General features: G+C 32.2%; 4 protein-coding genes and 3 long non-coding RNA genes across 12 annotated transcripts; 3 read left to right on the top strand and 4 right to left on the bottom strand.

Annotated features, from left to right (window-relative positions):
* Positions 1-1,445: 1,445 nt before the first annotated feature.
* Positions 1,446-14,459, bottom strand: LOC143044828 (uncharacterized). Of its 3 annotated transcripts, XM_076217010.1 has the most exons (6): positions 14,288-14,459; positions 12,746-12,784; positions 11,827-11,998; positions 10,326-10,397; positions 9,523-9,598; positions 1,446-1,963 (listed from the first exon to the last, which is right to left on the bottom strand). In XM_076217010.1, the coding sequence occupies exons 1-6, from the start codon at positions 14,351-14,353 to the stop codon at positions 1,705-1,707; spliced, it is 684 nt and encodes a 227-aa protein (XP_076073125.1). In that variant the 5' UTR covers positions 14,354-14,459; the 3' UTR covers positions 1,446-1,704. The 3 variants fall into 3 exon arrangements, 2 of the variants coding, with proteins under 2 accessions (XP_076073125.1, XP_076073126.1); XR_012968789.1 differs by lacking the exons at positions 12,746-12,784; positions 14,288-14,459 and adding an exon at positions 12,246-12,737; XM_076217011.1 differs by lacking the exon at positions 12,746-12,784 and having other exon boundaries at positions 14,288-14,458.
* An 11,877-nt stretch (positions 14,460-26,336) lies between these two features.
* LOC143046760 (uncharacterized) lies at positions 26,337-36,479 on the bottom strand. Its single transcript, XR_012969266.1, has 6 exons — positions 36,394-36,479; positions 35,110-35,258; positions 29,638-29,812; positions 28,926-29,066; positions 27,804-27,886; positions 26,337-26,737 (listed from the first exon to the last, which is right to left on the bottom strand). It is a non-coding gene; the product is annotated as an uncharacterized LOC143046760 (long non-coding RNA).
* A 2,743-nt stretch (positions 36,480-39,222) lies between these two features.
* LOC143046759 (uncharacterized) lies at positions 39,223-53,406 on the bottom strand. Of its 2 annotated transcripts, XM_076219840.1 has the most exons (6): positions 53,201-53,406; positions 52,465-52,622; positions 49,812-49,965; positions 43,858-43,974; positions 42,177-42,252; positions 39,223-40,368 (listed from the first exon to the last, which is right to left on the bottom strand). In XM_076219840.1, the coding sequence occupies exons 1-6, from the start codon at positions 53,217-53,219 to the stop codon at positions 40,179-40,181; spliced, it is 714 nt and encodes a 237-aa protein (XP_076075955.1). In that variant the 5' UTR covers positions 53,220-53,406; the 3' UTR covers positions 39,223-40,178. The 2 variants fall into 2 exon arrangements, with proteins under 2 accessions (XP_076075955.1, XP_076075956.1); XM_076219841.1 differs by lacking the exons at positions 39,223-40,368; positions 42,177-42,252 and adding an exon at positions 43,164-43,317.
* A 23,854-nt stretch (positions 53,407-77,260) lies between these two features.
* LOC143046758 (uncharacterized) lies at positions 77,261-87,225 on the top strand. Its single transcript, XR_012969265.1, has 3 exons — positions 77,261-77,363; positions 83,985-84,239; positions 87,088-87,225. It is a non-coding gene; the product is annotated as an uncharacterized LOC143046758 (long non-coding RNA).
* A 29,134-nt stretch (positions 87,226-116,359) lies between these two features.
* On the top strand, positions 116,360-120,650 carry LOC143046757 (uncharacterized). The gene is made up of 3 exons (XR_012969264.1): positions 116,360-116,668; positions 118,347-118,616; positions 120,591-120,650. It is a non-coding gene; the product is annotated as an uncharacterized LOC143046757 (long non-coding RNA).
* A 4,079-nt stretch (positions 120,651-124,729) lies between these two features.
* On the top strand, positions 124,730-227,082 carry LOC143046532 (uncharacterized). Its single transcript, XM_076219687.1, has 4 exons — positions 124,730-124,736; positions 125,387-125,437; positions 126,736-126,811; positions 225,994-227,082. Exons 1-4 carry the CDS (start codon positions 124,730-124,732, stop codon positions 226,793-226,795), a joined length of 936 nt encoding a protein of 311 aa, XP_076075802.1. The 3' UTR covers positions 226,796-227,082.
* LOC143044826 (uncharacterized) lies at positions 164,015-180,516 on the bottom strand. Of its 3 annotated transcripts, none has more exons than XM_076217005.1 (12): positions 179,709-180,516; positions 177,878-177,936; positions 177,574-177,660; positions 177,049-177,120; positions 175,935-176,000; positions 174,519-174,788; positions 173,277-173,496; positions 172,634-172,734; positions 171,475-172,018; positions 168,756-169,042; positions 167,760-167,955; positions 164,015-167,178 (listed from the first exon to the last, which is right to left on the bottom strand). In XM_076217005.1, exons 1-12 carry the CDS (start codon positions 180,106-180,108, stop codon positions 166,184-166,186), a joined length of 3,297 nt encoding a protein of 1,098 aa, XP_076073120.1. In that variant the 5' UTR covers positions 180,109-180,516; the 3' UTR covers positions 164,015-166,183. The 3 variants fall into 3 exon arrangements, with proteins under 3 accessions (XP_076073120.1, XP_076073123.1, XP_076073122.1); XM_076217008.1 differs by lacking the exon at positions 179,709-180,516 and adding an exon at positions 179,111-179,174; XM_076217007.1 differs by lacking the exon at positions 177,049-177,120.
* Positions 227,083-262,934: the final 35,852 nt, after the last annotated feature.

The raw sequence follows: 262,934 nt of genomic DNA, 5'->3' as shown, positions 1-262,934 counted from the left end.
GAACTCCTTCGAATGACAAATTTTATATTTTTTTCATTTTTCCTTATCATCTGTTAAAAACCATTATAGATAGAGAGAAACTTTAACATGGAAAATGTTCAGCAGGACAAGTACTACACATGAGTCACCATATGCAAAATCATCAGTTGACTACTGAGAGTTATTGGCCTTTGATGATGATTTTACCAATATTTTGCCTTTTTGTCTTATATTTTTAAAATTATAGTAGATAGATAGAAACGTATAAAGGCAAACTTTATCACATAAGCAACACTTCCGGAGCACCTGAGATCACCCCTAGTTTTTGGTGGGGTTCGTGTTGTTTATTCTTTAATTTTCTATATTGTGTCATGTCTACTATTGTGTTTCTGTTTGTCTTTTACATTTTTAGCCATGGCGTTGTCAGTTTATTTTCAATTTATGAGTTTGACTGTCCATCTGGTATCTTTCGTCTCTCTTTTATCACCAATACATAATCTAGAATTAAGACAAATGATGGAAATGGTCAGACAATTCTGTATTAGAGTTATTGCCCTTAATGACTATTTGTAAATCTATAAATAAGACATAAACTACTAGACTTTTTAAGTCTGCGGTTTTGAAATAAATGGAACTTGTGTTAGATTGGGACATGATATAAATCGATTTAAAATATTAAATTCATGCACATTATTGTAACTACAAAGCCATTCCCTGTCATGAATGTGACCTACTGAATTACACTATTTACCAGATTTGTTATCACATAAGCAACACGACTGGTACCACATGTGGAGCAGGATCTGCTTGCCCTTCCGGAGCACCTGATATCACCCCTAGTTATTTGTGGGGTTCGTGCTGCTTGTTCTTTAGTTTTCAATGTTCTGTCATGTATACTATTGCTTGTCTGTTTGTCTTTTTTCATTTTTAGCCATGGCGTTGTCAGTTGTTTTTTTTTTTCGATTTATGAGTTTGACTGTTCCTCTGGTATCTTTCGCCCCTCTCTTATTGAAATCAAGCTGTAAAATTTATTGCTACTGCATATTATCTAGTTGTAACGTTTACAAGAAGGTTAACAACATAATAATTTCATTGATACACGGATTTGTATCGTTTTATACTGATGAACGGTAATTTTACAATTAGGGTCTTTTTATTTTTGTATGTTTACAAATAAAGGCAACAGTAGTATACCGCTGTTCAAAACTCATAAATTTGCTTCGTTGACTGTCCCGTTGAAAGCACTATGTATCGTATAGGCTAATATATAAAAGTCAGCAGGCTTCCACAATTCTTCTAAATTAAAGCCAACTAGTAATTCCTTTTGCACCTTAGAGCCTCGAACACGAAGAAGAACATGGAGAAAAAGGAGATGAAATGTTAAAACACATTCTTACAATCAACAAAGGAATTGAACCGACAACCTTATTATTTGAGACAGGCATGGTACTATAAAACTAGGCATATTATTTTGAACTGTATGCATAGTTTATTAGAAACTACAACAAATAAAAAATACATTGTTTATATTTATTTTTGCGATTTATGTTTACCAAAAATATTAACATTTGCTCTGCGAGTTTTTGAATGCAATCTGAAAAAAAAAATCAATGGATCATTAAACAATTATATAGTTGTAAACGTTACAAACAAATATTCTTGGGAAAATATCAACAGCTGGTTCTATTCGTTAAAGCAAAGAACGTTACCAATTTGATCAATTCATCAGTTTGTCCTTTTCTTCTTTCTTTGCTTGCGTTTTCTGTCTTGTGTCGACTCTTTAAAGTTTGTGGCAATTGTTGTGGTATTTTCATACGTTCTTTCTGTAGGCATTAGATCATCATATGTCTGACAATCACTGGCTGTGGTAAGTGTTGCATACGGACCGTTAACGCCTGGTGCAGGTTGTGGGACGTTGTCATATCTCACCGACTCATTCGTGTTTGAACAAGATTGCACAGATCGTTTTGCATTTGACTTAGACCTGCAACATATAAGATAACAAAACTACTTAATTGGAAGCTTTTCATAATATAGAAGAAAAAAACAATCATGATATAGAAATATCTGTGTTAAATTTTGACACGAAATCATGATATAGAAATATCTGTGTTAAATTTTGAAACGAAATCATGATATAGAAATATCTGTGTTAAATTTTGTAACGATAACCTTGCAAAAGTTTTGTACCGTCTAATTGTGTGATTTTGACAACACACTGTCAGCACAAAATATGCGATGCCCATAATAAATTCAACAATAAAACCTAAGTGAATGATAACATGCATGTGAATAAAATATAGTTCAGCATTTGATACTCTGCTTTATTTTGACATAAGGATAAAAATATTAAGAAGAGGTAATACAAATCAAAGGGACATTCAACCTCTTGCGTCTAACATAAACTGACATGACATCATATTAAGAGAAACAACGTTAAAAAACACAACATTAAAAACAAAAGACCGATCAACAAAAATTAGGGGTTTGTATGAAATAAATCTATTAAGTATTTGACCGTTATCATTGTTTATATTGAAGTATATGTTCTTCAACTTGATATTAATTCTTTATTCTTCTAAGTCTTTTTCAAATGTAGGAATTCATTCATATACTGTTATATTTAGGTCAACTGCACTGTAATAGAGACACACGGAGAGTAGGGGATGACAGGAAATTGGTTAAAACTGACAAAAAAAACGTAGATACTATATATTAATAACGTGTGCATCATGACAGGTGCCACATGTGGTGCAGAATCTGCTTACTCCTCTAGAGCACCTGCAATCACCTACAGCTTGTGGTGGGTGTGTTCGTGTGTTGCTTAGTTAATTTTTTTCTCAGTTATGTCTTGTATACTATGAGTTTGAATGTCCCTCTGGTATATTTCGCCCCTCTTTTGCAAGACACATTCATGACAAATACATGTATGTTGTTGGCCCCGCAGATAAGGACCTAAGCAACATCGTATGTTGTGTGTTAATCACATTCGAACTGCTTGACTTATGAAGAAGTAAATCCTTAATAATCATAGGTCTGTTCTATGTTTGTTTGGAATTTCAACTAAAGATTGACATGATGAAGGAGTGCATCTTCTTGTACTATATTGGATGCCTAACTTGAATAAGTATCCTTACAACAATGTTGTATTACTTGGTCTTCCAACTGCTCCACGAAGCCTCTATTTGAATTATTTACATCAATTTTATCAGCAATCACAGCCAAACTATTTGGAAATATCTATTTAGAGGTGGTGTGTATCAGATGATCGTACAGAAAAAAAAATCTTCTAAAATACGTACAAATTATAAAGACTCTTTCATCTTGAAATGGTATAATAAACATTTGGTGTTTCCACACTTAACGAAAGTATTCCCTATCAAAAACTAAAAAGGTTGGTCCTGTCGTGTTTAACTAAAAAGAATGGCCAATGTAGATACCTGTGTTTTGTCTTAGGGAGGGATTAATACTTTTCTTCACAAACATCACATTCTGATTTGCTTTAAATACAGAATTCTCTAAATCTGACAATTTCAAGATTTCTAGTTTGACAGCAAAATTATAAAAAAAAAGAGATGTGGTATGATTGCCAATAAGACAACTCTCCACAAGAGACCAAAATGACACAGAAATTAACAACTATAGGTCACCGTACGGCCTTCAGCAATGAGCAACGCCAATACCGCACATTCAGCTATAAAAGGCTTCGAAAAGACAATGTAAAACAATTCAAAAGAGAAAACTAATGGCCTTATATATATAAAAAATTTAAAAAAAAAACAATAATGTAACACAAAAACAAACGACAACTACTGAATAACATACTCCTGATGTTTTTTCAACAAACAATCGACATTATCATAAGAACTAACAGAACTTCTTATGTGCCGACTTGTTCCTTTATTTATATTATTTCATACAGAAACTTTTGAGGAAGGAGAAAAAGAAGTAAGCAGTATCCCTCTACAATTCTCTCAGCTTAAAAGATGATCTTCTGTACTATATAATTATAATTTTGCAATTATGTTGAAAGCATATATTCTATCGAACTTGAGATAAAGAATACCATAATTAAGTCTGTTCCAGATCTTGACTTACGTCTATATATTGACAATAAAGGTCGGTTGAAAACAAAACTTTTCGACAAAAATGATGATTTCGGCTTCCCAATTACGACATTTCTATTTCTATGCAGTAACATTCAAGCAAAACTGCATTTGGAGTATTTATCTCTCATATTATAGGGCTTTTATAATGAAAACCCTATTAGAGGGTTGCTGCTCACAAGGAAACTATTAAACAAAGAGTCCAAGTGGGGAAGTTGAAAACATCTCTTCACAAATTTTAAGGACACTATTTCAAGTTTGTTGATCATTAACATGGTTAAGGAATATTTGTTTTACAAAAGACAACGGATATAGTCCAATTGTTGTATCTTAAATCCCGTCACTTTGTCCGCCCAAATGTGACCCGCAGTTTTTAGTGGGGGTTGAATTTTTGTGTTGCTCAGTCTTTAGTTTTCTATGTTGTGTGTTGTTTATTGTTGTGTGTTTGTTTTATTTCAAGCCATGTAGTGTTAGATAATTTTTCGACCTATGAGTTTGGATGTCGTTAAAGTATATTAATCCTCCACTGTGAATAGTGAAGCAGCGGTGAGGACAATTTTAGAAATTTAAATAACCTAAATACCTCATGAGATTTTAATAGCTCATTGGAAAGCTGAAATCGTGTACTTTTTGAAAATATGTGTCGTAAATATAATATCTGGTACAATTATACCGAAAATCAAGGTCAAAATTATCACTTAAAAAATTTCTGTTTTCATCTGGAGAAACAATACCATTGATATTTTTCAAAATTAATAATCTATTCAATAAATGTAATGATTAGTTTTATGTAGAAATGCGTTATTTCATACAAAATCTTTTTCATATTTGCACATGACGTCAGAACAACGTTTTTTAAAACTTTTTTGAAGGTAGTCCGTTGTATACAAATTATAAAGCCTAATAAAAAACAATAACATAATAACCTTATTATTTGACCTCGACAAATAGCATTTCTTGAATACTTTATAATAAAAATTTTCCAAAGAGTATCCAAAATGCATAGTTGATAAATCAAACAAAATGTGCAGTCATGTTAAATTTCCTTTCAGTTTTCAAGGATTCGACATGTCACTGATTTTTTATAAAATGAATTCCAACTATCTCAATACAAGATACCTTTTCATATAATATAGTTATTGGAGCGATATTTTACTAAATATTTGCAAGCGTATTGTAGAACAAATTCAAAAATTGCGACATGACCGTTTCGTTATCTATGATGAGTTTATTTTCATACCAAATGAAACGTCGAAAAAAATCTAGCAAATTAAAATAAAGTTACCAAATATAACATGCAACAAGAACTATTTTTCTGTTATTTCATCTGTGTCATCAGCTATGTCGGCTGATTCTGCCTGGACATTTTTACAACTACCTAAATTTTGACGAAAACATAAATCAGTGCAATGAGGACCCTGGTCCTTGCAAACACATGCTGTCTGGTATGCTTTTTCCCCTTGCACGAACAAATAAGATCTTGTAGAAAACTGGCTTTAACTTGTAATTTTGCGCAATTTTCCAACCAAAAGCACATGGGGAGCCATTATTTTGGGTTGGCTAAATTTCTCAAAATGGAACAAGTTATTCGGTACAATAACTAGACTATTCATGCATATTATTTTTTTTTACCAATTACCACAACATATCTGGAGTCTGGTCGATTTGGATCTTTGCAAGTGTTTAAACGTTCAAGTGCATTTTGACGACACGACAGTTCGCCTCTTATTTTAGGTTTTGTAAAGGGTAAGCACTGCATCAGCGAGGATACTTTTTCGTCATAGACTAATGATTTGTTCTGTTTCCGTTCAAACCATTGTCTGGTACTAAATCCGAGTGTTCCATGTATAACTGAATTTTGGAATATAGCACGCGCCATCGAGTGAAATGTGTTTTTACCGCCAATTTATTCGGTATTAATGTCAATATTGTCCACACCTTCTTGGAATAAGGAACCATAGTTTGCTATACCGAATGGGACAAAACAACCACCTTGTATTTTTATTAATGAAGTAGTTATGTTATTACAATTTGACAATTTTACTGCGAGAGCAGCACATTTACTTCGAATTTCATGCGAAATATCCATAAATACCGAAAACAAATGTTTCAAAAGACTTTTTGTCAAGAAGCCAAGTAACAAAACTTATCAAAGAGTGGCACCATTAATTACTTCTGACACTTCCAACGATACTTCGACATTTGCGCCGATTTTGAAAATTTTCATTCTTTCATTTGCGCCGATTTCATTTTTTCATTTGCGCCGATTTTATATTTTTTCCTAATTGGATTTACAGGTAAGTTACAGGTAAGTTTATACTTTTATATTGGCTGAGCACAGAGTATAAAGACAAATCAAGTGACATTGCAATTGGTAAATGGTTATCCCAATGTTTCAGGTTACCATTCCTTTCCCTAAATGAAATCGATGACTGCTTCACGTTTGACATTGTCTGACGCTCCACTCCTTCTGATGACAAATGTCATACATTCTTAGACAACGTGCAAGTACACATTCCATAACGGTCAACTAATTCGCCAAATATAGAAGATGCGAAATCATAAGAAAGGAACACATTAGATGTGTTGCCTACTCGGCAAGAACAGATTTATGATTTGAATGTATTCCGATTTTATGGATTTGAATGCTGCACATATATTTTTAATTCGTCATTTAAGTATAAACAAAGTGCTTTTATCTTAGGTTTTTACTTCTTGATTTTAAGCAGGAGACAACAGTTTTATACATGTTATGATTGACAATTCATAACATATGTACAACTGGCTAACGGAAGAGGTCTTTAATGATAAATGAAAATAACATTACTGGGATGGAGAGTTGTCTCATTGGCACTCATACCACATCTTCTTTTATCATTTCACCTGTTTTTACCTGTTATTTACCTGTAAAAAAAATCGGCGCAAATGAAAAAAAAAATCGGCGCAAATGAAAGAAAAAATCGGCGCAAATGAAATGCAGATCGGCGCAAATGCAAAACGCCGTTTGAAGGTTAATAACAAGATACACAAACATCTTTAATTTTTTTCTTAATATTGAGGCTACTTCATCAAGAACATGCATATCGGTTTGTTCGTTTGTTTTGGTGGAGCTACATGTACTTAAGTCGGCTTTTATCTCAAGTATTTCTAATTCTGCTTAGATGTTATTCGCTGCGTTAACAGTGTCTCCAATGGAAGTATCGCTAGCAAATGCAATGCTAGATTTACCTAGTCCTTGTTGAGCAAAAAATACACTGCCATCCCTGTAGTGCTTCTCAAGTTAAGATGGTACTTTTGCTAACTATTTAAGCCTTAAGTTTAGAGGAATTACAGTATGTCTTACTTATTTTATTAGGAAAAAAAAGACTGGTACATTGTCAAAAGTGAGATTGTCATACAGGAGACTTTTTGTCACGAATAAGGTCTCTGTCTATAATTTCAACTACACTTTCAAATGCCAAATCATACGCAGATTTATCAATGGATTTTGGTCTATATGTCAAGTATATTGTCAGACATGCTGCGTGATACACTGCATTATTGAGCAAATTATCTTGCTCTATTCGATTAATCATTTCAGCGTCTCATGCTCTAATTAGTTTTCAAAAGTACCAGGATTATAATTGAGTACGCCAGACGCGCGTTTCGTCTACATAAGACTCATCAGTGACGCTCATATCGAAATATTTATAAAGCCAAACAAGTACAAAGTTGAAGGGAATTGAGGATCCAAAATTCCAAAAAGTTGTGCCAAATACGGCTAAAGTAATCTATGCCTGGAATAAGAATATCCTTAGTTTTTCGAAAAATTTAAAGTTTTGTAAACAGGAAATTTATAAAAATGACCACATTATTGATATTCATGTCAACACCGAAGTGTTGACTACTTGGCTGATGATACCCTCGGGGACGAAACGTCCACCAGCAGTGGCAGCATCTTCAAGATTGACTAACCTTTCAGCAGATAAAATTGTGTGTAGTATTTTCACCCTTTTATGAGACATTTTTTTTTGCAAATAATAAACTTTGAAATTTTGTGATCATTATTTTCAGGCACTAAACATTTAAATAAATCGGAATTTTAATCTGGTGTTTCCTTAATTTGCAGCTGTAGAACATGATACTCATTTTAAATTCTGTTTACTTGTGTAGATTCTAAAACATGACCTATACTACCTAAATACGGGTATTTCACTTGCAGAATTCATTCAAATAACTGAAAAAATCATCACGTCTCTTTGCTGCAGCATTTATTAGACTTTTTCTTCCAGATTCTATTGATGTTATTAAAATTTCTTCAACAACAGAAGAACAGATAATACATTTGTCAACACCAACATCCACTCTCCTTTTTGGGGCATCTGGTGGAACCAGTGTTAACGAGACTGTAAAATTGTCCGTTTGATTAAATAAAGAACAAATCAAACACACCTGAAAACCAAATAAACCCTAAAATGATATTCACTTTCCCAGTTAAATTCAACAAAACGAACAAACAACAATACCAAACAACATAAATTAATCACAAGGCTTCGGAAATTATAAAATGAACAAGAAATATGCTTGATAATGACTACAAATGACCTTCGCTAAATTGCTGAATGTGGGACTATGACTAGAAACTACAACATTGTCGGTAAATCTGTGACAAATATTCGGACTTGTAATCTGGATAAAAAGCAGATATTTAGCCAAATATCTATCTTATTATGAATTAACTTCAAAAAGTAAATCGGGTCGATTGAAGTATTATAAGACGGCTTTACTGTTGTGCCTTTAAAATACACCTATACTGCACGTGCAAATAATGCTAGGTGAAAAAAAGATGATTTTTCAGTGTTATTTTCAACCATTTTCAGATGCATTGTGCTTTACATAATTATATAACTATTTGGAAATGCCCTTACATTGTATGAAGTTTAGGAATAACTGTATTTACCAATTTCGTTCACACATTATTTTTTAGAACGGGTTTGTTATGAAATTTGTCTACTGAATCAGTAATGGGGTATTCGATGCAAATTGGGTCATTTGTACCACATTTGATATTTACGACAAACATTTTTCTAAAGCTGAATAATTGATAGACAATTTAAAACTCCATGAGGTATTTAGGTAATTTAAAAATCGTTTACTAAGCGACTTTTTCAACATTCGCCGCTCCACTATAATTCATTATTATTCGTTGGATACCAATTTTCGTGGACTAAGTGGGTACAGGTCAACCACGAAATTAAATAATCAACGAATAGCAAATTAAATATAGGCTTGTATGCAGACTTTGGCAAAATCACGAAATTAAATATCCACGAACATGTAATAAGTTGTCCTTAATCCACGGAAATTGGTACCCATGAAAATAAATGAATTCACAGTATTTCATATTAAGGTCAAGTGATTAAAAAATTCAGTGTATGCAAACATTGATTTCATTTACCGTTTTCTTATCAATACGACTAGTATTGCTAGCATCAGTAATAAAGTCAAGCCTACTGCAACACCAACAATGCCACCTACAAAATGTAGTTTTGTAATCAGAAATAACATGCACTTAATTAAACGTCGAACTCATCAGAATACATAAATTTGTCCAAGTTAGTTTTTTTAGTTTGTTCAATTGGTCACAGTTATGTTAATATTTTCTTTCATTTGTTTTGACGATCTCCATGGTTTTGTGTAAGATTAATAAAACAACGATCTAATATTTATACTTTGTACCGTATATATTTTTTCTAAAAGGTGTCAATGAGAAAACTCTCCCCATGGCAATTAAAATAAAGTATTTGGTCTTCAATAATGAGAAAAACCCATACCGTATAGTTTATATAATTATATAGTTATATAGCTTTACAATACTATGACCTGAAAAATATGAATCACTGCATTTGAGAAAACGGAAGTTGTAATTAGTATCATAACAATTAACCCAAAAAACAATATGACGGAGATCAACCACTGAGCGAGAGGCTTGGTACACATGAAAATTATCATGGTTAAACGTATGAGCGCCCAATCCTCTCCTTACCTGGGACGACAACGTTTCAGCAAAACATTAGAAGAAACTGAAAAAAATCAGTCGACTATGTGTCTTCTTAAAATCAGAATCTCAATGGAGACTAAATACTTGATATGTTCTATATTAAAACAGTCAAAAAGTCCTCATGATCTTTTTAAATGTGAAAACAGAAATCTCAAAAAAGAAATAAGTTATTTTCCAATATCATTGAATATGAAACTCACCAACATAATTACTGTTTCGTTCAGGAAATGGTGTAACTGAGTTGGATGGAGGAACTGGTGATTTTGTTATGTCTTAAAGAATGAAATTCATATTTAAAATCAATATATAACATACTTCGAGTAAAAAGTGTACATAGATTTTAAAGGTAGCCAACACAATGCATGAATTATTTCATAGTATATCTCAAAGCCACGTTAACAGTGATTTCTATTTGCGCAATTTATTATTTCAATTGCGCCACCAACCATATTTCATCCCCCATTAATACAGGCATTTATTAAAATGATAATAAAATAAGATGAGGTGTATTGAGAAGTTTCATTAGAAAAAATGATGGCAACAACTATTGTAAGATTAGAGGCATTGTTCCTTCATTGTACATATAGCTTTAATTTTGGTTTGGCTAAAGTGTTACTGTATATATGTTTTCTGTTACATTTTAAATTTTATACTTCTATAATTTGTAGTTTTTAAAAATTGCTTTGTTTTAATGTATATAACATTATTCTCATTATAAGCATATATTCTATAAGCTGAATATGTGTTTACTTTGAAATAAAGTATAATTATTATAATCACTTTCGTTCTCTAAAAAGAAGTGAAAGTATAATATTTAGCACTAACAATTCGTAAACATGTTCATTTTAAACAAGGTTACAATGAGGTATCAACTTGTGGCGTAACATATACAATGTTTTTCTCATATACTCAAGCAAATTCAACGCGTCCCATATGTATACATGTATCGAACAGTATAATGTGTTCAGTATAACATGTAGTGGTTTATAGTGTGTCGTAGATTAAATTTATTCGTTCATTGTATGTTTGCTTGTTTTTGGTCTATTTGTCTTTTTGATCGATTCAAGCCATTTCAATTGATATTTTATAGTGTTTTTTTGTGTTGTAATGTTCATGATGTTACACTACTGGCTCGGGTCACGAAATGAAAGTTTATACTTTTAAAACGTTTAAACCCACTGCATATGTATGCACCTGTCCTAAGTCATGAACCTAGCTAGCTGTATATTGGTTGCCGTTTGTTGGAATCAACGAGACAACTCTCCATTTAAGTCACAATGTATAATAAAAAGTTATAGGTCAAAGTACGGCGGTCAATATGCCGAAATAAAACAACAAACACAAGGTTCATTGAAATACTAGTATAGTAAAATATTGTAGTAAAAAAATGTTGTATGTTCGAGTACAGAATCATTTTTTTACAAAATTAATATGTTTGTTTAAACCTAAAATTGAAGAAATTGTTTGTTTTCACAGTATCAGATAACCTTGACTCTTGTGTCAACACAATGTAGAAGGCGAATTACTTCGTTATTTATGCCTTTTGCAAATAATTTTCATAAAATTACCAATCATGTACATGCACCAACTATTCTTTCATTCTACATACAAAACAATTACAAAGAAGCTAAATTGAAAAAAGTAACACTGTATATTTTTCGACACATCATTTGTTTTCATATAAGAACATAATTTCCTTACTTGTTACAATGTTGTAGACAGAAAACGTGAAATTCCCACCACACGTGTTAACTGTATCACTTAAACAGTATATATCACACTCTGTATCGTCCAATTTGACAGGTCTATATCTATCGAAGCGGTTCCAAAATTGGATATAATACTCATCTCTACAACCACATTTGTCACCACTCTGTAATGATATCAGTGTATAAAAGACTTAAGAATCTAAATTCAGAAAACTTTTAGATTAATTTTTAATGCTGAAGTAAGCGATAGAAATATAATATTTGATATTTTAAAACTTTAGTATTCATTTCAAAATTAATAAAACATTAACATAGCTTATTCTTGTTAACTTAAACCATCGTTATTTGTGAAAACAATTGTTACACGCAACTTAGTTTAAACATTGTTGTGACGTGATTCTATTGTTTTACCTGTTCTTTATTTCAGTGATTGGACTATCATTTACTTGTAAGAAACCATTATGTTACTTTTAGCTGTCCAATATTTTTAAGAATAGTCCTCTTCTTTCTTAAAAATATTTGACAGCTAAAGCTGAAATAAAAAAAAAACTATTAATTACCCTTATTGTTTTCATCATATAAAGAAAAATACAACCAAAGAACCGAAGACAATTAAAAACAGCATTTTATTAAAGTCAACTTCCAATACATTAATTTTGTCACTCATCAAAACGGTTTCTTGAGGAAAAACATAACTTTCAAATTGATTTTATGAACTACCAATACTTATATCACAGCCGTTTTTCGGTTTTCTCATGTTTTGGGGTTGTATCTTTTCGCACTAATTCAATAAGTTGATTATGCTCGTTGTAAGTCTTGTATTTGTAGCCAGTCTTGTTTTTTTTTTGCCTTTATGAATTTCTTTTTTCAAAATATTTCTCCTCGTCCGTCTTTAGGTTATCAAAAATAACCTCTGGTGTTGCTCTTATTCTTCCTAGCATCATGTTCAACTACAATTAAAATGAAAAATGCAATAAAGTAATGCATCTAAAATTTGACAGATCATGCCGCAATACAAGGGCCATGAACAACCTAAACCTTATCATGTTTACAAAGTGCGAATCTATAACTTCCTTAGTGAACTAGGGGACTATAATACTTTTTAGAATTTTCAGGTTTCGGCGTTGATTTTCAAGGTTTTTTTTAAGTAATTGCCTAAATATGAATATAATGCAACACTTCGCTTATGAACAACGATGAATATGAGAAACAGAATAAAGGAAAACATTACTGCATTTTATCTGTTAAACAAACCAACCGTGTGTCCGATTCGCACTTTGCTCGCAGTGATCTGTTTATAAACGTGTTTTTTTCAAAAGAAAATCGAGATCGGAAACATTTAAAAAAAAAAAAAAGACAAGGGACTCAATACACAAATAAAACGAAAAAAAGAGCGATACGACCTTGCAGAAAAAAGAAAAAACCAGAAAATGGGGGGGGGGGGGGGTATTCAGGTGGTACCGTTTGGGTAAACAATAACAGTCTTGAAAATTCCAACAATAGAATATCACTGATAGTCCCCTAGTTCATGAAGGAAGTTCTAGACTCGCACTTTGTACACAGGATAAAGTTTATGTTGTTCATGGCCCTCGTATTGCGGCATGATCTATCAAATTTTAGAAGCATTACTTTATATTGCTTTTTTTCATTTTCATTGTAGTTGGAAAGGATGTTAGGAAGATTAAGAGCAACACCTGAGGTAAATTTTGATAACCTATAGACGGACGAGGATAAATATTATGAAAAAAGAAATTCATAAAAGCAACAAAAACAAGACTTACAACGAGCATAATCAACTTTATCTATGAATTAGCGTTAAAAGAGACAATCCAAAAACATGAGATAAATGGCTGTGATATAAGTATTGGTAGTGTTGAAAATCAATTTGAATGTGATTTTTTTCCTAAAGAAACCGTTTTGATGAGTGACAACATTATTGTATTGGAAGGTGATGACTTTAATAAAAAAAAATGTTGTTCTCTGGTGGTATTTTTGGTTTACATGATGAAAACAATTGGGATAATTAATAGTTTTTTTTATTTCAGTGATTGAACTATCGTTTACCTGTAAAAAACAGTTATGCTACCTTTAGCTGTCCAATATTTTTAAGAAAGAAGAGGGCTATTCTTAAAAATATTGGACAGCTGAAGGTAACATAATGGTTTCTTACAGGTAAATAATAGTCCTATCACTGAAATAAAGAACAGTTAAAACATAAGAATGACGTCACAACAATGTTTTAAGAAAGTCTCGTATCAAAGTTGTAAAATAAGATAGTCCATTGCCCTTTGATATAAAATATAAAGCCAATGTTTATCAAAAGCGGAGATATAACACTACAAGCTTAACACGACAATACCTGATCTGTTATTATTCTTGGATTTAAAATTCTGCTAGATGGCCTTACGTCATTAACGTTTTGACAGATTATATTTAAAATTATAAGTGCTTACCGTTATCCCGAACTGTTGACTCGACAATCTTGTTTGGCAGTGTCTCATACAAACAAATGGAGACATATTCAAGCTTGAATTTGTATAAAAGTATCGAAAAAATCTTGTTGACTTATATCTGCCATAGCACCCAGCATATGTGTAGTCAAGACCTTGAACGAATTTAGAATGAAGTAATTTAAGCACATCAAATATTAAATTTTTTGTGACACATGTTATGCAAAACTTGTTTGTGAAATGTATGGGATTTAAGATTCACGAACCAAATTTTTGATATTGAATATCTTTCAGTTTTGTTACTAGTATAATATATGTTATAGAAGATCAAATTACATATTTCAAATAGCTTATTGTTAACCTATAACTAAATGTCATTAAAGTTTATTATTTGTCTGTACCAGAGACATATATATTTCTCTGTCTATACTATCATATTTTTTGTGATTGGCATGGTCCATCTATTATTCATATTCGTAAATTTTAGTGAGACAAAAAAGGGGGATGAGTAGTTTCAACACTTCTCAATCAACAATCTGCAAATGAAAATGTCCAAAAAGACACTCTCATGTGATCGATAACTTGTATGTTTTTGTCATTTTGTTCGAAAAAAGGTTGGTTATTCTGATAATGGAATATAAACATTGGATATGTGGGGCTGTTTGTTAATATTTGTTTGTATTTGTTTGTCACCTTTATCATCTGTTTGAAGTTAATGGAGTATTTACACAATTGATTAAATGTAAAATATAAAAAAATATATATGAACAAGGTTTTATCCACCATTTTCTACTTGAGAAAAATGCCTGTCCCAAATTTGGAATATGAAAAGGTTTTTTTTTCCAACCCTCTGCTGTGTTTAGGCATTTGATTTTGCCATTTAATAAAGGAGTTTTCTGTTTCAAAATTTCCTTGGAGTTTAGTATTTTCGTTATTCAACCTTTTCCTATAAATATACATCATTCTTTACCTACTCTTTCAAAATCCATCTTTGTTTTGTTATATTTGTATAATCAGTTTCAAGTGGACGGAAATGATTATGTCCCTTACATAACGCGAGATAATATTGAATATGTTTAAATATTTCCGCAACACTTGAAAATTGTATCTTTATAAATATTAATGATCTATGTGATGTTTCGTCTGTCAAAAACAATGTTATGGTCAATGGTCGAATTTGTTTTTAATTAATAATGAATGTAAATTAATACTTTTTACATATTAATTACATTAAAATTAAGAATGGAAATGGGGAATATGTCAAAGAGACAACAACCGGACCAAACAGCAGACAACAGCCTTAAGCCATCAATTGGTCTTCAACGCAGCAAGAAAATCCCCAACTCGGAGGTAGTTTTCAACTGGCCCCTAAATAATTTCATTTTACTAGTATAGTACAAATCGACTTCACACTAAAATCAAAAACATAAAAATGAACTAAATTTTAAAAAAAATACAATACTAACACAGGCCACACGCTCCTGACTTGTCAAAGGTGCAATAATGCTGAGGGATTAAACATGTTTTGTGAGATCTCAACTCTCACCATATACCTCTAGCCAATGTAGAATAAAGAAACACATAGTAATACGCACAGTAAAACTCATTTTAAAAGAAATCCGATTCAAAGGTCAGAATGGGTAATAAAAGAAACTACGCACAATGATCACGATACAAAAATGAACAAAGGACAACTTGCATTTTCTGACAACGAAATTTAAACCAATTGAGATCAACTGAAATAACACAGAACTGATACAGCAAATCATTTCATTATCAAATAACAAATTTAAGCCTAGTGATGGTACCAGTTCTGTGGCAGGTGAAAAGAAGCGTTTGGAATAGAAGCACATTACCCAAAAGGTTAACCCTTTAACTATGTGTCGCAGATCAAGAACAGAAATTAAAACAAAATGGTCCAACTTGCATCCAGTGGCAAAAAAGGCATTTACGGAAAAGGCCCGTGACAACTAGAAAACTAGCGGTGGTCCACCATAAAAACCTTTGACTAAACACAACTCGAAGAAAAAATAGTGGATACTAGGATTGTCCTAGTTGCGGAACCGTAGCTTATAGGTCCTTATGTTATCATTTGACCATTTGCGGACCATAGAGCTACGGATTTTTCATATTTTAAAACATTCAAAATTGTTTCCCAAAAATTTATTGGTTATAATCCATGCAAAGCTTGTTAATATATAGTTCGTTTAGTTATCATGGTCCGCAAATAGTAAAAAAACTAACATAAGGACATATGGGCTACGATTCCACAGCTAGGATTGCCGAAATGAATTTATGCAATAGAAACGCAATGAACGAAACGAAACAAAATAATAATAATGTAAATTATGATGTAAAAAAGACAAAACTGTGATACACTATAGCTACCAAGAATTTACTCACGTTTTTTTGGTACATTTCTACCCTCGTATATATCAGTACTGTTCGGCAAGACAGAAAACTTGTAATGTTATACTTTTTGTTTATTAAGTACTGTTTTTGACAGTACTGTTTCAGTACTGATTTTGACAGTACTGTTTCAGTACTGATTTTGACAGTACTGTTTCAGTACTAATTTTGACAGTACTGTTTCAGTACTGATTTTAACAGTACTGTTTCAGGACTGATTTCGTCAGTAATGTTTCAGTACAGATTTCGTCAGTATTGTTACAGTACTGATTTCGTCAGTAATGTTTCAATACAGATTTTGTCAGAAGTGTTTCAGTACTAATTTTGTACTGTAAGTATACCGATTTTTTAATTCTATTATTGGGTTGATATTGTCATTCACTGTTTTAGTAATAAACTTACTTTTTAGTGCGCACCTTACCTTATGATATCCATGCGAAAAATAGTTGTTTCCTTAAGTATATTTGCAGCAGTCGATTTGGTGTGGTTAATTTTTTAAATTTGAATGTGTATTGTTTCAAAAAATATTAGATTAGTTGCGGGGGAAGGGGATAAGCGTAAATGGCGTATACGCGGTGTAAAGGGATAAGCGTAAAAAGCGTATATGCGTGGTAAAGTATTATAACATCAAATTTAGGAGGAGAAAAACACATGTTTTACTCTTATGCTGTTCAATCTAAAGATTACTGTTTATTGTATTTGCAATGGAGGTTATTGCAGTTGATAAGAAGATAAAATTAAAAATTTGAGTTCCTAAGCTTGTTTTATGCAGTCAAAAAAATCAATTTTGATAAGCAAACCATGTATGTTCAAAAATTAAAAAGGTTGATATATATACTAAATGACCTCCGTCAGACATTAATCAGTCTGTTGGAAATCAGTCTTTAGATTTTTATACTTTTACAAAATGTACCTCTGTAGGTATGTCTGTAAGATTCAAATCCATAACAGTTTTCTGAGAAACTACAAATTAAGAGTTACCTGAAATTCATCACTCCTCATGTGAACATGCTATACTTAGTAAGGCAGCAACCATTTGATTTTCGGGGGGGGGGGGGGGGGGGTTATGTTTTTTTTGTCTACGCAAACTTTTTTTTTTTGCGACAAGATGAAAACATTTTTTTCTTTCAATTTTAGCATTACATATAGTGGCAGCTAAGGGTGAAACAATTTTTTTTTCTCAAGGTCAAAAACAAATTATTTTTTTCTCCAAAAACTGGAAACAACCTTTTTCTTCCAAAAAAAAACATAGCCCCCCCCCCCCCCCCCCCCCCCCCCAGAAAATCAAATGGTTGCTGCCTAATGTACATTTTTAGTTTAAATCTGACCCCTTCAACTCCCCGTTAACAGGATGCCTAAATATTGTTACACCAAATTTCATATATTTTTTTAGTAAAATACATTGTACGCTCTGCAGTTAAGGTTTATAGGAAAGATTACAAGAGTTATGCATACCTAAGTTACTATTCACAATACACACATTGCAAGTGAATGAAATTGCAGCATGATTAATGTATACAAAAAAAAAAAGAAATCTGTCAATAAATTTATTTAACCATTAAAAATCTAACAATGGGCATATGATTGGAAATTTTTTTATGAGAAATAAGATTGGAAAAGTGGTCGTATTCTGATTATTCCCAGCACACAGCATTAAGGAGAAATAACATAGACTGTTCAGTCTGAAGGTACCTGGTATAGAGGGTCATGTCTTATAGTAGATTCTCTCCTTGAGGTAAACTAGCATGTTAAAAAAGTAGCTCAGTGCATTATTGGTCTAGTTCTGTACAAAATAGGTTAATTACATTGTATTTATATCTGAGGATCATGTCCTCTTTCTGCACTCAACTTGCCACTGGATCACATAACATCCATCCAACCATCCATCTTCTCAAAAGTAATATACCGAGTTCCAATGTTCAATTCTTGTTCAATATGTTATGTCAAGCAAGATACAAATACATATAATATGGTATTGTCAAATAGAAATATTAATAAGATCTTACTAAAAACATAAACCTTATAAAATAACCACACAAGATGCAATTCTGACAATAAATATGACATAAAGCCAGAATATTAAAAAAAAAAGCTAAGTAACTATTGAAGAGCTGGAACTAAAGCAAAACCATGCAAATCAGGACAAAATTAAATCAAAGAAATAAAAAAAAAAACATAACGAAAACAACAACATGTCACGATATAGAAAATGAATGGAAATGTGGTAAGTGTCCAAAGCGAACAATTAACTCACCCCAAATATACAAAACAACCTAAGACCTTTTAAATAGGCATCACGGTATGCATTCAAATGTAAACATTGTAACTAATTTTAAGGTAAATAAACTAAATTTTACCTGAAATAGAAACAAATAAAAACCTTTAAAAAGATGCACATTTACGTAATTAAAAAGAGGACATCTTTTTTATGAACACAGTGATGTTTAACAGTAATGAAAAATTTCTTACAGATACAGTACTGATTTAATTAGTGTTATAATGAAACAGTACTGACGAAATCAGCACTGAAGCAGTACTGTCAAAATCAGTACTGAAACAGTACTGTTAAAATCAGTACTGAAACAGTACTTTCAAAATCAGTACTGAAACAATACTGTCAAAACAGTACTGAATAAACAAAAAGTATATCATTACAAGTTTTCTGTCTTGCCGAACAGTACTGATATATATACGAGGGTAGAAATGTACCAAAACAACGTGAGTAAATTCTTGGTAGTGTATACATGTATGTATATATTTTTGCTAAAAAAGAATAAACGACAGACAATTATGACAGACAGCTACATGTACGATCGACAACAACTGAGTTAAAAGCTCCTGATTAGGGACAAGCACATAAAGAATAAGACAGGGTTTGAAATATGTTTGCATAATTTTCCGATTTGTAAATATTTACACGTGAAGCGCAGGATCTGCTAACCCTTCCCGAGAACATATGATCAAGCATGATTATTTTTTAGTGGGATTCGTGTTGCTCAGTCTTAAGTTCTGTATTGTTTTGTGAACTTATTTGTTTTTTCAACGTGTTTTTGTTTTATTGCCATGGCACTGCATGTAAGTTTCTTTCGAGTTGTCAGTTTTGAATAGTTCTCTGTCTCTTTTTTACCAATTTGTGGTATACCTCGCGAACCAAATATTATATAATACAAGAAATATAGTCTCGTAGTCTAACATATATATACAGTAATTATACCCAACGCAAAGAAGTTGCGGAGGTTATAATGTTGTTTGACCGTCAGTCTGTACGTCAGTCCTGTTCTCGTCATCGCACTTTCTCTTAAACCACACAACAGAATTTTATAAAATATTGTACACCGTATAAAAGGACATACTATACAGATCTATGTATACACGTACACAAATGTAGATGTGCATAAGTCAGTTTGTTTTAGATTTATGAGTTTGACTGTCCCTTTGGTATCTTTCGTCCCTCTTTTAACAGGAAATTATAATTCGTTTCTTTTTCTAGGAGTTTTTCCCCTTTGAACTAATTGGCTTCAATATACTACTACAACAGTTTGTCATCGCAACTGAATTTTATGTAATTTTTTAGTTGATGAGGAAATCATTTGTAATAGCATTAACGGTACCAATGTTCCTGCACCAGATGTAAATGTGCATATCCACAAGAAAAAAATTATCAGTTGACTTATGAAGAGTTGTGAGTCTTTGAACTTGGAGGAATCTGGTGAGATTTTGTTTGTCCAGTTACAATGTGGAGTCGCTGGGTATGTGAGCGTGCTCACAAAGGCCCGTTTATTTAGTGCCTGTTTTGGGGCTTGCTATTCCAGTGTACGGTTATTGTATGTTGTCTCACATCTTTGTAATGCAAATTGCCTATGGTTTCAGTAGTACTCGCTAACTCTAGTCGTAGAAACCCTGGTAAAAAATAAATAGTTAATCTGTAACTTGCTGGTGATGTATATATATAAATATAAGAAGATGTAGTATGATTGCCAATTAAACAACTCTCCATTAGAGACCAAAATGAAATACAAGGTTGGCAACTATCGGTTACTGTAAGGTCTTCAGCAATGAGCAAAACCTTACCGTATAAATCGAAATAACAAATGTGTTAAACAATACAAACGAGAAAACTAACGGCCTGATTTAAGTACAAAACAATAACCGAAAATAAAATATAATACAAGCAACAAATAACAACCACTAATAATAATTCAGACACGAGTGGTCAGTGGTGGCCATTATTTATTACAAACCCCCGATATACACGATTAAAGCAGTCCCAAATGACGGGAGTTGTTTACCCATCCCCCTCAAAATAAAACAAAATAAAAATATTTCGCTTAGTCCGAGATTGTGTTTTTTTTCAATATACAATAGCAGAGGGGCATTACGTTTTTTGTCTGTTGTTCATTCCGTTCGTCCGACCTTGAACAGGTTTCAGCTTTGGTTAAGGGGGGTTTTGTCTCGCCTGACTTCAGTTGCAGAAAGAAATATTTCAGAAGGTATAATATTTGAATTCTTTATCAATTGTACAAAGATGTCTTGTGTTATGAACTTTCCACTTGAAATATGAAGGACAGATGAACGAACGGACAAAGAGACGCACATACAAGAAAACATAATGCCCATAAATGGGGCATAAAAATATTTAGTTATATATATACAACAAATTCCTTCAAATACATCGACATATAGCACTATTGAAACTCGTGTTTTTCATAAATACTGCATGTAAGATATCTATATAATCATGATAATGAATAGCGGCACAGAAGACATTAATTTTCTAAACAAAAACAAAGTAAATAATTGGTGCACTGTCCCACTAGAAATCTGCTGTCTACTAAATGAACCAAAAAATCCTTTTATTTGATATCTATTTTAAATTTTATTTTGCAAAATTGATTTAATTTAAAAAGTTGTTGTTGAAGTATGTTTTTTTTTTTGTTTATGTTGTTGCTTGTTGAAGTATGCTTCATAACCAAATAATGACCAAAAATTGTCATAAAAAAATGAACAAATGAAATAGCTTTTTTAACTCTGTTTTTCTCAAGTATTGTCATGATTGTTATATTTGAGTGTTTTATTTTTAGAAATTTAGTCTGGTTTTTTTATTATCAATTTAATATTTATTTCAACACAATTTTAATAGAATCAAGTGTTTTATTTTACAATTTTTGTCTTTTGAGAAATCCAATTTTACTACAACACAATTTTGCAAATACTTTATTTTTATTTCTATAATTTAGAATAATATTTAATGCTTGAATATACTGACTGTATATTACCTTTTACTAATTAATAATTGTTATAACAATACCTATTGTATTTTGTTTGTAGGCATAGGTTGAATGGGCACAGGATGTTTGCGCTTTTTTACCTGTAAATTTAAAACGATAGGACATTTGCGCTTCAAATACTATGGACATTTGCGCTTTAAATTTTGATTCACCTTTATTAAATTGACCGACATTTGCGCTTTTTACCTATCGTCGTCCATCTGTAATTTTAAGGAGAAGTTATATTACGTAGATGAATTTAACTTATATTTTTCATTATTATGACAAATGGTGCAGAATCCTTCCATGACCACTTTAACGAACAGTTCTACTCACTCATTCTGCAAATATTTTTTTTCTTTTTGAAGAGTATCATTTAACAACAGTCGGTTTATTACATTACGACTTGTTATATTGATGAACAGGCACCCCAGAATTGAGAAACATGATTATTTATTTGAAATATGGGAGAAATACCAGTCAGAACAGATAACAAGAGCTATTTTTTTGTCGGTCCTTTGGCTTCAGATTATATATCAAGCGAAAACTGACCTGTGATGACCGTACGTAACATGTTTTAAGAATGTTTTCTTTTACTAGTTTTTATAGCTGTATATAAACTTTTTAACATATATCAATGTGCTTTTAAAGAAATGTGCTGTGCAATGATTTTTAAACTATTGTCCTATGAAAAAGCAAAAACGTCCCACGCCGGGTTGAATATATTTTTATCAAATGTTGGCATAGGTTGGAGACACCATTTGATGTATGGAATACTATATATCAATACAAGCATTAGCCTTTCAAAAAGGGCTAGTCGACTCTTAGCTGATGAAAATGGAAAGTGCTCTCGCTTTGTAGATTAATTCATTTACTAGAATAGCCACGTGCATCTATCAACAAATTTTACCACACACGTGAGGTCACGCGTTATGAAGTAGAATATATCGTTTAACGTTGTTGTTTACGAAACTCCTGAAGATTCGGCTATTTATAGATAAAAGTAACCTGACGGTGTACCAATATCATGAATATGCATGATTAATGACCAGGCAAAATCTAATTGCTAAAATAGAGAGGACAAATCCGATACTCTACGGGATTGAAGGACATTTACTAGGCTTGGATTGTCCTAACCAATCAATAAACTTTGATTATTCACGTCTCGTAATATCTTCCAATCAGGTAGCAAGAAAAATTCACGCACTAACTGTCCATCGTTCAATTCTTAATATCGACTCCTAATAATATATTAGGTAGGTATGTATGTCTGTCTGGCAGGTGTTTTTTTACCGTGACCTTATTTTCAACAATGAGCAAAGCCCATACCGCATAGTCAGCTATAAAATGTCCCGAAATGACAAATGAAACACAATTCAAACAAGTCATGTTTCCCTGTTATGATCTTCTATTTTGTATGCTGAATACAGATTTTAATCCAGTTTTTCGGTTCAATGAACTTCAAAATGGGATTGCTAAAAGAATAATGTTTTGATGATCAAGTCAAAGTTTTTGGCGAGGGTACATGTAGTTTATAATGATGTTGAAGTAAAAAAAAAAACAAATGATCGCTCTGATCTTTGTGCTGAGAACACATTTCCTTGTTTCATCAGATCTTGGTTAGGATCGTTGGACATGCAAAAGTGGAAACATATGTATACCAGAAATCGTCGACTTTTGGCGGCACAATCACAGGCACTTGTCTCAGAAAAAAAATCCGTTTATACCTTATTAAATTTGTTTCGAAGACAAGAGCCTGTTGGCACAATTCATCAATAAAAAATCATTCTGTACAGCGTATATACATACAAATGACAAGTTTACAAATCCAGATTTTGTTTTGATTCTCAGTGTTATAAGATGTGTATCCAGACCAAAATTTACCCCAAAATCCCTGTCTTCTCTATTAAATACAATAAAGTGGGCCCTTATATCATTTGCATAAAATTGTCTACAGTTATATGTTCACAGAATGAAATAACACAATCACGTCAAAAGTTTTTCAGTTGCTGAAAAATAAGAGTTGCTCTTGCAAATCGTTTTTCTTTTTTTTATTGGTAAATATAGATAATGAGAAATGTATAAGGAGAAGAATAATTATTTATCATAGTGCAACCGGAATAAACAAATAAATACATGTTTTAAAATACAAAATAATCAGCCAGTCAAATAGGCTTAGGATGCACTTTCTGAATTTTAATACATGTAGTCTATTCTAATCGAATGTTCATTTGTTGTCGTCTGTTTATGTGGTTCATATATGTTTCTCACTTTTATATAGATTAAAGACCGTTTGTTTTCCTGTTTGAATGGTTTTACACGTCAAGTCATTTTTGGGCCCCTTTATAGCTTGCTGTTCGGTGTTATCCAAGGCTCTGCGTGAAAGCCCATACTTTGACCTACAATGGTTTACTTTTAAATTGTTACTTAGCAGAATGGACAGGTTTTTTTTTCATTGGCACTCATACCACATCTTCATATACACGTATGTATGATGATAGTATCTATATCTAAATCATTTCCGGAAAAAAATGATTATTGAATCGAAAAGTACTAGTATATAATTTATATCTTTTGGAATGAATTTTTAACGATTTCGAGATTGAAAAGAACAACCCCAAGTCCGATGGATTTGGAAATTTTTTTCCCATTGAGTGCGATTTTACCCGAATCCCATGCCAAAGCAAGTCCCTCAAAATGCAGTCAGACGTCAAAGCAATCTCGGACGAGCATTATGTACAAATGTATGTGGCTTGTTGTTATATCATTTGATAAAATATGTGTATTTTCTTTTTTTATCGAGTTGATACCCCGTGGTTGATACAGGCAGGTACGTGTTACAATGAGTTTTACATATTCTATTGAAGAAACCGGATCAGGACCAAGATAGTGCCCGTAATTGAATTTTCCTCACAGTTCGATTGTTTTCTTATTTACCCATTTTACACAGCCTGTAACTTTAAACTAGAATCTGTGACAACCAGGATGATTTCAACAATTCCATATGTCTCTCTCTCTATTTCTGATTAGTACCAACACAGTACTTAACACGTTCCAGTTAATATGTTACGTTAGTGAATTTTTACATTTCACTGACTCCATTAACATTATTGTGCGCATTAGACAAACACAGCACAGCTACTCCGATGAACGACTAAAATTAATGCAGCGTAAATGTTATGGTCACCATCACGAATTGGTTGCCAAGTACGATCTATCGGTGTCTCACGCGCTAAATGTTCGCGGTTTTTAGATACCAGTATTGTTTTCTGATCTGTAATAAAAGAAAGGCGAACGATACCAGAGGGACAGTTAAACTCATAGATCGAAAATAAACTGACAACGCAATGGCTAAAAAAGAAAAAGACAAAGAGGCAAATAATAGAACACAAAACACATCATATGATAATAAAACATGATGTATCCTATTCCCGATTGTGACTGGGGTTTCGCAACTTTAAAAATTCAATGCGATTCTCTTATATTTTTGGTGTTGCCTAATTTGTCTCCTTGTGGTCAATTTGTGTGACTTGAACATCGGAAGATTACTATCACCTACATTGACCTCATTTTGTTGAAGTAAAATGGAACAAAGTTTGAGTATGGTGATTGTGCCCGTATTTGACATACTCTAATAGTAAACTATATTGTGTTGATACATATGTTTGTCTGCGGAGATATATCTGTAATTTACTTTATCGTCATAGATCCCTGAATATCTGCGTATGTTCAAGACCTTGATCTAAAAAGCTTTCAACATCGAAACATTTTACATATAAAGTTTTCATCATAATCAGTTACGGAGTCGGGGAAGTTTCATCGTGTGCACCTTGTTAACTATACGAAGCTTGTAGAGGAAATGAAGATAATTTCTAAAAAACAATATTATAAATGTATTTTAACCTTTTATAATAATAAAATTGAGAATGGAAATGGGGAATGTGCCAAAGAGACAACAACCCGACCATAGAAAAAAAACAACAGCAGAAGGTCACCAACAGGTCTTCAATGTAGCGAGAAATTCCCGCACCCGGAGGCGTCTTTCAACTGGCCCCTAAACAAATATATACTTTTAACCTTTTATGTCTGTTTGCTTTGTTTACAATTTTTTGTCAAGATGATGTAATTTTTATGTCGCTGTCATTCAAGTGAGAGCTTTAGCTAGCTCTAAAACTAGGTCTAATCTGTCATTTAAGCATGAGGGGCTGCATTATCCAAGTCAGGAATATGACACTTGTTTTCCGTTTGTTTGATGTGTTTGAGCTTTTGATTTTGCCATTTGATAAGGAACTTTTCGGTTCTTGGAGATCGTTTTCGTTTACATTTAATATTTTTATGTATTGTTATCTCTGATATTGACAGATATTGGACTAATCTTTTCAACAATTTATTTGTCATTGTATAAAACAAATATATGAAAAATTCAAAATACGAAATATGTTATAACAAAGCTGGAAATCTTAGAATTGAACTCCTTGAGAAGGTAATATATTCTAATCACTGCTTGCACGTACGTATCTTATATATATATGCAAATCATCTTTTTCGTCTTTTTTTCTTTTGTGACTTGTGTTCTGTGTTTGTAGCAATCGTTTCGGTATTTTCATATGTGTCTTCTTTAGGCATTAAATCATCATAGGTCGAACAGTCGTTCTGAATAGTAAGTGTTGCGTAAGGACTGTAAGACCCCTGTGTAGGTTGTGTAACGTTGTCATATCGCACTGAGTCATCTGTATTATTACTAGATTGCAAACTTCTTGATACATTTGTCTTTGACCTGTAACATAAAACCAAACTTAAATTACCATATTTTATTGTTGAAAGGCTTAAACATTTCAATATATTAAAGTTAACACTACTAACTTTTAAGTAGTAAGAAAACAGAAATGGACATGAACTCGCATATTTCATACTGAACTGTCACTTTAAGACGCGAATATCAAACTAATAGAGAATGAATAGTTACTCAATAAGAAGTAGATATCGAAACACAATTTGGGGGGGGGGGGGGGGGGGAGGGGCATCAGCTATAATTACTAAATAGTTACAAAAAAATGTTAACACTGATGATTTTTAGCTTGCAAGTCAAAATTCCAACCTCATTAAAATCAGCCGTCGTGCAATCTTGAATTTACCCTTAGTCGAAATGAGCCTTGAAGTCAGAAAACTTTCGAGCTAGTCTTTTGTACTTCTTCGCCAAAATCAACCAATCACAATGTTGGATTTCATGTTTCGAGCATAATTTTTGTGCTCCGTGCACTGGGCAAGGATTTATAACTTCAACCTCAGGAATAACGTGCCGTTGACTGATCCATCCCAAAAACAAACAAAAATTCGTATACAGATAAAATGATGATATTATACATATATATCAATCTATAACAGGAAATTAAAGAGATCAATCGCTAATATACGATTTGTTGTCTTTCTTTTTTATTTATACATTTTTCTAAATTAAAGTTAAAACTGTTTCAAACAATTGAAAGTTTGGCAAACAGTGTTTTTATATGTATGACCTGATGACCATTATCAATGATAACTTATGTGAACACAGAAGTGCTGACAACTGGGCTAGTGAAAATAAATCTCATTAAAAAAAATCAAATGAGTTATTTAATTTTATAATCTACAAAGCCAATGTCTAGAGTCAACCATAACATGACGACCTTGTTGATATGCTATGTTTGTCTACGATATTTGCCTATTGAGAAGAAGTTATTAGCACGCATGCGTTATATACGTAACCATGGTAAAGTGCATTGCACCTTAAGTCGCAATTTACTTTTTTACATTAAGGTCAAACATTCAAATATATAATTAGTTCAAATATTGAATTCATTTACCTTTTTCTAATCAACGTTAACACAAAGTAATATTAATAAAATCAGCAATAAAGCAACTCCAACTGAAACACCAGCGATAACACCTACAAGACATGACATTTGGTATAGACGTTTTGCAATTACAAGAACACATAATATAACATATTGTATGATTGTATAATGAATTTAATAGTTATCCAATATGGTATATACAAAATGTTGAGTCTGATTGCTGACAAATAAAAATACATTGTTTTTTAAAAATAATATAACATCTACATTCGCTTAAACCAGATGTATAATGTCTATTCTATCTATAAATACGCCTTACGAGACAAGGTAACACTACGACTATTGAAATTATATTTTATAGAGGATGTGGTCGAAGGGCATAGAACGCCGAAAATGAGTCTGGGCGATTGGTGTGGTTGTGTAACAAAGCTGTGAGTTACAATCCCGTTGAGGGACAATCATGTATCAGCATGAAAATCTAATTCTAACACTCTTGGGTTCAATTTTCAGACTAAGTACCCTTAACAAGTGACAACTCTACGACAGATCCATCCGTTTCTCTTGAAAGTGATCCACGTCTGAAAACATATTATATTCATAATTCCTCAAAATAATACCACAACATACCAGATACAATACCTCTAATCAGCAAAATAACTTTTAAAAAGACGACTTTTTCTTAGTTTAATGCTCAATTAGATAGAAAAAAGTAAGATCACAAAAATACTGAACTAAGAGGAAAATCAATTCGGAAAGTCCATAATCACATGGCAAAATCAAATAACAAAACGCATCAAAAACGAATGGACAAGAACTGTCATATTCCTGATTTGGTACAAGCATTTTCAAATGTCGAAAATGGTGGATAGTAGCTCAACTGTTATGCCTACATGTATTTCATTTGATGATCCTGTTAGAATTGTCGACACATTTATTATTATCTCTAATTACATGAATTATGGATACCACAGTTATTGAGGTCTTGTTAATTAGTTCCCTTGTTCTAAATATAGTAAATGCTAGCGTTATTGTTTTATATAAAAACGAATTTGATCATTCTAAAAGGTAAGAACTGTACTGAATAAGACTATAAAATCAAGAATGTGCACTATCATTGAGTATTGCACTCACTATTTGTTATTCCGTGTTGTTTTGTTCTTCCATCCTGAATTGGAAAAGATGTTGCATTTAAATCATCTGTACATGCTGTAGTTATCCCTTGCGCATATTCTGTGGTTCGGTTTGAAGTTGGCACTAATGATGAATTCCTGTCTTTAAAAATTGCAAGTCCAATATGAGAGAAACATTTATGCACAGTCCAAAAACTCATTCCACAAAATATGTTACTATTAAATTCATATTCTCATTGTCAAAGATTTTTGTTTTGTTTTGACGTGTCCTTCGTCCTTGGTGTCTTTCCGTATAAATTACGAAACCTTTTTTCTTTTCGTTATCGCAAAATAAAATGAAATATTTAAAAATAGTTACATTATATGATTCGTAGCGAAAACGAACCGTGGAGCACAGTTTTGTCCATTCGTTTGATGTGTTTTATCATTTGATTTTGCCATTTGATTAGGGACTTACCGTTTTGAAGTTTTCAGTTCAGTAGTTTTGTAAATTTTCTTTTTTGTATATTTTTCTTTCTATTACTTTTAGATTCTTTGCTTAATATGGTTTGAAATCAATGTTTCATCTTAGACGTTGATTACTACATGTAATGTCGTCTTTCCCGAATGCACCTTTTATTCATTCATATGAAAGCAGTTAAAAAAATTGAACACGGACGACTATATGTACAAGTTAACTTTTTTGACAATATCTTCTCATATCGTCTGCTTACCTGATAAGATTCTGTATATGGAACATGTCAAATAACCACCACACTTTTCACCTCTATTACCAAAACAATCCATATTACATGCAGCGTCTTTTTCTTTATAACGCTCAAAGGTAAAGAAGAAGTATTTATGGTTCCATTTGTTGTATAACGGTTCACACATGCACATGTGACCTCGCTGTAATAATTCAAGAATATACATGTTATCATTTTTGTGCAAGGAAACTGAAATACTCATATCGAAGCGATACTATGAACTATTGTTAATATTTATAGTGAAGAAAATACCTCCTTACAAGGCTTTATTTTACGAACAAAAAAAATGTATGCTTACATGTATTGTGTACGTTGCACTGTGACAGGCTATCTTTGGACTTACATGTATGGACTGAAAATCAGAGTCTGTTCCAAGTTCAAATAATTTTTCAATATTTTAGATATTAGAAATGCTAGATATATGTTCACAAGAGTTGATACATTCTAATTAGGGATTAATATATATTATACTCTTGTAACTTTTTTTCTATAAATAATTTTTTCCACTTTTTCACTTATGAGTCTCTTGTACTTGTAGAGACAATGTGCGTCTGTACAAAATTTCAATTAGTGGTACATCATGAAGTATGGAGCAATATTCATATATGGTAACCAAAAATCGGATGTTAATCATATTATATGCTGCTGTATGTAATCTACTAGATCTGAATTGATAACAACTAATTATTCATACAGATACATTATCAAATATAAACAAATATATGCACATCAATATTGAAATCGGAAGTAGACCGTCTACGCGATTATGTATTGAGCAATTGAGAATAAGAACCTCTAGACTTTTATTTACTTTCTATAAATTCAATTATTGCTTGTAAATGGGTGGGTTCATTAATATTCTGAATTCAACATTTATTTATTCAATGTTTTAGCTTTTTATCTTGCACTTTAGAAAAATAAACATGTTGTTGATATAATCAACAGTCAGTAAATTTTAACAGGAATAGAGTTTGTTGTATTTGACCCAAAAAAATAGGAATATTTGGTCCTCAATGCTCTTCAACATCGTACTTTATATGGCCTTTTAAACATTTTTTTATTCGAGCGTCACTGGTAAGTCTTTTGTAGACGAAACGCGATTCTGACGTAAATATAAAATTTCAATCCTGGTATATGATGAGTTTTTTTGCATGGTAGCATATTAGTTTTAACGGTATACTGCAATCTATTAAAATATGACGTGTTTCTTTCGCTTTGAAACAACATTGTGTATGGGTCAAATGTATGTGTGGGGTTGAATTTTAGATTTAACGAATAATTTTAAAGTATCAGATTCATGGCATTGAGACTTCGTAATCATTTTCGAAAACAAAAACAAAACAAAATAGATTATTTATAACGACATTGTTCATATGATAATAATAACATAAATTCGATGCCATTTATTTCATGAAAACATACCTGCAACGTTAATGAGTCATTTCACTTTTGTAATTTTGTAAAAACTATTAAGGAATGACTGTAATATTTTTTTCTGTCTATGAAGAAATACAATGTAACATCAAAATGTGGAGCACACTTTAAAATAATCCGCTATTTCAAATACTAGTAGACAGAAAAAATATTAAGGTAATTCCTTATCATCTACTAGTAATTCTAAAAAAGAGTAAATAATGATAAAAACGTTCATGACTTGGCGGTCACTTGACAAAATTGTGTCTATAAGCTGATAACAAAACACTTGCAGCCAATAAGAAGACGCGTAACATCCTAAATTAAATTAATAATTATTTAATATATTGATTGCACTACTTGATTATTATCTAATCTTTTGTTCCAATAAACCGAGTGGAGACTATGCAATACCATAGGGCATAAGTATGCTATTAAGATTTTTTCACACACACATGATGCGGTTTGATAGGATACAGTGACTCTATAATAGTTGTTATCCGCTAGTTTGAAGTGTTTGAGCTTTTGATTTTGCCATTTGATTATGACTTCTATCTAAAAATTGACTATGAAGGTCGGTTGAAAACAAAAAACTTTACGACAAAAGAGATGATTTCAGCTTTCCAATCGTGACCTTTTCATTTATAAATCAAGATTTCAAATTGTTGCAGTTGAAATCTTCACTTCATAAATTTTACGGACGCCATCATGGGTTGGTTGAATATAATGGAATATCCCTTATACATATGATATCAGATATGTTCTTTATGTCGTTACTACCATTCCGTTCCCATTTCACGAATATGACCTATCGAATTAGACTATTTACCGGCTTTGTAATAACACGACAGATACTACATATGGAGTAGGATCTGATTTCTCGTCCGGGACACCTGAAATGACCCCCAGTTTTTAATGGGGTTCGTTTTGTTGTTGTACCCTTATTTATGACATTTTTTTCACGGATCATTGTCAATATAATGGATTTGATGCGATTGTCGTACTAATGAGAGGTTTAGCGCTATACATGCTATAGAACCCGTTCAATCCACCATTTTGTACAAATGCTTGTACCAAGTCAGGAATATGACAGCTGTTGTCCATTCGTTTGGTTTGTTTTATCATTTGATTTGTCATTTTATTAGGGACTTTCCGTTTTGGATTTTCCTCGGAGTTCAGTATTTTTGTGATTTTACTTTCGCATGCTGTCTATATTTCAACTGATACTCCAGGTGCAAAGACAGCCCTGATTGGGACAGTCGTAGTCACAAAAGAAGTGCAATTATGGTATCTCATTTAAATAATTTCATTCTTACTCAATATTATTAACCACCCTTGATTCAATTTTACATGTATATGATAAATTATTTGAATAGCATAAAATTGGGTTTATAATTGTTCCGACAGCTGCATTTTATTGCTCGTTTGAGAAGTTCTTGTTCTCGTAATGATCCATAACGACTTTCGGGTGTTTGTTTTTGTTTATGTGTCTCGTCGAGAATTTTATAGCTTAACAGTCAGATAGTGGCCAGACCATAGCCGTTAAAATAATAATTATAGAAATTATTTTGATAGATAACGCTGTCTTATTCTTTCGATCAGTTCCGTTAGCAGTTCTTGTCTTACCAAAAATATTATTCTGGAATTAATACAGATGTTTATTACTAGTGAAACTTATGAGAACTCTTACTTTATATGCCTGTATAAATAATTTTTGTTTTCGCGCTGAACACGTTCCTGGAGTTCAGAATAATATCAGTGACTCTCTTCTCGTTTACAGCTAGAACGTTTCAAGATATTTGCACATTTAGCGGAGAAAGTACCTCGCAAGTGCCCACCAGTCTCACGAGTTATGTGGCATTAAAGTCTACAGTGTCGGATTTACGGCGACATGTGTTATCAACTAGAACATCTCAGACGTATAAAGTTGGATATTGTATTTATGTGGAATTCGGTTTTATTACATCCAAAGTAACTGTGACCATCCGTTTGATTATACAAATGAATCGACACTCCATAGACTCAATATGATAATGCGCGCCGTCAAACGTATATAAGGAGAGCATAATCCAAAATCACGTCTTCCTATTACTTTTCAGGTACTTGGGAGAATTTGCAATTCTCTTAGAGCAGGTGTTTTCTCTACCTTTACTGATTGTATTTTAACTTAGAAACGGTCTGTTCAGTAGCCTTTTTCGGATTTCTTAGATGTGGCGAATTTACAGTTTAAAAACATTTTGATTCTACTGTAAATCTAAGTGTAACGGATGTTGAGATTCTCGATTCGTATGCTATTTTACACCTTAAAACCTCAAAAACAGATCCTTTTCGTAAAGGTGTCAGTATACAGCTTCACTAATCCGATCATACCATTTGTCCTTTCTCTGCTGTCCAAAAGTATATTGCAATCAGGAAGGGTAGAGAAGCATATTTTTGTTTTTCAGATCCATTGTTTGTAAAAGAGAATGGTAACGCTTTAGACCGGAACTTTTTCATCAGAAATCTAAGACATGTACTAGATATTTGTGGGTACAACTCAAGCTTATACAATGGTCATTCCTTTAGAATTGGTGACAGTACATCGGCAGGATCTGTTAATATTCAAGATCATCTTATCAAAACACTTGGACATCAGACAGTTATTGTCGTTATATTCGTATTTTCAAGGACACTATTCGAAAAGCTCAGAAGTCTTTGACATTGTCTAAAAATACCTGAGTCATATTTGATATGTGGACATTATCGAACTTGAATGGACTACCTATAACTATGAACTGTAATGTGAACTTGTTGACCATTATTGAACTTTTATGCGAATTAACTTTACTTGTTATGAAGTATTCAGCCATACGAAGAGTTGCTGTTTTTCTTGCGATACACTTGGACGTATCTTTATACTATATCATTTAGTAGAAGAACAATGTATTTTAACTTTAAGCCTAATCTATAGCGACAATTATTTTAATTCGAAATTACCGATTTCATAGAAAATTCAGCCGTTCGAAGAGTTCCTGTTTTCCCCTGATACATGTGGATTTATATTTTACTGTATTTACAGAACTTGTGTCATTGAATTTTTTGCCAAAAAAAAACCGCGCATTTCAATTTAGAGCCTGCTTGGAATTTGAAAAGAAACACTTGTGGTCCTTATAATTTTCTGAATATAACACTTGTGGTCCTTATAATTTTCTGAATATGAGCCATGTGACGAGTTGCTGTTTTAATTTTCTAGATACATTCAAACTTTACAGTTATGTTTTGTGCATCACACTGGTATATATTCATTTTGTTTCACTCTCTCTCTCTCTCTCTCTCTCTCTCTCTCTCTCTCTCTCTCTCTCATACTTTTTCAGCACACGCGACTTGAAGGCTCCCTTTATACACCCTTTTGAATTCCACCTCACTTAAAATCTTACCACTTGGGGGATTACTCAGCTCATGTGTGTTTTTTTTTCTAATTTTACATATAATCTGAACATTTTTATCACTGGTCAGTCTTTCAAATGACAATTTTTATCCCCCAAGTTCTATCAACTTACAACTCACATTTCATTAGTTATACTACAGTTGATGCGACAGGTCACGTCGAATTCCTGTCAACCACTATTTCGCAAGCATCAATAGTTCGCTCAAACTACGCTTTACAACAGCTCAGGATTCAGGGATTTCGACGGGAAAATATTTTCATAATTAGCAAAACTATTTTCAAAATTAGCTGAGATGATTTCCCAAGGGCAATACTTAAATAATTTTATTTTTTGCAATACATTTTATATTTCTCTTATATTTGTCAGTTTTCTTTATTGAAATGTATTCGTTTTCAGTCAGGCTTTTTGTCTCTGTTATAGCACAAACAGACACTTAATTACAGACTAAATTAATTACTTTGGTACAGGTCATTAAGGTCAATTACAAGTGTAGACCAGTTGTAACCTACAGACGATAATCAATGAGTCATTAACTATGTCACAACGTAATCAATTTACAGTATACCTTCATGGAGAAACTATGGGGTTATAAACTGACCGTTATTCCAAAAATATTACTACGGTGCTTAAGTTGGCAATTCGTCATACAAACAAATGGAGACATTTTATCAACCCGATCAGCCCGTGTATACGCAAACCTCCTCTGTATAGAACTATCATAGCAACCAACATATATGTAATTCAAACCTGAAATGAATTTAGAATACAATGCAGTTAAGCAATACATTTTATTTACTTGTTGATATTTTCAAATTATAAGTCTGGAGACATATTGGACTAATGTTTATAGTTTAATATGTTTAATACCTAGACAATACTTGATGCATACAGACGTATTGAAGTAGTTGAATTACATTGCCTATAAGCTAGAAGCACATAAAAAGAATACATTTTTTAATTGTCCTCTACGTTATAAATAAGCGAACGCCAAAAACAGTTATAACTGTTGGCAAATGTCTTAAGATTAGGTTAGAGAAGATAAATAGCATTTTTTAATTCTCATCATAAATCAAGATAAAAAATATACCATATGCGCTTGAATGGACATCCTCACTTTTGATTTTGGTTTTTGTTGTATCTACTCACTTTTATTTTAAAGTTTAACATTATCAGTATAATTTCATTGGCTGGTAAGAAACGTTAAGGAGCACGGTGTCACAAACTTATGTATGTGTGCATCTGTGTCCATGGACACCCAAAATATTGTAAATTAAAATATTATAAATAATCTCTCTTGATTCGAACAAAACGTTTTCAGAATTTTACTTCATCAAAACGCTTGATATTTTCTATTGCATATCTTTGTTGCATCTAAAAGTTGTGTTTTAATAGACAATCTACATTCTTGGTGAAACTTACTGTCCCATTCTGCCTACCAATCTAACATTGTGTGAGTAAGTAGACCTTATTCCTACCACAACAAAATGAAATTTAAGATAGTGCACAGTGTTACATAATGAATTGGCAGTGAAGGTCGGTTGAGACCTAAGGTTTACGAGTTAAGTGGTTATTTAAATTTTAGCATTATGAATTATCCAATATGAGGATGCAACCTTTAAGCAGCACCCGAACAAGGAGTACATATCTTTCAGAAGAGACGGTATTCTAGAGCGTCCGTTTCATATCATAGTTTACCTGATAGAGATGATGACAAGGGAGCTATAACATAAAAGGCTCCAAACATTATAATATGCTATCAATTTAATTTACCATTATTATCATAATTTAAGTTTAGTTGATATATATATATATATATGTTTGTTAATAATGAATGAAATGCTAATCATAACAAAAACTTTCCCATTAATATTATCGATTTTACCTTTTCTTTCGTCGTCCATCTTCGTTTTGATTATTGTTGATGTTAGCGGAAACGATCAAGACTCACTTATTATTAAGTGTATTATAAAAGGCGAGAAGATCATGTACATGTATGGATATTTCCGCTAGACTCTCCTTGAACTTGTGTTTCTGAAATATCCATGTTAAGTGTATCGTATCGTTTCGTCTGTCAGTTTATGTTATTTGATAATTATGATTAAGTGTGTTATGAAAAAATATCTTAATTGCAAATGATTTCTTTTTAAAAATATTCCTGGGCACACCATTAATAAGATCTAGAGGAGAGGGGAAAATTCAACATGTTATATAACATTCAAAACACTGTACAAATATAAGTTTTTACTAGGACAATTTAAATAGATGTAAAAGTATTCTTTTTAGAGAATTCGGTCTGTATTTAAAAAATTACAATAACTAAAACATGGTTTACAATCATATGATATTTTTAAAAATACCATGTTTCTGTAAAAATAAATATGTTTTGGTAAATTGTATAGTACGTAGTTTTGTCTTCGAATATTTTGATTCGAGCGCTTTTGATGTGTATGATGTAGACGAAACGCGATTCTTGCGTCTCAAAGAAAAAAATGGTTTCTACTTGTCGATGATACTTAGGTTTTTATCAAGCCCAAGATATAGATAGCTTGAGAGGTAATTGGCACAACGTTTCAAAATTTTTGTTGTTTAATACTCTTCAATTTTGTATTTGATTTTTCCATCGAACTATTGTGATGCGAGAGCAACTAATTAGTTTAAATAAATGTACATTTGTAGATATAACTCGCGTCGGAAGCCAAATAATATGATATCTTTGATGCGCTAAAAATTTAGTAATGAATAAACATGATAAAAAAAATATACGTTTTTATTATACTTCGCATTTAAATGCTTTATTTTGATTGGTTTATAAGAGGGTGTTAATTTACTCTATCACTATTTTTCTAATACCCGTAACGTTGTTATGTACGTGCACGTGACGTCATAGAAAATACTTTTTTAAATGAAACTCATTCATAAGAGACAATAAATTAAATAATTGTGTTACACATTGCTGAGAGGGTGATAGAGCAGATTGTACCCCACGAAAAAAGCATTGTCAACCTTTTGGGGGGGGGGGGGGGTTACAATCTGCTTTATCAACCTCTCAGCTATGGGTAATATATAAATATTATCATACTTCACGTTAAAATGCCATATCTATTTTGGGTAATACGAGGATACTCATTTACTCTATCACATGGCTGAATGGGTGACAATTTTTTTCAATGTCACCATCTCGTCCAGGGGAAATCAAAAATCTAAAATGTAAAGAACAATAAATTGAATTTACATCAAGTAATAAAGACAATGCTTAAATTCTACGTTTAGGCCCATATTCTATTATTTGACTGTCAAAATAAAATAGTAAAACATCTTGCTTCACTTCTGTTGATTTTTCTAATACCCGTAACATTGTTATGTACGTGACGATATAGAAAATACATAAGAAATAGTTCATGGGGGCTGAATACATCGCTCAGGGTTAAATATTTGGCATAAATGGCCAACCCGTGGAAAAATCCTGATATATAGAAGCCCCCATGACTTATTTCGATTATCTTACTAGTAGGACAAATACGGCAATTGTTTTGGATCGAAGCACTGTAGGTGAAGGAATTGTTTGTCGTTCCCATAAACAAACGCACTATTAAATTGACATAAAGAACAGCAAACTGAATAAGTGACAAACTATTTACAATAACATATTTAAATAGGTTTTGATGACTCTAAATGATAATTGTACGTATATGTCGTATATGTATATAAAAAACTTAATGGCATTTATAACACATTTTAGCATCGTTCATTTACTTTTCTTTGTTTTGATGATTTTCGGTTTCACAATCGTGTATTTACCCGTATAATGCTTATATTTTTACGTCATCGTTCTATGACGTCGAGTAGCTCATTCATAAAACAGCTTATGCCGCAGGAGTACGATTGGAACAGCCAAAACGATATTATTTCACCATGGATGTGTACTCAAACCGTTTGAAGAACGTCATGTTAGAATTTAAAAGAAAAATCATAGATGATATCGTTACCCAGAGAAAACATTGTCAACCGCGGCGAAGCCAAGGGTGAGAAGGCTTTTACGAGGGGTTCCAATCTGCTCTATCCCCTCTCAGCTATGTTATTTTTATAATAGCATGTATAATTTCAATTCATTCTAAGTTTTGGGAGATCCAACAACATGGACTGCAACCACTGTTTATAGTGCAGAAGTTAACGTTTAGGGATTAATAGTTTAAAAAGGTACATTGACACTTGATTTAAATGCTGTCAGTAAACTTGGAGAATACGATAGTTGGACAGATACTGATGAAAGTTGCCTTCAGGGTCATCAATTTTAAGCAACCATCAAAGCTTTGGATTTTCGTTATGTATTTCTCTTCTTCATTTTCTTGGAGAATATCGGAAGTTAATATGGAAGTGAGTTCTTCTTTTTAGTCTGTTATGAACATTATCAACAGGTTTGAAGAGCAGTACCTTCGATATTTCTGGATTACCATACCGTTTGTCGATTCTCTGTCACGTGTTTTCTTTGAAATAATCTACTAGGTATCACTAATCGATACTTTAATGTCAAAATCGTGTTCAATTAGTTTTGCACTATAATCAAGCAATTTCATTTGTTCAAAAGTCGTTTAAGACACTTTTTTAATGTTTTTTTTTCAATACATACATGATATAATGGAGGAGAAATGAAATCTGATTATATATATATTCAATGTCGTATTAGTTTTTAACTTAGCTACTATACTTTTCTCTCGCCATAGAAGTTTAAGTTATTGATTATTGCTCGCTACAATTCAAATCTATGTGGAATACGCACAATTTCAATCAAACAGCATCCGGTTGTTGCAATAACAAGGTTAAGTCATTCAGATTACATGCACACGCGGTTCATGTGCATTATTTGCGAAGTTGTACACATCAGAGTGGATCTTCACTCTCCTTATAAGGGTTAGTGGGGGGCTTGGCTGTCGCTGGACTGTAGGATAGGAGCCATGTTTTCCACAGCTCCTATTTGTGTTTCAAGAAAGTCCAAAGCCGTCATTTTCTCCGCCCTCCTAAGAGTTGATTAATTTAGTACGTTTTTCTGCATTAAGTCTTTTTTCTGGTCAAGCTTCCTGTTTCACGATTATGATCTGTCTTTTTTGTTTGGCAGTGGTATTGTTTTGCCCAAGAAGTGCAGGCTGTATTATTCTTTTCTGTGCTATTGAAGATATATTACTAAGGCTTTTCTACCTCAGGCATAGATTACCTTAGCTGTATTTGGCAAAACTTTTCGGAATTTCGGTTCTCAATGCTCTTCAACTACGTACTTTATTTGGCCTTTTTGACTGTTTTGGATTCGAGCATTATACATTGATAAATTTGGGTTAAAACTTTACAATTGTTGTGGTTCTGCTTTTTATCCACGTGCATGTATTTAATTCTATTTTATTTGGTTTGTTAACATTTTTTTTAAACATAACATTTAATTTTTTTACATATAATTTTATGAACATCATTGGTAGGTAACTCGTGTTTATAACTAATAATCTGTGTCCGAACTTCCTCATCGTAAAATGTAAGTTCAATATAATTAAAAACTTATCAGTCACGTCTTCCCTGGTTTCTGGTATTAACTCTTGACTTTGACGGAAATTCACCTACACCAGTTTATATTTCAATTGTGTCAAAATTTCTTCCCTGTTTTGGTTCATATTCCAAATGATATTAAACAGATGTTTCACTTATTTCGCTAGGAAGATTAACAGAATCTGTGTTTTCATATATAGGAGTCTCGTTCTGAATAATTAGCGTCTGTTCGGAAATATCTGTCATAGACGGAACACTTATGTGGTTCCGAACATGTTGGTGGTGAGGACGTGTTTCTGTAAGTCTCCTAGTAGGACTAGATTTTGGTCTGAAAATATAGAGAAAGAAACGATTTGAATTGTTCATTTTGCTGTGGGTTTTTTATTCCACATTGGCTATAGAAATTTATAAAAGGGAAAGGTTGAGATATGTTTTAACTTGCCACAGTTTTGCGCCTGTTCAATTTAAGGAACCTCTAGTCTTTGATAGTCTTATATGTTTTTGTTTTCATTTTGGTTCATTTATATGTTTCGGAAATTAGTATGACGCTGAGTTAGTATAATAACGGTTTAAGAGCCAGCTAAAGCCTGCCTCCGAGTGCGGGATGTTCTTCTTGCGTTAAACATCCATAGGTGGTTTTAGGCTGTTGTCGGTCATTTGGTCGGGTTGTTGTCTCTTTGACCCCTTCCCTAGTTCACTTTCTATATTGCATTTATGGTCTGTATGATATCCTTAACAAAACTGTATGCTATTTGTTCCGAAGTACGCAGTTATAGACAGACTTGTTCCGAAGTACGCAGTTATAGACACACTTGTTCCAAAGTACGCAGTTACAGACACACTTGTTCCGAATTACGCAGTTATTTATAGATAGACTGGGTTCCCTCATTGACAACCACAAGGCATTTTCTGCTTTCAAATTTACCATAAGTATTGATATAGAATTTAAAGTTGACTTAAAAGATAAGTAACATTCAATATTCATTAATAAATAAAAAATACTGACAAAAATAAGGTTCGCTTTTAATCAGGAAAAGTTTACCTCAGTTGAATTTTGCTTTAACCTGGTCATAAAGCTCCAAACGTTTATAAATATGTACAAGTCCTTGGTTTTCAAATGTTTGCGCTTCATCATCTTGTTAAATTGTAATCAATTAATGCTAAAACGCTTAAAATCGTTATTTTATTAAAATTTAGATTTGCATCTTCATTTTTGTTATCAATAAGTTTTCGGAGATAAATTCAAGAGGGAGGCACACTACAAAATAATACAAATATGGTAAAACAATATACGTTGAGTGCATATGTACGAAGGAAGTTTTTTTCATAGTATACCAGTAGATTTATGCACTACGTACAAAATAAGTAATTTGAGTTTTGATATGATATAACAGTGTCATACAAGAGATACAATCCACCAATCAACTCCTATACGAAGTCAGGAATATAACAGTTGGTTTCCATTCGTTTGTTGTGTTTGTGCTTTTTATTTTTCCATTTGAGCGGCGTCGGATAATCATACAAATCGACATTATGCAAATGAGTACGTCGGATTATCATACAAATCGACATTATGCAAATGAGTACGTCGGATAATCATACAAATCAACATTATGCAAATGAGTACGTCGGATAATCATAAAAATCGACATTATGCAAATGAGTACGTCGGATATTCATAAAAATCGACATTATGCAAATGAGTACATCTGTTAACTTATTTTGGGTTCAAAATTTCTCTGTTCAAAGTTTGTTACTGTTTGAAAATTGAATTTATATAAGAAACCTACGAAACAAACCAACATTCATCGTCTTTGAATGTTTCAGAATATATCAAAGTCTTATATATATATGTACCGTCATAAAAAACCTGCGAGTTACTTGACTATTGTTTTACATCGAACCAGGATAAAAAAGTTTTTTTCAGAAAATACGAGAACATTACTCAGACAGTTTCTATTTGTTCATCAACTTTTTAGTAAGTATGATATACAATTGAAGTGTATATTAAATACAGGACATAATAAACATGATAGTGAGATACGAAGTTTATATTACGTGTAATCGGTGCATTTGTTTTATTCAAATTTTACATAGTTTACATGTAATTCTAATAAGTACAAATGTATTCTTTACCTTCGAAGCACGAACAAATATATAAGGCTCGCAACGAGTAAATAGACAAGGACTGTTGATACACCAATTGCAGTACCTGCAAAGAACAGAAGATTCATTTATAATACTATACAGTTCTGAACACTTGACAAATGTTTGCACCTGTCCTAAGTCAGGAATCTGATGTACAGTAGTTGTCGTTTGTTTATGTAATTTATACGTGTCTCTCGTTTCTTGTTTTTTATATAGATTAGACCGTTGGTTTTCCCGTTTGAAAGGTTTTACACTAGTAATTTGGGGGCCTTTTATAGCTTGTTGTTCGGTGTGAGCCAAGGCTCCGTGTTGAAGGCCGTACATTGACATATATAACGGTTTACTTTTATATAAATTGTTATTTGGATGGAGAGTTGTCTCATTGGCACTCACACCACATCTTCCTATATCTGAATACTTGACAAGTTGTGGTCCTACATCGTGTTTATACCTATATGTTGACATTTAATAAAGCGTGCATTTTTTAGTCTGTGTATGACATCTTTACACTAAATCCGATAGATGTGTACTGACGGGGTGTTTAGACATGGTTTGCAAAATTTAAGTTGAAATGATCCTTCAAGTTGAATAACTTTCGGTAATTGAAAAAAAAACTACGTTAATGTGTAGGCGCAATAAATGTTATATAATTGGGTTTTTTTTTCTCAGTTTAAGCTATTTTAAAAGGCTTTTACCAACTCATTGCAAATTTTGAAGCAAGCCAAGTGAAGTTTGTAAGGAAACACAAAAAACAAATTCCATCAATTTTGATAAATTACAATAGGAAAGGTCTACTATATTTTTTTTTACTTTTACAATTTTTTTTTTGTATCAACTGTTGGTATATTTGTGATTGGAAAATTATCTGCACACCAACTACGGAACTTAAAATTAAGAGGATTGTGTAATAAGCTACGTGTGTATATAAGGAAGTATGCCTTAAAATATTTTGTTACATTCTTGGCTATGAACGGTGTTTCTACAAAAACTACTATGCTATGCGGTATTGGTGTTGTCCATTGTTGAATTCCGTACGGTGACCTATTAATTTAAAAGTTGTTACATTTTGTAACTTCTATGTCCTTTGGTCTCTGTTGGGGAGTTTTCTAGTTGCAATCAAACAAATCTTCTGAATTAAAAGAAAAAGAATATTATAAGAAATTAGCATTTTTTAATGAAATTTTCTTACGCCATAACTATGAAAATTGTGTCTCAAATTTCTTTAATTTCAACAAAAAGAAGTTATCGAAAAATTCGTATGTGTCGGTCAAATCAAACATTGATGCCCTATTACTTAGTATCAGTTCAGTCCAACATGGTAGAAAATTAAGAAATACTTCCGATATGGTTTTGCAGTACTGTCCACGGTCGGATCCAACCATTTTCAAAAGGGTGGGTGGGTTCCGAACCCATGATTAGGGGGAGTTCCAACCATAAAACCCTATTACAATGCATTGATCGTCCAAAAAAGGGGGACCAACCCCGACCCTTCCCCCTTGGATCATCAACTGTTGTCCCAGCCGAGTTTAGAGATTCCTAGAATTTCATATTGTAAGGATAGTTATACATGATGTGGTATGATAGCCAATGAGACAGCTCTTCCATAAGTGACCATTTAGCTCGTTTAGCACTTATAAATAATCTTATGATAAATGTACTAGTAGCGTACCTATGTCACCGCCGGTTCTTGTAAGACCATGGGATGGTTTGGTTGTTGACACTTCACTGCTACTAGGGAATGTTCTGTTCCGAGATTCTTCTGCTTCCTGTACATCAGATGCATTCCCTACATAAAATTGAGAATGGAAATGGGGAATATGTCAAAGAGACAACAACCCGAACAAAGATAAGACAACAGCCGAAGGCCATCAATGGGTCTTCAACGCAGCGAGATAATCATTTATTTTCAATGTAACATATGAGATCAACTATTCAATTTGGTACAGAATGAAAACAACTTTGCTCTATGTTTCCCGTATATAATAGAATAGACGTGAATACAATCATCATATGAATGATAATAATAATTGTCATATACTTGTGCAATATATATATATATAAAAAAATAATAGAACGAAAAGAGGTTAGCAGTCCCAAGTGATAAATGGTAAATTAGCATTAACACAAAATATAAAAAATGCATTCGTAATTAAACAGGTCCTTACCCAACCATGCATTCCGGCATTTAGTCTCCAATGTAACAATAATATTTTTATTATTGTTACATTTCCATGTAACCGTAGCCAGTGCCTTTAACAAAAATCTTTTGACCACATCAATCTAAACTGACATTATTTGCTCTTTCTTTTTGCAAATCTATATAGCTGCACAGTACTTCAGTTTTAATTTTAGGCCAAGAGTGACTGTACTATACAAGTTACAGCAATATTGGAAAACAATTTTGTTCGCATCAATTTATAGTGCCAGCATGCAGGGGCAGATCCAGCCATTTTAAAAGGGGGGGTTCCAACTATATGTTCCCATTCAAATGCATTGATCGTCAAAAAAAAGGGGGTTCCAACTCCTGACCCCCCCTCCCCCTTGATCTGCCAATGAGCATGTCCTCTTTTTATTCAAAATATTGAATCATAAACAAATATCAGTAGTTTTCATACTTCAGACTGAGTTGTATAATAAAATCTTTTGACCGCATCATCCAAAACTTACCATATTTGCTTTCTTTTTATGTAAATCTAAATAGCTGCACAGTAGTTCAGTTATAATTTTAGGTCAAGAGGGACTGTAGTATATAAATAACTACAATATTGGAAATCAATGACCACAATTTTTTTTCTCGCATCAATTGAGAGTGCCAGCATTTCCTATTTTTATTCAAAATATCGCATCAGAAACAAATATCAGTAGTTTTCATACTTCAGACTGACAGTAACATGTAATCATGTTACAAAATTATTTGTCTGAATCAACCAAAACTGACCATATTTGACCGCATCAACCAAAACTGACCATATTTGCTCTTTTTTATGTAACTCTTATAGTCGCATAGTAAATCTGTAATATTTTTATGTAAGGATGGATTGTAAGATCATGAAAATACAAATGATAGAAATATTGGAACACAATGCTACCTAATTTCATTTGCATCAATTTAGAATGCCAGCATGTCCTCTTTTTATTCAAAATATTGCATCATAAACAAATATCAGTAGTTTTCATACCACAGACTGACTGGTGTAACAAAATAATTTGTCCGCATCAACCAAAACTGACCATATTTGCACTTTATTATGTACATGATGTCAATCTTAATAGCCGCAAAGTAAATCACGTATATTTATATATCAGGATGGATTGTTTAATATAAATGAAGGCAATATTGGAAAATAAAATTATCCTCACATCAGTTTATAGTGCCAGCATGTCCTCTTTTTCATCAAAATTTTGAATCGTAAACTAATTTCAGTAGTTTTGATATCTCAGACTGACTCATATATATAACAGAATTATTTGACAGCATCAACCAATTTTGACAACTGACCATATGTGACAGCATCAACCAAAACTGACCATAGTTACACTTTGTTATGTAAATCTTAATATATATATATAGCCGCATACTAAATCACTTATAGTAATACATATTACGATGGATTGTATAATTCAAATGACAGCAATATCAATGAATATTGAATATCAGCAAGTCCTCTTTTTATTCAAAATATTGAATTGTAAACAAATTTCAGTGGTTTGGATATATCAGACTGAGTGGGAGTTGTTTTAACAAAATTATTTGACCGCATCAACCAAAACTGAACTTATTTACACTTTATCATGTAAATATACATGTACATATGGCCTAATTGTTAACATGGTAAACCAATATTATTTCTATGTGAGGACGGATCGTATGATAAAAATGACACCAACTTTGAAACACAATACATCTTATCGCTAATCCTGGCTGACCCGGCCTCTTGAACTTTTGAAGCATACAACAATGACTTTTCCATTGTGGCGTCAGATATTTTGTTTTATGACGTCAAAATTTTACGGGAACCTGTGTGATATCCAGTAATGGCAGACAAATAGCGACAAGGTGTATTTATACCATATCTAAGAATTTAGCGCGCCGTTATTTCCTCTCTGTATCCATAATAATGAACCGTCATTAAACATGCTAAATAGACTTTTTAACATGTTTAAGTCAGTAGTTTGTGATGTTGTTTTTTTAAACAAAACTATTTAATGGCATCATCCAACACTCACATGACTGATTCATATACTTTATTTTAAAAATAAAATAAAAAGTACATGTACGGGAAGTTCTCTTCTTGGAATAGTATACTGTTAATATAATTTGAAGAAGGCAAAAAAAAAATGCACGATTTTGTTTGTAGTCAAAAGTCCAGGGGCAAATGTTTCATTCATGTTCAGATCCAGTATATTTTTCTGAGTTGCAGACTGCCAGATATCATTTATAATCGTTATGGATAAGTCTGGCTAAATTGACGAGATGGTGCAATTATGTATATATAGTTTTTTTACGTTGTACAACACTTTTTTCATTAATATCCCATAATTCATCCACCGTAAAATTTTCGTTTGAACATTGTCCAAACAGAATCTTAAATGAATGTAAATCCAAGGCAAACAAGGTAAATTACGATTAAAATTCCATGAATTAAATGCAGAGTTTTATTTAGGAAGAGACTTAAAAACGGGGAACGAAGAAACGTAAACAATGATGTTTCCGTATGCAATCTTATAAAAATATTTCTCCGATGAGTTGGGTAACCTTCTATTCACTTCGATATTTGTACATGTAACGTAATAAAAGTCGTTTGATCAGTAAAAAATATAGAAAATCTGCTATTTAATATATAGCAAAGTAATTGGAAGTGATTTATTTCTTCTAAATTCTAAAGTGTCCTTACTGCAGTGACGTCATTTATAACTGTTCTACAGTCCTGACTGATTTAGTCAGTTCTGCTGACAGTTCTACGGTTAGAAGTGATTTGGACAGTTCTACCTAGAACTGATTTAGACAGTTCTACCCTAGAACTGATCCTGACAGTTCTACCTAGAACTGATTTAGTCAGTTCTACCTAGAACTGATTTTGACAGTTCTACTTAGAACAGTTCTAGGGTAGAACTGTTCTAGGTAGAACTGTTCTAGGTAGAACTGTTCTAGGACAGGTTAGAACAGTTCTATGACAGAATATTCTGACAGTTCTAATGAGAGGTTAGAAGTGATCTCCACTGTAAATATAGATTCTACCACTGCATCGAGTGTACTACGATATGTATCCACTCGAGACAGTTAAATTTTCAAATGTAAAACGCGAGGCTTGTCGAAACGAACCACACGTTGATTATTTTTTTTATACAATAGGTGCAGAAAGGGATAAATCGTGTGGTTCGTTTGATCTCAGTACTTAATTGGTTAAAATCAGATTATTATGACGTTGAATTTTCTTGCTTTCCTCTGAATTACCTATTGTGACGGCATGAAAAAAGGCGACCATGCCTGACGACGTCACACAGAAAGAACACATCTTTTTGCAGATCATTCGAAAAGAAGGAATACGTTTGCCTGCATAATGTTAGAAAATCATTAGAGAAACAGATTCCACCACCAATCTCGTGTAATACGATATTTATCCGCTCTCGACAGTTAAATTTTAAATATTTAAAACGCTCGGGCAAGCCTCGCGTTTTAAATTTGAAAATTTAACTGTCTCGAGTGGAATAAATTATATCGTATTACACTCGATGCAGTGGAAGAATCTATATATATCTATCATTTCATATTCAACGACTAAAACGACCTGTGTCTCATATTATTAATTTCAAGCGTCAGAAAAGCTTTCTTTGATCTGCCTTTATCCGGTTCTTTTATATCCACAACGTTGAACGCCATTGATGTATGCGAGACATAAACGTGAAGAACTGTATGACCAGTCGGGGCTAAATTTAAGCAATAGCAAAATGCATGTATGGTCAACAGTGAGGGAGTTGGAACCTTAGTTTCGTAGTACTTTTTTAATTTCTAAATTTGATTTATCTAGAAATTCATTCAGTATCTTTCAAAATTAAAATCAAATGTGCAAATTATTATCTAAAGCAAGTTTGTTGTTCAGATACACATATAGATTTCTGTAATTTAAAAAGGTCAATCATCAATAAGCAGGATATTCCTATATTTGTTTTAAGTGCTTTGGTATGATTGCCAATGAGACAACTATTCATTATACCGTCATATGAGTAACAGTCATCATGATATCGTTCTGATATGCATGTAACATTACCCTGTGATGTTAAACCGAAATGCATCGATGCTAGTGGGAGATATTAGCAAGCAAAATCGGGGGAATTGTGTAAATGATAATACAAGCATGAAAATTAGCACAAAGCATCATTATTATATATACTTTTAAGAAGTTACTTTTTCTTCATTATGTGTTGCTTTGTCGTACTTTAGGAACTGTAATTTACGAAAGGTATCCAATTGGATATGACGCTATTTGCAAAATCAGCGGTGGCCATCTTAAAAAAATGGATTTTTTTCTATGGCCTGTAACTGATTTTTTTTAATTATCCTATAGTCAACCTTTATACCAAGTTTCAAGCTTGTATCACGAATTGCACAATTATTTCAATAATATCTACCACTGTGCATCTTGTAAAGTTATAGTGAATAATAGTTTACTACTTACACCACTGGGTCGATGCCACTGCTGGTGGACGTTTCGTCCCCGAGGGTATCACTAGCCCAGTAGTCAGCACTTCGGTGTTGACATGAATATCAATTATATGGTCATTTTTGTAAATTTACGGTTAACAAAACTTTGAATTTTTAGAAAGGAAAACTAAGGATTTTCTTATCCCAGGAATAGATTATTACCTTAACCGTATTTGGCACAACTTATAGGAATTTTTGGACCTCAATGCTCTTCAACTTTGTACTTGTTTGGCTTAAAAACCATTTGGTCTGAGCTTCACTGATGAGTCTTATGTAAACGAAACGCGCGTCTAGCGTATTAAACTATAATCCTGGTACCTTTGATATATAATTAAAGATTAAACTTCTTTGTATTGGCTCTACGATATATATCTTAACTAATTTTGGCGTCCGTTAATTGTTATGTTTGGTTTAATTCTCTACAACGTATTCTACCTTCACCTTGCAACAATACACATATATTTTTCCAGAAAAAGTGTTGGAATCAAATTTCTTAATACGAATACAAACCTAAAATTAGCTTCAGGCAATTGTAACATTTTTGGAAGATACTGTCCGTACAAAAGACATATAAAATGTACGGTGGTTTACATTTAAACATAAATCAATCATATTGTAAATTACACACACATAAATTTGTAATGAAACATTAATAAGAGTGTGACATATGTCACTATAAAGTACAAATACAGCGAAACCTGTTTGAACCGAACCACTTCGGGACTTACATTTAGTTCCGTTTTGGCCGATGTCCGGTTTTATCAGCTGGTTCACAATGCATACAGTTGGTATTACGGTGATAAAGAAACATGTTTGGTTTATACAGGTTTTCGGTTTATGCATGATTCGGTTTAGCCTGGTTTTACTGTCCTTACTTATCTTTTATAACAGATGTTAAGAATGACTTAAATTATCCTCACCTATGCAAATTTCATAAACTGAGGCTCTTAGCAAAGCTCCACATTTCTCATTCAGGTGTCCCGAACAATCCAAACTACATTCGGAATCATCCCGCTTTTGGTATTTACCAGATCCAAGTTCTTCTTCACTACCACAATAACAAGAACTTTTGTTCTATGAAAATGTAATGATGCTGATATACTTAAACATATATATTACAAAAGAGAAGATGTGGTATGACTGCCAATGACACAACTCTCCACAAGAGACCAAACGACACAGAAATTAACAACTATGATCATCGTACGACTTTCAACAATGAGCAAAGCCTATAACGCATAGTCAGATATAAAAGGTCCCGAAATGACAAAAGTAAAACAACTCAGACGAGAAAACTAACGGCCTAGTTTATGTACAAAAAATGAACGAAAAACAATTATCATGTAATATAAAATAAAGCTGTTTCTGTACTCATTTATAATTAGAATTTACTTTGATTGTGTTGATAAGTCATGTAAGTTGATGTCTTCAGTATTGAAACAGTATGGTTTTTGTTCATAGTTAAAGGTTGTGCCTTTCATACAGTTGCTTAAATATATTTCATTTTAACTCTAATGAATAGTTGTCTCGCTAGCAATGACACCACATCGCATTAGTCTAAATTTAGTTAAATGAAAATGTTTAACATGACTCTTATACATTGTAATGGTAGTATCACTGCCTGCCATTAAAATCGATAACAAACTGTTGAAATCGTTTCTTAAAAGTCAGAAATCAAAAGTTAATTTTTAAGATATGTGCAGACCTCAATTGTCCAATTTCCCATTGTCTTTACTATATTGGTCGTCGTTAGATACATGCAGTAATTGCATGATATGATATATTGATGAAATACTAGGCTTTTTAATAAGAGGGGGGAAAACAAGAGCCGTATCCCTATTTTAGTTATAAAACATTAACATATAATTAAGTGCATTAAGTAGTTATATCATACTTAAAGACACATTTCTGATTTATATTATTTTGATTCATAATATATATATGTCGACAGTATTGAGAAGTCAAAATGCATACGATTCTGTATGACTTATTCATACATGTAATAATCCATTATTTTGTTGTGCAGTTTTTATGTGGTAAAATGTTTAACGTATAATTAATGATGTATATATTTGATGCATTGGCAGTAATTAGATGGTCGCCTTAACCAGTAACAAAATGAAATTTCATGACTGTATATCATATTTAAATAGAAAAATGAAGTATTGATGCAAATGTAAGTCATCCATAAAAAATCAGAAGGACGAAAAGTTAATTAGTACTTGTCTAGAGGTCATCGCAAAACCAGCAACTGGCAACTTCGAAGACTGTCCGATTTGATTTTTAAAGATTTGATACTAAGAATGTATGAAGAAAGAAGAAATCAACAGACAATCGACGGCTTTATTATGTATGTATGGCAAAACCTTTCCCCGAATAAACAGAACGACAAGCTACACTCCTAAAGGACATACTACAGGATTGGAACGGGTACTTTGCATTCAGTTCTGAGTAATGCAACCCCGTATAAAATTGGACAGTTGAAATTAAGCAACAATGCTAATCACTTAACTGATCGATAGATCGTACAGGACGCAAATAGATTATAAGTTCGAAAGAAAAGAATAGTTAATGGTCAACTCTATACGATGGTCAAAAGTTGTCAAATGTTAAAACAATAAAATATGAATAATACTAGTACTTAAGCAGTAAACGTTTTGTGCAAAACTTAAAAGTCTTCGGCACATCATTTGCCCTCATCTTCCTAATAGTTATGACCATGGTAATCTGGAACCAACAAATGTCTAACAATCAAAAGATTTAATAGTAAATGTCTCCTAGACAAATATTCAACATGAAAACGATGTTTCTCAAATTAAAACAAAATGATGAAGAATAAAAAAAAATATTAAGGAGAATAATTATATGTTAAAAGGTTCAAAGAGAGAATTTACGGAAACAGTAAAAGACTAGAGTAATGCTGACTCTATGAATCAAATGTTTGTTTGACAAAAAGGGCAGACTATACCAAAGATAAAATCAAAAGACAGAGCAAAAACTTGGTTGATGTATCGCGTACTCCGGAAGGGTAATTCATCCTGTTCTACATGTAACCCTTCGTGCTCCTCGTGGTAAATAAAAAAAATGCATGTGGAGTCTCAATCGATGAGAAATGGACGACGGGAAAATGGCTAAGACAGTTGGAACATATATGATATTATCTGTGTCATAGATATTGAATAACAGTTAACAAACTCATCCTGGTGTAGCTCGTTTTCTTAAGTTGAATGATTTAAATTTATGATGGCTCACACAGTTGACCTATATTCATCAAGGTACCCATGTCAAAGTAGTTTCATGTCTCTGTTTGAAAAGAACACCACTTGCAATGACACTCAAAATTAAAATGTTATTCCCCTTAGCAGCCTATAGCCTATCTTCAATGTAGCATTCGGAGATTAGACGGAGATCGGCGAAATATAACGAATGACATTATTCGGTTAATTACAATGTATTACTTTTATCTGTGCACATAGACCGTTTACTATTTTTTGTTAAAATATAAATGATACATGTACAATACCAATCTTTATTTGTATATGGATAAACATGTAACTTGTATGCTGTACTTACAGAGGTAGCAAAGAACCTATTTATTTCAATATTCCCACTGAAACTGCAGTATTGAAAACATATTTTAGAGGACATTTCATCACCACTGTAATGGGGTCCATCGTCAAATAACCTTTGGTTATCATTCTGGTAGCAACCACTATACTTATAATACACAACTAAAACATATAAAGAATAAAAAAAATGTACTTTAAAAAAAACGGTTCATCTATATTCATATTCATATTAAGTAAATGACAGAATAGCTTATCAGATACCGGGAAAATTGAACATGGATATCTCGTATCCAGCCATTTTAAAAAGGGGGGTTCCCAACCAAAGCTAAAGGAGGAGGAGGGTTCACCTACATGCTCCCATTCAAATGCATTGATCGTCCAAAAAAAGGGAATTCTAAACTCCGGACCCCCTCCCCCACCTTTGGATCCGCCACTGGAAAACCCTATAAACACTCCTTTAACTACCGAGGACCAGAACAAGTGAATGAATTTGAATTTAAATAGTTTTCCCTTACATGTATTAAAATTATATTATATATTATATATATTTGCCCCATCGAAATCATCAACTCCTGCTTAGCGAAGGCATCTAACATCATCATGGTCTCCGAATATAACATTATTTTGTTATTTACAGTTTTTATCGTATGTTTACCATGTTACATGTAACTAAGTATCTTAAGTTTCAAATGGACCTTTGAATAATTGTTTTTTACTTACAGAATTGAATAAGTACTTACATCCTGCCTTATCTGTCATTGTTATTAGTTGATGTCACTTTCAACTAAATATATATAAAATCCTAGTATAGATGTCATGCTTTATAAATTCCGAGTCCTGTTTCTTTATATAAGTATTATAAACTTGTACTCAGAAAAACATGTTTCATACTGTAGTCCATAAAACATTTATAGAAACATAAAAAAAAAGTTAATAAATTATGTGTATACAGGTGCGAGTAGTGTAAAATGAAACTTTATATGTACACGATTTTTACCTTGTACACATTTGTTACGTGATCCTGATTTTACAATATGTATAGTACATAATATTAAAAATTTAGAAATGAATTTCAATTTTAAAATTTTTGAATATATTTTATAACTAATTAGCATATCAAATATGTTTGTTTTTTCACAAAACAGATTGGGCATACATTTAAACAAAGACAAATTGAAGATCAACATTCTGTAGAATTGATTCATAAAAAGCTAAAATATACATTAATTTTGTACATAGATATAGGAAGATGTGGTGTGATTGCCAATGAGACAACTCTCCATACAAATAACAATTTAAAAAGTAAACCATTATAGGTTAAAGTACGGCCTTCAACACGGAGCCTTGGCTCACACCGAACAACAAGCTATAAAGGGCCCCAAAATTACTAGTGTAAAACCATTCAAACGGGAAAACCAACGGTCTAATCTATATAAACAAAACGAGAAACGAGAAACACGTATATATTACATAAACAAACGACAACTACTGTACATCAGATTCCTGACTTAGGACAGGTGCAAACATTTGCAGCGGGATTAAACGTTTTAATAAATCCAAACCTTCTCCCTTTTTCTGAAACAATAGCATAACATCACAACAAAGAAAAACATACGATAAAATATCAATTGGCAGACTTAACTCAATCAAAAAATGTACATTTCACCTCGTACACACTGTGAATTGTGTTTTTGATTTCACAATATGCAAAGTCATTTCGGGGACTTTTATAACTGATGGTATGGGAGATGCTCGCTGTTGAAGGCCGCATCATGACCTATAATTGTTGATTTTCTGTGTCATTTGGTCTCTTGTGAAGAGTTGTTTCATTGGCAATACTACAACATCTTCGTTTGAATTGTTTACTATAAAAATGTAGTGAATAAAAAACTTGCAGATGGTATTTTCTGAACTGTCCCGGGTATTTTCTTCAACATAAATATTTTCATATGTACATTAACATTTTAGATATCAATCCAAAAATGAACTCGGATGCAGCAGTAATGTTTCTTGTGGACTTTTGGTCATAAATCGCTTTCTCGAGCGGTGCGTAGAAATACCATAGACGTAGTAATGTACAGGGAACACGGTTTTTGCACTAAAGACACAAAGCGGTGCTTTGCTTTAGCACCAATCGGCATTTCACTGTACACCAAAATATTTTTTTCATTTGCAGCACAAACCATATTTCATTGGCGCCAAAATAAAGCGTTATACATTTCACTAGCAAGATGTGTAAAGGGAGGGAAGATGACTAGCTTGAAAAATTTTTCCACCAGTACAAGAATGCTTCGATGTGCGTGTTCACACCAGCTGAGTTCCTTGACTCTGAATGTTATTCTATTTCCAAACGTTTACAACTGATGTTTTCATGTACCTAATTAAACTTTTAAATAAACAGACTTATTCAAAAGGGATAAAGTTATAATACTTTTGTAAGATCATTAAAGATGGCATACTAGTATTTGTATTAATACTGATTCACTCATAGGGTCTTTTCATCGGACATAAACGCATTCGTCTAAAAACAAGTTGTTGGCATGACACGGGTTATTTTCGTCTCATATATTTTATGATTATATGAGGACATACTCTGTTTAATTGAGGTGTGGATCTGCTTATTTATGTATGTATCATTTTAATTTTGCTTAATTTATTTAGTTATCTATTCTGACATCGGACTCGGACTTCTTTTGAACTGAGTTTTACTGGAAGTATTGCGGTGTGTTTGTTAATTCTTTATTAGCTAGAGGTATAGGGTTGAGATTTCAGAAAACATGTTTAACCCCAGCGCATTTTAGCGCCTCTCCATAGTCAGTCGCCTCTGGCCTTTGTTAGTTTTGAAAGTTTGTTTTTTTTATTTTAGTTAACTTATATGTTTTGGAATTTGGTGTGACGTCCATTTTTAATCAACTAACACACATTTTGATTAGGGGCCAGCAGAAGCCCGTCTTGAAGACAAATTGGTGGCCTTCAGCTGTTTTCTGCTCTTTCGCCGGGTTGTTGTCTCTTTGACACATTCCTTATTCCCATTTTCATTTTTAAAACTCCTGGGTTTGACTATACTTTTTTGGAGAGAAAGAGAGCGACGAAGGACATCAAAGCAAAATTCAAACTCATAAGTGGAAAATAAAACTGACAACGCCTTGGCTAAAAAAGAAAGAGACAAATAGTACACAAAACACAACAAAGAAATACAACGAATGAGCAAAATAAACCCCAACACAAACTAGGGATGCCATCAGGTAATCAACAAGTATAAGCAGATCCTGCTGCACATGTGACACCCTTAGTGTTGTTAATGCAATTACAAACCCGGTGATATGTCTAAATCAGTAGGTAACATTAAGGAAAGGGGACAGGTAGTAGTTTTTATAATTGGAACATATCCATCGTCATCTGTGATATTTCATAACGGTCATCCAACTCGTTGTTCAACGCGATCAAAAACTATACAAGTAATAACCTACAATGTATAATGTTGATGATCAACAGAATATTCATCTTATCTTGTGTTTATAATATTTGTTCATGTCCACAACTTCGGTTTAGAACTGGCTCTCCTATGGCGTCTTTTATTGTATGACTGTACACAAAACTTATATAAGTTTCATATTCCTCTCGCAGTATAGGTCGCTTGAATGAGATTGTGATTTTATCTTGCATAATTTAATCCGTTCTAAATTTTAAAAAATCTTATTTCAGCTGAAAAATCGACGGTTAATACCACTCCAATTCACGATTCGGGTAAGAACATGTTTGTATATCATGTAAATGATGCAATATATATTAATATATTGATATTAATATAAATAACTTTTTGTATCAACTATTAAACTTACTTACAAGAAAACAAAACGGATATCAAAAGGCAATCTCATTTCATACAAAATATTAAACAACATACTACCCCATTGAGCATAGAAATCTAAACATTGAGCAATGTCATGCAAAAGGACATACAATAACACGGAATAATTTTTCAAAGCTTAGAAAATAGTGTATTTAAATATATTTTTGCTTTATTGGAGATGCATCATTTAAAGGTTTTACCGGTTTCTATTATTTTATTATCCTTTCGCTTTAATACATATACGTCATCAGTAGCACATACTCGATATCTTACATCAGTCCATATGGACCTTACCAACAAATTAAAGTACCAAAATATTTCTGTAAGGGCATGACAATATATAATTTGTGTCATATAAAATTGAAATAGTTTTAGATTAAGTAGTGCAAACAACTCATACGAAAACTCGATTTCTTGCATAGGTTTGGCTTCAAATTTGAATTTTTCCGGTTTCATAGCTATATGTTCTTTAAAGTTTGTATTTGATTTTGAAAATTTTAATACTTTGAAATCAAGCTTCAGTGCCGATACATTAAGTACCGGTCTTTGTAAGAATCATGCAGGTTCCTGTTGATAGGCGATTCATGACCCATCTTCAAATGTCTTTATATTTTGTTTATGAGGAGGGTATGGTATGAAAATAAGTTTCATGTATTAATTTTTTTCTTTTGAACCTTGGTTGCCATGGAAACCATCCTTACAAAATGTTGCCTAAATACGTTCATAAGTAGCCTTTGAAAATTGAAATATAAGGGGTTTTAAAGTCCCATAGAAATAAAGTTGATCAATACAAAAAATATGTATATTTACAGTATTGACAAACAAAACCCCTAACTATACAAAAACGTTAAAATTTTTGAATTTACTAAATAGTTTGTTTCCATAGCAACCATTTAAAAATGTGTTAAAATTCGAAAATGAAAAATTTCAAAAAAATCTTTAATTTTAAATCTGTTTATCTCCCAAGACCAACAATACCATGAAATGTCATTGACAAATTTTGAAAGACCACATTCTATATATTGATAAAATAAAAAGAAAGTCGTGTGTTTTTTTTTTTCTTTAAAAAAATAATTTTAGTCAAAAATTGTCAATTTTCACCAAAATTCAGATTACCAAACAGATGAATACTGAAACATTTTGAACTGAAAAAGCTAAAACATTCCATTTATATGTGCATTTCTGACACAAATTTGGTAATTATAAATGAGAATATATGATTGATAGAGATATTTTGGTAGAGAAGGAATTTTTTTCTCTCTGGGCATGGTGCCACACACCCCCCCCCCCCCCTCCGCTCTTTTTTCAAAATTCAAAAAATTATTAAAAATTTAAAAGATGGAATTCAATTGTGAACATTTTGAGCATTAAAACATGAAATTTCTTCAAAGGGTGCGCGCAATAATAGAAACCCCCTACACCATTTTTATACGACCCCAAAAAAAATTTGGGATCGTATAATGGTATGATGTCGTCGTCTGCGTCGTCTACGTCGTCTGCGTCGTCGTCGCCCGAAGACACATTGGTTTTCGGATAATAACTTTAGTTTAAGTGAATAGATCTTCATGAAACTTTTTCAGAAGGTTTAATACCACAAAAGGAAGGTTGGGATTGATTTTGGGGATGATGGTCCCAACCGATTAGGAATTAGGGGCCCAAAGGGGCCCAAAACAAGCATTTTTTTAGTTTCAGGATAATAACTTGTGTAGAAGTATTTCAATTGCTCTGAAATCATATCGCAATGTTTAAAACCACAAGTAGAAGGTTTGGATTCATTTTAGGGGTAATGGGGCCAAAGTTTAGGAATTAAGGGCCAAAAAGGGGTCAAAACAAGCATTTTTCTAGTTTCAAGACAATAACTTATGTGTAATTGTATGGATCTCTCTGAAATTGTACTACAATGTTCAATACTGCAATGGAAAGCATGGGATTGAGTTTAAGGGTTATTGCTCCAAGGGGGTTTAAAAAAATTGGGGGGGGGGATTTTTTGTTTACGATTTTTGAAGGGCTTCCTTTTTTTTCAAAATTTTTCAAATTTCGAATTTTGAAAAGTTTCAAGAAGAAATCTTCAATTGCACAGTATTGTGCAATAGATTTGTTAGATCTTTGACCACATTAATTTTGTGACAAAAACCTATATTATTTCAAAAAGTTGATCACAATCTAAATTCAGACAGAATCAAGCTTGAATATTGTGACCAAATTTGCCCTAACTGTTCAGGGTTCAACCACTGGGGTCGTATAAAGCTGCGCCCTGCGGAGCACCTGGTTATATATTAAGATCTTTTTTTAGATATGGGGAATGTGTCAAAGAGACAACAACCAAAGCAATCAACAGAAAATAGCCGAAAGGCTGAAAACTGAATGAAGGATAGCTGCGTCCCTAATTACACTTGTTTTGTGCAAATTGAAATTTAAAATCTTTAAGTGCTATTTCATGGTCTTTAAAATTGACTCTGTCCTAGTTTCATAAATTTTGCATCAATGATTATTTGTGTCTTTCAATATATATCAATGAGTGGCTTAAAAATTCCATTTAAATGTTCTTTGTATCTGTCGTTTTTTCTTCAAAAGCAAAAAAATGCATTTTACCCCTATGTTCCATTTTAGCCATAGTGGCTAAGTTTCTTGAAGTACAAGGAAATAAAATACAAAGTTTATACAAGATACTCCCAAGTTGGGCCGAAATCGATTTAGCATATTCAGAAGAAGACTTTTTTTAAAGTAAGCAAACTAGATGAACAAATTGTGAAAAAATTCTTTAAAGGGCTATAACTCCACAGGATTCAATTGACAATTTTGGTCATATAAACTTATTTGTAGATCTTACTTTGCTGAAAGTTGTGCTGTTTACAGTTTATCTTTGTCATTAATAATATTCAAGATAATAACCAAAAACTGCAAAATTTCCGTACAATTAACAATTTAGTGGCCGCAACCCAACAATGGGTTGTTAGATTTATCTGAAAATTTGCTCTCAAGGCTTTAGTGTTTGAGATATAAGCTACACACTTTATGTTACCCCTATGTTCTATTTTTACCCATGGCGGCCATGTTTTTTTACAAAATTGAAAATAAAACACAAACTTTATTCTAGATATCCTAAGGATCATTCAGTTTAAGTTTTACTGGAATTGGTTCAGTAGTTTCAGTGGAAATGTTTCAAATATTTAACACCGAACAGACGACGACGGACGCCAAGTGATGGCAAATTTCACAGTTCCTTTGAAACGGTGAGCTAAACAAAACTACGTCCGTCCTATTAGAAATAAACAGAAAATAAAAAATTAAAAACTTGTACCATCGAGAGCGCTAACAAGGCCACTTTCCATAAATTTTAATATTTTTAAGGGTCATAACTCTTTTAAAAAAGTCCATTGTCCATCATTATAGAACTTAATTTCGAATTTTTTATTTATAAAAATACTATTTTTGATATAACAAAAATAAAAAAATATTTTATTTTTTTTTTGTCTTAAAACAGTGGTTTTGATAAGAAAATAACACTCTGTAAAGATTAGACCAATGGACAGTTTTAAGCTTGGTACAGTGTATCCAATTTCATTATCTATGGAAAATACATTGCCTTGTATCGTTTCTTTTGTGGACTAGTATACTATTGCGCAGAGTCAGATTATGTACACATAATGGCTGTTACTATTTACCTCCAATGTAAATCGACATGTACATCAAAACCTTTATGCAAACACTTATTTGTCACTATGTCAATTTAACTGGGTTAAAATTGAAATTGAAGAAGAACTACAGAACCTTTCTTTCTATTCTAATATATAATAAATTAATCTAACTTATGTAAAAGATTTGAAATACATGCGGAATGTGTCCATTGGACACAGATGATGCTCCCGCTTGCATATCATAAAAGTTATAAACGGACATAACTGAAGAACAGTAAAAGTGACACTTACCAATTGTGTAATAACTTTTATGGTGATAAGTATTGTGTAAAAGTTTCATAACATTTTGTTGAGGCAAACTAAAGAAAGAAATACAAAACAAAAAATTCAGCAACTTTTTTCCTCTATAAAGAGGCATTGCATAGAATAGTGAAAGTGACACCACCAAAATTCAAAGTTGATCTGTATATGGTGGTTTTAAGCATTGTGTATAATTTTAATAACATCTGGTAAAGACAAACTAAAGTTAGAGAACATAAACGGAAAATTCAGCAATTTTTCTATCTGTAAAGGGGCATAACTCTTGGACGGTTTAAGTGACACCACCAAAATTCAAACTAAATCTGTGTTTTATGGTAATAAGTAATGTGATTAAGTTTCATAACATTTGGTTGAGGCAAACTAAAGATAGAGAACAGAAACCAACTTTGGGACGTACTGAAGGACGGACAAGGGTAAACCTTAATGCCCCCTCCGCCACTGCGGGGGCATAAAAATGTGTAAATATAACAATTGATTAAATTAGGCAAAATTCAATGAATGGTCATTGCACATGGCTGTCATAAAGGTTTGAGAATCAAAACAGTATATAATAGTTAGGACCAGCAAATTGTCCTCAAGGCCACAAGGAAAATATGTTTTGAGAACCATAAAAAAAATCGATTATTCTGCCGTATACAAATAATAATCAGTTAGGTTTTTAAAAATAATAATAATAATAGACAAGCTGTCCTTTTCCACCATATACAATAGAAACATTGACAAATTCTTGCACAATTTAATGTAGATCGTTGGTATATTTTTCCTCAGATAGAACATGTAGAATTTGTATGCCCCCACCGTAGCAAAGGGGGCATTAAGTTGTACCCTTGTCCGTAAGTACGTCCGTTCCAGAGTTATACCATTATATAAATGGAAAAAAGTGCTGACTTTTTTGTTTCCGTTCTCTAACTTAAGTTCATGAAGTTTGCCACAACCAAATGTTTTGAAACTTATACACAATGCTTATTTCCATAAAATTCAGAACAGTTAGAATGTTATTGGTTTAACATGTACTGTCAATAAGTTATGCCCCTTATAAATTGGAAAAAAATGCTGAATTTTCCGTTTCCGTTCTCTCTTTTTCGTCTGTCTGACATAGTTCATCTTACACTGACCTCATTTTCTTAGAACATTGATAATGTTAAGTTAATATGATACTTGTATTAAAATCTTTACATAACACTTACAGAGTTTCAAAAGTAATTCAATGATAAATAAAACCAACCAGACATTTCAGGGTGAACCTTCTTGCTTAAACAGATCTTAGTCTAGGTTTAAAGTTTTTAAAGCATTAATCTGTTTCAAAAACCAACAATGAGTTGCATTAAATTGTTCCTGTAACTTTTTTATAGCCATTTTGAAAGACAAAGTATCGTGAGCTATTTTTTTTAAAATGTTCATTAAGATTTGTTTTTCTAGATAATCATGTTATGCTCATTGTTGAAGGATATACGGTGACCTGTGGTTGTTTATTTCTATGTCTTTGCTCTCTGGTGGAGAGTTAATTGTCTCATTGACAATTACAACACATCGTCTTATTTTTATACATAGACTTACTAGTAATTAAGTTTTGGATTCAACATTATTCTTTTTCACTGACAGCATCAGTCTTAGATACTACAACGGGTTATGCGTATTACCAATTTTTTTTTAAACTTCTGAGAAATCTTACATATAAGATTGAAGGGAGGGGGTACATATGATGCCCTCAACTTTAGAAGTTGTGTTATGCTTAAATTCTTAAAATACTTAGTTCACAAGTAAACTAAATGAGATACCACGTTTTTTTTCAACAAATTTTATAAAAAAAAATCGAAAAAAGGGGGGTGGACCATACCCAGAGTGATGATTTTTCATTTTGTACAAGTCTATCTTCATTTACTATATATTTTTGTTTAAAATTAACAAATGCGTGTCAGAATTGCACATATAAATGGAATATTTTAGCTTTTTAAGTTACTAAATGTTTGATTATTCATCTGATTGTTAATCTGAATTTTGGTGAAAATTGACAATTTTTGACTAAAATTTTTTTTTTAAAGAAAAAAAAAACGCACGACTTTCTTTTTATTTTATGAATATATAGAATATGGTCTTTCAAAATTTGTCAATGACATTTCATGGTATTGTTGGTCTTGGGAGATAAACAGATTTAAAATTTAGGAGTTTTTGAAATTTTTCATTTTCGAAATTTAACACATTTTTAAATGGTTGCTATGGAAACATACTATTTAGTAAATTCACAATTTTAATGTTTTTGTATAGTTTGGGGTTTTGTTTGTCAATACTGTAAATATACATATTGTTTGTATTGATTAACAATATTTCTATGGGACTTTAAATTCCGTTATTTTATATTTTCAAAAAGGGTCTTTTTTCACATATTCAAGCAAAATGTTGATTTAATGGTTACCATGGCAACGGGCATAATACAGGGAAAATAAAGACAGAATTTTACTCATCTACCAAAGTTCTTATGATATAGGGCAAAAAAAATTACTTCTGTGACATGTCATGAATCACCTTCTGCATGATTTTTACAAAGACAGGTACTTAATTATCAAAATCTGAAATGATCATTGGTAACATAGAGGATATTCATCTTGGTTTTGGTTATATCGTTTCATGCCCGAACCTTAGAACGGTTAGTATCATAGCATGCTTTTTGATATGTCTGTTAATGTTATGTGTACACATACATTATATAAACAAATATTATATCCATCTCTTTGTATAGGTCTCTTGAATGATGTGATCTTATTCTACATCGATTTAGGCTTCAAATAGGTTTCTGTGTATATGTGCCTGTCCCATGTCAGAAGCCTGTAACATGTGTAATTCAGGGGTTATCGTTTGTTGCTGTGTTATATATTTGTTTTTCGTTCATCTCCTTTGTACATTAATTAAGCCGTTATTTTTTTTCGTTTTAATTGTTTTACATTTGTGATTTCGGGGCCATCTATAGCTGACTATGCGGTATCAGCTTTGCTCATTGTTGAGTGCCGTACGGTGACCTATAACTGTTAACTTCTGTGTCATTTGGTATCTTGTACACAGTTTTCTCGTTGGCAATCATACCACATCTTCTTTTTAATATTCTAAATTTAGAAATTCTAACTTCAGCTAAACCATCGACAGTTATGTCCACACCAAATCAAGATTTGGGTAAGAACATATGTTTTTTATAACATACACATAATGCAATATAATAATAGAGATAACGTGACGGTGCCCAAATTGCACCTATTTTGACAGTTTTTTCATCTACGTTTTTTTATGATTAAGACAAAAATGTCCATTCTGTGTTTATTTTGTAGCCCTATCCTTCTTTATTATAAAGGTACACCAATTTGATTCTTATTCCATATGGAATCATAGAAAAATTGGTCTAAACTGACCTCCAAACCATCAATGATTCTGAAATTAGGAGTACCCAAATTGCTTCCATGCTTAAATTCACATAGTCAAAAGTCTAATAACAGAGCTTTTGTTTAATTTCTTTAAATATTTTGAACAATTGGATATTAGTCCATGCTTACTCTTCATTATTTTTTAAATGGATACTTGTAACATATTGTATTTGCTCATTTTAAAAAGATGACGTTTTGATGACGTCGCATGGCGACGTTTCAGTACATTTTGCTTTTTCAGTAAATACTTCATCTGTTGATAGATACTGTGAACGTTTTGTGTATATCTAAATAGTTTTACCTATGTTGAAAGATGTGCTTAGTATCAAATCATAAAAAAACAAGTTATTTAGTCTCTAGAAAATCTTGTAAGATTTTCCCTGATAGTTTTGCTAAATAGGTGCAATTTGGGTACTCGGTGCAATTTGGGTACCGTTACGTTAGGTTTTGTATCAGCTATTGAAATCACTTACAAAAAACAAAACGGATATCAAAAGGCAACCATATTTCAAAAATAATTATTAAACGAATAGTACAACAACGACCATTAAATCCTATACATTTAACAACTTTTCATAGCTTAGGGAAAAAACGTGTATTTAAATTCTATTTAAATTGTATTCATTGCAGACGCATTATTGAAATGTTTTACATAGATATAGAAAGATGTGGTCTGAGTGCCAATGAGACAACTCTCCATCCAAATAACAATTTATAAAAGTAAACCAAGTAAGTCAATGTACGGCCTTCAACTCGGAGCCTTGGCTCACACCGATCAAAAAGCTATAATGGGCCTCAAAATTACTAGTGTAAAACCATTCAAACAGGAAAACCAACGGTCTAATCTATATAAAAAACGAGAAACACGTATAAATTAAATAAACAGCTGACAACTACTGTACATCAGATTCTTGACTTAGGACAGGTGCAAACATTTGCAGCGGGATTAAACGTTTTTATGGTACCAAACCTTCTCCCTTTTTCTGAAATAATAGCATACATTTGTAACATCACAACGTAGAAAACCACACGATAAAATGTCAATTGAAAGGCTTTACTCAATCAAAAAACGTAAATTAACACACTATGAACGAATAAATGTTATCTGCGATACCTGAATGCAAATGCACAGTTAATGAAATATACGGTACAAACATTCGAGGCCAAACAACATTCAAACAAGTCCAAACAAAGCCATGACAAGACACCACCGCGAAATATCTAACCCTTCGAAAATAATCAGTTTTGAAGAAAAAAAAACCGGTTTAAATAATATCTACAGGTAAATGAAAAATAACTTTGTCGTTTTAGGTATACTACTTATGTGTATAAAATTCTTCCAATAATTATGAATACCAAGAAAGTTCTGTCATATAAATACATAATTTAACACTAGATACAAATTGGGTTGAATATCAACAATAAAACTATACAATTAGAGCTAGCTTAAACTTCCCTGTACAGATTTAAGGAGAATAATCTTGATGTTCATACAAATGTAGTACGAAGAAGTGAAAATTAGTAGATATTCCAAATAATCAAATGGTATATAGACAAGATCCATATTAATATTAAATAATAAAAAAACATTATAAAAAGTATCAACAGGTCAAATTAACAAGAAAATACGATTTGAGAATACTCGCAGTTACTGACACTAGTTAAAATAAAAAAAACAATTAATAATAAAAAATCATGCATCAGAGACTAAAATCAACTAAAACACATCCTAGGGATTTAGTATTTTAACGTCATGAACAGTCAGAGAAGACATGAATTGTACAATGCGAAAAATAAATGTATCGACAGGTTGTAGGACAGTGAGGAGCGACTTCTTTAGAGATAAAAATTAATGTGTGTGTCTCTCTATACATTCCGCCTCAAAAGAAGATAAAATTTAGTTATGTTTTAATTTGCTGATGACAAAATCGATATTACTGCCAATGTAAACTATATTCAGAGATCTAATAACAATATTGGTACGATAACCCTTATTTATAAGTTTGTTTAAAGGTTCTATGAGTTTACACGGATCACATAGTGATTTCCTCGCTTCAAGTACAATATTACCGTAAAATTTAGGATGTGAAATACCATTTTTAATAAGTTTTCTACAGGTACAGCCAAATTTATTAATCAAATTTTTGTATCTATGAAAAAATTTAGTCAAAGTAATTTATGGTATCGAAATTCGTGACACAATAATTTCCCAGTGATGTTTTGATTACGTTTGTTAAAATCTATGACATCAGAACACACACGGGCATACCGAACTAGTTGGGATATATAAACCCCGTATGATGGAACCAAAGGCAAATCGCCGTCTATTTCCATTATCTTATAATCCTTTTACTTTCATTCATACGTTATCACTAGAAATATTCGATACCTTTTTTGTAGGCTACATGAATCCGGGACTCTTACCGGAAAATTAAAGTACTTTGGATATGTCATGACCATATATAATTTGTTTCAAATGAAACAATTTTTAATTGAGCAGTTCACAAACAACTCGTACAAAACTCCATAACTTGCTTAGGTTTGGCTTTAAATTTTGGTTTTATAGGTTCTTCAATGTTTGTTTTTTTGGTTTTGCAACTTTCAAATACTTTGAAATCAAGCATTATTGTCGTGACATTCATTAATAAAAAAATCCGCATATGATGCAAAAACAATGGTACCATGGATGTTTTACAAAACGCTCACAAACTACAAAAAGCAGAACACCAAATGTTGTTTATATTTTTTTCATATTCATCTGAGTTTTATTTATATTTCTTCATGCCTAAACCTTAGTTTAAGAAGTATTCTCCTTTCATATGTCTGGTAATGTTTGTGGGTACACATGCATTATATAAACTTTAATATGTCTCTTGATGTATAGAGCTCTTGAATGAGATTGTTATTTGATTGTACATCGATATCATCTTTACAAATGTGTTTCTAAATTGAAAATTCTGACTTCAGCTGAAACATCGACTGTTATTTCCAAGCACATTCTTAATTCGGATAAGAACTTGTTTTTCGTATCATATATATAATTATAGAATAACTAATCGAAGAATTCAAATAGAGAAAAATATTCAACGAGTGACCGAACAACTCATTAATTCACGAATATGCACAGCGCATGAGTTAATTGTTCGTATTGTTCGGTCACGAATTTGAATATTTTTCGATATTTGAATTCTTTGATTTATTTAGTTATTCTTTTTATAACATTTGCAAATGGCTATTTTTATGAAATTAAAGTAGAAAATGTAAGGAACTATATCTTTTTCTACGCATTCACAATTTGTTTTGAAACGACATTATCGACGTCTTGACAACGCCTATTGTTCGCCTATTGTTGTATGACGTAAGAGGAGGGAAATGTGAAATTATCTGTTTTATTTCACTGGGAATTCAATCTAATTCATTGCAACCAATGTAATAATGCTTTATATTATATCAACTATAGAAACTCCAAAACGATATAAAAAAGCAATCAAATTTCATTAAAATATAAAATGACATTACTACACCAAGGACCAATAGAGATTTCCAATAAAATGACATACGTACCTAACTCGACGTACGCACGTAACGGGACCGGTTATTGCTAACCAATTAATTTTGTTAAATGCGTTCCTCAAGTTTTAACTAAGCATTCCTAAATTATGAAATCCATTCATAATAAATTTTATCAATATCAAATATTTCTAAGATGATGAAAAACGAAAGAAATCATGATTTTTATATATCACGTGATTATTGAGATTCCCGCCACGTATATATACGTATCTTTACCTATCATACGATTCATTTGAGTTGTCTTTCATGGTTTTGACAATGACTTTGATTTTCAGATATACTTATCTTTGCAAAATTTAATGAACCTTTTATTATTTGATATTTGAATTGATTTTGTTTGTCGTTATCAGATAGATTCTTCTTAATGTTTTATAATATTTAATTTCCGTGGGTATTAATTTATATAGATTTTGTCGTAATTTCAGAAAAAAATGAACTCAAAATGTTAATCAGAACGTGTCTCTGTTAAATTTGATAACTGGGATTGCATCATACTTTATTAAGTATCATTTTAAACGTTCTCTTCTTCTGCACTTAATCTCCTCAATTTACAATCTTCTAAAAAGAAATCAACAGGGAAAACGTACGTCAACGGGAAGTGAATATTTAAAAAAAGCCAACATTAATACAGGTCATGTACTTCTTTTAATTTTAATAGTTGACATATACTTTTCTTTCAAATGAAAGTCAACGAACATTAAAAAAAGAAAATTGTAGTTGATAATAATGTGTGTAACTAAATGTGTACACCAATTCGTTATATAGATTGTAATTTGGAAGTTGTACTTGATTAGCAAGTGATGACTAATAATCTGCATTGACCACTGTGGATAGTAAACTATCAACTTATCATAGTACATAGTAATTGGCTAAAAATATCCTGTACCCAGGCCAAGTATTTCTGATTAAAAGTGGATGAGAATGTCTATTTACATAGTTGTTACATTTTTGAGACAACTATAATGTCACTTCAGTCTTTACGGGAATTTTCTTTTTACTCGTATTCATCCGATTAGAAGTAGATTTTAAAGCTATCGCATATATTGATTGAGTTAGCGAAAATTTTAAGTTTCAATTTTTGTCCCGCTTTGGAGATATATATATATATAAAAGTGACAACTATGCGACAAATCCAATGACAGGATCACCAGTGAAGGTGTTACACGACTGAAAAAAAATACATTTTATATTCATAATTATATACTTGTATATATGGGATTGACTGGTAGCAGGCTAGCCTCGAATACAAATTCAATTATTTTGTTGGACCCCCTGGTCGAATGACTTTAAGACTATTTTTCGGCATCTCCACCAAGCATGATTCATTCACGAACAAGAGCAGGTATTGGTTTACTCGTGAAAAGACTAGTGTGTCTTTATAGTGGTTACGCTCTCTTGTTACCTAGCATATGAAAATGCGACTCTTAATTGTCGGGCATGTTTCAAAAGGTTTATATATTTATCATTATAATTAATTTTCATCATCCTCAATATATATGTAATATCTGTCGCTGGATATAAGACATACATCAGTATCATCATCATCATAAGTAATATAGCTTGAGGCTTAATCTTCGTCGTAAGTACATGTATTATATATAGCTGTAGGCTTCTTCGTCATAAGTATAACGTGAGGCTTAATTCGTATCTGATATTTTAGCCAGATTATGTCGAGAACTTATTTTACGCATGCATCTCTATGATACATAGTTTTTATAAATATCCAAGTTAAAGCCAATGGAAATCGTTTACCAAATGATCATGTCACAATTAAAACAGATAGAAAGGGATTGACTCGTAAGACTGAAACGAAGCATAAAAACAGCTAGCCATTTCTAGTATTTTCAAATAAGCTCATATACCGAAATGATAGTATCAACAGCTGCTGAACACTATTTTAAAAACAACTACAACTAATAAATAAAGAATAATTATCCCGTTTATAATATTGATCAACTATGTCGTACTATTACACCATTGTCCTAGTACGGATGTAACTGTCCCAAGTCAGGAACCTTTAATTCAGTGCTTATCGTTTGTTGTTGTGTTTTCGTTGATTTTTTTTAACATTAATTTGGCTGTTAGTTTTAGTTGTTTTACATTTGTCATTTTGTGGCCTCTTATAGCTGACTATGCTGTATAGACTTTTCTCATTGTTGAAAGCCCTTCGTTGGACTATAGTTGTTAAAATTTCTGTGTCATTTGGTCTCTTGTGAAGAGTTGTCTCATTGGCGATCATACTACACCTTGTTTTTTTGTACATCACAAATTAAGAATAAAACATTCATAGACAGTCTAGAAAAGCGAGACCTTTTGTCATGTCAAAAGTACAGAGTATCTGTAGGACCATTAGTGTTCATAACTGTTTAGCAGATTTTATGTAGTGCCCATGTGTCCATTAGATTACACGTCAGTATCACATGTCTGTGTTCAGTGAGCTACTAAATGACGGGGGAAAATCCAATTCAGTATGTAGTCTTAAACTTTTAAATCACATGTGAGATGCCTAATGTTCAGACATTGTTGTTTTTAAAAAGTATTTATCAAAGTCAAACGACAATCATTTAAGTTTTTTTTTCGTGCAATACAATTTGTGATCATGACCGGATCCAAGATATTTGAAAGAGGGTGTAGTTTTCTGATGCAAAAAACAATTTGGACAATTATACGCTAAAAATGATATGGATTTTAAAACTTATTTAGCGATCGAAAAGGGGGAGTACGCCCTCTACCCCTGTATCCTCGGATGCAAGTTTAGGTATACTTAAACAAAAACCTCGCCTCATAATTTGGTATAGGTAAAGACGAAAAAGTACTTTTGAAAAATATGAATTTCTGCCCACATCAAATTATCTTCAATTAAATTATAGAAAAATATTATTTTGTTTTAAAAGTCGAGTACACCTTTTACATTCGGGTGTGTTGGAATCTACTTTAAACGTTAAATCTTTTTAAAACAATAAAAAGGCAACCTTCTTGCTTCGGAATTCGTTATTTTAATATTTGCATGCTAACTTTCGTCTTGGTAGTTTTTAAAATTCATAATTTGAGAAGAACTAAAATATGGGTAAAGTAAAATGACAAGAAATGATGGGTGTGTTTGATTACAAGTTGCTAACTTACTTGTTCCATTATATTATTTGTGTCAATAAAATCATTCAAAGTTTAATGACAAAATGTTTAAAGAGTAAAAAAATTAGTTGGGGTTGATTTTTACTGACGGTATATTCCAGCAAACCATGCGTGTTCAAAGAGCAAAACATGCATGCAGTGTATGCTCCACTCCGTCATGCTTCAATGCAGTAGGACGAAATACGTTGAGTTAGGTCGATTATGTCGAGTAAAGTCATTTTATTGGAAATCTCTATGAAAACTTAAAAATTGAGACATACAGACAAAGCACTTATGCCGTTATATACTACATAAAAGAAATAACGTGAGACAATTAACCGTCGGATAAGAAACACTTTGGCTGCATAATGATGATGATAATCCTACAATAAAGTATTGAGATATAACATAAGAAAATTTTCTATACTATAACGACATTTGACTATACTACTCTGTCAATTTTCCATATCACTAACTAAAGTTAAATTGATGTACAATAACACGTTTTGATATAACATGGAGTTGACTTTTCATATTATTCTGTAACTCTACTTTATCATGAAGATATTTTGATAAGACATCTTGATATAACATAGAGCTGCCATTTTATATTGATTTGACATTTAACTATTCTTTTATGTGATATCATAAAGCTACATTTTATACTTAAAATACCTCTTAATGTACATTTAAGCAACTTTCCTATACTATTTTGTCACCTCACTATACTATTATGTTATGTTAAGAACTTATTACGATAGTTTGTATACTATACAATCATCTCGATAGAACGTGGGGCAACTTTTTCATACCATTCTGTCACATTACTATTTTACAATGATATAGTTGTATACTACAAAGGCTTTTTGATATAACATGGAGCCACAATTTTATACTATCTCATCACCTCACTATGCTATACTGACTCATATATATCTATATCATAATGGTACACATTTGTACTATAAAGACGTATTGATTTAACAGTGATGCTTACCAGGGATTATAAAAAAGTGTTTTTTTTTTGTTTTGTTTATGTAAATTTTACAAATTCTTGGTGAATATGGTAGGGAACATTTTCTCCCTCTTTTGTATATAAGATTTAAGATTAGCATCTCATTCGTAACGTAAGCTATACATTATGACGTGTTTATCAACAAACAAGTGGCATTTCCCTTGAAACCAACCTTGGTTTTTTTCGTTAGTTAATAAAAGACAGACTTCATAAAGGAACTTGTTGGGAAGATCTACAAAAAGCTTGCATTTTAATTAACTTCACGTTTCGCTATACCTTGATGTATAAATGATGTCCTGTAACTTAATATTTCAAAGTCTATTGATTTTTTAAACGATTCTATCCCATCGAACTAGACATAAAGGATTTAACAGATACAGTTAAGTCTACCTAATATTTTGACTTACATCCAGAAAGAAAGGGTCGTTTGAGAACAAAAATTTACGATAAAAGTGATAATTGCAGAATCACAATTATCCGGCAATATAGATGATTTCAATATTCCAATTGTGAACTTACCATTTCTATACAGCAATATGCAAGCTGCAGTAACTGGAATATGCATCTCTCAATTGATGTTATATTCTAAAGCTAAGTTTTGTTTTTATTATGTTCTTGACAAAAGGTTGCTGCTTTCAAGAATATATTGAACCAAGGTATAAAGTGATAACAGTAAGACATCTCTTTCAAAGTGTAACGTGCGTCATCTCGAGTTGGTTGACCATACCAAAATGAGTAACAGGTGACCAGGTATATGTTCAACTTGTCTTCACCACCACGCTGACCTGTTTGAGTCTTTTCTGATATTAACATAACAAAAAACATACTAACAATGTGCACGAACAACTAAATATTGATTTAAATTCTTCAAAGTCTGTACTAAATAGTTACGAGAATTAAAATGATGTTCAAAGTAATGTTAGGGATTTCACCTCAGAGCACTCTCATTTTTTGTTCGGTTAAGTATTGCTCAGTTTTTATTTTATGTTTTGAGAACTTGTTAATATTTTCTTTGTCTTTTAGAGTATTGTCTTCAGTTTTAATGTCCACTTGGTATATTACATCAATTTTCGGTGTCATAATTTCGATAGCTGCATATGCACTTCGTCTATACTCGTTTCGTTGGTTGATATCGTTTGATGTTGTGAGTTTTTATTGACTTTCTCTTTTTTGAATTTATCTTTGAGCTCGGTATTTATGTTGTACTTTTTAAACTATTGCAGACGATTCATCGAACTATCATTTTTGTGTTTGATTTTCTCCAGTATCAGGACCTGGGTAAGCCTTAATATTGTAATATTTGTTATAATTTTTCTCCAATTTACTAAATACAAATGACGGGTTTACAATGGATTGATCAATTGTCCACATGCCGTAGTTATTTTTTTTTTTTTGCATTTTTTGTACAAAAGAAGCACAGCAACACGTTCAAAGAAATCCCCTACTGAGGTTGAGATTGCCGAATTTTTAACAAATAAAATTTCATTTTGTTTTCTTGTTTTCTAATGATATATTTAGTTAATTACAGCTAGTAATCCAATGTATACAATTATCATTGTATCTGTATTGGTAATTCGTCTGACCGCTTTAGGAGTCATCACAGTTGTTTGCAACAGAAGAAAGACCGCGAAGCCATCACAACATATTGCTACTTGGCAAGACGAAACTGCAAACGATATGACTGATTCGAAGGACTATACTACAATAAACTACAATCAAATGAAAGATACTGATACCTTCAAGATAAATGATAACAAGAAGGATAACAACGCAATGCGATTTGCAAGGCAATAAAGCTTCCGCTAAAAGGAGGAAAACAACTGTAATAAGTACGAATCATTGGCAACCATTCGAAACTCAGAGGAACATATTTATGAATCAGGATGTGCTCACGACAATGAATACCAATCATTAACAAACCAACGGGAATTGGATGAACATACATACGAGTCTACATAGCATGCCTCTGCGCAATACCAATCGCTTACTAAACGTTCCGAATCTGATAACCATGCATATGAATCAACATCTCTCCACACTGACGAACTGCAAAACAAGAAATGAAATACATTGTCTTTAGATAAAGAATACTTACATGATAGTTAACATATACCTTGCATCAAATATATGAATAAAAATGATATATCATCCATTTCATATGATGGCCTCCGAATGAATAATATCAAGTTAATTACTTTAAAATAGTGTGTTTCGTTTTGACGATTAAATTGATAAAACACCAGTTTTTTTTTTAAATGTTTCCTACCTTTAGTAAGAAACCAACAATAGTGAGAAAAGACAATCTACTTTAAACATTTTTTAAACATGCTATATTTTGACTCTTAGAAATATAAATATTTAGTTTGGAACTGTACTATAAACCTGATTTCTACTTAAACTGTGTAAAGACATACAAATCTAGTAATACTTCCAAAATATAGGTGACCTATTGCTCATAGTTAAAGAAAAAACTGACCAAAACACGAAAAAACTCAACACTGAGCAATGTACCTTGAAAATGAGGTCAAGGTCAAATAAACCTGGAAGACTGACATGTACATCATAAAATATTTCCATACACCAAATATGGTTGACCTATTGCATACAATATCAGAAAAAAAATTACCACAACTCACAAATGTAGACGTCGTTTTGAAAACTACAAAGAAGACGTCCATTAGAGGGAAATAATATCGGCCGTCGATTCGGGACGTTATTTTAATTGTGACGTCTGATTTGGACGTCAATTTGAATGACGGACGTCTATTAGAGACCAGACATACATTGTATATATCCGGTGTGACATTCAAGAGCTTGCAAATCCTATCAGGATTTCCTTGATAAAGGGTTGATTATAAAGAAGCTATTTTAACTAAGGCTCCAAAGCGGTGAAGTTGAAATCGTCCATTCGAAAATGATACGGATGTCATTACAAGGTGATCGATTGTTATGGAATATCTGTTTCAGAGATGACGACCGATATACATTTAATATTTTGTCGTTACCATATTTTTCTCTAATACTCGAATTCAACATACCAAACAACACTTATAACCAGCTTTGTACTTCCAAGAGCACAAATCCATTAACGGAGTACGATCTGTTTATAATTCCAGATCTAGAGCACCTGATATCACTCCACGTTTAAGTTAGGTTTGTTTTGCTCATCGTTAGTTTTCTATGTAGTCTTTTCTCCATTGTCGTTTTCGTTGTTTGCTTTGTGTTTGTAAGTTTGATTTTTTAAATACTATTTTGAATATTCATTTGACAGCGTTTGTCTCTCTTTTACGCTCGATCATGCATGGTAACAATAAACAAACTTCATTAACAGGGGTGTGCCTATTATATTAAAAAGAGCTGCTCCTATATAATGACGAGGCCGGATTATTAAAATCGTTACTTTTCGGTTTCACGGTAACTATTATATACTCGTTGATCTATGAAATATGCAATATGTATGATATGTAAATGGCCCAACCCACTAGCAAGTTTTTTTATTTGTTTTAAAACTGGCATTATACGAGTGTGATTCTCGCACTCGACTCTTCTGTTCTTGGTTCATACGATTCTCTGGGTGTTTGTTCCTCTTCAGTGATTGATATCAGTACGATTTTTGAAAATATAAAATATAAAACTATTGTCCTTAGCGTTGGAGATTATGTGTTGTCCTTTTTATTTATTATTATTGATACCCTGAGGTCATGGCGTCTTGTTAAATAGCTATGAAAGATTAAGGTCAAAGGCAAGAGAATAAACAGGAACAGGAAAAAAAAGATACATGTATATCGACAATAATCTGAGAAAACAATTCTTTTCCAGTTTCGTTTCTTTTAAACACTCACGAGAATGATGTTGTGTATATCCTTAAATAAAGACACAAGCATATATAATTGCATTTTATATTTTATCTCGTCGTTGTACGTAATTCAAGGCATTTATAGAAATTGAATACCCACTAGAAACTAAAATCTACAGAAAAAAAGGTAGTATATGAAATACAATAGAATAGATTTGTATATTAATCATTTGTTCCTGTTCTTAAACAAAATCCAAATATTTCGTTTACTCAGTGCTTTTTCAGTGGCAGATCCAGGGGGGTTCCGGGGGTTGGAACCCCCTTTTTTGGCCGATCAATGCATTTGAATGGGAGCATATAGCTGGAACCCCCCTTTACTCTGGATTGGGAACCCCCCTTTTTAAAATGGCTGGATCCGCCACTGTTTTTTGGTGCACAACAATATTCTGTTTTCTTCCTTTATAAATACGTATACTATACAGTTGTGGCTTGCATCTCCTTATATAGCAGGTCAGGTGTAAGAACATTAATCTATCATCTTCATCAACCATTTATATTTCAAGCCCTTCACACTGTATACATTACAATAATTCATGTTTTTATATATATATATCATATTTCCCCCTTTCCATATTCATTTATTTATCACAGAGCATTTCACTATTTATATGTATGTATTGTTCAATAAATGTATTTTTTTTATGTAATAGGAGACAGAGTTTTTTTAACTTGTTTGTGAATTCCTAATATTTATTTCAATTGTATTAAATCGTTCTGTGTTAACCTGAACAAATATTGTTTTAAACTATAATGAACTGTAGTCAGTCAACAGGAAGAGGAATACTCAGAAACTTGTACCTGATACATGTATATTGGTTGATGATTCCCATGTGTCAATATGCATTCTTTATTGATATGCAGTTTTAATCCAATAGGTTGCGTTTCTGTTAATATAGACAATGAAATTTCCCATAGGAACTTCTTTTGAGGCTTAACACTGTGCAACTTTTACTATGTAGTTTTGAAAAAATATTATAATCTAGAATTGAAAGATGATATGCACTACTATTGTATTCAAAGGTTAAACCATAGAGCTGTGCTGCATATTTTAAACATTTATATGCCCGGAATTGTTAGAGTTTAAACTTATGCTCAAATTATATACTACCCCTACCATCACTTTTGGACAACTTTTGAATTCAATTTTAACAGCAAACCTATGTTTTTATTCTGGTAGCATTCAAAAGAAATCATATTTTCGAACCAGTACGTAAACATAACAAAATATCAATGAATATTATATATATCCTAAGAAGAGGCGTGATTTGAGATATAGGCTGTATTTTCAAAGTCATTTGTAAGAATTAATGCTTCTGGTTTTATTTTACTTTCAAATAGAGCAAATTTTAAAAATTGCAAGGGACTCTTACACATATTTTAGCTAAAAAGATATTGTATAAAAATGTGCACCGTTTTTTCCATTGAAAGTCGTCAAAATATACTTCACAAAGTACGTTTAATTTAGTTTAATGATGAAACGAATTTAAACATAATTTTTCATTCATTGTTGTACTAATATAGATTAAAGTAAGAAAATCCATCAAAGAACACCTGTCAGGACATATCGCATGCGCGTTATAAGTTATAGATATTTAACACTTTTATGAGGTTTTATTGTGCATTGTAAAGATGTACTTAAAATTCCCGAATAACCTTTTGAGACGCCGTTAATAAAAATAATTCAAGGAAATATTTTCAGTAACCTTTCACTCGGTTGTTATTGTACGAAGAAAATTAAGAATTTTATGAAAAATATTGATATAGTTATATTTTTAATCATCCTCATAAAAAAATATAGAAGAGCATTGTATATATGTACACTCAGGTAATAAAGTTGTCAGATTTTTAAAAAGGTGTGTGAGGAAGTTATATTTTAACATTTACAGGTATTTAAACGAAATGTGACCGCATAACTAAAATATATTTAACGAACTGTAACATACAATTAAGGGTGTATATAGAATTGAATGATATACATGTGACCACAAGATCCATAAATAAACTAAAAATAGGTATATACTTCCTCGAGGAAAAATTGCACTTGAAAAGAATGAAGCAAATTTGGTCAGTTTTTGTGTTATTCGTGTACATTTATGGAACTGATAAACTTCTGTTAACAAAAGCTGGTAAGTAACTATCAAACTACTGCAAGTCTGATGTTGTAATGTATACAAATGTACAAGAACAATTCAAAAATAAATCAATCAATCTTCTATTGTTGGATTGAAATCAATTTGATCTCGTCGAAGTAGCAAAATTCTGTTTCATTTCGAGTATAAATAAACATTATTCGAATTGTACAAATAGAAGCGAACGATACCAAATCGACATTCAACCTCATAATTCAAAACATAAACTAACAACGCAAAATTCCTCGAACTGTTTTTAACATTTGTAAACACCATGAAATTATAAGTAATAAATAAAACTATATAATAGTACATCATCCTTACCGTGGATTTTAGATTCGTAACAATTGCATTTTTTATCTGAGCGTTACTTGTGAGTCTTATGAAGACGAAACGCATGTCTACTGTATCCGATTATAAGCCTGGTACCTCTGATTACTATATTTACAAGTAAATCATCGTATTAAATACAAAGACGGGTTAAAACACTGTAAAATACAAGAAATCATCGTGACAAAATAAATATGAAAATAAATGTGTCAATTTCTTTAGGTAAACCAAGATGAGATGTTAATACGTTCTTTTCAAATATGCGTAACAAAAATTTCCACGTTAAAACTTTTAGTTGCACTATATAAAAGAAACTATTTTATATGTTTTTTTTCTTTTCAACTGTTTTTGTTACTTTTTAATATTCAAAAACCACAGAAGAAAAATGTGTTTCTACATCTTGAACTATTAATGAGTGTTGATGATAATTAGTCTGACAAGTACAAGCAAAGAACAAGTTGAAAATACTTTGTGGTTAATCCAAAGAATCATTTGATTGCTTTATGACTATAGACCAGCTATGAAAAATTAAACAGTTTTGAAGAAGAGTTCGATCGGGGATTTTTATAAAGAATGAATGAATTTTATTTCTCATAAACTACAAATTACATAGTTACAGAGAATATATAAACAATTACATTAATTATTGAAGCACATGTGAACAATACAAACATAAACATTAAATTACAAACTAACCAGGAGGGGTGACCCTCACATTTATAATTTTTTATCAATCTAAAAAGTTTTTCAAGAACAATATAATTATTAGAGCTCATTAATTGTTGATATTCATAAATATTTGGACGAAGAGTACAATAGTATGGTAACAACCTCTTTCTTTCTTGATTTAGAGCATTACATGACATAACATAATGATATTCATCATCTACGTCTTTTGATTCGCAAAGATGGCACAACCTATCATTTCTTGATATGTTATTCCACCTTCCCGTCTCGATAGGTAATCGGTGACTTCCACATCTAAATTTGACATTCCACAGGTATCAAAAACATTTTTTACAAATGATATCCATTTACAGTTAAGACCATAGTTATGAAAACTAATATACAATAGTTTATTTAAAAGACATGAAATTTTACTTTCTTTACCACATAGTAATCTACATAAGAAACTAACTATACGAACTTTGGCATTAACAATTACAGGATATCTACCCACTTCCGTATAAACAATACAGCTAGGTGTACTCTTTTTTTAAATGTATAACAAGCTTACAAAATTTTAAATGTACACGTTCTATCAAATCAAAATTTTCAAATCCCCAAATTTCCGAACCATAAAGAAGAATATGTTAAACTATCTTATCAAACATGTCTAACTGACAATCTATAGTCAAACTGTTTTGTCTAAACTTTTTTAAAATACCATACACTGCTTTTGTAGCTTGTTCACAAATATATTTTCGAGTCTTTCAAAAAGAACCACTTTTAGCAAAAAATATACCGAGGTATTTATACTCAGTAACAGTTTCTAGTTCTCTATTATGTATAACAAATCTAATATTTTTGGGTTGTCTCCCTTTGGAGAATATAAGAACTTTCGTCTTGTTAACATTTATTTTAAATTGCCATTTTTCACAATACGTATCAAATTTATTTAACATGTTTTGTTAATCTTCACTACTCTCGGAAAACATCACAGTGTCATCCGCATATAATAACATAAATATTTCTAAAAATACTGTTAACTCGTGTTCGAGGTCATCACTAATAGAATTTACACCAAGTACATGTACACTTTTGCCTTCAAAAAAATGCTGTAAATCATTTTAAAATATTACAAACAGAGCAGGGAAAAGATTTTCTCCCTGTCTTACACCCATTTCACAAGCTAATAACTCTGATTTCTCACCATTAAATATAATGCGTGATTTTACATTTTCGTACATATTTTGTATAATACGGAAAATTTGCCATTTATATTATTCTCTAAAAGTTTAAATAATAAATAATAAAAAATTTCTTTGTATAAAATCAAAGGCCTTTTCAAAGTCGACAAAGGTACAGTTAAATTTCTTCTTCCTTAATCTTAGTAACTCGAATAGTGCATATACTGAAAATAAATGATCAGTAGTTGAATATCCATGTCTGAAACCGGCTTGATTTTCTAGTAACATAGAGTACTCATCAAGATAATCACATAATCTAGTGTTTAAAATAGAAGTAAAAATCTTACCAAGACATGACAAAAGAGTGATAGGACGGTAATTCTGTGGTTCGGCAGAGCTACCTTTGTTCTTAAAGACTGGTATTACATTACCTATAATTCATGCCTCGGGTAAAATACCCGAATCAAAAATAATATTAAATATATACACATAAATATCAACCATACAATCAATAGACGAGGAAATGTATTCATTTACAATCATATTGTCACCCGACGGTTTGTTATTTTTTATATGTTTTATAGCTTTTAATATTTCATCAGCTGTAATACTTTCATTTAACATAGAATTTGAAGATTCTTGGCTAACATCATTGCTAATATCATAAGTATCTCCTTCATACTATCTTTAAAAAAATTAATAAATGACTCAGTGGTGATATTACAATTGTTTTTATGTTTAACTTTATTCCAAATTTTCCAAAATTCCCTGGGGTTTTTGAATCGCATATTTCTCATCTTAGTGCGCAAGTTTTCGTTATATAGTTTAATATTCTCGTCCATGACTTTTTTGTAATGTCTTTCTGACTGCCAAAGTCTTTTTTTAAATAAATTAGAGCCATAGCCATATTCTTGCCTTACTTTTTTATAGTCTTTATTAAACCAATCTTTGTTTGAAAAATTCCCTTCCCGACCAATGTTTTTTGAATTTTAATAAATACCCCCAAAGTGTCTTTTGCAGCACTCAATAATACAGTCGTAATATCACTTACAATACTATCTACAGTACCTTGATCAACTGAACTTATATCATCATATTTAAACATTACATTTTACAATTACAGTTAACAATAATTCGTTTACTTTATCAACGTCAATGTTGTTTTTGTATTCAATTGTCTTTTCATGTTTCCATTTACCAATGTGTAAATTTTTTCATTATTTACTTCGCTTTCACCTTGTGTATCATAACAACCATTTACAGTTAGAGACAAGGAGTGTGTATATCTGAGAATAAATTACAAAAATCATAAACTTCAAAATCATCTACTTTACATAAAATATTAGCAGTACATAAAATATAATCTACTACACTAATACTTCGACTTGTTGGTTTACCAAGTACTCGGTCTTTACCGACTCTTCCGTTTAAAATATACATGTACAAAATTGAATTAATTTTCTTCCATATGTATTGACAACAGTATCAGAACTATTTTACGTATTCTTGGTATCTTAAGATCTTGAAGACATGAATGTCATTCAACTCATTTACATCTATAAAATTGGTTAAATATTCTCAGATATATTAAAAAAATCTTGTTCATTTGCAGTGCGACTATTGAAATCACCAAGAAGAAAAGTACAGTTACTATTCTTTTGTAATTCAAGAAATTCTATTTCAATTTCTGACATCACATTTTCAGACGTATAACGAGTATTTTCAGGTGGGATATACACTATACCCATTATTATATCATCTTCAGTTCTAAATAAAATTCTATCTACCCTAAACCATAAAACAAAAGGAAAATCTGTTTCTATACAATGAATACATTTTTCATACTGTGATCTATAGCCTAAAGCTATCCCACCTTATCTAAAGCTGGTAAATGTTTTCCTATTTGAATAATGAAATGTAAAATCTTCAAAACTAATTTCATCTAAATCGTCCAATTTTGTTTTAGTAAGACATAATAAATCATTACATTTTAATAAATCTAAATTCTTGATACAGTAGTTTCCGTTTTAATTCACAAACATTTAATGACAATAGAGGAACAATATCTGTATTTACATAAGTATAGTTAATATTAGTGTTAATGTGAGAGTTCCTTCCATCTGAATGATTTAAACTGTCATTTATAAAGTGTCCGTTAAACCTCCACGGTTTACCTAGCTACAAGGGAAGATTATGAATTCTAAATAAAATAAGACTCTTTCGGAGAAAAAAAAATATTTGGAGCTATAAAAATGATAAAGGGAATCAAAATATAAATGTGCAGATATTAAACAAATTCAATTGTATAATAATTAATGTTGATGATGTTAGTTTTAATGGTTATATAAGATTTTCTTGAAAGGGGCGTGTAAAAACACTCATCATAGATACCAGGCTTAAATTTTGTAATTGCGCCAGAGACGCGTTTTTTCTACAAAAGACTCATCAGTGACGCTCGAATCCGTGACAAGTTAAAAAGGCCAAAAAAGTACGAAGTTGAAGAGCAATGAAGACCAAAATTTCCTAAAAGTTTTTCCAAATACAGCTAAGGTACAATTTTGTAATATAATCCTGAGGTAGAAAAACCTTAGTATTTCATTCCTTTTCCAAGGAAAACACAAATTGAATACTTTTTTTCATTTATAAACCACAAAAATTAGAATATTGTACTTCGTGTACAACACCAAATTGTCATTGTATACAATTATATTTCTAGAAATCCCTTATAAGAGTCCTCTAGACTGACAGCTTGATCATTATATTATATGTACACATGCATATCTTTCTTTTTGTGAACACAAATATATTGCTTATGTACTATAATATATATCCATATAAATAATAAAAGGAAATGCAATGTGTTTTTAAAATTTTGAGATGATCATTCTTAGTAAGTTTTACCTTGTGTGCATGTGAAGTTTTTACCATACATGTATCAATAGCAACTGATTTACGGTAGTGTCAATACTATTGTCACTTTTTTTGCCAGATCTGTAACACACGCACTAACTGCACCAGTAATAATATATTCATGTCCAACAAATGACTATTGAAATATATTCTAGTTGTTCATTAATGGATATGAATAGATACAGGAAATATTTCTATGAAACAGTAACCAAACAAACAGCATCCTTGTCGTTTAAATAGACACTTATGATATTTCACACAACTTATAGCATACTAAAACGTATATCCAAATAAAAATAATCTTAAATTAACAATTTACGACGCAGAAACTCGAAATTATGAATAAGCGTTTCGCGTGTATTATAGTCTAGACGCCATCTAACTAATCATGTAAGTGACCTTCCGAAGACTGTCAAGGATTATATATACTTATATAACATAGATATAAATAGAACGCGAAATCAAAATCGTGGAATAGGATTTTTCTATGTTTGGATGAATCATATTATAGGTTAAAACAAAATGTTAATAATCATTTTTTACCTGTTCAAGATATAGAGTGAGTTTTTGTAGATCTATTTAGTCAAACAAATTGTTTACTCGTGCTTCACTGTCAACGTTTACAGTCTTTTCCTTTTACTAGCTGATCACGACTAGTTCATGCGTAACCAATCTCTAGCTAAGAGGTTATATTTCAAGATCACATGAATACGGATTCAATGAGGCCAAATTATTATTTAGCGATTTTCCTTTGATTATTTTGACAAAACGTAACAAAACTGGTTGCTAAAATCGAATTTTTCACTTTCATTAATGTTTGAACAAAAAAAATAAAGCATACTATATGACCCAAAATTCTGTTAGTATGAAACATATTTAAGCTTATTGTACTCTTCAGAATGGAAAAAATGAATTTGCCAAAAAGACTGTTTCAGTATTTTGCATTCCGTTGAAGCATTCACAATTCTCCGTTGCCTGGGGTTAAATCTGAACTTTGAAATTCATCATTGACCCAACGAGTAACAAATAAAGGAAATATTGCAATTTTGTAGCACATTGCAGGAAAGGCCAATCATATTAACGTTTTTTTTTCTATCACTTGTTCAAATCACTCTCTGTTCGATGTGATTTAAATAGTATCTATCTTTTCACGCGAGAAATATACATGTATCACAGACCACAATTATAAGAAAATTCAATGTAGCACTAGCTAGGTCTGTCGGGGAAAGATTAAACGAACCCTCTACTCTCAGCCGATAAAAGTGCAATTCTACTGAAAATGAAGTTATGTTTTTTTTTTAATTATTATCAATAGTGTGATAATGAATATCGATATACAAATAAGAATGTTAAGCTTTGCATTGAATGTATACAATGACTCTATACAAGTACATATCGTTGTTTGGTTTTATACAAATTTATTGATACGTTACCGCTACATTTATACTGAGTAAAGGAAGAAGATTTTAATGTTTCTTATACTCACAAAATTGAAATCATCTCTACGAATATCATTTTTATTTTGCAGAACAGATTATCATATATTCATCAAAGGCACCGAATACCTTAACTTGTCCAGACCCTTATGTAATAAAAATTGAGGATGCAACCATAAATGGAGAAAATAGTACTTGTTCAAGAGACGAATGTGTATTAAGTGACAGCGACTTTGACAATATTAAAGGAAGTTGTAATAACAACCAAAGTTGCATCATAGATTATCCGTTAAATTATTCCTGTTTGAGAGAAAACCGCTATTTTAATCTGTCTTATACGTGTTTTGGTAATATATTTTTTATTATTCAAAATATCACTTTTAGAATTGCAAAAGCATTGTTTTTTACCAATGTTGTAATATATAAAAAAAATTGCAGAAATAACCAAAAAATATTGAACATTACAGCAAACAATGCCATCCACCTAGACATGGATGCTTTGAAAAAATCGATTCGTGTATCTTGACTTGGTAGAGGCATATTATAATGTGGTGATGTTAAAGAAGTCATACTCATTGTTTTTGTTTACATCTAGACCGTGTATTGTAGAAGTAAAACAAACGAACAATCATGATTACAAGTAACTTTAACATGGCAATAAAAGGCTGCAAGTAATTTATATTTTTGGAATTATAAGTTGTAATAGTTATGCTTTCATCATTTAAACCTATAATTACATTAGCTTTCAAAACATTATTATCTTGACCCGACTCTACAATTTCAACAATACTCAAACTCCCATAAAACGTAATAGCAGGACATAGGAGAACAAATATTTCGTAGAACTCTACCTAAATCGTTATATGACAGGACTGTTAGTAGAACTATCAAACAAGTAGAAAGTAAAACTAACTATAAAACCAGGTTAATCCAACCATTTTCTTATAATTCAATTATAAAATGTTTCAAAATTTCGTATGAATAAAGGTTGGTAAAGAATCGAATTCTGGTGTCATCTCTGAATATCTGAAACTGACCACGAGAAAGTGTATATTAATGTCATGTTTAAAAGAAGAAATAAGAAAAACGTTTGTATTAAAATGTCGTATTTCAAAATACAGGTTTGATATCTTACTGATCTGCAGCTAAGTTTCATATCTTGACTTACATCTAGAAATTGACAATGAGGGTCGGTTGAAAACCAAACTTTAAGACAAAAGAGGTGATTTCAGCTTTCCAATTGTGAACGTTCCATTTCTAAGTAGCAACATACCAGCAGCACCTGCATAAGGAATGTATCCCCCAATTGATACAATATTCCCGTGCTTGTATTTCCTATTATGATTTTTTTGATAGGGAAATGCTGCTCTCAAGGAATCTAATAAACCAAGAGTTTCGAATGGTGAATGTGAAATCATCCCTTTGTAAATTTTACGGAGGCCATCACGAGTTGGTTGACCGTTATGGAATAAATAAAGGCAACAGTTATCTACCACTATATTAAATTCATAAATCGATAGAGAAAAAACAAATCCAGGTTACAAACCAAAACTGAGGGAAACGTATCAAATATAAGATAACTACAACACAACAGAGACACAACGAGTGAGATTTAATTTCTATAAACATTTTCGATGACATTGAAATATTAAACGCATCTTATGTACCATTGATTAAAACAATTAAGCACTGTTGCTCTTGATGCTATGAGGCTAAATGGCGGTCTGAATTGTACACTTTGAAAAAAGAAAAAACTATCAAATACGTATTTGGTTGCCTTGGTGTTGTTTTCTTATTTTGAATTGTTGATTTATTTGCACATGAATTAGTATGCACATAGCGCAGAATCGGATATCTCCTTACAACTTAAACATACATTTTTAAATGTTGATTTTTTTCGAAATCATACCTTTTGAAAGTTGTAGTGAAAACAACATTTCTGTTATATATCAGATTGAGGCAATATCCTTTTGTAAGAACGCTAAATCCTAAATTGCCCTCATATTTTTTACCATTCTTTTGAGATTTTCTTAGCCTTAATTGTTGTGCATATTAATACAAAGGTATTGAGGTTCCTCTCACAAGGAGGCTATAGTTACATCGTTCTTATTACACAGAGGCGTATATGAAAATAAAGAAATTGCTAACAAAGATGCCTTTGAATAATAATGGTTACCAAAATTTGTAAAGGCATCTGGCCATGCCTTTCTTTAAAGAAATAATTTCATTATTCGATACTAAACATCCATCTATATCGGCCAGCTCATTTATTTAAGATTCATTTGGAACATTAAAAATTTAAAGTGTAAATTTATTCTATCATATATGAATGTATTGTAAACCTCCGTTTTTCCTTTCGAACCTTGTTGCTTTGATCAGATACTAATGTCATGAGAAATTGCATTGGAAAGGCTCTCCTTTCATCTTCAGTTAGCAATAGTTACCACTGGTTGGTATTAGATTCACAGTTATATCGGTTTTCTTATATTTGAAAACTCGCCGATTGTACAACCATTTGATAAAATGTTTTAAATGTGGCATGCTTGCAATGAGGCAACTCTCCACAAGAGACCAACTGACACAGAAATTAAAAGCTATAAGTCACTGTTCGGATCCGCAATGCTCTTCAACTTTGTACTCGTTTGGCTTTATAAATATTTTGTAATGAGCGTCACTGATGATTCTTATGTAGACGAAACGCGCGTCTGGCGTACTAAGTTATAATCCTGGTACCTTTGATAACTATTTACACCACTGGGTCGATGCCACTGCTGGTGGAAGTTTCGTCGTCCCAATGGTATCACCAGCCCAGTAGTCAACACTTCGGTGCTGACATGAATATCAATAATGTGGTCATTTTTATAAATTTCCTCTTTACAAAACATTGAATTTTTCGAAAAACTAAGGATTTTCTTATCCCAGGCATAGATTACCTTAGCCGTATTTGGCACAACTTTTTGGAATTTTGGATCATCAATGCTCTTCAACTTTGTACTTGTTTGGCTTTATAAATATTTTGATATGAGCGTTACTGATAAGTCTTATGTAGAGTACTCGCAGTTACTGACAGCTAGTTCATCGCCAATAACAATCATACATCTAAGACCAAATAAGCTATATATATATATATTCGATGTGATTAGAGTCTGAAGTAGTTCTGTATTTAACATGTTTAATTCTTATGTTTTTCTGTAGTTCCAAGGAACTTGGCTTGCAGTTTTGAGTTTTCTTGGTGTAACTGGAGGAATGTCACCCGATCTAATTATGTCAACTGGATACGGACTTCCCCTGCAACGAAAAAAATGAATATTCCGAGTGAAGATCATTCTACTAATTCTAGTAAGTAATTTTTACGCAATTTTTGTTGAAAAAAAATTATTATTTTTGAACATACATGTGAATGCGATATAATGTAGTAGTCAAACGGAGTTTTAGGGCCGGAAAGAAGTTATTTATATTCTCAAGATCTTTTAACTGGTATTCGCCCAGGAATTTTAAAGGGCAAAGATGCTACTCGGCTATATCTTGTGGTAAAGTCACACAGCTTACATTTGTACTCTTTGTTGGTTTTGTTTTATTATTCGAACGTTTAGGTTCATTTTCTTCCTTTTTTGTTGTGTTGCCGACCACACCTTCTTCTTCTATGTCCTGTAACATAAAAAATGAATCAAAAAGCTTCTATACGTGTATGTCTCCCGGGTTCTGTCGGTTTCCCAAATCAACTTTTGTTCAGACATTCTTTGTATGCCCCTCCTGTTGGCACAACTGACATTTTGCAGTCGAAAAATTTTGGTCCATACCGTTCCAATAACATTCACGCTGTCGGTGACCTCTACCTTGACATTTAAAACACGGTCCCAAAAAGTAATTGGGGATCATTAGTTACTTGTCAACTATGTGCTGGATAATTATTATTACCATCAATCGCATGTTGTCGGTCATTTGCAGCTTGTTGCTTATTCTGCACATGCATGCCTGATCCTTTATTTCGGATATTTCAGATGAAGCGACCGCAGTAGTATTCGGAGAACTTTTGTTGTATTGCATTTCCTTTTGAACTTTTACTATCTCGTTTAACTTCTGAATTTGTTGTCACAAAAAGCGCATTTTGATCGTCGGCGGTTCTTCTATTATCACGAGCTTTGTTTTTGAACAATTATCCGGCATTAACAGAATCATTGTGTTTTCCATAACCCTAGGCTTCTGCGATTTTTGTGAAACAAGGGGGTTTTGCATATCTTGAGGCATTCATGCGCGAACAAAAAAGGACATTTGCACCACTGACAAATTTTGAAAGCATTCCATGTTCCGGCTTGGCGAGTAATTTTCCCTTTTTCATAATTTGACAATAAAAATCCTTCACGCTTTGACCGGACTACAAAATTAGGTTCTGAAATATTTCACTATGCATAAGTGCGTTAGCCCCATGCCCACATAAGTTAACATTTTCCCCCTTAAAACGAATACGGACACTTTTTCAGTTGGATTTGCTTTCATCGCTTCAGGAGTTATCTATACTATTAAACTAGAAGACCTCATTTTGTGTGTCGCTTCTCTTCCTTTCACAATAAATCAATCATCATGCCTCTGTGTCCTATAGGTAACATGCATAGTCGCATTTCTCATCCATTCTTATGATTATTCAGATTGAGTTATTTTGGGAGAAAAACGACAAAAAAGGAGTCCGGATATGATTCCGTCATCGGACTGACTTTAAGTCATAGATAAGACTTCCGGTTTGAAACATTCACAAATACAACCAATCGTATGATAGATAACAAAAATGAATAAAAAATAAGCCGATCAGAGCGTTCTCATTATCATGGTGTTTAGATCGCATGAACCACAACTATTATACCTCCTTATAAAGGACAACTTATTTTTCGCGTTTATCTATATGTAAACTACGATTATACTACTTTAATATATAGAGACTCTCTGTATTATGTCAGGGACTTTCTATGTTAGTATAGAAAGTCCCTGAGTCTGTCTACTGTTTTCTTTGAAATGTTTACTATTTAAGGGGTCATACCACTTGCATATATATTAAAATAAGTAAAACATGCTCCACTTCGTCTAAAATTACCTCGACCAAAAACTTTAACATGAAGCGGGACAGACGGACGGACGGACGAACGAACGAACGAACGAACGAACAAACAAACAAACGAACGCACGGATGCACAGACTAGAAAACATAATGGCCATAAATGGGGCATACAAATTTATTGTTGAAAGGGAAAATAGTGATTTGGCAAAAATGAAAGTAAGGTAGAATGTAGATGGAGGCAGGACGTATTTCGGGGTTTCGGGATCGGGTGTTTTTAAGCTCGGTATTTGGGGATTGATCCTTACGGGATCCAGGGATATATTTTTCGATTTCGGGATTTCGGGATATGAATTTCTTTAAATTCTGCATCTCGAAATTTCATGGTTTTAAGCCCCGGAATTCGGGATCAGCACCCCTCAAATTAGCCTTAGTCGGTCTTAGTCATTTATACATGATTCATATCCTACCATTGGCATGTTGATAAGGCTCTCAAAAGAAAAAAGCACTGATGGATTGTCCTAGAAGCATATTTTATTAGACTAATAATGGTCTATACATAAGCAGTTACATTTATTTCATGTTTGAAACGGTGCAAATATTTAATTTTATTTTAATTTTACCAAAACAAGCATTGTAGCAAAGGAGAAGAATAATTGTGGTCTGAGGCCAGACACACGAAAATAATTGAATTTAACAGAAAGGAAACAAATATCGGACTTTGGAAAAAGGGAGAGGACTTTTGATACCTTTTATGAAATTCTCCTTACATAATATCTTTTACAAAAAAATCATCCTACAACAGTTCACAAGCTGTATATGCCCGCGATTTCGCGGGTGTGTTCTAGTACCATTTGCAACCTAGACTTTTAAGGTTATTAGTTAGGTTGAATTAAGATAAACCATGCAACGTGGTGAAAGACTCGAATTCAGTCAAAAACGTATTACCATTATCTTGGGGATACCCGACAAACTCGGAACACTTAGCCAAACGTTCCATTTAATACTTTAATGTGTCTGGCAGATACACACTGATGCTAGATTCTGGTTAAAATGATATTCGAGTTGGGGGTACTTCTTCTTAAATATATGATGTTCCAGAAAACGGAAGTTTAGATGTTGGTCTTGTTACGTCCAGAAATTACCTTTAAATTGTAGCCAACAAAAGACACAAATCAATAATAAAATTTAACAATATTTATTATACAAAAGTTTACAAGAAGTATTACACAAATATTACTGTCAACTTAACTGTCAAAATATGAGTCCAATCTTTTATCTTTATCTGTATCCGGATATCTTTCGGAATCCAATCTGAATATTTCGTTCCACTACTACGGTCACAATCCAGTATGATGTTGTTTGTAGAATAAAAGTGTCAATCCAATTGCTATGAATATTAATGTCTATCGATGTCCAAGTCTAAGTGTGAGTTTAACTTTAGTGTCTATATATATATAGTTGTCACGGAAAATACTAGAAAACTCTAGAATGGAACGTCCTAGAAAGTTACAACGGAAGTTTCTAGTAAAATGTAGAAGTTTATATAACGCATCTTTTATTAAGATCATTCTGGAATGTTTCAATCATTCTGTAATTTTCCAGTGATTTCTAAACTGCACAGTTCTAAGATTATTCTGTAAACAACTATCAGGCCACACAACACAAATCAGGCCAAAATAAAAAATACAATAATTACAATATCATAAAACCTCCCCCTTAAAAGAAGTTTTAGTGTAACAAAAACTTATCATGAATAATATTAACAAATATACATAGTATATACAAAGTGTTTTAATAAGCTCTAGATAAAGCATCTGCTATTACATTATCTTTACCCTTGATATGTTTTAAAATTACATCATATTCCTGTAACAATAAACTCCACCTAGTCAACCTCTGATTCTTGTTTCTCATTTTATGTATGAAGGTGAGAGGATTATGATCAGTACACACAAGAATAGGATATACAGTGGCATTCAAATATACATCAAAATGTTGAAGTGCTGACAACATTGCAAAACACTCTTTTTGAATAGTTGAATAATTTTTCTGGCGTTTATCTAATTTCTTGGAAAAATATGATATAGGTTTCTCAACATTTACATCTGTCTCTTGATATAAAACAGCTCCAATTCCTACATCACTTGCATCAACGGCAAGTTTAAATTGTTTTTCAAAGTCTGGAGTAATTAGAACTGGACTAATTAAAAGTGATTAGCTATTTTCAAAAGCGTTTTGACAATTTTCACTCCAGATAAATTTAGAATCTTTTCGTAAAAGATGAGTCAATGGTTGAACCACAGTAGCAAAATTTGAACAAAATTTTCTGTAAAATCCAATCATGCCTAAATATCTCATAAGTTGTTTTCTATTTGTAGGAGGAGGAAATTTGAAAATGACTTCCACTTTAGCCATATTAGGTTTCACTTGACCTTGGCCAACTGTATGCCCTAAATAATCAACAGTGGCCTGACAAAATTCACTTTTACCAAGATTAATAGTCAAATTTGATTGTGACAATCTATCAAAAGTATCATACAAATGTGTTAAATGCTGTTCCCAGCTATCACTACATACAATTAGATCATCAATATAAGCATAACAACAGTTTAAATCTTTTATAACATCATTGATCATTCTTTGAAATGTAGCTGGTGCACTTTTCATGCCAAACGGCATTACAGTATATTGAAATAAGCCATCTGGTGTAACAAAACCTGATATTTCACTAGCTCTCTGTGTCAATGGAACTTGCCAATAACCTTTCAACAAATAAAATTTTCTCACAAATTGTGCTTGACCATAGAGTCAGTACAATCGTCTATCCTTGGAATCAGATAGGAATCAGATTTTTAGACTGAATTTACTTTTCTGAAATCAGTCACGAAACGAAAGCTTTTATCTGGTTTTGGCACAAGGAGACAAGGAGAGCTCCATTCATTGTTACTCGTCTCAATAATATCATTGTCAAGCATATATTTAATTTCTTTTCTCATAACTTCAAGTTTGAGTGGATTGAGTCGGTAAGGATGTTGCTTAATGGGAGAAGCATCTCGTACATCAACATCATGACAAACAGCAGTGGTTTTGTTTTGCACATCTGGAAAAAGATTTTTGAAAGAAAATACCAAAGCTTTTATTTCTTCTCTATGATCAAAAGGCAGATGTGCAAGTTTTGAGTCTAAATTTGACAAAATTTATGATTATTCAATCTAACCGTCTCTTCCATAGTTTTAGAACCATGAGAACTAAAAGGTGGTTCAATTAAATCTGGTTTTTCATGATTGTTCTCAAATTTAACCATGCCTAAAGTGGCAACTGGTTTACTCTCACATTCATTAGTACGCTCAAAATATGGTTTTAACATATAAATATGACACACTCTGTTTTGTTTGCGCCGACCTGGAGTTTTTACAATATAATTCAAAACATTGATTTTACTCTCTATTGTGTAAGGACCACAATATTTAGCCTGTAAAGGATGTCCAGGGACTGGCAAAAATACAAGTACCTTATCACCAGGCTCAAAAACCCTGGCATCTTTATCATACCATATTTTCATCTTGTTCTGTACATTTTTTAAGTTTTTCTGAGCAATTTGACAACCAGTATACAATTTTTCTTTAAATCTAGATACATATTCTAAAAGATTCAAGTCAGTATGTTCAGTAAGCCACTTCTCCTTAATCAATTTTAACGACCTCCTTACAGTATGGCCAAATACTAACTCAACGGGACTAAATCCAAGCGATTCTTGAACAGCCTCTCGGACTGCAAAAAGTAGAAAGTGAACTCCATCATCCCAGTCTCTGTCAAATTGAAGACAAAAAGTTCTTATCATGTTCTTCAATATTTGGTGAAAAAGTTCTAAGGCACCTTGAGATTCTGGATGGTACGCACTTGATCTATACTGAGCAATCCCTAATAGTACTGCAACTGACATCGAAAAAGACGCTTAGTTAACGAGTTTAATGGTCCGGAATAACACACGACTGCAAATTGTTTTAAATGATAGAATAGTATCTCTATTTTAATTTCCGTCGGGTCGTAAAATGTTTCTCTGGTGACATTTTTGTATTTTATCCCTTAAATGGGGGTACCCCACAATTTACGGTTTTGGGTAGTTACCTTAAAATCCAAAAATATATTTTTTGGTTAATTTTCCCGCTATTTTCGTAAATATTTTCTATGCATATATCATCAAGGATCGTCGGAATGATGAAGACATAAATATAATACCATCTCCAAGTAAAACTTTCAAACTTAAAGTTAGCTGTTTTTTAGGTAGAAATTTAACGCGAGAAAACATATGATTCAAAAATAGTATTTGACATTTGAGAGGACAAAACATATTATTGCGATACTGCATGCAAATTTTGTTGGGCAAATTCCAAACAATTTTGTCAAAAACTCAAAAATAAAAACATCATTTGTACCTTTTTTAATTACGGAAATTTCCTATCCGTCAATCAGCTCCACCATTTATTTTTTCCTTCACCATCAATTTGATAGTTTCGATGTGATTATGTAGATTTTGTAGGAGAGTTTAATATATTTTTGAGTGATTTGAATATATATAGTAGTTCTTTCGTGTTTTTTCTGTAAATAAGTTATATTTTTGTTAATAGAATTTTGACTTTATATAAAAGTTAACCAAATCCTTCGGATAAGAGGTTTTTCCGGATAATGACTATAGTTGACATTGTGTGAAAATACATTGTATGTCAATGTTTAACCTCAGAGCAATTAATATGCATGCTTGCAAGTGGTCGGGGGGGAAAGTAATATTGAAGATTCGCAGAGATTTGGTGTGTGACAAGGTGATGCTAAAACCAACTTCTCTTAATATTCTGCTTTCCGTGGGCGAATCATCAGTGATGTTATGAGACTTGCACCAGAAGGCAAAATTGGTGCGTCTTTAAATTAGATTGATTGATTGATTGTTGGTTGCTTAACGTCCAGTGACAAATATTTCATTCATGTTCAGGACGAGAACAAGTTAACAATAAAAACAATAGGTAGGTTTTGTCATAATAGAGGCCATTCGGGATGATGATCGGGAAAATTTAGACTGCCACTGGAAAATGATGGTATATTGGATTGGGACAGAAATTTTCCATTGCAACAGGCCACCTTCGGACTCCTCAAAGAGTTGATGCAAGGGTTCTTAGCGTGCAAAGAACGTTGCACTCTCTTCACACGAGGCATCGGATTTAACGTCCCCATTCTGACCGGACGTGACTGCGAACTTGATACATCCCGCACAGAAAAACGGACGCCCCACCACGTTTTACTGCCGGTCGGGAGAGGACCAAGTGACCACATTTCGTTTCCCCAGTCACCCTTGGGGAACTTAAAATTAGAAACAACAGAAATCCATACATGTGATCAAACTGATCGACATGTATCCTCACAACCTGACACTTTTATACGATCTCGCGCTCAGTTTCTTCCTTGTAGTTTGGATATGAAAACAGAGTTTTTGTGTAAAAGACAAACCTTTAAAAAAAAACCAGAAAACTACGCAAAACTGAGTCCTCTAAACGTGTTGACAGTCTTTTAAGTTGTGCTTATTAATGTGAGTAATCATTTATCCATGCATAACCAAGTACTTATTGAAGTCAACACCTGTGCAATTAAGTATAACAGTTACTGAAAAATTAGAATTTGAACTTGCTGTCAGTTCATTAATAACGATTGTTAGTGATGTGATTTGTTCTTCCATAAAAAAAAGCCTTTCTCATGTAGCACATCCTCTATATATACCGATCAATTTTACCCAAGATTGTCTCTGATGCTTACCAAACTGCCAAACTCCAGAACTACATGTAACTAGATATTGTGACACCTTTATACAATTCAGACACAGTGGGGCCAAGGGATATGAAATAAAGAGTTTAGCTCTGAACTCAATTTAGGGGATGCCATATCTGCTGCAGGAAAATTGAAGTCTATGTTAAGACTTTCAAAATTACACCAAGGTGTGTCTGAAAATATTAAGGATACATTAAAAGAAGAACAATTACTTCACCCTGCCACCAGTGCTCGTATGAGCTATGTCCTCGTTTTGGTATTTCTATGGAAATGCATAGCTTGTTAATAGATATCGGAAGATGTGGTATGAGTGCCAATGATACAACACACCATCCAAGTCACAATTTATAAAAGTAAACCATTATAGGTCACGGTCCGGTCTTCAACACGGAGCCTAGGCTCAAAAGTTCATTTGTTAGTTAATTGATAAAAATGACACAAAGGCGCTTCTGAACCGTATATTGTCCCTAAAGATAAAAAAAATTCGTAAATGGATGGCTATTACAAAATCAATCGTTTCTGTAGCAAAATTCGCCCCATTACATTTTGGATTGGCAGTGCAGATACATCATGCATATGCATATGGGAATATGGGTCACTAACATTGATCGAAACTTTGTTCTCACATTTCTTTTGTGTTTCCTATGCAAAGGTAAGACTATATCTGACGAGTTTGACCGAATCATGACGGTATTTACGCTGCAGATAGCATTTGTACTCAAAAACTGTGTTTGCTTTGAACAAACTCTGTCCTACGCCGAACTTGTTCTTATAAGAAAGGGAAGTTTCTTGTAATGCTAATACGCGTACTGAATCCGCATATGATGACTAGTAGATTGATTCATGTCCTTATTTTATGAATACTTGAGCTATTGGGTGTCACTTTTAAAAGTTATATAAGGACCATGACTGATTTTGAATTACAACATTAGAAATTGGCTTTGCATTGTACAATTTTTCATCCTTCCCTTAAAAAATTAATGAGTTAACTTTTTTACCAGGATTATCCCACTAAAAAAATGTTCATGCACCAAATTGACTATGTTTTACACTCATTTTTTTTTTAAACCTCGCATTCGCCTCGTGTGACTATAGTATATTTTGGGTTATAACTGCCCTGTCTAGACTTTGCAATTACACAATATGTGTTTATCTATAACTAGATACTAATTTTTCACAAAATACACAACCTTTAAGATGCAAAATCAAAAACACTGTTTCAGCGCTTGAATTTTGTTTTTTTCAAAGATAGAAAAAAATATTGAAATAATTTGATAAACTGGTGTTTTATACTTTAGAAAATAATTCTGTAATATACTATAGTGAAATACTATACACAATATGAAAGTTTATGGATGTGAAAAGTTCAAGGCCACTTCTTCTTTTGCTATGTCTTAAATGGAAAAAAATCAGAAGGTTCCAAATCAACGCCATTTTTTAATGGCAGCTTTTCATATAAGTAGTCAAATTTGTCGTTTTAACATCGTTTATACCATATGCTTATGATTGAATCGTTTTTGTAGCATTCTATTGAATAAATATCAGAATATTTCTCCTTTTTAGCTCACCTGGCCCGAAGGGCCAAGTGAGCTTTTCCCATCACTTTGCGTCCGGCGTCCGTCGTCCTGCGTCCGTCGTCCGTCGTCGTCCTGCGTCCGTCGTCGTCCTGCGTCCGTCGTCGTTAACTTTTACAAAAATCTTCTCCTCTGAAACTACTAAGCCAAATTTAATCAAACTTGGCCACAATCATCATTGGGGTATCTAGTTTAAAAAATGTGTCCGGTGACCCCGCCAACCAACCAAGATGGCCGCCATGGCTAAAAATAGAACATAGGGGTAAAATGCAGTTTTTGGCTTATAACTCAAAAACCAAAGCATTTAGAGCAAATCTGACAGGGGTAAAATTGTTTATCAGGTCAGGATCTATCTGCCCAGAAATTTTCAGATGAATCGGACAACCCGTTGATGGGTTGCTGCCCCTGAATTGGTAATTTTATGGAAATTTTGCTGTTTTTGGTTATTATCTTGAATATTATTATAGATAGAGATAAACTGTAAACAGCAATAATGTTCAGCAAAGTAAGATTTACAAATAAGTCAACATGACCGAAATGGTCAGTTGACCCCTTAAGGAGTTATTGCCCTTTATAGTCAATTTTTAACCATTTTTCGTAAATCTTAGTAATCTTTTACAAAAATCTTCTCCTCTGAAACTACTGGGCTAAATTAATCCAAACTTGGCCACAATCATCTTTGGGGTATGTAGTTCAAAAAATGTGTCCGGTGACCCGGCCATCCAACCAAGATGGCTGCCACGGCTAAATATAGGACATAGGGGTAAAATGCAGTTTTTGGCTTATAACTCAAAAATCAAAGCATTTAGAGCAAATCTGACAGGGGTAAAATTGTTTATCAGGTCAAGATCTATCTGCCCAGAAATTTTCAGATGAATCGGACAACCCGTTGATGGGTTGCTGCCCCTGAATTGGTAATTTTATGGAAATTTTGCTGTTTTTGGTTATTATCTTGAATATTATTATAGATAGAGATAAACTGTAAACAGCAATAATGTTCAGCAAAGTTAGATTTACAAATAAGTCAACATGACCGAAATGGTCAGTTGACCCCTTAAGGAGTTATTGCCCTTTATAGTCAATTTTTAACCATTTTTCGTAAATCTTAGTGATCTTTTACAAAAATCTTCTCCTCTGAAACTACTGGGCTAAATTAATCCAAACTTGGCCACAATCATCTTTGGGGTATGTAGTTTAAAAAATGTGTCCGGTGACCCGGCCATCCAACCAAGATGGCTGCCATGGCTAAATATAGGACATAGGGGTAAAATGCAGTTTTTGGCTTATAACTCAAAAATCAAAGCATTTAGAGCAAATCTGACGGAGTGAAATTGTTTATCATGTCAAGATCTATCTGCCCTGAAATTTTCAGATGGATCCGACAACAGGTTGTTGGGTTGCTGCCCCATAATTGGTAATTTTAAGAAAATTTTGACGTTTTTTGTTATTATCTTGAATATTATTATAGATAGAGATAAACTGTAAACAGCAATAATGTACAGCAAAGTAAGACCTAAAGATAAGTCAAACATGACAAAAATGGTCAGTTGACCCCCTAAGGAGTTATTGTCCTTTATAGTCAATTTTTAACAATTTTCATAAAATTTGTAAATTTTTACTAACATTTTCCACTGAAACTACTGGGCCAAGATCATTATAGATAGAGATAATTGTAAGGAGCAAGAATGTTCAGTAAAGTAAGATGTACAAACACATCACCATCACCTAAACACAATTTTGTCATGAATGCATCTGCTTCCTTTGTTTAATATTCACATATACCAAGGTGAGCGACACAGGCTCTTTAGAGCCTCTAGTTGTCCTTGTGGTTGAAATGTTGATATTTTTAGGTCTGACCTTTGACCTCAATTTCACAAAATTGTGACCACTCTTGATTTTTACGACCCAACTTTTCTTATTATACACGTTTTCCTCTTTCCATCGATATATAATTTAGGTGTGTGTTCTTCCGGACCATTAAAGTTTAAAAAAATGAACTCTGGTTGCAGTACTATAACTGGTACACGACTTGCTGAAATAAACCTGACATGAAATTTGATCCCTGGTCGGACTGTATAGACTAAGGAAGTCCTACTAATGTGAAAAGTGCTTTGACAATAGTAGGTGTCTTGATATTTCTTAGCGGAATAGCCTCTGGAAAGCGAGTAGATGTACACATGATTGTCAATAAATACGCATTTCCAGTTTTGGTCTTTGGTAAAGGTCCAACGCAGTCAATTAGAACTCTGCTGAAAAGTTTGTCAAAGGTTGGAATAGGCATAAGTGGTGCTGGTGGTATTTTCTGGTTAGGCTTACCAACAACCTGGCATATATGACATGATTTGCAGTATTCTGCAATATCATTTCTAAGTCTTGGCCAGTAGAAATGCTGCAAGATCTTAAGGCAAGTCTTCCTTATACCCAAGTGTCCAGCCAAGGGGGTGTCATGGGCAAGACAAATAATTTCTTGCCTATAAACTTTAGCGCCACCACTTGGTATACCACTCTCCATTCCTCCTCTGGGGTAGCATCCGGAGGCCTCCACTTCTTCATTAAAATGCCGTCCTGAAGGAAATAGCATTCAGCCACTTTGTCTGCTTCCTCCTGTGGTTGAGCCGTCTTGCGGAGCTGAAGAACTTCAGGGTCTTTATTTTGTTCTTCGAAAAGGTTCTTTCTGTTTAATAAATGACTGTTTACGTCTGGCCATGGCATAATTGCATTCTTGTTAACATTATGTGGTCTTATTATGGCCTTTTCTGAACTACCAGGACCTTCAATGTCGGCTAGGAAAGTGTCAGAAAGGTCCATGTTATCAAACGGGTTTTCTTGCAAATCCTCATCTTGTTGTTTTCTAGCCATCGCCCTAGTGACAACACAAGCTGGATACAATTCAGCATCATCTTCAGGTAATTTAGCATCCACCACCGGTTCACTACTAACAATTGGTTCAGCAACCACTTTGTTCCTAGCTAGATCATTTCCTAGCAATAATGTAACACCCTCAACAGGGAGATTAGGACGAACACCCACAATAATTGGTCCAGTTATCAAATTTGACTTCAGATGAATACGATGGAGAGGAACATCTATACAACCTAGCTCTACACCTTGTAACAAAACGGAGACACCAACAGAAGTCTTTTCGGACAAAGGCAACACACCTTCTAACAATAAGAACGAGAAGCTCCAGTGTCCCGTAAAATCTTAATAGGCTGAAGAGTGGTATCATCAACGATAGAAACAAACCCATCAGACATAAAGGGTTTATATTCCTTCATGTAATCACAAAAACTGGACTTAAAAGCCTGACTCGCAGGACATTCCAACGTACTGGTAATATAAGGTGTCGTACAAACACTGGACTTCGGCTTATTATCTCGTTCATTCTTTCTCTGGAGTCTACAACAATCAGCCATCAGGTGACCATTTTTCTTACAATAAGCACAAATCAGTCACTTCTTCTCACCCTTGAAACTTCTTTTATGTGAAAGGGTATAATTATCTGAAATTACAGCTGCATCATGTATTGTCCCAACAGTTTTGTCGTCTAAATGTGTTTTTAAGTCTAAATGAACACATTGTTTGAACTCTTCTAATAACATCAATTGTCTTAGGTTATCAAGATTGTTATCTGTTTTCTTTGAAGAAAGCCATTTATCAAATAGATCTTCTTTTTCCCAAGCAAATTCCGCATAGGTTTGCGAATCAAACTTTTTATAAGATCTAAATTTCTGTCTATATGCTTCTGGTACTAGCTCATAAGCTTTCAAAACTTTCTGTTTCACCGTGTCATAATCGGAACTTTTTTCTGATAGAAGTGAGGAGTATATTGCAGCGGCCTTACCCTCAAAAACACTTTGTAGCATTGTAGTCCAATATGGCTTTGGCCAATTCAAATTATAAGCAATTTTCTCAAACTGTGGAAAATATTTATCGACTGTTTTTTCACAAAATTTGGGAACCAAACGTATATTTATTGCAGCATCAAAATATTCTGATTTCGGCTGGACTTTAGTGTTGTTTCTTCCTTGACCATTTCAATTTTCATTTTCTCCATCTTTAGCCTTTCCTTCATTTCAAGTTCTTTTAACTTCATTTCAAGCTCTTTTGATTTAAATTCATCTTCTTTTTCTTTTTTATCCATTTCCAACCTTTCCTTCATTTCCAGTTCTGCCTGTTTTAATTTAAGTTCATCTTGTTTTAATTTAAGTTCATCTTCTGTTCTTTTCTCCATCTCCTTCATTTCCAGTTCTTTTAATTTGAGTTCATGTTCTAATTCAAGCTGTTTTAATTTAAAGGCGTCAATGTTTTCGACCTTAAGTTCAAGAGCCTCTTCACCTAAAATTTCTTCGTCAACTAATTTGTCTATAACCAAATTTTTTATAATTTGTTTTCTCATGGATACTTTAAAATCTAATTTCAGATATTTAGCAAGCAACACTAATGCCTCTTTCTTTAAATTATCAAACCTCTCCAGGTCTGGCGTTTTCAAAAATTAACCGGCATCAAATTCCATTTTGTAGAATTTTGTTGGCTAGTTATAATAAAAATTACTTAACAAATTTTGAATAAGATATTTTCAGTCTCCCGGACGAGCCCCCAATTTCTGTTACGGCCAGAAATTACCTTTAAATTGTAGCCAAGGGAAGACACAAATCAATAATAAAATTTAACAATATTTATTATACAAAAGTTTACAAGAAGTATTACACAAATATTACTGTCAACTTAACTGTCAAAATATGAGTCCAATCTTTTATCTTTATCTGTATCCGGATATCTTTCGGAATCCAATCTGAATATTACGTTCACTACTACGGTCACAATCCAGTATGATGTTGTTTGTAGAATAAAAGTGTCAATCCAAATGCTATGAATATAAATGTCTATCGATGTCCAAGTCTAAGTGTGAGTTTAACTTTAGTGTCTATATATATATAGTTGTCACGGAAAATGCTAAAAACACTCTAGAATGGAACGTCCTAGAAAGTTACAACGGAAGTTTCTAGTAAAATGTAGAAGTTTATATAACGCATCTATTATTAGGATCATTCTGGAAAGTTCATATCATTCTGTAATTTTCCAGTGATTTCTAAACTGCACAGTTCTAAGATTATTCTGTAAACAACTATCAGGCCACACAACACAAATCAGGCCAACATAAATAAATACAATAATTACAATATCATAACAGTATAATTGCTGTTGAATGAGTTATTGGCGCATGTAATGAATCATGTGATAGAGATACAATTCAGTAAAAGCATGTGCTTCAAAAATAAGTCGTTTAAAAAAAAAATGTGAAACCGATTTACTTTCTTTCGAGTCTGACCCGGTTTCAATTGATTTTCCACAACTTGTATCTTTACTCATACTAGAAATGATAGTTATAATATCAGAATTTGGCAAGCCTGTTTTCACGGACAAACTATTTTGCTGAACACGGCAAGACTATTCTCACCAAACATAAATCTAGAGTCATACATTCACTTTATTTATGTGTATTTATTTACGACAACTCGTCGACAAATTCTCAACAGCCATAATCTCGCAATTTTTTTTCAATTGTTGTAAATCAGTGTATATAAACTCATCATAGATACCAGGACTAAATTTTGTATATACGCCAGACGCGCGTTTCGTCTACAAAAGAATCATCAGTGACGCTCGAATCCAAAAAAATTAAAAAAAAAAAAAAAAAAAGAAGCCAAATAAAGTACGAAGTTGAAGAGCATTGAGGACCAAAATTCCTAAAAGTTTTGCAAAATCCAGCTAAGATAATCTATGCCTGAGGTAGAAAAGCCTTAGTATTTCAAAAATTCTAAATTCTATACGGCGTCTGTATAATATTCTATATCTCCTCTTGATCTTCTAACATCTTACCAACGGGCAAATATATTGTTTGATAGCGATGTCAAAATGGCGACCTTGCAATGTTTGTCTCAGTTTCATTTTCCAGAACCACGTGTGAAATAAACTGCACAGATCGCAGACTTGTAAAATGTCTCAAATTTACAATAATTTAAGGGACCTCCACTGTAATGACTTCCATCTTTTCTTAGCTTGGCATTAAGTAATGGACTTCATTAAAGAGAACCGTTTTATTTATTGTCATATAATCCACTCTATTTTAGAAGAAACACAATGTAGCATGAATAACAAGGGTATGCTAGTTTTCAATGAATGATTACAAATGATGACAGGTGGTTATGGGAACGGTAAAAAGCTGAAGAACAAATAAAAACAAAAAATTAAAAAAACACTACCAATCAAATAATCAGGTGACGTGGCATATTTTTGTCATCATTGCCATTTACCCTACGTTTTATACGTCATCAAAACACAATACATGTTATACATAATTGTTAAATTCTAATTCGTAAACTCAAACGAATATAAAAATGAAACCAATGTTTTTGTGTGAATACACCGAACATTCTCAGCTGGTACTGGTTACCGCATACTAATGGTCAACAAATCTGAAAATAAATAATATAAATTTATTATATTATTTATTTGAAAAATTGCTACTGATCACTTTAACTGCAATGGCTCGAATGACTTTAAACTACCTGAATTCACTCGTGCATGGAACTTTAAACCCCAGTCAAACCGACCTTACTATAAATAACTAACCACGTGTTAACTATAAACACAACCTCTTACATGTTCGACTTTTGTACAACTTTGATTAATACATTTATGTATGTTTACAATTAACACTTCTTCAAATTGATAATATTCTATAAAACTTGCACTGTGCCGGAATCTGGCAGATATATCAATAAATGATGCTGAATAATTAACGTGAATATGTAAATAAGAGGGAAATGACAAAAGAGGGGAAAGTATGTTGGGAAAAAAATATGGTACTATATAACGAATATTTCAAATAAACTAGTAGCAGTGAGAACTCAAGTTTAAAGAATTGAAGTAAAATAAAAGTTGATCAAACCTTTTTTTTTACACACATCCACACTGCATAGTATAATAACATAAATGCATATTGCGTATAAAAATGTCTTATTTATATGAGTGGTAGTCTAGGGTATTGATAAAAATAGATGTTAAACTGGTTAACTTTGTTAACATATGTTGTATGATATCTTATCATCTTGAAAGCGGGAGTGCAATTTCTATTTTGGGGAAATGGTAAGTAGCCGGGTAATTAGTGGCCTTCCCTTATAACTCTGTTCATAAATTTAAACAAATATACCTATAGCATGTAACATCACTTCAATAGGATTCATCAAGCATGGATGATTGTGGATTTTGTCTCGCTTGTGACGAAATTGGCACAATAGGGGACATGTGGATACAATCATGCGGCGGCGACGGCATAAGCTACACATGTATTTGTATATTGTTTTCAAAATATAGAAGACTTTGATGCTTCAAACCTTGCATGCTGGTGTCTTAAGCCCCAGTCCCACTAGACCACGATCGCACCACGCTCACCGCAATCTAAAATCAATTTAGATCGTGGTGAGGTCGATGTATGAGCGGCATGAAAATGTTAATTTTCGTTGCTTTCACGATGCTACTACGTCCTAATTACGCTTCTACAACGATCCCACTGCGATTAAACCACGTTCTCACCGCGCTTATTCTGCGACCTCACTACGCTTATAAAGATCTTTCTACGCTCTTCACGTTCTCACTACGACCATACCACGAGCTATTCGATTGCAACACGATCTTACTGCGATTATAGCACGTTCTTACCACGATTATACTACGTTCATACCGCGATCTTACTACTTTCTCAGCAATATCGTGTTTCATATCAATATAGTTTCATTCCTTCTATTTCTGATTAAAACGGAAATTTCTCGGAAACAATACAGTCATGCCACCAAAATCTACTAGGGCGTGGTGGTAGGGGTTGGTGTAGAGGCAGAGGGAGTAAAGTATGAACGCCATACTAAACTCCAAATAGTACACAAGAAACTAAAATTAAAAATAGTACAAGACTAACAAAGGCCAGAGGCTCCTGACTTGGGACAGGCGCAAAAATAGTGGGGTTAAACATGTTTGTGAGATCTCAACCCTCCCCCTGTACCTCTAGCCAATGCAGAAAAGTAAACGCATAACAATACGCACAGGAAGATGTGGTATGAGTGCCAATAAAACAACTCTCCATCAATGTAAAAATCTATAAAAGTAAACCATTAAATGCCAAGGTACGGCCATCAATACGAAGCCTTGGTTCACACCGAACAGCACGCTATAAAGGGCCCAAAAAATACTAATGTTAAACCATTTAAACGGGAAAAACCAACGGTCTAATCTATATAAAAACGAAAAGCATGGTTGAGCCGTTAGAGCAAATGGATAAAATTAATACATTCAGACAAACAAAATCTAAGGAGTTTTTTTTTTATATATTTAATGTGAAATTGACAATAAAAATGATGGTCGTAGTGTGAACGTAGTAAGGTCGTGAGAAGAGGACGACAAGGGCGTGCTAGAATCGTACTATGGTCGTGATCAGCGTGGTAAAGTCATAGTGGAAGCGTAGTTGGGTCGCGTTGAGAACTTGATGGTCGTAGTAAGGTCGTGATAACGTCGCTGTGAGATCGTAGCGCAATCTCTCCGAATAGAATCACGCTTTCGCTACGCTCTCGCTACGATTGTACAGCGACCTTTGCGATCTTACTACGATCTTAGTGCGCTCTCACTACGCTTTTACTACGACCTAATTTCGCCACGACCGCACCACGATTGTTTTGAACATGTTCAAAGTTGGCCACGCTCTTCACGATCTTGAAGACCTCACCACGACCGTGGTACGACCTTACTGCGACCTACACGATCGTACCACGATCATCAAAATTTGCATTATTTTCACAGATCGTAGTGCGATCGTGGCCTAGTGTGACTGGGTTATTATGTTACGAATTTTCCATCAGTTATATATCCATAGTCCCGGATCTCCTTTGCATGCTTCAGCTCCGTGTTAAAGATCGTACTTGACATAAAATGATGTACTTTTATAATTTTGACTTGGATAAAGAAAGTTGTCTCATTGGCACTCATACCACATCTTCCTATTTCTATTTAACAGTTTCTTGAAAAATGCTGTAGTTTTGGTCTGTCGTCGACCGTCGTTAACTTTTAAAAAATTATTCTCCTCCTCAACAACTTGGCAAAAAAACCAAACTTGGAAAAACTCATCATTGGGGTATCTATTTTAAAAATAAGTTCAAATACTCGTCCTGACAACGTATACGTAGATGGCCGGCGTGGCTAAAAATAAAACATAGAGGTAAAGTTGTGTCTATAATTTTTGAACAGTTATTGATAGACAAAATTTGACAAATTCACAATTTCACAAATGCTCACAAGTTTACCATTTTTTTTTCATTTTCGGCCTTTTATCTTGAAAATTATAACAGATAAGGAGAAACTGTAGAATGAAAAACAAGCTCTGCAATTAAGTCTGCGTGGTAAAAATCATCAGATAACTATTTATTAGAGTTATTGCAATATGAAAAATGATGACGACTTTTACCATTGTTTTGCTTTTTTGCCTGATATCTTAAAAAATAATGATGGATAGAAACTTAAATAGGCAAACATGATCAACAACCCAAGATCTACATCGGGAAAATCGTCTGACGACTCTTTATGGTAGTTATTACACTTAAATGACGATTTTTTACAATTTTATGCGGTTTGTCTTATATGATAAGATTATAATAGACACTTAAAATCACAAAAATAATCCACGAGGTAAGACCTTCTAACAAATAAGATTTTGCCGAGGAGACCGTCACTCTTTATAGGACTGTTTGCCATTCAATGGGGATTTGTTTTACCTTCTGTTGCCATTTGAGCAAAATCTAAAGAATATAGAGAGAACCTAAATAGACTTAATAGGCAGAAGTACATATATAACAAAACGGATGATGCAAGGTGAGCGACAAAGATTCTCTATAGCCTATAGTTGTTATTTGTTTTGTATCTCCCCTAAATCAAGAGTCTGTAATTAAGTGGATGTCAGTAGTTCACGTCTGTTATATTGGTACTTTGTTTGCTTCATTTTGGTTTTCTGATGTGAGTTATTTAAAAGATGGCAAATGAACCCTATGTAAGTACACTCTGAATTTTAAGACAGACAGCATTTTCTACATTTGAAAATGCCTGTACCAAGTCAGGAATATGACAGTTCTTGTCCATTCATTTTTTATGCGTTTTGTTATTTGATTTTGCCATGTGATTATGGACTTTCCGAATTGATTTTCCTCTAAGTTCAGTATTTTTGTGATTTTAATTTTTTCTAGATACCACAATCATACTATGTATACAGAGGCCAGAGTCTGGTCTTGATTTGCTAAATGATATAAAAACTAAACTGACGAAAAAAGGTCATTAATTCAAAATCTTAAAATGCTAAACATACATTTTTCAAATAAAACATTTCACAAAAAAATTCATATTTAATATGAAATAATACATAATTAATACGAAATTACATCAACTAATATCATATCAATTGAATAATTGACAAAAAATAGCAAAGGTGGGATGAAAAGTCGACCCCATAAATAAACATATAAACATATCTTCATCAAAAGATAACATTAAGGGAGGTATTGTGGATGGAAATTTTTGACAAATTGTTTGATAAGAATCACAAGTTAACACATCAAATGCTGATGATAAAAGGAGTGACCACAACGCACTTACACGTCAACTCGTTCTGACCCCGCAAGATCATTGACTAATAAGAATGAGGAAATCCAATCATGCATTGTTCATAAGTGAAATAGCTCTGCACGTGAAAACATGTTTTCTAATTTCAACAATTTATCGTTTAATTAAGTAGGACACTCTGATCCTTTGACCATACTAAGAGACATCATAAATTTACACTATAAATATCACACTCTCTATATAAGTCTTAGTAATAACCAATTAAGACAGATTTATCTTCTCTTCTGTCTTAAGGATTATGTACCCTTGTGTTGATTCTATGCTAAACATATGGAAATTTTATAGAAAATCCACAGTCTTTATCCTTGTACTCTCATATTTGGCAATTTGATGACTGATAGGCATAGGATTACGTCATGCAGTGCTAGCATTTATTTCCTTAAAACAAGTTTATTTATGTAGTTATTGGTTAAAACAAATAAAAATATGGACCAAATCAAGTACATCTTTTAGGGTGCACTCGACTTTATCGACTCAGCACGAGGTCATTTGGAAATTACAGGTTGATTAGAACTTTTTGTAAAAAATAAACAGTAGCACATCATAGAAAAGCAAGTGAGTTATCTATGTTTCCAAATTTTATAACAAAAATCTCTGTTTTAAAGGCTCTGGATTTTCTATAAAAATCTTGGTTTATTTGCCACAAAGTACTCTTTTTCTATTAAACGCAATGAAACAGTAGAAAGTAATGCTTTGCATTAAGTTTCTTCTTGATATATGTACAAAATGGCATATCTCCATTATTCATTATATCTGTAGTTTTTATACAATTGACGTTTGAAAAGTTCGTACAAAAATGGCTACAGAAGGGGTCATTAACCTTAAATCATTTTATTCAGCTTAATTTTCAATTAGCAAATAAAATTAGTTATCTTTTACATCTATATTGTAATGGCCTTGTATGGCTTACTTAATGATAAAGTTAAAGGCTAAAATGTGACACAGGTCAGTGTCTCATTTATACTGACACCAAATGCAGATGGATTGATGATACTATGTATTTCTGTTCAGCTGCAGGGTATTTCCTGTACGCTACGAAACAGGGAAGAAAGAAAAAGGCTGTTGTAGGAAGTGGCAAAATGTTATTCAACGAGGATAAGTGCCTTGTTATTTGGTATAACATGGATTCCAAAAGTGAACTACGCATTTACAAAAGTACGAATGACAGAAATTTTACACTTTTATTGGCAACAAAGGATGGCTCAAAAACTTGGCAGCATATTAATGTGACTTTAGAAAAGGGTTTACCATATGAAATTTTTATCAACGTTACTGTTGACGCATACATAGCAATAGATGATACTGATATCCAAGATTGGCCTTGTAATGGTAGGTATAAATATTTATTCTAACGTTTTTATCAAATCAATTCAAATTTCAATTGTATTGCCATAACACTACATATGTATAGCATGTGACACAATATAACAAAATAAAAATAAACAATATCAACAATATCAACAATATCCTTTCTATACATAATATATAGAATCCTAGCTTATTTACCTGAAAGTGTGATATTGGGTTGAGTTACTATATATTATATTATTTCATCTATATTATTTACATTTGTAAAGTGTATAATTTTATATATTCTTATTAATCAAAAAATCTAAATTAACGTTTCTATTATTACTGTTACTATAATCACAATATAAAAAGAAATCAATTTCATCTTCAATTTGTTTGCAGTTTTTGCATAATCTATTTAATATATGATTGTGAGCTATTAAGTCTTATATGATAAGATAAATGGTTGTTATCGGGCAAATTATTTAACATTGTACTTTAGGGGAAAATACCAAGGAGTACGAACATCTGACATACTTTCATACCAGTTAAGACTAAAGATGCAAGAGGATATTCAGGATAGATTTTATAATGACATTCTCCATATTTCGAGGACAACTTTGTATGCAAACAAATTTAAACCCTGGTTTTAAAGTAGAGGAGGACCGATAATCAAAATACCAAAATGATCTCCGACTCATGCAATGATCTTATTAATTATCAAAAAATAATAATATAACAAATAAAATTTACATTAGTTTTTGGAAAGGCCAAAAAAGGTGAAGACCAGATTCAATAACTCAACAATTATTCATGATTAAGCTTGGTCAAATAAAAAGCATTTTCCCTGCCTGGTCTTCATAGAGTATGCACAGAAGACATTGCTTTAAAGTTAAAAGTTAAAAGAAGAAAGGGGGTAGGTGGCTATAATCCAAAATTTGAATGCATAGTTTTTTTTTAATTTTTCGATGTACCAGTTATCTACTTTGTTGTTATTGTGAAAATGAATGCAAATTTTAAACTCTGCGACACTGCTGATGGCCATGGTGGACTGCATACAACATACAATGACATGAAATCCAACATAAGCCCAAGCTGTGCATCATTAATACTTTGTGATCTTTGATCACTACATGCTCTAAAGAAAATCAGAAAAGTTTCTGAGTTTTTGATTATTGTTCTTTTGTAGTCAATATAAATTTCAAATGTATATTGTGATTTATTTAAATTTGTTTTCAAATTTTATACAAGTTCAAACCATTTCTAGCAATATTCATAACATATTCGATGTACTTTTGTATGTGTTATAACTTGACAATGTACAGAATGTTTGCATTGTACAGGTTACAACATGTACAATATTTTTGGACATGTTACAACATGTACAATATTTTGGGACATGTTACAACATGTACAATATTTTTGGACATGTTACATGTATAACATGCACAAATTGCAACATGTACACGACATATATAGTTTTAGTTTTTATTTACATTAACACTTAATTTTATCTATATGTGGAAAATATAAAGCTTAGTACTCAAATCATGTGTTTAATATATAAAACATGTGCAAATACAATGAATTATATAGCTTCTACGTTCTTTTCGTGACACTTTTGATGTTTTACACAGTATCGTATATAAAGCAGCTTCAAGATATTTTTCTGGATTATATTTAGGTGCAAATAAAACATACAGATGAAAAATAATTTAATAAAAACCACTGCACTTAATCATGTAAATGTAGACCATGTTTTCATTCTGCATCCTTTTTAAGATGTGTGTAGTTATCTCTAATTTTGACAAGCTTTAATTTTATATATTAATATTCTTTCAGCAATACAGCCTGTAGCTTGTAATTTTGAACAAAACTTTTGCAATTTTGAAGTACAACCAAAATTTGATTTAAATTGGAAGAGACAGAATAGAGAAGATAACTCGATTGGACGCCCATCACTTGATCACACAAAACAAGGTACATTCTACATTTTTCCATCTTTATTTGTCAAGTATATCATGTATATGTTACAGCAATAAAGCTTTGATATATGGTATTTGTCTGTTTAAAATGTGTGTGGTTTGATTGTGGTTACTATAGACGTGATACCACAGTACGTGGATGAAAGCTAATATGTGTCACCCTGCAGTCTTCCACGTTTTCTCCCCTTACCTACCATACATTGTCTCGGCAAGCCTAAACATTCCAGTTCGGAAAAGTTCGCCAACGGACAAGGCTCAAATGCAAGGCACATTTCTACTTGGAATTGAAGGGGTTCTACGGAAGTGTATTAGTGCCACACAATTTTTTTTAATTTTTCTTCCTATCTTTGCGTTATAACGCAAATATCTTGATTTCAATTATTAAATAAGTTTTGTATAAATGTCCGTCTGTCATTCTTTTCGGTTGTGATTTACTAGTAGATAATAAAAGAAACATACAAGGCCAAATCATTTTAATAAATATGCATACGAATAATAGATACTTGAAGTGCAATTATACATAAATTAAGACTGATTTGTGCATCAGAAAAGTATATAATTTAACGAGAAAATAGATATCGTATAATATATAGGGATATTTAAATTAAAAGATAAAAAATATGTCATACAATTTTGAAACTTCTAAGTCAAATAGACAAATTGATCTTTCTGCTTTCGAATGAGTTATTAATAAGGAAACTTAATTTTTAATTTTGATGCAATATATCGTTTCAATCTTCTTTGTAATATATATACTAGTAGTAAAATGGATATCGTTTTTAGGAGCCTTTATAGTTTGATGTTCGGTGTGTGAGCCAATGCTCCGTGTTGAAAATCAAGTACTTTGGCCTATGATAGTTTACTTTTACAAATAGTGACTTAGATGGAGAGTTTTCTTATTGGCACTCATACCACATATTCTTATATTATTCTCCTCATTATTAGTCAATGATATCTTCTAATTATTCAAGCATTTTACTTTGCAATGACTACACAGTTGATAAATTGTAATATATACAGCCTTCTCCATTAATTATTGCTGTTTCCTTTGAATCTTAAATAAGAAATAAGATAAAACAAATGTTTGCGTTATTTCGGCAAAGGTTTGCATTCTAAAAAAATGTGTGGCACTAATACGCTTCCGTAGGGTTCAAGGTTGATGTTCAATCTATTTTTATGTGTTCACTGTTCATTCGTTTGAAAATTCTCATCAAATTCGAACGACACAGTTTGCCACTAGACCTGGATTAAATGAAAGGAAATAAAGTAGAGCAGAGTCCACAAAATTTGTTTTTTGGGGTGTTAAAAAAATTGAAGGGGTTCAAATTTGATATTTTTTTTTTTTATTTTATTTTTTACGTGTGATTGTCTCGGCAAGCAACATCACCTCAGTTTTGACAAAGTTTACCACCGAACATGGCTCAAAAGAACAATAATAATTCAGAAGAGAAGGTGCTACTGAAATATTTTATCGGGGGTTAGCACCTTCTTGAAAAAGATGGGGATCAAGGTTGATGTACAATTGTGTTTATATGTCCACCGTTCATTCTTTCGGCATACCTCACCAACTGCGTACGGCAAAGTTCACCTCCGGACATGGCTCATGAACAGAAATTAATCAGAGTCATCAATCGATTGGGAGAACACAAATCCGTGCTACAAACTTAAACCGAGGGAAAGACATCAACTATAAGAGGAAAATAACTAAACAACAGAACACTGAATCGAACGAAAACAAAAAAAACTTCTGGGAATTGAACGGGGCTTATGTGTTCACCTTCATTCTTTAAGCAAGCCTCATCAACTTTGTCGTATTATCTTATTTACGTGTCCACCGAACATTGTCCTGGCAAGCCTGATCACCTCAGTTTTGCAAAGATGACCACCGGATATGGCTCAAAATAACAGTAATAAGGCAGAACAGGGCTACTGGAATATTTTTATGGGGGCTGGAATCTTCTAGGAAAAGATGTGACTCAAAGTTTATGTTTATTTTTTTTTGTGTCCACCGTTCATTCTTTCGGCTATCCTCACCAAATGCGTACGGCAAAGTTCACCAACGGACATGGTCCAATTGAAAAGTAATGAATCACAGAACGAGCCAATTGAATATTATTTTTTTAGGGGGCGAAGGGGTTAAAACCTTCTGGGAATTGAAGTGGTTCAAAGTTGACGTTGTAGTTGTTTTAAACCGTACATAGTCTCGGTAAGCCTCATCAACTAATTTCGGCAAAGTTCGCCACTGGACATAGCTCAAAAGAACGGTAATAAAGCAGAGCAGTGGCTACTGACTTTTTTTGGGAGCTTTAATCTTCTGAAATTGATAGTAATCCAAGTTGGTGTTCAACTTAATTTTTATTTGTCCTGCAGACATGAATCACATTGAAAGTAATACATCAAAACATAGGCTACTGAATCGTTATGTTTGTTACAACATTGTGTGAAATGAAGGGCTCAAAGTTGATGAATGATTTAAGTGTTCATTGTACTTTTGTCTCGACAAGCCTCATCAACTCATGGCTCAATGAAAGGTAATAAATCTGAGAAGGGATCACTGAAATATATTTTTCAGGTTATACCCTTCTGGGAATTGAAGATGTTCAAATTTGAGGTTCTAAGTGATAAAATTGAGAAAGGAAAAGGGGAATGTGTCAAAACGACAACAACCCGACCATAGAGCAGACAACAACCGAAGGCCACCAATGGGTCTTCAATGTAGCGAGAAACTACCGCACCCGTAGGCGTCCTTCAGCTGACCCCTTAAAAAATATGTATACTAGTACAGTGATAATGGACGTCATACTAAACTACGAATTATACACAAGAAACTAAAATTAAAAATCATACAAGACTTATAAAGGCCAGAGGCTCCTGACTTGGGACAGGCGCAAAATTGCGGCGGGGTTAAATTTTCTTAAATCAAAAGTATTTTCATTTCTTTAAAGTGAGGATACATTCCGTACAAAAAAAATTATGTCGGCACGAAACAATCTCCTACAGCTTGTTCTTCTGTATTTTTTCGTTTTTAGCTATTTCCAAATAGAGGTTAAAAGTTTTTGCCGAGTTTACGGAAATGCAGTATATTATAATTATTTCGCACATTCTTTATTATTATGAGGCTGACTTCATGCAGGAACTTCTTAGGAAGAAAGATAAGAAGTTAGCAATATCCTTTAACTCTACTTTCCGCTATATAGATGACGTTCTTTCACTAAACAATTCAAAATTTGGTGACTATGTGGAACGCATCTATCCCATCGAATTGGAGATAAAGGATACTACAGATACAGTTAAGTCGGCTTCATATCTTGACTTACATCTAGAAATTGACAATGAGGGTCTGTTGAAAACAAAACTTTACGACAAAAGAGATGATTTCAGCTTTCCAATTGTGAACTTTCCATTTCTAAGTAGCAACATTCCAGCAGCACCTGCATACGGGGTATATATCTCCCAATTGATACGATATTCCCGTGCTTGCATTTCCGATCATGATTTTCTTGATAGAGGGTTACTGCTCATAAGGAAGCTAATAAACCAAGAGTTTCAAATGGTGAAGTTGAAATCACCCCTTCGTAAATTTTACGGACGCCATCACGAGTTGGTTGACCGTTATGGAATAACTGTTTCACAAATGATATCGGATATGTTCCTTACGTCGTAACTACAATCCCCTTCCCTTTCATGAATGTGACCTACCGAATTAGACTATTTACCCGATTTGTAATCACATAAGCAACACGACGGGTGCCACATATGGAGCAGGATCTGCTTTCCCTTCCGGAGCACCTGAGATCACCACTAGTTTTTGGTGGGGTTCGTGTTGTTTATTCTTTAGTTTTCTATGTTCTGTCATATGTACTATTGTTTTTCTATTTGTCTTTTTTATTTTTAGCCATGGCGTTGTCAGCTTGTTTTAGATTTATGAGTTTGACTGTCCCTTTGGTATCTTTCGTCCCTCTTTTTTTATTTCGTTTATTTGAAATATTAAATATATTCTTTCTAAATGGAATGCCAAATGCATTTGACACAAATTTCACGCTTCATTGTATATGCAAAATGATTGCGCCAGCAAATCATCATAGATAAATATTCTTGGTTTTTTTTTCAAAATCAATTCGTTGACATTATATTCTCATTTCTCATCAGCAATGTACTATTATATTACCATAATGTGTTTGAGTTGAATATTTTATTTGAAATAATTGATATCTGTTTAAAATCTCGGTTCATAGTTGGGTAAACACGAAAAACGTTAGGAGGACGTAAAAAAGTGGTTATTTTTCAAACCAGTGCCTTTCCCCGATAGTGTAGAATCTGGGTACTGACATACTATATATATAAAAATTCATATATGATGATATATTATATGTTTTTGCATTTTGGGGAGTTAAAATGTTCGTTAAAAAAGACAGTACTGATAAAACACACTTACATAGTTTCTTCAAACTTCGTACGTCTGACTCATACTTGTGACTTTGAAATGAAGAACAACAATAAGTCGCTGTTTATTTGCTTTTTGTTGTTGTTTTTTTTTTTGCTGTGCATGTTGGTTTAGATTTGGTTGCAAGCTTGATTGGTCGCTAGCTTGAGTCTGGTTCGTCATTATGCAGGATAAATATCGCTATTCGATAGTTATAATTCAATAAAGCAATATTTGTCAGTTTATCAGAGTGCAACTAAACTTCTTCTGGGAAAATCTGTTTGACAATTCCTTACCACATAAACGCATCAATAATAATGAGATATGCACACATAAAAAGAGATAGTAAACACAAAACACAACACAGTAATCTAAAAACAGAACCACTGGAACCTCACCAAAATACCGGGATGATATCAAGTTCTTTGGAAGGGTTAGCAGATCCTGCTTCACGTGTGACACCGTCGGATTGTTCATATAAGTACTTTAAACACGGTGATAAATCTAATTCGATAGGTTATAAACATGTTATATGTTTTGGATATTTCCTTTTGTGTTTCGTGTCTTTTTATGTATGCATTTTGCTGGTCTTTTTGATTTTCTATGTAGTGTTTTGTGTGCTGTTCTTGTGTTTTTGTGTTTTTTCTCGTTTTGGCCATAATGTTGTCAATTTATTTTCGACTTAATTGGTATCTCTCGAGGTTGTTTTTTTTATTAATATTCAAAGTGATTAATATATTCCAATTTACGATAATATAGTCTTAAAATAAAAACTTAGTTTGTTTATTGATTTTAATTGAATTCCGACTAGCTTTCAGTAACTGAGAGCACCCAAAACTTGTTTGTATATTATTTATGTCTTTTCGTGTGTGCATCTTGTCAATCCGATGATCACCAACGAGGATATGTGGTATTGTATTGCCAATAAGTCATCGAGAAGGGATCGAATAATGGATGATTTATCTACTAATAAATGTATTTTTTTTACAAGTTTGAGATTTTCGGTCAATTCTAGGACGATATTTAATTTTTTTTTTTCTACATAAAGTGCGTGTTTGGATTTCAAAGGCCCCAATAAGTCCTTTTTTGGACCGTCGCGGTGATTTAATTCAGTGGTGAAATTAACATGATTTGACATTGGACAGTAGCACATGTACAATAGCCCAGTTGGAAAAGTTGTAACTTCTGATTGATTTCATGGTTATAAGAAGATGTGGCATGAGTGCCAATGAGACAACTCTTCATCACAGTTAAAATTTATAAAAGTAAACAATTATAGTCCTTCAACAGGGAGCCTTGGCTCACACCGAACAGCTAGCTATAAAGGGCTCTAAAACCAGAGGTCTAATCTATATAAAAAACGAGAAAAACTTAGTAACCACTTCAAAAAATGACAATCACTCAACATCATAGACTTATAGATTTTTAAAACTTTGATGGAGACATACCGTACGTGGACCTATAGTTTCGGGTCAATGTATGTCTATATGGCTATGTTTTCTTCTTCTACTAATTCCTATTTAGTTATTTCATGCTATTCTGAACCTTATTTGATATAATTGTGATTTACTTATGTAATTTTCAGACAATGGATACTATGTTTACGCACAGTCAATTTTTCAAAACGTTACGACTCGCCGTCGTCTTATTATACCATTTGACAATAAATCTGAAGCAGGATGTTTGTCACTTTGGTATTATATATATGGGGTTACACCTGGTGATCTGTATATATATTTAGTGGTAAATGGATCAGAAAAGATAGTTTCAATAGTCAGGGATGCCAGGAAAGAATTGTGGAGGCAATTTTTAGTAAATGTCAGTAAGACTGAAGAAATTATCTTGGAATACAATTATACTAGAAGAAATAAAGGTGGAATAGCGTTGGATGATGTGTATATATCACCCATAGTTTGTGCAGGTATATTGTATTTCATTTCATGTATTATACGTTTAAATAACCATTGACTGCAATTAGTACTGAACTTTTAGAAACGGCACGATCGACATAATCATACAAAATATTGCAAAGTGTTAACACTCTCATTGATTAAACTGTACAGTGGTCGAAATTTGAAGAACTAAATTCTACATTAAGAAACTAATATGCCACTCCTGTAAAGTTGATATAATATTTCTCTAAGACAACATAGTTCCTAACAATTTTTATAGAACGAAAAAAAATGATATTATTAATTTCAACAAGCTAAGCAATAAACGTTTCTGAGCATTATCTTGGTGCAGGTGTCGAAAAAGTATACCCAAGGAAGAGTATCATCAGGATGCAGGGATATAATTTTATCATTTTTTTCACAATCATGCAAACCATTGAATTTCGTAGCTTGGCTTTTCTAAGCTTTGGTTCTCATGTATTGTATTAGCCAATGTGTTATCTCAAATGATTGGTAATTTCTTAATCTTTGATAAATCTTATAAATAGACACACACACACAAAACACGATTACTCGAACATTATTTAAAAAAAACTCCTCGCAGTGACTACTTTAGTATCGAAATTAAAGTAAGCAAAATTCAAACTGATTATTAATAAATTATTATTAAAACATTAGAACAATAAAGTCTCAATATTATTCCAAACATCGTTGAATTAAATGACTATTGAGCAATAAATTATGTGTAACATTATCAAAAAGAAGTATGCATATATATAGAGTTTCTTTCTGTAAGATTGTGGTAAATGTAGTAATATTTTAAACATGTTATATTACAAGTACATTGTACTTTCCTCAAATAACGTACTCATATACAGGGATCTCCATGGAGGATAATTAGACGATGGTGGAACTTTCACTATGACTAAACCCCGGGCCCACTGCGTCGAGTCATCGAAAGTATTTCATTCCTTCATTTGTATGTAAGAAATGGTGAACAAGCTGATACAGTATATCGCTTATTGCATTTAGTTTATTATAGAAAAACCAACAATTTTATTAATTGTCATTTGTACTAAATACAGTGCAAAGCCTGCATAGCTCCCGAAGTCAAGAATTACAAGGTGTCATTAGGGTTCCCATGTCGTATTCTTGCTATTTTTGTAATTGTTTAAAGCTTAAAAAGCAGGGGGATCTCTTTTTTGTCACTGTATAATTTAAATTTGATAAACTGGTATCGACGCGAAAAGCGCGTTCGACTTAACTGATTAGGGTTGTCTGCTTCTATGCCGAAGGTAGATGGTTCTCTACGGGATCTGTTTCATTGGCCATGGAATAGGCAAATTGAATATTCAAAACGCTGAAAATGGTTTTAAACAACGACACTTAATCAGCCCATTGATCGATTTTACTTAAGTATCTTAAGATTTTTACCATAATGAAATTGTACTTGTTTTTTTTATTATTTACTTAATATGTAAAACATGATCTTACTAGTACTACGTCTATAATGATACACAAGAGCTACGAACGCATCGCAATGATCGAAATCGTGTAATAAGAGACTCTAAATGTGTTTTTTAGATTTCTAAATCTATAATTAATCTTAAAATTAATTGGTGTACGAAAGCATTATAGAATAGGATCCACCAATTTTCAAAAGGAAGCTATTAATGGATTTAACACACTATCATTTGTTATTCACAGGTCAAGAATCCTTTTCGAACGAATGTGTTGAGAAAGAGGAACCCTTGAATTTCGAATGTCAGTTTGCTGATGTTTTGAACGATGCACTGATTTTTGATCCTAAACTTCCGACGTCATGCCCAATTACTAGTGACCACATTTTTAATAATTTTCGTCAAATATTGCACCAATGCAATGACGCAGTGTGTGAATTTACGCCAGCTAATCTCCTTAAAAGCAATACGTGCTTTATGATGTTAAAGCACTTGTCAGTGAGATATAAATGCATAGGTAAGATGGTTATATAAAATACACAATATAAAACTCTTCTAGGGGCTGCAAAAGAAGTCGGTCAAATTTCCTCTGAATTTATTTCACACCGGTGACATTTTCTGTATTATTCATTATTTTGTTATCAAAACCTATTGTATTTTGTTTAAATTTGTTATAATATTAGATCTTTTTTGTGAAAAGACGTAATAAAAAACGTCAGAAGTAAGTCCAAAATTGTAATTTGACAGATTTTGGCAAATTTAAGTAGCTTTCCACAAAATGTGTAAGATAAAGGTAACAGTAGTATATCGTTTTTCGAAAGTCATAAATTGATTGAGAGAAAACAAATCCAGATTACAAACTAAACCTGAGGTAAACACATCAACTATTAGAGGAAAACATCGAAACAACAGAAACATTGAATTCGAAGTGCAACAAAAAACAAAAGTGACAATGCAACACACACAGAAACGAATTATAAGATAACAACTGCCATTTTCATAGAAAGACATCTTGATGTTAATAACCGAAACACGATATCAAAATTTTGTTGGAAAAAATATGTAATTGTAGTTTATATATGCATGAGTCTGTATTAGTTATCGACGTCCTTCATTGCAATTTTTACAGGCAACCTGAAATAAAGGATTTTAATTGAGATTTAAATTAGCACTTTCTTATGACAATTTTTAGATTTTAACCCTGTTTGAAATATATAAAGATGAAACAAGTGCAACTTTGATCATTCGATTTGAATTATCTGCAATTACTTATCGATGTCTTCAACATTAGCATTTATATTCAAATCTGCTGTGTGAGCATCGGCTAAGTCAATTCATTTCTGATGTGAAATGTGCAAACGGTCCGCTATCATTCTGTTAATTCCTTTAGACGGTATTGTAGCATTTTAAGATTTCCTCACTTTTTAGTTTGCATGCAACAGACAAGTTGATATTTTTGCAATGTAATTTCTTCTACATTCATTCTTAATTGCCGCCAAACATCGTATTATATGCTATTCAACTTTGTTCTTTATTTGAGCTTATAACTTTTCTGATGTGAGTGTCAGTGGTGAGTCTTTCGTCGTCGAAATGAGCGTATTTTTTCTTAATTTTACGTCTCGAATTGCAGTTCTATTAATATTGGAACTTACGACGATCTGGAAGTATTCGATTTAAAAGGGGCAAATAACTTTAATCATGTTCTTTCTAGACCATTGCTCAATATTAAAAATCCTTAATATATATATATCGCTTTAGAGCATACAAGGACACGGGTATTCGGTCAACACAAAGGGTGAGTTTCACACATACAAAATGTATGAACTGGAAACACAGTTGAAATAAATCGAGTAAACTATTCCAGTACTGGTTTATAGTACCCATGGTTATTGGTACCTTATAGTTATAATCCATCAACAGCGGCGCAAACTCTTTGATACTTTAAACATAACCTACCGATTTCCATGCAGTAATGACGATTTTTGAAATCCTTAAAGCTCTTTCATGTCTTTGTCACAGGATATTTCAATCCTTTTTGGGTTGATTTGAAATAAATATAAGTAAGCAATGAATGTGGTTGTTAAATTTGATTGATGCTTTTTTGTGCTTCTTTGTTAAATATTTGTTTGTTTTTGTTCTAATTGGGATTGTGACACGGTGATGACTGCTGTTACCCTCTTTTGACAATTTTACCTAGTATGTCTGTTTGGTTCACGCATTGTTGTAAATATAATGGAATTTGATGCGACTGTCATACAATGAAGAGAGGTTGGGCGCTTTAAAACCAGGTTTAATCTGCTATTTTCTACATTTAAAAATGCCTGTACCAAGTCAGGAATATGACAGTTCTTGTCTATTCATTTGATTATGGACTTTTCGTTTTTGATTTTCCTCGGAGTTCATTATTTTTATTATTTAACTTTTTCTTATAACTATTTACATTACATAGAAAACATATCTCATATTTATTTTGTTTCCTTTTATATTGCAGACCCAACAATTCCTGAAAATAATAGTGTAGAGACAATTTCAACTTCCTCACAATTAGATGGTATGATTATTAAACTCAATATGAAGTCAAGCATCAAAAAAGATTTTTTTTTGGAAAAGTATAAAATTAAAATTAAAATTAAAATTAAAATTAAAATGGGGTATACGTCAAAGAGACAACAACTTGACTAACGATCAGAGAACAACGTAAGGAAACTAATTGGTCTTCAACACAGTAAGAACATCCTGCACTCATACATGTTCATATACTAAATGTGGCGGTGTTTAACAAGTTTGAAGGCACTTTATCTTCCCTAACCTGGGATAGTAGTGTAACATACATCATAAAAACAAACTCTAACATCAGTCTCATCGGACCTTATTAAAGCACAAAACAAAACAAACAAAAATGCAAAAGCAACAAAGTACAGATGAGAGTACTTGCAGTTACTGAAAGCTAATTCAAAGTCAACAAATCCACTTGTATTTTTGTCCATCTGATGAGTTAAGCCTTTTTCAACTGATTTTTATAGTTCGTTCTTATGTTGTACTGTTATACCACTGTCCCAGGTTAGAGGAGGGTTGGGATCCCGCTTACATGTTTAAGCCCGCAACATTATGTATGTATGTGCCTGTTCCCAGTCAGGAGCCTGAAATTCAATGGTAGTCGTTTGTTTATGTGTTACATATTTGTTTTTCGTTCATTTTTAGGTCACCTGGTCCTAAGGGTCAAAAGAGTTTTCTCATCACTTGGTGTCCGACGTCCGTCGTCATTATTCACATTTACAAAAATCTTCTCATCTGAAACTACTGGGCCAAATCTAACTTAAGTTGGCCCCAATAATCATTGATGTATCTAGTTTAAAAAATGTGTCAGATGAACCAGCCAACATAGATGACCGCCATGGCTAAAATTAGAACATAGGGGTAAAATGTAGATTAAGGCTTGTACATGTATTTCTGAAACCAAAGTATTAAGAGCAAATCTGACATGGATACAATTGTTTAACAGGTAAAGATCTATCTGCCCTGAAATTTTCAGATGAATCAGACAATCAGTTGTTGGGTTGCTGCCCCTGAATTAGTAATTTTAAGGAAATTTTGCCGTTTTTTGTTATTATCTTGAATATTATTATAGATAGGGATAAACTGTAAACAGCAATAATGTTCAACAAAGTAAGATACGTTAACATCACAAAACTGATCAGCTGACCCCTTCAGGAGTTATTGCTCTTCATATTCATTTTGTTTTTAAATTTCGTAAATTTTTGTTATCTTTTACAAAAAGTTTCTTCTCTGAAACTACTAGAACAAATTTAACCAAGCTTGTCCGTAACCATCATTAGGGTATCTTGTTTGAAATATGTGTCTGATGACCATGCCCACTAACCAAGATGGCTGACATGGCTTAAAATAGTACATAGGGTAAAATGCAGTTTTTTACTCATATCTCTGAAACCAAAGCATTTAAAACAAATGTGAAGAAAATAAAATTGTTCATACTGTCAAGATATATATACCCTAAAATTATGCCAATCAGGCACCCCGTTATTAGATTGCTGCCCCTGAATTGGTAATTATAAAAAAAAAATTGCAGCTTCTTGTAATAATCTTTAATATAATTATAGATAGAGACTGTAAACAGCAATAATGTACAGCAAAGTAAGACCTACAAAAAAGTCAGCATAACCAAAATGGTCAATTGACCCCTTAAGGAGTTATTCCCCTTTATAGCCAATTTTTAACAATTTTCATAACTTTTGTAAATATTTATATATTTTTACAAAATATTTTCCTCTGTATTAACTGGGACAAGTTCATTATAAATAGAGATAACTGTAAGCAGTAAGAATGCGCAGTAAAGTAAGATATACAAACAAATCACCATCACCAAAACACAATTTTTTCATGAATCTATGTGTCCTTTGTTCAATATGCACATAGACCAAGGTGAACGACACAGGCTCTTTAGAGTCTCTAGTTTGTACATAAATATGGCCGTTAGTTTTCTCGTTTAATTGTTTTACATGGTCATTTCGGGGCCTTTTATAGCTGACCATGAGGGATGGGCTTTGCTCATTGTTGAAGACCATATTGTGACCTATAGTTGTTAATTTCTGTGTCATTTTTGGACTCTTGTGGAGAGTTGTCTCATTGGCAATCGTACTACACCTCCTTTTTTTTATAAATAAAACTAATTAACATATTGAGACTAAAGTATCAACCATGACACTATCAAACATCAAACATCCCATTAATTTAGTGAAGAGACATCGGAGAGAGAAAAAACATGACTGTTTAACTTTGGGTTGACATGTTTACTGCTTTCTCGGAAAAGCTTCTCTTTCTACCTCTTTTTAATTTTAACCTTGTACAAATAAAACGTATACACTGTATTTCAAAACAAAATAGGGTTCTTCTATATTTATGAACTGTGGACAGGTTCAATTTTGTCAAAATATCGTGCTCAATAGTTTTCACATTAGACCTTACTTCTCTATATATATATCAATATATAAATATATATATACAACTCGTCTAAACATCAACCCAACAATGTTAGATCTGTAGATAAATCTGTTGTAGAGTTGTCACTGGCTCAGACGTACTTATAAATATAATTATTTTCTGTGACTGTATCTTACATTAATTTGTAGGATCCTTTACTATAGATAATTTAGCTGATCTGTAAAAATAACATCTCCATGCCTTATATATCATGTACTGTAGTACGACAATAGATTAAAACTGACGTGGAAAGGTAACACCCGGCCACCAAAAGCTTCATTTTTATGAAGCCCAGGTGGTCGTGTGGTCTAGCAGGACGGCTACAGTGCAGGCGATTTGGCGTCACGATATCTCAGTAGCATAGGTTCTAATCCCGGCGAGGGAAGAACACAAAATTTGCAAAAGCAAATTTACAGATATAACATTGTTTGGTTGATGTTAAGACGAGTTGTATATAAATAATGTGCACAGCCATGTATCACCATCACTGCTGGTGATCCGATGGATAAATCTGTTGTAGAGTTGTCACTGGCTCAGACGTACTTATAAATATATATATAAATATATATACAATAATCGTATTGTTTCAATTTCTTATACAGCAAAACAATATACCTTATGTATGTGTATGTGTCAGTAAATTTGTAGAATTAGGGATTATGTTTAATCACTCAATTCTTGTAAATTTAGTGATGTTATTATAATTACTACTTTTTTCAGGAACTATGCATAATAACTTAAAATAAATATCAGGGATTATACATAATACCTGGAATGAATAAAAGTATAATAATTCATTACATATTTTAAGGAACACAAATATTAGAATCGTAAGCACAATATTCTAATACAACTCACCTAGGGTGCATTTCTTTCTAACACAAACGATGCAAACGGCTAAGCGCGCACATGTTTTGATCATTTTTTTCAAACATACGTTTGCAAAGTTTACATAAACTTTGACAAACTATGCAAACGCTGAATATGCGCCTGCAGCTTGTCGTTTGTTAGTACAAACGCTGCATTTGTTTCTAACTTCGATCTGATTAATCGAAGTATTTGTTTCTACGTTTTAAAAAAAGTCTGTTTACCAACAACATATGCATGCTTTATTGAAAGTTCAAACAGGGTCATTAAATGTATTTGTTTATACTTATGCAGCGTTTCGAAAACAGCAACAAACGCGACACAATGTTTACAAAATTTTGGTTAGAAAGAAATGCGGCCTTATAAATTTACAAACTACTGAAGTAAAATTGCGTTCGGGCTTGTAAAATTCTTCTCTTACAGCTAACAGAATCCAACTAAAATTTTCGTAAAATTGAGCCTCAGGCTTCTAGATAACAAAAATTATATGAATACTACTAGGTATTATTTTTTTTCAGAGACACGTGCTTGTGTTTGTGTAATATCTTACTTACTTGTATAATTTGATATACGTTGAATATAAGGTAAAAGCAATTAGTCAATATCCATTTTTCAGCCACTATAAGTACTGTTGCGAAAAAGACGACGATAATTTCATCTTCACCACAAATAGACGGTATGTTTGTTAATTACAAATACATATGCTTTAATGTAGGTATTGTTGATGATGTTTGTCTCGTACCGTATATTTACAATAAACTAAAAATGTTGGGTATAAATAATTGATTAAAATAAGGAACGTATGAATGATCAGGATAAAAAGTCGTAAAAAGAAATTTTTTGCAAGACTAGATGTAACATACTATGATCCTTTACAAACATCAAGAGACATTGTTGATGTGATATCAGCCTTACAGTTAAAATAATCGAAGCCAACATAATATTGTATGTTGCCAGCTTAAACTTAACTGACTGACTTACAGAGTGCAAAAAGAAACGAAGTTCCTTCCTTTTATTTTCATTTGGTAAAAAAAAACCAGGGTTTTTTCTCTTATCAGATTGTAATGTTTACAAGGTCAACATTTTTACCTAAAAAATGAATGTGTAATTTGTTGAACCTTATGTAATAGCTTTGTCACAGACGACCATAGATAAAAAGTAAACTAAACAAAATATTGAATCCCGAGTAAAATTCAAAAAGGAAAGTCCCTTATCAAATTGCAAAATAATAAGATGATACACATCAAACGAATGGACAACGATATGTTACATTTGTCGTTACCAAAACTCCACTTTCTCAATTGTGATATCATAAAAAGTGACTGATAGCCAAATTTAATTTGACTTGCCTGAACAGATGACCATGTCTGCATATTTAGAAACAATATCATAACATCATATCATAACATTGTGTTTTTTCAGTTATAACAGACAATTTACAATTTGACTCATCAAGTTCAACTCCGGTCATAGGTACATATCACTTCATATTCATACTTATTTAACACGACAATAAAAAGAGCGTCATCGGAATCTAATTTCAACTTGAGGCACTGCCAAAAAGTTTCTATAATATAGAAAATCTGTACAATATCTCAGCTTCTTGACTAAATATGATTTAATATCTAATCAATGTTTCTTACTTCTTACGTTTAACATGTTATCAACCCAGAAACGCTTAACGATTACTCAGAACTTAAATTGCGATGTATGTTGGCACAAAATTCCTCATATCAAAAAAAAATCATCATAATCATGCTTTTAAAAGAAATCTGTTACAATATGTTAGTATTTCCTGTTATAAAATGAACAGTCAACAGTGGCATTGGTATAATGAATATTACACGGATGTTCGTAGGAATCAAAAACAAACATTTGTCACATTCAAGGCCGTACATGTTAATAGTACAAAATCATCATATTATGACCTCATCTTGCCTTTTTACATGTAAAACTTTTGTATCGTCTATTATGAAAAAAAACATGAACACGAAGAACATGGAATGCTTTACTCTTGGTGTGCAAAACAAAATTGTGATGCATTAAATAAAGTATATGTTTTAATGGTCCTCTCTATTTAAAAATTATCAATACTTAAACTGGTGGGTTTACAGCTGAAAGTTAAACAACAAAACTACTGAACTCCGAGGAAAATTCAAAACCAAAAAATCCATCATCAAAAGGCAAAATAAAAAGCTCAAACACATCAAACGAATGGATAACAAATGTCATATTCCTGACTTGGTACGGGAATTTTCTTATGAAAAAGATGGTGGATTTAACCTGGTTTTATAGCTAGCTAAACCTCTCAATTATATGACAGTCGCATGACATTCCATTATATTGACAACGATGCATAAACAAATCAAACAGAAATAATAGGTCAAAATGTCCAAAATAGGAGAACAGAAGTCAACATTGTGTTAAAATTTTAATCACCACAAAAAAACAAATACATCATTTAGAGGCATACGCTGAAAACAACATTATAAATGTATAATAGTTCATGGATTCTTCGGGAATTAAAGATTTATACGTGTAAATAATCGACGTTTACTGCACTTTTGTCAAAGAAGAGGGGCGAAAGATAACTGAGGAACATTAAAAAAAAAACTGAAAACGCCATGGCTAAAAAAGAAAAAGGCACACAGACAAACAATAGTACACTGGACACAACATGGAAAAAATAAAGACTAAGCAATACGAAATAAACAGCAAAACAGTATATCGTTTTGTGTATTTATATCAATACCCCGTTCTCTGTGTTGCAGGGATTGTTGTTGGTGTGGTGTTATCCTTGGTTATACTGTCAATTATTTTGGTAATAGCATTCATTTATTTTAGAAGGTAAGTCATACATGATAACAAACTATTCGAATACAGTTTATATTGTTGGTTGCTTAATGTTTGTTTAGTAGTTTATATTTGAGAATTCAAATACAATGTATGGATCAAATGTGCTATTAGTATACTTCATATCGTGTTTTCTTGTTTGTAGAATATAAAAGATACGCATGCAATTAACATTCAATTCACACTGCAGTTAGTAGTAATATGCCCAACATTGCGTGACTACTTGTCTAAAGAATATCGTATTAATTTAAACAATCGTTATAATAGTATTTATGAAGTCTCCATACGTTTTTGTGCATCGTTTGGGATAATCTATACTCAGAGTTTGACATAATAATGTTTATTCAGTTAAGTTGTTTTAGCTCACCTGGCCCGAAGGGCCAAGTGAGCTTTTCTCATCGCTTGGCGTCCGTCGTCCGTCGTCCTCGTCGTCCGGCGACGTTTGCAAAAATCTTCTCCTCTGAAACTACAGGACCAAATTTGACCAAACTTGGCAACAATCATCATTGGGGTATCTAGTTTAGAAAATGTGTCCAGAGACCCGGCCAGCCAACCAAGATGGAATAGAATATAGGGGTAAAATGTAGATTTTGGCATATAACTCTGAAACCAAAGCATTTAAAGCAAATCTGTCATGAGTCAAAATTGTTTATCAAGCCAAGATCTATCTGCCTGAAATTTTCAGATGAATTGGACAACTAGTTGTTGGGTTGCTACCCCTTAATTGGTAGTTTTAAGAACATTTTGCCGTTTTGGGTTATTATCTTGAATATCATTATAGATAGAGATAAACTATAAACAAAAAATAATGTTCAGCAAAGTAAGATCTACAAATAAGTCAACATGACCAAAATGGTCAGTTGACCCCTTAAGGAGTTATTGTCCTTTAAAGTTTAAACATTTTTTCTTAAATGTCTGTATTCATTTACAAAAATCTTCTTTCTTAAACTACTAAGACAAATGTAGCCGAACTTGTCCACAATTATCATAAGACTATCTAGTTTAAAAATATGTCCGATGACCCTGCTCGCGAATCAAGATGGCAGACATTGCTAAAAATAGTACATAGGGTAAAATGCAGTTATTGGTTTATATCTCTGAAACTGAAGCATTTAGAGCAAATCTGACTTGTGGCAAATATAATCATCAGATGTAGATATACATCTGCCCTGAAATTTTCAGACAAATCCGACAACCAGTTGTTCGGTTGCTGCCCCTGAGTTAGTAATATTACGGATATTTTGCAGTGTTTTGCAACTTAGATATTATTATAGTATCTAATAATATCTTATACTATAAATTATGATTTGTACCTTATTTTACATGATTTCCAAAACATCAGTAAATACAGATGAGCGACACAGGCTCTTTAGAGCCTCTAGTTTCTGAAAGACACCGATTTATTTAGATACTTTTGTCAAAAATGTTTTGTTGTACACGTAGTTTCCATGGCCGACATTATGTATAACTCGCATATATAAAGATCTGACATATTTAAAACAAAATCAATATCAATGCTGTAAATGACTCAAACATTTGCAACTGCAACTCACTATGTTGTCAGTTCGAACTGCGTTAAACTAAATACTTGTTGTTATACCATTAATACGTACCGATCCACTAGATAAGTTGTGCCTACGTATACATGTAGTCCATAAGCCGTTATATATGATTATAATAACATGATGGAATGCCTTTTCCCCTAAATTATTGCAAAATTTCAAACATGATCGCCTTTTCAAATATCTATGAAAGTATTTTTTTATAAAATGGTATCCAATTAGAAGCTGCGTTTAGTGTAAACTTTCATCTTAACTATTCACCTTATTTAAAAATTGAGTTCGTTGAATATGATTATGATTTTTTTTGGAGAGAGAGAAAAGAACCATTGCCAATCAATGATTAAAGGGTATCATATATATGGAAAGTATAAAAACTGAAAAGCTGGAAATTATTGTCAACTAAAACGAAAAATGAACACATCTCGCCACGAGCGGGGGTTAAGCGAAAAGTATAGAAATGAAGACCTACACTAACTGTATACAAAACGCTTCAATAACTTTATAAAACTCGTAAAGAATCGTACATGTAAAATGCTCACTTTTCATAAACACATTGAAATGATAACATGTTAAGTAAAAAAATAATTTTGAACACCTATTTTGTTTGCTTTATTATTCGTATAGGTCTAGTTATGCAGAAAAGAAAGGTCATTCGATTGTAGCGAACGAGGACAGCCATTGTGATTATATTGGCCATCAGAATACAGAATTTTCATCTGAGGTCAACGCCACCACTCAAACAGATTACTGTGAAATACGAAAATCCAAACTTAACGATCAATATCATGATATTTCTGACACCTTTAGCCCCTCAATCAACACAACAAATGATGACGAATACAGTGAAATTGCGAATGTAGTAAATTCATCAAGTAGTAATCCGAATCAATCTACAAACTATCAGCATCAATATATTACTCTTGATTCTAATGCGACTGGATTCGACCGATCAAGTCAACATACCAATTTGCATATTGAGAGTAAAAATAACCATAATAAAAATGAGATTACCAGCTTCACAGGTGGCGATGATTACGCCATACTTGACCCTGATGACCTTAATGAATCGAAAAACAATACTCCAAAAGTTGTTCCATTGAGTGAAAACTATGTCATTTTAGATCCGACCGAAACCGGTTTTAACCGAAAAGAAAACACGGATACAGTTTGCAACTATGAACTTGCAACACCTATAAATCCAACAGTGCCCTCTGAAGATCCATACGATGTTTCCAAAGATGAAACTTACGATACGTCTAGTAACAGTCGCCATAAGGATATGGAAAATAACATCTACAGTCACATGGTTGACAACGTGTACGATACTGCAGGTAACCAACGGAAGAAAGAAGACAACGATGGCACCTATGATCATTTCTTTGGACAGCAATCCGAAGACGATTACGACATTTCAAAACCATTATAAGAATGATTTTTTTAAGGCTATGAAACATGTAAATACTTTCCAGAAATGATGTACATGACTGCAAATTTTGTAAACATTTCAAGATGTTTTTTTGGTAATAGTAATTGTTGAGCGGTTCAATAATGCAAACCGAGGCTAAAATCAAATCAAATGATAATTTCATCAGAAAAATTAGAGAACATTACTTGTTTTGAAAGGTTGAACCGTCTGAATTTTTGGCTAAGATATGCATATTATAAAACAAGTCGGGACCTTAAATAGTAAGGAATGACTAAAAAGTCCGAGCAGATGCGACCAACATCCGTTCCTGAATTCACCCTCGAGCTCAGATTATATACCTTGTTTTTCTTTAATGACATAGATATTTAAACATATGAATGTATATTTTGAAAACACATGCATAATCATGAACTATATTTATAAAGATACTAAAATTTATGATAAAAGAGATGATTTTTCATTTCCTATCGTTAATTATCCATTTTTAGATGGTGACGTTCCCTTGTCACATCTTACGGTGTTTATATATCTCAACTTGTACGATTCGCTCGTGTATGTCACAATGTTTTAGATTTTAACGAGAGAAATTTATGTATTACTGAAAAATTATTACACCAGGGTTTTCGATATCACAAACTAGTCAAAACATTTACTAAATTTTATCATCGGTATAAGGACATCATTCGTAAATATAGCTCAACATGCAGACTTCTTATACGTTCAGGTATTTCAAATCCAATTTTTTATGGAAATATTCTTTATAAAGCACAAAGGTGTCAGTATTCACCTCAAAAACTAACAAAACCTTTGAATAGACTTATTAAGAAGGGATATAGTTACGATACTGTTGTCAGGTCATTAAAGATTGCGTATTTTGGCGTTAATATTGATTCACTTATAGGGTCTTTGCATCGGAACTAAACACATTTATTCAAAAACCAGTTGTTGGCATGACACGGGTTATGTTCTTCTCATATATGTTATGATGGTATGCTACTAAACCCCTAACGGGAAGGATTGTGCCTGATGTTCATATGATGAAATCATAATCTTTCAGTCAGTTTAATTGAAGTCTGGAGCTGGCATGTCAGTTAACTGCTAGTAGTCTGTTGTTATTTATGTATTATTGTCATTTTGTTTATTTTCTTTGGTTACATCTTCTGACATCAGACTCGAACTTCTCTTGAACTGAATTTTAATGTACGTATTGTTATGCGTTTACTTTTCTACATTGGCTAGAGGTATAGGGGGAGGGTTGAGATCTCACAAACATGTTTAACCCCGCCGCATTTTTGCGCCTGTCCCAAGTCAGGAGCCTCTGGCCTTTGTTAGTCTTGTATTATTTTAATTTTAGTTTCTTGTGTACAATTTGGAAATTAGTATGGCGTTCATTATCACTGAACTAGTATATATTTGTTTAGGGGCCAGTTGAAGGACGCCTCCGGGTGCGAGAATTTCTCGCTACATTGAAGACCTGTTGGTGACCTTCTGCTGTTGTTTTTTTCTATGGTCGGGTTGTTGTCTCTTTGGCACATTCCCCATTTCCATTCTCAATTTTATTATGATTCAGCAACTAACAACATTTTGGAAGAAACAGCAATTACAAACCGATTGAGAGAAAAAAATCCGGGTTACAAACTAAAACTGAGGGAAACACATTAAATATAAGAGGAGAACTACGACACAACAGAAACACAAAATTAAAATGTAACACACACACACACACACACACACACACTCACACACACACACACACACACACCACACCACACAAACGAACTATAATATAACAATGGTCATTTTCTTGACTTGGTACAGGACATTTTAATATAAAAAAAAAATGGTGGGTTGAACCTGGATTTGGGGCATGCCAAATCTTCCACTTTTATGATAATGTTAAATATAACATTAAATTGACAACATTAATTGATAGGACTACAATACAAATAAATAGGAGAACATATATATGAACATATAGGACAGAGAAACACACGAATAATAGCTAACAAAAGGTGCCAGATTTAATTCATACTTTTGCAAACAGTAAAAATCACCCGGAAAGGGTTTGTTTCTATTTTTTTTAAATTTACTTTTTTGGGGGAAGATGCCGTATTAACAGATTCAGATTCTTTATTTCTTATAAAACCAAGTTAATGGTACAAAGAAAGATATGTTTACATATTATTACATACAGAATTTGCGCATGACAAGTTTGCACAAAACGAGCAACAAGAATGAGAGATTGGTGATCAACCTGGAGAACATACTTCTATATTGATAATTATAATTAATTTACACAAATTTCTTAATACACGAATATTTTTTGAAATAAATAAAGCGCCGAATTTTAAAACATTTACTCGGCTTACATAGTAAGGTTTAAGAAAAGCTCTTCTACTTTCTGTTAGAGCTGTACAGTTTAAAATATAGTGATATTCATCACCTATCTCTTGAGAGTTACAAAGTACACAGTACCTTTCCTCTCTAATAATTCTACGCCATCTACCGATTTCTATAGGCAACCGATGATTTCCAGTTCTAAACCTACATAACGTTATTTTATCTTTATAAGGTAATAAAGAACAAGAAGTTAATCCACCACTATCTTGCAATATAATTGGAATCCCAATTTTGTTAGTTTGAATTTTTTTCTTTATTAAGTGTTATATCGCAATGAGCTGATCATGTTGATTAGTTGGCAACTTTTAAAAGTTGAGAGAGTGCAATATCTTATTAAATTCTACCCTTAAAGGTATTTAAAATATACCTGTATGTCACAGCAAATGGTTTTTAACATCTAAAAATAGACGGTTGTAAAAAATTAAAGTGGAGAGCGTCACATAATATTTAATTGCCTTGGTATTTTCATAGTGTCAATAATGCGAAGATTGTTTATCCTACGTCGAGGTTAATATGTAAGGGATATAAGCCGATCACAGTCCATTCTGTAATATATTGGACCTGTTCAATATTTTACAGAATGGACTGTTAGAGGCTTATATCTTACTTAAAACATTGTTTAACACGTCGATAAATGTAAAACGAAAGAAAAAGCAAGCAAGGATTATTTTCATCAAGTATACATGTTACATTAACAAATATCCTATATGTTGCCCCTTTTAAAAAGTAGCTCAACGTAAACAATAGACAAAAAGAAAGTACAGCTGAAGGTAAACAACATGTATTGCTACGTTAAGATTAAGACATAGCGTATGTGTATCATTGTTTCTGCGTGCGCAAGGACTACTCACATTTTCCGTTCATAGTTTCCGTGAATACCTTTACATGCATTTTGTGTTTCAAAATGGATAACATGATGAAAGTATATGTAAACGAAAGAACGAAGAAAGGGATGTCATTATTAGTGATTGTGTTGTTTCAAACTTTGGAGTTAAATCAAATGTCTATTCAGTATATATTCAGATACATTATTTTAGTGTGAATTTATCATTACAAAGAGGATATAGTCAAAGCAGCTAATAATGGCAAGTTTTATATATAATTTTTCAAAATGTAGTCCTTTCCTATTAGTTTCTTGTTTCTTGTCGAGTTTTATTTTTACTAGGTGAATCAGAAAAAAAGGAATAGCATATGAAGGGTTCTTGTTGAATCATATCGAGTGCACCGCAATCGATTTTATGTCAAATATAAAATAAATATGAACAAATGAAGAGCCATTTTTCTAATGTTGTTGGGTTGTCTCTGTTAGCAATAATTAAATAAGTTGACTATGTTCGTTGTACATGTTAGTCTTGTTTTTGTTGCTTTTATGAAAATTTTTCAAAAGATTTATCCTCATCCGTCTTTATGTTATCAAAATTGACCTCTGGTGTTGCTCTTATTCTTCCTAACTGGTAGACTAAGTGTAAAAAATCAATTTGAAAGTGATTTCTTTCCTCAAGAAACCGTTTAGATAAGTGACAAGATTATTGTATTGAAAGATGACTTAAATAAAATGTTTCTTTTTATTGCCATTTGTTCTATAGTTGTATTTTTTTTACATGATGAAAACAAATGGGGTAATTAATATTTTTTTATTTCAGTGATTGAACTATCATTTACCTGTAAGAATCAGTTATGTTACCTTTAGCTGTCCAATATTTTTAAGAAAGATGAGGGCTATTCTTAAAAATATTGGACAGCTAAAGATAACATAATGGATTCTTACAGGTAAATGATAGTCCAATCACTGAAATAAAGAACAGGTGAAACAATAGAATGACGTCACAACAATGTTTTAAGTAAGGGATATAAGCCGATAACAGTCCATTCTGTAATATATTGGACAGGTCTGAGGCCGCAGGGGCTTATATCTTACTTAAAACATTGTTAAACACGTCGATAAATGTAAAACGAAAGAAAAAGCAAGCAAGGATTATTTTCATCAAGTATGAAAATTGTTTTGTGAATAAACTTTCTTTACATTAAAAAATATCCTACATGTTGCCCCTTTTAAAAATTAGCTCAACGTAAACAATAGACGAAAAGAAAGTACAGCTGAAAGTAAACAACATGTATTGCTACGTGAAGATTAAGACACAGCGTATGTGTATCATGGTTTCTGCGTGCGCAAGGACTACTCACATTTTCCGTTCATAGTTTCCGTGAATACCTTTACATGCATTTTGTGTTTCAAAATGGATAACATGATGAAAGTATATGTAAACAAAAGAACGAAGAAAGTGATGTCATTATTAGTGATTGTGTTGTTTCAAACTTTAGAGTTAAATCAAATGTCTATTCAGTATATATTCAGATACATTATTTTAGTGTGAATTTATCATTACAAACAGGATATAGTCAAAGCAGCTAATAATGGCAAGTTTTATATATAATTTTTCAAAATGTAGTCCTTTCCAATTAGTTTCTTGTTTCTTGTCGAGTTTTATTTTTACTAGGTGAATCAGAAAAAAAGGAATAGCATATGAAGGGTTCTTGTTGAATCATATCGAATGCACCGCAGTCGATTTTATGTCAAATATAAAATAAATATGAACAAATGAAGAGCCATTTTTCTCATGTTGTTGGGTTGTCTCTGTTAGCAATAATTAAATAAGTTGACTATGTTCGTTGCACATTTTAGTCTTGTTTTTGTTGCTTTTATGAAAAATTTTCAAAAGATTTATCCTCATCCGTTTTTATGTTATCAAAATTGACCTCTGGTGTTGCTCTTATTCTTCCTAACTGGTAGACTAAGTGTAAAAAATCAATTTGAAAGTGATTTCATTCCTCACGAAATCGTTTAGATTTGTGACAAGATTATTGTATTGAAATATGACTTAAATAAAATGTTTCTTTTTATTGCCATTTGTTCTATAGTTGTATTCTTGTTTACATAATGAAAACAAATGGGGTTATTAATATTTTTTTATTTCAGTGATTGAACTATCATTTACCTGTAAGAATCAGTTATGTTACCTTTAGCTGTCCAATGTTTTTAAGAAAGTTGAGAGCTATTCTTAAACATATTGGACAGCTAAAGATAACATAATGGATTCTTACAGGTAAATGATAGTCCAATCACTGAAATAAAGAATAGGTGAAACAATAGAATGACGTCACAACAATGTTTTAACTTTAATTACATGTATGCATATGTTTAAAGACTGTACAATTTTAGTTTATATCGAATTTTACCTTTAAACTTTTATCTTCAAATCTTAACTTAAATAAAGACACACTGTAATCTGCATAATTATACCCAAACAATGAACAGTTGGATGAGGAAATTATTCAAATAAAGTAGAATAAATGTAAATTTATTCATCTTGTCATCTGGACGTATTTTATTAATAAAAGTTAATCCAATTTACTTTAAATGTACAGAAATATTTCCCAATACACCTGAAAACACAGACGGAAGGAAATTCTTCTGGTCTGTATGTAGACCATCTGCCGTAATTTAAAATTTTATTTAGGAAACTTTTTTTAATGAATTGCACTACAACGCACTAAGTCAAAAGAATCTGTAAACTTATAGATTTGAGAACCACCCTGTGTCTTTTTGATATGTATTTAATTTAATTGGTTCAAGGTTATTGCCTCTTTAACTCGACTTAGTATATCGGAGAGCTGCTAGTAGTTGTACAATGTAAAGTTCAAATATAAGCACGTGCCGAATAGCTACATGTTAAAACAATTAATTTAGAATGATATGTTTTTGTAATTATAATGCCAGCGTAAGCCGTTTAATCGATATGCGAAGAAAAAAAAGATTTTGTCCATTTATGATTTTTATTAACCTCCTATTGGAGAGTATATACAATGAAACTACTATAGGCAAAGACAATTATAATTATTAATATGCAAACACCACTGAGTTATGAGTTGCATACTATCTGTGTCTGTATGTGTACACTGACGATACCAATTCTGGCTTTTACTCAACTATGAGATAACGTTACCAAAGACAGTGATATTGTAAACATGTTCACGATGCAGAATTCAATTTATAGCATATAATGTTCCTAAAATGTTTAACGATAGTTTGTATATAATGCCAGCAGTTGCAGATTACAAGAAATGTACTTGTATACGACTTAAAAAGATGAGTTAAACGTTGAAGTATTATCACGCAATATAGTGGTTGATTGTAAAATTTCCATCCGGTTATGTTTCAGATCGAAAAATGATATATGATGCTGTATTAACAAGAAGACAATCCACAACTGTATTGTGATTGAAATGAATGGATTCCCAAGTTTTTAATGTTTGAATCTATTTCTTTATAAAATGTTATTCGTAATGAGCTGATCATGTTGATATGTTTCGCATCTTTTTAAAGTTGAGAGAGTGCAAAATCTTATTAAATGCTACCCTAAAAGAAATTTACGTGTATGTCACAGTGAATAGTTTTTAACATTTAAAAATAGACGGTTGTAAAAATCTAAAGGAGAGAACGTCACGTAAATACAAAAGATTCATAAATAGAAGTATTATTTAGTACTTCCTTGTTTAACATTGCATTGTTTGAGGATGAAGCAACTATGGGTAGTTGTTGTATTAATCTGGTATATATGTGTAAATGAGAATTATTTATTCACAAGAGCTGGTAAGTTAGTGTCAGAATACGTACGGCATATAGATAATAATTGATATTCTATGATTTATGGCTACGTTATAAACAAAATTGTTGTTTTCAGATTGAAGGACAGTTGAGGTTCCTTGAAAATATACAATCCTTCGTCCTTTCCAGGTACTCACAATATACATGATATGGCAAATTTTAATTCTTTATGTTTAATGTCAAGTCTTTTTTTCTGAATACACAGAAAATCCCCTCTCATCCACATGTACATGCAGCTATTTTTTCACAGAAAAGCAATCAATGGCAACAAACTATAAAGATTCAACCTCGTTTGTTGCCTTTTGATTGAGACGGTTCTAAAAAAATCCAAACAACATCAAATACAAAACATATTCAATACCAGCCTAAAATGATATTTTATGTTTTTTTATGATTGATTTTTTCAACTGCCAAAAGTGAAGGTGTTGTATACATTTCATATAAGGCATTGAATGTATAAACTATATGGACGTATTATATTTGAAAATAACGTTTGTCAATCTTTATGGGAACACATGATATCTTTTTTATTTTAAAAATTGTTTGTTTTGGTTGCACTTAAATGGATCATAATATTCATCACAATTTAGTAGTAGAAAAACAAGGAAATTGGGTATCCATGATACATGACACAAACTCAGTACATGCACAGCAAAAAAATAATATAAAAAAACACACACAAAAAGCAAAGGGACAGCGCTTGAATTGCTCAACTTCATCTCACAGTGAGCCTTCAACACAGAACAAAACAACTTCCACATCACAGCAATTTAAAGACTACTTGAGCACCGATTTAAATGGAATCTTTTGCAAACTGACCTAATTCGGGTAGATTTTGTAAGATGTAACACCACAAAATCGGACCCGGTAACAAAAAACATACTGGACACTACATGTAGTGGTGGTCATTGAAAAATCAATAGTTCTTACGCATAAGTGTAAATGTCAATAATTTTGAATAATACAAAACTGCAAAAATGTATTTAAAATTTACGGCACATATTGCCTGTTTCTCAGACATCAAGTACATGTACCTGGTTTCAACTCTTTCTATAAATGTAGTGTTTAATAAAATGTGTGAGTTAATATAAAGACATGTGAGGTTTGGTACATGCTAGATTCTATGTTGTAAATGTATCAATCAATCTGACCTGCAACTGCTGTCAATGACACTAGGTATTCAAAGTTTCAAGAGTAAACCGCACCGAATGTTAAAATAACGAACGGAATACGAAATAGGATAAATATTTTAAATAGTCTATAACGGATACATAATGTATTCACAATTTTGTCACTAATAATAAAAACTTGTTTTACATTCATAAGTTAACATAACTATACAATCATTATATGCAAGCTAAAATATATCCATGCAGATAACAGAACACTACGTGTGCCGGACAAATATATTGATGTAAATGAAAATGAGACCTACTTAATTCCCTGCAATGTATGGAATGTTATAAACTGACTATGATTTTAAACAAAGAACCAATGTATGTTCATTGGCCTCAATAAAAATTTGTCGAAATGTTGAAATGTTTGAAATATATTTTTAAGAGAGGGGCGAAAGATGCTAAAGGGACATTCAAACTAAAATAAACTCACAACGACATGGCTAAAACAGAAGAACATGCTGCAGACAAACAAATACACAAGATATAACACATAAAAACTGAGCAACACGAACCCCACCAAAAACTGTTGTTTCCAATTAAACTGATAAATAATAATTTAACCGTCCGTCAGAGACTACAATCAATTAAAACACATAGTGAAAAGAATAATGTGTTCAGGTCTTAGGAGTCCTTCCATCCGATATTATATTAAAGTTTTGGTTTGGAGTAGCTTGTTGTCACAACAGCTTGAACGTCTGTAATTTAGTCGATTATTAAGTGAACTGTTTTATAAGTATAAAACATATATATAAATATATATAAGAGTTTTAAAATTTTGTTTGAATAGTGGGTTTAAATGTTGGTTTACGATATGATTTTTTGCTTTAGGTATTACTAGATTTATTTCACTAAACTGGGCGGAGTTTAAACGGTTCGCTCACGATAGACCAGTTCATCTATAGATAAGTGTTTAGGAATAAACTCAACAATGAAGTGTCCATTTATGGTCATTGGTCCGGAAAAAAATGTAAACACTATACGTGTATTCGCAAAGTAAATAGTGAGACACAGCTTTTCACTTAATTGTAAAACGGAGTTTTGAAACATGTTCAACTTGCCACATTTCGAAAATTGTGGATATATGAAAGTATTCACACTATAACGACTGCAGTTGAAAACTATTCATGTTTCATAATTCTATAACGTTTTGATATACTTTGAAATTGTTTACTTTTTTATTTCGAATTCTCCGTACAGTAGCCTCGCTAACAAGGGTAGCTTCTGTTGTTCTTTCTAAATGTTTTTACTGGAGTGGCCGTTGGTTGCTGAATTTCTGACTAACAAAACTGTGATGCGTTGTAGACTATCTCTTTTGAATGAGAGGAAAGTGTTCGCTTACGCTCTGCCAGGATTCGTAATACAGAATGATCAACAAGAACTAGAAAAAGTGCTTAAATAGTAAACTAAGAAGCGGCAAAACATTGAAGCGTAAATCGAGAATTTCTTTTCTTAAAAGCTAGTATTATGATAATATTCAAGGAAGGACAAATAGGATGTAAAAATATCATATTTTTGATGTATATATTTTTTTTCATAATACTGAAATATTTAAACAGAATACTACAATAGCCGACACTGTAAAATACTTAGTTATCATGGTTATAACACATATAAATATTTTTTTTTTATTTTAAAATCATAATTCCTCCCATATCATACTCGTATTCTTTTGTAAATTCGTTTGGCGACACGGATAGGTGATTAGAAATCAATAATGATTATAACGGCAATTCTAATATGACGTCCTTATTACGCTTTGTAAACAAAGCCGTGTTCTAATGAGCACAAAATATGTTTGACACATGCGCACGAACTTTCTGTGTATATTAACGTTATTTCCATCGTTATCCTTTAAAATATATACATTTAAGCAGCTAACATAAACGTTTATTATATATTTTTATAAAGCAACATATATTTACCCTGCTCGTAGTTTTTAAACTTATCAAATATGAAATGTAATGTACAGAGTACTCGGGGAGGAAACAGCAAAAGCCAATCATTTTTACAGTATTTTCGTACGCTTCGACCTATAAAAGTACTGTATTTGTCCTATTAGAATCGAAATAATTCCTTCATGTCATGCTCTATGCTCATTTTAACATGGGTATGCATTATATTTGACATGAAGGAATTATTTCTTAAATCATCCTTATCACACACATCTTCAAATAGACTTCTCCTTATGCAAATTAAAACGTTAGCTCCACTCGATCAGTTGAAATAACATAATGACGTTACGCACGTTATTGGGTCAATACTGTGTATTCAACAAGCCCGCACTAATAAACAGCTTTTCTATAAAATCATAACAGTTAAGATATATAAAACTTATATCCATAGACTAAACAGGTAAATACCATTTCGAAAAAAAGTGCAAATTGTTTTATCATACTTTACAATGTACTATAGTCTAAAATAAGGACAACATATTGACAAAACGTCAAACATATGCGTGTCAGACGTAACAGACTATACGCATAATAACTTTAGCAGGGGTGTTTGTGTTTTTCAAAACAGTGTTATATCCACGAAAATTCGAATGAATGATATGCTTTATATATAAAGTATTACGATATTACTGAATATACGTTCCTGTAACGATCAACGCTATTTTTTGGTAAATACATATAGTGGTCATTATGGTCAGATTTTGGAAAATGTTAAGTTATCAAAGTTTATAGGTTTTAAAATATAAGATTATATGATATTTCGTTTGTGTAAATTATGCTCACAATAGTACATACATAGACAATATCAGAATCAAATTTTTGCAGCACTCACACTTTATATAAAAATGCAACGGCTTCTGGCAAATGTCTTGCAAGATGTCCAATGTCGGATTTTGCCGCTTTTTACAAATAAATTGGCATTTGCGACGCTATTCATTGAAAAATTAGATTAGTTGCATGCTACATAGTGCTTTTCCGTAATTGTGCTTTAACCTTGCAAAACAGCTACATAGTTTTTAATAATTTGCGTAAAGAAATGAAATGTCTTGCAAGTTTGTCCTCTGGACGATTTTCATACGTTTTCAACGTTGTCTATTCGGGGTACGCTATTTATGGTGGATCATCTGTATATTTCCTCAGACAGAATTTTCTTGATGGTCAGTTACTATCAATAAGACCTCAAAGTATTAAAAAAATCCGATGACTGGGGTTGTTCGTTTAGACGAGGTTCTTAAGTTGTGAAAAAGTTAGTATCATGAGAGGATAAAAAAATCCTCTTTTTCAAATTTTCAAATTTGGGAAGCGTAAAACTTCGATTTTTTTTTTATTTCTCTGCAATAAGATTCATATGTATAGAACTTGAAAGTAAAAATGAAATTGGGCCTAAAGCGTGCCATTGGCTATATACACCTCTCCACATCATACAAAGCTTGTAAATATATGAGATGAATTATAATTAACCTTTTATTTCTGACAATCGTTTCATTTCTTAATCTAATTGTACCGCTATGAGTAAATTGAATTTTATAAGCAAGACCCGTTTAACTTGTAATTCCTGACAAACTTTTTATAGTAAAGCAAAATATATATCTTCCTCCTTTTCGGATCTAAATGGGGAAACATTGCATTTTATTACGTGTTATGTCAATTGGTCTCTGGTACAGAGTTGTTTCATTGGCACTCATCATAGTTACCGTATATATCTTCTCATTTCGTATAGATTTATGCATTACCCAAATACGATATATTTTGTTGTTTGTTGCTTACGCTACTTTCAGTGGGAAATATTTCATGCATATTCAGTACAACTAATCATTAAAAAGTATCCATATTGATATGCAAAACAAAAATTACAAGCGAAATAAAAAAACTTATCCCAAATAATCATTAATCGCCGTAAAAGGTAAGAAATTGACGTTACCATTTGAGACGCAATGTCGTGCTTAACGTCATACTATGATCATATTAATTTAAAACCTAATACACAAGTTCAGTACCGATTGAAATATTCAATATAGTATGCAAATATAGACTTTCGACCAATATTTCACTTGACATGGCAACGTTATAGTGCAATCGGGTATGCCTTAAGAATTTTCGATACAATACCCGCCAAATATTTCAACTAAGTTTAGCTCACAGGGAAACAATCACACGAATAATGAAATATAAAAGACTGTTATATTCATATCCAAAGATTGTTTATGTAGTCATTGACCAATAAGGTCTCTTTTTTTATCTTTGAAAATTTTGATCGACGCAATGTGCTCTTTATATTTCCTGTATTCTTTTAAATAAAACATTCTCATTTCTTTTTTTTTTAGATCACAACTATAAACTTGAAACTTTCCAATATGGTGATCGGAACAATATTTCATGTGGACAGTCAGTAATTAACATAGAACGCGTTACCATAGAAGACGAGTACGCAGTATGTCCATTAAGGTAAAACAAATTAATGTTAGATGCTTAAAATTCAACAGAAGAATATGTTAGTTTGTATTTTTCTTTCCAACTTTGAATATGAATCTTTTTGGCATGCATGCACACGGGTAGTAAGTTGGTCGTCGTATCGATGAGCATTTAGTACAGTGCTTTTGTCATAGTTTATTTAAGTTGTACTACAAACATGACACAGTATAAACAATCAGACATGTTGGCTAAAGAAACATCTGAACATAAATTCCAGCTGGTAAATAACTTTGTTTTGGTCTGGTATGTTAGAATATTACAATTTGTATCATAAAGTAAATAATTTGACACATAATAATGCTTGTGTACGTCAAAATTTAAAAGTTGTTATTCGATTCTTATGCATGGAGGAAAGTGATTAAATTTGTTAACAGTTACATTACATATTTCATTATGATAATAATTCCGAAAAATAGCTACATTTGCACACATTTTAGATTACCAAAATTTTTATTGTCATGCCGTGCAGTGTGATACGAGAAATACATATTCGTTCAAAAAATAGATACCAGACCACAGCCATAAGAGAAAATATCTTAATGCACTGCAATAGCAATTATATTTAAAAGTTGTTTTATTTGGAATACAAACGGACTTAAGAAAGCACATAATTTATACATAGTGTAAGGGTATGAGGTGACAATTACGATTATTGTCCCCGAGGTGCAATTATTGCCCTGAGGTGTAGCCGATGACAAAATTTGTAACCGAGGGGGCAATAAACTTAATATTCCAAGAATATCCAGTCAGTAAGTATTATTATACATAAGGAGAAAACAGACAATAAATGTCGGGTCTTAATCAACTATCGTAATATAAAAAGCAGAAACAAAGAGATATTTCGGTCAAATAGTTTCACCGAAGTTCAATAGTTGGATACTGTTGACCGGTCAAATAGTTCAACGCTTGTAATTTGAAAAAAAAATGTAAAAATACTGTGTACTCATTTATATATAAAATGATACTGAGGTATAATAAAATATAATAAGAGATGTTATATGATTATTGATGAGACAACTATCTTCCTGAGACTAAATGACATACGTGTTAGGTCGACATACGGCCTTCAGCAATTAATAAAACCTATAAATCTTAGTAAACAAATAAACAAAATAAAATGTGAAGAAACCAACGGCATGATTTCTAATAAAAACAATAAGCTTTAACGAAATATGATATACAGTATCAACGACAGACACTACATTACAGACTTTAAACTTCAGATAGGGACATACATGATATTGTGGCGTTTAACGTGGTTGTGGCCATGGGCTTCAAATACTCCTGAACGGGGACCCCAACTAGAGGACTGGTATAACCGTCACAGTGGACAACAAATATAAATTGTATTTGTTGTTAAAAATATGGAATCATTTAGCTTCCACTCAGTCTGTAGGAGGCCTTCCAGTGGGAATTTAAATTATCACTTACTACACATTTCGTTACACATGTTACATGAAATGAAATTCTTTTCTCAAAACTTTAAAGGAAATGTTTGAAATATTCTTTATATCAGCGCACACAACAATTTTATTCTAGAATATAAAAAATGTCTAGAGGAAATATATAATTAAATGACCGAAAAATTACATTTACACATTTGAATTGTGTTAAAAGATTAAGCGAGGTAGTTGATTTAAAAAATATCTTAAGAGAAAATATACTGTCACGTTGTGATCGTTATAAGAGTAACCTACCATGTATTTAATGCGTAGGATTTGTTTATGAAAAGAGTTCCGGACGATGTTTTTTTAAACGTCAATTTTATATCAAAAATAAGAAATTTCCAGCTTTATTTATTCTGCAGTTTAAACCAATCCTACGATTTTTGTATAAAAAGGAAATGTTAAAAAAATAATTAGCAAAGTACATATTTATGATACTGAAGATTTAGAAATGTCTGCGTGCATCAATCACTTCATTTTAAAATGCGCAAAACTAGTACAGTCAGTCTGAAAGCAAGCCCGTAGAAACGTCCGTTGTTGCTACTTTTTTAGATAACAAGAAAATCAATCAATCAATCAAATGTTACAATACTTATACGCAATGCTTATTACCACAAAACTAAGATCAAGTACAAATTTGGGTAGCGTCATTTTTTCCCGTTTTGAGTTATGTCACTTTATTACATTATATGCTAGCGGGGGCCTCATCTGTGACCCATGGACACATTTCCCCATTTATTTACTTTTGTTTGTCTTTTGACCCTTTTTTTTTTCTCATGGCATTATCAGTATGTTTTCGGCTTATAAGTTTTAATTTCCCGTTGCGGGGTATATTTCGCCTCCCTAATTGTGAAATAGCACAATTTGCGGTCGACAATATTAATGTATCTATTTTAATGACAGATCTTTTATTGTTTCAGTTAAATATGTTTATAAACATGTCAGTGGCGGATCTAGAACTTTTCATAAGGGGGGCCCGCTGACTGACCTAAGGGGGCCAGCTCCAGTCATGCTTCAGTGACAGTGATTCCTTATAACTAAAATGTTCCCACGAAAGGGGGGCGGGCCTCTAGCGCCCCTCCCCCTCAAATAAATCCGCCTATGCATTATGTATTTTTAAAGGTGTCCTTTAACATTGTGTTTAATCATTCCAGAAATACGTAATAAATACATAAATCTCGTATAATCATTGAAAAAAAATAATAGGTCATTAATCTTTCTTTGTTAGACAGGATACTATGTTCGATAGCGCATTAGGTGTCATACCACCAATTAAAAGTCCCTATCAAGTTCAACCAAATTTTACAATTTTCACAGCTTTCTAAATATTTTACCTTGAGTTTAACTTCAGAGAAACCAGGTATATCCTGAATTGTACATGTATCAGCTTTCTACATGCCAATTTTCAACAGGTGTTTAAAATCATATAAAAAAGAAAAGGTCTTCCGAATAGAGGTACCACTAAAAATAACCCCTGGTTTTCTGGAAATCTTAAATTAGTATACTATGGGGTGCATTAATCCTCAATTTTGAATGCAAACTCATAAACAAGTAAATTTTAGCTCAAAATGGTCTTAATATATTTCTCTTTCACCAAAAGTTTCATTTCTGCCAATTTGTTGGTTAGTTTAAGTAAACAATGACATCAAATGCACTATTTTTTGTCCGAGTAGGCCTACTTTCACATACCTTTATCACTGAGTCTGAAATATCCAAAGCCATTTCACACTTAAAATGCGATAAATCATCAGGCTTGGATAACATTAGTAATAATATGATAAAGAATGGACAGACTTTCCTTTTAAAAAGTTTTCAACAGATGTTTAATACTTGTCTGTCTTCAGGTATATACCCAACATCTTGGGCTGAAGGTTATATTACACCAATTTTTAAAAGCAACGATACAAGTGACCCTAACAATTATAGAGGAATAACAATAACAAGTGCAATTGGAAAGCTTTTTAATAGAATATTAAGTCTAAGACTGGACAAATTTCTTCAGGAACATAATATTATACATGATAGTCAAATTGGATTCACAAGGAAAGCCAGAACTGCAGATCATATGTTTATTTTAAACTGTCTTATTAACAAATACAGTGACTGTAATTCAAAAGAAGGTAGACTGTTTGCCTGTTTTGTTGATTTTCAGAAGGCTTTTGATACTGTTATACATACAGGGATCAAGATTAAACTACTAGATATTGGGGCTGGGTCTTATTTTTATAACATTATTAAAAGTATGTATGAAATTAGCAAATCATGTGTCAAAATTCAAAATCAAGTAAGTGATTTTTTCCCATTAGATATTGGAGTCAAACAAGGTGACAACCTCAGTCCGAATTTATTCAAGATATTCATAAATGATTTGCCCAGATATTTGTCAGATACTAGAGACCCAGTTAATGTCAATGACAAAGATCTACATTGTTTAATGTATGCTGATGATATTGTTTTATTATCTACATCAGCTGAAGGACTACGAGAAAAGCTGGGAATGCTTGATAAATTTTGCAAAGATTGGTGTCTCAATGTGAATACTAATAAGACAAAGGTGCTGATTTTCAACAAGGCAGGCAGACATGTAAAACAGATATTCACATTTCAGAATATAAATCTGGAATGTGTTTCAAAATACAAATACCTAGGTTTATATTTAAGCTCATCTGGTTCATTCAGTTATGCTCAAAATGAACTATACAAAAAATCCCTGAAAGCTCATTTCAAATTAAGGAAAGATCTTTTATCACTTAATCCTGATGTAAAAACAAGTATTCATGTTTTTGACCACACTGTAAAACCTATTTTATTATATGGTAGCGAAATATGGGGGATGTTTAATTCTCTTTCCTCTAAATGTAAGAAGGAAGATATATCTTTTGAAAAATTATATTCAGGTTTACCCTGTGAGAAACTTCATATAAAATTTTGTAAATTTATACTTGGGGTACACAAGAAAACAACAAATGCTGCAGTGTTATCTGAACTTGGAAGATTTCCAATATATTTTAATATTATAAAAGGAATGTTATTGTACTGGTATAGATTAGAGAATTTAGGTAATAATTTTCCTCTATTAAAAGAGGCATATACACAATCAAAGACACTACATCACATGAATATAACATCATGGTATGGTTCAATAAATGTTGTTTTTAAAATACTTGGTATTGACTATACAAATGCCATAAATGCTCCATTTTGTGAATCCTTATACAAATTTAAGAAATATATACAAACCAAGCTATCAATATTGTTTATTAGCTGTTGGAAAAAACAAATAGATAAATTTTCAGACAGTAAACTGAAAACCTACCTTTTATATAAAACAAATTTTGGTTTTGAAAAATATCTAACATTGATCAAGAATTTTGAACTTAGAAGAAGTTTTACTAAATTACGTGTATCTTCTCATAGATTACAAATAGAATTAGGTAGATATCAGGGTATTCCCCGAATTAACAGAATATGTAATAAATGTTCTTCCAATACTGTCGAAGATGAGGCTCATTTTCTATTTGATTGTAACAAATTTGAGGATGATAGAAATTGTATGTTAGCTAGTATTGCACAATATAATTCTTATTTTAATCATATGAACAGTCAAAGCAAAATTATCTGGTTATTTAGTGTAGAAAATGTTGAGTTACTTAAAATAATATGTAATTTTATATACAAACATCTTCCTTAGTGAAGATTAGTTAAAGGAAATCTATGTGTGTAAATACATTTGATTGGACATAGAAAATTATATTCATCTGAATATCACAAACATACTAGCCGATTAAAAAAAAAAATAATTGTTAAGATATATTATTTATTCAAATGTTCTCTTATATCCTTGAGGCATCGTCCCCTGGTATCAACTGCATTCAAGTTACCTATGATGCTTCCTTGTTTGCTTTTGATACAGGTAGGAAAGAGACATTTACACACATTTTACATGCCTATGGCCCATAAGGTATCGTCCCCTGGTGTCAGCTGCCTTTAGGAAACCATAATGCTTTCCTATTTGCTGCTGACACAGGATGAGTCATGGACATGTTTAATTTCTACTTTCTTTTTGGCTAATTATTATATATTTAATTGATCCAACTTTTTGTGTACTATACATATGTGGATATCTATTTTTCTTTTTTTTTTCTTTTTGGGCTGCTTGTTTGTTATCTATATCAACCACACTTGTAATAAAATGCATTAGTATTAAAAAAAAAACCAACATACTATAGATTCTTTATCTACGTATTCTTTAAGAACTTAAATAGTTCTCGTTTAGCTTTTTTTTTTTTTTTATCTCATTGTTTGTATTGTATTATGAAAAAAATTTATTGATGTTGTAATGTTTATGCCCTTTGGGGCCCATAATTGGAAATAAAAATATCTTATCTTATCTTATCATACGTTCTAAATTTAAGGGTGTAATTGGTGGTATGACACCATTGGTATAGCGAAAACAATATAATGATGCGGTTGTGGTCTTGACAATTCTGCTGATATAGCCTTGACGTTGCGTAATCCTTTCGTCGACGTCATGATTTTTTTTCTCTTTTCCTGTCAGGAAAACCCTTTCAATGACTGATATATAAAAGGGAGTTCGGTAACCCCATGAAAATTATAGATCAAAAGAAAGGAAAATAATACCTTAAAAACATTTCATTTTTATAGAAAAATCGTAGGATTGGTTTAAACTGCAGAATAAATAAAGCTTGAAATTTCTTATTTTTGATGTAAAATTGACGTTATGTCTATGTAATATATGTTGTTTCCTTACCATTTTCAAGTGTCTGAAACTCGGAAATTAGATCGGTTAACAACTTAAATTTTTCGATTTTTCATTATCTTTTTAAAAGTTCTACGTGTATATTATTTCTTTTAAAAATCGCCGGACAAGCCATTTAATAATACGTACCTGTTACAGGAGTTGAAAGTTAAATAAAATTAATACTTTAAATACTTTATTTCTCATTAAACTACAATTTTATAGTTAGTATACAGAACATATGCAAATATACCTATAAGGTACAACTATAACGTGTAAACAATACAATGCAATCAACTTGGAGGACTGACCTTCACATTTATAACTTGATAATTTGATAAATTTAAGGTTTTCTAATATAACAATATTTGATGAGTTAAACAGTTGCAGAAATTTAGAGATATTAGGTTTGACCAACATTATTTCGGTAAATTAATTCTTTCTTTCAAACTTTAATGTTCCACAATTCATAATGTCACGGTGGGTATGGTTGTCCTGCGAGAGAATGTGCTGTGCTGGTGATTCGGTCCTGACGGGTGCTGGTGATCAATGAAAAAATGTAAACAAAGACGAAAATGTTGATTTTTGACGTTTTCACTCATAAAAAATTGAAAAAAACAGTTTAGATTTTTCAATTTTGTTTCTTATGGGTTCATATGTAAAGCATTAAAAAGTTGACCCTCTAAACTGTTTCAGTAAGCGTAACACAAAAATGCTCATTTTCAGAAAATCTCGAACTGAAAAAATAAAACAAAAATGCTCATAGAGTCCGCTTTCTATACCGCAATCCACACGACAAAACTATTTTGTGAAAAAACATTGCAATTTATTAAAATTTAGCATTTTTTCAATTTATTCATGTCCTGATACTGTGCTGGTGGGTCCTGTCATTGTGCTGGTGGGTCCTGATACGGTGCTGGTGATTTTGGATAAGAAGTTGCTCATATTTGAAACAAATGTTACAAAATCAATAAAATTGGGCAGATAATTATTGTCAATAGGATCTATGACTCCTATTTTAGCTCTTGTGCATCCATTTGGCTGTTTAATATGTGTTTTCAAATGATCGTTACTTATATTACACAATTACATAAAAGGGCAACCTCTTTCGTCCAATATCAGATAACAATATATACTATCTGAAATAAAAATAGTTTTATTAAGATATTAAATGCCCCTTACATTGATGCTTCAACAATGATCAAAGCCCATGCTGCATAGACATGTTTGTTAGCGCTCCGCATACCCCTCCCCACTTACTCACCCCCCCCCCCCCCCCCCCCCCCCCATTTCCTCCTTCATTGTTACAGTGGTGTAGCAACACAACAATTTATCACAAAAATAATAACACAAAGACACACATTATTGAACAACAAATGCTCACAGGTACTGAAAGCTAGTCCAAAGCCGCATTTTCAACTAATAGATAAAACATGTTCTCATATGCAAAAATCCCAATCGTGTCGATTAAAAAAGTCTCAAAACTTAAGTTCACATTTTAATGTTTGATTAAGCAGAACTGTATCTAAAAGTGTGCAGTGGATCTTGTGCTCACAAAAGTTATTGTCATAATTATGTTTACATAAGACTTATAAAGGAATTAAGAAGGTACCAAGAAATATTTTACAGTTCAATTTAATGATCATGAATGGAAGGAAATGGTACGGAAGTTTACATAGGACAAAAAGAAATTGATAGTATTTTTTGGCGAAAGACTTAAACGCTTCTTTGCATTATATAGTAAAACTCTTCTTTAAAAGCATGCAAAAAATAACTTTGATTGACTTGCTTGCTATGTTTGCTCCAAGGATATTTTCAAACAATAGGTAGGCGGAGTTTCAATACATACTGGGATTTGATTGGACAAATACAAACTGACAGGAATTGAAGTTAATGTTTATTGTCCAAACAAATTCTAGTATATAGTAAACATACTACTTACCTGTCGTTTACAACCATCCAAACAATCATAGCAAGCAATTTAAACAAGGTTTGCTTTGCATGTATTTATAGAAGAGCTGTAAATTCTAAAAAAAAAAATCTTGTTGTCGTAGATGGTTAAATCCTCAACAAAATATCATTAACTTTGTTGGAACGAATAAAGGTTTTAAATCAAATTTTCGTGGACTTTTTAGCTTCCACCCTGACGAGGCATGTTAGCTGTTCGTATGCTGTTGCACCTGACGCACCGAAACTTTCACATTTCCATCTTCTTTTCTGAAATATTTTACCCAGCTCATACTTGACAGGATTGTTATTCTAGTAAAAGGTGTAACCAATGAATTGAACACAAGTTAAAAATTCCACAATACTATATAATTCATTTTATGTGTCAATTTGTTCGAAAAAAATCGAAAAGAAGAGAGTTTTTTAATGTCATGGTTATCTGTCGCTATCTAGATATATGCTTAGCATTTATTTCAGATGACATGGACTCCTCACCCAGGTGACCCTGCTGCCTTTCATATATTTATCCGTATACAATTATTTTAAAATAGATAACCAAAGGCTGCAACTCGTATTTTTGTATTTAAATGATTCGTTGTAACGAGAATATTTGTGGTGAATGGAAACTGTGAGGGTCAAAATCTTAAATTGCTTATAAATGTTGCTGGACCCAGTTTCGTTATCTGATCTGAATTTTCTAAAATGTGCAAGGTAGATAGACATTTTGATTTTTTTTACTCGGTAAGTTTGCCCCTATCGCTTGAACTTTTGCAATATTACAGCCAATTTCAATGAGTGTGTAGACAAAGGGATTACTTTGGTTATCTTGCTTGCTGAACAGAAAAGTCATTGTAAGTTATGTAAACTACCCTACTTTAAGAGTAGACTAGTCCGACAAATGACACATCTTTCTGTCTGTAGGACCAGGCTACTTCGAAAGGAGGGTACTTTACCTTACCTAAAAATGACCTCACGGTTTAGCTAACAAGCTGTTTTGGAATTTTGAAATGAAAAAGCTAAGAAATCTTAGTTTTGTTAGTGTGTACTAGGTTTTCGAAAAAAAATACCTGATAACCCTTCAGACAAAAAAAAAAAGATGTTGAAAATATCTTACAGATACAGCAAGTGATTCTTAATAGCTATAAGATACATTTTTCTTTTAAAATATAACTTTTAAATCTTACGGGAAACTATTCCAAGCTTAAAACTTTCACTGTAACCTCGCTTTAACTTATCCCCAATCCCCCCCCCTCCCCGAAAAAAACCCCAAAACAAGCAAACCCGCAATACTATTGTCTTTCTTATAGTCAGCACTCAATTGTTCACAAACAAATGTGTTTAAAGCTGCTAAAGACATATGATTCAAACGCTCAGTAAGTCCTTTGTTCTATATTTTTGATCTCCATTTTTATGCAAAACCTTTTACATTTTTATTTTATCGGTTATTGTTGAAGGTCGTACGATGACGTATGGTTGTTAACACATACTTTCTTTGGTTTCTTACGGAAATTTTTCCATTGACAACAAACATACCACATCATCTGCATTATATAAGTATTGTATAAATTACAACGTATTTTGGTAATCTTGCAAAATGATCGTAATCCCGAAAATCGTTAACATGATTTCTTATCTTAAAAGGGACAAGAAAGGTTCCATCAACAGGCCAATAAATAAAATTACAGTTAATTTAAAAAAAAAAATAAAAAAAAATAGGTGTATTTTTTCTCTCATAATAACAGTAAACAGATTCACAACAATGTCAATTTCAAGAAAGCAGACAACAGTTAATTAGTCAATAATAATGCAGCATCAATGATCTTGAATATATGCTTCTTTTAACTAAAATATAAAGGCACAGAACCAGGACATTGGAGCACAGTACCAGGACCGTTTTTCTTATCACCAGCACAGCGTCAGGACAATTCCGTTTAACGAACTTGTACGACTTTTGCAATATAATATTGTTGTAATATACTTTGCATAGTACTTATGACGCATCAGAGAAAAATTAAGCAACAAAACAGTCGTTTTATTGCCGTTCTGATACAATGTAAACAAACCCACCAGCACAGAATCAGGACCCACCAGCACCTGACAGGACCAAATCACCAGCACAGTACGTTCTCTCGCAGGACAACCATACCCACCGTGAATGTAGTGGTACTCTTCAGAAATGTCGTTTGAGTCACAGAGGCGGCATATTCTGTTTTTTCTCGGTAAACCATGTTACCTTCCATACTGACTCGATCGTCAAGTGGTGACGCCCACGTCTATATTTGCATAATGTCTAAGTGCTATACCATCAAATCATGGTACGTTACATCAGATTGTATACAAAAATAGGCCGGAAAAAAAATCACTTGAATTTGACAGTTGTAAGCCGGTAATTAATCCTACATTTTATTTTAATGTATAATTTGAAAAAAAAAGATCCAGTTCTAGAAATAAAAATAACTTAATATTTGTATTCTTTTACAATTTCAATATCGTTACAATTTACTGTGAACTTGAGATTTGCTGGCGTTCTGCCACTCGAAAGGATCAAAACTTTAGTTTTTATTGCATTTATTTTCGTTTTCCATTCTTCACAATATTTGTAATAGGTACAATGTATTAAACTTGTCTTGTAGATACGTGCTACTTGCTACTAATCAAACAGTATCATTTGCATATAAAAGTAAAAATAATTTCAAAAATATTGTCAGCTCATTTTCGATATCTTATGATATCAATTTTCAGCCAGTTATATTTTCTGCTCATAAAAAAATTGGAGATCATTCAAAATTGGTGAAAACAAAGAAGGTGAAAGGTTTTCCCCTTGTCGTACCCCATCTTACAACGGGAGAAAAGATTTTTGCCTTGGTGTACACGTATAATACAAAATTTAGCATAGCCGTACATATTCTCACTCATCATAGATTCCATAATAGAATTTTGTACTTTATATGCACGTTTGGTCTACAAAACGTACAGCAATGACGCTCGAATGAAATTATAAAAAAGGCCGAATAAAGCACAAAGCTAAAGAACGCTGAGGTTTTATCAAAATCACGTTTGGTCTACAAAACGTACAGCAATAACGCTCGAATGAAATAATAAAAAAGGCCGAATAAAGCACAAAGTTAAAGAACGCTGAGGCTTTATCAAAATTAGTCTTTTTCCTGATGTAGAAAATTTTTAGTTTTTCGTAAAACTCTTATATTTTTAGCAGTAACTTTATAATAATGGCCATACCAAAGCTAATTGATGTCAACATATATCGTGCTGTTAGTTAGTTAGCCGTTAGTTTTCTAGTTTGAATTGTTTTACATTGTCTTATCGGGGCTTTTTATAGCTGACTATGCGGTGTGGGGTTTGCTCATTGTTGAAGGCCGTACGGTGATCTATAGTTGTTAATGTCTGTGTCATTTTGGTCTCTTGTGGACAGTTGTCTCATTGGCAATCATACCACATCTTCTTTTTTATATACTGACTACTGTGCTGGTAATACCCATGGGGATTAAAATCAACGGAGTGTCTATTCGTCCGGCTAGCCGGACGAGTAGTTAAAAATCTCTACTCGTCCGGCCATCCGTCTGCGGATGCACAAATCTTCAATATCAATAAAAGTGTCATGTGACGCGGAAAGTGTCCCGGATGAGGTGTCGGATAACACACGCGGTGTCGAATAACACACGAGCGTATGCAATTGACGTTTTAAGAATTGAAGATCGTGATTTATATTTAAAGATGTAATAGAGAAAACCAGAGAGAATATGATTGCTTTAAACAAATGTATATAGGAGTGATTCCAGAACAATAGCGTGTACATGTCAACTGTGAGGAATAAGCCTTAAATCAAAGTGAAATTGATGATTTACCCCCATTAACCTTATGGAGGCAACACGCATTCGGAAAAAAATACTATACTGAGTGCCAATGAAAACGCAACACTTGTAAATTTCAAATATTTTAAAATATATAATTATTTTTTTTTAAATGATTACCTATATCGGATAGAAATTGAATCGTCAGACTTCTTTCGAAATCTTCACGCTTGAATGATTTTAGAAAAAAAGTTACGTGCTTGGTTACAAAAAAGGGGGATGAGTCGAGTGCACCGCTATTTAACGCACGAGTGATTTTCTCATTGTGTGTTTTGGAAAGCCTCGTTTAAGAATTGAACTTTCCCATCCTTTTTTGTTAGCCGCTGCAATAAACTAAGCCGTAGATGCCAAGACTTTTAGACAACCAGATACATGAAGTTTGGGGCATGGTGCAAGGAGGCATTTCAAGTCGTGAAATTGCACGCAGAATGCATTGTTCAGCCTCAACAATTACGAGACTTATCCAAAGATTCAACCAAACTGGGTCTTTGAATGATAGACCACGTCCCGGAAGACAGAGAGCAACTACTGCCCAGCAGGACCGATTCATTCGTCTTCAGCATCTGCGAGATCGGTTCCGTACGGCTGTCCAAACAGCACGGGAGACTGTCGGCGTCCATAGGAGACAAATTGGAGCAAACACGGTAAGACGCCGTTTGCGCAGCAGTGGATTGAGGGAACGGAGGCCTTTCCGTGGTAACATGCTGACAGCAGTACGACGCCAAAATCGCTTAAGATGGACACAACAGCGTCAGAGATGGTCACACAGGCAATGGACAACTGTCCTATGGACGGACGAATCAAGATTCCATCTTCGCCGTAGTGATGGACGAACTCGTGTGGGGAGACGAAGAGGAGAACGGTATGCAGATTCGTGTATCCAAGAGACAGATCGTTGGGGTGGTGGTAGTGTCATGGTATGGGGAGGAATATCATTCAACCATAAAACTCCTCTCATCACTATCAATGGCAATATAAACGCTCAACACTACATTGATGAAGTTTTACGACCGACCGTTATACCGTTCATGGCTGGACATCAAGATGTTAATCTTTTTCAGCAAGATAACGCTCGTGCACACTCCGCACGACTCACAACTGCGTTTATCAACAACAACCATGTTCAGACATTACCATGGCCAGCTTTTTCGCCGGATTGCATTCGAATCGTGGTAATTAAACATTTTGGGTTGAGTTTTATCTTTGGATAAACCCTTTAACTGTCTTTAACAATTATTGTAAACAAAATATTATTTTTTATAAAAAAGTTATTTCTAAAAAACTTAGTGTTGCGTTTTCATTGGCACTCAGTATATATCAAACTTGCTTGAATGCATTATTTTCAAGTTATACTACAACGGAGATCTATGAACACACTGATATGCCTTGACTGAGAATAAGACACCAGGGTTGGGGTTTCCCCCTTTTTTTCTGTTGTTTCTAATACACATTTTTTTCTAAAAAAAATCTTATCGAAAACAGAGTCCTACTTTTGGGGACAGGTTACACGTGCCTGCCCTTTTCTCTAATTTCCTATGAATTTAGAATCGCAGAACAATTTAAATGAAGAATCGTGCATAATCATATGAGGACCTTACTTTAACCAAACTTCATAGAAACAATAAGTTCATGATATTTGGGAATCATAGATGAAGCCAATAATGATTGGCCCGACTATTTACCTTACATGAAATTCATAGACAGAACATCAAAAGAGAGAATCACAACCTACCCCCCCCCCCCCCCTAAACCCAAATTCCTATAGAATATTAGAATAAAAAAAATCTGAATCAAATGTATAGTTTTTTGTTCTTTTCATTAGAATGAGTTCTTTTTCATAAAACGATGTTAGACAATATAATTATTTTAAAACAACTCGTGCTTTATTTAAAACCTTCAACACACGATGCTACATGTATATTTTCATCATTATAATTATTTTTGGCCGGACAAATAGCGAAAAACCGTAAAAATGCTATTTGTGCGGCTTGCCGGGTGAATAGACATTTTTGACTATTTGTCCGGCTAGCCGGACGAATAGCCACTGCCTAAAATCAACACCAACAGCGGCATCGACCTGATGTATGAAAGTAAACTCATTGTAGATATACAGGTTTCATTTAATTCATTGTTCAAAATTCAAAAAAGGCAACGATTCCAACTATTAAATATAAAATAATTTTTGTTGTTGAAATAATTCCTTTCCATGCAAAATCTGTCATATTATTTTTGTACCGGAAAGGTTTTGTATATTATTGATGAAAATGAAATGTTTTATTTCTGAAATTTTTCTTAAAATTTTGCAGTGACAAATGTTTTCTCATGGAAAATATAACCAATGAAGTAAAAACTAAGTGTGACGGATCAAGTTCATGTTCTCCAATCATTAAGTTATCATCGACATGTATAACAGATACAAGATATGTTACGCTTTCGTATGCTTGCAGTGGTAAGTTGTAATAACAACGATAACTATTTTATATATAAGCATTTACATATCCAGTTTATTAAAGTAAGAATGACAAGTTGAAAGACCAATTCTATTTTTCAATGCATTTTACGAATTATATCAAACAAGTCAGAGACTGTATCATATCTTTCTATTATGATTGTTCATGCATAGAGTAAAAGAGTACATACACAATGCATAGCGATAACAAGAACAACGTTAACATGACAAACACAATCACTAAATAATATAAGGCATTGAATGGGTTACGAAATCATGGCAATAAAGGTTCATTTTCTGATGTGACAAAATAATAAATTCAAGATAATTTTATAAACGACAAAAGATTAGCATGATCTACAAAACTATATTTGACGGTACAACGGACCACATCAATATCCGACTATTCCGGACAAAAGCAAATACAGATAAGAAGGTGTGGCGTGAGTGCCAATGAGACAACTATACATTCAAGTCGTAATTTTAAAAGTAAACTACACGTATAAACAGGCTATTATATCAACTTGGACTTATTTTTAATTATTTAATTGAAACTATGACATTTACATTACTAAAATAAATTCCAAGTTGATATAATAGCCTGCTCATTATAAGTCAAAGTAATGCATTCAAGACGGAGTCTTTGCTTACACAAAACTGAAATCTATATAGGGCTAAAAAATGACTTGTGTTAACATGTTTAGCAATTCAAACAAGAAAACCAACGGTCTAATCGATATGAAAAATCGAGAATTGAGAAACACTATGATGATTAATAAAAACAATAGAGGTGTTTATAATTTTAGAGTAGGGTATTCAGCATTTGATCCCCAACATATTGTAATTACACGTAATAACATCCTCAAGTACTTGTAAATATATTTTGCTGTTCAATACTGGCTTCGATTGGAGTATAAATTGGTGTAAGTGGAGATACATGTATGAGGCAAACTTAAATGCACTTGTCATATTATTTATTTCAGGTTAGATATGATAGATGCGTTAACAACAAACTTTGACTAATCTTACTTGATTGTGTTTCGCAGTCAGTTTTCGTTAAATAATGTTGGATTTGTTTCCTCCTACACGTAATAATCCAAGTTTTAAATATATCGTACTTGAGCCTCTCAAATCTGACACAGTCAATAAAAAATTATCAAAATTTATTGAACTTGAAATCTTTTTTAACAAATTTACGAAATGAAAGCTGAGGAAAAATGCTATACCAAAAACATTTGTAAAATGTACATAGAGATATACTGAGGGGCATAAATATTTCAAAGAGTCAGCAAATCAATTTGTTACATGTACAAGAATTACGGACATTTCAAGGCGAGATAACTCGTATGAATTTTTTATTCTGGTTCCCATCTTGTTCTCATCGTCTGGTGACCAGAAGATAAGAAAAGATAACTCCCCTAAACGAACACCCCACCAATAGATGTCGCTTTACCGTTAGGCATATCGCGTAATTAATGATATTAGCATGTATACGACAATTCCAGACGCAATATATTTTAGAAGGAACCCCCACTATGACTATAAACAGATGAATGGCGAGAAACTGCCGACAGAAAAGAAATAATTAAAAAAAAAGTTTTGCCACTGAGACCTTTACGATGGACACATACGGCCAGATACATATATACTCATATATATGACTCTGGACGTACCAATAATAAGAAAAGGAAAAAAGGCTAATGAAAAAGTTCAAATTCGTTGACAAATGACATTAAAAACTCTAGGTCAGTTTAATTTAAAGCTTAAGGATCCTTGATTTTAGAAGAAATTTCCGAAGCAGAGATGATCAATAATAAATTATCTGTTGATTTTATAGAATTGAACGAGGAGGTTATATGATACAGACCATTCTCTAAAATTGTATTTGAAAAGTAACGGTGTAAAACCGAAGTTGTGGAATAGAGAAAAACTGTCAAGTCTGATTTTGTCATTGAATGTGAAAATTATTTGATTAAATAAGTATTTATCATGGGTTATTTTTGAATACTTCATTTCAGACAAATGTATCAACAAGTTTTGATTCGTTTTTTCTACATTTGCTAGAGGTACAATGTATAGCGGGAGGGTTGAATTCTCACAAAACAGATGATGTTTCACTCCGCCGCATTTTTACGCCTGTCCCAAGTCAGGAGCTCCTGGTCTGTCTCTCTTTCACGGGGGATCTTAACACAATCCAAGAGCACAGCAAAATGTCAAAATATCCAATTCAAACTTGGTGACCTGGGAGGAAAACATTTAAACTTTCCAAAGAAATACAAGTCCCCCCTCTCTCAACTTGTCAATAAGGAGATGTGGTATGATTGCAAATGAGTCAACTATCCCCCAAAGTTCAAACGTAGTGGATGTAAGCAATTATATATAGGCAACCATATAACCTTCAACAATGAGAAAAAAACATACGATATAGTCGGCTTCAATAGTCCATGAAATGAAAAATATGAAACAGTTCAATTGAGAAAATAACGGCCTAATTTTTAACAACATAAATTACGAAAAACAAATATGACAGACATTAACAACCGACAACCACTGAACTACATGCTCCTGGTTTGGAGCAGGCACATGCAATAGGTGGCGGGGTTTAACATGTTTGATAGCGCTCAATCTTCCCCTGAATCTGGGACAGTGACTGAATTTTACATCTTAGACTAATTATACACCGTTAAATAACTTCCAAATACTTAAAACCAAAAGATATTTAACAAATACTTAATCAAAATACCATACATAAGGCACAACTTAGCTGGGAAATGAGTTTGTTTCCAGTATTGACTGATTATTGGTCATGAGATATTTAAGAAATTTCTGCACGAAAGTATAAATCTAGAATTTTAATGGAAGTTCATTCATAACAATATTTACACCCGATCTAGACGACATCGATTTGAGAATACTTTGGTTCAAGGTAACAGACTTTTTTTTTAAATCACACTGAAACATCAAATCGTCCTTTTTATGATTATAAAAAGAAGTATCAATTAAAACCGGAATTAAAACTTATATTCATAAAAGTACACTTGATTCGTGAACAGTTCTACAAGAGAGAAATGTGATACTACACTTCAAACCATTAAAAGCATTAAATGGCCTATATATGTACTCGACTGTTCTTATTTTAATCGACCAGTCTGAATTGATCTGAAATTTACTTGATATTACTCAACTGTAGTCTGAACCATGGTGAGAAGTTACAGTCTGTAGTTGTGCTCGACATTTACCCTACCAGTAATTAGTCATTAAAACGCATATGAACCATACTCGATATAGTCTCAACAATTCTTGACCAAAACTTAACCACGATCGACCTAATCGGAACCATGCTCTACCAATACTTGACCTTATTTGCATACTACTCGACCGAGTTTTAACAAACCTTGACCTATCTCTTTATCTATCTTCTAGTATTGTATTTCATCAATTTATGAACTGTTTTTAGCAACAGCTATTCCCCTAAAAAGGTATAATCATAGCATTTTAACCACAATTTTATAACAAACATATTATAATTATCCATGCCATATTCATCAACACTTATAAACATACATTTATATATTTATAAATTGTATACCACCTATAAAAAAACTGTCGTTTTGTATTTTCGCCGATCTGCATTTCACTTGCGCCAAATGTGTACAGGTTAATTACAGGTGAATACATTTTTTATTTATTTATCATATAACCCTCTTCTGTTAGACGGTCGTACATATATTATGAATTGTCAATTAACCATGTATATAACGTCTGTTCCCTGATCACTACGGAAAGGTGGAAGGATGGTAAGTTAATTGAAAAGATAAAAGCGCGTTGTTTACATCAAATAAAACCATCGATTAAAATGTAAGCATTTAAAAGCACACCATTAAAATTCATGAAAACGGAATACAATGTATTACAAGAAAAATCTGTTATTCCCGAGTATTTATATGCTACCCATCTGATATATTCCTTTCTTGAATTTAATTTGTCTATGCTTGTTGACTTACCAACAACGAAGTACACCTATTCATTCTCTGGCTTGCGTACAAAGCCGGGTATTTCAAAAGTTATCATTTTGACATGTGTAGGAAGAAGAATCACACAAAATGTCCAACGCGAAGCAATCATCGATTTTATTGGCAGGAAGGAATGAAAGCTCAAAATATTGCAATAACCATTTACCAGACGTGTCCTATGATTTGTTTTTATACTCTGTCTTTAGCCCATTAACTAGATTTTCCTCAACCAGTTAAAAACGACAACAATATACATGTATTGCAGGGGACAACAGTTCTATTAACTGACAATTCATAACATAACTATGAACATTTGTCTAACGGAAGAGGAGGTTTATAATAATAAAATAAATAAAATTTATCTGTAATTTACCTGTACATAATCAGCGCAAATAAAAGAATTTAATCGGCATAAATTTTGGGTTTTCATATTTTTTTTAAATCTGCGCAAATGTCATACGCCCAAAAAAAGCAAGTGATCAAAGGAAGTAATTTCTGGTCGGATTAAAACAATATGGTGTATTAAATGTAGTTTCGTTAAATGATTTTAAATTAACCATATAGTTCACATTGCAACTGCAAAGACAAGGGTCAAGTACAAATCAGTACAGTCAAGTGTGGTTAAGAATTTGGGGTCGAGTCATATCGAGTAAATTTCAGACCATTTTAAACTGGTTTATTAAAAATCGTTAAGGTGGAGTACAGATATTTCAGACGTTTACTGGTTTGTAGTGATACATGTAGGTATTTATGACAGGCCTTTAATTATGTAGTATGTATTGAAAAACTGGTCATTATGGTAAAATATGGACTGTCCTACGTCAGTTCATGTATCACTATAATGACCAGCTTTTCAATAACTATAATGTTTATTTAATTGAGGAACCATGTTTTTAACAATTCTCATTATTTCAAATCGTTCAGAGCTAACTCGCGTTTTTGTACGAGTTTTAAAGAAAGAGCGAATACGTGATACTATATACTATAAGTCACTGTCATTCATTTAAGAGCTATTTGCTGTATATGAATACACAATAAAGTTTTTTTTTAAATAGATTATTAACGAAAATCTATGGTAAACAATTTACAACTCCAATATAAAATTGGAAGAAGGAAATGTTTTATTAAAGGGTCATCTCTTTTAACAGAGAAACCACGCTCCAGTGGTCATTAACATCTGAACGACTGTTTACGACCGGATTTCTGGTCTGTTTTTTTATGTTAATGACCGATGGAAATTATTCCTGAATAATAAGAAATGCCATGTGGCCCCTTGTTATCCAATTAGAGAAGCTTTATCTGAGCCGATATGAAATAAAGGAAATTAAATTTTTACAATATCCTTATACGCACAACCAAACGGACAATATTGATCACTTGCTATTATAATAGAATTATTAGAAAATTATATTGTGATTGAAAATGAAATATTGTTTTACCTTTAAATCAATTACAAAACAGAGAATCAGATATCTATGATAATCTGGTACACTAATTAGATCAGATATGTAATAATTAGGTCAAGTAATGACTTCCAACTAGAAAAGATGTGATCATGTCTACCTTCTTATTACATTTTACATTTTTTATAAAAAAAAAAAAAAAAGATCTAATTAAACAAAAACTTGTTTGGGTGTGGTTGACTTTTGTGTTCATTTGATATAAAAAAAAAATCAAAAAATTATGTGTTCTGATAAGTACATTTATCTAGCATATTGTCTCTAGACAGTAGTGAGAATGTAACACTTGGGCAACTATGGTTATTGTAACAGCATATTTGAATAAATTGTACTTGAATTTGAGAAAAAAAGGAATAGCTTTTGCAACAGTCTATAAAACACCGCAAAAAGACCTCCCATGTGCATAGGACCATAAAGGAGTTTAATTAGTGCACACAAAACAGACAATTGTATATGAAATTGAGAATAAAGTCATTTCATACAAAACAATATTTATTTGTGTTAAATACATGTACTCTCATTAAAACGGTAAGATTGACGAAGCCGTGTTCAAAATTCGGAAATAATATTACGTCATTTTTTCGATAATCATGAACGAAGAGTTTATTATTATAATCCTGGTACCTTTGACTACTATCATAATTATACATTTACATTCTTAAATGTTCAGAAATATGATAACTTATTTGCCTGTTTTTGTCCCCATCCTATTTTGGACCGCCTGTTTAAAACATGAAAATAGTTTTCTCCAAAATTCCGCAAATACAAACTAATTGAAGACCGAGGACCGTTTGTCATATCATTAACAAAGAGGAGTACAATTTATAATCAGTGTCTTTGCACACAAGGAAACTGTTTCAAATACTGTTATTTGTACTTAATTATAATTTAAAAATAGAACTTAAGGAAACTTCAAAAGCAAGGTAAATCACGCCAGGTAAGGGGAGGTTAAAGACATTGTCACAAAAGTAAAAAGTGAAAAGGTAGAAACCATTGCACTCAAAATTATATAAAAAACTATAAATGAGAACGTTCTTTTATAGTTTGCATTTTTAACTAGGACGGTTTGACTCTCAAAAAGAGTGACGAAAAAAACTATAAATGAGAACGTTCTTTTATAGTTTGCATTTTTAACTAGGACGGTTTGACTCTCAAAAAGATTCAAATGATGTATATATTTACTTAAAAACACAAAGAACACATTGACATTTTTGAAATACTGCTTGTAAAAATTCATTTAAATTTCAAAGTTTTAAAAATAATTACCGATTCTTTTTGAGTCGTGTGACAACTTGTCTTCATAGATTCATAAAGTACGAACATTTTGATTGATACACTGTTTTTGTCCAGAATGAATTTGATTTTAATAAAAGTGTAAATTGACATTTCTGAACTACTGCTTAAGTACCAGTCCACCTAAGAATCATGCAAAGGGTGATATACTGAGGTTTTCAGAATCTGTTGAAAACTTACTTGATGAAAGGTATTGATGATATAAGTCATCAGAAAAAATATTTTGGGACATAAATAAATGGTTGCTATGGAAACTGAAATCTAACATTTCCTACCAAATAAGTAAAAAAATCAACAATCCAAGGCTAAAATTGACATATTTTATTCATCAATTTAGTATATATGTAATTATTAGAACTCAGATTTTATTTATATACTAAAACAATTATACAAGATGAATAAAAAAAATCATTTACATCAATTTTTTTTTTTTTCATCACCAAGCTATAAGAGGTCTAAAATGAGCCATTTTTCATATTTAGCTATTTCCCATTTTTTCAAGTTTTGACCAATTTTTAAATCTACATAGCAACAATTACCAGCAAGTTATTTACTATTGACCTTATTCATAAGAAAATATAAGGTTGATATGTAACTAAACTTATCTTAAAACACTCGGACTCCAATTTATTTCTGGTTGCTAAGCAACCAAAATTTCTTATTTTTTAGGTAGAAAAGGTGCAATTTATTACGTGTATTGTTGAAAAATGAATAAAATTTTGCAGGTATATTCAGCATAATTGAAGCAATCCTTTTGTTAATACATTTTATTGTTAAATATATACATAAACTAATTTAAATTGATATCAAAAGAAAAATTACGATGATTTCACCTATGAATTTCCTTGAATTTGCATCTTTTCCAATTTATTTAATCATAGAGTGTCAAAATTTGCTTGAAAAAACAATACACTTTTACACAAAATGTACCATTTATTAATAAAGTTTAAAAACAAAATTAAAACAAAAACAATATCATTGGAGTTTAACAAATTTTCTCAAATGATGTGCGTCAGTGCCTTAAATCATAATTTTGCTAAATTTCAAAGATGCTTTTTACAATGTTAATAAGATTTATATGTAGAATGTATCAATCAACAATTTAAAAAACTATATAAAACTATGTTTATCTGTTTCAAATTGCTCTCCAAATTAATATTTTACTTGAAAAATTCTGTGATTTTTTAGAAAAATATGAAAAATACATGGTTACCATGGTGACAAAAAATGGAGTTTGACCAACAGCATTAAACATACAAATTCTCAATGTATTGTTTAAATAATTCAAATAAAATATGTAAAATTAATTGCAGCAATATCATAGTTTTTAATGGAACCATTGAAAATGGTTGTCATGTAAACAAATCAAAATCCCTAATTCTGCAGAATTAGAAAAATACCTGTAAATATTTTTTACAGTATGATGATATGGGTTTTACTTAAAATTCTAAAACAATAGTCCTTGGAAGAAAAGTTTGCATTAAATAAATTCAACTATGAAAATTATCCAATAAATTTAGCTAAAATTCACATTGAAAAACAACATTTGATAAGATGTATCTATTAAAGGTCAAATATCTGATTGATGAACATAAGTCTAAATAACTTGGTTCCATAATAATGGCTGATATTTTCTTATATCATATGACAAAATGAATTCACAGTGAGAACAGTCAACATCTAGCCTGAGTTTATACTGTTTTCCATTTAATATCACAATAATAAGTTCTAGATTTGCAGAAGATGTTCAAAATAAGTATAAATGGTCTGAGACCAAAATTATTTCATAGTGCATTTCTTTTAGAGCATAAATGAAAATAAAAAAAATCCCACCTGCGCTTTCTCAAAGAAACTTTGACAGTGTGTTGTACTACTTTTGGGACAAATTATATTAAAATTATAGAAAACTTCATCGGCTCTAACTCAAAATGTGTACAATTTTATGTTTAGGGCGTCTTGAAATCTTTTGACAGCTGCCGAAGTGCTAATTTTAAACCTTTTTCAGCTGGACCAAATCACTACTTTTCTTAAATATTCTGGACATAATTTTTTTTAGTGTAATTTCACCCCCCTACTTGAAATTAAAGGCATTAAACATGGAGAAATAAATTTGGAAGGGGTATAAAAATTAATGGCAAGTTACCCACTGTCAACACTAGGGACTATATTTGTTAACAACAAAAATCAAGGGACGACAATTGTGGCCTCGGACCAAATGATAAATGCTGCCTTTTGGATTGTTTATAATCTTTTTCATTCAGTCATTTATTTTGATAAAATGATTATCTAGGGTAATATTTATTATTATTCATATTAAATAAGTTTTTGGAATAGATTTATGACCATTAAGAAAATAATAATTATATGATATTATAACATTTAGGCCAAAACTTAATGATTATGTGATTACTGTGTACCCTCATAGAAGTCCTACAAAAATAACAGATTAAATTTAACATCATCATTATATCTCATTTATAACAATTCCTCTAAAGCCTCAGATCTGTTAATCAATGCAATTGCACTTTCTAAATCTTCATCTGAAACTTCACAGTCTTTCTTTGATGGACATTTCAACAGCAAAGCAAGACGAGAAAAATATGAAATAATTTGTGAGGGCTGGAGATACTCATTTGGAGAAAATATTTTCTTTCCAGTATTGTCACGTGAAATACGCATATTTTTTGCAACATTGCCTGCATTTGCCTTTTGTCCACTTTTTTCACCACAGTCAAATATTTCTTTCAGGTAGTTTTTTATTTTCAATGAAAAACGAACAGATTTCCTATCCTTCTTCAATCCCCATCCAGTCTGTAAGGTAGAGTCACCATTCTGCAATGATCCTTCTCTAGTTTTAATAGAACATGAAGAAATGTCTAAACACACACCTTTCCATTGCAATTTGATGAGGTCATGAGTTGGACATAAAGCATGATCACCAACAAAACAATGATCTTCCAGCTCTGAGTAAGATTTAAACTTCCTAGAGCAAGTCATCTCTGGACAGTATAAATCTCCTTCTCTAGGAAGTTGTTCATTCACAATACTGTTAGAGGTTTTGATGGATCCCTCTATGTGCTTTGGTAAGGAAAAGTCCTCAAGAACATTCAAATTCGTACCTTCTTGGTTAAATGATGACATGGTAATACGTTGTCCTTCTCCAATACCAAAGGCTTTCCAGCATGTTAGTCTACCATCATGGTCTATCTTCACATTGGAATATTTTGTTATTCCTTTAAGTTGACTTTGGTCTTTAGTCTGACTTTCAGTATTAATGGTAACATTTGAAATTTGGCAGCCTGACACACCTCCACACACATCCAAAGCCTCTTTCATTTCTGTAGATGATGTGATGTCTCCACCTTCTAAAACATACTTCCTCATTTTGCCTCTCATATGTGCAATCTTTGAGTCACAATATGATTTTCCGTTCTGGGCTTCACTGAAATCATATTCTTTAATGTATACACCTGTAAGAAAATATTTTAAAAAGAGTTAAAAAAAAAAAAAAATCTGCGATAAAAATGAATATGTTATCACTGAACTAGTATATATATTTGTTTAGGGGCCAGTTAAAGGACACCTCCGAGTGCGAGAATTTCTTGCTGCATTGAAGACCTGTTGACCTGTAACCTTCTGCTGTCTGTTCTATGGTTGGGTTGTTGTCTCTTTGACACATTCCACATTTCCATTCTCAATTTTAATCAAGCATATTGATCCAAAAAAAAATAACAGGGTATGCATTTAATCATGCAAAACCTTTCAAAAATAGCTTACGATCATGACGATAAACCACTATCCTGTTCATAAATTCTGTATTCAATGTGTCAATTTTAAAGTATTACTTTTCATTGATAATTAATGTTCAAATACAAATACAGCAAAAGCTGTCTATACTTAACACCCAAATACATATATATACCATAGTATTCATGGATTGTTTTTCATAAATTTAAATCAACACAAAATAAAAATTTGATTGAACCAACAATTTGTCTTCAAAACACGAAAAACTGGGGTCCATGAATAAAAGTATTTTCGGTCTATTTACCTGTTCGCTGAGATATTCCATGTAAAGAATGCCACAGATTACTACAATGGTAACATCCTGCATTGTCACTCCTCAATACAACACTTTTTATGTTTGGCATTTGGTCCTTAATGGTTTTGAGAGTGTGTTCAATCACAGAAGTAACACTATACCAATCCTGCTTTGCTGATTCAATTGTATGAACATATGTCCTATGCTGAAAATGAAAAAAGCATATAAATATTTATTGTTTATTATTCATGGATTATAAGTGTGTATGACACTACAACGAAAAGACACTGTAAATTATGTTTTGTTACAAATATGATGAGAAAGGGGGGGTTAATTTTTATTTCAGGTTATTCTTAAAATTGTTTTTTTTTTGCTATTTCTTTGTATATATAGTCTAAAACTTTAATTTTGGATGTAACATGTCTTCTGATCTTCTGAAGTTATTTTGTAATCAGCCCATAGACATAATTTAGTCATGTGACCGTGACATCATCAACATTTTTTCATGGTTTTCTACAGTTTATAATGGAATTTAGAATAAAATTATAAGAAATGATTGAAATATTTTTTCTGTTTATTTGAAATAACATAAAAAAAAGTGGTGAACACTGTTAAATAACTTGCTATGCACCAAATTTTTTATGTTATTTCTTCTTAGACAGAAAAAATATTACAGTCATTCCTTAAAAAATAAATTTACAAAGTATTGCACAACAGCACAGTGTATTGCACAAACACAGGAAATCTTCAATTGATAGTAAATTCAAATCATTTACCAATTTCATGTTCATTGGCTACATATATATTCTGTGACAGAAACCTCTAATACATGTGTCAAATATTTTTAAATTAAGATCCAATTCAGACCTGTATCAAGCTTGAATATTGTGTCCATTTAGCCAAACTATTCTCGATTGGACCTCTGCGGTTGTATCCAGCTGCGCTCTGCGAAGCTTGTTTTTTGTATGTTGGTAAAACAGTACATTAATCTTCTTAATTTAATACCTTCAGTGTTGAAGTGTCATTATCTTTGAAGATAACAACAATGACATGCCAGTTAAATCCCTTTTGGCCAAAGAAGTCACTCTGTTTCTCTCTATGGCGAAGTGGCAGAAACTTCATCGCCCAGTCCATAACAATCATGGCATCACCCTCTGTGAGATTTTGTAAGGTTTCCAAACGAGACCTATCTTGGTTGACACAGCGAAGAATATGACTTTTCCAGTCAAGAACTTTCCCTTCAGCTGTCTCTATATCTACCAAAAACTCTGTTCTTTCTTCTTCAGATATATCTAAAATAGAATAATAGTTCAGTGGTTTAAGGCAAGATTTTAAACAATTTTTTCAATAAAATGCTATATCAAAAAATGTATGATGGCCATCTTGGATGGCTGGTGGGTTCATCTGAAATAAGTATCATTAGCGTTAACGAATATATTCGACAACCAAATCTAGTTGGTAACATATGTAGAATACATAAACACAACTTTTCGATATTTTCTTCATAATTTTTTTAATACATCCTTTCAGTTTGTTAGCAAGTTGGTCTCTTGCATACATAATGAACTATTAAAAAAAGGGCTGTCATTCTATAGAAGATGTGGTTAGGCAATAGAGGGATGATAGGTACTAGTAACGAGAAAAGCTCACATTAACTTTTAAACAAGTTCTGTAAATTAGCTTCAAAACAATTCATAACTATATTTTGTATATGGACCATAATTTGCTATTGGGCTCCGTTTCCTATAACTATAGAAAAGTGATAAAATGTGAATTACTGTAAGAAAAGTTGTAACTACATCTAAAGATGCCATTATTTTTATCAACATACAAGTGTATGCTACTCTTCCCTAGAAAAAAAATTGAAATTAACAAATTTCAAAGATTATATGACCATATGTGTGTGTCGTTTCTCTCGTTACTTTTCGCGTCCGAAGTGCATAACGCTGACTAATTTATAGATAATCGTCACCGGCAAATTCGTAATTTTTGCTTTAAAATAACAAAGAACATCGACCAATAAGAATAGTGAGAAGAAAATGCGGAGAACTATAAGTATTTCTGTAGCAGGTGTAAGAACACTGTCGTTATTTTGGTTTCCCATTTCGTAACGCACATTTTAGATGGTTTAATCTGCTTTGTTGTAAAAGAATTCTTTGCAACAATATGCAAATACGAACTCTCGCGAGATGTTCAAACAGGTAAATCAAAGATGATTTACATTCTTGTTTTGTTCTTCGTAATAATTAAGTTAGAAAATGACGTTATCGTTATGCGTTACATTTCACTCGAAACAGAAGTCCATTTATTTATTAAAATTGTTTTTGTCGTTAAGTTCTAATCATTTCCGGTCATACGTGAAACATGTGACTAACATGTGATCACGCCCTTACAGCCGGATATACGAAATACTAGGTCTAAACATTGTATTTGTTTCCAACGGGATGTAAGCAAACATAATCTGTAGGCTTGTTTCGTCTTGTTTAAAAAAGGAAAATACAATTTTCAAAGAGATTGCGCCGGGGGTCTATTATTTTTCCTATGTGCATAATGTTATATACGATCTTGTGTGAAAATAAATGCCCAATGACTTGACAAAATCGATTTCAGATTTGACCGACGTTTTAACACACTTCGTTTCCCAATAACGATGTAAAGGGTCCTTGGAAAATTCAATCGAAATTACGTCTCCTATCATGGTGCCGATGTTCGTTGGATTGATTTAGCTTCAACAGTAAATATTACTGGATATTTTAGGTGAATAAAGATAATTTAATAAAAAATACATGTTAATGTACCGTTACACTTGGAATGTACAAAGTTGGTATCTTTGTCACAATTTTTAATTAATTTTTTTTATTCATGTTCTGCAAACACTTATCAGAAACGCAATAAACTTGTCAAAGGAAAAGTAAACTTTTACCATGCATGACTTGAAAGGAAGTACTTTATTGATTTTAGCCCACTAAAGTAGGTTAAAATGTGGAAACCATGTAGATGGTGTACAGGTCACAAATATCACATGGTGCCTATTTTAAAGATGCTAATTCCAAGTTAAAAGTTGTTTTCTTTACTGGATTTAAAGAATTTTACATTACCAATGATTTGGAATAAATTGTATATAACTGGAATTTCAAAACCAAATATAAATACATTTTTTTGGCTAAAACATCAAGATACAACGATTATGGTATCCTGTATCAATGAAGAAAATATGGAAATTCCTGAATAAATTGTACTAATTGTTTTCAAAACAAGCACATATTTAGGACTTTTATAATACTGTTACATTTAAGATGGATTTTAAGAAAAAGTATACTGTTCAGATCATTTTAAGCAGATTTTGCAATAAAATAAAACTAAAAAAATGCTTTCGGTTTCTTATGGTTTCCTGTCGCGTTTAAAAAAAACTTTAATTTAACATTGAAAATAGATTTTAAATATTAACATGAAGCAAGTAACACTAGTAATGGTGTTCATTTATGTCTTTTGAAATATATTGTGCAAAATAAAGAAAATAAAGATTGGTTTCCTGTTTTGTTTCCTGTCACGTAAACAGTGAATCAAAATGTATTAATTTTTTCTCGAAAAACTCAATTGTTCCATTAATACTATTCTAACATCAACACAACCCACAGAATAAAAGTTAAAGTTTTAGAACTTATAAAAAAGGATACAAAAAGAAACCAAAGGCCGAATACCAAATTATGGTCCATATGGGTACCTGTGAATTCAGATATTATTCTCTTTAGTTCTATCACAGTATCAGGTAAAAGGCAGCATCTTGGACACTTCATATCATGCAAATGGTCAGTGCAAGAACGTGCCAATTTCTTTTCTGTGGGGTCACTCAATGCGAATTGTATACAATGGTCAGAACATTGATCCTTCATCTGTACATGATGTTTGAAGTCAGTCTTCAGGTAGAGCTTATATGAGATAAGCTTTTCTTTCATATCACTGAAATTTGTATTCTGATTTACAGAGCAATTTTGAAAATTAGCAACAATTTCTATTAGTGTATCCATAGCACATACTCCATCTGCTGCAATATTGTCAAGACCTTTCAAATTGGTACGGTGAGAGGCTGGACACTCACTTAGGATGTTAAACAATGTTGCTCTTGAAAGGGGTTCAAATTCTGTCTCTTTACAATATGACATATAGGTATCTACAATACTAGAGTGGCAGGCTGTCCTCACAACTTCAGGAATCTGTAATACCTCCCCTGAGCTCAATTTCAATTCCTTTGTTCCAAAAGATGATACCTATAAGAAATAAGAAGTTGAGCTATGTTACATAAATATAATACAGTTTTAATATTTTTATATAATACAAATATGATGGTGGTATGCCCATATTATTTATAACTGACAGTATTTTGTTCCTATATAGATAAAACAATGTAGTCCTTTTTCGCACCTTTTACATTTGTCACCATATATCATAATCTTGGTATGCATTATGCCTCTCACAGGCCCATGATTGGAAATAAATAGTTAGTAGTAGGTATGGTACTATGAGCTGGCTGACAGTTAACATTTGTTTTTATATTTGTGTTTTAATGCAATGAGGCTTATTGAATCTAGTCCTGGTCAAATAAATATGTATTGTTGATCCTAAAAATTTTTTTGCACAGAATGTAGGGAAGGGTTGAGTACTTTAAAAAATGTTTGACCCCCCTCCCCCATTTTTCTTTACATGTATGTGCCTGTCCCAATCCAGGACCCTGTATTTTCAGTGGGTTTGTTATGTCTCCTTATAATTTAGATTGATTGTTTCTGTGTCAAATACTTTGTTTCTTTTCGCAATTACCAAATATCCTTCCTTTTTCATATGTATAATTGACTACTCAAAAACTACTGAATACCTAAATTTTATACCTGGTGAAATGTTGGGTCAAAGAAAAAGTCAAGTGCATGGTCTAATTTCCCTGTGTCAATACGCTGTCTGGTAAATTTCTCCTTCTTTGGTAGTGGAACACCTGCAAAAGCATTCTTAAGCTATAACATATATGTAACAATATAAGCAAAATAAGAAGGCAACACCAAATTATCATTTGGATTACATCAATTCAGAGAGATCTGTACATTTTGTTCACCAAAATGTTCATATAAGAATCAAACTATACCCTCTAAATTCAAATTCAATACAGTGATGGCCAGACACACATATATTTTTTTTTTTTGAAAGGTGAAAGTTTGTATTGTGATGCCTGCAAAAAAATATAATTTCACAAGACAAGCATAAAAAATGTTATTTTTCAATTTTCATGATAGCTATGCTTCTGGAAACTAAATTAGTCCCCTGGATTTCAGTGTTTGTATCCAATTGATGAAATTCAAATGAACATAGTGATTATTGGTATAATTAAGCTTATTTTTAAATTTCTACTCAGTTTAGGGGTGAGTCATGTGAGTGATTGAATACATCAGACAGTAGATTCATTACGTTTAGACTTTCATATACTAGGCTTTAATGCTATACTAGGCTTTAATGCAACTAAGTTAATAAGTAAAGACCTACCTTTTCCATGTTTAACAGCATGTTGTCTGGCTGTGTCAAGAGCATACTGTGAGATCCCTGGAATAAGGTCCTGCAGTGCTTTTTTTGATGACAGATCGGACACCATTGACAAGAGCTGAATCTTGGCATTTCTGTCTGACGACTCATTATATAGTTGTATTATCAACTGCTGTAGTTTGATATCCTCAGTAGTTGATAATTCTGTTCTTCTCGATGGTTCCTACATTAAATAAAAAAATAATCTTCTGGATGTCTTTATGTAAATTCTTATATATAACGGCATTGAAGGGCTTTGACACCACACACATGGTGAAAAGGTGAAATACATATGAGTAACATGCAACAAAGGGGGAGTGGCTTATGTATATATTCTATTTTTTCTTAGGACTATTTCTGTTTCTAGTAAACACATACATACAGTGTTTTTCCAAAAATGTTTTTAAAAATATGATTCAGCATTAAAAAGTAAGAATAATGAGCATCGACTCATAATTTAATCCACAGCAAATCAATTGCAAAGCCTTAGGTCATTGCAGGTCTCCATAAAGACATTAAAAATGTGCCCCACTTGACCTATTAGAAGAAAATAAAATAAATGTACAGCCTGTGGCTTAACTTTGATATAATGAAGTCTATATGAGTTGTTCCTTTCCTAAAGAATTAAAGAAGTGTCCATGGGAAACACATATCCAAATTAAACTTTGGATCTAATTTCATACCAAACTGAACAGACAAGTATGAGCCTCTGTTTTTTAATATATATACACACTGTCAGGCTGACAGCTACTTTTGCATAGGTACTAAAAATATGTAGTACTGGACATTAACTTTTAATATTTAGTACTATTTCTTTACTTTAAAATTATTGTAATATTTAGCATGTTTAGGTACATGTATTTTACAGTAATTGATTTGTACTAAATATTTTGGTACAGAAATAATACAATATTCCATGTTTGAAAATCATAATTTTAAGAGATTTGAAATAGAAAAACTTTCAAAATGCTGAAAATGTAACGGTAGTAACCAAAAATCTGCAGTACCTAAATTTCAAGTACAAATCAAGTACTGTAAAATACAGATACCTAAATATAACAATAGTTTTAAAGTCACAAAATAGTAGTCAGAATTTTAAAAGTAAATTTCCAGTACTACAGATTTTTAGTACAGAAATAGTACCTATGCAAAAGTAGCTGTGTACAGTCACTAGTGCAGCATGAGAATATAGTTTGACATACATACTTTATCAATATGAAGTAACTGGAGTAGTTTCTTGGCTTGACTTGGTGCTATGCAATCTAAAGCTTCATGAACTGTTGTGGTTGCTTTTCTTTTCAAATATCTCAAGGTTGATGGTTTTAGATCTTCTATATTAGTTCGAACCTGGAATTTGATTGGGCTTATCTTTCCATGGCCTAATATATCCATTGCTTTGTTTATAGAACTCAAAGAATGTATGTCATTTTCCTGGCTCCATGAAGATATTTGTGAGGATGACTGAGAATTGAAAGGCTGAAAATAAATGTAAAAATTGTACTGACATATTACACTTTTAAGGGCAATAACTTTGTCAATTGAAATGATAAAACAATATTGGTCATGAAACATTTCAGCAAAAGCAGCCATGTTTGTTGATAGATCAAAGCTTCAGATGCCATTTATCAACAAGATACTGTAAGGCACATTAGGTTAAAATTTGAAGGATTTTTGCAAATTTGTTTCCGAGGAGAAGATTTTTGAATAACGTGACAAAAATTTACAAAAAAATTTACTAGTGGCAAAAACTCCTTAAGGTGCCAATCAACAATTTTGGTTATGTTGACTTATTTGTAGATCTTATTTTGGCTGAACATTACTACTATTTACAGTTTATCTCTATCTATAATAATATTCAAGATAATAACCAAAAACTGCAAAATTCTTAAAATCATTAAATCAGGGGCAGCAACCCAACAATGGTTGTCCAATTTGTTTGCAAATTTCAGGGCAGATAGATCTTATCCTAAGGAACATTTTAACCATGTCAGATTTGCTCTAAATGCTTTAGTTTTTGAGATATTAGCCAAAAACTATATTTGACCCTAATTTTCTATTTTAGAAATGGCTACCGTGTTTGTTGATAGATATAAACTTAGGATACAATTTGTAAACTAAATACCCTAAGGAACATTCTGTTAAAGATTGAAAGTATTTGGACCAGTAGTTTCAGAGGGGAAGATTCTTATAATTTACTACCACAACAGATGCATAGTAATGGCATAAATTCTTAGCTTAGCTAGTTTAGTTTAGTTTAAACATATTTATTTATAGTGGATTGGGAAACAAGTTTTGCAACTTATATTAATCCCTTTCCACTTTGCGGGTGCGAGTGCTGCCTTGTAGCGACATTAGCCTACTCTTTTTCGAAATCTACAAGGGTGTCTTTAACGTGCAGGAGATATGGCTCTCTCTCTTAACACGGGTCAGCCATTTATCGTCCCTGTTCTACGGACTATCATCGTTCCTAAAGACCATACTTGCAAATGGTGTCAAGGTAGAGCCAAAAATTGAGTTCCTGAAATTTTCATCCCAAACGGGAATTGAACCAGGAACCTAATGATATACTTTGGTTTTATAAGATATCTTATATGGTAGGGTTATTGCACAGCTTTTACTTACAGTAATCACATCAAACACTTCACTGTTTTCAATTAGCACTGGCAGATATAGACTGTCATCAGTTACCTAAAATATATATACATACGTAAGTACATCAATATATTTTGCACTTGGAGGTATTGTTACCTAATTATGCGTTTTAAAATTCATACCAAATATCAGTTATATAATGGAGCATGGGTTTCAGATGAATAAATGAGAATGTTAATTTGTGAACAGACATATCAACAATCGTGTGAGCCAAGACAATAGCAACAGACATTCAGGTTTTATGTCTACAATTAAGTAGGCGTATTACGTTTCCACATTTTTAGCAAAAATCCAGTTTCACATTTCCGCATTTTAGTACCTTACTTTTCCGAAATAAATAGAAACCACCTTTCCACATGTCAAAAATTGTAATAATGATATATACGGTAAGATTTTATTTTATTATAGTATATTTGTGCAATTTGGTCTCTTGTGGATAGTTGGCTCATTGACATCATACCAAATTTTTGTTATTTCTATATCAACCCTGTCATATTCTTAACTGTGTATAACTTTACCATTTGTTTTTTTGTTTCAATTGTTTCACACTTTTCATGTCAGGCCATTTCTAGACAACTTTCCAATATCGGGTTTTGTCATTGTTGAAGGTCTTCAGGTTGCCTATAATTGCTTACATCTACTTCACACTGATTTGAACTCCAGTGGATCACAACCCTTCGTTTTTATATTATAAATCTGACTTTTAAACTTGTGTTTGACTGAACATGCATAAAATATTTGTTATTTAGCAACAAACAAGCAATCAATTTACACTTGTGTCAAATAGGAGGGAAACAATTTGACTAAAGGAAGAGGCATACATTAAAAATAAAAATGTGGAAACGTAAATAACCTTTAACAAAATCAATGTAAAAACAATGTAGAAAAGAGTACTAAAGAGATGTGGAAAACATTGGAAATTTAATGCAGAAACATAGTGCCAAAATGCGGAAACTTAAGATGCCGAATGAAGTTGTATTGTATTACTTGACAAATACACGACAGTTGACATGTCATACTGTCAAACATACATGTACACTGACTGCCTTCAATAATATCATATCAAGAATAAAACTATGCTTACCACACAAGTATTTTTATTGCCTAAAGTTGGCGTTATATTATCAGCCTGTAGATATGTGCTATTTGTCTCACCCTGAAAAATAGATTTAAAAAAAATTGAAAAGTGATAATATTTGTTACAATTAACCCCCTGTAGAGTGAAAGACTTAATTGGTAATGCAATAACTGATAAATATTTCAATTGATTTAAACTTTCCTTTACGTGTATTTCATGTTGCAATTCTCAATCATATACATGTATAGATATATATTCTATTTTTATAAAAATTAATGTTACAAAATTTTTAGAAGTAATTATGTTTATAAAAGTTTCAGTTTGTCCAAGTAGATAGTTCATGCATGTATGTGTGCAATTGGTTTCAACTTTTTTTAAATATCATGTTTTGATTTTTGCGTCAAAATCATAAAGTTTCACAATATCTGTTATATTACAACACATTGTATGCATATTGTTAGGCTTCATGAAATATATTACTGGGCATCATATTTCTGAAATGTGTCAAATAGTATAACAAAAATTGTTTACCAAATTATCTAATTCTGTACTTTCTGTTTCACATTCTCCCTTGCATCTGGTAGAGTATCCATCATCAAGATTGCAACCGTTTTCAACCTGCATGAAAGTGTACTATTATTAATAGTTACAATTTACTAAGGATTTATACACATGTCAGATAAATACTAAATTTCAAAGCATAATGATGTTGCAAAGTAAGTTTACTGAGTGAAAACAGTAGAAAATATATAGAACTTTATAGAAGCTGCACTCTATTTAATTGAATGAAAACTCCTTTAAAAAAATTGTTATGCATTTCTAAATTCTAACTTACCATTTCTGAAAATGCTGTAAGGGAATCTGTCAGTTCTCCTTTACAATTCTTGCACAGTACTGTAAAAATAATTATATGATTTTTACTATATGTGTTGAAAAAATAAATACTGTTTTTTAAATGAATAGCAATGAATTATTCAATGTATAAAATTATCAAATGTGTTAATTAGGAGATAACTGTATTGCATGTATTCGACACCCATCGTGTGATTCATACCTATATTTATATTTGCAATAACCCTTTATAATATAAGAGGGTGGGGTTACGATGAGTACTGGTTAATTTTAGGGTCCTGAAAACCAGGGTTTAAAAACATGAATTCTTGTGATCCTGAATTTTTAGAAATTTTCAAACTCAACATTCTGCAATTCAAATTATTAAACCCCTCCCCCCCAAAAAAAAATAATCACCAAGGCAATATTTTCAAATAAGGACACAATCAGAACACTGCAGAGGGTAGATAGCAAAATGTTCTGGTACAGATGAAACGAGTCCTATAATAAATGACCCCAGGGCCAGCCATTTTTTGTTTGTTTGTTATTTCAACATTCATGTTTCAAACTTTTCATTAAATTATTTTTCTATTTTTCTTATTTTTTATTATCAAGATGCAAAAAAAATGATAGAAGTCAGTATATAAATATAAAATATAGAATTTATTATTATTATGCAAAGTCAGGGTCACTAGTGAAGATCACAATGTGATCTAAATGCATATCCCCCTGAATATTTTTTAATATAAAACTTCAAATCCTGCATTCGGAGGGTATCTTGAAATGTAAAACATATATATGGGGAAAAGTGGGTTTTTTCCCTGTTTAACAATTTTTTTAAATTATAAATTTAGTTCATTCTTAGACTGACATACATGACATAGAAAGCAGGATGCTTTTTGTAGTCTGTTGTGCATATCGGGATAAGGATATTTTGACGAATCACAGTAAAATTTTAACCAATTTGACAGCTGATGGTAAAGGGCATTACCACCCTTATTAAACTATGCCTAGTCATGTGCTAGTAGTAGTACAGAGCAACAAGACTGTAAACAAAAATCAAAAATGTAATTATTGATTCGCATGTTACAACCTGTGAAATAGCTATTCATAGAAATATAACATGCAGAGAGGACTTTGACAATTATATTCACGGAAAAAATTTCTTAAACTTATGCAATACAACTCAGACAAGTTACGGAAGGTTTATACAATAATTTCAATACAAAAAACTAACCAAATTAGAAATAATTCCACAAAATTTCAACACTAATTTTGTCAAGTTATTGACTTCATATTCATTCGGAACTCTCTAATAATCACTTTACATGAATGGTGAATCGAAAAAAAATATGTTCATTGAAATTGACATTATAGTAAAATAAAATTGAGAATGGAAATGGGGAATGTGTCAAAGAGACAACAACCCGACCAAATAAAAAAACAACAGCAGAAGGTCACCAACAGGTCTTCAATGTAGCGAGAAATTCCCGCACCCAGAGGCGTCCTTCAGCTGGCCCCTAAACAAATATATACTAGTTCAGTGATAATGAACGCCATACTAATTTCCAAATTGTACACAAGAAACTAAAATTAAAATAATACAATACTAACAAAGGCCAGAAGCTCCTGACTTGGGACAGGCGCAAAAATGCGGCGGGGTTAAACATGTTTGTGAGATCTCAACCCTCCCCCTATACCTCTAAGTAAACGCTAGTAAGTTTGAATGACCTAAGACTCAGGGTCACACCTGGGGGAAAGGGGGGTCTTTTTGTTTTGTTTGTTATCTTTTGAAAATCATGGATATATCAGGAGATTTACTTTGTTGCACTCACCTGACCCTACTGGAATCAGTAGTCCCTTCTGTGACAGAATTCCACGGCTGACAGTTGGTGTGACTGTTCTGTCTGCTTTGCATTTTCCAGTATGTGAAGGTAATGCACAAAGTGTTCTCTTTCTCCAGCACAAGCCAAGGGAAAATCGGTGGGATGGACAAACCGATAGAAAGGGACTCGAATTAAAAATTCCAACTCTGTGGCAAATAAGTTGACCTTCTGTCAGGCTTTCAGAATATTGGCTTAAATTCAATGACCTCAGATGACTCAAAATGTTTTTATGGCAATCCTTAATGTAAACCCTAGTATTGTCTGTAGGAAAATGTGAAGCTAGACCACATTTAGTATCAGTAAAAACTGAAAAACTGCATCTGTAATATTCATCAGTGTCGTCTGCCATTGTTGTTTACATTCCATAGAGACCTAGAGAGTTCTTCAAGGGGAGATAATTTGCAGTAAAAAAATGATAACAAAAACATAGTTTTAATTACTTTATTTTGACAAGTCCAAGTTTTCTGAATATGATTTATTCTTTTTTTCAGATATATTTAAACAGGCAAATAAAAAATATCAATTAAAAGGACTGGGAATAAAAAATAATATTATCATATTTTTACATAGAATGCACTGCATTCAGTACCTTTTTAAATCTGATAATATCTTAGAAAGGATACTATATATTCACCTAAAATTTTTACAGAAATCATTATTTAACATTAATCTACAAATGCAAACCCCCCAACAGCTTCTATGAAAAAAATCAATATAGCAGATTTTTCAAATATTGCATGATTCTTAGGTGGACTGGTACTTAATTGCTTACTGAATATGAATTCACAATCATGAGCTATGAAATAAACCCTGATAAAAGTCATATGCAGTCGGTTCAGATCCGGTATCGCGGATTACCTCAAGACGTACGCTAAAAATATGCAATTTTCATGATTTTGTTTTTACATTTTTCTTCAGAAATAATAATATTTCCTTTGCAATACATTCATTTAAAGTTTTTTTGTGCTATTATTACTCTCCAGTTTGATCATTTGTGCTACAGTGTGCTCCTTTGTGTGCAAAGGAGGTCCTTAGCGGTGTTTTAGTGACCCCTTTTGCAAAATTTATGAAATAGTTACATAAAAACGTTCCTTATTTTTGCTACTTTAGATATAGATTTTACCTGCAATTTTGAAAAGAATGTCAAATGTCATTGGTTTCGAAGTAATGATTGGATACGAACAAAAGCATCTAATGTGAATATAGAACCTAAGCAAGATGCAACAACGAAGTCAGGTAGGTAAATATTGCAATTTAAGTGTAAAAGTACAGACCTGCATTATGCATATTATATTAATATCATTGCATCGATCATAATAATAATGGTATGAATACTAATCGATATAAGCTATTACAAATGTATTACAACCACTTATATTTATTGTTATGTTTTGCCGCTTATTAAGTTGTTATTACAAAATTATCGAAAACAATTTTTCATTCTTACACATGATAATTTATTTTTGTAAATGGTATATAGCCACATATTGGATTTGCATGACTTTGTGTTATTCTGCTAAACTTTTGTTTGTTAATAGGGCTTTGTTGGTTCATTGTCATTTGATCTGAAAATTTGATAATACCACATTGCTTGAATTACAGTTGTCCATTTACAATATAAGTCTGTCTGTCCGTCCTGATTAAGTTTTATTTTTAATAAAAAGTGAAAATTGTCTCGTCTGATTTTCAGTTTACTTAGAGATGGTATTCTTTTATTCTGCTTTTATATTCATTTGACTTCTCATCTCCTCTCCTCGATGAGTTTCTGTCCCTTTCTGCTAGTGCTTTGATGTTAGAGATGGTTCCAACCTTCGCTAGATGTTTCCACCCTGTACCATTACATCATCCGGATGGCTGGTCAGCAGAGGCAACGACCTTTTGATAGTGTCCAAGAATTAAGAAATACAACAACATCAATAGACTTTGAAACAAATATCAGCAGAAGAAGGAGAAGAATAGAGAGCTGTGTTGTTGTCCATTCGTTTGATGTGTTTTATCATTTGATTTTGCCATTTTCCTCGGAGTTCAGTATTTTTGTGATTTTACTTTTTGACAACATGTGGAAAGAGAGATTGATATATGCGTTACTGTTCCAGCTAGAGGTAGGTTGTTGAAGATTTCCTGCAGTACGTATGGAGGATACTACAGGCAAGGAGAGTTGAAAATGCAAGGAAGACAGCTGTAAGACGGCTAGGAGAAGCAGCAGCATGTTCATCTTGCTGGTTTTGGCATTGCAGAGATGATCTGAGTAGTGGAAGATATTAACAAGCAAAATCAAGGGAATTGTGCCAATGATGATACAAGAATGAACATTAGCACGAATCATCATTATTATATACTTTTTAAGAAAAAAACTGCTGGTCATAAGAAAATTTTATTGTTTTAAGATGGCCACCACTTTTTCTAAAATGGCTGTTATTTCCAGGTTGAAATACTTATTTTTCTAGTCTTTGACCCTCTTTGAGTAAAAACTATTATCAAATTTGGTGGATACCTTCTTTATATGTGACGTATACACTAGAAATTAATATTTGATATGTTCTAGGTTTTTAGTATCAGTTCTTGGTGAATATTGAAAGCTGATTTTTTTTTAAAGTAAAGACTACAAGCAATGATAATCATTCACTCGTAAAATCGCATTTGAAATTTGAAACTACCAAGATTTTGGTGAATATGACACAATCAAACACGCAAGAAGAATCCAATATGGCGTCGTATGCAGAAGCATTTAAAAGAGGTCCTAAATCACAAACAACTGACTCTCTGTCTTCAGTTAAACCAGTGTTTGTGGAAGAATCAGTCTTTAGTCATATCCCCAAAGAAGCCACTAGAGGCTTATTTTTAACCATATCTGAAATGTACAAGGCTGTAGGTGCAGTCGTGCCAGACAGATCAGTTATGGGCCTCCAGAGAATTATAGGTCTGTGGAGAATTTATCTTGACACATTAAAAGGAAAAGAATGTCTCCTTTCAGAAGGTCTTGAAATTCGAGGCAAATCTATATCTATATACTCTATGAATCCTAGAGTTCGCATACAAGAAAATTCAACAGATGTGAAAATTCGCATTAAAGATGTTCCACTCTCGGCTGACGATGGACAGATTTTGAGAGCCTTAGAGGGGTACAATTGTGTAATTTTGAAGCACTTAAGAGAAAGGTTACGATTCAAAGACATGATAACAAACTGTCAAACTGGTGACAGAATAGTCTATTGTGAAGGTCCATTGATCTCTGCTATTCCAAAGTATATTCCAATTGGGAAATATAGAGCAACGGTTATTTACAGAGGTCAACAAAATGACAACATTAAATGCAACAAGTGCATGAAACTTGGACACAATCACAAATCACCAGTTTCATTCACGGTCCTAATCAGTCTACACGTAGAAACCAACATCAAGATACTCCAGTCAAAACTTCAAACAGAAGTGGTTTAGAGAAGTCTCCAGTGACGCCTACAAAGAAACTACATGACGGTGCCAGTAACAACACAAATAAAAGATCAAAAACAACAAAAATCTAACTTAAGTTCTGTAGATATCATATGTATTGAACATTGAAATTAACACTAAACTATTTCAATTAAGTTGATATTATTTTTTATCATATCAAAAAAAAAAAAAAAATGTCACTGTATATAGCACTTTTCACTTTTTCTTTTCTCATTGTTGGTATATATTTAGAATGTAGTCCGCTGTATTCTAATTTTCTGATTTTGGCAAGTAATACCTATCACAGATTAAAAAGTAAAGAAACTATAAAATACAAAACATTTAATTGGCATCAAACTGCTTATTTTTTACAATCATTTTCAAGCATACTGTCAAATGTTTATAGTAAAGCTGCATTCGAAAAAATCCAATTTTTAGCAATCTGTTTATATTCCTTCATTCAAAAAACAGTCAGAGAGGTCTTTTTATCCTAAAAATAAAAATAAATATCTTTTACCATGTATGTATATAAATATTGTTCTTTTTTAAAAAATTGATTTGCATATGTATTTCAATATGAAACACATGAATAATTGTATTTGTATTTGTTTAACAAAGATTGAGTGTGCTAAGATTAAGAGTCACATGTCAATATCTGTTTTTGAAGTCACATGGATGACCCAAATAATGACCAATGGGGTATATGTAAAAGAAAACAATAGATTTTATTTATCTATGAATGTATTTGTAACTTGTTATTGTATGTTTTTAATAGAAACAAATTGTGCTAACACTTTACTTGTGAATACTTATAAAAGCATTCAAACGAAATACGCATTTCATCCTTTTTGCAAAAGGGTTGTAAATATAAATACAGGTAAAAAAATTACCCTGTTTATAAACATTATGTACAAAGATAACAATCATGACAATCATAACATTGTCAATAGTAAAAATTGTATAAACTATAAAATAAACAATTTAGGTTTCAAATGTAAAAGAAAAACCAATAGTTTATGCTTATCCATAAAACAAATGAAATATAAATGTCCTAGAACAGAGAAAAGTGATAAAAATAAAACAACTGAAAAGATGTCTATTTATAGTTTAGTGCTCTGTGAAGGTCAACTTCAGTGTGACCTAATTGTATCACTCAACGGGAATTTGCCTATGTTAACTTTTAAAATACACATTACACCGTATTAAAGAGATTACAAATAAAATTAACTACTCACCAACCATGGTATTTAACAAACATCTTCATATCTGTACAGTTAATTGTAAAGGTCTGCAACAATCTGATAAAAGAAAAAGATTGATTGAATGGTCAAAATCCCAAAAATGTGACATTCTTCTAATGCAAGAAACACACTTTACAGATAATTTAATAAACAATTTAAATACTGAATTTGAAGGTAAACTTTTACTGAGTAATGGTTCTAGCAATTCAAGAGGTATTGCCATATGGCTGAATAAAAATTTAAACTTTAAAATAATTGATGACTATAAAGATAAAGAAGGAAGACTTTTACTTGTTAATATTGAAATAAATGATACTATAATAACAATAGTTAATATTTATGCACCAAACAATAAAAACAACAGAAATACTTTTTTCAAAACTGTCCATACATTAATAGAAGAAAAAAGTTTAGGTCATCTTATTCTAGGAGAAGATCATAATGAAATTGTATCTCAAATTGATTCAAACAACAAAAAAATAGAAAAAAAGTTCACAACTTAAATAAACTTATATAGTCCCTAAAACTCAATGATGTGTGGAGAACCAAAAAACCAAATAAAGATTTACATGGAGCAGGAAAGATAGGTCAGAGTCAACACGAATAGATTGTTTTTTTAATAGCACCAGAAGTATTCAAAAACTGTGTTTCATGTGACATTAGACCAATAGTATTACAATACACAGACCACAACTGTGTTTCTTTAAATTAAATCTAAACAGAGGCAAAAAAGGAAAAGGGTACTGGAAATTTAACAGCAGTGTACTTCAAAACGAAGATTGTGCTGAAATAATTAGGAAAATAATTTAAAAATTTAAAAACAAAGCTAAAACAAGAACAGATCTTGACATATTGTGGGATAATTTCAAAATAGAAGTTAGGGACCAGACAATCAGCTATTGCAAAACAAAAGCTAAGAATAAAAAAAACCTAATCAGCAAATTGGAAAAAAAATTAACAGAATTAACTAAGATTATTGACACATGCAATAATAAAAACAATAATGACATATTAAAAGAAATTATAGATAATATAGAAAATGAAATAGGAAATCTCTATAACGAAAAAAATAAAAGGGAATCAAATAAGAGCAAGGGTAAAATGGGTTGAGGAAGGAGAGAGAAATTCCGCATATTTTCTAGGGATGCAAAAAGTCAAGAGTAGAAAAAAAATAACCCAATTATATGATGATAAAGGTCAAATTACAAGAGATCAAGACAAAATATTAAAATTAGAAGCAAAGTATTATAAAAATTTATATTCTACAAAAAATCCTGAAATAGAAGCAACTAAAAAGTATTTAGATATCTCAAGGAATATAAGAAATTAACTGAATATGAAAGTAATTCCTGCGAAGGGGACATAACTGTGGAAGAATGTACTGATTGTACTTGAATTTTTAAAATGAAACTTGATAAAGCGCCCGGGCTTGACGGACTGAATGTGGAATTTTACAGAACATTCTGGGATGAACTTAAATCTTTTATAGTCTCCACTTTTAATTACTGCTATGAAAAAAGAGAACTATCTAGCACTCAGAAAGTTGGCTTAATATCTCTAATTTATAAAAAGAATGATCCCTTTTCTCTAGACAACTATAGACCTATTACTCTTTTGAACTATGATGCTAAATTACTTGCTTATGCCTTAGCACAAAGAATAAAATCCCTGCTACCGAAGATTATACATACGGATCAAAAAGGATATGTCAAAAATAGGTATATTGGTTTAAACATTAGACAAATACAAGATGTCATAGACTATTCTGAAACTTTCAAAATTGATGGGGCAATTTTATTTCTTGATTTTACAAAAGCATTTGACTCATTATAATGGGACTTTATGTTTGAGACGTTAAAAAAAAATTGGATTTAAAGATAATTTTATAAGGTGGGTTAAGACAATGTACTCTGATATTAAAAGATGCATTATAAATAATGGATGGGTTTCCTGCCGTTTTAGGGAATCTCGCGGGATCCGACAAGGATGTCCGTTATCATCCTTACTATTTGTTCTAGCTGTAGAAGTAATGGCAATAAATATAAGGGAAAATAAAAACTTAAAAGGACTAGAAATAAAATTAGACGGTAAGAGTAATACCCTAAAAATCTGCCAATTAGCTGACGACACTACTAATCAAAAAAAGATGTATCTCTAGCAATTAATTTAATAGAAACATTTGGTACTCTTTCAGGCTTGAAATTGAATAAAACAAAAACTTAAGGAACATGGCTTGGTCAATTAAAACAGTCGGGACAAATTTGAAAATATAAATTGGTGTACTGCACCAATCAAAAGCCTCGGAATTTACTTTGGTTACAATAAGCAAGAATATCAAAAACTTAACTTTGAAAAATAACTGTTAAAAAGTAAAAAAATAATATCTGATTGGAGTAAAAGAAATCTTACTATCATAGGAAAAATAGTTGTCATCATATCTTTAGTTTTGTCAAACCTAACATGTGTTGCATCAAACACTATTATTCCTAAGAAAATGTTGAAAAACTTTAATATACAATTTTATTTGGAAAGGCAAAAGAGATAGAATAAAAAGATCAACTCTATCAAATGATTTTCAGGAAGGCGGTCTTAAGATGACAGACATTGGTGCTTATATAAAATCATTGCATATCAACTGGATTCTTAAATTAAGTGAAAATAAAAATGACAACTGGACAATTATTCCAAAATTTTACTTCAACAAATTAGGAAAAAATCTTCTTGTATTTAAAATGAATTTAAAGAATATAAACGACATTGATAAAAGTAAGTTACAATATTTTCCGGACTTCTATAAACAACTAATTAAAGATTGGATAAGTGTTAAGGGAGGTAACACAAAATATCCCAAAAAATTTCTGGAAATAAAAAAACAAGTTTTGTGGGGAAATGATGATATCCGGTTTAATGGAAAATGTTTAAACTTCGAAGATTGGATAAACAGTGACATTATCAATATAAATGATGTAATTGATGAATAGGGCAATATCACTGAAACTATTATTTTAACTAAATTAAAATATAAACAAAACTGGATAAGGCAAATATATATGTTAAAAAAAGCAATACCAATTGATTGGAAAACAATTTTTTGCACTGAAGATTCATTCAAAACTAAAGTTAAAGTTATAAATGACTTTAAAATTATGCACAGGACAATTACTTCCCTAATGAGTACAAAAGAACTCTATAGAATATTCACACTGAAAGATAGCTGTAATAAACCAAATGGTTATCTTAAGTGGGAAAAAATATTTGAGAAACACTTAAATTCTAAATTGAAAAATACTTTTGTTTTTATTTTTCAATATCTCACTGATAATAGATTGAAAATATTTAGATGGAAACTTATTCACTACATACTGCCAAGTAATGAACTTTTAAAAAAGTGGAAAATAACTGAAGACAACTTATGTAAGCATTGTAAAAAAAGGAAGACTATGAACATTTTTTTGTCAATTGCTGTTATAATAATGACTTTCTAAAAATAGTAATGAAATTAATGAAATCCCTAGGTATTGAAAAAGATATTATAAGCCTTGAAAATTTAGTAACAGGGTACAAAATTGAAGATTCAGCATACTTTGATATTAATTACTTATTAACTATAATATCCTTCTCAATATACAAATCACATTTGTCTCAGAAAAGAAGACAAAAAATAAACATTTTGAAAATTTTCCAGAAAGAAATTTCAGAAATTATTGAAATAAACAATTTTAATAACAAAAAAACTAACCAGATAATTCTAAAAACAAATAGATTCATTGCAACGATTCAATTGAATCGGGACTAATCTTTGTACGAAGCACAACACATTGTGTACAAAATTGTTTATAATGTACACAAGCCAAATATGGTAATATTTATGATCAAGTTCAACCATGCATGTTCAATGTTTGTAAGCATGTTCAGCCATGCATGAGTCACCGCATGTATATTATACTGCATTTTTTATATTTTAAAATGTGTATTTACAAAAGATAAAAAGAATTGTTATGGTATAAATGTATCCGTACGTTTATCAATTATTGTGCAAAAATAATGTATCTTGTCGTGTTCCTGCTTGTTAAACTTTTAATTATTTGTGCATTACACATATACATTTCGACGACAAAAGATCAGTAGATAACTAATGAAAACTTGAATAGTAAACTCACCATATATAATCGTTAAATCCAGTGGATAATATTTATATTTAGACGACACACATCAAAAACATACCCGATAACGCACAAAGTCATGCGAAAAACAACACTGTGCCCAATATTAATGGAAACGCGGATCATACTGGTAACGGTGTTGATTCCGGAACAAAAATAAATACTATGAAAAAGAAAGGAAAAAACCCGAAATGTAATGTATGTGTATAATCATAATAATTTATCAAATATATTTTGTGAAATGTCTTATGTTATGAATACTAATATTATGAACAAATAATATCTTGCCAAATAGTGCTTCCCTTAACTATTAGGTAAGCTAACATGAGGGATACTAAGTTAAAGCTGTAAACTTAGTAAATTGTTACAGCAAATATGCAATAAAGATTTTGTTACGTTGAAGAAAAAAAAGATATGTTAAAGGTTTGCGCATGCGTGAAGATATTACAGAACGCACACACACACACACACACATTTGAACTATTTATTACATGCTTAGCGCATCATCCCTTCGTAAATTTTACGGACGCCATCACGAGTTGGTTGACCGTTATGGAATAACCGTTTCACAAATGATATCGGATATGTTCCTTACGTCGTAACTACAATCCCCTTCCCTTTCATGAATATGACCTACCGAATTAGACTATTTACCGGATTTGTAATCACTTAAGCAACACGACGGGTGCCACATGTGGAGCAGGATCTGCTTACCCTTCCGGAGCACCTGAGATCACCCCTAGTTTTTGGTGGGGTTCGTGTTGTTTATTCTTTAGTTTTCTATGTTGTGTCGTGTGTACTATTGTTTTTCTGTTTGTCTTTTTTATTTTTAGCCATGGCGTTGTCAGTTTGTTTTAGATTTATGAGTTTGACTGTCCCTTTGGTATCTTTCGTCCCTCTTTTGAATTTTTAATGATATTATGTATTTGTTTGATGGGATGTTTTAAGGTTATGATACACATGCGATTAAAAATTTAGAGCATTCGCAAACTGTTCATAAAGAAAGAACAAATTACACGCACAACAAGGGCACATGTACAATGATTGAAATCGTAGTTTATCTAACAGATGAGAATTTGAATTTTTTAAACATATCTTGGTCGTCATTCATTCCTCTAAGCATCAAGCTCTTCTGCTCGAGTATAAAGTGTTACTTCTTTGATAACACTGTTTGAAAACACGCCCATTTAGTTTGAATGATCAAGCATACGATGGATAAGGTGAACAAGGTGATTAACTTTCATAATATCCGGCAAACATCAATTATAGCTGCAGATAAACCCTTTGGTATTGGCTAAGCAATTTCAGTTGGAATGGCCAGATTTGTACGGAGAACATGCGTTTATCGTCATGTTCGGTTGATTGTACATTAAAATGGCTTGTTTTAAAATTTTGAGTGATATATTGCTTGATAGTTGATGGACATGTTCCCTCACTGAAGCCCATATTGCAACACCTAGAATGGCAGACGATGCTTTGCATGTATGTTCAAATGTAATTAGGAATAGACACGCGCATCAGATAACTGCATGTGGTTTGTTTGAATTGATAATGCCAACCGTTATGAAAGCGTAAACACAGAAAATATAGTTCATGACTCTGTGACGTTCAAGTATGTGATCAACGGGTATAAGGAAAGGGATTCATATCGACAACAGTTTAATTTCTGGCGTTCAATTATGAATAAAGAACTTCATGTGCCTTCGGCAGTACGCTCATTTCACGAGTTAGATATCGTACTTTACAAACAGTCCATACCAAGCATGATACCAATCTTGGTTTTGATCGTGTAAATTATGCTCGATGGTAATTACCGATCCATCTCAAAGATATGGCTTCCGTTTACGAACATCACCCACAGGTGGCAATGAAATTTGCAAATGGTAATTTTTACTGTAAGTAAGACCAGCATGTTGATTTCTTATTTTATAATTGATCAGACACAAACACGGAATAATGAGTCGTGAACGGCGATGTTGGTACAATACGTTTAATCGCAGATCACTTCAAGACGATGGATGGTAGCTTGACCAAAAGTCAGTAGACTGGTAGATGAATTTGAAAGATTTAGTGGTTTGAGTCATTCTACAACCGATGAACGATGTCAGAAAGACTCTATGAAAACACAAAAGGATTTCTTCGAAAGACTTTAAAGGCTTTCTAAAGTGATGAACGAGTTTGGAAATCCAATTCTAGAAGATTCAAGAAGATTCGTCAGATTTGTACAAATTTTTTTTTAAGGAATTGTTGATTTAAAAGTAGGTAAGATATGTATATAAACTCCAAGATATTGGGTCCAAACAGTACGATCTTTTGAAGCAAATGCGAAACGAAGGAGAATCTGATTTTTTTTAACCAGATGAAAAAGAACGTTTCCATATAAAAGCCGTAAAATGAAACTAGAAACTTCGTTCATGCATTTAGTTGGTGTGACACTGTGTCGGCATCTCATCGGAAAGTGAAGTGGTCAGCTTGGCATACATTAAAAGTATTCTAATATGTAACGGACGTTTTCGCCGATTTTTATGAAGACACATACATGGACATCAAACAAGTATTTGTTTGCATCATGTACGGAAACATCTCCGTTGCAATTTAGGAGGCAGGATTTAAATCGTTTGCAAGGAATCAGCGGCCTTATGATGCTATTCCTCCTACCACAAAATCATTATCACTACCTGTGGTAGGCGGACTAACATCATAAGGCCGCTGTTTCCTTTCAAACGATTTTGATCTTCTGGAGCGCTTCAAAAGAGAAGCATATCAAGTTTGACATGTTTTGGGCGTCCGGATTGATGCATTCGACAGGTTCATGTACAAAGTCATGAAAATAGGAGTTGGGTTAAAGACAAAAACAAATGACAATTGGAAACCAAAATAAAATTCTTAAGTGGCCGCTGATCCTCGTGTCATGATTTTTTGAAATGCAGAAACCTGAAATTCAGCTGTGTTGGTAACTGTAAATGCTACCGTTCTGGCCTGCCGTGTACAGTTTTGTGCATTGGTAACTGTCCGATAATTATAAGATAAGCAACCTGTTTTTTTCTAAACAAACAAACTATATATGCATTTAAACTTAATAAAGTCAGTGATATCTCTTGTTATGTTGTTAGAAATGATAAGATTGACATTTTCCACGATTTGCCGCCATTTTTGGACCGGAAGTCACTTTTTTCTTCATTTAGGTGTTTTGTTTTCGTACTTTAGGGAGTGTAATTTCAGTTTTATCAAAACTAACATTGCATTTGACCTATTACACAGCTTTTAAAAGATTTACGAAATGTAACCAAATGGATATGTCGCCATTTGCAAAATGAGCGGTGGCCATCTTAAAAAAATGATTTTTTTTTTTATGGCCAGCAGCTCCTTTTTTTAATTATTAATTTGTTCACCCATATACCAAATGTCATGCTTGTATAACGATTTGCACAATTATGTCCATAATATCTCCCACTAGAGCTGGAAGCCGAGTGCTGATGAGAAGAGATTTTGCTTTTTTCTCCACCAAAAAAGTGTTTGTCTAGTTATTTGAGGAAAATTCACTCTATTTTTCGCCCTTTTTCTTCTTATTACAATTCTTGCGTTGTTCTGCTCTTTTAGTTCTTTTCACCTTTTATAATATCTGTTAGGCATTCTATTTCTAACTGTTGTATCTCATTGATTCTTTCGTACAGCCAGTTTAGGTCTTTTAACATTTATAATTTATATACTAAATAGTGTGTTAAATTACATTGTTCGACAATTAATATATAATTAATATTAGTTTATGATATTAGTACATGTAATTAATTACACGCTCCGTCAATAAAAATGTTAAGCAATTGGTAAAATAAATATTGTTATCGGATCATTAAGTATGGTCACGCTTGGCTTTCACAATTGAAATAGTACGTTGCCGGACATTTAGCGATTAGATTTGATTAGAAACCGACAAATCTATACTTTTCCCAAAATAATATAAACAATTTCAAGTAGTTACTGGACTATCTGTTTCATCAAGATAAAGTTTCAAAAACATCATGATACATTGAAATGTGACCATTATATATGCAAATCGAGATTTTTCATAATGATTCTCATAGGATTGTTTGTCGCCTTTTCAGATTTTATTAAAAAGCGTTGACAGAGGTACATTTTGTATTAAGCGCGGAAGCGCTCCATTCTTAAAATTTGCGCACGATCAACGCTTTTACAACTCTATAAAGTTACAAAAAGACGCATTCAATACTTACAATTACATTTTTTTAGCTTGGGTTGTAAAAATAAGATTTTAATCATATCTTTATTTAATTTACCTGTGCACTTTATTGTGGAACCTCGTGTCATCATGAATGATTTTATTGTGTAATGAAATTGCTTAAGGAATCACGCGAGATTGCAGTGTAGCCAATCAGAATATGATAATGTAACATACATCTAATGTAATTAATTAAAAGTACTGCTTTTTATTCGTTAGTGTAGTGCAGAGTTTTATTAGACATGAGGAAGTTGAAAAATTTCGATATGCATATTTTTTTGTTCTGATTTGTTTCAAGCTTTTAATATACAACAGATTTTTGACAGCTTTCAAAGTAGAATTACCCGTAATTGCATTCACGATCTAAAACAATATGTTTCACGATCCGATTGCCGTACATTAATGTTTTACGATCATTTTTTCGACATACAGAATGACAATCGTGAACATGCATCTAATGTACAAGGTGTAGTGACTATATACAACAAAACAGTTGAAAAAGCGTAGGGATGATTTCAAATAGCATATTAAAAGTGAGGTTCGAATGAATGTTTTGAAATGAAATACAAATATTCTATGTTTTTAGTTTTCGATTGATTGAAATCATTTGAATCTATTATTCATCATGTTCATTTAAACCAAATACTAGGATTTGCATTCTTGATATTTATTTTATTATTGAAATTAAATAGGTAACTCTGCCGCCTACTTAACACTTTTCAATGTAGATTTGAAGCTCTGTAGTAAGTAAGTGTAGGGTAATGAACAGGTTGAACATCCACATTATAAAACATTGCTTTATTTTTAGAGTTTGGTTATTATCTACATACTGCAACATCTAGCAGGATTATGAGTAATCCAATTAAGTCAAAAAAAGGAAGTGCCTGGTGTTTTGGTTCAACATACACAAGTCTAGTTTAGGGAAGCAAAATACCTTAACGTTATATCAAGTGTATTCTGCCTGCTCAAATCAAACAGTGTGGACTTCTCATGGTGAAAAAGACCACACATGAATACGGCGTTCGATAAAACTACATTACGTATCAATATATAATATTGCTTTTGAAGCCAAACTTGGAGATAACGGTAACGGATATGTAGCATTGGATGACATTGACATATTGAACGACCCGTGCGAAGGTAAACGTTTAATTTTTTTTGTTAAAAATGCAAATTGTTTTTAATTTGTTTGTCTTTTTTTAGACGAGATATGTATTTAATAGTATTAATAGCGTTATGACTTATAGTCAAGTTGGACCACATTTGTTTCAGGCTATCAAAAATGAATGTTTTGACATAGATGAAGTAGAATATATATGAGTGATATAATTCAGGCAAAGCTATTCAGTTTTTAATTTGACTCGTCTTATTCCAACTCAGTTCAGGTGTGTAGTACTAGTGTTTACCTTGATGCTCTATGTTTCATATGAAAAATGTCTTGTATTGCACCTTTGTAACCCCGCCGATGTGTATATCATGTCAGAATTGCAATTCATTGATTTTATAGTTAGATTTTTGTGATATCAATTTCAATATTTCCTTCTTGAAACTGATATCAATTTATCTATTCAATTTGACCAATTTATCTTTATAATATAATTTTCTAGATTGAGTTTATCAATGTTAGTAAACTGACTCTGAACACTTGACGTTGTAAGAGTTATTTCCCCCAAACACTGGTTTTCTTGTGTCCACTACTCCTTCGAAACCCTAAAAGATAAGGAGAAATTTAGTTTACCAAATTGTTCGTTAAATCTTCAGTATAAGGGTGATCATTTGAACCGAAGCTATCCGAAAACTCCTTATGAGAATCATTTCCGTTAATGCCTTTGATATAGTTGACTTGTCACTGGACATTAGGCAACCAATAATCGACCAATTAATGACGAAATATATCAAATTGCTTTATTAATAATTTCCCTTCAACAGATTAGCCGCGGCTACTTTGGAGAGGCTGTCATTAGAAATATCAAGCAAAGAACGGGCCTCAATTAACTTGGAAATTATATTCACGCTGTGTCGAAACTGATTTTCATTTTTTTTTTGTGAAACTTATAATTGTCTGATACATTTTCCTCTATTTTGAAAATATCAATCTGAGATTGTTGAATGTTGGATTGAATGATTTAATCTGGATTTCATCAATGCGCTCATATTGTTCAACATGTCCTATTGAGAACTAGTGATGACACTGTTTACCTCGTTTTGATTGCTTCTCGAATTAGACAATCTTGACACTACGACTGTTGGGTAGAAAGTGAAGGTTTTCAAAATATTTTATCGCACATGAAACATTTCAAATGACTAAATTAGAAAATGCATACGCATCGTTAATACAAATATTTCCCGATAGAAGACGCGAGAAGATGTAATTATTATTACTTACAATATGTAAAGGCATACAAAATAATATATTTTAAAAAAGCAGTATAAAATAAACTACAAAATAAAACCGGAAGTGACAATTTTCAGACTGCAAGTAACAAAATACCTCCCTTAAATCAATTAGTACCTGGAGTGGCATTTTTTTTAGAACAGAGGTAACAAATTACCTCCCTTAGTTCAAATAAAATTCTAATAAAACCATATATTTTTGGAATCAGAAAACAATGAGCTATCGTTTGACACTGGAAACCACATTTTTAACCGAATTCTAATATTTTTGTATTAAAATAAATCGTGAGAAGTAGACAGACCTACAATTATTCATTGGACATTTTTTTTTTTTCTTCTTCCATCACATTTTTCTCTGACTATGTATTGTGATTTCTTTAGATTTTTCGAAAATGATATCAAACAGTAATAACGCGTTTGTAAATGACCTTGTTTAACCGAAAACGTTTTATTGTAAGAGTTAACCCTCCAAACACTGTTTTCCGTGTGTGCGTATCTGTTTAAGATTACAACAAAATTATTTCACCAATTTGCTAGTTATATCCTCAGGATCTTAAGAATAATTTTGACTGAAGCGGTCCGGAGACTCCATATGAGAGTAACTCACTTATCCATTTAAAACAAGGGAAATGTAAATATAACTGGTACATGTAAACCGTAAGAGATAGAGACCTAAGGTCTTTTAGATTGAAGGTCTTGGTTCACCAAAATCAAAATTGGGTCAAAGGTCAAGATCATTTTAATTTTATTTTTGCTATATATTGCTTCTTTTATTCGATTTTTTTTTACTAAACTGATATTTACAACCTGTCGTAACTTGCATATTTCGGTTAAAAGGGTGCGTTGACAGTTGATGACATTTTCTCCCCTCTAATACTCAAAATCATCTGTAATAGGATATAACTCATTTCTCATGGTGGAACTTAATATCCATTTGATGTGATGTCCTTGATTTATGACCTAGAAATTCAGTGCAGGGTCAAAGGTAAAATTGACGTTCTAATAGTTGACATTTGCTGTAGATTAATTTTTATACATTATAAAGTCTTAGAATCTTTTCCATCAGTAGACATATAACCGTGAAAATGTCAAGCAGAAATTATCTTTTTTAACCGGAAGTAGAAATATATCTCCATTAATAAAATCAAAAGTATATAGAAACTAATTTTTGACAATGGAAATGACTGGATTTTAACAGGAATTGCTGATTACATCCCTTTTGGTATTAAAAGTGTGCCTTAAACACTGTATTTTTAATATCAGTGTGTACGAAGCTCCCATTTATGCCCAAACATACTGTTTGTTATCAATATTTTCTTTTCTTAAAAATGAGTTTGAGTAAAAAGATCTTTAGTTATTATAATTATTTCTCCTTCCGCCACATTTCTTTCTCACGGTGTTTTGTGTTTTGGAAGATTTTGCTTAGGTTTATTTTGGCATTTAATATCGAACTGTCATTGCGATCTTGAAACTGAACCTGTTTGTCCGAACACTTATTATTGTGGGGGTTATTTCCCCAAACATTGGTTTTCTTGTGTACACATCTTCTTCACAACCGTTAATGATAACGACAAAATTAGTTCACCTATTTGCTCGTTATATCCTCAGGATCCTAAGAATAAAAAAAATTGACCGGATGGGTCCGGAGATTCAAAATGAGTGTTATTTTCCCTTCTGTATTTGAAATAAGTTAAATGTAAATGTAACTAGTACACAATATATACCAAAATTGAAAAAAAATTCCGGATAACCGGTTAGCGATTTTGGTATTCGGTATTCGGTCGTTCGACCGGTTAACCGGTTTACCATTAGTTTAAACATATTTATTTATAGTGGATTGGGAAACAAGTTTTGCAACTTATATTAATCCCTTTCCACTTTGCGGCTGCGAGTGCTGCCTTGTAGCGGTATTAGCCTGCTCTTTTTCGAAATCTACAATTTCGAAATCTACAAGGGTGTCTTTAACGTGCAAAAAGTAAAATCACAAAAATACTGAACTTAGAGGAAGATCAATTGGGAAAGTCCATAATCACATGGCAAAATCAAATAACAAAACGCATCAAAAACGAATGGACAAAAACTGTCATATTCCTGACTTGGTACAGGCATTTTCAAATGTAGAAAATGGTGGATTAAACCTGGTTCTATAGCGCTAACCCTCTCACTTTGATGACAGTCTCATCAATTTCCGATATTTTTACATTGATGCGTTAAATAAACAGACACAATAAATATAATAGTCAAATATGGGTACATCAGTCATCATCGTTTAACAATTCTAAAACGAACAATTTAACAGAACACAAAAACATCTACTATCTACGAACACATTTATTGATTTGAGTGTCTGACGTCAGAAAATTTTATACGTCACATAAACTTGTCGTTCAATGTACTTACAAACAATTTTAAAATTTTCATGGGAATGTTAGCATACAGGGTTAAAAAATCAAAAGTATGTAAGAATAAATTTAAGAAATAAACCGAGATTTAAACTAGTCCAAAAGTTATATATAGAATTTATAAGAATCCAAAAATAGTTAATTCCACTACGCGATTGAATGATATGAGAGATATGGCTCTCTCTTAACACGGGTCAGCCAATTATCGTCCCCTTCCGACGGACTATCATAGTTTCCTCGAGACCATACTCGCAAATGGTGTCAAGGGAGAGCCAAATATTCAGTTCCTGAAATTTTCATCCCAGACGGGAATCGTTCCAGGAACCTTTGTGTTAGTAGTCCGATGCACTAACCACTACACCACGGTTAACCGTTGACAACACTGATTTAGACTAAATATTTTCACAAAAAAATATATGTCGTAACATACATAGTTTGGTTATAAGTGCGTAGACATTTTAGGGGAGTTTCTTCCCCTCTTTTAGTAAAAAAAAGCCGTGTTTGGATAGAACTATTTTCCGTTACATAATAGAGACTAAGGGAAATTTAATTTCAGATCCTTGCTTTATGACCTTGAAAATTAGTTCAAATGGAAAATTGACGTTATAGATGTCGACCTTTGCCGTAGATTCATATTTATACCTAATAAATGCCTTTAGGATCTTATGAATTAAGTTAAAAGACATCTATCCACGAAAATGGCAACAAGTAGTGACACTTTTAAACCTGGAAGTAGATCTCCCTTATTTTAAGCAAAAGTATATAGAAACTATATATTTTTAGAATCAGAGTCAACTAGGCTTTTATTTGACACCAGAAGTAACTTTGATTTAACTGGAAGTAGCTTATTATCTCATTTAATTGATGAAAAAAAATCCTCAAACATTGTATTTTCATAATCAGTGCATGATGAAGCCCAGATATATTGTCTTCTATCCAAATTTTAAATTATCAATTAGGTTTCAGAAGAATGACATTCAACTGTTCTCTGAACAATTGGTAATTATTTTTTTCCTATATGTCTTCATTGTCCTTTAGAACTGATACTGCACCTTTTCGCCTCATTATTTGCTTCAAAGTATATCATGGATTCATGTGAAGCATAATGTATTTGTGTTGGTTTTATACAGGTGCATGCATGTAGCAAAAGTGGCTTCAAATTGAACTTTAATAAGAAATATATAGATTGAATTCAGACAAAACATGTACCGTACACCAATTCAATATATACCAAATAGTTGTTCTAAAGTCATGACTGGTTCTTTATGATCAGATTGCACTTGAAACACATTTTGCATAGCACTAGTTAAAATTCAAAGTTATAAAATTGTCGTGCGTTTTAAAGCAGATAAATTTCATATATTGTAGGAAGTAAAACAACTTTTGAACAGGGGTTAGGGAATTGGAGAATACTAAGTTCAACTACTGGAAATTGGAGTTTACAAGCAGCTAACAAAAGTAAACCTAACATTCAACCATCAACAGATTATACAACGGAATCAGGTCATATCATTAACATCAAAATTCGTCATATATATAAATATACAGCATTTTGCAGCATATGTGATAATAATATAATGCGTTTAATAAGTAAATAAGAAATAGTAATTCAAAATAACTCTTACTGGAACTTTGTTTAGAAATGATTTTTTGATGCAGCAATAATGTAATAGTATTTTGTAATCGCTTTGGTTTAAGTTACTCGTGTCACTTTGTGTTGACATACGTCCACATGCATATTATTAACAACGTAGCAAGTTCAACTGTTGTTATACGTTCATATTAATATGAAGATGTAGTATGAATGCAAATGAGTCAACTGAGTTACTCTTCATCCAAGTCACAAGAATGTTGACAACAATATCTTTGTATAAGTCTAAGTACGGCCTTCAACACGTATCCTTGGTTCACACTTAAAACCAAACTATAAAGTGTCTTAAAATGACTAGTTTTAAACAATTCAAACAGGAAAACCAATGATCTAATCCATATAAAAAACGAGAAACAAGAAAAAACGACAACCACTGAACAACGGGAACCTGATTAAGGACAGACAGACGAAAAATCTATGAACCATATAAACAAACGACAACCACTGAAAAACGGGTAACTAATTGAGGATAGGTGCATAAAAGTGCATCATGTTAAACGTTTTAACAAGCGCCAATAATCACCATAACCTTATACAGTAGTCACATTTCAACATAAAAGACACATTAGATAAGATATCATTTAAAATGGCTTCAGTCTATCAAAAAGACATTTCAACAAAAACAAGTAAACATACCCAGAACGAATAAGTTTGATCTATGACACACTATAAGTAAGTCATTAAAACAGATGTCCAGAAACAAAAAACATATAGAAAGAGTGTCAATAAGACAACTGTTAACTTGGACATAATTGCGTGAAATACAACAACGTTCAAATCGTCTTAGCTGGAGGCAATCTTTCATACTCCAAAATAGCAGACAGTTACACCAATCACAAAATTTGAAAAAAAAGACTTGTGACAAAACTGCCAATCTCAACTGCCTGTTACATTTGCCTCCAAAATGTTGTATGTAAGCTTTAAAAGTGTATAATGGCTTCGGAAATCGAATATTTGTCCATTCATTTTTTTTTCTGTTGAAATTATAATAGTTTTTAAGTTATCCACAAAGGTCATACTTTTTATTTCACTGCCATTTACCAAAATATCAAAGTCAATTAACGACAGTTTGGAATGAAGTATTTCAACCAAATTTTCAAATATAAAAAAAGAATATATGGTATTATTGCCAATGAGAAAACTCTCCACAAGAGACTAAATGACACAGAAATTAACAACTATAGGTCACCGTACGGCCTTCAACTATGTGCATTCACATACCGCATAGTCACCTATAAGAGGTTCCCGAAATGAAGAATGTAAAACAATTCAAACGAGAAAAATAACGGCATGTTTGATATTCAAAATAATAAACGAAAACAAAATATGTTACACAGCAACAAACCACAACGACTGAATTACAGGCGTCTGACTTTGGACAGGCACATGCATTATTTTGCGGTATTAAACTAGTGTGAAGGCACCAACCCTCCTCAAACCTGGGACAATTTGTATTCTTGCTTGATGCACTTACTAGCATAATGTTGAACATGATCATTTAAGCATTCCCAGTATTTCGATTTTCAAAGAAATAAAATAGCTCAAGTCAATTAGGAAAAGCGCGAAAAAAATTCTGCAATTCAAGCACTACAAAAAATAGAAGAAACTTTATAGTCTGTAATTGAAAGTACATTTAGCTGATGGAACACAAAGTTGGATCTAATTGACAAATAATACAAAATACTGCAAGTCAAACACAATAAATGATTTCTGATGAAAGTAAGCAATTTAACGAGATAAAAACCTATCAAATATAATTGATTTACGAAATAGAACAATGGTATTACATTTTGTACTTTAATATAAAAATAGCAATATGGAGATATGGCATGATTAGCAATGAGACAACCATACACAAAAGACCTTATGAGAGGAGTTGAGCATTATAAGTTGAGTAGACGGCATTTGCCAAAAAGGAAATCCATAAATTATTATAAATGTAGTTGCCACGACATGACAAAATGTAAAAATATTTAAATATAAGCTGGAATTCATGAAATAAAAAACATTAAACAAATAAAAAAAAAGTGTAAAAACTGCAGACAGCTGTTTGAATTTGAATTATTTGTAGTAATGGATTTCTTTAGATTCTTTATTTGATACTCAACCTTCATAATCCATCATCAACAAACACGACTAAATCAGCTTCAAATAGAGAATATAATTATTTAAATCCTCAAACAATTTTAAACAATATTTCGTACATTTCGTAACAAAACACGCACATTTCCTCCAGAAATACCTTTTTTAGATGGCTATTTCTGTATTGTGTGAAAATAAGAAATATTTAAAAGTACAGCCAGGCCATTTTGTGATATTTACTTAACCAGAAACGGCAAATAATGTTAGAAATAATCCTGACCAGCCATGAAGTTTTATTGCAAATAGATGTCAAAATGAGGTTTTTTACTCTTTGAAAGAGTATGTATGGATTAAAACACCATGGCAAATTATTTTGCTGTATCCTTCAAAATAACAGAATTTCGGTTATTTTTGTTAAACTTGAATTTATCAAATACAAAATGTATTACCATTGTTTTAAATTGTTTACATGCTTTACATGTAATGTTATCATATATAGTTTGTATGGTTTTTTTGTTTTGCTTTTATAAGATTTGCTCTTTTATCCGTAAATTGAGCTGGAGCCAATATGAATTAATCTAAGTTTCATCGAACGCTATACAAAAACGATGTTTTGCGATAGATACAAATAAAATCACATTGAAACAAATGCCAACCACATTGCTAAATGTATATCCAATGTAAATTTTAAAATGCATAAAATATGTCCATTTGTTATCTTTCGCATGTCTCATTCAAAAACCTCGATAAAGCCACGTATTGACGACTTCCACAATTATACGTGTTTTTTTAATATTTTTTTGGTGATCTCCACTTTCTGTAACATCAGACATCCAATTTTAGAAATGAATTTTGAGATATAGTTTTAGATCAACACGGTAAATGAATAACTAATAATTGCCATTTTCGTTTTTAATTTAAATACTTCTATACACATTTATCGTAAAATATTAAGGTAAACAATCAAATTTATTCGCTCAGTGTGTATTAATTTACGTTTTTTGATTGAGTTTGGCCAGCCAATTGATATTTTATTGTGTGTTTTTCTATGTTGTGATGTTATGCTATTGTTTCAGAAAAAGGGAAAAGGTTTGGATCAATTAAAACGTTTAATCCCGCTGCAAATGTTTGCACCTGTCCTAAGTCAGGAATCTGATGTACAGTAGTTGTCGTTTGTTTATGTAATTTATACGTGTTTCTCGTTTCTCGTTTTTTTATTTTATATAGATTAGACCGTTGGTTTTCCCGTTGGAATGGTTTTACACTAGTAATTTTGGGGCCCTTTATAGCTTGTTGTTCGGTGTGAGCAAAGGCTCCGTGTTGAATGCCGTACATTAAACCTATAATGGTTTACTTTTTAAAAATTGTTATTTGGAGTGAGAGTTGTCTCATTGGCACTCACACCACATCTTCCTATATTTACTATCTGAAGCTATGATTTGGTTCCTCAAACATGGATGCAATGTATGAAACAGAACAGGGGGTTAATAATCCCGTTTTTGCTGATATCTTCAAAACTTAGACCGTTACAAAAAAACTGACAAGGATACATATGGAACGCCACAGCTGCCTTATGATAACAATAACCATATCATTAAGGGTAGAGATATATCACGAAGAAAATGTTCTATACTATAACGGCATTTGACTATAATACTCTGTCAATTTGCTATATCACTAAGGTACATTTATATACTATAACGGCATTTGACTATAATACTCTGTCAATTTGCTATATCACTAAGGTACATTTATATACTATAACGGCATTTAACTTTAATACTCTGTCAATTTGCTATATCACTAAGGTGCATTTATATACTATAACGGCATTAGATTATAATACTCTGTCAATTTGCTATATCACTTTTTGTTTGCAATAATGTTGAAAGGCACGGTGAAAAATGTGTAATCCGTAACTTTTATCAATTTTCCCTGTAGCCGTATTCTTGAATATTATTATTAACTAAAAGCTGAGAGATAGTCCAGATCGATAGATGTTTGAAATGACATTATTGTTAAAATAATGATCTGTAAAATGAAGTTAACATATCAATGCTGAAAGTCGATTAAACTTTGCTTTTCTATCTACATTTAACGAATTTTCCTATCGTTTTACAAAGACATCGTCGGGCCAGAAAGGGGGTGGGGTGCACTTCAATACTCAATTGATAAGGGGTGCCGCTGGGGTTCATGTACGCTACTCTTTCCGTATAATTATGGTTTTAAACATTTGCGTAATACTATGTGAAAGTGTAACCTTTTTACATTTTGGTTGTTTCATCTGGTGTGTTAAAAAAATGACTATCAAAGTGTCGAAAAGGGACTATTTGTGGAAAGAAACATAACCATGCAATTTCGGCTGTGAAAAAATACCGTGCTTTTTAAGTAACAAGTAATGGGAACTTTTTTTGTGTCATATCATATATGTATTTCATATATAATCTACCTTTTCACATATTATTAAGCTGAAAAAATGTAACCTTTTTCAACTGAAATAAAATTGAGATTGAAAATGGGGAATGTGTCAGAGACAACAACCCGACAATAGAGCAGACAACAGCCGAAAGCAACAAAGGGGTTTTAAATGCAGTGAGAAACTCCCGCACCCGGAGGCATTTATGTTTCGATTTTTTATTATTTGAAGTAGTTTTAAAAAAGAAGTGTTCAGGTGTTAATCTTTGATTTATGTACCCAGACCGAACGATAATCCCCACACCAACATCAGACAGGAACGCTACTATCGGGAACCTGTAAAGGTTGAAATGAAATAGAAACGAACGAAAGTAACCGAAATAAGCGAAACAAAATAAAAATTAATCAAATATATCGATGAGAAATATCGTTGGTTTTCCCGTTTGAATGGTTTACACTAGTAATTTTGGGGCCCGTTATAGCTTGTTGTTCGATGTGAGCCAAGGCTCCGTGTTGAAGGCCGTACATTGACCTATAATGGTTTACTTTTTAAAATTATTATTTGGATGGAGAGTTGTCTCATTGGCACTCACACCACATCTTTCTATATATATATATATACTATATCCCGTTGAATTTTAAGTTTTAGACTGGATTGTTAATTGAAAAAAATGGATGAAAATGATGAGCTAGTGTTTAAGGTCTAGTAACAAATATTACATTCATATCGGAACAGAAGTAAGTTATGATGGTTTGAATATGAGCATGTTTCATACAAGGCATGATACATGCTTAGTTGGATTTTATACGATTCAAGTGCACAAAAAACAGTCTGCAAAGACGACATTTCATCTTTCCAGTACGCATTTTCCCTACACATATCAGACATGCTCTTCCTGCTTAACTGCAATGACACGTATATAATAAGTAACATTCCAAGTTGATTATTAATTTTTTTTTTCTGGTAACAGCACAAATCCATTAACATTAGATAAAATGTAACAGCGACCGGAACAACAGAAGATGTAGGCGAAAATATCAGAAATATATAAGATTAAAAAATAAATGTCATTTCTTTTTCAATAAAAAGTTTTTTTCATAACCATAAATCTGGGTGTCCATGTGCTGTTCTCAAGTTTTCCCTCTTGTCACTTTGGTAGTCAATTTTTCAACACACCTTATATGAAACCAAAACAACATGAAATGTTATATGCATTTGAAGAATCTTAATTATACGAAAAGGGTAGGGTACCGGAACCCCAGCGGAACGCCTATCAATTAAGTATTGAAATGCATCCCTCCCTCTTTGACCCGAAGGTGTCTATAAAACGCGATACAAACTCGTAAAATAAATAGAAAAGTAAAGATTCATCAACTCTCAGCATTGATTTGTTAACTTCATTCTACAGATCATTATGATTTTAACAATATTGTCATTTTCAACATATACCAATCTGGCTCTCAGCTTTTTGTTAATACTAATATTCAAAAATACAGCTAAATTGTATTGGGTACGGGGAAAGTTGGAACGCTTGTATACATTTGCACCGTACCTGTCAATAATTTACAAACACATGCTTTAAGTAAACTATCTAAAAAACACAGGTTGCTTTCATGTTCAAATTTGGGGAAAAGAATATAGGTCATCTTTTTGTTTTAAGCTTGTATGTTATTCATTATTAGCTCACCTGGCCCTAAGGGCCAAGTGAGCTTTTCTCATCACTTTGCGTCCGTCGTCGTCGTCCGTCGTCGTCCGTCGTCGTTAGCTTTTACAAAAATCTTCTTCTCTGAAACTACTGGGCCAAATTAAACCAAACTTGGCCTCAATCATCATTGGGGTATCTTATTTAAAAAATGTGTGGCGTGACCCGGTCAACCTACCAAGATGGCCGCCGTGGCTAAAAATAGAACATAGGGGTAAAATGTAGATTTTGGCTTATAACTCTGAAACCAAAGCATTTAGAGCAAATCTGTTTATCAGGCCAAGATCTATCTGCCCTGAAATTTTCAGACGAATTGGACAACCTGTTGTTGGGTTGCTGTCCCCGAATGAGTAATTTTAAGGAAATTTTGCAGATTTTGGTTATTATCTTGAATATTATTATAGATAGAGATAAACTGTAAACAGCAATAATGTTCAGCAAAGTAAGATCTACAAATAAGTCAACATGACCAAAATTTTCAATTGACCCCCTTAAGGAGTTATTGCCCTTTATAGTCAATTGTTGACAATTTTCATAATTTTTTGTTAATTTTTGTAAATTTTTAGGAAATATTTTCCACTGTAATAACTGGGCCAAGTTCATTATAGAAAGAGATAATTGTAGCAACATGAATGTTCAGTAAAGAAAGATCTACAAACACATTACCATCACCAAAACACCATTTTGTCATGAATTTATATGTGTCCATTGTTAACATGCACATAGACCAAGGTAAGCGACACAGGCTCTTGAGAGCTCTAGTTTAGTTTGTTTATTTTTAAGGGATACCAACCTGTAAAATAACTGTGTGTAAATATCTGAGTTTGATTGTATTGTAACTTGTATGTGAGGGCCTTAAGGAAGATTCGCTTATTGTAACTATCTGATTTAAAGAAGTCGGAGATGTGGTGTGATTGTCAATGAGATAACTTTATACTAGAGACCAAATAACACAGAAATTATAGGTCACCGTACGTCCTTCAACAATGAGCAAATCCCATACCGCATAGTCAGCTATAAAAACGCAGAAATGGTCAAAATGACAATGTAAAACAATTCAAACGAGAAAACTAACGGCCTAGTTGATGTATAAAAAAAGAACGAAAAATAAAGATGTAACACATAAACAAGCGACAACTACTAAGATAGGGGCCCCTGACTTGGGACAGAAACATACATAAAGAATATGGCACGATTAAACATGTTAGCGGGATCTCAACCTTCACCTTACCTTGGACAGTGGTATAACAGTACAATTCACTACAATATAAGAACGAATTATGAAAATCAGTTGAAAAAGGCTTAACTCATCAGATGGATTGAAGAAATAGAAATACTGCAAATACAAGTGGACGTGGACGGGTACTTGTACATCCCAACAACAAAAAGACGCTAAGCACAGATCTGAGAGTACTCGTAGTTACTGACAGCTAGGTCAAAGTCAGTAACAACTAATAAAAAAAAATATGCATCTTAGACTAAATTGTCAATCAGTAAACATCCAACATCCAATGGATTTTGCCGGTGTAAAGACGTCATACACAGTCAGAGAAAACATAACCTTGTACAATGCCATGATACAATGATACATGTATCGACAGATTGTAGATCCATGAATGTGTATATGTATATAACATTATAGAAATATTTAGTTTGCTTTTAATTTGCTGATAACAAAATCATTATTAATACCAATAAAAAAACAATATTTACTGATCTAATTACAGTGTTGAATTGGTAACCTTTTAGAATAAGCTTACTAGTATTTAAAGATCGATATGTTTACCAGAATCGTTTCTAGATTTCATGGCACGGTAAACAACATCCGTAAAAATGAGGATGTTCTATCCCGTTTGAAAAACATATCTTAAAGGCACAACCAAACTTCAAAACCAAATCCTTAATTATATCCATGGAAAAAATCAGTAAAAGTTTTAAGAAATTTGTGGTTACGAAATTCCTGGCTTGAATTATCCTCTTTAAAAAAAGAATTTATTATATTATTACTGTATGTGTCGCCTTTCGTGTCTTTCAGCTCCACATCGCTAAAGTTGATAAATCATTCATCTTGAAAGCGATTTCCTAGGGTCCGCAAAACAATTTCCTTCACAGTCTTTTTTTTTTTTTACAATCGATGTTGCTGATGAATTTCGCGCGGAATTTTCGCCGCTATTAAAAGATTTGTCTTATGGTATGATGAAATGGTCTTATGGTATGGTGAAATGGTCTTATAGCGTAATGAAATAGTCTACTGGTATATAGATGACACCTCGTGATATAAGAATTATTAGCTTGATATTAAAATTTGTTTATAAGATAGTTTATGACATAATAGTATGAAAAAATTGTTCCATGCTATAGCGAGATGATTGTATCGTATACAAATGAATTGTTATAACATACTGAGGTCACAAAGTAGTCTGACAAAATTGCTTTATGCTATATTACAATGTCTTTATAGCTTGAAATGTATCTTTATGACGTAGCAATATCACATAATAGTTTATTAAAATATGAAAATGTAGCTCCATGTTATATAAAGATGTCTTCATAGTATGAAATATTATCTTCATTACAAAGTTAAATGACAGAATAATATGAAAAGCTAACTCCATGTTGTATCAAAGAGTCTTTATAGTATATAAATTTATCTTTGTGATATAGCAAATTGACAGAGTATTTTAGCCAAATGCCGTTATAGTATATAAATGTACCTTAGTGATATAGCAAATTGACAGAGTATTATAGTCAAATGCCGTTATAGTATATAAATGTACCTTAGTGATATAGCAAATTGACAGAGTATTATAGAACATTTTGTTCGTGATATATCTCTACCCTTAATGATACGGTTATTGTTATCATAAGGCAGCCGTGGCGTTGCATAGATACACATGAACAGCTGACTGGTGATGTGCGAAATTGAAAATGGATTGAATTGATACGCAATCAAAAAAAGACTGAAAAAAACATGACTAGTTTTCATAACAGCAATTGAGGTGAATGTCCCTCGCGAAAGTTTTTTTATTTTCTCACTCATCAATGTTTAAATACTGCTTCAATACTTTTGAAAGTCAACATGGTCAAAAGCACTTTCTTGATGTTTTACTTTCACTAGGTATGCTCAAACTGAAATATTCAAAACTAAAATTGTCAGATATAGTTTCCAAACTATTTCTAAATTGATCAATGATGATTTTAAAAAATGGATTATGTAAATCATGTCAGTACCGAAACAATTGAGAGGAGGATACTTTCATGGTCGTTCTTTCCAATACCTTGGAAAAAAAATCTTAAGAAATTTCTGACGTGATTTTAAAATTAATGTTCCTCGTTGAAATCACCAATGAGAAGGTTTAAAATGAATAGAACATTGGATTCTTACAGTACCTAATGACACAACTAAATATATAATTTATATGATTGGAGAATCTTAAAAAAAAAAATAGAAACAAATATCAAACTCCAAATGAAATTTTTAACGGAAAGTCTTATACAAAATGGCAAATTCAAAAGCTCAAACATATCTACCAAATTGAAAACAGCTGTCATATTACAGAAAATTCCTTATAAGTAGACAATTGTGGATTAAACCTGTTGTATAGCTACCTTAACCTCTCACTTGTTTGGTAAATTAAATTTGTTAATGCAGAAACAAAAAATATAGAGATGATGGTTCTATGGGAACCTAGTAGCAGTCTGTCACCAGTTTCGAACAAGTGCTAGTAAATCAAAATAACAACATAGTTTTCTGTATTAGCCTTAGTGAGGAATTTTCATTTTGAATCAGTCAGAATAAGAATCATCATAGATTCATAATTATCATGTTTATTTATACTTGACATTTTTTTTTGGATTTTCGTAGCTACCGTTCATGAATTTGTCTGCAATTTTTTAAAGCTATGATGGTTGCATCTCGAGATTGTTAGCCCTGTAACGAGAGGTTGATTTTTTCCCATCAAATGGTGAAATTCGGAAAGCATTTGGAATTCATTATGTCGGGATACCTTTGTGAACGATAAAGTCTGACAAACTTTTGCATTCACTCGACAAGACTCGTTTATTTATATAACTTGCATTATAGTTTCTTGAAATATATATATATATATTATTGTATGTCAACCTAAAAGGTTTATGCCGAAGTCTTCAAAAGCAAATAAAACAATCCAAGTAGCAGTAACACACTGAATATAGCCGTTATTCCAAACTTTACTACTAGTAGTCCAGTGTTTGCCTCATCCCGGTTTTAATATTTATGTATTTAACGAATAGTGAATGTATATATATTTAGATTGAAACAATACTGTTTCAATACAAATCAACCGAATTTAATCTTGAAGTTCGGTATTTTTGTTTTTTTACTTTTTAAAATCAGCTCGATTTTCCTTCTAATTTCCATAGAAGGAAAAACAATGATAATCAAGCCTAAGTTCTGATTGTTATCGTCCTTCCCTACGCCTATACCACCCTGCTCTGTCGCTCAATAATTCTCGTATCAAGACTTCAAAACGAGACCAGGCATTATCAGCGACGTCACTATGTGAGAGGAGAAGTTATCAGCGACGTCACAATGCGAGAGGAGACGTTATCAAGCTTTGTTTTGTCGAGTGTAAAAGTGTCTTAGGGAGATACAAAAAGAACAGTAATAGAACGATAAACAGTTAATCGGGTTTTCTTCGTATCGATATCGTAAAATATCAGCCGCTCGACACAATGTAAAACTTTTTAGCTCGTTCGCTACGCTCACTCGCGAAAAAAGGTTCACATTGTGGCTCGCGGCTGATATTTTACGATATCAATGTGTAGAAAACCCGATAATCTATACTTATTGAATTGACATCACAAGATTTATTATGAAGCTATATCTACTATTACCCTGATGTTCATATGGTAAAAATTGTCCATGTCCTGGTGAAATATTTTCTAATTCACAAGCTTCACCTTGATATAAGTCAACTTACCATATTGAGAATTTCGCGCCGATTCCCGGGACTACTATTTATATAAAACTTTTCAAGCTTTCTGTACTAACATATTTCATCAGATCACGGGTCTTGACAATTGTTTAAAGCAAAACTACATTTTTTAGCTATATCATTCTATGATGTGAATCCCTTGAACCTTAACTCTGGTGTGAGTAAATCTCAGATTTACAGAACATTGCTATCTAAAAACTAGATCACAATTTATAGCGCAAACCGATGGAAGCGATAGCGGTCTTGCATTTATATGTGTGTTACATTTATTAGTTGGCATATAATTCAGTTAAGCAGTAGAAATGTCTTAATGTTTGTTTTCATATCAAATTCGTATAGTTCCTAAACGGTATTTTTGTTCATCTAAATAATCTGAAGAATTAGAAATTTATAATGTTGACATTTTGGCATGTTTAAAAGTTTTTGTTTTTAAAAATGTTCTGGTTTCAGCATTGCACTGATATTTTTGCTTGCTGTCAATCCAGGACTAATCGGTAGCTTTTCAGATAATAAAAAGTTTGTACAGAAAAATTGCAGCTGCTGGCTGAAAACATATTGAATATATCATAATTTTCAGCCAGTTATATTTCAGATTCATTGCGGTTGTTACGTCGAACAAACTAAATGAAAGACTTACACTGACGTTTTGTATTTCTCCTTGTGTACGTTCCTATTTAACATAAATGGTCATTCAAGTTCAACATAGATTTAAAAGTGTTTCAGCACAAGCTCATACACTATGCATATAATTTATATGTAGCTTATTAAAAATTGTGCTTTTTATGTTTTACAGCGAGTGGTCATTATTTATCCTTTCAACACAGCGGCTCTGGACGTATAAAAAGTCCTACATCAAGGACCAGAGAGAATTCATGCTTAACTCTTTGGTATAACATAAATGGAAGTGGTATTGGCAGTTTCAATATCATTCAAAACATCAATAAAGAAATGAATTTGATTAAAACGATCACAAGAAGTACACAAAGCAAATGGAAAGAGCTATCATTTAATATCCCCAAAACTGGTTTTAACTTTGAAATCATTTTAGAAGGGAATTTAACCAATGATTCTGACAGCTGTATAGCAGTTGACGATGTCTCTATAAAAGAGGGTATATGTCAAGGTTAGTAGTGATAACCCTGACACTTTCGATGTTATCTTTTATTATAATTTGTAAAACGTTTTCCTCTTGTTCAGATGCATGTGATAGCATACATATGTAACACATATTCTTAACAATTGTAACATTTATCAGCTACTGATACTTTCATGTATACAATATCATGAATAATACGAAAAAAAGAGGTTGTACAAAAGTGTCTACCTAGCATAAACATTGTGTTCTGGATGAATGCGAAACTTCTGCATCTGGGCTGAAGTACAATAAAATGTTGTCACATCTTTTTTTTTTCCCTCTCCATTTTTTGCAGTATCAGATACTCAGATTTCAGATCAGTGTTCTTTCACACTCGTGTGGTTTTTTATGAAGGATATAATATGATAAAATTTTAATTACTGATTAAACACTGCTCTGAAATCTGAGTATAAAACACTGCAAAATAAAATAGTAGAAAAAAGGAGAGTTGGGACAACGATATATCTAATTGTTCACTATATTCCCAATGGCGACCGTACTATGTAGAGTCGCTTTCCATAATTCTTTCTTACAACTCTATTATTATTTGGGTATCTTTTAAGTAAGAAGCAAAATCCTGCTAGAAAAGTAAATCAACCCGATCAAAGAGCAAAATACAGCCGTCGAAGGCCACCAATAGTTCTTTAACACGAGAAAAAGTCCCGCACCCTAACGCAGGCTTAATTTAGCCCCTAATCAAAAAGGTGTACTGGTTTAGTTAAATTGGACGTCATACTAAACTCCAAATCCTATAAATGTACCAAAGTAAAAAAGAAGAAACATACAAGATTAACATAGGCCAAACGCTCCTGACTTGGGACAGGCGCGTAAAATATGTAGGGTTAAATATGTTTTGTTAGATGTCAACTCTATACCTGAAGCCCATATAGATTAAAAACACATATGAAAAGAACGTAACCCGTATCATGCAAACGACTATCTTTAGAATACATGTGTTTATTTACGATGCAAAGACACTATGAGTGAAACAATATTAACTCCAAAATATACCACATTTAATGACCTGGCAAGAGTATCGTAACTATATCCTTCTGAATAAGTTTGCTTAGAGGTTTGATAGCTTTTGGGGATATATGCCGACACTGCTATGTTAAGAATATTACCATCAAAGATTGGATGTGAAATACCTGAACGTATGAGATAGTTTTTCTGGGTATTTAAGATAAAGGCAACATCAGTATACCGATGTTCAAAACTCATAAATCGATAGAAAAAAAAAATCCGGGTCACAAACCAAAACCGAGGTAAACGCATTAAATATAAGAGGAGAATGACGACACAACATTAAAATATAACACGCACAGAAACAAACTAAGCATTAGACAAAATCCGATGAGAATAACAAATATAACATCAAAACTAAATACATGAATTGTGGATAGAAAAGTACCGTGACACGTTTATCATAACGTTATAATGTAACACACGCAGAAACGACTGACTATGTGGTATTGGTTTTTGATTATTGCTAGCCGTGCAGTGACCCAAATTGTTTGCGTCATTTAGTCTTTAGTGGAGTTTTGACTCATTGTCCATTATACCACATCTTCTTGATTTATATCAATTGCAAATAAGAGAGAGAAAAAACAAAAAAGGAAACCATCTCATTTTGTCACGTTCAAATCGTTACATCTTAATATGTACCTTTTTCCTAGAAATAAGCATATGGAACTATTAACATTTCTTTACGAATTAGTTGTTATTTATCTAAGAAAATATATCAACAGGGTGTTTATTATTACGTGTTTCATCAACAGTATCCAAGAAAACAAAGTGTTATTAATACGTTGGATGCCTTTTTTCTATTTTTCATTGAATCTATCTAAATGAAGATCAGGAAGATACATGTATTAGCAAACATCATAAGCACAGCTTACGATGCACGGAGGAAACTTATAATGGACAAATATCTGCGTCGTTTGAGCAACTGAATGACACTCCCATTTGTCATAACGCAGAATACGAACTAGAGATGAAAATTAATGCATTTTGTGAACATGAAAAAAGTACCAATGGTAATAGGGTTTGCCAGTTCTCCCTCAGCCAATTTATAATCGACGACTTAGGAGAAAAAGAATGCTTTCTGTTTAATAGCAGTATTGTTTTAAACATAAAGTATGTTTGCATATATGAAGGTAAGTAGTACAATAGTATACATATAACAATCATTATCTAGTCTGTTACACCATATACGTATCAATATGTCATTGACTGTATAATGTTCATAATGTTAGCAAAGACATTGATGAAAATATGAGAAAGCCAAAAAGACAAAATGGAACACAGTTTGAAATAACAACTGTCTGCACACGAAAAAGGTCTCTAGCGTAGTATGGTACAGTTAATCATGATAACCTTCAACAACCACTAGTCGATGACACTGAAGGTGGAATGTCCTCCTCGACGGGATCATCAAGCCGCGGCCGTTCGTCAGGAATTTTCTTTTGATATGAGATATAATTCATATATTTATTTTTACAAAAAACTTGATTATTCTATAGCTACCCCATGTATAAACCGAATAACTGTTTTAGTGCTTTGCAACTTTGTCTTTGATTTGGCCTTTTAAATGTTTAAATCAATGTACAAAAATCTGTATGATTTTTTTAATTATCAAAAAATTCGAAAAAAATCGACTGCATTACCTTGTGCAAAAAACATACCTCCAGAAAAAAAAATCAAAACATGGAAAGCCAAACCTCATAAACATGATAAAGTTCATGAAGATTGCTAGAGAAAAAAGCCTGCTATAAACAGCCAGATATCAGACAATATTAACAATTTTAATATTTCATTAACTAAAATGCAAGCTATGATAACAACAATAAATGAATGGCTGCAAATATAAAAAAGATGCCAATGAGACAACTCTCCACAAAAGGCCGAATGACACCGAAATTAACATGAATAGGTCATCGTACGGCCTTCAACAATAAACAATACCGCATAGTCAGCTATAAAAGGCCACGAAAAGACAAATGTAACACAATTCAAACGAGAAATCTAATGGTCTAACTTGTGTTCAAAAAAATCAAATCTTATGAATTCCATAAAACTAAAGGTCATCAAAAGGCTTATTGCATACACTTAGCCTCTAACGGAGAGATTGTGCTTGATGTTCATTTGATGAAGACATACAAGTAATTGAATCCGTTTAATTGATGACATGTCAGTAATTGAAAGTAGTAAGTTTCTTTTGTTACCTTTTCTTACACCGGAATCGGACTACTTCAAACTGCAGTGCGTATTTCTGTGTGTTTCTGTATTCAACATTGGCTAGAGGTATAGTGGAGGGTTGAGATTTCTCAAAACATGTTTAACCCCGCTGCGTTTTTGTGCCTGTCACAAATCAGGACATTGTCAGTTTTTGTTTTATATTTTTTTATTTTAGTTCATTTATATGTTTTGGATTTTAAAATGAGGTGCATTTCCACTTTTACTAGTACACTTTTATTTGAGGGCCTGCTGAGGTCCACCTCCGGATGTGGGATTTGCTTGCTGCGTTGAAGACCCATTTGTGGGCTTCGGCTGTTATATGCTCTTTAGTCGTGTTGTTGTCTCTTTTCAATATTGCAAATTTCCATTCTCAATTCTATTATTTTTCTTAATAATCAAGTACAGAGATGCATTCTTTAACTAAATGAAAAGAACAACGACGTAATAATGTACACAATAGTTAGAATTTTGTTCAACGTAGCTATTTTGAAAACTGGTATATCTTTTTTAATTTATTTGTTATATAGAATGTTTTCTTTTCAGGAAGAAATTGGTCAACGTTACATTCAACAAAAAATGAAGGTATAAATCCTTTTATGTACAGCGTAGTGTTCTTGTATAAACCAAGAGGTTTTGTTCTATTTTCATTTATTTATTTATTTACAAGATTGATTGTTTATATAAATATACAGTGTAAATTTCCATGGTTTAACGCAAGCGTACATTTTAGATAAATAAATTGAATGAAAACTAGTTCCTTATTTATGCAATGTGATTAAAAATTCGTATGTTTTGTTTACAACTCAGTCTTGTATTGTTCTGGTCGTACTATTGCAAATATTCAATTTCATGACGGCATCATGCGTTTCCATCAGTTTACCATAGTACTATCACACGGTTAGGTTAGAAATTAATGGTAAACCCTAGTTTTTAGTGTTTCATTTATAATCTTACAGTTTTAATTTATTGACATAACTGCACGACTCGATTCTCAATTTACAGTGATAAGATAATAGTTGCAAAGAATCCTGCTCAAACTTCTGTAAAAGACGGTTTTAACTTTGCAGTGTTGCGAGAGTTTATGTTCTATATGTTAAAGGCAATTGTAGTGACCTGCAATACGAGTACCATTCAATTGAGTCTAGTTATATGTCTTGTGTTTCTGTCTTTGATCTAGGTTTTCTGTAATTGGCATGCGTACCGCATCATGACGCAAGACATTGTTACGTGTACCATGATGAACTTTCGTGCAGGACTGCTGTGTATATTTTTGACATGGAACTCTTGATCAGACTAAGACTTTTTGATTCTTGACCTATGCACGTTGGGTGTGTCATCATGATACATGCCGTGTGTTCCTTGGTATATTACCTTGACCTCAAAATATAATTTGCAATTGACCTTGCTTCTGAATATGTGGCATATAGATGTATTGTCAAAAGATGATGAGTCTAGTGGCACGAGAAACTTCATATGAGCTTGGCCTTTGTCCTCAATGTACAACTTGTATATTTTGTTTCAATGGAGAATTGTCTGATTGGCACTCATACCACATCTTCTTTTATCTTTTAGTTTTGTGTACCACGATGACCCTTTCCTCAAAATCTGCAATGTAATTTTTTGACAAGGAACTCTTGACCAGACTATGACATTTTCACCCTTGACCTATGCATATTGGGTGTTTCTCTTGATATGATTACCTTGACGTCAATTCAGGAGTGTCTGGTTTTTGTTAGTCTTGTATGTTTTAATTGTAACTTCATTTTAATGTTTTGGACTTTGAACTAGTACACATTTTGTTTGGTTGTCATCAGAAGCCCGCCTCCGGGTGAGGGATTTTCTCGCTTTGTTGAAGACCCATTGTTGACCTTCGACTGCTTTCTGCTCTTTTGTCATGTTACTGTCTCTTTTACACATTCCACATATCCATTCTCAATTTTTAAGAATGTTGGGTTCAAATAGAAACTAAATTCTTAAATTTCCATGAAAAGTTATAGAGAACATTTACTGTTTCATTAGCACCATGTGCTACCAGTTGTGATAGATAATGCAAAATGTTTCAATCATTTTACCTTAGATTTTATTTCATGGATAGTCTATTTTACATCTTAAAAGTTCACACAGAAGGTATACGCATATCATTAAACTGAACTCAGTGCAAAGAACCTTTGAAGTACACTTGGACAGAGAGCTCAATCTAGTGAAACACGTTGTTATGCTGCTCGCATGTAACTTATAATATCACTGTCTGTTACCAAACTGCACCGAGATCCTGAAAACAATATGCAAGTTACTAATAATTCTATTAGAAGTAGAATTCAATGGAAGTAAATAGGCTGTTTTCTGAAATAAATGTAGAATATGACTATTTGCCACAGATGCCCCTGCTTGTGAAAAAAAACATGAGTAAACTTCCACATATAGATGCTGGATTCACGTAGTTTTGACTGTTTTATGACCATAAGCATTGTGTATAAGTTTCAAAACATTTGGTTGCAACACTTCAGTTAACAAACGGAAACAACCGATTTAGCATTTTTCCTATCTTAAGGCTCCGTGTTGACATTTGTATCATTGGTACTCGTTAACATGTTTAAACCCGCCTTATTCCGTATGTATGTGCCTGTCCCAAGTCAGGAGCATGGAATTCAGTGATTGTCGTTTGTTTATGTGTTACATATTTGTTTTTTCGTGCATTTTTATGCCCCACCTACGATAGTAGAAGGACATTGTGTTTTTTGGTCTGTGCGTCCGTTTGTTCGTCCGTTCGTTCGTCCGTCTGTCCCGCTTCAGGTTAAAGTTTTTTGCCAAGGTAGTTATTGATGAAGCTGAAATCTAATAAACTTGAAACTAAGTACACATGTTACTTATGATATGATCTTTCTAATTTTAAAGCCAAATAAGACTTTTGACTCCAATTTCACGGTTCAATGAACATAGAAAATGAAAATGAAAGTTTCAGGTTAATGTTTTGGTCAATGTAGTTTTTGATGAAATTGGGGTACAATCAACGTGAAATTTAGTACACATGTTCCCTATGGTTTGATCTTTCAAATTTTAATGCCAAATTAGATTTTGTACCCAATATCATGGTCCATTGAGCATGGAAAATGAGTGCGAGTGGGGCATCCGTGTACTTTGGATACATTCTTGCTTGTACATAAATTAGGCAGTTAGTTTTTCTCGTTTGAATTGTTTTACATTGTCATTTTGGTGCCTTTTATAGCTGACTATGCGGTTTGGACTTTGCTCATTTTATTCTGACCTATAGTTGTTAGTTTCTGTGTCTTTTGGTCTCTTGTGGAGAGTTCTCATTGGCACTCATGCCACATTTTCGTTTTTATATTGTATATAATTTTGTAGTATTTGGTAGTATTTGGTTGAGGCAAACTATAGTAAGGAGAACGGAACCCATTTTTGGGACGTTCGGCACGGACGGACTAGGGTGACGCTTTATGCTCCTCCACTATGCCAGAAGTTCTGACTATTGTGTTGGTGATACTCATCCCACTAGCACTGTCATTAACCATACACAATTTTATTATAAAAATTTTCAATCTTAACTTTAATTTCTTTACTTCGAGCCGAATGCATATGATTATATGCATGCCCTTCACAAGGAGTATATAAATTTGACAAATTTATTGTACATACATATTTTTGTAATATTTTTTATAGCTTATTTTTCAACTAATTAAAGCTTACAAACTTAAATTGATCATCACCTTCTTTTTACATGTCTTTTAACATTCCGTTTTTGAAAAAAAATGTTACATATACTTCACATGTATTTCTATCAAATCTGAAATTATTACAAAGTCAATTAAATAAAATTCAGTCGAACTTGAAAATAAATGTGCAATCAAATATATATGCAAGTGGTCAAGTGGCTAGATGCACACATCGTTGGCCAATTGAACGAGATATCCTATTGAGTCGTTTTAAAAGTTCTACAAATATTAACGGAAATAAGGGATGAGTAAAGGAAAATAAACGAAAACAGAACGACTGAATTAAGTAAAAGGATGTTCATTATATACTGTATATTTCGGTTTATTTTAAAAATCTATACGACGCTTTATTTTTATCTAGTTTTCTTATCCAAAAAATTAATATAAGAAGATAATTACCTTACAGCTTCCTTTACCGTCGATGCTGAAATGTTATAAAATATTTAAGCATCTTTGACCTACATTATCTTTTTATTCGGATACTTGCGGTTAACTTCAACGGTTTAATTAGAATGATCTAGAATAGAACCAAGAAGGAACCAAGAAGTTGTGTTCCTATAACCAAACAACCCAGATGTTGAACCAGTTAGCATGGTTTCGAACGAAAGAACCCGGATAGAACCAAGGTTCAGAACCAACAAAAAAAACCAGATGAAACCAAGGTTTACAACCAAAGTGCCCGGATAGAACCTAATGCATTCGGAATTCTCATGACTTTTTATACCTACGATGTATTTTCCAAATCATGTATTTATTTAGTATAATTATATATAATTAATTTCTTTAAAAAGCTGCTGTTTACAAAAAATATTTTCTTTCAAATTGCACAAATGTTACGTTATAAGATTATGCGTACTTTTATTGATTTTTTGTTTACTCTGAATCTATCTTTTAAACATTTTTTTAGGATCAACAACGTCTGAGGTGAAAGAAACTACCCGACAACCAGTAAAAAATGAAGGTACTTGTTTTGTATAGATAGAATAATTGTTTTATTTAAATATTTATCTGAAATAAAGATTGCCTCAGTCGAAAGTGGACAACCATTCGATATTGTAGGCTATTTATGATCTTCAACTTCTTTATGTTTGATTTTGATTTGCAACAGTGTTGTGGTTAAAGCTTAGCTGATCAAGTAGACGAAACGCACGTCTGTCGTACCCACATTATAAGTTTGATATTTTCGCTGAGTTATTATTTTTTTCAATAAACGATTTATTATGTTTAGACAGAAATAAAATGTAAAACCTATTCATCAATCTATTAAAATCGGATTGATCACAACATAACGTTAGTGTAGAGCGCAGTAGATCACACGTTCAATGTTGTCGAAGTCAACGTGTGTGACAGGAGAGGCGAAAGATACAAAAAAGAACAATCAACTTCAGTTTGGAAGTAAACTTTGTCCCCAGACAGTTTGAATAGAAAACCATTTATAATATAACGTGTTATTTTTTGTATTAATTTTATGATACCAGTCTGTCCTTAACAATTAACATGACTGTGGTCTTAATACTGGTTGGAGCAGTAATAAAAACCAGGAGCTGTCGCATGTTAAAGTATTACGACTATTGATATCTGATCATCAAAAGAACTTGATACTTGTTATGACCGCACACATCGGTAGTTCATGCTGCTTTTATAAAACAGATTAGAAGGTATATCTATTGTACATTCAAATATATTTTGAGGTAAACCACTGGTTTTTCGTGTTGGAAAGCTATTTGCATTTGATAAAAACATGCACTTTCTAAATCTATTAAATAAACCTGGCCGGACAGCTATCGGATCTTGTCGATATCCGATCTTAATGGAAGAACCCTTTAACTTTTCCTCATAACACATTTGAAACAAAGGGTCATATTTAATTTCAGTATACTAGTATTTAGTTGATATGCTGTTGAAGGGATTATAAAGAGTGTATCATTTGTTTGATTTTAGATTCAACGTTGGAAACGGAAATGCAGACAGTATTATCTACATTAAAAAATGCTGGTAAGTTAGATTTATTTTAGTTTCTTATGATGTGTGGAAGTTAAATCCGGTATGATATAACTGAGTAACATGTCAACTATTTTTTTTTCGGGACATTCGTTTAAAATATGCCGCAGTAAATATGGCGTCCCTTGTGCAATATCCTGAAATAAACCCGAATTGTGCATTGGTCAAAATACGGTTTTTCTTATACCATTTCATCATTCTTGTATTTATCAAATGCAAATAGCTTTCAAACCCGAAAATCCATTGGTATACCTAAAAATTTACCCGTATCAATCTTTCTGGCGTAATATTGAACTGATACACGCCTGATCAATATTTATAGAAACCATTCTTTACCATGTTTAGATGATTTAGAAATAAAAAGCTTGCATAGTGACGGCAATAGGACATGTTTACATCCAATAACACATTATAATACTGTCATTTCCTGGTGCTTTTTTTACACAAATATTTCTTTCTTATTCGGTAAACATGGTAAATAGGTGATTTTTGTCTGCACAAACCACAACATATTTGTCCCACATATCCTGTTCATCTATTACATTATCTTTTGATATTATTGTACGTTCTTAAAATGTGTGACAAATGTACATATATCTAAATTTTCTGAAAAAAAGTGTTTAAGATATGATCTTCTCAATGAACTAAACATATTTTCCCTCTTGGTTTATAACGCCTTTTTAAATAAAACGCTTGGACCTCTGTTCTGAAATATTTAAGTAAAGTATATCTTTCTTACTTCTACACGTATTCAACTGTGATAATGGCCATTTGTAAGGCCAGTATAACTCTTTATATTTGTGACTTCTCGGCGGCTAAATCCAGTTACTCCGAACTTCCGCATTTTATCGTTATGGTTACAATTATCACACTAAATAGTATTCATTATTTCTATTTATGTATTTTCCGGAATTTTTTAAAAAAAATCTTTTCAACCATGATGTCCTTTATATTGTCGGTTTCATTACTACTGTTCACAAGAGTTATCTGCATTTTAAAAAATCTCTCTTAGTATCATCTTTAAACTCTTCATTCCAGTTATTGAAATCATGTTTTATAATTTTAAAAGAACAAAAATCATTTAAAGACAATAATTCAAAACACAAAATATATATAGCAGAGATTGCATTGTGACACAGACACCATCTTACTTTGTTGAGTATTAAAGAATATATGTGTTTTGTAGATATGTCAAAATGGTCCCAGTTATAACCTGAACCATATTTTTGCATTGACATGGTGTCAAGTGTATTTTTAAGGGTTACCATAATTTGTATGTTCGGTATGGAATCAGACTACTATTATCTCTTATCTATAAACGATAGCATGAAGCTTATAAACGCAATTTTACTATTAATAAAACATCCAACATGTAAACAGGTGACATGCCTAAAAATAAAACATAGGGGTGAAATGTAAGTTTTGTCTAGTATTTTGAAAACGTTTCTAATACATAAAATCTGACAGGTACAGAAATGTTCCTAATTTTGAGCTCTACAAATCGTCACAACTGTGTGTAAGGGGATTTCTTCTGGGAGTTATTTCCTTTAATTTTTATCAGGATATGAATATACAGAAAAATTATAAAAGTGAATAATATATTCGAATAATCGAATCTCAAATCGTGCACATAAAAGAGTTAAAACTATTTCAATTTAACGGAAGTCGTTTCCCGTTTGGTGGAAAGCCAACAACTTATGCATGGTTTAACGTTTAGTTGATTTGTTTGAAAATGTGTGATATTATTATGGATTAGTATGTTGCATATTGTAAACATGTTTTATGTTTTGCAGACGTTCAAGAAAAAACTCCAGTCATAGGTATATCTCGTCAGAATAGATTTAACGTCTGATCATGAGGCTCTTTCAATTAATATATATATATGCATCCAACATTTTAAACATCTCAGTTAAATGTGTATCATTTCATACCTAAACACTTTTTTGTATTTCTTTTTATTGTTTCAACCTAGATACGCTTAAAGTTTGCTCAAATCTTAATTTTGGCACATTTTGGCAAAAAGCTTATTGTTATTTTTCCCAAATTAAATGGACAATTAACTAGATGCTTTCAAATGTTATCTTCTACAAAATGTTTGTATTTTTTGTTATAAAAACTATCTAGAATGAGGTAGTGCGTGATATGATATATAGGTATAAGACACAGACGTTCTGAATAATCACTTTAACACTTTAACATTTAAGGCCGTACGCTTCATGGAGTGGCTAATATAGACAAATCTTAACATTATAATCGCATTTCTGCTTGAGTTTCTTCTCTTAACATTAGAAGTCCATACTTTATATTGAGTACTAAGGAGTCCACACTATATATTTGCTTGTACAAAATAAAAACAACAAACGCAAAGATCGCTTTATCTTCACCCCATGTAAATATTCAACAACTGATACGTTTGTGCTTTTATTAGTTCCCTGGGGCCTGGTTTTCGAAAGTATCTAACGACTAAGACATGTCTTATGATGGTCTTAGGACATGTCATAGTCGTAAGATATGTTTTCGAAAGTGTCCCAAGTTACGATTTGTTATAACTTTTGTCGTAAACTTAAGACCTCTCGCGACATGACTTATGATGGTCTTATGATTGTGAACTAAAAGGTTTTTTTCATGTATTATTTCATGTTAATTGCAATAAAAATATTTGTTGTGTTTCTCAGTTAGCTAAATAGTAAAGATTTTATTTTTCTCAACTACGTGAATTAAAATTTGAACCTCATGGGACATACGTTTTGGAATTCTTTTCTAACTCATGGTTTTGTATAAGAAATATACATATTTTTTCGTTCCCAGTATATTTAATAGTACTATATTAACGTAATTATATGCACGGGCATTTCGTTAAGCGGGTACTCGATGTACCGAATCTAAAAAGTATTCACAGTTAATAACAATGCATGTATGATAATACACGAAAGCGAAGTTCAAGATTTATTGTTCAAGATTTACTATATATTACATACTAAATTTAAACAAAATTATTAACTCATATTTCAATTCCTTTTTGTAAAAAATGTCATGTTCATTATAATGAAAAAAATAAAATATTCGTAAATACTAAGAATGGTTATAATTAATATGTTCATACTTTTCATTTTCATTTTTATATTTATCACTTTTTAATCATTATTTAAAATAAATAAATGTTCACTTATGACAATCATAACAGCATCATATCAATGACTCTCTCAAGACAGCTTTGATTTACATCCCATGACATATCATATGATAGTCATAAGATGATCATAAACTATGTCCTAAGATATATCTTATGACATATCTTATGATACTTTCGAAAACCAGGCCCCTGACTTACATGTATGTTGCAGCAATCATTTAATGAAAAAAGCATATTGAACTTGTAACTTGAAACACGATAAATATTTCATTATTATTGGAGTGTATAAATTATATCGATGTATAAGATAATGTACTTCTTTGAATGTTCCTTTAATAAAATCAACGGTACCAATTTTGTTGCACCAGATGCGCATTTCGACAATATATGTCTCTTCAGTCTCTTCTTTAAGTTTGGCTGATAGTTCTATCTATCCGAATCTCCTCACCAACAAAAATTGCTTATCGTATCTTTTTTGAAGAAGATCAGTGTGTTCAATACACTTACTGTAACCGTTATGAGGCAGTTATATCCTTTTTTTTGTATATAAATTAGGCCGTTAGTTTTCTAGTTTGAATTGTTTTACATTGTCCCTATTTATATTTTTTATACTTTGGAAAGGGGTGGCCGGGGAAAGGATATTCTTTTTTCCCTTCCTAAGAAATATATATTTTCTAACTAGTTAGCTATTAGTCTGCGTTAAGGCGTTGTTTAAATGTACATAACCAATATAACCAATGTCAAAATGCTAAATTCTGAGATCCCATTACCACAACTACTTGAAGCATTCTATTATCGATACAAATATTTGGTATGGAAGTTTCTCTTTACCTTAAGAAATCATTTAACAAATATGATATAACATTCCTATCTGCATAACATCCATATACACTTATTGTTTTAATTTTTAAACTCTTTCGTATAAGTTATTTATTTAGCAATGTAGCAAGATCTTTGAATATTATCTGTATGGGTTCAAACAGTGAATTTTTTGTTACTTTTAAGTAGTGTAATACACGTGCTGTGAAAATATTTACATTATTTGATTGTAAAAAATCGTCTTTAACTCGTGGCAATTTTGTGAATATAAATACAACATATTATTTAATATAACTCAATTACATTGTACTAATGTCAACTTTTTGTGTTTGCAGGGATTGTCGTCAGTGTGGTTCTGTCCTTGATTGCACTGTCAGTTTTGCTAGTAATAGCAGTCATTTATCTCAGGAGGTAATGTATGAAGTAATAATATAATTATCATTTAATGAAAAAAGCGACGGCCTGACACAAGATAAATATTTTAAACTTTGTATACTTAAAAACAAATATTCAGATCTTTGAATGTGTCCGTGTTTTATTCGTGAAAATTTTGAGGAAATTAGGAGCTTGAGAAATTATTTATCTGTTTCGAAGACTATACAATGACTTATTTAGATGGTTTAATTAATCTTGGGATTTTATTTGTTTTGTGTGCTGTTCTTTGGCGTTTACATCAATTCGTCTGTTATACACACGGAAAAACATAAAACAAATAATTTTTAAATCAAATAACTATAATAGTCCGGATTCGATACCAGGACTCTTCTTGGCGCAAAATAATTGCGCAAAATAATTGCAACTGAAACTTACTATTTTCTCAGTTGGAATTACGTTGAACTAAATCTTTGTTGTCATACATGTTCTTTCACTATGTTCCGACTAAATAGCTATTGGTTAGTTGCACCTTTGTGAAAATTACAATCCGTAGGCAACGGTATGGTGTCTTGAATAATAAAAGTATAATGCAACAATTGAATACTCGTTTTGCCCAACTAATGTAATTATCAAATAAGTTACCTCTGTAAAATATTTAGTGATTTGAAATTTATGATAAAAATTGCAGTAAGTTCAATATTAGTAATTCACATAATTTTAATTTGGATTGATGTCCGTTGTATACTATCATACAATGAAGTTTGAGAAACAAAATGAGCAAGTTTCACTCAATAAAAGATGTAACTGTGTGGCACATCGTTGATTATGGAAGCCATGGTTACTGGAGAGAATATTACAAAATTCGGTTGAAAAGTTTGTAATCATTGTCAACTAAACTCAAATTTGAATACATGAGCGGAGTTTAAGCGACATGTAAAGAGTTTATAGGCTTGCGATCACTGAGGGCAATCTACCTTAACCACGTGATAAAATTCGGAAAGGACCGTGTAAAATACTAACGTTTCAATAGTACATTTAAATGTTAACATTTTTTAATAAAATAATAATTTTGAAAACTTTGTTTTGTTTGCTTGATAATTCGTATAGGTCTAGATATGCAGAAAAGAAAGGACATGGAATTGTAGCCAACGACGATAGCCATACTGATTATACTGGCCATCAAAATACAGCATTTTCAACGGAAGTCAATGTCACCACTCAAACAGATTACTGTGAAATAAGAAAATCTAAACTCAACGAGCACTATCATGAAATTTCTGACACTTTTAGTCCCACAATCACCACAACAAAAGATGATGAATACAGTGAAATTGCAAATGTAGTAAACTCACCGAATAGTAACCCGAGTCCATCTACAAACTATCAGCATCAATATATTTCTCTGGATCCAGATGCAACTGGATTCGACCGGTCAAATCCACATACAAATTTGCATAAGGAAAGTAGAAATAATTATAATTCAAATGAGATAATCAGCTTCACAGGTGGTGATGATTATGCCATACTTGACCCTAATGACCTTAATGAATCGAAAAACAATACTCCAAAAGTTCTACCATTGAGTGACAACTATGTTGTTTTAGATCCGAATGAAACGGGTTTTAACCGACAGGAAAACACAGATGGAGTCTGTAACTATGAACTTGCAACACCTATCAATCCAACAGAGACATCTGAAGATCCATATGACGTTTCCAAAGATGAAACTTACGATACGTCTAGTAACAGGCGCCATAAAGAAAAGGAAAATAACATCTATAGTCACATGGTTGACAACGAGTACGATACTGCTGGTAACCAACGAAAGAAAGAGGACAGCGATGGGACATATGATCATTTCTTTGGACAAAAATCTGAAGACGATTACGACATATCAAAGCCATTATAAGAATGAGCATTTTTAAGACATTCAAACATGTAAATACTAACCAGAACTGCTTGTGCATTAATTTACTAAAACGCATTAAAGGTTTTTCATGTTTAAGATATGCATAAATCGATGTATATAACTGTTAATTATGTAATCATTCCAAGATTGTTTTGTTGTAATAGTAATTATTGAGCGGTTCAGTGCAAACCGAAGCTAAAATCAAATCAAATGACAATTTATAAAACAAAGTTTAAATAATATTTAGAATATCAGTTACAAGGGATAGTAAAAATACACCGAACCCTCACATTTTTTTTGTTTGTTTCAATACAAGTTAGATTTATAATAAATATGCACGAGACAGCAGCTAACCATCAATAAAAAAATGACCATCAACACCAATGCAAATATGAGCGATATATCGTGTACATTGTAGAATCCTGTATAAAAGATTTTTAAAAGAGTGTTAGTAACCAAAAATACAAACAAAAAGTTACACTACAAAAAAATCAAAAGAAAAACAGAAAACATTACTTATTTTGAAAAGTTGAACCTATGTTGTTATGCTAAGATAAGCATATAATAAAACAATTCGGGACATGAAATAGGAGAGAAGGACTAAAGAGACCTTCGGATGCTACCAATACCCATTCCTTAATCCATCCTTGAGCTCAGATTACAAACCTTCTTTATTTTTCAATGACATAATACATTTTAACATTTGAATGTATATTTTGAACACACATGCATAATCCTGAATTGTATTTATACAGGTATAAAGAGATTAAGCAGCTAACAACATTTTGGAAGAAAAAGCAATTACACGCTGAAAGACCTATTTTTTATGCCCCACCTACGATAGTAGAGGGGCATTATGTTTTCTGGTCTGTGCGTCCGTTCGTCCGTCCGTTCGTCCGTCCGTCTGTTCGCCCGTTCGTCCGTTCGTCTGTTCGTTCGTCTGTCTGTCCCGCTTCAGGTTAAAGTTTTTCGTCGAGGTAGTTTTTGATGAAGTTGAAGTCCAATCGACTTCAAACTTGGTACACATGTTCCCTATGATGTGATATTTCTAATTTTAATGCCAAATTAGAGATTTTACCCCAATTTCATGGTCCACTGAACATAGAAAATGATAGTGCGAGTGGGTCATTCGTGTACTGAGGACACATTCTTGTTTTTCTCGGGAAGATAAAATGACAACAAGGCAACAAGGGTAATAAACAAAGACGAGGAGAGAATCACTAAACATGCTCTATAAGCATACCGAAAATTTATTAAGGGGTTTATTTCTATTTTTTCAAATTTACAAAGATCCTTTATATTAGTATGTGCGTTATTCCCTACGTCGCGTTTTATGTTAAATATATTGTCTGTGTACTGCATACATGTATATGTTATTGTTTATAATACAATTGTGTGTATGCTATATGCCCTCCTGAAGCCCTAATTTGGTAAATAAAAATATTCTATTCTATTATATTATATTATATACAGTCAGCCACCTGTAATAAGCAAAAACCTGTGTTAAAAGACCATCAATTTAAGACCCTCGGTAGTACATTTCATATAAATTGAACCTGTATTAAAAGACCACCTGTCTTCAGATACTAACTTTTCGCTCTCCTTTTAGAGGGCACTAGCTGTCGAATTCATGTTCACCGATTTTAATCAAATTCCTATATTTGATTTATAGCAATGTAAAAAAATTATCCAAACTATTAAAAGTCTAAAATTATCAATTAATAAGGCACGGGCATGAAAATACGTAGGTTCGTTTTGTGTGTATTTAAGTATACTATTACATTTTTTGTAGACGCCATATAATCAATTATCGAGTTGACCTCCAAAGTCATCCAATGACCATATAAGCGATGTAAACATACATATAGATATAAATAGAGAAAGCAAACTCGTGCTGTTAGATTATTCTAGATCTATTTAATTTCAAATTATCATATTATAGATGAAAAAAATGTTTATCATCATTTTTACCTGTATAAGAACGATTTTTTGTGAATCGAGTCAGTCAATCTAATGATTTTATACCTTTGTTTCAATTTCAATATTGACATTATTTTCCATTAAATAACTTAACTCATACAATTCCGTTGTTATCCATCTCAAGCTGAGGGGTTAAATTGAAGTTCACATTAATACGGATCCTATGAGGTCGAATTCATAATCAATGTTTTATGCGTATTTTGACAAAATTGAACCATACTGGCTGCTAAAAGCAAACTATCTTTTCACTATTTGCATTTCATTAATGATTGAGCTAAAAATAAATATACATTAGATTTTTTATATCTCGTAGCTAGTGCCCCTTTAAGTGGTCTCTTAAAACAGGTTTATCTTCAATTACATGTATGCATATGTTTAAAGGCTGTACAATTTTAGTTTATATCGATTCCTTAATGAGATTTACCTTTTATCTTCAAATCTTCAGTAATATAAGTATACACCGTAACCTGCATATCACTTTAGAATAGGTTTGTTTGGACGAGGAAATTAATAAAATAAAGTCAACTAAATAAAAAAGTATTCATTTGTCATGTTGACGTATTCTTTGATGAACTAGTTATCAAAGTTCATCCAACTGTCTTTGAATGTATAGGAGTCTTTCCCGATACACCTTAAAACACAGACGGAAGGAAATGATCCTTCTCCTCTGTATGTAGACCATCTGCCGTGATTGAAAATTTATTTAGGGAAGAACTTTTTTTAATGAATTGCGCTGAAACGCACTAAGTCTTAAGAATCTATAAACTTGTAGATTTAAGAATCATCCTGTGTCATTTTGTTATTGATTTTAATTTAATTGGTTTAGGGTTACTGTCTCTTTAACTACTAGACAAATATACAATGTAAAGTTCAAATATTAGTACATTGTAAAATAATTAAAGGGTGTATTTGGTTTTTTTTTATGTTAGTGTAAGCCGTTTAACCGATATGCGAAGAAAAAAATGATTTATGCCTTCATATGATTTTTATAAGCCTCCTATTTGAGAGTATTAAACATTTTAAACTAGGCAAAGGCAATTAAAAATCAAAATTTGGCAAACAACACTGAGTTTAAAGCGGGACAGACGAACAAACTAGCTAACGGGAAGACGAACGAACGAACGTGAAGATGACCGAACGAACGGACGAATGGACGAACGAATGAACGAACGAATGAATGGACGCACATGCCAGAAAATATAATGCCCATAAATGGGGCATAAAAATTCAATTCATAGAATATGCTCTTAAAATGTTTTAAGATAGTTTGCATATAATGCCAGCAGTTGCAGTTTATAAGATATGTACTTGTATGCGCCTTAAAAATATAAGTTAAACGTGGACGTATTATCACGCATTATAATAAACTGTTATCACAGGGATATGTCTCGCCTTTTTGTAATTTTGATTATGCAAATGTTGAAATCAAAAAATAGCAATACTTTTACATCTTACACAAGTTATGAAAATATTCAAAGTCAATGAACCATGACTGAGTTACATGGCTAAACAATCTCCATGTAAATGAGATGTGCCAATGCTTATACAACTGCATACCAAGTACCATCATGACCATTGACTTCTCATAATCTAAATACAAACATTAACTAGTAAACTATATAATAGTTTTAAAGTCAATAAGAGAGTGTGGGGCTATATAATCTCCATGGAAACGATACTTGCAAATGCCAATAAATTTGCATACCAAATATCATTGACTTAACATTAGCAGTTCATCTTAAACTGATCTAATCACAAACTAATACATATAAACTAAGATAAGTTTCAAAGTCATTAAACTGTGACTGAGGGGTGAGGCCAAATATTCTCCATGGAAATGAGATGTACCAATTCTTATACAACTGCATACCAAATATCATTGACCTACCACTTGTGGTTCCCCATAAACTGACCTAATCACAAACTAATACATGTAAAATAAGCAATGGTTTCGAAGTCAATAGACCATGACTGAGGGTGCAGGGCCATATAATCTCCATGGACATAAGATGTGTCAATGCTTATAAAACTGCATACCAAATATGATTGACCTACCAATTGTGGTTCACTATAAACTAGACCTAATCACAAACTAATACATTGTTGACGCCGTCGCCGTCACCGCCGCCGACGTCGGAAACAGCATACATATGTCTCGCTTTTTGACTCCGTCAAGGCGAGACAAAAATGGTTAATTGTAAAATTTGCATCCGGTTATGTATCAGATCAAGAAAATGATATATGTTGCTGTATTCACAAGAGGACGATCCACTACTATAATGTGATTGAAATGAATGGATTCCCAGTTGTTTTACATTTTAAACTATTTCTTTATAAAGTGTTATTCATAATAAGCTGATCATATGTTAATATGGTTCGCATCATATTTAAAGTTGAGAGAGTGCAATTTCTTATTAATAGATACCCTAAAAGGTATTTAAATTTTACGTGCATGTCACAGTAAATAGTTTTTAACATTTAAAAATAGACGGTTGTATAAATCTAAAGTGGTGAACGTCACGTAAATACAAAAGATTCATAAATAGAAGTATTATTTAGTACTTCCTTGTTTAACATTGCATTGTTTAAGGATGAAGCAACTATGGGTAGTTGTGTTTATCTGGTATTTTTGTGTAAATGAGAATTATTTATTCACAAGAGCTGGTAAGTTACTATCAGACTGCGACATTGATATTTCGTTACCATCTAAACATTCTAAAATATGAGATGGATAGGACCTTTATCGGGACTCCGGGATCGAATGTTTGTAACTCGGGATTTCGGGATTGACCCTTTCGGGATCCGGGAATTTTTTTTTCGAATTTTTAGATGTCTGGATTTACATTTATTTTTAAAGTGGGACCTCGGGATTTCGTGATTTTAAGACCGGGATTTCGGGAACCCTCCTACCCCCCTCAAATATGATGTTTTCAAAATGACGAACACTAGCGGCTCGTCTAAAATATGGGTACATTTTTTGTATTTATCAAATACAAAATTCAACTATACTGTTCCCTAAAGGCTTTTTTTTACTTGAAAATGTCGTTTCTGATATTCATGTCACTTTCTTATTACTGCAGGGCGATCTGACATTGTATCAAAAAACAAGTACAAATACCTAACCATAATGCATCTGTAAGGATGAAACGAGAGCATTAAGTGAACAAAAAATCTCAAAATATGATAGATTTATTGATGTTTTCGTATGTGCATTTTCTCTATCGATTTCCTGTTATAATACTTGTATCAAATTTCAATTATCATTGAATGTATTACTTTGATACACACAATAATATAAAAGCACCTGTTAAAATATATAGTTACCATCCCGTGACAAAATACATTTTAAAATAGCTTGTTTAAATTCTTCAGGTAAATAAATCCAGGATATATCTATCAAAGGTCAGACCGGTGTGGCAAACACATGATACTTTGAAAAAAAAAATTCTATGAGGTTTGCCGAAACATTACTTTCTGTTTCCCCCTTTTATGTCGTCTTTGTAAAATGTAAGTTGTCTTTTGGGTATGTGCATACATATTTCGAACATAAAATGAACATTGCTAAAATGCAGTAAAATATATAAGAAGGACTTATGCAAAACATATTCTTTATGATAAGAACAAAACTGACGGTACAATTAATAATGTAGATATAGGAAGATGTGGTGTGAGTGCCAATGAGACAACTCTCCATCCAAATAACAATTCAAAAAAAGTAAACCATTATAGGTCAATGTACGGCTTTTAACACGGAGCCTTGGCTCACACCGAACAACAAGGTATAAAGGGCCCCAAAATTACCAGTGTAAAACCATTCAAACGGGAAAACCAACGGTCTAATACATGTTTACAATTATGCATGTCTCTTTAGTGCTGCTTGAGGTCAACATCCAAACATTCATAAATTGTAGAGCTGAGAAATATAAACGGACAATACAATGAAAGTATAGCCGAGGCCAGACAAAGAAAAAGAGATTTGTATGAGTTATATTCCCTAATTCTATATATTTTCCAAACTTTTGCAACAACTTCTGATAACACTACATGTATGTCCGTATGGAATTCCCCCCCCCCCCCCCTGTAATTCATTCCTCGCTACGAGGCTGGTTATTTCTCCATGAGACTAAACAGACCACCAGCAGAAGTATATTGACTCAGTTGTAAAAATAACATTTGTAATGGTACTAATTTGTCTGCACCAGATAAGTAGAATTTCATCAATAGATACCTTAAAGATGACTAATGCCAAAATATTTAAAAGTCCAAACCATATTTCATTTTCGTAAAACACAATTTGATAAATAATAAAATGCAAATGCTTAAAATAACAGTTTAATTTTAAATTACTACATGTGAAACAGTCGATTGACAAAAATATAATATATTGTATTTGGTGTACTCATTCAAATATTCAAAATCGAGTACTTGGCCTGCGAGCGCAATAAATACTGTGGAAACAAATTATTATTTTTATAACTAAGTTTTAATCATTACTATACATATAACGATACAGTCTAACCAGTATCAGCTGATTTTTATAGTTGGTTCTGATGTAGTTCTAGTTAATCCACATGAGGATTTAGCAGTAAGACTCGTTACGACCAGGCTAGATACCTATGCAGACAAATGCTCATATAAGGTTTCGAGACCACAATTGTTTTCCCTTGATGTTCGTTGTTATAGTCCCTAGTGTTGACAGTGGGTTACTTGCCATTAATTTTTATACCCCTTCCAAATTTATTTCTCCATGTTAAATACCTCAAATTGCAAGTAGTTAGGGGGGGGGGGGTGAAATTACACTGTAAAAAAGTTTGGGTCCAGAATTTTAAGGAAAGTAGTGATTTGGTCCAGCTGAAAAAGGTTAAAATTAGCACTTCGGAAGCTGTCAAAAGATTTCAAGACGCCCTAAACATAAAATTGTCCATATTTTGAGTTAGAGCCGATGAAGTTTTCTATAATTTTGATATAATTTGTCCCAAAAATAGTACAATACACTGTAAAAATTTCATTGAGAAAGCGCAGGTGGGATTTTTTTAATTTTCATTTATGTTCTAAAAGAAATGCACTACGAAATAAGTGTGGTCTCACCCCATTTTGAATTTGTAGTGATACGTGTAGTGTGTTAAATGTCATGGTTTGATGCTTCTGATAAAGGAGAAAGATACAGAACATAAACAAAAAATAAAGTCTCGGTATAGATGATTTCTGACATAAATGTTTTCAAGTATCAATTTATGTTGTGTTTTTTTTATAGCAAAGCAACCGATAAAAAAGGAAGCTTTTGAGTATGCATCATTTTGTTTATGAATTGTACTCTACTTATTGTCATTACAAATTTATTTTTAGATGAGAAATTTCTTAATTTAACCACTGGAGGTAGAGGCATCATAACTTGTGAGAACAATTTAGTGATAAGCATTGAAAGAGAAAACATCTACACAGACCAGAGTTATTGTTCAAGCGATGAAATTCAATGTGATTCGAGTGGTCATGATATCAGATCCCAATGCAATGGATTGCAAAACTGTACAATAGATTTTCCCAGAAATACGTCTTGTATGAAAGAGGATCGTTATTTCAATTTGTCCTATTTATGCTTAGGTAATTATATTTATGTTATCATGTTTATCACACATGAATAGCGGAATTTAGATCAGATCAATTTCAATCAAAAAATATTTTAAAAGATACGTACATGAAAGGTATAGAAAAAAGACTTCTTGAATGTTTCTGTTTAATGCATAAACAGTTTATGTACAATAATGGGGAAAATACAACACAAGTAATAATAATAAAAATAATAATAATGATAATAATAATATCTTTATTTAAAGAGAGTAACTCATTTGGATTAAACCAATTTTTAATAACGCTCTCTACATACAATGTTAACAATATGAAATTTTAATAAAAGAATAAAACATAATTAATCTACTATTACACACATGTAAACAATAGACGTATATAAAGTAATATAACAACAACAAAAACACCTATGGTATACATTTTACTAAAATTTATGATAAAAGAGATGATTTTTCATTTCCTATCGTTAATTATCCATTTTTAGATGGTGAAGTTCCCTTGTCACCATCTTACGGTGTTTATACATGTATATCTCAACTTGTACGATTCGCTCATGTAAATGTATGTAACAATGTTTTAGATTTTAACGAGAGAAATTTATGTATTACTGAAAAATTATTACACCAGGGTTTTCGATATCACAAACTAGTCAAAACATTTACTAAATTTTATCATCGGTATAAGGACATCATTCGTAAATATAGCTCAACATGCAAACTTCTTATACGTTCAGGTGTTTCACATCCAATTTTTTATGGAAATATTCTTTATAAAGCACAAAGGTGTCAGTATTCACCTCAAAAACTAACAAAACCTTTGAATAGACTTATTAAAAAGGAATATAGTTACGATACTGTTGTCAGGTCATTAAAGATTGCATATTTTGGCGTTAATATTGATTGGTCTTTGCATCGGAACTAAACACATTTATTCAAAAACCAGTTGTTGGCATGACACGGGTTATGTTCTTCTCATATATGTTATGATGGTATGATACTAAACCCCTAACGGGAAGGATTGTGCCTGATGTTCATATGATGAAATCATAATTTTTCAGTCAGTTTAATTGAAGTCTGGAGCTGGCATGTCAGTTAACTGCTAGTAGTCTGTTGTTATTTATGTATTATTGTCATTTTGTTTATTTTCTTTGGTTACATCTTTTGACATCAGACTCGGACTTCTCTTGGACTGAATTTTAATGTGCGTATTGTTATGCGTTTACTTTTCTACATTGGCTAGAGGTATAGGGGGAGGGTTGAGATCTCACAAACATGTTTAACCCCGCCGCATTTTTGCGCCTGTCCCAAGTCAGGAGCCTCTGGCCTTTGTTAGTCTTGTATTATTTTAATTTTAGTTTCTTGTGTACAATTTGGAAATTAGTATGGCGTTCATTATCACTGAACTAGTATATATTTGTTTAGGAGCCAGCTGAAGGACGCATCCGGGTGCGGAAATTTCTCGCTACATTGAAGACCTGTTGGTGACCTTCTGCTGTTGTTTTTTTTCTATGGTCGGGTTGTTGTCTCTTTGGCACATTCCCCATTTCCATTCTCAATTTTATTGTGGCTTAACTTATAAATTAAACACTTTTAAAAATAAAATGACTTTTAAGAGTTTTTGAATGCAGATATACTTTTTGATTTTTTAATTTCACTGGACAGTGAATTCCACACTTTTGGACCACTAAAAGAAAAACTTGATTTGTATAGTCTTCTGTAATTGATTTAGGGACAATGAAATTATCCGATGATGAAAGTCGATTATTGTACGATTTTTTACTACTTGTAGGCACAATAAGATTGGATAAATAATTTGGTGCCAGTTGGTGTTTTGATTTATACATTAATAATGATTTGTGGTAAAATATTCTTTTAGTAACAGGAATAATCCCAGATTCCTAAAATAGTTCAATAGATGGGTTTACGAATATCGTGTTCGTTTAAAATAATTCTAGCTGCCCTTCAAACAAGTCATGTTTACAATAAAAATCTACTTCCTAAATCCGTTTGGATGTACACTAGTTGTAACCCATTGTTACTTGTATTAAGACTTTCTGAGGAATAGTTGTCTCATTGGCATCCATATTATATCTTCTTATTTGATCATTTGAATTAGAAATTTTGCAAGCATTAACATTAGCAACAATTAAAACTGTAACCAAAATAAAGAACGACTTCTAAATATTAAACAGCAACAAATAATTTATAATCGAAAGCAATAACGATATCTCCGTTTGAAATTATAAATAATTAATTTTATAGATATTTAACAAAAAAATAGACAACTACAAAATGTAAGTGAAAATGGGAGATTCAACAGAGAAATAACAAAATATATGAATACATGATTGAAAAGAAAAAAATAATACGGCAATTGGGAAACAAAGCAGCCCCCCCCCCCCCTTTTTACGTGGAAAAAAATGGTTGATTATATAGGAAATCAATGAAGCATGACTTTAGAGGGCCCCAGTAGGTCAGTCAGCCCTCTCCCTTTATGAAAAGTTCTGGATCCGCCACTGCTTTTCAGAAGGGCAAATTTAACAAATACTAATAAAGGAAAATCAATGGTTGTATTACACCTTATATCAAGGTAATAATATCATGAAGACGTTTTATTTAATTTTTCTGATGATATAAATGATTCATTATATGTACTTAGCTATCAATATATTAATTAGCCAATACTTATATAGTCTCATCTCGATGAGCAATGGCGGACAAGATAGAAGGTGATAAATGTTGCTCTTAAGTTTTTTTCGTTTAATATGAAAACAAGAAAGAATTCTGACTTATGACTGTGTACTATCATTAGTATATTGGATATTGAACATTTAATTCTACATAAAAAAGCAAGTATGTACAACAGAGCCAAGTAATTAGCATATAATGATACTCTGAAATTGACCATAATTGTTTACGATTACTGAAAATCGCATTGTAAATAACTCATTAGTGGATACTCCTGTTGGAATTTCAATCGAAAGTGCACGCCAAGTTTTATATGGACAGCATCTTAACTATGTACCTTTCAACACACCAGCAAACCTGCATGGCAACCCACAACAGAAATTGGTTTTCTCTGATCAACCCTCCCCCCAAATTTCGAACGCAAAAAATACACAAATCTGTCTAGAATCTATTTTAAGGTGGTACCTAACACTTTCACTAAAATTAATTTGAACAATGTATTTACTTTGACCCTCTAACAAAAATATAAAAATTTCAAAAATTTTGAACCAACCGTTTTGTCAGAAAAATTACACTGATTATTGACAAACACCAATTTTGATCTTTGAGAAGCTTAACATTGTGATTTTCCTTAACAACACAACGTAATTAAAACGTTTAGCTGATTTGACAGAGTTATTTCCCTGTAGTGTTAGGTACCACCTTAAATGATATTTATACAAAATTGTCGCATCTTGATGCTTTACCGTCGATTGATAAACGTCTAGGGGGGATCGAAAGCAGATTCTCATCATTAGAGACAGAACTTGCCAAGTCAAACAAGATATGAAGCAAATAGAAGGTAGAGTAACTGGATCTGAACACGTAGTTAAACAGATTGAAAACAGATTTTGTTTTATAACGGAGGAATTCGATAATATGAGACAAGAAAATATGGAACTAAAAGAAAAGCTTCTCGAAGTTCAGTCAAGGTCGATGAGGGAAAATCTTCTTTTTGGTGGCATACTCGAAGATCCGAGGGAAAAAGAAGACTATGATAATATCGAAACGGAAACAGTTCTTAAGAAATTTATCACAGAAAAACTTAAGATAAACGAAGAAATAAAATTTCATATTGTTCATCGCCTCCGACCCCGCAAGGATGCTAAACCAAGAACCATAGTAGCTAAATTTGAAAGTTGAAAGGATAGAAACAAAGTTCTTAGAGCTGCCTCTGCTAAACTGAAAGAGACATTTTTCCGCGTCTTTGAACAATATCTATACAAAATGGTAGAAAGAAGAAATATTCTATGGCCTATTTACAAACGAGAACAACGTCAAGGAAATGATGCCCGTCTTAAGGAAGACAAGCTATACGTCAATGATCACAGAATATATCCTGAAGATGTAATTGAAGCTCAGAAAAATGCATCTGCATCCAATGTACCCAACAACTCTTCGCAAGACAACATGTATCCATCTCAACAAGGCAGTCAATTTCTAAGGGAGCACTTTGGCTCACGAGACGAATCAAGAGCAGGTTTTGGTCGCCCCCGCCACATGTAGGACAGGCAAAGAAGAGGACAGTTGAACTTTAAACCCAGTATATGTAACAATTCTCAATCATTATTAGATATTTCGTGCTTAAATGTATGTGGCCTAAAAAATCGATTAATATTTAAAGAATTTACAGATTTGATTGAACTAAATGACATTTTTGTATGTATTGAGTCAAAACTAGATGATTTAGATCAGCTTAACTTGCCTGAGGGGTATGATTATTTTACAAAAAATAGAAAAAAATTTGAACGAAAATCTGGAGGTATAACAGTTATTTATAAAAAATGTTTAAACAAATTCTTACATTTATTCACACAGACTCTGAGTTTGTACTTTGTGTTAAATTAGATATTCCAATGCAATTAACAAAAATTATGTATGGTTGTATTTATGTACCTCCCGAAAATTCAAGGTACTCCTCCAAGGATGCCTTTGATGAAATTTAAACAGAATTAATTACGTTAAAAGATCAAAGCACTGCAACTACTTGGCCATTTTAATGACAGATCAGGGTCTCTTTGTGATTATATTATACCAGACGATGAACTTTCAAAAATTTTGAATATGATGGAATATATGAGATAGATAGATGTTTATATGACTATCATAATTTATGTTTATATAATGTACCCTTACAAAGATCGTCTGAGGACAAAGGTCGCATCAATTTATATGGTAACAAACTTTTGCAATTATGTTAAAACAATTGTTTATATATTGCTAATGGCAGAATTGGTAACGACAAAAATATAGGCAAAGTAACTAGCAAAGAAACTAGTCTAGTGGATTACTCAATAGTATCAGGAGATTTGTTCCCCATATTACGGAATTTGAAGTTATTGATTTTGATTTGTTATTTTCTGATATTCATTGTAGATTGCAATTCAATCTTTTATCGATGTTACCAAATGATTTGCTTGATAAAAACAATTCACCGTTTGTTGAATTGGTGACAAAAGATATCAATTTGTTGACAGCGTTGAAAGTAAATTGACCATTGATAACTTGTCGAACCAGTTAGACACGCTTGATATAACTAATGAACATTTTCAAACTGACCTTAACGAATTTGTCGAAAGTTTAAATAAAGTGTTTCTTGATTCAGCAATCGAAAATTTTGGTAATAAACCCGCCAAAATTAGTCGAAATTCAAAACCTCATCAACCATGGTTTAATGCGCAATGTCGTGTAAAACGAGATGATTTTCACCAAGCAAAGAAAAAACATAATTTATTTAAAACGGAGGAAAGTAGATACGATTTGAAAATAGCTAGTAAGGCATATAAAACAGTAATGAACAAAAGTTACGAGGAGTTTCAATTTAAAGCTGAAAACAAGCTGCGTAGTATGGATCAACATGATCTAAAAAAATTATGGAATGTTTTGAATAATTTTGAAAGACGACAGGATAAAAACACACCAATCGATCGTGATGAACTTCACACTTATTTCAAAAAAATTGAACACAGACGGAGAACGAGATGATGTAGATTTTGATATACCAGATTGCAACGACGAACGTGTAAATGCAATCTTAAATGGTAAAATTACAGAAAATAAAATTTTTAAAGCCGTTAAAGATTAAAAAAACGGAAAAGCGCCAGGTTACGATATGGTCATAAATGAATATTTGAAATCTACCATTCAATTTATGATGCTCCTTTATCTTAAGTTATTTAATAAAATATTAGACTCTGGAGCCATTCCTGAAGCTTGGACATTAGGTATTATTTTACCATTTTTCAAAAATAAGGGGGACCCCCTTAACCCTGACTCATATAGAGGAATTACTCTAGTATCTTCTCTGGGAAAGTTATATACTGCCATACTGAATTGGAGACTTTCAAAATATGCAGACTTGTTTGAAATAATTCCAAAAACACAAGCTGGCTTCAGGAAAGGCTATTCAACTCTGGATAACATCTTTTGTTTACATGTGCTGATAGAATTATATTTATCATTTGGTAAAAAACTTTATTGTACGTTTATCGACTTTAAGAAAGCGTTTGATACTGTTTGGAGATTGGGGTTATGGCAAAAGTTGGTAAAAAATCAAGTTACCGGAAAAATTTGAAGAGTGATTTTTAATATGTATGATAACATTAAATCTTGTGTCAAAAAGGGAAATGATATTTCTGGCTTCTTTTCTAGTGATCTCGGGGTACGTCAAGGAGAAAATTTATCACCTTTTTTGTTTTCTATTTTTCTTTCGGACCTAGAAGTATTCTTGTGTGAAAATAAAATAAATGGACTTGAAACAGTATCAGCGCATTGTCAAGAACATCTTGGACTATATTTACAAATTTGTATCTTATTCTATGCAGATGACACTATCATACTTGCTGAAACAGCAAGTGATATGCAAAATACATTAGATACAATGTATGTTTGAATTATATTGTACACAATAGAAACTGTATGTGAACACAGATAAAACAAAGAGTATGATATTTTCAAAAAGAAAAAGCAAAAGAAACCACTTGGCAATGCATGATTTCAAATTATATGGTTATGATATTGAAAAAAAGATTTTTATCCTTATCTAGGCTTGTTTAATTGTAATGGCAATCTAATTAAAATTAAATCCTTTAATTGCTCCTGTTCTGATATGCGCGACATATCAGAACAGGAGCAATTAAAGAATTTAATTTTAATTAGATTGATTGTAACGGTAGATTTACAAATGCCAGAAAAAAATTGATAGAACAAGCAGAAAAGGCACTCTATGCTCTCTACAGAAAAATAAGGAATTTAAATATTCCTATTGATTTGCAACTAAAATTGTTCGATTCTTTGGTTGAACCCATACTGATTTACTCTTGTAAAATATGGGGTTTCGAAAACATTGATGCTTTAGAAAGAGTTAATTAAAAAATTTTGAAAAGAATTTAATTTTTGAAAAGAATTCTTTCATTAAGAATCAGTACTCCTAATTATATGGTGTACGGTGAAACTGGCAGGTATCCGTTGAGAATTAAAGTACGATTACGAATTTAATCATTCTGGTCAAAATTATTATTAAACAGCACGAAATTATCAGGATTATTATACCAATTTTTGTATAACATGCATAATTCTGGAAATATTGTTTCTGAATGGATTAATTGTATTAGATCTACATTAGACAACACAGGTTTAAGCTATGTATGGAACAATCAATGTATTTTAAAAAATGTTGACATCAAAATATATGTAAAGCAAATTTTACAAGATCAGTTTATTCAAAAATGGTTTAGTGACGCTGAAAACCCCTCTAGAGGTGGATATTATTTACTGTTTAAACACGCTTTTTGCTTAGAAAATTATTTATTAAAATTGAAAAAAGAAAATAGAATATATATTACCAAACTTAGATGCTCAAATATCAAAATTCCACTAGAAACTGGTCGATGGCACAATATTCCAAAAGAGGAAAGACTGTGTATTTTGTGCAAAAATAATTGTATTGGAAATCAGTTTCATTACTTATTTGTATGCCGAAATGACGAGGTTAAAAAATTAAGACGTGCATATATCCCAAATTACTATAGTGTTAACCCTTCAGAATATAAAATGGAAGGTTTGATGTCTTTATGTATTGTTAAAGTCTTAAATAAGGCCACACCAATTTAATTTCTTGTTCTACGGATTTTTGGACTCCAAAATTTGGGGCGAGCGAGCGATTTGAAAATTTTAATAAAAAAATATTTAATTTGCAAATTTTTGAGGCGAAGCTTGAAAAGTAAAGGCGACCGATTATAATTTTTTTTTGTAAACATAAAATAGTAGGTTTTGACAATATTAAAGCTTGATTTATCACTTGTACTTTGACATTTCTTTAATTTCTGAAGTATTTTTTCCCTGTTCACCAAGAAATAATTAAATCTGGTCTATGTATGTGTGACTGACAATGAAACAATTCTCCATCCAAGTCATAATCAGTTTGGGGACAACCCTTCAATGTTATAAATATCCCTTTTTCATGTTTTATGAGGGATCAATATAAGTTATAATATATTTGTTTGTACAAAAGGGCTCATATTTTCTCAGAGAACTATATATCTATCTGGTATTAAATGGTCAAAACATGTCCAAGAATTCTGTAATATTCCTGGACTTTAACCATGTTAACACATTTACTTTAACAGTTTAATATTATTCAAAATAAGTGGACCCCTCTTTTAGAAAAAGTTGTTTAAAATATGATGTAACTCTCCTCTTTTTGAGTACAAAATTCTAAGTTTTCAAAGGTTTTGTATAGAAGAACTATACAAATCCTTGGTATTTCAATTTTCTTTTCTACATCAGTAAAATGACACCTTGTCTGAGGGAGGATTGTTCTCAACCTGATAATAACAAACACAGGTCAAAATACGGCCTTTTACACAGGGCTTTGATACAGACAAAACAGCAGGCTATAAAGGACCCCAAAAATTAAATTATTAGCGTACACAATTCGAACAGGAAAACCAACGATCTAATTTATATATCATGTATATCTAAACGGGAAAATACAAATGAACAACCACAACAAACGATAACTGCTGAACGACAGGCCCCTCAATCAATCAGGACAGGTGCATAAACATGCAGCGGCTATGGATAGTTTTGTTTTGCCAGCATACAATATAATTGCAGTCGAAGGCAAATCTTTCAGAAGTTCTTTGTACTTTATTCTAACGCAACGAACATTTTTTTTATAGGGAATATAAGTAAGGGGGAAAGTAACCATTTTTTTGTTCTTTAAATTTATTACGGAGCACTCCCGCTTTGGATAAATGGTCCGAGTACACAGTTATCGTCCTTTGATTTTCGTTGTCCACGAATATAGTCCTTAGTGTGGACAGTGTGTAACTTGCCAACTTTTGTTATACCCCTTCCAAATTTATTTCTCCATGTTTTATGCCTCATATAGCAAGTTGGGGGGTGAAATGACACTGTAAACAAATTTGGGTCATAAATATTAATGTAAAGTAGTGATTAGGTCCAGCTGAAAAAGGTCAAAAATTAGCACTTCGGAAGCTGTCAAAAGATTTCAAGACCCCCTTAACATGAAATTGTCCATATTTTGAGTTAGAGCTGATGAAGTTTTCTATAATTTTGATATAATTTGTCCCAAAAGTAGTACAACACACTGTAAAAATATTATTTAGAAAGCGCAGGTGGGATTTTTTTAATTTTCATTTATTGTCTAAAAGAAATGCACTACGAAATAACTGTGTACTCGGACCAAATAGGTTTCATGCTGAAACAAATATTGTCACAGATATTTACAAAGTGTGATGGGGTGCTTTTATGTTTAAAATCGTTATATACAGGTTAAGACTGTGATTTAAAAACAAATGTTGATATCTTTTTATAATATTTACAAAAAAAAACGGTGCGGGAAATGGACATGATTACATTTCCGGATGCGGGAAGCGGGAATATAAAAAAAATAAAAAAAATCTGAGGGCCCTCATGGGGTTTTTGATTATGTGATTACTTGGCCGTTTTTTTAATGATTATTTGATTATTAAGCCAAATATTTCATGATTATTTGATTAGCTAGGACTGTATTTTTAGTTTATGATTATTTGATTACTAAAGATAAGCAAATATTTAATGATTATGTGATTATATTGGCAAAAAAATGGTGACTATGTGATTACTAGGACCCCCCCATGAGGGGCCTCAAATCTGTTTTGAAAAAAATAGGTGCGGGCGGGTCCGTCGAACAAGGAATCAAATTGGTGTGGCCTAAGGCAGCAACCATTTGATTTTCTGGGGGGGGGCTATGGTTTTTTTTTCTGTGCAAACTTTTTTTTCCGCCTTCGGCGAAGAACAATCTATTTTTTTAGCGACAAACCGAAAACAATTTTTTTCTTTCAATTTTAGCATTACATATAGTGGCAGCTGAGGGTGAAACAAACAATTTTTTTTTCTCAGGGTCCAAAACAAATTATTTTTTTCACCAAAACCTGGAAACAAACTTTTTTTTCCAAAAAAAACCATAGCCCCCCCCCCCCAGAAAATCAAATGGTTGCTGCCTAACTTGTCTATTTTTATAAAAAAAAAACTTATGAAATATCTATGATTCTAATATATTATTTATTTACATGTATTGGACTGGCGATCTCAGATCCCATTATTATAGCTTTGAATAATTCTCACGTGTTATGTATGTGTATACTTGTGTACAGAGAATTAGGTATACTGAACTATGTATGTATATTTCTTTCTATCTTGTTCACCATTGTAAATTATTATTTGTATCATTTGTCTGCCTCTTGTTACAGTATAAACTGTCTAGAGTGTTAATAAAGTTCTAAGTTCGCTAAAAAAAAATATAAAAAAAGGTTTCAGATATATTTTAGAACACATTATGAAATAGTTCAGAAAAAATACAGAAATGAAAACATACAACGTTCCACTAACACTAGAAAATAGATACTTAGCGGGAGTATAATATTTGTTTGTGTGGTTCTCTTTCAGCTCCGACAAACGTGCTTTGCACCTTTGAGTATTCGTTTTGTATTTGGAAGAACACAGACAATCGTATGTTCTGGAAAAGAGATTCTCCTTTGTCGCGTTCTATTTACACTGGACATTTACCAAAAGTAGACCAAACAACTGGATCGGGTATGTAAATTTTCATGATAATTTATGTGATAATATAACAATTTCTATAAATGACAACTACATGCAGTTATAATGTACAGATGAATTTTTTAAAAGTTATTAATTGACATTCGTTTGTAACTCATGTTCAATACATTGTTATCATGTAGTGTTTACATATAATAAAGCATGATATATTGAAAAAAAATGACTACCTTATAATACTCAAATTGGAGTTATGAACAGGGTGGTCAAATCCCTCAACGTATACGAACCGAAACAAAGCTTAGTTTCAAATGGTTTTTTTTTAAGATGACCAATTTTGACGTGACATGCTTTTTTTTTATTGGTTACCGTGACACAAAATATATTCATAAAGTCATATCCTTGAATGATTGCTAATACTTTCCATAGTATCTCTTACATGTAGCAGTGGCAAATATTTCATGCATATTTACTACAACACATCAGTACAATGAATAGGATATGCATTGTATGTCGACCAGGATACAGGCTTTATAATTGGACTATCAAAAGAATTTTGAATAAGGACGAACGTTTTGACTTGAAACACGCCATTTTGGCCTGTCTCAGAGAGTTGTCACAAGCATTTAGGAGCATACAGAATGCATATAACTCTCTCCTACACGTATTAATATAATTTAACGTTCACTGAATTTCGAACGCAAAAGGCTGCGTATTTACACCTTCTGCATTGCAGAACGAAAGTTTCACTATTTAGGAATAGGTTTTTCGAGCGAAAAAGGAGAAGTCTACATGTCTTTACACATGTACCACATTTCCTATGGTATATTTAAAGGCAAAAAGGTTTAATATTCTAAAATTGAATTTGAACCATTTTAGATTACACGGAGAATATTGAAAGTTTTGTATGATATCGTAGAAAAACATATATTTTTAAGAGCATTTTAGTATAATAGAAGTATTTCATTTTAGTTTTATTTAAGATAGATCTCTTATTGTCATCACATATACAGACTGAACTAAATTGAATGTTCAACATAGTCTATATAAGTATTAGCAGTTTAAGTACAAAAAATAATTTCGCCCTCACCGTTCAACCATTTTCGACACCGTCTAAATAACCATGTTAGTTGGGTCAAAGCATGATAACATTTTTGTGCGGTTATGCTAACCGTATTAGATATATAATTAATGAAACGTTTAATACACAAGTGTCCTAGATTTCACTACGCAATAGTAACATGTTAACTCCGCCCACTGACCTCACTCTTAATGTGTATCGTGTAACCTGATGATCTATTGATTTTCCATGTAGTACATCGTTCATGTGTTTTTATGCCAACTATAGATGGAGTCTGGTAAAAGACAATTTGTTGATACTAGTGATGAAGAAATTGAACAAAAACGTTTGAAAATGAGTGCTGACAAAACAATAAAGCAGAATATAGCAGCAGCCACTATTTTCAGGGAGTATTGAAAAGTAAATAAAATGGATCCTGGATTTGAACAGTAGGACACCTTAAAACTAGATGAAGTGTTGGGTCATTTTTATATGGATGTGCATAAAGCTGATGGAAATCGTTATAAAACAAATTCACTGCAGTGCTTGAGATACTCATTGAATAGATATTTAAAGGCTCCACCGTACAATAAAAAAAATTACATTGTGAATGATGAAAGTTTTAGCGCTTCCAGAGAAAATTTTAAAGCGGCAATGGCAGAACTTAAACGCATTGGATTAGGAGACGTCGAGCATTATCCGTCTATTGACGAAGCTGACAGAAGAAAAATGTATACCTAAATATATTTATCACCAAATACTCCATTTGGACTTCAAAATAAAGTTCAGTTTGATATTCGCCTGTATTTTTGTCGACGGGGAATGGAAAATATTACACAAAATTAAATGACAAAATCCACGTTTTCTGTAAAAAAAAAAAAAACAAAAAAGATCCGAAGACGGGGCTTAAATATGTTGTTAAAACTTTAGATGAGTTGACAAAAAACCATCGCAGCAGTGACAAAGAAAAAACTTCAGGGATAATGCCAGAAAATTCCGGTTCTAAATATTGCCCCGTGTCCTCCTTTGAAAAGTATGTAAATAATCCAGAGTGTGACAAACTATGGCAGAGACCAAAAGATCAGTTTTGGGAAGAGGACCCTTCATGGTATTATAACATTCCTGTGGGCGAAAAAACGCTTGGCAATTTCATGTCATACCTGAGCAAGAAGTGCAACTTGTCTGAAATCCGTGCTACCGGGGCTACTGTTCTAGCTAAAAACTCATATTGAAATGCACAGATCATGGCCGTAATTGGACATAAATCAGTAGCATCCCTTTCTTTGTATCAGCGGGTTGATAATGATGATAAGATACGTATGGGACGGACGTTAACAGAAAGCATCATTGAACCTTCTAAAGCATTAGCTTTAACTGCTGGTGAAACATCATCAAATATTCGTGCTTTACCAAGCTCAAGTTGTACAGTGCCTCCTTAAACTTTAGCAATTGGTCCTTCTTCTACATGTCTTCCTTTACCGAATATTACAACAGCGAGCACCACACGTATGAGCACAGAACGTAGTTAATTATAACGTTGGACAAAAGACTCTGTATACATCTGCTAAGGAACACAAAGAGCCGCCGTTGCCATTTAGTGGACCTTTGCCATGCAATACGTTTAAGACAAAACATTTAAGTACAACCCAACAAGGAAACAGCACACAGTCATTTAATGAATCATTGCAAGGTGTTAATCTAAATGAACTGTTTTACGATTTTACTGAAACTGCCGTAAACATAAATCGTACTACACTTTGTCCACAAGTTTTCAACAACTGTTCCGTAACTGTTGTTTATAAAAAAGAATGACTTCATTTTTAGAAGAACAGATCTGATAGTTTTTGAACATATTTTATTTACCGTTTGGTTTAATGTGATCGGGAGCATTTCACTTTGTTTCATTCCATCTTATATTTTTTTTCTTATTTATATTTTTAAGGGTTTTTTGCATTGGACGAAAAACATTTTTTTTTTTAAATCTGTTATTACTGTTAAGTTTGTATAATATAATACAGTAATGTATAATAAATATATGAGGGGGTAAGGGGTTTAACTGTTATGCTGTTAAGGGGCAATTTAATTCTTTGTTATCTGTTATTTTAAAATATTTGCTGTTAGCTGTTATTGTCTCATTCTTTGTTAGCTGTTATTGGGCTATTAGTTTTTTTGTTATCTGTTATTGTGATAATGTATTTATTTAATGTTATTGAAAATTGGAATGTTAGCTTTTTTTTGACAGTCAATATTCGGTATAAATTGAAGATCATTGGACATTGGGGTCTACCACTACTAATATGCTTGTCCCGTATTCAGAGAAGGATTCCATTAACATTTACCCATCACAGAAGTGAGGTCCAGGACAATTCAAGTATATCTTATGGTTATCCTTTGTAATAAATTCCATTTTTTTATGAATGTGTATTTAGAATTATCTTAATTTTTTGTATGAGAATAATGTTCCTTGTTTCCCGTGCGAACATATTAAATTAAAACAATTCTTAATATGACAAAAAGGAAAACATATGGCCAGGAATATCTGACAAGGATCTCAATTAAGGACTAGGTCCTAACAACCAGTTAACCTTTTATATAATATGGTGCATAGACTCAGCTCTGTGATTCTTTTCAAAGCAGAACCAAATGCATTGTACAATGAAAGTTCCAACCATGTACTTGGGTCCGAAGCTGCAAATAACTCATTACAAACAAAGATTTCTTTCGTTTCAAGCCATTGTTTCCCTACTAAACTATGTATTCTACTTACTACACTTGGTACAATCAAAAACCTCAGCTGATAAAAAATTGTTCAAATAAGGCCTTTGAAAATAGTGGAATAAATTGCTTTTGGAGTGTCAAAATTCGTTCGAAGTACTTGATAAATTTCATGCTTATAATTAGTGCTTTTGATTTTGCTACCCTATATACCATTTTGCCTCATAGTCTTATTAAGAAAAGTTTACACACCTCATTAAATGGTCATTTAGAAAAAAGCCAGAATATTCAAACTCTTTTAGGTCATTTTTTTAATTAGCAACAAAGGGAGCTTCAGTCAATATATATAAACAATACACCAACGTTTCATGAGAACTGCTGAAAGCATTTTTGAGTTATTTTTGAAAACTAGAAAATACCACCTTTTTCTAATGAATAAAATCACCACCTTTTTCTAATGAATAAAATCCCTTTACTAATTAACATAAAATCTAAAATTAATAAAAATCGAAAGGGAGTTTACAACAATAGATATAAACATTTCAGCAAAGTTTCATGAGAATTGCTGAAAATATTTTTGTGTTAATTTCTGAAAACTGGAAAATCCCCCCTTTTTAATTAATAAAACCCGTTAACTCGGAAACGTAAAATCTAAAATTTATAACAATTGAAAGTGACCTCATGTTAATAGATCTATATATACAATTCACCAAAATTCCTTGCTTTGTGAGAACATTTTTGAGATATTATCAGAAAACTGAAAAAAAAACCACCAATTTTATTGAATAAAAAACCATTACCCAGAAACTTAACTTAAAATCTAAAATTTATAAACAAAAAACAAAAAGGGAGCTCACGTCAATAGATATAAACAATTTCCCATAGTTTATTGCAAATTGGTTGAAGAGTTTTTGAGTTAATGTCCGACATGTTGACAACAGACGGACAACAGTATACCATAATACGTTCCGTAAACGAGCGTATAAAAAATATTATAATATATTGAGTAGTAATTTAAACACATTCTAGATACATAAATTAATACTAAAAACATAGTCATAGAAAATGGAATGCATTACAAAGGATCATATATCCGTAATAAGAAATACTGATTTGTCAAAGACCGAATTATTTTAATATTTCATTTACTGTTATCTGTTTTTGTCCATTTTAAATCCTTGTTATCTGTTATGAGCCAAATCAATTGGCTGTTTTGCTGTTATTGGGACCCTCTTGCCCCCCCCCCCTCATATATGTTATTTGAATTTCTCTAGATTGACAAAGCCATTGATTGCGTCATGCATGGATAGATGTCAACCAGTGGAAATTTCCACAAGCGGACAGGCTAACAGGTCAACTGGCCTTATGTAGGGCAATACACGAAGGTTATCACAAGACAGCGTGTACCTTACTTTGTTCTTTTTATAGCACACATGATTTCAGGTCAATAGTTATAGGTTAAAGGTCAACATATTCATGATATTACAACGCGATTTCTGATTTGCTACAGGCACATGTTTTGTAAGAAGGTTTCTTCTATTGGGACAATTTGATTGGGTTGTGTACGGCAAACATGGTTATTTAGCAGAGGTCAATAGTTATAGGTTAAAGGTCGCCATATTCATGATATTACAACGCGATTTCTGATTGGCTACAGGCACATGTTTTGTAAGAAGGTTTCTTCTATTGGGACAATTTGATTGGGTTGTGTACGGCGAACATGGTTATTAAGCAGAGGTCAATAGTTAGTTTAAATTTAAACATATTTTATTGTTCCAAAAAGAGACAAATTGATTAGACACAAGTTTTTCAACTTAGTAGCGCCTTCTCCAAATAGGTCAATATTTTTCATTTTTTGTTGTTGATACTTTTAAAGTTTTAAGCTGTTGGTTCAAATATGTCTATAGTTATAGGTTAAAGGTCACCATATTCGTGATATTACAACGCGATTTCTGATTGGCTACAGGCACATGTTTTGTAAGAAGGTTTCTTCTTTGGGACAATTTGATTGGGTTGTGTACGGCGAACATGGTTATTTAGCAAATGGCAAGGCAGCCAGTAGAATTCAAGTTTACAACTGCATAACTGCACAATATGATTTAACTACTTAAATGCATAAGGGAATGAATTCGAAAATAAATATTGAAATATTGAGGATCGACACATCAGAGACATGTTTCGTTTATTGCTGTTACAAAATGTAAAAAACTATTATAAATAAAGGAATGTATCTCCCTCATGCAAAGCTCTGATTCTTTTCACGGATTTGGCTATACTTTTTGGATTATAGCTCTTCATCTTTTATATAAGCTTTGGATTTCAAATATTTTGGCCACGAGCATCACTGAAGAGGCATGTATTGTCGAAATGCGCATCTGGTGCAGGTACCGTTAATGTTATTACTACCACTGGGTCGATGCCTCTGCTGGTGAGCTGTTAGTCCCTAATGGTATCACCAGCTCAGTAGCCAGTACAATGAAAATACGGATTTTTTTGTGTTATTAAAATTTGCTGTTACAATGTACAAAATGTTAGAAACTGTTATAAATTAAGGAATGTATCTCTCTCATGCCAAGATCTGATTCCTTTCACGGATTTGGCTATACTTTTGGACCTTCTGGATTATAGCTCTTCATCTTTTATATAAGCTTTGGATTTCAAATATTTTGGCCACGAGAATCACTGAAAAGACATGTATTGTCGAAATGTGCATCTGGTGCAGGAAAATTGGTACCGTTAATGTTATTTGGATTTTTTTCATACAAAGCACTTTTGTTGACGATACATGTGTCTTGCAGAAAGGTACAAATGAAGGGTATGCTTAATCGGGCTTTACTTTATAAAACCAAAACCAGTATACCATTTTATAAAATAAGAAATGAAAATAAAAAACTTTTACACTCATGGTAGTATGATGATGTTTCGAACACTTCATAATTGCTTTTTTGGTTTTACAGGTGATGGGAATTACCTGTATTTGACGAATGGAATATCTTCTGCTTCAATCAGTAGTGGAAACATCAACTTTAAGTCCAATGGGGATAAATGCCTTGAACTTTGGTTTAGTATGGGAAAACACAGCAAATTTCGAATATACAAAATAGATTCCAAGGGGGAAGAAGAAACTTTATTGAAAGAAGGTGATAGTCAAGAGACGTGGCATCAAGTCTACATCCCATTAGGTCAAGGCTTACAATTTGAAATAGTCATAGAAGGACATACTGGTAATCAAGCTAATTCATACATATCAATAGATGATACTGATATACAAGAATGGCCATGTATTGGTAAGTATGCATATTTATTTTGTTCGTGTTGTCACATCAAATAAAGTCTGTACATTTTGTACATGTGTGATATTTTCACTATAAAATTTAGAAAGTTTTACTTGAATAGCAGGCTTCTAATAAATAATATATGAATGCTTCATTGGATGTTCGTGACTCAAAACCGTAATTTACATCAATCCTAAAACTGTCATATTTAAGTGTGCATAATACAACCAATAAAGACTTTTAAATAATGAATGCACTACACGCATAATAAAATCATTTACTTTGTAGTGCAAAAGAAGTTTCTTTACGTTTGTATATTTTACTGTATTTTGTGCCTTAGTTAACATGTTTTAAGTATGTTTGTCGTTGCTGTTGTACCCAAGCCTCCGTGATTTTATAATAAATCTGACATTGTTACTTTTAGAAAAGCGTCCTTTATCTGAGCCTATCAAATGTAATTTTGAGCGAGACTTTTGTAATTTAACAGTCGAGGATAGTTCCAGCACCTTTAACTGGATTATAAAAAGTACAGGACCTGATGATTGGAGAAAACGCCCATTATTTGATCATACAAAAAAAGGTAAATGTACACATTATAGTATCTAATTTGGCAAAACCTTTCTTAGAAAGTTATTCTTCATTCTAATATGACGGGCTTTTTTCGCTTTGTAAATAATGCTCGAAATCTAGTAAAACTTGTTTGCACATGCGTTTCGTGACTACTGCATTAATTTTATTAAATTGGCATGCATTTAATATATTTCATTAATTTAAAACACTTTCAAACTCTTAAATGATGCACATGTTATTATATTAATATGATTACAATGTGTTACAATTAGCAATTGACATATTTGACATAGATATGACAACGTTCATGCTGACTGTTCAAAACCCTTCCCTCTGAAAAAAGACATAAAGTGACATTGCCAGTCGTCTGATTTTTACCAAAAAAGGGTGGTTCGAGGAAGAGCCTACACAAACGCTCCACACTTATACATATCGGACATAAAAATTACCTGTATTGTCCTAATCAGAATCGACATAAGTGTTTTAAGCTATAATACGTTATTGTAGTTTTAACATGGGTAGGCATTATATTCGTGGTACTTTAGCCCTCACTATCGCTCGGGAAAAAGTAATCACGAATATAATGCCTACCCATGTTAAAACTACAATAAAGTATTATAGCTTAAAACACTTTCAAACTCTTAAATGATGCACATGTTGTTATATTATGACTTCAATGTGTTACAATTCGCAATTGACATATTTGACATAGATATAACAATAAACGTTCATGCTGACTGTTCAAAACCCTTTCCTCTGAAAAAAGACATAAAGTGACATTGCCAGTCGTCTGATTTTTACCCAAAAAAAAGAGTGGTTCAAGGAAGAGCCTACACAAACGCTCCCCACTTATGCATATCGGATATAGACATTACCTTAATTGTCCTAATCAGAATCGAAATAATTGATGCAAGCTATACTTTATTGTTGTTTAAATATGGGTAGGCATTATATTCGTGGTACTTTAGCCTTCACTATCGCTCGGGAAAAAGTAATCACGAATATAATGCCTACCCATGTTAAAACTACAATAAAGTATAGCTTGCATCAATTATTTTTACACATCTCTGCGTTAATCTGATCATGGAAAGAATACTGTATATCACGAACTATAAATGTGGATACACAAAATGAAAAAAAGAGAAATTGTTTAATTCCGCAATGCATGAAAAAAATTGTTGTATTTCAGGAAATAACACGTTTTCTCGGTTAATTGTAAACAATTAGTAGTCCATCATGCATTGTTACGCATTTTGTGGATTGATCAAAAACACAAGTAGAAATAAATTGCTTGCTGATCTGTTATGTATAATAAAAATTAATTGCAGACATCAAGTATTATGCAAACTGGGTCAGATACCAATAAGTAAATGCTATGCTATTTTTTCGGAGTGTGATTACATTTTGTTTGTTTAGCCTGTTTAATAAATACACCCGTATCATTACAGCCTTTTGTCATCACAGTCTACATGTATTTCCTAGTATCGATAAACCTGAAAATCATACTAAGTAAACGACATTTTCTTCAATTAAAATACATGAATAGAGGTATTAATTTTATTAACTTATCTGGCATATTCAATGACTCTACCATCTATTATAGCCAAAAGAAACTCGCAGATTTTTAAATATACGTCAGTTACATCAGTCGTCAATATAGAAAATAATGTTCCTTCCACTTGAGACAATGAAACATCTAGTATAAGATATGTTCCCTATGGTCATGTCTTAACAGGAGACCTCAACATCGTCGAAGACACGTGAGGTCAAAACAATACTTGAGAAAGGACCGAAAAATCGTCCGCCATCTCAAATAGATTGGAAACACTGTCGTCAGGTCATTGAAGACGCCTCTGCCTACTGTAAAAACTGGCGTAAACGTGAAAAATCTGATCAAAATCTCTAGACAGTTCTTTGAATAAAATTAAGAGTACTGTTAATATTCGTATATTTTATTTTGTAAACAATTCTGAAATTAATTATAAGGTCCATGCTATTCCCATTTCTAGAATAAAAATAATAAACTCCAAGTACTCACAACGCGGTTTGTTTTTGTACAGGCAGACAAGGCATCCAATGATGTAGTGGGGATGTGACACATATACACCCTGTATAACCCCGATACAGATGAAACCGGACGTTGACGCGTTCGAATCGAACACACCGTGTAACACTGAGTTCAGACAGTAAGGAATTAATATTTTTACAGAAAATCCAATATCTATTCTTCGGATATTCTGCTTCAATATATCCTTGCGATAATACTCATTACTTACTCCAAGGTTTTTGAAATATGTGACATTTTTGTACACAAACATCGCAAAACGCACGACAATATCAATGATAAAACGTGCTTGGTATTTTTAAATATTCAAAACTTAAGGTTCATCATAACAAATGGACAAATATGGCCGTATTTTTACCTCAAAAACTACTCTGTGTACAGACTTACCTGTGCTGTTTCGAAAGTTTTAATGCCTAGCATCCACTAGATATATAAAAGTTACATGCATTTTGTGTTTAAGAAAGATAAAATCTTTCTTGGTTTTTGATAGGCATTTTTTTTTTTCCTTTCTTCAGAAGGTGCAAAAATAAACAAACACCTGAATTACTTTGATACTGTCCACTCACTGACTCAGATAAACTCTTTAACTCACCTGTACTTGTAAGGATACCTGGTGTCCATGGTCAATTAAGGACAATGAAAACAGTACAAACCGGTTTTTACCTGAGGGAGCATCTCATAGTTGTTCCACAACTTTGTCAATTTTCACACCTTTTGCATGAAGGAAAAAAAATGCCCACCAAAATCCAAAAGAGATTTTATCTTTCTGAAACACAAAATGGATTTAACTTTATTATATCTAGTGGATGCTAGGCATTAAAACTTTTCCAACTTTACAGGTAAATACAGCCATATTTGTCCGTTTGTTATGATGAACCTTAATGTTTCTCGTGCCTCATAGTTTTAAAACATACAGTTTTGAAAATTTCATAATTTAAAATTAACAAATTTACAAAGATCGTTGGTTTATGTTGTATCTAGAAACCAAAAAATACAAGTTTAAAAGTGTCTTCATTTTCATGTTGTGTACGCTTCGTTGTCACCTTTTTATACTGTACGCTTCGTTGCGACAATATTGCGTTTGTCAATGAATTTTGCATGTATAAAATTATGCTTTAATATGTTTTTAACCAATATACATGTTTTAAAAAATCAATTTACCACCATAACATGCAGACAGCAACCCATTATATCCATTGTATTGTCGAAACACTCTTGGAGGTATTTTGTACATGCAAAAAAAATCCTTATATATACGAAAGTGTAAATTGGTAGGAAAACACAATATTACTCGAGATGCATATATCACTGACTGAGCATACAGATACACAGGTCCGATTTCTAATTTGATATCATTTTTTAAAGTGTTTACCATACGACATTCAACATACGGATACACGACTGTCCCAGGTTAGGGTAGGTTTGGGTGCCCGCTATCATGTTAATCTCGCCATATTCTGTACCGTTAGTTTTCTCGTTTGAATGTTTTACATTTGTCATTTCGGTGTGTGTTATAACTGACTATGTGGTATGGGCTTTGCTTATTGTTGAAGGCCGTACGTTGACCTATAGTTGATCATTTTTGTGTCTTTTGGTATCTTGTGAAGAGTTGTCTCAAAAACAAATCTTTTTGATATAGACAGCAATCAAAACTAGTCAATGGATTATAGGCTTTAGGCCTGAATAGCAGAGGCGATTCCAAGGGGGTCATGGATTACAATAGAGTTATATTAAGGCCAAAGAGTATGTGTATACAATGAACATGTAATTTATAGCCATCGTTGATAAGTAATAAAGTTTCTTTAACGTGGAGATGTACTGATGAAAAGATAATTCTTAATATTAACTGGTTTGCTTTCTTCGATTATGTTTTCTTTATTTTTAAGGTATAAAGATTATGCTTAATTTCCTCGAACATTTCAGTCTTTCTACTGTGGTGCCAAAATCTAACTAATTGGTCAGTCTGTTTATTATAAGCATATTAAAGTCTATACCCATCCATATGCATCCCATTGAAGTTTTTACTTATTTCGGAGAATACCAAACTTAATGGACCATATTTATATTCCACTGTTACTCTTGGCGTTATCGATAAATTATGCGGTTGCATGAGCAAAGCATCAATCATCAAGACTACCGTACCTTACACATTTGCGTTGTTGCATCTTGCATGTCTTTATAGTTATCAATAAAAAATGAAACGTTTCAAAGTTGGTACTGAACAATTTCTTGACCCCTTTATTTGTTAATGACACGCGTACGTAATGGCTGATTGTTGGTTGCTTAACGTTCACTTGCAAATAATTCATGCATGTTCAGGATAAGCACACACTTTTTATGTATATGGCTTTTGTGCCTGGACCGACATTTTGAGTTGAGCCAATTGCAATTATACAGTTTTTGTTTATCATGTTGTGCTGTAACACCAGTGGCCCAGGTTTAGGAGAAGGTTGGGGGCTCACATGTTTAATCTCGCCGCATTCTTTTTGTGTCTGTCCATCGTGTGGAGCCTATAGTACATTGGTTATATAGATGATCTGTCATATTTTTTTTCGTTGATAAATAATTCATATAACGTTATATATATAAAATAAAAATAGAAGATGTGGTATGATTGCCAAAGAGATAACTCTCCACAAGAAGCCAAAATGACACAGAAATTAATAGATCACCGTACGGCCTGCAACAATGAGCAACGCCCATACTGCATAGTTAGCTATAAAAGGCCCCTAAATGATAATTTAATATTATTCAAACGAGATAACTAACGGCCTTATTTATGTATAAAAAAGAACGAAAAACAAATATGTAACACATCAACAAACGACAACCACTGAATTACAGGCTCCTTACTTAGTTTTCTAGTTTTATATGTTTCACCTTTTTTTATATATCGGGGCCTTTTATAGCTGACTATACCGTATAGTTTTACTTTCTTGTTGAATTTTGTTTGTTGAACTATAATAATTGCTTTATACACCTACATGTTCTTCATTTAAACTTTGGTGGAAAGTTGTCTCGCTGGCCAACACACCACATCTATATGTAATAAAAAAAACCCAGTTAGAATGCCATCTTAGGCACTCGGCAAACTAAGTTCAACGAGCTCTTATGGCTGCTTTCGTTTAGGCGAATTTGGACCAACATCGGCATTTGAAAGAGCCTCATATTGTGAAAAGAAAAAGTCATTAAAGTTGGTTTTTTTGGCAGTACTATACTTTTTTGGAATATATTTATTAACAGTTTATTTCATCTGGAATAACGTTGAAAGTCCCAATTTTCAAAAGAAACATTCCTATTAGATGTACACTGGTTAAACATTGTAATTTTGGCTTTGGATGACTGATGTGTTATGTTAATCTACTTCGACTAAGTTAACAGATAAAAAGTTTACAATAAAATACAGAAAAAGGGTCGTCGATGCCATCTCGAATACCTTAATAAGGAAGTGATTTATGACGGTTTTTGTCAACGAACTGTACATTGATTATTTAAAAACGCACAACGAACTCGACACATTTGGTGAGACGAACGATACAGTAAGAGAAAACTTATGAAGTATGATATTGCGTTTATTTTGAGTTCTATAGGGAACATTTGAATGCACTTAGTAATTCAATGTATAGTTATTTATTATTGCTTAAGGTATTAATACACAAAAGTGTATGCACGAAAAGATATTCAGCATTGTTATCTCATAAAACGTATGAAATTGCACCATGTATGTGCGTTTTGCATCTAGCAGTTTAATCAAACGTTCTAAGCAATATCTAAAACTTACAACAACTGTATAATTGAATAAATAAACTAACTTGCTAATTGACATATTTATATTACTCAAATAAGTTCTAGAGAGTCATTCGCAATTGTTGTCATCCCAAATGTTGTCCTGATTATCGCTTCGAACGCGTCAACGTCCGGATTCATTTGTATCGGGGTTATACGGGGTGATATATACTGTACGGAAGTTTTCCACTACTCAGCTTTACGCTTCTTTCGAACATTTGAAAGTCCCTACTATGTACTGGTTACTTAAATTGCACAAAAACATTTAAATTCCGTTTCATCTCCGCATCTAGTAAGTGTTCTACAACTTATATACATGATATATCAGTGCTTCTTACTGCCACCCTACTACAATCAAGAACTTGTTATTAACTTTTGTAATAAAGCTTATTAAAATAATGAAGTGTAAAACATTCTTTAAAAAAAACATGCTTTTGATGGTCCTTTTAATTCCGTTGACAGTTATGATTTTTTCTACTCTCTTCTTATACACTACAATTCCACACAAACTTATCCAGAAAATGTTTTCATATTTAATAAATATGCTCCTTAAAAAAATCTCATTGCATATTTATTTGCTGTAACTCGTTTAAAGCCTGTCATCTCACTTTTGGCAAAAACATCGTTAGTGATTCAGCATGCATCAAGAACCTTGGTGTTTACTTTGACAAAACATTGGCGATTGACCAACAGATTAGTGCGACCTCAAAATCTTGTTTCTACCAGATACGAAATATCGGTCGGATTCGTCCATTCATTACAGAGAATGCAGCAAAGACACTTGTTTGCTCTTTAGTGTCGTCTCGCTTGGACTTTGGGAATCCTTGTTATATGGACTTCCCGCAAATGCAATCCAACGATGACAGCGTGTCCAAAACACCGCCGCAAAATTGATAACAAGAAAGAAGAAAAACGAACACGTCAGTCCAATTTTAAAATCTCTTCATTGGCTGCAAGTAACATTTCGATGCAAATACAAAGTGTTGCTTTATGTGTCTAAAGCTCTGAAACAGGAAGCACCAGTGTACCTTCAAGAACTAGTAAACATTTACAAGCCAACAAGAACTCTTCGGTCGGAAAACAACATGCTTCTAGTCAAACCAATAGTGAGAACAAAAACATACGGAGAGAGACGGTTTGATAGAGCTGCCGCTGTTTTATGGAATGACTTGCCGAAAGAACTGCGAAACACTGAATCTGTGAATGCTTTCAAGAAAAACATTAAAACTTATTTATTCAGACAGGCTTTTGCACATAATTAATAATCGGACAGTATTAGACTTTTATTCGATCTCAGTATATATTTTAATGTTTCATACTAACTTTTTATTGCATTTTTATTACCTTTACAATTTTTTTTTACAGACATTTCTCATACATGCTTTTTTTATCGCATTTTTATTTCCTTTACTCTTTTTATTTTTAGACAAAAAACTAGTACTACAATTTTTAAATTGAAGCACTACTGTTGATTTTCTTTTAATTTTTTTTTTTTTTTTATTTTTTTTCAAAATTTGTTTATATTTTTTTTTAATATTTTTGATGAATAATTTTTTAATTTTCATATATTGAGTTGTATTTTTTGTACGGTTTCTATTTTGATTTTATTTTTAAATTTGTTTATATGTACTTGTTTCATTGTTTTTTATGCATTGTAAAGTGCTTAGAGTAAATGTTTATTTAGATAAGCGCTATATAAGCACTGTGAATAATAATAACAATAATTGTTCTGTAACAAAAAATGAAAGTATGCTATGTGGAAAAAAGTTAGTTCTCACTCAAAATATGTCCAATCATTTCAACTAAAATCAACATTTTTCAAAAAAAAACATTTAAAAAAACTACACGACTGATTTATATGAAATAAATACCATAATATGTAGAAATGTTTAAAGTTTAATTGTTTATTTGGCCTTGATATTATTAAGGCTAATTTTTATTTTCTGACAGGGTGAACACGGATAATAAAAAATCTGGAAAAGTTTGCTATGAAAATTTGCATTTGTGTTTAACCCATCAGATGGTGAAAATGAACCACAAGAAAATTATGGCCAAATAAACAATTAAATTTCAGACATTTCTGCATATTATGGTATCTATTTTATAAAAATCGCTCATAAGGTAACTTGGTAATATTTTTTTGAAAAATATCGATTTTAGTTGAAATGATAGGACTTTTTTTTAGTGGGAACTCACTTTTGTCCTATGACTGTACACTTACTGGAAATGTGAAGATATGATTGAAGCTTTAAATTTTCTGCTAGACAACATATTTGTACGTTCTTACATAAACAGCAGTAGCTGTCCTTTTCTAGATTTAGACATTTCAATTTCTGAAGGGAAACTCCATACTAAAATTTACTACAAAAAAGACGATTTTTCCTTATTACCTTATTGTTAATTTTCCTTTTTTAGATGGCGATGTTTATTTGGCTCCATCATACGATGTTTATATTTTCCAACTCGTTTCATTATGCCCGTAAGTGTATTAATGTCATAGATTTTAACGAACGTAATCAATGCTTCACTGGTAAATTATTAAGTCAGGGTTTTCGTTACCATAAATTACTTAAAACCTTACTAAATTCTTTCACAGATACAAAAATTTGATTAGTAATTTTGGCTTATCAAGACTTATCAAACACAATATTTCGCATCCAAAATTTTACGGTAATATTGTACTTAAAGCGCGAAAATCAATTTGATCTATGAAAACTAATCGAACCTTTAAACAAACTTATCAGTAAACTTTATCTTACCAATGTTGAAATTAGATCTTTGACTATTTAAGGGCATACGATACAGTTATGATCCTGTATTTACAGTTTGATGAAATTTTTCATATAGGCTATTTTTTGTCTGATTAAATCAAATATGTAATAAAAAATATACCTTCATGTGCTACTTTTAGAGTTAAATGAGGTCGAAATGTTGTATATTTGCTCAAAATTCGGATTTGTGGCCGTATTTTTTCTTAAGAAAGAAAGACATAACTTTTTTGTTTTAAAAGATAAACACAAATTGTTTTATGTTAAATAATTTGTAATTTCTGTATTTTAATCTTAAAACATTATGCTTTTTTTTATTCAGAATAACTCATATTTATCAAATGGTCATGAATTGAGAAAAAAACTATCACACTGCCTGTCGATAAATTCCTTTTTGGTATTGCACAAGTTATGTCTTCTTTGACTGTTTATTACGTTAAAATACTAAATCCTTGGGATGTGTTTTACTTGATTTTAGTCTCTCATGCATGATTTTTAGCATCCCCTGGCCCAAAGGGCCGAGTGAGCTTTTCTTATTATTTGGCGTCCGTCGTTAACTTATACAATAATCTTCTCCTCTCAAACTACTGGGTCATATTTAACCAAACTTGGCCGCAATCATCATTGGGGTATGTAGTTAAAAAATGTGTCCGCTGACCCTTTATGCCAACCAAGATGGCCGCCATGGATACTTTGAGAAAATGAAGAAGGGTACATCTGATTTCTTAGACAAAAAAATACCTCTTCAATTTGTTTGCTTTAAAATTCATGAAAACAGACTGCAATCTTCTAGGACAAAGTCATTATGGAGAAGACTTCATAAGTCTGTTTGACTTGTGTCTTATCCAATTTGTACTTTAACAAATAAAATATGTTTAAACTAGACAAGGTCAAGCTTGATTTTTGTTTCATAGGAACTTTTTTTGAGGTTGGCGAATGAATAACAGAATCTTGTATTTCTTAATTGCCTCAAATACTTTAATATTTGTCCTGTTTTGCATTCAGGTTCTGAAGTCAGCGTACTTATTATCCAGTTTGTTAAATTTCCGACAGTTTTAGTTTCCCGATGTCTACTTGCACAATATTTGTGCTGTCTATCTTTTAGATCACGGTATCTTAAGAACCTTCAAGAAATGGATTTCTATAATAATCATTCAAGACTGCCTTCAATTTCGTTTCATTGACACAGAATTGTCAAGATGCATGTCATCTGCGTTACATTCTTCGTTGAATATTCTTCAAAGTGGCTAATCAGTCCAACAGTTTCTGGTTTGTCTACCATTCAACGTTGCAAGGCAGCTGGATTTGCGGTTTGACAAAAGAGTAATTCCATGAGCCTGGTATATAACCATGTTTGAAAAGAAATGCTATTTGAAAAGTATCCATCTATGAATTATCTATAAATACATGAAATATATCAAAATTGTTTTCCTCCAATGAAGCCATATCGTGAAGTTGAATAGAAAGGTATTTGACGTGTCCAAAAAAGCATGGTATCAAAAAGACACCATAAATTTAGTTTTTTAAGCTCAATATGTGTCTCT

The sequence above is a fragment of the Mytilus galloprovincialis genome, chromosome 9 (assembly GCF_965363235.1).
Source record: "Mytilus galloprovincialis chromosome 9, xbMytGall1.hap1.1, whole genome shotgun sequence".
NCBI lineage: Eukaryota > Metazoa > Mollusca > Bivalvia > Mytilida > Mytilidae > Mytilus > Mytilus galloprovincialis.
The sequence above is the reverse complement of the archived record's forward strand: the minus strand, read 5'-3'. Positions and strand labels throughout refer to the sequence as shown.

Excerpts from the sequence above, each read along its gene's own strand:
- LOC143046759 (XM_076219840.1), bottom strand. Across the intron at positions 43,975-49,811 it reads AGTTTATGAAATTTGCATAG|GGAATGCATCTGATGTACAG; the intron begins GTGAGGATAATT and ends AATTTTATGTAG. Across the intron at positions 40,369-42,176 it reads TATTTGTTCGTGCTTCGAAG|ACCAAAATCTAGTCCTACTA; the intron begins GTAAAGAATACA and ends CTATATTTTCAG.
- LOC143044826 (XM_076217005.1), bottom strand. The coding sequence starts at position 180,108 with ATGGCAGACGACACTGATGAATATTACAGATGCAGTTTTTCAGTTTTT. Across the intron at positions 177,661-177,877 it reads TTACAGCATTTTCAGAAATG|GTTGAAAACGGTTGCAATCT; the intron begins GTAAGTTAGAAT and ends ACTTTCATGCAG. Across the intron at positions 176,001-177,048 it reads GCAATAAAAATACTTGTGTG|GTAACTGATGACAGTCTATA; the intron begins GTAAGCATAGTT and ends TATATATTTTAG.
- LOC143046532 (XM_076219687.1), top strand. Across the intron at positions 125,438-126,735 it reads AAGTTCAACTCCGGTCATAG|GGATTGTTGTTGGTGTGGTG; the intron begins GTACATATCACT and ends TCTGTGTTGCAG. Across the intron at positions 126,812-225,993 it reads GCATTCATTTATTTTAGAAG|GTCTAGATATGCAGAAAAGA; the intron begins GTAAGTCATACA and ends TAATTCGTATAG.
- LOC143044828 (XM_076217010.1), bottom strand. The coding sequence starts at position 14,353 with ATGTCTCCATTTGTTTGTATGAGACACTGCCAAACAAGATTGTCGAGT. Across the intron at positions 11,999-12,745 it reads GAATAAGAGCAACACCAGAG|AGTGGTGACAAATGTGGTTG; the intron begins GTTATTTTTGAT and ends ATATCATTACAG. Across the intron at positions 10,398-11,826 it reads TGTCTACAACATTGTAACAA|ACATAACAAAATCACCAGTT; the intron begins GTAAGGAAATTA and ends TCATTCTTTAAG.